At 43.7% G+C, this 251,674-nt stretch overlaps 9 protein-coding genes and 1 long non-coding RNA gene across 22 annotated transcripts; 6 read left to right on the top strand and 4 right to left on the bottom strand.

Moving 5' to 3' along the window:
* Window positions 1-33,558: 33,558 nt before the first annotated feature.
* Window positions 33,559-69,741, bottom strand: tacr1a (tachykinin receptor 1a). The gene is made up of 5 exons (XM_030418352.1): window positions 68,938-69,741; window positions 55,468-55,662; window positions 40,447-40,597; window positions 38,114-38,310; window positions 33,559-34,523 (listed from the first exon to the last, which is right to left on the bottom strand). The coding sequence occupies exons 1-5, from the start codon at window positions 69,339-69,341 to the stop codon at window positions 34,187-34,189; spliced, it is 1,284 nt and encodes a 427-aa protein (XP_030274212.1). The 5' UTR covers window positions 69,342-69,741; the 3' UTR covers window positions 33,559-34,186.
* Window positions 69,742-78,194: 8,453 nt separating this feature from the next.
* On the top strand, window positions 78,195-93,254 carry LOC115582346 (tetraspanin-15). Of its 2 annotated transcripts, XM_030418293.1 has the most exons (9): window positions 78,195-78,278; window positions 78,390-78,524; window positions 84,012-84,197; window positions 84,802-84,876; window positions 84,970-85,065; window positions 87,027-87,143; window positions 88,174-88,224; window positions 89,414-89,530; window positions 91,958-93,254. In XM_030418293.1, the coding sequence occupies exons 2-9, from the start codon at window positions 78,438-78,440 to the stop codon at window positions 92,291-92,293; spliced, it is 1,065 nt and encodes a 354-aa protein (XP_030274153.1). In that variant the 5' UTR covers window positions 78,195-78,278; window positions 78,390-78,437; the 3' UTR covers window positions 92,294-93,254. The 2 variants fall into 2 exon arrangements, with proteins under 2 accessions (XP_030274153.1, XP_030274152.1); XM_030418292.1 differs by having other exon boundaries at window positions 78,201-78,524.
* A 10,715-nt stretch (window positions 93,255-103,969) lies between these two features.
* On the top strand, window positions 103,970-136,287 carry slc4a5a (solute carrier family 4 member 5a). 3 transcript variants are annotated; one of them, XM_030415745.1, is made up of 26 exons: window positions 103,970-104,100; window positions 108,293-108,351; window positions 109,123-109,344; window positions 113,734-113,863; window positions 114,256-114,416; window positions 115,713-115,865; window positions 116,303-116,416; window positions 117,583-117,638; window positions 118,902-119,059; window positions 119,163-119,250; window positions 121,310-121,464; window positions 122,258-122,386; window positions 122,875-123,049; window positions 124,645-124,778; window positions 125,281-125,552; window positions 127,059-127,093; window positions 127,423-127,614; window positions 127,783-127,896; window positions 129,130-129,291; window positions 129,387-129,565; window positions 129,731-129,803; window positions 130,785-130,853; window positions 131,395-131,568; window positions 131,930-132,109; window positions 132,218-132,276; window positions 135,221-136,287. In XM_030415745.1, exons 2-26 carry the CDS (start codon window positions 108,294-108,296, stop codon window positions 135,384-135,386), a joined length of 3,408 nt encoding a protein of 1,135 aa, XP_030271605.1. In that variant the 5' UTR covers window positions 103,970-104,100; window position 108,293; the 3' UTR covers window positions 135,387-136,287. The 3 variants fall into 3 exon arrangements, with proteins under 3 accessions (XP_030271605.1, XP_030271604.1, XP_030271606.1); XM_030415744.1 differs by having other exon boundaries at window positions 116,300-116,416; XM_030415746.1 differs by lacking the exon at window positions 127,059-127,093 and having other exon boundaries at window positions 116,300-116,416; window positions 127,436-127,614.
* Window positions 136,288-137,448: 1,161 nt separating this feature from the next.
* ogfod2 (2-oxoglutarate and iron-dependent oxygenase domain containing 2) lies at window positions 137,449-141,786 on the bottom strand. Of its 2 annotated transcripts, none has more exons than XM_030416061.1 (7): window positions 141,522-141,786; window positions 141,360-141,416; window positions 140,565-140,675; window positions 140,377-140,476; window positions 140,046-140,170; window positions 139,401-139,658; window positions 137,449-138,091 (listed from the first exon to the last, which is right to left on the bottom strand). In XM_030416061.1, the coding sequence occupies exons 1-7, from the start codon at window positions 141,648-141,650 to the stop codon at window positions 137,828-137,830; spliced, it is 1,044 nt and encodes a 347-aa protein (XP_030271921.1). In that variant the 5' UTR covers window positions 141,651-141,786; the 3' UTR covers window positions 137,449-137,827. The 2 variants fall into 2 exon arrangements, with proteins under 2 accessions (XP_030271921.1, XP_030271922.1); XM_030416062.1 differs by having other exon boundaries at window positions 140,046-140,167.
* Window positions 141,787-147,646: 5,860 nt separating this feature from the next.
* abcb9 (ATP-binding cassette, sub-family B (MDR/TAP), member 9) lies at window positions 147,647-154,899 on the top strand. Of its 2 annotated transcripts, XM_030415911.1 has the most exons (12): window positions 147,647-148,055; window positions 149,528-150,208; window positions 150,889-151,003; window positions 151,296-151,426; window positions 151,510-151,715; window positions 151,800-151,997; window positions 152,083-152,211; window positions 152,290-152,478; window positions 152,611-152,784; window positions 153,288-153,447; window positions 153,594-153,730; window positions 153,903-154,223. In XM_030415911.1, the coding sequence occupies exons 2-12, from the start codon at window positions 149,536-149,538 to the stop codon at window positions 154,221-154,223; spliced, it is 2,433 nt and encodes an 810-aa protein (XP_030271771.1). In that variant the 5' UTR covers window positions 147,647-148,055; window positions 149,528-149,535. The 2 variants fall into 2 exon arrangements, with proteins under 2 accessions (XP_030271771.1, XP_030271772.1); XM_030415912.1 differs by lacking the exon at window positions 147,647-148,055 and having other exon boundaries at window positions 149,536-150,208; window positions 153,903-154,899.
* A 1,273-nt stretch (window positions 154,900-156,172) lies between these two features.
* Window positions 156,173-172,142, top strand: vps37ba (VPS37B subunit of ESCRT-I a). The gene is made up of 4 exons (XM_030417801.1): window positions 156,173-156,364; window positions 163,014-163,185; window positions 168,278-168,360; window positions 169,407-172,142. The coding sequence occupies exons 1-4, from the start codon at window positions 156,260-156,262 to the stop codon at window positions 169,905-169,907; spliced, it is 861 nt and encodes a 286-aa protein (XP_030273661.1). The 5' UTR covers window positions 156,173-156,259; the 3' UTR covers window positions 169,908-172,142.
* A 1,860-nt stretch (window positions 172,143-174,002) lies between these two features.
* ppp3cca (protein phosphatase 3, catalytic subunit, gamma isozyme, a) lies at window positions 174,003-202,889 on the top strand. 8 transcript variants are annotated; one of them, XM_030416937.1, is made up of 14 exons: window positions 174,005-174,874; window positions 179,831-180,028; window positions 181,358-181,482; window positions 188,356-188,467; window positions 190,854-190,999; window positions 191,148-191,287; window positions 193,681-193,758; window positions 193,862-193,956; window positions 194,065-194,190; window positions 194,710-194,787; window positions 195,009-195,093; window positions 196,038-196,135; window positions 198,320-198,346; window positions 200,215-202,889. In XM_030416937.1, the coding sequence occupies exons 1-14, from the start codon at window positions 174,808-174,810 to the stop codon at window positions 200,373-200,375; spliced, it is 1,536 nt and encodes a 511-aa protein (XP_030272797.1). In that variant the 5' UTR covers window positions 174,005-174,807; the 3' UTR covers window positions 200,376-202,889. The 8 variants fall into 8 exon arrangements, 7 of the variants coding, with proteins under 7 accessions (XP_030272794.1, XP_030272797.1, XP_030272799.1 ...); XR_003984055.1 differs by lacking the exon at window positions 174,005-174,874 and adding an exon at window positions 178,091-178,212 and having other exon boundaries at window positions 198,320-199,926; window positions 200,215-200,354; XM_030416935.1 differs by lacking the exon at window positions 174,005-174,874 and adding an exon at window positions 178,095-178,212.
* A 1,412-nt stretch (window positions 202,890-204,301) lies between these two features.
* On the bottom strand, window positions 204,302-221,451 carry adam28 (ADAM metallopeptidase domain 28). Its single transcript, XM_030418450.1, has 23 exons — window positions 221,140-221,451; window positions 220,744-220,821; window positions 217,455-217,543; window positions 217,284-217,360; window positions 216,767-216,845; window positions 216,544-216,620; window positions 215,672-215,867; window positions 215,521-215,583; window positions 215,216-215,287; window positions 214,932-215,101; window positions 212,933-213,014; window positions 210,795-210,928; window positions 209,523-209,700; window positions 208,610-208,699; window positions 207,598-207,793; window positions 207,397-207,502; window positions 207,159-207,315; window positions 206,666-206,746; window positions 206,187-206,280; window positions 205,982-206,084; window positions 205,786-205,903; window positions 205,587-205,682; window positions 204,302-205,480 (listed from the first exon to the last, which is right to left on the bottom strand). The coding sequence occupies exons 2-23, from the start codon at window positions 220,799-220,801 to the stop codon at window positions 205,448-205,450; spliced, it is 2,349 nt and encodes a 782-aa protein (XP_030274310.1). The 5' UTR covers window positions 220,802-220,821; window positions 221,140-221,451; the 3' UTR covers window positions 204,302-205,447.
* Window positions 221,452-233,015: 11,564 nt separating this feature from the next.
* On the bottom strand, window positions 233,016-234,750 carry LOC115582174 (uncharacterized). Its single transcript, XR_003984148.1, has 2 exons — window positions 234,457-234,750; window positions 233,016-233,679 (listed from the first exon to the last, which is right to left on the bottom strand). It is a non-coding gene; the product is annotated as an uncharacterized LOC115582174 (long non-coding RNA).
* A 4,263-nt stretch (window positions 234,751-239,013) lies between these two features.
* On the top strand, window positions 239,014-240,050 carry tcima (transcriptional and immune response regulator a). The gene has a single exon (XM_030415815.1). It carries the CDS (start codon window positions 239,151-239,153, stop codon window positions 239,451-239,453), a length of 303 nt encoding a protein of 100 aa, XP_030271675.1. The 5' UTR covers window positions 239,014-239,150; the 3' UTR covers window positions 239,454-240,050.
* Window positions 240,051-251,674: the final 11,624 nt, after the last annotated feature.

Below are 251,674 nucleotides of genomic sequence, written 5' to 3'. Positions count from 1 at the left end.
AAGATAAACGAAATCTGATCCTTTTAAAATACTCAATTTACCTTCAAAACAGTGACTCAAAACAACTCAATATGTACCTGTGGGCCCACACACATGAAACACACCATAAATAGCCATCTTTAGACAGAGCACCAAGCCGCCAATTTGTCCGTCCTTTGGCGGCTCGGCTCGGTTTTAGACAGAGGCCGGCAAACTGGGGGTCTGTTTTGGTCTGTCAATTTTCCGCCTCGCCTGCTATCTAAAAACGAGGCGGAAATATGCCGGCCTCTGCGTGAGGTGGGCAGAGGTGTCGATGACCTGCACTGTTGTGCGACCCACAGCCGGGAAGTTTTAAAACCAGGAAACAGCTGATCACAGCAGTCAGTCTGTCATTTCACCCGCGGACATTAAGATGAGCAACTGGACAGCCGCTGAGATCCAGGAGATGCTAGCGTCTCCTCGGTCTCTGCAGCTGTTTGGTTGTGTTAGCTTGATGTTGTGTGGCAAGCTAAGGGTGGTCGCTACTTTCAAATTAAAAGCCCCCCGCTAAGAACCCAGTTCTAAACTGCAATGGGGTGCAATGTAAAGCTCTTATTTTGAAGACAAATTCTATGTCACTGTTCACAGTGCTTCACGTCACATGTTTACGCCTACCTCAGACAGGGTTCCTGCAGGTTTGAACAAGTAAAATTTAAGACTTTTTAAGACCTTTTTAAGACCATTTTGAACTAAATTTAAGACCTACACGAAGTACGAAAAAGTAAGGAAAACTGCGGCCCCAGAATTGCTTTAAACAAATAACCACATTAATTGCCATTCACAGAGCAGCTCAAACATTGAAGAATGGAGTGAATGAGTGTGTGTCAGGGTTATTATAGTTTTAACATTTTCATTGTTTTTATTCTAATTTAGTTTTTCAGTTTGTTTTTTCATTTTAGTTTAGTTTCAATTAGTTTAACAAGTGATCCAAGTAGTTTAAGTAGTTTTTATCAAGAAATTTAATTTGAGTTAACTATAATAACCCTGGTGCGTGCGCACACACACACACACACAGTGTTCAAAATCGAAAGCACCTCAGCTTTCAACGTTGGAGTTGGGCCAAAGATGGTTTGAATGTCGCTTGACTGTTACGTGGCAGAGGCAGTGCAGAGTCGAGCAGAACTGGATGAAATTGGACCGGGAACTGGTGACAAAGGCGTACAGAAGTGTGTGATTACGTGACTTCGCTGGAGACTTTTAGAAGCTAACTGGTGTTTTGTCAGCACTTTCACACCGAGTGTGCCCATTTTGAGGGTCCTCTTGCAGATTCCGCTGTCGAAGTCGTTCCGGAACTGGCGAAGTGTGCGGCGATAAATTCCGACCGCGCTGTCGGCAAAATACTACTTACGTTCCTGGATACTTCAGATAGAAGAGCACACAGAGATGACTGTGAATCTCACCAACACATTTCCTCCAAACAAAAAAAGTAATTAAAAAAAGGCGATGACGGAAACGGTTAATGAACGTACATATTTAAGACCCGACTAAATGTAATTTAAGACCTATATGCAAAATATGAACGCATTTAAGACTTTTTAAGGCCTAAAATTGAGATTGTCAAATTTAAGACTTTTTAAGACCCCGCGGGAACCCTGCTCAGAGGCGGCTATTGGAAAAGGAGGAATATGACGCCTCCGTTTTAGAAAGACAGGCCGGCACATTGCCATCCTTACCTTGGAGCAAATGTGCCGCCTTTTCTATCGAAAAAGGGTTACTGAAACTTAAACCCGTTGCAGGCCTGTTGGATGACGCTTGTGTGCGGTGGGGCCTAAAAACTGTAATGGCCGCTTCACTCAACTGAGCACAAAATAAAAGCATGTGCACAACTTTTTCAGTTAGTACTCACGGATCCAATGTTTGTTAGTAGGGATGGAAGTGGACAAGCGCTGGCAGTCTCATGAGGGCAATGGCCGTCACAGTTCAAGCACACAGGCGTGGGCAATGGCGCACAGCAGCGAAGTCACACGGAAGAAAAACAGCAGGGTCTGTTGGAAACCCGTCTCAACCTCTCTCCTTCTCCAGCGTCCGCCTCCTTTAAGTATATCATCATAAGTTGAGCCACAATATCAAACGCTATCTCTTGTTGAATTAGCATTAACTCGCTTTAGCTTCAGAATCATCTTAATGCTAAAACTATGATACACAGGGACATTAGCACTGCATGCTACCGCTAGCTAGCATGTCGCTAACCGCGTTAGACATTCAAGTCTCTTTACACTGTAACTGTTAGATATAGCACAAAATACAGGCATACAAATTATATTCACCTCTTGCAGGTCACACAGAAGTTTATATCTGGACCACGAGTAGTCGACCTCCACGATAAAACTTAAATGCTCCCCAACAACACGATGCCTCCGTATTAGCTCTCTGGTCGATAGCGTCTCTGTTTTTCCTGCCGCATGCTCACTACGCGCCGAACTAACATGCGCCACTAGTCCCGCCTCTTACACAGTGACTTTACTCTGATTGGCTCGTGAGTTTGATAACAACCAAAGGAAACACAGGAATGAAATGATTGACATAAAAACAGGTAACACGTTAGATTACACATGAGTCTACACTGCAACTTCATCTCTCCTTTTCTTCTGGATCACAGATATCTTACTAACTTAATGAACTTAAACTTTTTAGAATATTTATCTTTTAACTGTAAATAGTCTTTTATTAAACTGTACATATTATACTTTTTATCCAGCACATATTTTAACCATTAGTTTTAATATTATGAACTTTCTCTTTTAACTAACAGGAACTTTTTAATACAACATTTTCTAATACTTTGTAATGAATGTTATGTACTGTATCCTAAAGGAGTTTAGACAGGGCTACAATACTACTTGGGTTTATCGTGGTCATGTTTGAAAGAAACATACCTTGTGGAGGAAAGAGAACAGTGTCTGTCCATCCTGACCACCTGAACTTCGTTGTATAACACTGAATATATTATAAGAATAACATTTTCTGACTTCCACCTTTCCTCTGGTCACAGTTAGTATTAGCGTGGCCTCCTGACGGCTTTGTCATGTGAACATAGACAGATATGGTTTTGAGGCACATACTGAAACAGTGTCAGATACATTTTTTAAAAATGTGTAAATAATGAGAGAACAATATATTAATGCTGTTCTTTTTGCACACTTGAGATTGATTGTCCACCTAACCCTTCAGACAGCTGCTCTGCTTCCACACGTGTTTGCTGTTGTACTGATCACTACATGTATTTGCATGAATTTCATCATCAAAGTGCAGCTGTTGGCCACCACTGCCAGGAAATGAGGTTGGCAGCGTGCCCTCTGCCCATAAATCAATGAGACATTTCATCCTTTCCATTTGCCAACAACAATCCGCTGCTACTCTCGACTAACAATGCAAGAATGTCACTAATGCTGATGTGAGGACATTTTTGTTTCCCTTGTACGGCCAGAAACCTCACTGCATGCAAACAGACCCGTGGACACAGACTGAGACCAACATATACAGGCTGATTATGTGTTTGTTCCCTCTGTTGTAAGTAGGTTATAGTTTAAATGTCGCTATATTTTATATTATATGAATTATATGGATCCAGGGTCAAACATTGTGGGACTGTAGGTCATCAGCAGCCTGGGCGACTTTCGACCACATAGTATATTTGTTCATTTAGTTACTCAGAGTTCAAAACTAAAATCTAGCTCCTCTCAGATGTAAATGAGGTCCACAGAAACCTGTTTTAAGATAGATAGGTGGCAGGGCCCGCCACACATAAACAAAGTAAAATAGTCTTAATTGTGTTGTTATTTTAAGTGAAACTCTCGCCAAAAAGCAACCGAGGCTTTATTTGTGATAGAATATGAGTCAAACCTTCATGTAAAAGCATAATTATGACGAAAGAGGCACTTTTAAGATTTACCGTAGTTTCGTTTTCGGTCAAGCTAATTTTCAATGGGAGTGCTACGAGCACTCTGACGCTAGGATCAAAATCTCTATTTTTAAAACAGTAAGAAGTCTCGACACAACATGAAACTTTGCTCGTAGTATCACCAGGGTCTCTACACATGAACACGAGCATTGAGAACATTGTTTGTGTACACAGAGTTTACTAAAAAAGTTTTTGAAAACTCGCGCTAGCAGTAGCTTGTTCCGCTCGCCGCCATCATGGCAGACAAAAAGTGTTGATCCCCGAGTGCAACCTAACAGGCAGGAGGTCCACCATTACTCTCCTGCCTGTTAGGTCGTACTTAGTGTTAAAAAACTTAAAGTTTTTAAAATAGAGATTTTGCTGCTAGCATCAGAGTACCCGATGTACTCCATTGTAAATTAGCTTGCCTGAAAACGAAACTATGGTAAATCTTAAAAGTGCCTCTTTCGTTGTAATTATGCATTTACATGAAGGTTTGACTCATATACATTCATAAATAAAGCCTTGGTTGCTTTTTGGCGAGAGTTTCACTTTAAGGTCAGTTTGTTTGTTCAGTTTATTCAGTCATTAAAACAAAGACATTTTGATTATTTTGTTTGCTTAGGCAGAAAAAGAAATCATCCATTGAAGATCTTTCTCTTCTGAATTTTAAAACTACATAATGCACTTAAAAGGTTCAATACGTGAGATTTATAATTATTTCCTAGACAAAGATATAGTGGAGTAATGACATCTTGACCAGAGAATAAAGTCACACTTTTCCTCGATGTGAGAATAACATGTCACAGCTTAGTTCAGACATGATAGTTAACTGGCTGTTACCAATATAACGATTTTATTTCTGGAAATGTTGCGATCGCTACGTGTCGCTGAATGTCGTATGTAACCTTTAAGGCAACTGTAAGGGGACACGCTACTACTTATACAGAAACACAAGGTAAATACAGGACAACCTGTCACATCACGACTGTAAATGGGCCCCGAAAAAATACAAAATAGTGATTAATATCTGACATACAAATATATAAAAAAGGATAAAAGACAGTTCCAGTTCTGTAGGTCAACAGGAAGAAATTATAATCAAACCTTGGCTCCTGTTTCAGCTTCCCTCCACACCCTAATGATTTAATACTGAGATACAAACTGAGCTGCTGTGTCAAAGTTTCCTCAGTAAAAGAAAATGTGTTTATCTATCAAAAGTCTGGAAACAGATTTGGGGAGTTCTCGGGGCTTCTGGGGACTTGGATTACACAAGATGAGCTCCTTTTTAGGTGTTTTTGTTGAGTCTTCTGTCCAGACTCCTGATAGATAAACACATTTTTTTTAATGTTTCAAAACAAGTTCCCATCAGCCTAATCTGTTTATGAGAATGCTGCATCGCTGTTTGGCTGTTTTCCTGATGCTCCATTAATTTCTGCAGGGGGTTGAGTAGATTATGTCTGGCTGAACTTTAAGTCTACTGATATTTAACTTCCATCTTTGCACCAGTCGAACAGGATATTTTGCAAAAGGCCTCAGTTGATCACAGATTTTCTATGCTCCCGTGTTTACATGCTGGGCTGAGACAAGACTCGGGAGATGTCTCCGATTGGACCTGAGGATGCTTCTCTGCAGGCTTCACACCCGAAGGACTCGCATTCATATTCACACAGAAACAGTATTTGATGCGTCCAGGTCCCTCTGAGAGTTTCCCCACCACGCTGCTTTTCCACCAGCCATATAACTCATAATTGAAGAAGTCTTGAGAGAGTTGGTTGGTGGGAGGGGAGCTTGCTAAAGATGGCTTCCCCACAGCATTTCATTTCTGACAGGCTTGATTTGTACTGAGGGAAATGATTGCAAAGCAGCACTCAGTACTAATACACCACCATAATAAAAGGGAATACTCGCTGGCTGGCTGCTAATACGGTGACAGAAATGAATGTTAAAGAGGTGTCAGCTCCTGATTATAAATAGTGGATACAGGACTGATTGTAAAGGTACTGATTGCTTTAAATCTGTCTACATGTTCTGACCATCTATTCTTTTGAATATGTACTCTGTAATCTGTAAGATCTCACGCTCAACACACACTTATTCCTATCTTAGCTTTTGACAGAAGACAAATGTCAAAGACGCAAGACGACGCTGATTCGAGATTATGGGTTTGTGATTGCTTATATTTGAAAGCCTCGAAGATGAAGTGAGGCTGAGAGTTAAAGAGAGCGGAGCAGTACGCACTGGTGCTTTATAAGGCTGCGTGATTGACAAATACGAAAACTAATCACTGACCACATAATATCCTCATGATCCTTCAAATCAAATGTCAAATAATGCTAACCGCTCACAGCGTGCAGGAAATAATAGAGACTCTTAAGCAGCGACGTGGCTCTAATCTCGACACTTCTTGACGTCGCAGCCCAACAATCTACTTCGGGAAAATCGCCTGCTGCCACATTAAAAATCAACAATCATCATTAAGAAGTCAGTTTTTAGTATTCAGCGGCTTTTGAAATTCAAATCTCTCCGTCGCTTTTCACTTCAGGAGGCATTTCCTTGTTTGGAAAAAGGTCACGGTCAATCACGACGTGCCTCTCCCGGCCTGACCGAGCGAACACAGTCCAGACGTGACTCTTTCCTCCCGTTGCATTTCCCTCTTCAGCGATATGTTTCCCTGGAAGCTGCTTTCAGAGTGTTTCAGTCTGTTCCCCTATGGAATAAATCAAGTGTGGGAGGCTTCAAGAAATCCAGAGTTCCTCTTTTTGCTCCGCTGCATCTGCACATGCAATTGCACATGTCAATGCATCTTCTTGTAATGTGTCAAACGTTAAATGCACATGTAAAGATGGTCGGATGTTTTCTGAATCCCTGGAGTGAATTCTGGGTGAGTGCGATGCTGCTAAGGTGCCCTTGAGCCGAGTGCTTATCCCCCCCCCTCAGTTCGTACAGTGCAGGCTGGTCTGCAGCCAACAGTTAATGTGATTAAATGACTCCAGCTTGGTGTGAATGTGCGATATAAAGTCAAGCAGGGGCTCAGATTACTGCAGAGACTCAAAAGTTACTGTAAAAATGGTATATTCTTCACTTTTTAGACAGAATCACATTGTTAGAGCTGCACTAAGCAATATCTGTATATTAAATTCAACGGAATTTGAGTTGATTCGAGAAGTTGATGGGGAAAATATGTTTTTAAGACCTTTAACAACCGTTGAATTACTGAACATAAGGTGAGAGGTCACAGTCCATAAAGATTTACCCCCTGAATGTTACGCAACAACGTTTGTGTCTGTCAGCTTATCATTATTTTTGGCAACTTTAATGTTTTGGCTAACTGTCATTGATCGGGTCAGTGACTGTGTTTGGAATGCTGGAGTGAAAGATTAATGAACCCAAACTTTCCTCAGATCGTCTGTAGAATGATAATTAACAGGCCGATGAAAACAAACTCCAGCACAGTGTCATCGTGTGTACAAGTCTCCCGCTCAGCATCTACGCAACAGAAAATGGACAATATGCAGCAACCCGACACGTTTCTTTTATCGACCGGTGTTAGCTATTGCATTAGCGCTGCAACTGAATCCATAGTGAGCGAAATATTTAAGGTGATATCATCAGCGTGAACAGCATGAGCTACGTTTCCTGTTCATATCTGGGTGTTTTGTCCTGAGGGTGGACAAGCTTCTTCCTCTGTGTGTTGCTAGGTTTCGCAGTGAAGCGGGATGTGGTGTTCACTGAAGATCTTCAGGGAAAAGACCACATCCCACCGGAGGGCCAACACCTCAGGTCAAGACCGGAAAGGGGAACATTTTTTCCTTTGAGGACGACAGTGTGAACAGTCAGACGGTTTGAAAGAGGAGTAAAAGAACCAAACTGGAACAGACCTTATTGATCACACACCTACAATGTAGCACTGACTTCTCTCCCCTGACATCTGAACAACCATTCACACCAGGACCCACTGAGCTCTAATGACACACATGAAGGCCGGTCGGGTCTCTTGCTGTGTCTCAGTTCAGGGTCTGCATCCTCTGAAGGACTCGGCCTTTGTGGTCTTTGTAGGCGAGTCCTTCAGAGAGACCTTGTTAACCTCGTCAGCCGTTGTTAAATGGGACGGTCTAGCCTTTGGAGCATTTCCTGGTTGCGTCACCAGATGTTTTACCCTTACGTCACGATTTCTGCCATTTTCTCTCTTTCTTTCTTCTTTTTCGGCACGCAGTGATCTTGGGATATGTGAGGCCGTGAAAGGATCGTATCGGGCTGCATCTGGAGGAGCCTTCGGATTGAGACTGCCTTCGCACGGCATAGTGACGTAACTGGCCTTCAAATGCTCCTCCGAAGGATGCAGACCCTGAATTGAGACACAGCCAACACCTCAAACATGTCCTAAACGACTCTGTAAGGACATTCCCACACTGGGTTTAAAACCCTGCAGCCCCCCTCCAGTTACTTAGAACTGAAGAAGCCTCTTGGATGAGACGTGAGGCGTCTACCAGAAACTGAACCACGTCCTGTTGCCGACGATACAGCAATTGGATGAATGATTATCTTCACCAACGTAACAATTAAGCCTCCGCTAGAGACAAAAGGGAGAGACAAAGCGCTGTACTGCTTTAGTCTGCTTCAGTGTTAATGGGCTGCTGGTAATGACGCCCTAATCATACATTTAATAAGCACGTATGTCGAAGGCAGTAAATTAATATGTGACTGCGTGTTTTCCAGACACAGCTGCCACCTCCAGCAAAACTAAAAGTTGAATCAAGCTGGTGAACGCTACGTGTCGAGCTAGTAAAGGGCAGACGGACACAGCGGGGGAATAAAATGGACCACAAACAGCGTAGAAAGAGTAAATACTACTAACATTCATCAGGTGGCTGGAACATATCATCCACTGGGAGCTGATGTTTGTCTGCGTCTGCTTGATGTGTAACTACGCAGGTAGTTTAACACACAACCTTATCTGCCCATGTTGTTTTTACAGCTCGTTCTGCTGCCGACTCAGCTGGCTGTGTGGATATCTGACAGTTTGCATAGCTGACTTTGACAGCTGGGAACATCTGCAGTGGATCAGGAGACAATAAGCCTTTAATGGCGTGTATTAATTCATTTACATAATTGGTATAAACTCAGCGGGGTTTTAAAATCAAACCAAATGCTCAGGTTGATAGAAAACACCGGCGCACCCGGCTCAGTGTGATCACTTCCTTTATAACGTCTTCTTTATGAAAACATATATTTATAAAGAAAGGGTTCGATAAATATTGAGTTAGAGAGGTGGCATCAGTGGTCGGTTACACATTCTGCTGCTTTATAATCAGCCGTTCGAAATATGCAAAGGTCAGTTTTGCATGAAAAATACTCGAGAGAAAAATAATATCAGCTCGCATTTCGGCCGAATCTCGTTAGCGGCAGATGGAGAAAATGAGCGAGGACGCTGCACGGAATCATAATGAGTAGGAGAACGTTTTTAAAAAATCATGATGATACATATATACATGTATTTCTTTTACTGCCGTCACCTCTCCTGCATGCTTATAGATTTGTTTTCACCCGTGTCTGTTGGCTCGTTGGTTTGTCAACAGGATTACACAAAAATTACAGAAAAGAGTCCCAGAAACTTTAAATGTATCGGCACAGAATGGACCCAGTTAACTTTTGGTGCAGTTCTGGACAAGAGGGAATGTTTCCTCACTTTCTATAAAGCTGTGTTATGTTTGTTATTTATATTAATTTCTCAAGGAAATAATAAAAAAAGAGGGACTCAAACGCACGGCACACAGTCGGACAAGAAACTGAACGAAAAGCGAGCTTTTAATAAGAAAAATCAAAATCCGTGAAATACGAAATGCAAGGACCAAACACAGAAGCTAAAAACAAGCAGAAGTACGAAACAGGAATAACGTGGAGGAATCAGGAAACGAAAAGCCAGAAACATAAACACAGGGAGACGAGGGAACAGGAACGGAACTGAACGGGAAACTAAGGAGACGAGCAGGTGAAGAGAAGGTGAGCTCACACACGAGGGAGGAAGTGGACGACAACAACACACGTGAGGATGAGAACTTCAAAATAAAACAAATGGAAATAACATAAATGCAAACTATGACACACTGATCTTCCTGAAGAAATCAGGTGTATTCAGGTGGCAGGTATCCAGGAGGGAGAATAATCTGATGCGGATTCAGACGACAGTTGTGCAGGTGATTTGTATTTGTTCTGTAACATTCGCTCACCGACAGCAGCAGAGATCTGCAGATTGTTTAATTATATTTCACTGAACTGTTCATGTCAGGTTTTTGTAGAGTTGACTGTGAGACGTTCCTCCTACTTTTCCACTTAAGAGGTCGAGGTTTGAGAATTTGTGTTGAATATTTGTTGAGATTCTCCTGATCGTTGTCACTGGATGCAAACTGTCTTCCGTCTGTTGTTTTATCTCCTCGTATCTGTACGTCTATAAAATCTAAATCTTGTTGTACATTCTGATGTTGTGTCATCTTGTTTGGCTGTGCGACACTCGGCGACGCCTCGGTCCTGCTCACTCGTCCTCCTGGATCCACACTCTTCATATATAATTCATATGATTCACTCGTATCAGACCTTCTTTACGTTAAATATATAAGCTGTGATTTTGTTTACATGCGACATCTATCGCACGTCTCTCCGTCCGGCGAGAGGGATCTTCCTCACTTGCGTCGAGGGTCTGACGATGGATGATGTCGTTCACTGAGCAGATTTTAAAGCCCAGCGAGGCAGACGTGATTATGATCTCTGGCCGTTATAAATCATTTTTATATTTGATTAATAAACAGAAGCTGAACCTCTAATCATTAACACTGAATTGGAATATTCACATGATCATTTAACGTGCACATCTTGTCTTATTTCAACCCTGGAAACTCTTTAAAGCCACAAAGAAATCCTCTCTCTGTTTTTCTCTGTATCTTCTTTTTGTTTTTGCAGATTTGTAACGAACATGTGAGTCAGAAATGGAGACAGACGTGAGTGAAACGACACCAGCTCATCGACTGGGATGAATATAGAAGTGCCTTCTATTCAGGGAACATGGCACGAGGAGATGCATGGTGTCTGCACGACAGCAAGAGAACGAGAAAGAGAAAATGGCAGCTGAAAATAAAATGTGTCACAATCGCAGTCACACAAATTGATGTCCTGTTATATACACACACATTTGCATAAGATAGCATGTTTACTCTAATGTAAACAGCCCCCCCCCTCCCACAATCGCTGCAAATTCAAAACGTTTCTTCTTAATTAGCTGAATGGACGTGTTTTCAGCTGGGGAATAGATTCGATCCATAAATTAAATGCATTGTTTTGAAATGGTGGAAAGGTTGCTCGCTCCGTCGAAAACACTTTCATTGTCTTAATAAATTGCCGCTGACGAGCGACTGACGTGATATTAATTGCTTTTCTAGGCTCATCTGAGCAGATTTCCTGAGCGAGGTGTGCAGACGAGAATGCAAACCACGCTTCATTATCTTTGTTTATATCTCATTTGTGCAAAATTAACAATCGACAGTCCTGTAATCCCCTCTCACTTTCTCTAACTCCAGATCGATTTAATTAATCCCGGTCCTTTATTTTAATCCGTCTCAGCGTTCTTCAGAAGCTCGGCCTTGTTCGGCTTACACAGACGCACAAAAACAACCCCAAACTCATTTTCTGATGAGACGATACGTGTGTGCTGAAGCAGATCGACACTCGATGAGCGGCTGATAAAATGGTAATAATAGACAAACAGACAAAAGGCTTCTCAGCGCCTCTGAAATCATTAACTCTTATTCGAGCCGGCAGGTTGAGGAGGATGTTTCTCTCAGAGGGGAGTCGGCAGCAGCAGGAGGGCCGGTCGATTCCACAAATTAACACAAATCACAACGCTGAATATTACATGTCTGTTGCTCAACTACTAAAACAGTCGTCTCAGGCTTTGATTGAAAAGGTTGATCGCTGGGGAGGAAAAGTCCTTTAATGATGGAGGGAACGTCCATCTTTTCATGCCAACGCAGCGAGCGAGACGCAGAGGAATCACGATCACGATCCATTCACAACGAGGTCGTTCGTCCTGATTTAAGACGGACATTAAATAAATTCATTTCATAGCTCAATCGACTTCAGTTTCACTCTGTCGGCAATACAGAGCGTTGAAAATCCGATTATGCAAAGATTAATACGTTACATGACAAACTGGACCTGGTTTCTGTTTGCGAGTCTCCACAGATCAGTAGAAACATCTTAAACTCTCTTCCTGTTTCAACATTTCTGTGCGTTTTCCCGCCTTTTCTCTGTGCTCACCTGTGTCTCGTTAATCAATCAATCACCTCGTGTGAAGATCGTCTGTGTGCTCTCCGACTTCTTCCTCAGTTCTTCCTGTTTCGTTCCTCCGCGTCTTCCCGTGTCTCCTCGTGGACTTTTATTGTCCCGATTTGTACTTTTGTGACTCTGGTTGTACTTTGTATTTTGTATTTGTTATTAAAGCTCCTTATCCTGCTTGTGTCTTACATTTGGCTCCCCTGGCACACCTGACTCAGCACAGTGCCGCAGAAACTCCTGAGCGGAGGTGTTTTTTAATAACAACGCTGTCATTCAAGTACTGGAACAAAAAGTTGGATTCTTAAAGGCAATAAATAACGCTTGGTTTTAATACGGTCTGTCTCCAGAAAACACTGACGATTTAATTGGTTTGGCATAAAAACATCTTAACGATGCCTCAGGTTGGCCGAGAGAGAAGCAGACGGAGCCAAGATGGAAACCAGCGACCGGCGTGTTTCATACGTGATGGAAAGTAACAATCATCTGCTCACAAAGTGTTTCACAGAATCTACTTTGTGTTGTAGGAAGAAATTCTGATGTTCTGTACCGCTCCACATGTCACATCATCAAACATTAATATAGAGCTGAAGTCACGTTTCCCTCATGAGACCTTATTCCAGTCTGCTCCATGTTGGTCCACAGATTCCAGGTTTAAGTGTATCTGGTTACGCATGCTCGTATATTATTTACATTTCTACGATCGTTAATCTAACACACCATGAATTAATTAGGGTCAAGCTGCCCGGACACTATTGTATTCCTACGAATTCTTTCTTTCTTTCTTCTTCTTCTTCTTCTTCTTTCTTTCTTCCGAGGAAGTCATACTTCCCATGGGCGAAAACTCACCAAACTACAGAAATGTCCGGCCCCAATGCCAGATTTACTTAATTCCAAGGACATGTCAATATTCCTCCTGGGGGGGGGGCACAATAAGCGTTTGAATTTTAAAAACTTTAAAAATACCTACAAAATCAACAGTACATGCTACAGTTTTGAAACGTTCACCAAACTGTAGCCCCAATACTGCTGAAACTTTAGTCCACTTAAACTCGTTACAAATTATGAAGTCCATCACTCAGTTTTTTTCAAAACCTGTAAAACTTATAAAACCTATCTCCTCCCACAACTTTTGCTCAATTGTCACCAAACTCGCTAGAGAGCATCTTCAGACCGTCCTCCACAAAACTTGTTTCTTGGATTTTTGATTTATCAAAAATTAAGCCTACAGTGCATCAAAATGTTTGACTGTAAACAGTACTGTAAACATATACTATCAAATTCTTGCTAAATACATTTTCAATCTTCCTGAAAAAAATTGAGAATATGTTGGAGTCATGGTAGATGATGTTTGACAAATATCAGAATTTACCTAAAAAACTGAATTTTTGAGAACATTTTGAATTCTGCTCCCATGTGAATAACTGCAGTCAATGCAAGCAGCATTTTTAAACATCGGTTATTCACTTATGGAGCAAATCAATCATTGTTAAAAATAAATTACCAACATCTCCATGCTGCAATATGTGTATTTTCAGATTTTTGTCTTGATAACTGAATTTTTTTTACAATGGTTTCAAATCTGCCTGCACAACAGTGAATAGCTTAATGAATTTGTGAAGCCACTGTTGAATTGCAACTTGTCAATTAGCTCAAAGTGATAGATGACAGTCTTTGATTCCAGAAGTTGTGAGTTCAAGCCTCAAGTGATCCAAAATAAACATTGTTTTCAATTGTTTGTTTTTTTGTCAGCATGACTTCATTTAAGATTGTTCTCAAACAAAAACTAGATGATATTTTACTTTAATTACGATAACTGCAACTTTTATTACACACAATCAATTTAAAAGATAATCCTTCAAGTCTCAGTTTGTCTTCATTAGAGTAAAATATCATGTAGTTCTGCTCAACACACGTCAACGACACCAACGTGTCAGAGAAGAGATGAACATGAACAATAAATCTGCTCGTATTGACAAGTGCAGTTCTGGTTCAGTTCTGTGTGCGGCTGATAAACAGGAGCAGCTCTACAATGTGAGGAGACGACGTCACTAACGAGGCTGTCGGCTGCGACGCTGATATGATATTTCATTAGTTCGCCTCTCTATTAGTCACATCATTTGAACAAAGCGCACGATGCTCCCCTGTGCCACAACTGTATGAATAATCAATGTAGTGTAAATGATGCATGAATTATAAAACCCCGCGTTCATCTGGACAGAAATAATGACATCGGTCTCTGGCGTGCGTCCGTCTGTTCTGAACGACTTCCCGACGATGTGTACGCGATCCTACCTGAGCTTATAAATCAGAAATCTGCACTGGAATATTTGAACGGGTTGATTAACAACCACCTGTGTTTGGCGCGAATGGAGGCGATTTCGAATCATTTCGTACAAAAACGCTCGACATTTGGAGGCAGCTGCTCGTCTGGTGACAAAGAAGAGGCAACTGGAACAAAAGGGGAAATTTACCGCGGTGAGAAACAATGAGAGCTGGTGTTTTGACAGGGCTTCCAGGGGAGGTTTAACTCGCGCTGCAGCCAAGAGACGCCGTGTTCTCTCCAGATGCTCTCTGAATTCTGAGAAGAGGGGGAGACGTGCAAAAAAAAAGGAGCAGCTTCTTCTCACAAAAAGAAAGAAAAGAAAGAATTTGCATCCGTCACTGTCGGGCAGGCATCTGGCATCTAATCGGAGCTCGTGGATGGAGGGACGTGGGGGGAAAACAAGGAGGCGACAGGAGGATGTATGATGGGTGAGAGTCAGCAGCCATGTGGCTTCACTCTCCCCGTCTCTCGCTCTGTCATTCCCTTTTTTTAAAAGTTGGCTTTGTGCCCCCGCGGCTCCCCCGTCACCCCGCCATCCCTCTCCCAGCAGAGCGTGGACGCCAAAAACCGAGACTGTCTCGTCTTCAAACAGAGCGGCTGCCAAAAGCTCTGCTGCATGAATACATCTCAATTCTTTCAGTCAGAGACAACTTTGAAAGGGAATAAAAGTGGAAGTTAGTGGATTAGTTTAGCCAGCTGACACCGATATTGTCCAACATCAGAGGCATTTATTTGGTAAGAGTTGGTTGAGAGCGATGCCCTATTTTTCAGGAAAACAAGGTGGTGTCATTCTGCTACATAACGCTTAGAAACAATGAAATAAAAGGATGCTCTGTGCGTCTTTGACTTATCATTTCCTGTTTTTTCCAGGTCTGTTGCACTCCGGTTGGGTTCAGGCAACAAGATGTTAAGGTGAGGTTGTGTTTTACTGCAGACACATACACAGGAGGCAGGAAATGTGGGGAAACACAACAAAAAGCCAGCTTTAATCTTACAAAAGCTGAACGAGTACAAAAACAAAAAGCAGCACGACACAAAAACTAATCAGAAAGGACAAAATACAAAGAAGTGCAACTCTAAGCGAGAAGAAAGAAACCAAAAAATCCAAAACTGGAGATACGAGGAACAACAGACCAGGAAGAGACGGACTGACGGAGTAGCGGGGAACATCACAAAACAAATTGACCAGGAGTTCAGGGAGAACAAATGCTGTGTCTCAATTCAGGGTCTGCATCCTCTGAAGGACTCGGCCTCTGCGGTCTTTGAAGGCGAGTCCTTCAGAGAGACCTTGTTAACCTCGTCAGCCGTTGTTAAATGTGACGGTCTAGCCTTTGGAGCATTTCCTGGTTGTTTTACCCTCACGTCACGATTTCTGCCACCCAGGCCGGCGAAAGTGACGATCTACGCCACGCGATGTCGCCATTTTCTCTCTTTCGTTCTTCTTTTTCGGGCGTGCAAAGAATCTTGGGATATGTGAGGCCACGAAGGATCGTAGCGGTGCATCCTCCAAAAACAGGGAGAAGAAGAAGGAGCATCGAGAGGAGCCTTCGAATTGGAACAGCCTTCACGCAGCGTTGTGACATAATTGACCTTCGAATGCTCCTCCGAAGGATGCAGACCCTGAATTGAGACGTAGCAAAAGACTGAATACAGATGCACTATCTCTAGTTTTTCTATGCATGTCAATAAAGGTTTCATACGAGGTTTGAGAGGCATGGCTCTCTCCACAACAGAAGGAGAAACATGTTTTTATTCTTTTTATTCCTCACACATGGTGACATGCAGGCCTGGATATTTACTGCTGGATTACTCTCCGGCTCACAGTAGCACATTCTCAGAAGCAAATGCCAAGAAGCCTGTACCGAGGCCAGCGTGAACATATTTATTAAATATTTACGACGGGGGATTAAGAGCGCGCTGTTTGTTTGACGTTATAGCCCGGCTGACAAATCTTCTGTTATAACAGTGTAAATCACACGCAACGAGAGGAATGATCTTTATGAGCAACATACTGAAATGAGTGATGAAGCCTTGGCTGCCTCCACACTTGGCGACTTCTTCCTCGCTGGACGTGCACGATGGAGGCGAGATGGGCAGGTAGGAAGTCGCAGGTGGAGCTCAGATGATTTAAAGCTTCTCTCGGTTGAGGCACCAGATTTGACCTTCAGCATCGCAGCGCGCGCCGTACGTTTAGATTAAAATCCACCCAAGCGGTTCGAATTGTTAAACACTCAAGTGAAGAAGCTAATAAGAGCCACAGAGCTCGACTTCTTTAAGAGAAGTGCTTCTGCTGAACACACATCTACAAGCCTGCACCGTGTAATCCCTGGAATTACAATGCAAATGAACAAAAGGATATCCAAAATATGAGGCGCGTGGGCTCCGTGTGACACCGCAGCGGGAGATGGACCTCTTCTCAGGCCGCGCTGCACAGTTAAGTGCTGCGTCGCATTAGTCAAAGCAGCACCTGTCAGCAGGCACGATGCATTTCCATAAATCCACTGAAAGCTTCTGATTAATATAATTTGCTCGGCTTCAGTCGCTGCACTTTTATGAATTTATAATGGTATCGAGAAGGACAGCTGCTGTTCGCTCCAACCAAACCTTCACTGTGGTGGATGATTTAACGTATGCAGTTCTTTCTGTAATGAGGACTTTAATGGATTCTTTGTGTAATCAACAAAAGATCGTGGAGAGGTAGAGCTAGTGCGATGGCATCAAGAGCTGAATTTCAAGGAATTGTTTGACGTGATGGGATTATCTCGGAGCGAAGGACGGAGATGTTGGCCACTCTGGTGTGCATTAGGCTGTAGATTGTAGACGTGGGAACATGAACGGTCCTGGACAACATGCTGCACTCATGGGTGCACTTAGAAAGGAAATCTGTGAAGTATCGTCAAGAGGAGGATGAGAGAGATCAGACCAACAGTACGGACGAGCCGAAGGCCGTAATCAAAGCAACCCGGGCTTCCATCACGCATCCATGACGCGCTGCATCGACTTTTCTGTATCATAAATAAATGCGTTATTTTTTATTTGGTCTACTGTGAGATTCTGATGTAACTTTTCAATGATATTCTAATTTTCTAAGATACTGTCAGTCCACAAAATACCTCCCAACACTTCTTCTCCTCATGGACACAGACGTCTGCTGAGAAAACAGAACTGAATTGGTAGTTTAAATTCTGTTAAAGGTGCAGTCTGTAGACAATGAGAAAGATCTTTTTAACCCCCTCTGTATTGATCGCAGTGGATTCCGATCAGCTGTGTGCAGGCTGTTGCAGACTGGCTCCTAATTAATGAGTGAAAGCAGCTCGGGCCCTTTTTGCGACAACGGGTCAGACTGGTTCTGATTCTGCCCTTGACTCGCTGCAGACCTCTGTTAAGATTTATTTGCTGCCCCAAATCTTTTCTCGCGGGCAGTCGTGTGTGAGCTGAGTAACAATTGAGGACTTAACTTGAGGTTTTAAAAGCAGATTTCATTTTCATTATTATCCCCTGAAGAGGCTTTTATAATTTTTGCTTTTCTCAGCACCACTATGGTTGTACTTTGTTTACATGTGGCGGACCCTGCCAGCTTTTTCTAGCCTCAAACAGTGTTCTGAGACCTTATTTCCCTCTGGGAACGGCTTATTCATTATTTATATCTGAGTTCTTTTAAAGCAATACATTTGCTGTAAACCGCAGTCGTGTTCTTCTGCGTCTGGTGGAGTTTTATCTGACACTTCTACAGCACCGGTACCTGACATTCTCAATTAACCTAATGAGCTGACGGGAGTCAGCCGGCATGAACACACGTAATTAGATTTAGCAGCTTGAATTACTGAGTGACAGTGATTGGATTGATTGATTGAATCTGCTCATCAGTGGCAGCGTAAATGGCAGACATGTAGCAAGGCGAGGCTGCAGACTTGTTCTGTCGTTGGCGTTGATGAGCAGGTAACAAAAGACTTCATAACAACATAAGAACAAGTAAATGTGTCTAAACAGAGTGATGAAGGCCGGGCTGCTGTTTGTGTCGGTGTGAACGTCATAGTGTCATCGACAGGAGAGGACGTCTCGTTACTCTTAAAGGGATATTCCGGTGTAAATTTAATCCATGGTCTAACACACCAGGAAACTGTGTTTCTCTCGAGAGATCAAGTTAGCAGAGCGCTAATTTTAGTTTTATCAACCTCAGAAACGACCGTGCGACAACAATACACTGCAGTAAATGGATCCAAATATAAACCGCCTCCAAAAAGCCACAAATAATGCTCAGAACAGCACCAAACTTCAGCAACAGTACAAATAGGGTCTCAGCACATAGTCCGGGGCATCTAACCTCCGCTAGCTTAGCTGGATTTCTACTGAAAAGCTGACTAAATTTACCACTCTTCTGCAGCAGCTTCCTGTTGACGGGAAGTCCCGACGAGTCGATTACCGAGTGCAGTAGAGTTCCGCGGCTCATGGATGAAAATGTATGATTATGACTCCATGGAAAAGCAATCAAAGTTCATGTGTGTCTTACCTGCCAGTTTATAACAGTTATTATCGAGAGCGGACAGGGAAAAGAACGGAATTGAGCATTTCTAACCGCACTCGGTAATCGTCGCGTCGGGACTTCCCCGACCCGGAAGCTGATGGAGGAGAGTTGAACTCTGTTTTTAGCTTCACAATAGAAATCCAGCTAAGCTAGCGGAGGTTAGATGCCCCGGACTATGTGCTGAGACCCTATTTGTACTGTTGCTAAAGTTTGGTGCTGTTCTGAGCATTATTTGTGGCTTTTTGGTGGAGGTTTATATTTGGATCCATTTACTGCAGTGTATTGTTGTCGTGCGGTCGTTTCTGAGGTTGATAAAACTCCGTAAATTAGCGGTCTGCTAACTTGATCTCTCGAGAGGGAGTCTAACACAGTTTCACGGTGTGTTAGACCATGGATTAAACTTACACCGGAATATCCCTTTAAAGCCAGTTTCCTTTTGTTGATGAGGAAAGAAAACTTGGCTGATGCACAGGGCTGCGCCACGACGTCTGGCTGTAATAATCTAGAATTAAAACACACAGGACACAAATCAGACTACTGGAATGTAAAAGGTTTATCCTGAGAAGGACGTGGACGCGTGTTCTTGCATTAGCCTTGGTCCAGATCCTCCTGCTGGCTCCTGATTCGTTGGTTGGTTGCTTTGGGGACATGTTAGTAGGAGACAGGAAGTTGTGTGTTCGATATGAGAGATTTATTAAAAATTATCACCTGGAAACGACGATTCTGTACCACAGCTTGTGCCAATCCATCAAACGGTCGTCACCGAGGTGAAGTCAGGGAATCATTAAAGCTGGATTCATCTTCTAGGGTTCATGAATGTCTGCGCTACATTTCCCAGCAGTGTCGGATCACCACATTTATTACAAGTAAGGGAGGTGAAACCGCAGATTCATCAGGTGGTGAACTGCAATCCTCCACGTCAGACTGGAGTTAACTTCATCATGTACGAGGTGGGCAGAGCTGACGGCGGATCAAAAAATTAAAATGTCAATATCAGCCGGAGGTATCAGCGGATATAAAGACATATTGCTGTGGGAACAGTGTGTGTGTGTGTGTGTGTGTGTGTGTGTGCTCCTGGCTGGTTATTATGGCCTCGACGTGCGAGGCGGTGAAGCTGATGACAGTGGAGTGAAATGATAGTCCTTCAGTTTGTCTCTGGAGAGTCGCCTCCCAGGACTCAAGCCTCCGCTCAGCTCTCCAGCACCTGCCTCCACACACACACACACACACACACACACACACACACACACAATCACTTATTTACACACTCACGCCGAAACATTAATGCACAGGCAGACTTGATGATCTCATGTGAACGTGGATGCGCGTGCACAGATTTGTAATTTCTCGTCCCCCTTCGACTGAACGCAATCCGCCGGGCTCCGGTCGCTTCGGCGCTCAGTGACACTGAAAGATGTTTTAAAGTGTTTTACTCATAAAATAATGCCTGACAAATGAAGAGAGACAGCTCGAGGGACCAACATGAGGCTATGAAAAAGAGGGAGCAACTTAAGTTATGCAAAATTGTAACTCAGATCATGAAATATTGGAGCCTTCTTGTTAATTCAGGGTAAAATACATCAAGTTAATGTTTTCTTTCATTATGAAGAGCGTCAGTTTGTAGCCGGCTGCCTGCTTCTGTGTCTAGCAGCTGTTTGAACACACTGATTTCACCATTTACATTCAATTTATGAGACAAGACAACATTTTATTGATACTAAACATGTCAAATTCTACAAATACACTAAACAGTAGGCTACTTCTGGAGAAAGTCACCAGACTCCCTTAAAAAAATGCTACATTTAGTGAGTGGTTGAGTTACAAGATACTTTATAATCTTTATGAAACGCTGTCTATGACTAATTCTTAATCATTTGGGCCTTCTTGTAAATTCTGCAAATGTTCTACATAGATGTTTCAGTGATTTATGTTTTTTTATGTGCACAGAGCAGGAAAGGAGACACAGCAAGCGTCGACCCCTAAATGCACAACTCATAGACAGCTCAGGTGTGCAAAGTCTTTTCTGAAGGCAGGTCTGAAACGAGACGGGAGTTAGAATCCAAAACAAAACAGGAAACGGGAGAAGTTCAGACGAGACGCGACACCGAGAGGAATCACACGGACCGGAGGTAATGGCAGCGAAACACATCCATCCTCCCTGTGACGATCAGGTGCCGGCTGTTTGTCAAACCTGCCCGCACTCTGACACACCTTACCGAGTGTGGAAGAGGGCTGATGGAGGTATTATCATCGGCTGGTGGGCTGCAGGTGCTCCCCGGGGACTGATGGAGCACCTGAGACGTGATAATCAGCCTCCATGAAACCTCCCCAGGCTCATTTTCTACCCCCTTCCTTTCCTTCCTCCCTCGTTCCCAACACCTTTCTCTCTCTTTCTGTCTTTCTTACCTTCTGTCTTGATTCTCTAAGCTATCATCTTCCTCCCACAGTATTTCTCCCTCATGTCCCCTTCAACCAACTCCCTCTTGTTTTTTTTTTGCCTCCAGTCATTTTGCTGCTACTGTCCCCCATTTTCTCACCTCTCAGTTCTTCAATCTCCTGTTGAGTTTCATGTTGTCGATAATAGTTTGGGTCTGCTGCCATCATCTTGTTTTGATTCCTCTCTGTCTGCATCAAGTGTATTTTCTCTGCAGCCTTCAACTGGAGCCGGAGACGTCAAACCTCTGTCTAAATGCTGTTCAGTGCTGATGAATGAAGCAGTATTTTACTGTATTCAAGTATTTTGGGTGTTAATTCATATTTTTATAGATACATTTTCCTATTTTATTCACCAGGTAACCACAGAAGAATATAACTTTTTGATAATAGCAGTAAAAAATACAATTCGATGTCGAGATTCAGGAAGAATCGTTCATTTCATTTGTTCGTTCATTCAGTTGTGTTTTCGGTACAACGTTGTTCAGCGGTGAGTCATGTAATGCAGTTCTCAGCTCCTCATTCTCAAACGATCGTGCTAACAGTCAACATAACACTGTAGTTCAAGGCAAACACAACAGTGGATAATGTGAATATTCACCTTGACATTAAGTTGACATGTACTGAAGGTAAGCCAAGGGCGACTGACTGACTGAACGAGAACGATGAGCTACGAACGAAATGAAATGTTGTTTTATTGTCATGGAAACCGTTGCTATGCTTTCCTGTTTCTCATTGGCTAAAATTTGACGACAGTGTCCTAGACTCATCATACGATTGGCCGGCTCTCAGTCCTCTTCACCACTCTGGTAAATAAACAGTGAACAACACAGAGACAAGTCTGTGAGAACTAAAGAACGAACGAGAGAGAAGTGAAACATGGAATCAGGACAGTTCGTTACTTCGAACTGATTCGTTCGTAAACGAGCCATCTTTGGTGGAAACGACCTTTGCATGATGGCAGCGGCACATAAAGTCTCAATCTGGTACCACTTTGCTCTCATCTGGCTGTAATTTGGGTTTCAAGGAACCAAGCAAATCCATGCAAAAAATGAACTAATATTTGTGACAATTGTTGGTTAAACATCCCGTCGAATATGCAACACTGCCGTTACCTTGATCCAACATACTTTGGTGTTTGTCCCAATTATCCCCACCTCCTAAAGTAAAGTGTTAAATGTGGAATAAGGATGAAGAGGTAAGAAGACTTGAGGAGGAGCACAGATGGTGCTGCTCAGCGCTTCTGGCTCCTCTGACAGGAGCTCGCTCGATGAATCTCCCTCCACTGGTTTGGAAAATGACAGGAAGCAGATGCAGTGCAGGGCAGAGCTTCAGAGGCTGACGGCCGACCTGATCATTATGACCTTCTATTAAAGAAAAACATCACACGCTGGCTGTGGTTTATTCCTCATATTGAAGGTGCTCCCTCCCTGATCTAACGGTCAGGAGAGGGTATTTCTGCTCATCATTACAGTCCATAAAAACCTGCAGGAAAATGTCTCGTCATCATGTCGTAATGAGCTGCTGTCTGCAGTCCTGAGGTGGTCTGAACCTGGTTTCTGTCCTGCAGATAACAACACGATAGCAGGCTAAAAAGACCAAATGTGATCATGTCAAACGAACACAAAATGAATCAGCAGCTTTACTAGCTGTGCTGCTCAGCTGCTATGATCATTTACAGTAGTTTTTAAACCGTGCTGCAGAGTTTTAGATATTTCAATGTGTGTTTTATAATTGTTACGCTTGAGATGTTTAATCAATTGAAGTCTGCGGACGTTTTCGAGGTAACGCAGCAAAGACAGATCAATCTGGTCATTTTGCTTCTGTCAGTTAAACCAGAACATCTTCATGCTAAATATTAGCTTGAGCCAGCAGCCTGTTAGCTTTCGCTTTTAGCCAAAAGACCAAAACAGAGGCGGAAAACAGAGTCGCCGCTTTTTGGAAGAAAGCACAGCGATGTTAACCACGTCAGCGAATAGTTTGAAGTGTCGCTGTCTCACAGTGAGTCTCGTTAACTGGTGAGGAGGACTTTGTTGGTCTGGACAGCTAATTCTTCTCATTTTTATGCTAAGCTAAACTAAGCTAATCACCTACCGGCTCCAGTTTCATATTGAGGAGAATTATTCTTTTAATCTAAAGAATCCGACTTAAAAAACTCTGATTTGCGTAAAAACTACTGGTGCAAAATACCGGAGAGTCGTTCCAGTTGTCGCCTCGTCTAGATTTGCAAAGTCAGTTAAATATTCAGCCTTTGCTTTAGAGATAAATTCTTGCTGGCAGACAACACGACAACTGTAGGTAAACTCCAGACTCCTGCAACAAATCGCCGCTAGAGGTCTCAGAGGGAGATTTCAACTCAAACGAGACTTGATTTTGATTGTATGCAACAAAACAAGGAAGGAATAATCTCTGTAATGTTAACAAGCAATTGTGGACGTAACTGTGGACAGTCGGAGTCGCACCTGAAGAGTTACGTTGCAACCATAGCAGTCAAAACTGTTACGTATGAATCATACAGACACCAAAACACAGAGATATAAAGCCCATTCTCTCTAATTACCAGTACTCGATTGTATCTCAGCTTGATTTCTTTCCTCTGTCAAAAGTTTCCTGCTGAATTTTTGGTCTCATTCACCAGCATCGTCGTCTTCAACACAGCATGATGTTTATTTTGTAAATCATCGTCCAATTTAGAGTAAAATAGACAATAAAGCAGGGTGTGTTGCAGTTTATGACTGACTACCACTCAGTCTTAGCTGTCAGTCCGATCCAACGACCGCACGACAACAATACACTGCAGTAAATGGATCCAAATATAAACCGCCACCAAAAAGCCACAAATAATGCTCAGAACAGCACCAAACTTCAGCAACAGTACAAATAGGGTCTCAGCACATAGTCCGGGGCATCTAACCTCCGCTAGCTTAGCTGGATTTCTATTGTGAAGCTAAAAACAGATTTCAACTCTCCTCCATCAGCTTCCGGGTCGGGGAAGTCCCGACGCGACGATTACCGAGTGCGGTTAGAAATGCTCAATTCCGTTCTTTTCCCTGTCCGCTCTCGATAATAACTGTTATAAACTGGCAGGTAAGACACATATGAACTTTGATTGCTTTTCCATGGAGTCATAATCATACATTTTCATCCATGAGCCGCGGAACTCTACTGCACTCGGTAATCGACTCGTCGGGACTTCCCGTCAACAGGAAGCTGCTGCAGAAGAGTGGTAAATTTAGTCAGCTTTTCAGTAGAAATCCAGCTAAGCTAGCGGAGGTTAGATGCCCCGGACTATGTGCTGAGACCCTATTTGTACTGTTGCTGAAGTTTGGTGCTGTTCTGAGCATTATTTGTGGCTTTTTGGTGGCGGTTTATATTTGGATCCATTTACTGCAGTGTATTGTTGTCGTGCGGTCGTTTCTGAGGTTGATAAAACTCCGTAAATTAGCGGTCTGCTAACTTGATCTCTCGAGAGGGAGTCTAACACAGTTTCACGGTGTGTTAGACCATGGATTAAATTTACACCAGAATATCCCTTTAAACTTGAAACCTTCTGGCTCAAAAAAACCCCCAAGATGGAGACGAGCATAATGCCAACTCTCAAAGTGGTCGTCCGCGGAACAATGAGTGACGTCACGGTGGCACAGGACATGTTTTTTTTTATCTAACTCCAGCATCACCTGGCTCCTTCTCCTTCATCCTTTGTCCGTCTCATCTCTGTTCACCCTCAGTCGCAGGTCAGGATTCACAAAGACACACAGAGACTGAGAGCTGCTGCACATCCACAGGATAAATAGTTTTCTGACCTGTTCTCTCTCTGATTGTTACTGAAGACACTCTGTACCCCTCGCACCTGTACTTTGATCTGCACAAAAGAGAAAGAACACACACACACACACACACACACACACACCTGTGGTTGTTGTTGTAGCTTGAAATGATCACAAAGCCAGCGAATCATATATCAATACTGTAATTACTCCTTTCTTTTCTTCTTCAGTACATTAAAATTGACATTTTCTGCAAAGAGCACAGATAAAAACACCCACTGTACACTTAATGTGACTCCACAAATGGCAGTTTAACAAACGGAGGCAGTAACAGATACACAGTCACCTTTTTTAGAGCAGCATTGAAAAGATTCACATGATGAAATCTTCTTTTTTTTTTTGTTCACCTCAAATGGCAAAAGCATGACTGAATAAGAGAAACAGAAACATCTTAAAATACTGTCTCAACTTCAGGAATACAGAAAGCGTGATAAGAAACAAGTAAAACATCGATACAGTAAAGTAGGCAGACAAACATGGCTGCATCTGAAAAGTGCCTGATAACCGCTCAGATTTATATCGTATCAATGTTCAGCGTTCTTTGGACTTTGAATGAAACACTGAGGTTGAAGTGTGGACGCTCAGGTTTGTGGTTTATGAGGGATTAAAGAAACTCTCAGAGGAACAGGATGATTTTTATTCCTATACCTGCAGGAGATCTACAAACAGAGGACTATAACTTAATGTAATCCCCCTCAGATAAAAGCTGACAGTCAGAATTTTACAGGATGAGGCTCAGAAAAAGAAATAAAACGTTTCTTTGTTCTCAAAAGAAAAAGTCTACAATGCATTAATCTTTCTCACAAGGCTCTGAACAGCCGGGCGGCGTCGACTCGAGCCTGCATCCCAAAAATACTTTTTCCCTCGAACGTTATAAAACAATTATTTTGGGAGCGTGACAAGAAACCTGGAATGACAAAAGTCTTGAACACCGAAAGCCTGAAAGACTTGATTGAACAGGCGCCAACAGAGACTCGATTGAACTTAACTGTGCTGATTGTAGTCAGCTGACCGACAGAGTTAACGACTCTCACATCAGTATTTTGTTCGAGAAAGTTTCACTGTCGACTCAAAAATGATGTCTGCAGGACTGATAGAGAGCCGAGGTCACGCCCCGTCTGGTTTCCGTCATCGGACCTTATTTCATAAAAGACAGATCATTTATTGATCCTGTTTAAGTTGCGTCAAGAATCACACAAATGTTTTCCCAAGTCAGTTATCAGACTGTGTAAATACATCGTTATAAAGACGACACAGTCTCGTTAGTGACGTCTTCTCGTTGTCGAGCAGCTCCTGTATATCAGCCACACGAACGTATCTTTTTATTTGACATCGTTCGTGTGTGATTCGTGACACAATTCACACCGAATCAAGAATTTATTCGTCTCTTCTCGTTGACGACTGTACACATTTTGGCGACTTCCACTCTTTCAGTTTTTCAGAAGACAGTAAACTGCTCTAGAAATATAGAAAATGATATCAAAACTGACTATGTGTTGCTCACACTGATTTTTTCAGTGTAAAACAAAGTAAACTCAACAAAAACACCTCAGGCTGACTGAAAATGTAAACAACGAGGATTCGTGAGCCCTCGTCCGTTTCATGCCAAATTAGATTAACAGCATCACAGAGCGAAAAACCAAACCGTCTGACTCTCAGCCTGCTGATTCAATTTAGGAACATAAATGCAGATAAAAGGTCGGACTATGACGAAACCCAGTCTGCTGCTGCACCGAGGTGACAGTCAGGCTGATGTATGTCGATGCAGAGACCGCTGAAAGTAAAAGGGATCGTCCTGCGCGTCAGTAAAAGCAGCGATACTCAGTTTTCAGACGCAGCCATGATCAAGATGAAGCAGAGGTATATGATCATTTGTACTAGAACAGGCACTACAGTAAGAAGATGTCTCTTCATGGCACAGAGTCAGCATCTTTCCCCCCCCACGAGTCCACTCGATACTGCACGGTAACATCTTTCCATGGATTCATTAAATTCACAACACGACACAGATACAGACGATCTTCTACATCATGGTTCAGAGTGAGTTCTCTGCTCAGCTCACATTCAGAAAGGTACGGCAGATTCACAAAGAGAGACCACTGGCATCCGAGCACGATAGAGAATAAAAACCAGAGCGCAGGAAGTTAAAGTATTTTTTTAACAAGCAACAATATCGAACTGAACTGCAGCAACGCACGTCTTTACACTGATCACTGTTCACATGGCAGAGGCTGTTTTTTGCAGGGTGCTGTGGGCTCGACCCTGCAGCTGAGACAATTCATCTGTGTGTGTTTGTGTGTATATATATATTTATATATATATATATAAATATATATACGGGCGCACAGTAATGAAGCATCATCTGTGTGCACATTCTTGCTGTATAAAAGACACTGATGCACCCGCGAACGTCGAGCTACTGGTGGCACTCTCAAAACTACTCAGGTCACACACATGCAAGGATGCACGCAAACATCCGTGTGTGTGTGTGTGTGTGTGTGCCTGCATGCTCCGGCGTATGTTCGGCTGGTTGTCCTCTTCACGTCTCGGCTGTAATTAACATGATTGGAGAGCGAGGGGATGGATAGAAACACAGGAAGAGATGGTGCTGATGAGGCTATTCACCCTGCTGTGGAGCCTGCCTGGCGCCTCTCCTCGGCAACAAGCTGAGCATCTTTTGTCTCCAACGCTACAGCTCTCATCATCGAGTGTGTAAGAGTGTGTAAGTGTGTGTGTGTGTGCGCTCGACAAAGTTGATTACACATTCATTAAAGCCCCCAGCCTCTCGTTCACCAGCTCCACTTGACCCGTGCAAGTGACGGGGCGGATGAACACGAACGTACTCTGTGTTTAGACAGCAAAGGTTTTGGATCAGGGCACCGTGTCCAAATTAAAAAATCAATTACAGGAAAAAGGTTTCAAGGATGTTGATGATGTAGAAAAAGATGGAGTCAGAGTCTGGATATGTTATATAACAGGACTGTCATTTCCCCCCCCGCTGTAATTAAATATAATTGGCTCGGTTGAGAATCACATTTTACAGGATCTTTCTTTGACGTGGTTGGTTACGTGCGTGTGGCCTCGACAGGTTAAAAGACAACTGTCGATATGGACGCATCAAATGTGCCTCTTTTAAATAAAACACTTCATCGCACTCGACACTTTGTTTAAGAGCCACTGATAGGAGTTATAATTTGACGTTGTTTGTGTGATCTGTCCTCTCCACGAGGACGTATGTAAAGAATGATTATGAAAAACTGTATTTGTGCTTCAGAGTCTTTTTATTGTGTAGCAGATTCTGTTTTTTAAGTCTCGAGAGAGAGAAGACAGAATATTTTGTTTAAATGAGCAATTTGTGGTTTTGTAGAAGAAAATGTAATCAGAAGCGGAAAAAAAACTCACTGACTGATTTCTTTCTGTCAAAAATGAACCTCTCACTGTTTTCATGATTGGTTTTTAAAAAAATTGGCAGTCATCTGTGGTTTTAGTCACATGACGTATGCTGTTCTGTGTTCTAGACCAGCAAAGTGTTGGTGGAGCTCTGGAACCGAGTCTGGACCGTGTTCTGATATCCATACTTCCCGTACTTACTACACTTAGTTTGAGTACTTAGGGTGTTCCGATATCGATCGCGGCGAAAAGAAGTGTACCTAAAGGACCCGGATGTTGCCCTCATAACGGCAAAAACATTGAGTGTGCAACGATGTACATTTTACGCACTCAACGGCCGCCATCTTGTCTACGTAGCGGAAGAAGCGAAGCCAGGCAGAGGCGCTCAGCTCGGATGTTTTTTTTGTTAAATGGCTACCGAGACGACAATGCCTGCAGGGGAGCCATACTGCAGGATTGTAGGATTGTAATTGTTAAAAAGTAAAGTCGTAGATGTCTTTTGCTCACCGTTCAAAGCGGGGTTTTTTTTGGCGGGCGACGAGCCGCGGCGGCTGTCACAATCGTAATTTCCGGTATGGGCACCACAGAGTGTACTGCGGATAGTGTACTCATGGAAGTATGAATATCGGAACACAGCTCTGGTTCTTTTGTTTCTGTAACCCACAGAACTGCCTCCAGGGAAGGCACTGGCTCAGAACCAGCACCTGAACCGCCTGGGTTGAAAAGGGGCAACAGGACCCTTTTGAGACCGAGCTGCAAAATAACCTTTAAACTTGAAATGACATTTTTCGACCTCTGCAAATGTTCTTTTGGTTTCTTGTAAACCCAACGAGGGTCGGGCTTTTTGTGAAAAAAAGACAAATCAATCAACTGACCAATCAGAAACTGGACCCCAGCAGGGAAAAGCTCCGACAGCAGCCATTCCCACCGACTGTGATTAAGGTGCCGGCTGTTATGATCGGCTGTGACACATCAGTTTTTTAATGCTGGCGCAGGGTTTGTTCTGTCGGTCGTCGGGAGGAAACGCAGCCTCGTTCACCCTCCTGTACACTTACTGTTTGAGCTAATGTGCTCGCAGGAGTCCACGCAGACGAGGAGCATTTCCCTTTATCCAGCTGACTGACTCCAAATCATCACATCAGAGCAGGAGGCATCAAGGGTGCAGGTCTCGTTCATACTGTAATCAGATAACTACGTTCTAATGACATCAACCGTAATGTGCTCGCTCTCCGAGGCTGAACTGTGATGATCCCGAGAAGGTCGGCTCCGTCTCAACCCAGCGTCCCGTTATCAATATCATTTGAGGCTGATATGCATCTCTGAGTGTTTAGAAAAACAAAAAAAACAAAGTAAAGCATTGCCGCTGGCTGAGAGACTGCGAGGAGAAGCGACGATTTAATTTACTTTCATGCTTTCAATTTGAAGTTTGACTGGATTTTGGATATTTAAAAAATCCAAGGTCTGCAGGAAAACAACGTCCTCTATGAAATGTTGAAATAATTGTAGCTCGAGCACAACACGCACATCCTGTTGAGGTGTAGTCGACACTTTGACACGTACCATATGCTGTTTTTAATGGAAATAAGTCTGGTGTTGGACCCTCGCAGGCTTACTGCCAACACTTCAGCATGTACAAGTGTTGTGTCCATGCATTTTCCAGACATCATAACAGGTCAGCGAGGCCGGTCCTGTTTCTTAACACACCGATGACAGATGAAGCATCTTGTTGCCCATATTTGGAGCACATGACTACATTCCTTTAGTAACCATCAGACCTGCATTCACGGAGTCACGTCGGGGAATAACATGAGGTCAGATTGTGTTTGTTAAGTCTTTACTCTCAGGCTGTCGCTGGGAAAGATGAGAAGCAGGTATAAACTCTGCACAAAAAATAACCTACACGGCCATATTTGTTTTTTAAATTATCATTTTTTAATCTTGCCATTATGTGTCATTTTATTCGACTGAACTGAGCATCCTAAAAAATTTTAAATGTGTAACTTTATCACAATTTTTTAAAGGGTAACTAAAAGAATACAAATCTTTTTGTGGCTCCAGACAAAGCTGCACGGAAGTCTGATAAAATGAGTCGTTCAGTCGCTAAGATGCATTGTGGGTAATGTAGGCTGAGGGTTTTGATAAAGGAAGAAGAATGCATGGAATAACAAACATGGCATCTCTAATATATAATACATTTAATAATATTTAATAAACTGTCCATAATAAGTCCAACAGTCTTAAAGCACTTTTAAAAACCTGCTGCCTACATTACCCACAATCCCACTAAACCACTGAGTGACCAAAGACTGAATAAAACATCCTAAAAAATGTTAAATGTGTAACTTTAAAGGGTAAATAAAAATAGTACAAAGCCTTTTGTGGCTCCAGACGAAGCCGCATGAAAGCCTTATAAAATGAGTCTTTCAGTGGCTAAGATGCATTGTGGGTAATGTAGGCTGAGGGTTTTGATAAAGGAAGAAGAATGCGTGGAATAACAAACACGGCATCTCTAATATTCAGTTTTTCAACTGTCCATAATAAGTCCAACAATCTTAAAGTGCTTTTTAAAAACCTGCTGCCTACATTACCCACAATCCAACTTAGCCACTGAGTGACCAAAGACTTGTCCTGCTGACCTGTAAACAGCTTTTAATGTGCAAAAAAATGGTGGATTTGCCCTTTAAACGGCTGCCAAAGCAGACAGGAGGTGCTTGTTGCTCCTCCAGGTCTCTTCTACGTGTTGAGACAGAATACAGAGCGGATGTAAATCTGCGAATGACGGCCGACAAGAAAATACCACTCGAGTGACGATTGTACGTCTATCGTAATTTTCTTTTATAAATGCACGACGACCAGACGGAACAGGACGGCGTTCAGAGACGAACACACACTTCATCTTGTGTTTATAGGAGCTGCTTGTGGACGTACGAACTGAAGCTGCTGCTCACTGCAGCATAAACAACATACGTGACATTAAAAATCTATATCACTTCTAATAATAAATCTGCTTAATGAGATATGCCGTGAATTAACGAGATGATACTGTTCTCTCAGACGCTCTGTAGGAGTATTTACATTTATATTCCGGCCTCTGTGGAGAAGTGGAATGTCAGCAGACAGCAGGACGTCTGTTCTGTGTCCTCTGTTGTCTCTGCAGCTCGTCCATATGTACGTACGTAGTCTCGTATACGCTTTGTTTCGTTAGCGTTGTGCTCGGTGGGGGAACACGGTGATATAACACAGATCATGATTCAGGTGTGTCGTCTCAGTTTCACGTCAGCTGACTCTGGAATTTAAAACAACAGCTTTTGTGTCGCTGAGAATAAACCAGGAGCGAGGAGGGGGAGCGGCGGGGTGTGAAGGCAGAATGACGGCTGTCAACAGGTGATCGCTCTCTGTGTGTGTGTTGTGTGTGTGTGTGTGTGTGTGTGTGTGTGTGCACTGCATCTTGTGACATGATTTCACAGAGGAGTCATTTTCTTTACAAACTGATAATGTGATAATTGTGAGACTATTGTGTTGACTTCCAACGCATAACAAGTGTTTTCTAAGACTAATTAAAAACAGATTTTTTCTGTGTGTGTGTGTGTGTTTGTGTGTGTGTGTGTTTGTTTGTTTGTGCGCCCGGCAAATATGTAAATCTTCAGGATTTAGTGATTAAGCTCACTGCAGGATATTTGCAGTAAAAACATTCTGGATTTCCATTAATCCACTCGACACGCTTTAAGAAACTCAGAAAAACAAAAGAATAAAAACAATGCATGAAGTCACCTGGTAAGTGAAGATCTTTAAAGAAGTGGGATTATCATCATGTAAAGAGAAATCTGTTGAATGAAACTGTTTGCGTCCTGTTGGGAGACGAGCTGATAATGTCGTGTGTGTTTACAACTGTGAGAGGTGAGGACAGTTTGTCCCAGCGGGCTTCCGTAGCTCCTGCAGCCTAACCTTCCTTTTTTCCTGGCGCCCGGCAGCGTGAGCAGCGTCTCTGCGCCCGTCGCTCTGTTACAGACATTATGCTACGCAGCAAGGCACGTCGCTGCAGCTAACAGAGGCTGCCTGCGCACATTCGAAAGGCTTCGGCGTCCACAGAGCCCTTTTTTTTTTTTAAACCTTGATAATAACACACACCTCGTGTGAGTGGCGAGGTACAAATGTAATCCAGCGCAAATCGCGTTAAGACACAGAGTGCATGTTAGTGGCAGGCGGACGAGAAGAGCAGCTAATGAGACTTACATTAATATTTCACAGTTTGAAAGCGGCGCCTTGCATTCAGACGGTGAGCCGGGGACGGTTATTACGATTATTACGGTGAAATATGTTGAAAATGTAAGTGTTTCATCTTCTTTCCACTGCAGATTGATCTCTGAGCGTCACACCAGCGTTGCTTCGGGGGGTTTAGTGGCATCACGGGCGGCTACATCCGGGATGGAGTTCTCACAATCGAGCAGTTTAGGTTTTTACTTCTCACTTGACGTTCGCTCTCGCCTCTTCAGCGTTTGAAGCACTTCTCCGTTGCAGAGAAGATGCTCCCAGCTGCCGAGGATGAAAGCTGAACGACATGCTTGCCAGCTTTTCAGGTGATTGCCAGGAATTCTCAGCAACACCTGCAGGGGAACCTTAGAGCGATCCTTCAGCCAGAGAGGCACTCGAGTCCTGCTCAGGGAGACGGAGTTGGCATTCAGATCAGCCTGCAACACAGACACACACATGCAAACACTCACACACACACACACACGTTCAGAGTTTATGCTGTGTTGTTTTCCTTCTCTCCATCAGCTCGTCAGGCAGCTGAATCCACACATCTGCCTGTGTTTTCCACAGAGAGAGAGAGAGTTCCTGGAGAACTTTCTGCAAAACTCGATCTCTTCAAGCACTTTGCAGAGAAATCCCTGTTAAAACGAGGAGCTGCTGTGTGTTATTTCGCTGCACGCCGGTCTCATGTTGAAGCACCCGCTCCAAAATAGACCGTGTGAAGTCACGCAGCTTTGTGTGATCTGCGGATGTGTGATCCTTCATTCTGCAACGAGAGTGTGTCGGTGTGACAAGCAGAGGCTGTGAACACCGGAGGCGTGAGCGTCTGCTTCAGTTTGGCTTTTGAACTGGAATGTGCTCGTGTCGTATGAAGTGATCATCAACACTTTTTGGCAGCGAGCGAGCCTCTCTAACGGCGGCTGATCATTAACTGTGAGCGGCGTTGAGTACTTTACACAAAGTGCATCGTGGGTGAAGACAGCGGCTCAGTGACCAGAGGCCTCGTCTCACTTGCAAATCAGCTCACATGATATATTCCAGTGGGCACGCTGGAAATGTATTCACCGCAGCCACAGTCACCGGCAGACAAACTCACACATTCACGCTGTTCTTTTGCAGGAATACACGGCGGCAGAAGCAGCAATGTGAACAGTCAACTCACTCTCTCTCTGCAGCTGTCCTGCACAACGTCCCCCGTGTCCCTGTGAGTGCTATTCCTGCAGGTTGTTACTGGAGTAGAAGCTGGACGTCTCCGATACGGTCTTGGAGACGCTCCGTGACGAGGATCCGTTTGAGGTGAGGTCCAGGGAGGAGCAGGCTCCGACCGCGGCCCCGCCGGGGCCCGGACCTGCCGTCGCCTTGATCTTGGGATGCTCCATGTCGTCCCCGCTCTGGAGGACGGTGGACACGGTGGTCTCCATCCGGCTGGCCTTGTAAACGCTCGTCTGGGTCTGAAGGTAGCGAGTGGACTTGAGTTCCAGGCCCTCGTAGGAGCCGCGAGGGACGCAGGGGCAGCAGTGGAAGGCTTGTTTGAAACCGGCGCGAAACCTGTGTGAGAGAAGCAAAGATCAGTGTTATTGATTTTGATTGATCGATGGTGGTTTATGCACATTCAGAGCTATTAAAGGGATATTCCGGTGTAAGTTTAATCCATGGTCTAACACACCGTGAAACTGTGTTAGACTCCCTCTCGAGAGATCAAGTTAGCAGACCGCTAATTTACATTTTATCAACCTCAGAAACGACCGCACGACAACAATACACTGCAGTAAATGGATCCAAATATGAACCGCCACCAAAAAGCCACAATTAATGCTCAGAACAGCACCAAACTTCAGCAACAGTACAAATAGGGTCTCAGCACATAGTCCGGGGAATCTAACCTCCGCTAGCTTAGCTGGATTTCTACTGAAAAGCTGACTAAATTTACCACTCTTCTGCAGCAGCTTCCTGTTGACGGGAAGTCCCGACGAGTCGATTACCGAGTGCAGTAGAGTTCCGCGGCTCATGGATGAAAATGTATGATTATGACTCCATGGAAAAGCAATCAAAGTTCATATGTGTCTTACCTGCCAGTTTATAACAGTTATTATCGAGAGCGGACAGGGAAAAGAACGGAATTGAGCATTTCTAACCGCACTCGGTAATCGTCGCGTCGGGACTTCCCCGACCCGGAAGCTGATGGAGGAGAGTTGAACTCTGTTTTTAGCTTCACAATAGAAATCCAGCTAAGCTAGCAGAGGTTAGATGCCCCGGACTATGTGCTGAGACCCTATTTGTACTGTTGCTGAAGTTTGGTGCTGTTCTGAGCATTATTTGTGGCTTTTTGGTGGCGGATATTTGGATCCATTTACTGCAGTGTATTGTTAACACAGTTTCACGGTGTGTTAGACCATGGATTAAATTAACACCGGAATATCCCTTTAACCGTGACGTGTTACCTATCAGATTGTGTTGTGGGCGGGACGTTGTGTGAGAGGAGGCTGCATCAGAGACCCCGATAATCATCCAGAGGAGAAAATCCGCTACTCCTAGTATATATATATATTTACTCCACTGCACTGCTGGGATGTGCATCGACTAAAAAAAGATGTACAGTCACAAAAATAAAGGTTTGTGTGCGAGCGAAGCATCTTAATGTTCAGCATCACAAAACATCACATGTGACATTTACGAGTGGACTTTATTGGAGGCGCCTGGCGTTCAGCGGCTCTCATTTTTTGATTCTACAAACAGTTTTAAATGTTTTATACAAATGCCAAAAGTCACAGGAAGAGAGACCGAACACATGGTTATACATACGAAGCTCAAACAGAGAGAGAGAGAGAGATGAAGGAAGGAAAATGCCAATCATTGAGAGAGCCGGAGAGAGAGATGAGCAGAGACTGATGGGAAACAAGAGGACACATTTGAATTTAAATTGGGAGCTGAGAGATGATGGAGATATCACAGTACATAATAATGACTGAGCAGTCCAACCCACATATTGTCATTTTTTAGGACTTAATGAACTTCCGAGCAGAGGCGAAAAACAGCCAAGTGTGAAATCTCATTTCTCCGCCAGCACGGAGACAATTAACAGGTGGCTCTGAAGACAATGTGGCGGGGAGATTGATGAAAGACGGCGAGCAGACTCGACCATCTGTCTCCGCTTTGACCCGACAGCAATCTTTTTTAGATTCGCTGACATTTTTGTCTTGACAGGCAGACTTCTGATAATGCCAAAGAGCCGGGAGAGTAAAGCTGCCGATGTGCACGGTGGGATTCAGCTCGTTTCAAGAGACGTTAAAAAAAAAAGTTTGGAGTTTTATTCTAACTTCAGTCCGTGTGTGAAATCGTAAAGCTTCTTGAAGTGAGCACAAGCAGCATCTTTCCACGGCGACGATGTTCTCAACTGCCTGTCACTCAGCGGAGGACGGGATGCTGTTATTGGACGAGTGTACCTGCAGGTGTGTGTGTGTGTGTGTGTGTGTGTGTGTGTCTGCAGGGACATTATGATTTCTAGTAAACAAGAAAATCACCTTTCTCCTCCCTGAAGAGATTTCATTTTTCCCTCACAAAGAAAGTTATTTTGTCCCGGAACAAACAGACAGATTGGACTGCTACCTGTTTCTTTGTCAGGGTGATTGCTTGCAAATTGATGTTTTAAAAGTTAGTTGGTCTGAACTCATTCCTTTTTTTTATTCACGGTATGACTTCTTTTCCAGGACAAGAGACTTTTTTTACACTGTCCACTTCACATGCAATTAAGTTTTAAGCATTAAACTGAACTGTGAGTGAAGTGGACGGTGTGCCGGAGTCTCTTTCCTGATTTTGTCTTCTTCTGCAACCAAAATGTAACCTAGGCTAGTTTTGTGAATGTACCCGAGTCAAACCTTCGTGTAAAACCATAATTATGACAAAAAAAGAGGCACTTTTGAGTATTTTTGTTTTCAGGTCAAACTCATTTTCAATGGGAGTGCTACGGGCACTTTTACGATAGCATCAAAATCTCTATTTTTAAAACAGTAAGAAGTCTCGACACAACATGAAACTTTGCTGGTAGTATCACCAGGGTCTCTACACATGAACACGAGCATTGAGAACACTGTTTGTGTACACAGAGTTTACTAAAAAGAAGGTTTTTGAACAACTCATGTTAGCAGTAGCTTGTTCCGCTCGCCGCCGTCCTGCCAGTGGAGAAGTGTCGATCTCAGAATGTGACGTAACCTGGAGGACAGTTAAGGTGGAACTACTGTCTTCCAGCAACAACTATCCACGCGAGATCTCACGTGACTTTTCCGGCTTTTTATTTTAGTATTGTTTCTTATATGAGGCTCCTTTTTCAACTTCAAGGTCAATATTGTTTTTCGCTAACGACAAAACAACAAATTATCCTGCATTTATATGGAACTAAGCTTTAGGAGCGTTCCACCTTAACTGTCCTCCAGGTTACGTCACATTCTGAGATCGACACTTCTCCACTGGCAGGACGGCGGCGAGCGGAACAAGCTACTGCTAACGTGAGTTGTTCAAAAACCTTCTTTTTAGTAAACTCTGTGTACACAAACAATGTTCTCAATGCTCGTGTTCATGTGTAGAGACCCTGGTGATACTACCAGCAAAGTTTCATGTTGTGTCGAGACTTCTTACTGTTTTAAAAATAGAGATTTTGATGCTATTGTAAAAGTGCCCGTAGCACTCCCATTGAAAATGAGTTTGACCTGAAAAAGAAAATAAGGTAAATCTTAAAAATGCCTCTTTCATCATAATTAAGCTTTTATATGAACGTTTGACTCGGGTACATTCATAAAAAAAGCCTTGGTTGCATGTTGGCGAGTTTCGCTTTAAGGTCTGCAAAACTTCTACATCTACAACTTCTATTCCAAAATAAAAATGTGGAACACGATGTAAAACAGACGCTAAACACACTGTGATGATTTGTTAATCCTTCTTGACCTTTACTGCACTGAAAGATTTGAAGAAGACGACAACATATTTCATGTTTTTTGCAAATATAAGCTTGATTTCTTAGCAGTTTGGACAGACAGAACTTCTAAACGTCTCGACTAAGTTTTGGGTCCGGTGACACTTTGGGTTTGACAAGTAGTAGTTATAGTTCAGGTGAGTGTGGGGCTGCGACACGTGTGCTGACTCACCTGTCGTTGAGGCAGCAGTAGATGATGGGGTTGTACATGGTGGAGCTCATCGCCAGCCACATGATGGCCAGGTACACCTGCTGGATGAACGTCTCCACAAACATGTCGGGGAAGAACTGGTGCAGCAGGAAGTAGACGTGGAACGGCAGCCAGCAGATGGCAAACGTGCACACCACCACGATCATCATCTTCACCACCTGTCGGGACACGTGACAGCTGAATAAACACATGTGAAACCCGTCCAGTTACATCGATCCTATCAGTCTCAACGCCGTCCCTGCAGGTCATCAGTTCGACGCCTGCTTTTGTAATCTTTTGATGATGAGGCACGCTGTGCCGAGCGTCCTCCTCCTGTTTCCCTAACAAGCTTCTCTCAGAGCTGAACAAGTGGCGACAAATCTGTCAGGCCGGGAAAGAAGCTCAGCCGCTCACTGTCTGCCAAAATGTAAATCAAACGCACATATGGCACATCGTTAGCTGCTGTCAACAGACTGGGCTCACCCGACAATGAACTGAAAATAATGTGCAGGGACGCTCAGACGAGCGTGACGGATCCACGGGGCTGCAGCGTTAGTGTGGGAGGAGGACCGGAGTCCTGCAGAGGGACCAGAGTCCTGCAGAGGGTCCAGAGTCCTGCAGAGGGACCGGATCAAGGACCGGAGTCCTGCAGAGGGACCAGAGTCCTGCAGAGGGACTGGATCAAGGACCGGAGTCCTGCAGAGGGACCAGAGTCCTGCAGAGGGACTGGATCAAGGACCGGAGTCCTGCAGAGGGACCAGAGTCCTGCAGAGGGACCGGATCAAGGACCGGAGTCCTGCAGAGGGACCGGAGTCCTGCAGAGGGACCGGATCAAGGACCGGAGTCCTGCAAAGGGACCGGAGTCCTGCAAAGGGACTGGATCAAGGACCGGAGTCTTGCAGAGGGACCAGAGTCCTGCAGAGGGACTGGATCAAGGACCGGAGTCCTGCAAAGGGACCGGAGTCATGCAAAGGGACCGGATCAAGGACCGTCTGCAAACACTGAGGCTGAAGACAAGTTTAGACAAGAAAAAGACAATTAGAGCTTGTTGTTGTTGTTCTTCTTCTTCTTCTTCTTCTTCTTGGTGTCTTCTTCTTCATCATCTTTGTCTTCCTCTTCTTCATCTTCATCTTCTTCGTATCTTCTTTTTGTCTCCTTCTTCTTCTCTTTATCTTCTTCTTTGTGTCCTCTTCTTCTTGATGTCTTCTTCTTCATCTTCATCTTCTTCGTAGCTTCTTTGTGTCTCCTTCTTCTTCTCTTTATCTTCTTCTTCTTCGTGTCCTCTTCTTCTTCTTCTTCAACAACCCTTTTCCCCGTGTACAATACAAGTCTCCGTCATAGTTGTCGACGGCGAAGAGAGGGGAAGAAACAAACACGACCACGCTGTACATTTTGGGGCACTGCTGGAATATGCCGTGTGGTCTTCAGAGCACAACAGTCTCGGAGAAGCAGAGTGCATTCTGGGTACTCTGGAGCAGCACATAACGCCGAGAGCAGGCGTTTTATAAACTGGCTGAATTAACTGATATAAATGAATGCATATGAGCAGGGAAGTCAGGTCTATCTTTGCAAAGAACCACGTCAAAAAAAAAAAAAAGGGTGAGAGTCTGAATCTGCAGATGACGAGCAGCCACAGCCTCGTGTCGCCGTGGTGGAAATTGCAAAATGAAAAGCAAATGTAATATGATTTTTTATGGATCAATGGGGGGTTACATATTTATAAAACTTCCCTCAAGCCGAGTAAATCGATTAAAGGAAAAGACCCTGAACCTGCTGATAACACGCAAACCATCAAAGTGTTCAGTGCTGCAAAACCCTGAGTGGAGACTTTAATGGGGGGGTAGAATAATTTACCCAGAACTTAATTTAGACGCTGGTCCCTGCGGTGGAAACACCTCCGAAGGTTTCCTCGTCCCCGGAGGAAGTTCCTGCTGCTGGAACGCAGCTAAACTAAATGTTCAGTCTGACGTGACGGATCTCAGTCTCCAAGGATTCACATCTCGTGTTCTAGATTCAGAAAGGCGAGTCCCTGCAACCGTCTTCATCAGGAGAGTATCCTCTGAAGAAATGCAACACCGAAGCTGTGAACACACCTGACAAGCTCGGGCCAGGAGAGATGACAAGACGACAAACAAACAGGTAGAGGAGGAGCGAAGCCGGAGGGTGAAAAGACAGGTGGACTGGAAAAAACCACCGAAGAAGAGCAGGTGAAAAGGAGAGAGAGAGAGAGAGAGAGGTTGAGATTCAAGTGATAAATTCCTCACTGGAGGAACAACGCAGGCAGACGGCAGAGGAGTAATCTGATTACAGGTTACCTTGCGCTTGGCGGTCAGCTGCTCCTTGTAGCGGTCAGAAGAGTCTCCCGGGATCTCGCTGGCCCAGAGCGTCAGGCCCACCACCAGATAAGCACAACCCATCACCAGCAGAGGCAGGAAGTAGAGCAGGACGGCCACACACACAAAATATCTGCAAGACACCGTCGAGACCGTTACTCCTGACCGAACATATAGAGACATGTGAGAAGACGGCAGAGAAGGCCGGACGTTTTGGATGCAGCTGTTAAAATTAAACATGAAACATGAAAGGCAAGAGAAATACATAAAGCACGACCTGAGGACAGATGAGAGACGGTTGCCAAGGTAACCAGTCGCTGTTCAATAAATGTAGTCAGGTAAAAAGTGCGACTTTTCTCTCTGAAGTGATTCAGTATTCAAATAGAAATGTGCAGTTAGAGGGGCGTTGTGTAGTTTTGGGGGAAGACGTTTTAAATCAGAGGAGAAAGATCTTCAGCCTCTCTTTGTTTTTCATGACTGAATAAAAAAAACGACTTGAAACGACGACACAGTTTCATATGTGTGGCGGACCCTGCCACCCTTCTAGCTTCACACTGTGTTCTGGGACCTTATTTTCCTCTGAGAGCTTCTTGTTTATTCAATACTTCTGTGTTCACCACGATGATGAAGAAGAAGAAGAAGACACAAGAAGTTGAAAATGAAGAAGAATAAGAAGACACAAAGGATGAAGAAGAAGACAACAAAAAAATGAAGAAGAAGACAAAGATGAAGAAGACTTTGACTTTAAAATTAACTTTATTTATTTGTTTTTTTTCCTTCTCAAAATCAAAAGTGCATCAGCAGCACTAAACAACCAATAAAGAAAACAAACAAACAAGCAAACAACCAAAACCAAAACACTCAAAAACAAAACAAAACAATAATAATCAACAAAGTGTGAAGATGACAAAAAGATGAAGAAGAAGAAGAAGAACACTTTGACTTTAAAATTAACTTTATTTGTCAGGTTTTTTTTTGTTTTTTTTTCAAAATCAAAAAGAATACAAAAAGAAGACGACACAAAGATGAACAAGAAGAATACGACAAAGATGAAGAAGAAGACACAAAGATGAGGAAGAAGAAGATGAAGAAGAAGAAGACCACAAAGATGAGGAAGAAGAAGATGAAGAAGAAGAAGACCACAAAGATGAGGAAGAAGACGACAAAGATGAAGAAGAAGACGACAAAGATGAGGAAGAAGACGACAAAAAGATGAAGAAGAAGACGACAAAGATGAAGAAGAAGACGACAAAGATGAAGAAGAAGAAGACCACAAAGATGAAGAAGAAGACGACAAAGATGAGGAAGAAGACGACAAAAAGATGAAGAAGAAGAAGACGACAAAGATGAAGAAGAAGACGACAAAGATGAGGAAGAAGAAGAAGACGACAAAAAGATGAAGAAAAAGACACAAAGATGAAGATTAGATAAGATTCAGATAAGATTTATTACAATCATTTCACTGGATCGTGTAAATATTCTCTCATATATCTCTTAGACTCAGCTGTTGTCCTGCCTCCCTGTGAACTCTGCCTGTGGCTGAATCAATCATCACTGGAGGACGGAGAAATTACTGCGCTTCGTTAACACAATTAAAGATGTGGAGGGCAGCAGTCAGACCTCCGCTCCGCCGAGTTTCAACCCTCGAGGAAATAATTAAATATGACAGTTTCAGTATTTAGCTAATGATTTGGTAATCTATCACAGACACAGTGTGCGATCCTGTTAATTCCCCCGTTTAGTGTGTGTGTGTGTGTGTGTGTGTGTGCATTATATCACTGGGAGTGTGCAGAGCGAGTGTTTGTGTTGTGTTTAACCGTCTCCGGAGAGGGAAGACCCCCCGACTCCAGCGTCCGCCGAGGGGACGATCTGTTTTCCCCTCGGCGAACGCTGCTGACGAGCCTCACAGGCCATTTCTTCGCCAATTAACTTCAATTATGTTAATCCCATTGAATACCCAGGAGCACGCGAGCTTTCATCGCAGGAAAAATGACCACACACAAACACACAAACACACACACACATGCCGAGGATGCGTTCACACACGTGTGGATATTCTGCAAAACAAACATTTTCCTTCTGTGTTTTGGCTTCTCGTCACTTTACGTCACGCCTGGTTCGTTAAGGACAAGATGATGTCATCGCCCTCAATGCACAGAGGGCGCCGCAAGGATGACGTATTATTATATATTTAAAAACAGAGTCTACAAAGTGCTTTTGAAACAAACAAAAGCAGGAAACTCAGTAAGAAAATATCACAGACTAATAAAGACGAGCCAAACACAAGGAAGCTGAGCGTAGAGTTAAAACAAGAAGGTCAATGTGAGAACTTACAAGTAAAAGAATTAGAAATAGAGAAGTTATGCAAAGAAGGACAGAAAGAAAGAAACAAAGTCAATGAAGGAGGATAAAAAGACGACATCACGTCAGAGGAATTAAAAACGGATAAAAAGATTGAGAGCAGTAAGAAGAATAAAGGATGAAAAATAGATTATAAGTAAACAAATTAAAGCAGTAAGACTACGAGGAATTAAACAGATTAAGAGCAGTAAAAGGATTACAGAGTAAAAAAGATGAAAAGTCGTCGCATAAAAGCAAAAGTCTATAAAAAAAAAGCCTTATCTCCTCAGGTAGGTCGCTCAAAGTCGAGGCGCTCGGACGGTAAAAACGCCGTCAGCTTTTAGTTTCTGACTCTGCGAAGAGGCTCACATGAAAGACGAGCTTGAGAAGTATTCAGCAAAATCTTCAAATCAATTCTCAAACAAACAGAGAGGTGAGGAGAGACAGCGTGTTAGCATCGCCCTGGTTCCCTTGACTTAAAGTTGGTTGTTAGCTTGGTCTTGTGAGACGTTTGCAGTTTAACTTTATGCTTTTCTGAGGTTTTGGATAATTTTATTGATCGAGCTCAGAAACTTCTCCTCTGGTGTTTGAAGCATCTGGTGGGATATAATCCATTTAGAAAGAAAATCCTACACACAAACACAAAGTAAATCATTCACCCGGGAAAAAAAGCAAAACACAGACAGCTCATATCAGAGCCTGAAGCGCTCCGTCAGGTTCAGTCTTCAGCCTGAAGGCATCTCAAACACAGTAATGAGATACAGAAACTGGCCTCTGAGCAGAAAACCTCAACAGGTAATCCTTCAGGTAACGCAGAGAGGTCCGACATGCAGAGTCTGTCTGTGGACTGTTCGTATTCTGGTTTGTGATGCTTACAATCTGAGAATCAGGCGGCTGCTGCTGTTCACTGTCACCGCGACCCGGTCAGCCTTCCTAACCGAGCCTGTGGAGAACTTTAACCAGACAGACTGATGATGATTATTTAAAATTATACTATATAATAAAGAGGGAAAAACCTCTCTTTGTCACTCTACAAGATGCATTATGGGTCAGGATCTCAATCATGAAACATTAACAAGGAAAAACACTTAAAAAAAACCCTTCAGATCTCAACATTATGAGCGTCACGCCTCTTTTGGTTCTGCCACACCGGCACGCCGTATGAAATGACACACTTAGTTGCGGCTTTATTGCTTATTGTTCATAATAAATTAGGGAGTTAATAACGCGTTAACGCAACATCCTCTTAACGCCGTTAATTTTTTTAACGCGCGATTAACGCTCGGTATTTTAAAAAAAAGGAACGCGCATTGTTTGATTTACGGCCGTCAGTGGCACCTGTAGTCTTGATCCAGAGGGTGGCAGAAGAATAAGAAAGGGAATCAGAAGAAGAAGAAGAAGCAGGGCTGGCGTTCGGGAAAAACACGGTGGACTGAAAAGCGAAAGTGAAAGTAAATGGAGAAAGGACTTATGAACGGCAAATTCACTTTCAAAACACTGCCAGATGGTTCGGTCGATAGGACAAAAGTTATCTGCACGTACTGTCGACATGAAATGAGTTACCACTGAAGTACGTCGAGTCTCAGATATCATTTGCAAGCCAAACACACGGCAGATGCAGAGAGCCCACCGCCCCTCCTCGCCAAAAGCTGACATCACCATGTTTTGATCCCATTTAGGGTGAGAGGATATTTTTTTACCCTTTTATTTTCCTGCATGATTTGAAGTGTTGGATAAACATTTTCATAAAGCGAGCATATTTTCGCTTTCTTATGTTGTTAAAAGTATTAAGAACATGAAAAAAATAGAGAGTTTATGAAAAAGAAGGTTTTTGAACTACTCACGTTAGCTGCTGCAGCTCCTGCGCGTCGCCGTCATGTCAGGCAAAAAGTGTCGATCCCCGAGTGCGACCTGACAGGCACGCTTGAGGAGCGGTTCACCATTACTCTCCTGCCTGTCAGGTCGCACTCGGGGATCGACACTTTTTGCCTGCCATGACAGCGACACGCAGGAGCTGCAGCAGCTAACGCCAGTTGTTCAAAAACCTTCTTTTTAGTAAACTCTGTGTACACAAACAATGTTCTCAATGCTCGTGTTCATGTGTAGAGACTCTGGTGATACTACGAGCAAAGTGTCATGTTGTGTCGAGACTTCTTACTGTTTTAAAAATAGCGATTTTGATGCTAGCATGTCTTGCCCCGAGCTCTCCCGTTCAAAATTAACATACCCAAAACCGAAACTACGGTAAATCATAAAAGTGCCTCTTTCGTCGCAATTATGCTTTTACAGGAAGGTTTGACTCATATTCAATCACAAATAAAGCCTAGTTTGCTTTTTGGCGAGAGTTTTGCTTTAAGGTACATTTAGAACAGAAAGAAATGTGCCAAAAAAAAATGCGATTAATTTGCGATTAATCGTGATAAAAAAAATTAATCATTTGACAGCCCTATAATAAATCATATCAAAGGAGCTTGCCAGCTAGTTTACAAAACTTCTAGCTGGTTAATCTCATGAGGAAGTTATACAACAAGTGCACAAACATCAATCACACCTCACAAATAGTCAAATATTTAATCTTTATCATTTTGTTTTTCTTTCTTGAGCCTTCTCGCCACAATTTTGCAATCAGTTTTGAATGTTTTGCAGCTGTTTCCTCAGTGCACCGACTCAACAGCAGCCTCAAAGAGCAAGAACCTTTATTAAACATGCAACCTCATCTTTTCCAGTAGTTTTAGTTTTGTCTCTTTTCCACCGCGTCCTCCAAAATGTGCTTAATTAGCATGTAAGTGGGACGCAGCTATACGGTCGCTGACACGGCTCAGCGGAACGAGCCGTCGCTAATGTTATTAGTGACACCTGGGCTTCTTTCACCCTCTTCTCCTCACATGAGCGCTGAGGAGAAACGCAGTGAAAAAATAATCTAATCTTGTCTTTAATTAAACCAAGAAGTCAAGCATTCTGCCACGCCAGCGCTATTAAAAGTGTTAACCAAAGGCAAACGCGTGCAGGAGACGCCGCTCGTTTACCGCGAGGAGGCTGAGGAGAAATCAATTCAGAGAAAAAAAGAAAAAAAAAAAAACGGAAGCTGCAGCAATAAAATTAGCAGAAAGCAGGAATTGATTTGTAGGCGCACGAGAGCCCAGAGGAGTAATGAGCTTAGAGACAAACTCTGGAGTGAAGCTCTTTGTTTGTGTGTCTCTGCAGAGCTCAGAAGGGATAAACAACGCGCTGCACATCACATCTGTTACGGTAAAGTTTTTTTAAGCTAATGTTGAATTCATCTTTTGCTTCCTGTCTTTGAAACCCTTGAATGGATTTGTTGGCAGAGAGGTGTGAAATTGCTTTTAGCAGCCTGCTAATTCCCTTACATGGCTCAATATAAAGGGCAGCAGATTGTCAACATTTGTAAGTAAGAGGCGAAACCTAAGATAAATGTGTTGCCTCGTGGAGGAGGAGGAGGGAGCGCTGGGTAATGTTTGAAGAAGAAGACAAAGATGAAGACAGAGAAGAACAAGAAGACAGAACAAGAAGACACAGAAGAAGACACAGAGGAAAAAGACAAAGACATCGAAGAAGAAGAAGACGAAGAAGAAGATGACATAGATGAAGAAGAAGAAGACGTGGAGGAAGAAGAAGATGAAGACGAAGAAGAAGACATAGATGAAGAAGAAGAAGACATGGAAGGCGAAGACAACATAGAAGAAGAAGAAAAGGCATCAGCCCCATATTTCCACTCTCTGCTCTCGGGCTTCTTGTAATTGGCAAACCCGCTTTCTTCCCCTTGAAGAAGTCGGACATGTCCATGTGACGTCGCCAGGACCAGGCTGTGGATCAGGCTGTTGTTCTGGCTGTGGACCAGGTTGTGGACCAGGCTGTGGTTCAGGCTGTGGACCAGGCTGTTGTTCTGGCTGTGGACCAGGCTGTGGACCAGGCTGTGGACCAGGCTGTGGACCAGGCTGTGGACCAGGCTGTGGACCAGGCTGTTGTTCTGGCTGGGGACCAGGCTGTGGACCAGGCTGTGGATCAGGCTGTGGATCTGGCTGTTGTTCTGGCTGTTGTTCTGGCTGTTGTTCTGGCTGTGGACCGGGCTGTGGATCAGGCTGTGGACCAGGCTGTGGATCAGGCTGTGGATCTGGCTGTTGTTCTGTCTGTGGACCAGGCTGTGGATCAGGCTGTGGTTCCGGCTGTGGACCAGGCTGTGGACCAGGCTGTGGATCTGGCTGTGGTTCCGGCTGTGGACCAGGCTGTGGACCAGGCTGTGGACCAGGCTGTGGATCAGGCTGTGGATCTGGCTGTTGTTCTGGCTGTGGACCAGGCTGTGGACCAGGCTGTGGATCAGGCTGTGGACCAGGCTGTGGATCTGGCTGTGGTTCCGGCTGTGGACCAGGCTGTGGACCAGGCTGTGGATCTGGCTGTTGTTCTGGCTGTGGACCAGGCTGTGGACCAGGCTGTGGATCAGGCTGTGGATCTGGCTGTGGTTCCGGCTGTGGACCAGGCTGTGGATCAGGCTGTGGATCTGGCTGTGGACCAGGCTGTGGACCAGGCTGTGGACCAGGCTGTGGATCAGGCTGTGGATCTGGCTGTTGTTCTGGCTGTTGTTCTGGCTGTGGACCAGGCTGTGGACCAGGCTGTGGACCAGGCTGTGGATCAGGCTGTGGATCTGGCTGTTGTTCTGGCTGTGGACCAGGCTGTGGATCAGGCTGTGGTTCCGGCTGTGGACCAGGCTGTGGACCAGGCTGTGGATCAGGCTGTGGTTCCGGCTGTGGACCAGGCTGTGGATCTGGATCTGGCTTTAGTTAAATATGTTGTCGGGGTCGACTCTGACTGTGTGTCAACACTGCTGAACAGCCACTTCTCTGCACACCGCGACCTCCAAAGTCACTGTGACTGTAAACGACTCTCATGACTCCAGATGGCGTGTCGTTGTGAAGTGCTCCTTCCTCCCGACTCCCCCAGACACTGAGTCATGAAGCACGAGTGTAAATCATGCTAAAAGAGTCGACTGAATCATTTGCGGATCTTATTTGCATGATTAAAGTGGCTTTGTAGGTGGCGCAGCACAGACTGAGAGCAGAACCCCATTAAATCTACTTTGATTCAATGTTGTATAACAATTAAACATAAAACCTGCAAGAGGGTGAAAACTGTCGAGTGCAGTCATGTTTCATCCCAAAGAAAGGAAAATACAAAGAATGAATGTTGACTCTTTCTGCAAACCACAGATGTGGAAACTTCTTCTTTTCACTTAAATCTTCAATTTAAGCTGCGACAACGCTTTGCTCATGCTCTGGTTTGGTTTAGGCACAACACCGACTTGGTTAGGGTTCAGAAAACATCATGTTTTGGCTTTAAATGCCTGGTTCTGTCACCTCAAACCTTTCTGGAAATGTCCCGAAGGCTTCTCTAAAGTTTTCACTGTTGTGGCCTCAAACATGGCTTGAACTCGTCCAGACGTCTCATGAGAAATAGCAGTCTCACTCTTAGAAATGTCCCGAACATGAGCAGATTGATCGCCCAGCTAAATGAGCACAACTTTAATATTCAACATGAGGGATAGTTGCTTCTTACAGTAAAACTAGACGAGCCGTCGTGCAGTTTGACCGACTGCAAGCTTACAACAGGGATGTAAACAAGGTGGGCAGTGCGTTCAGCATGTTTGTTAGAGCTCACACACTTTGTTTTTCTGCAAACAGAAACTTTGCTTGTTTACTGAAAAAATCTCCGCAGGGTGTCGAAGCCTGGAAACAGTGTGAGCCGCAGACAGACACACAGACGGAGATTAAATCGTTACTTGGCCGGAGCGAACTGAAGCTCCTGAAAACATGCACATCTCACTGAAATACATCATCCTGTTTGTATCAGATTCGTGATTTTATTCTCCAGACATCCAAACATACTCAGAAATACTCATAACTCATTTCTTTCTGTAATTTCCTAAAAAGAAACTGACGTGTAACTGGAATTAACGAGATCTGTGAAGTAGTGACGTCAGTTTTCACATTTCAAGATCGATATCTAATCTCAGGGATTCAGATTAAATGTGTTTTATATCATTAAAGGTGGCAAAGCGGAAAGAAACGACACGGTTTTGTCGTCAGGAGGACGGTGATGTTACAGAGATTTCATCAAAATACAGAATATAACGAAGAGCGGCGAGGGGAAGACAAACTTCCCTCTGATACCGGCGGCTCTGAGGGAGGTTTATCACAGGAGCTGACCCCTGTGTAGGTGATTCGTGTCTGTATTAGTGCAAAAAATCTTCACTCGAATCAGGCTCGGTCCACATGAGATCAGTCAGCGGAGCAAACGTAGATAAAAGGCATCACGCAGAGACAAAATCAGGGGCCAATCACAAGAAAGGCTATCGGGAGGAGACACGCTGGGACGCTCGCTACGAGGAGACAAAGACGAGCTGTCAGAGAAGACGGGAGCACTCAGACGAAATACTCAAGGGAGGAGGAGATAATAAGGTGTAACACATCCGGGAGAGAGGACGATCGCACAGAGGCAGAAATGAGAGACCGCATCCAAATCTCCATCCTCCAGACTCCGTACGTAACGTGATGTGTTCACTGTCATCACGTCGAGTCTGCACGTGCATGAGACCGTAAAGCTGCTGATACGTCCCCCTAAAGACTACAGTCATAAAATCAATTTGATAACCTTTACTTCTACATGTTTCTCTATCATGATGTGGCATCTGGTCCGTATCGCAATGAATTGTGGGTAAGTAAAGCACAGAAGTAGACTCTTGTCCGCTTGAGAGTCCCGATGGACCGGATTAAATGTGAGTTTCTCTCGCTGACTTCCTCGCTGCGCATCCGCAGAGTCTGCAAGTGCAGCCAAGTACCGAACATTTGGACGCAGCTTTAAACACCAGGGTAAAAAAACAGGAAACAGAACTAACAGCCAAGAAAAAAATAAAAGCGTGACCTGAAGACAGATGAGACATTTTTTATCAAAGTCTGAACTGTAGCTGATGTACGAGCCTGGGCCTCCGGCGGACCCCTTAGCTCCCACGGATGGACGAGGCTCTGGGTGAACAGAAGCCGGTCTGTGTCACCTCGCTGTCGTACGGGCTGGATTAATAAAACCTCACTGCACAGACTGTGTGTGTGTGTGTGTGTGTGTGTGAATACAAAAGCGAGCGAGCACGCCAAGCAAATATTTGATGCGTGGCAACAAACACAGGCTGAGCTCACACTCAGCTCAGCGTCACACACTCACATTTACTGTATCAATATGTGCAGCCTGTTATTCAAACATGTGGGTGTTTGTATCAGCATTCATTATTAATGAGCATGTGTGTGTGTGTGTGTGTGTGTGTGTGTGTGTGTGTGTGTGTGTTAGGAGGGCAGCTGCTCGTTTGACTTCGCCTGCCAGCAGAGGCAGGAGAACGGCGCCGGTAACAGGACGCCTCGCTCCACGCCGCCTCACCGGCACTGATCTCACAGCTCACGTCGTGCAAAGCCCAATTAAGAGCAGAGACATCACAGAGGACGAGGTGTGCTCAGTCTGTGTGTGTGTGTGTGTGTGTGTGTGTGTTTGTGTGTGTACATGTGTGTCCATCCGGTGAGTCTGAGTGTTTTTTCTTCGGGGTAGCATCGTTCTGTTTTCAGGTATTTCTATTCTTGTATGAAGGAGAGGAGAAGAAAAGAAGATGATGTCATGAGTTTGTTGATTCTCACTGATTTCATGTTTTCACTGTTAAAAGTGGAGCTTGGATGAAGGTTGCAGGTCAGGATGGGGGTTAAAAACAAGCCCTAAGGAAGAGCGCCATGGCTTGGAATCCAACTCCAACTGTGTAATCACAACCCTGCATGATGCGCGGCTGACCAGAGAGACTTTTCTGTGAGCTAACATTTAAAAAGACGCAGCTGTAAAAGCGTCGCAACCCCCCACAACATGACTCGTTGGACTGTCACCATTTGGTCCAATAAAACACTAGATTAATGACGTTATTAGGATGTTACGTTCACATCTGGACACAGATGGAGCCAGAGAGTGTTTGGAGTGATGAATGAAGAGAGACAAATATTTAATTGATCCTGTTTGAGTTGAGCTGTGAGTCACACACACGAAAAAGATAATTTTCAAGTCAATAAAGTCTCAGTTTGTCATCAAACTAATGAAACAGCAGACTGAAAGTACGTCATTATAAAGACGACAGTGTCGTTAGTGACGTCGTCTCCTCACTTAAACATCGCAGAGCTGCTTCTGTTTATCAGCAGCTCACAGAACTGAACCAGAACCAACATATATTGTTAATAAGAGCAGATTTATTGTGATTTCCACCTTTTTACGACCTTTTCTGAGCCCGGTTGGCTCCATGTTGGTGTTGAGCCGAGCGAGACGATGAAGTTCACTGAGCGGTTAAACACAAAACTACACAAGATTTTACTTTAATTACAACAAACTGAGACTTAAAACTGACAAACATCACGTGTGTGATTCATGAAGTCTTTCCGAAACACTCTCATGCTCCAAATGTGAATGTTACGTCCTAAAAAAACTTAGTTTCATTCAGTGTCATCAGGTTTTGATGAATAATATCCTGTGTGAAGAAAATCTTATTATATGAACGCAAAAAGACGATATTGTTAATTATATATACTCTCAATCTGATCATTAACGTGTATCGATGGCGTGTGAAGTAGACGGTCTGTGTGTTGCATCAAGATAGTTTCAGGTCCAGTGCTGCAAGATGTGCACTTAGTCACTACACCGGTCTGAAACGTCCATCGTGCGGTGAAACCAGCAGCTGTTCTTCACAACTGGACGGCGATTACTCGTCCCAGCGTCTCACATGTTTGTCTAAGAAGAGCTTCCTCCCACACACAGCTCAGAGACGTCTGCTCTGACACTCAAATCTGTGATTATGTCACTTTTAAACATGTATTACATCCGTCTAAGTAATCAGCTTACATGCAAAACAGCGAATGTGAAAATGAAGTCGTTGCTGAAGGTGACACCTCTGCTCGCTGCGTGTGTGTGTGTAAACATAGAACAGCTATCCATGTAAGCAGCATTCACAGGCAGTGTCATCTATTAATACTCTCCTATGAGACCTCACGTACTAATTCCCACTGACTGTGAAGGCAGCAGACGGGGTGTAGACTGTGGCGGCGGCGGTGGCGGCGGCGCCCGGAAACAAAGGCCATGTGGGAGCTGACCCGAGGTCAGCCTTAATCACACATGTCATTTACAGCTTCAGCAGCTGATCTGAAAAATTCTGGCATCTCTCGCTCGGCTCTGATGTGTCACTGATTACAATGTCATTTAAAAAAAAAAAAAAAAAGTAATAAGTGCAGCAGGCGTCACCTCATGAAGAATGAAATTGCTGTTGCACTGTTCATAACAAACTATATTTCCATGGAGAAATGTGACAGAGGCAGCGGGAGGCGGCAGCGGCGGCGTGTTGGCAGAGGCAGCGGGGTAAACACTGCGACTGATGAGCTGAAAGGTTGCCATCAGCCGAGCCGCGCTCCGTGTGCATGCGTGGCCGTTCTCCAGTGTTGTGTGTGCATGCGTGGCAGCGTGTACCTGTGTTTGTGCCGTCATGTGTGTCGCCCAGTTCTTGCCAGTGGGATTACAAAGGAGAACAAAATGGAAGAAATGGAAGGTCACTGGGGTGGTGCGGCGTTTATTCTGCTCCTCAGAAGTTTGTCTGGAACAGCACGATGTCGGTGTGTGTGTGTGTGTGTGTGTGTGTGCACGGGGCAGATTAACAACGCCACGTGTGCGACAGCACGCGTCTTCGCTTTGATTGTAGATCACAGAAAGGAAGATGAAATTGGTGCACTTCTGCAGCAAGGACAGCTTTTAGCTATTTCCCCTCTGCACAAGCAAACACATTAATACAAACACAATCAAATAAATCACATTAATGTTTAGTCACTGCTATGATATGATATGAAAGGCTTTCCGTTCTATTTTAGCAGCTCAAGGAAAGATGATATCTGGAGGAAAGGTGACTGTAGTCGACCCTGACTGTCACCAAGCAGCCAGAGCAGCGTGATTTAGTGCCTGCAAATCATTCTTAGTGCTTGTTTTAACCCCGCAGCATCACAGTTATTCAAGCGGTGTCAGGGAAGCCTCTCGCCAAACCTCAGCGGCACTAACAAATTAAAACAATATGCAAAGAGTGGATGTTCAGCTCCACTGTGCAGGATAATACATGTGCAGGGTTTGACAGGAGAGGCCTGTTTTCAACTTTGATTGTAAGGAGGAAAGTACACGGAGACATCGTTGTTCACACGTTAGCTCATCATCTTGACCCTGTTGGTTCACGAACATATCGCGTCTTGCGTGCGTGAAGCGTTAACTTTTGAGAAACGTGCACAACCGATGCTTCAAACAGACGCGGATATGAGAGGCAGCACTCACGTGTATTCTGAATATGAAGTTTTGGGGAAGAAATTGTCTCTTGGTTTCATGACTGAATGAACTAAATAAATGACACAATTTCATACAGTATGACTTTGTTTATATGTGGCAGACCCTGCCATCTTTCTAGCTTTAAACCTTAGCAGTGGCGTGCTCAGACTTTTTGAAGGGCAGGGGCGAAAAGAAGGGCACTTTAGCGCGCTTTTGGCTCCCAAGAGGGCACTTTAGCGTGTGTTTTGGCTCCCAAGAGGGCACTTTAGCACATGTTTTGGCTCCCAAGAGGGCACTTTAGCACATGTTTTGGCTCCCAAGAGGGCACTTTAGCACATGTTTTGGCTCCCAAGAGGGCAGTTTATCATGTTATAACCAGCCAAGGGGGCAGTTTAGTGTGTTTTGCCAACCAAGAGGGCACTTTGGTACACTTTTTTGGCTCTCAGGAGGGCACTTTAGCATGTGTTTTGGCTCCAAAGAGGGCAGTTTATCATGTTTTAACCAGCCAAGGGGGCAGTTTAGTGTGTTTTGCCAACCAAGAGGGCACTTTGGCACGCGTGTTGGCTCCCAAGAGGGCACTTTAGCACATGTTTTGGCTCCCAAGAGGGCACTTTAGCACATGTTTTGGCTCCCAAGAGGGCACTTTAGCACATGTTTTGGCTCCCAAGAGGGCAGTTTATCATGTTATAACCAGCCAAGGGGGCAGTTTAGTGTGTTTTGCCAACCAAGAGGGCACTTTGGTACACTTTTTTGGCTCTCAGGAGGGCACTTTAGCGCGCGTTTTTCAACAATTGAACCTTAGTGTCCTCCAAGAACAGCTTGAAGTAAAGTTTGTATTATTGCCTCATTAATATTGTAAATGTTAGTTTGAATTTCTTCCCCAAAACTACAAAGTGCTGCTTGCAAAAAATATAAATATCCATATTGAATATTACATATATAAGAGCTGAGCTTTATATCAGGAGGCGAAGCAGATCATGTTGGTGTTCCAGCTGGGCGACAAAGCTGCAAGCCGCTGCTCGAGACGGCGTTTTAACGCTGTTGTTAATGAGACGTCTGGACAACCTCCAGCTGTGTTTGTGGATACATCACTGGACATTCGTCACGAGCCTGCGGGACATTTCCACAAAGGTTTGATGAGACATCACCAGGTATTTGAAGCCAAACCCTTCAAAGTCCCTTTAAAGATAAGTAAATCTTCAGCATAAACTCTGATAAAGATGAGAGCAGGATTTGGTATCATCAAAACAAATACTGTCTCCATCCTGCTTACAATTTTGGACAGACAAAATTTGCTTTTGCTTCGATTTTGTGGAAAAAACATACTGTGATGTAAATCACACTAACTCTGGAGGGAACCTCTAAAGATGTGTGACGTCTGGACGCTCCTCCTTCTCTTCTCTCTCTGGAGGCAAAACATACCTGAAATTATAATTATAATATTGTTCTGTACTGTGTTGCTTCAGATGTTTCTTTTGAAAGGCCCATTAGAGGGAACATAAAGAAGACGGATCATAGAAATACAGGTTTTACTGCTTGAGATAAAAAAAAAAAAAAAACAATAGAACAATCAGCAGGAGTTTGACCTGCATGACTCGCTCGGTCGCCTCAGGCTTTAAAAACCCTGTGAAGGTTTCGTATAGATTAAAAATTTGCATTCTGTGCAGAGCTCTCCAAACCTACGGCACAAAGTACAAGATCACGTTTGACTTTTGGAGGGGATTATGAAACAGGTTCTTTGATTGATGGAGTCGAGGTGACTTTAAGCACACATCTCTAATCTGCTGTGAGTTTGATAAACAATTGAAATCGGCCAAAGGTCTCTGTCCTTTTTATAGAAATGACGTTTATTCAGCTTGGTATGTGTGAGACTGAAGGCCATGGACACGTGAAGTGGGCTGAATAACTCAGAATCATAGTTGTTATCTAAATGGCCAAAGTGGATCCACCGTTAGCAGTCAGTGAAGGTAGCAGAGCTCGTCCTCGTCGTAGTTTTCAGTGGGAGTGGAATTATTAACGGGAAGCGAACGGCGGCTTTAATCAAATCAAATTCTTTTCTTCAGTCCGACTCGATTCGCTTCCTCTCGGTGAGAGAAAGAACATAAATCCCCTGTGATGTTCCTTCAATTTAGTCACTACAAAGCACAAAAAAGCCTCCGTGCTTTCCCTCCGCGCTCGCTCATCTACACGCGATAAACAGCTTCCTCCTACAATTCAAAAAGTAATTAACGGCGCTTGTTGACTGTTTTTCGAATAGCTGTTTTTTCTCTCCGCAGAGACACTCACATCTTTTTGAAGTCGCACACTTCGTATTCGGGCCAGTCGATGTAGCACACCACCCGGTCGGGGAGCTGGTCCGTGGTGGAGTAGTAGTACTGAGGGAAGGCCAGGAGCAGAGCCAGAACCCAGATCACCCCCACCACCACTTTGGTCTCCGTAGACGACATGCGCTGCTTCAGAGGGTGGATGATGGCCATGTACCTGCAGGGGAGAGGGCACAAATCATGAGCGGTGTGATAATGACGCTTTCTAAGACCAGAACAATATGCACGGGGGAGAATTTATCCTTTGAGCCACAGTTTCCTGTTACCTCGAGATGTCCTTTCAAATTAAAAGGCCCCAAGAATACTTGTCGTTTTGGTTTCCAGTGCAGCATTTAACGAAAAAACTACCAAATAAATGTAGTCGACCAGATCAGACACAACAGATGTAGACACAACTCGAGACAGTTCAGGTTTTTCCCAAATGTGGCAAACGTACACAAGAAAGGGATCAGGCAGAGACAAAAACAGGGTCACTAGGAAAACGCCGGACTGAGACAAGGGAAGACAAGGGAGGACGCAGACTAAATACACCATGGATGGATAATTAGACACATGGGAGACACATCAGGGAGGAGCAGACGATCACGAGGACGGGAAAGGGATCTGAGACAATACGAGAGCCGGACACCAAAGTGAAACACGACCTGAAGTTCAGACGAGACGTGACAGCAGTGGATAAAAAAGTACAGTCTTTATCTTTAAAACGTGGAGGAGTGGAAGTAGACGGTGGCAGAAAATGGAAAATGTCAGGAGTTGCACAGATGGATTCAGTGTTCAGTGTGTGATCGCGGGTTATTTCTGTCCTTAAGTGTCAGAAATGCTCCTTTGTGTCAGAGTCATAAACTCAGAATAGAGTTTGCGAAGGATGAAAACAAACTACGAGCTGCAGGAAGTCGTTATTCACACACACGCTCGCCCACGCAGCTGCATCTGAAACACTCACGAGGATTAGAAGAGCTCGGGTCAAACAACACAAAGAGAGACAAAAGTCATACTGGTTTTTTAAAAGACGAATGATGGGAGAGCGTCTCTGGAACCAAACCAACAACACGGAGACCGTCTGTCTGCCGCTGATGTCAGATTCTACTGGAACGACTCCCTCCTCGGCAGCGGAGTAATCATTCCACATTGTCATAATCACGCTCCTAATCAGAGAGTACGACGCAGCGCATGAATAACTTAAAATGACCTTGTGCATCGTTAACACTGAGCCTCCGCAGGAAATTGGTTTAAAAGACTTATGCAGGCAGAATCCATTTCCCCTCGGTCAGAATACAATACATCAGGGTGTGTGCAGAAAATCATTTGCTTCTCTGCTGATTCACTTTCATTTAAATCCCTCAAACATTAGTTGTTCTTACTAAAGTCTCTTAACTCCGACGTGGTTATTATAAAGCATTTCACAGGGACACGTTTCTTTTCTAAACTTCAGTCTGAAAGCAGCTTTAATAGAAAAACCAAATCACCACGAGGTCACGCTGAGACACCACAGCGACTTCCAAGAAAGAATCGGCGGCAGTGATGTGCACTAGGGGGGGGCAGGGGGGGCGACTCGTGGCTCAATTGTTGAAAAACGCGCGCTAAAGTGCCCTCCTGGGAGCCAAAACGTGTGCTAAAGTGCCCTCCTGGGAGCCAAAACGTGTGCTAAAGTGCCCTCCTGGGAGCCAAAACACACGCTAAAGTGCCCTCTTGGGAGCCAAAGAAGCATGTCAAAGTGCCCACTTGGGAGCCAAAACACATGCTTAAGTGCCCTCTTGGTTGGCAAAAGACACTAAACTGCCCCCTTGGCTGGTTAAAACATGATAAACTGCCCTCTTGGGAGCCAAAACACATGCTAAAGTGCCCTCTTGGTAGCCAAAGAAGCGTGTCAAAGTGCCCTCTTGGGAGCCAAAACACACGCTAAAGTGCCCTCTTGGGAGCCAAAGAAGCGTGTCAAAGTGCCCTCTTGGGAGCCAAAACACATGCTTAAGTGCCCTCTTGGTTGGCAAAAGACACTAAACTGCCCCCTTGGCTGGTTAAAACATGATAAACTGCCCTCTTGGGAGCCAAAACACATGCTAAAGTGCCCTCTTGGTAGCCAAAGAAGCGTGTCAAAGTGCCCTCTTGGGAGCCAAAACACACGCTAAAGTGCCCTCTTGGGAGCCAAAGAAGCGTGTCAAAGTGCCCTCTTGGGAGCCAAAACACATGCTTAAGTGCCCTCTTGGTTGGCAAAAGACACTAAACCTCCCCCCTTGGCTGGTTAAAACATGATAAACTGCCCTCTTGGGAGCCAAAACACGCGCTGAAGTGCCCTCTTGGGAGCCAAAACACGTGCTTAAGTGCCCTCTTGGTTGGCACAAACACACTAAACTGCCCCCTTGGCTGGTTAATTTATTTTGAAAACATGATAAACTGCCCTCGTGGGAGCCCAAAACCACACGCCTATAAGTGCCCTCTTGGGAGCCAAAACACATGGCTTAAGTGCCCTCTTGGTTGGCAAAACACACTAAACTGCCCCCATGGCTGGTTAAAACATGATAAACTGCCCTCTTGGGAGCCAAAACACGCGCTGAAGTGCCCTCTTGGGAGCCAAAACACGTGCTTAAGTGCCCTCTTGGTTGGCAAAACACACTAAACTGCCCCCTTGGCTGGTTAAAACATGATAAACTGCCCTCTTGGGAGCCAAAACGCGCACTAAAGTGCCGTTCTTTTCGCCCCTGCCCTTCAAAAAGTCTGTGCACGCCACTGATCGGCGGACTTGTCTATTTCTGTTGCTGTCACTGCAACATTTAGAGAAATGTAAAACACGACTATCCGACCGCAAAGTAAAGCTAACGTCACATATTGTTTGAAACAACATCGTGACACCCAGCAAACTGTGGCGACCGATACTGAACTCGTGTCCGCGCAGGAAACCTGTTAGTAAAAAGTGTTCAGCTCTCAGAGTTTCTGCAGCTTCTGACTAAATCTCTTTAGCGTCTCTCGTCCTGTTTGTTCTCACAAACATCTGCATTTACTGCTGCTGAAAACAGACGAGCGCTGCATTATGTTTAAGAGACACACGTAAAGCCCAGTTGTGGTGGAAATCCAAATTCTTGGTGCCGAGTCAGACCGCGCAGAACCAGGACCGGCGACAGGTAACACTGAAGACCTGAACTATCACTCTGATGTCTACAAATAATTAACTTCAGCGTGATTATTTTTTTGGCTCCCTGTTAAAGCAAAGCTCTCCAGTGGAATGCCGCCCTCAGCACAAAGAGGCCTAATTAAAGGCTTAATCCCACTAATAACCTAAATGAATCTGCTAAATGGACGCTCTCCCTCTAATTATATCAGAGGCGAGAGGAGGCCTTTGAAAATCAAACGCTCCCAGCGGTCTGCCGAAGAAAAAATGGGAGATCACAGCCTCGGGTTTACTTTGGCTCTGCTTCAAACGCCGCTGGCAGCCGTGTGGCTTTTTTCTTTTTTTCTTTTTCTTCGTGTAGGTGAGTCACAGTCGTGTTGTTGATGTCAGAATCAAACACACACCTGCAGAGGACAGCGGCGCCCTCGCTCCACACGCCCGGGCCGTCATCACCCCTGCTGGCATGCATGAAAGCGAATGTCATGACCGCATCGCTGAAGGGGGTGTGCGCTTCTGGAAATACGGTCGTCTAAGATTCACACGGGATTCAGAAGAAATTCATGATGTCGAACAGTCGGCTGCAGTTAGGAGCGACACGGGGTTATCATGCACATGTACAGTCACAGAGCGTCTGTTACTGGATCTAAACGAGCTGGAAATGTGTATTTATTCTTGTAACACTTGCAGAAATTTCGTAAATCAACTCTAAACTATTTGCTGTAATTAATGTGGTTGCCGAAGAACAGATGCTCTGTTTTAAAACGTTGGAGCCTCGACATCACGTTTGGGGAATAATGTGATAAATCCCGTCACTATCGTCTCACGTTCTCCGAAACAACTGAAGCAGCTGGGGACTCGTTCTAAAACGAAACAAACAAACCGTAAAATGACTCCGTACAGCTCGTACGGCATAATCGAAGTCTCTGGAAGCCAAAATCCCCCAAAGAATCCTGAACTAATTCGAAAAGATGTAATTTCCATCCTGCAGAAATCTTCACTGTAGCTGCTACACTAAAATTGCTAGCGTAGCCCAAACTTGTACATATTGTTCTACTGTTCATATTTGTGTCCATTTGTGTGTTATTGTCTATTCTATATTTCTGTTTTTATCTCTACTGATAGTGAGTTGACCACAGCAGAATCCTCGTATGTGGAAACGTACTCGGCAATAAAAAGAGACTCTGATTCAGCTTCACAAACATCATTTTTGTGATTCGTGGCACAAAAACACATTTGTGTCTCCTCATTGACTCTCACACATTGTCCTCAGAGTCATTCCTCCCTCTGTGACATGTTGTTCGGCCCAATTGGACTGAAAACTTGAACTTTTTAGTGCCTGAGGGCGACAGTGGGAACTCCATCCTCTGCTCACTCTGTAAAGGCTTTCAGTTCGCCGTAACAAACACTCGGTATTATTATTATTCCAAACGCTTTGTGTCTGAAATCTGCTGTGCACATTCAAACCCTTCCCCACTGAGTCCATTAGTTCAGTTTGATTAGCTCTTCTGCCTGCAAATACAGTATAATTTATAGTCTGACTCCTCCAGTGTTGCTCAGTGTGAACACCTTTTTATTTAATGTTTCATTCGCCTCAAAAAACGTCAGCGTCTGCGCTGCAGTGCCCCAACAGGCCCGGCTGCAGCGGAGAGCTATTTCATTTTTATTGATTTATCAGTGGAGCTCTGCTCGCCGCGGTTCTCCTGCCCTTTATTTCACATCTTGTAAAGCACACCTGTGAGACTGAACTCCAAACTGTGGGCAATATCTGATTTGGCTCGGTGGGATACCTTGTCACGAGGTGGCAGGCAGCATTAGCAACCGGCACTGGATCGCATTGGTGACATACACCTCCAATTATCCACAACGAGCAGCTAAACTGCCACGGCAATGCTAACGGTTCGATATAAACACCATGAGGCTGCTGCAGTGTTTTCCAGAGGAGACATAAGTGATTAAGAAGGAAGCAGCCAAAGCGACAGATGAAATTGCGTGCCTTCAAGCATGCTGGAGAGTTTTTTTCTGCCTCAAATCGTATCTGAAAGTAGGTTGTGGTAATTTGATCATGAATTTGTTTCATCTGGTTTATTGGTCTCTCAGGGCATTGTTGTTGTTTTGAGGGAAGGTGACGTTCAACTCCATCAGCAGCGGGCAGGAGATAGGCTGGTGTGTGTGTGTGTGTGTGTGTGTGTGTGTGTCTGTGTGAGAGAGAGAGAATGATGGATTGTCACTGTGGTTTCCATTATTGTCCACATGCATAAAAGTCCTTGAGCCGCCTCGGTCTCATCAGTAACCAGCAAACACTCCTGTATCCTGTACAAAACCAATATCTACCTGCACACCCCTGCTTCACCTCCTCCATGATATTATTTGTGTGTGTGTGTGTGTTTGTGTGTGAGTGTGTGTGCATAGATATAGAAACCCTTTTGGGAAGGATTGTTTGAAGAAGAAGATGCGAGGTAGATGAAGGATGAAAAGGAAGAAGGACGAGGAAGAAAAAGGATGAAGAAGAAGGACAAGGAAGAAAAAGGATGAAGAAGAAGGACAAGGAAGAAAAAGGATGAAGAAGAGGGACAAGGAAGAAAAAGGATGAAGAAGAACAACGAAGGACAAACAACAAGGATGATGAAGAAAAAGGACGATCAAGAAGAAGGATGAAGAAGAAGAAGAACAAAGCAGAAGAAGGACGACAAAGAAGAAGGATGAAAAAGAAGAAGGACGAAGAAGAAGGGGAAGAAGAAGACGGACAACGAAGAGGAAGGATGAAGAAGAAGAAGAAGAAGGACGAAGTAGAAGAAGGACGACAAAGAAGAAGGATGAGGAAGAAGAAGGATGAAGAAGAAGGACAAAAGAGAAGAAGGATGAAGAAGAAGGACGAAAGAGAAGAAGGATGAAGAAGAAGGACGAAAAAGAAGAAGGATGAAGAAGAAGGACGAAGAAGAAGAAGGACGAAGAAGAAGATGGATGAAGAAGAAGAAGGAGAAGAAGAAGAAGGACAAAGAAGAATAAGAACAACAAAGAAGAAGGATGAAGAAGAAAAAGGATGAAGAAGGATGAAGATGAGGAAGGATGACAAAGAAGAAGGACGAATAAGAAGAAGAAGAAGAAGAAGAAGAAGAAGAAGAAGAAGACAAAGACTTTGACTTCTCACTCAGTTTCATTATAATTCTAATTTTAGGAACCACAGTAAATCCAACATTCAACAAGCTCCTTGGTGTTGATGTAGCAGTCACGCCTGACTGTATGGTACAAAACAACCCTGCTCTCATAGGTTCTGCTCCAGGACTCAATCAGAACTGTGACAAACTGGGTTTACTCTGTGACCGTCCTCTCTCCATCCATCTCTCTCCTGTCCGGGTCATAAAAAGAAAGTTCTCTGCACCGTGTCTCCACTCCGAGGATGGATCTGTAGCACGGAGGGTGTCACACTTATCACATGTATGTTTGTTTATTTCTCATACGAATGAAAATAAATGCGTAGCCGGCCATTTGGACTCCCAGCTGAAGATGTTCTGTCGCCTCTTTCTTAGCAGCACCACTGAACTTTTTACCACTGCAAAACACACAATTTGCGAAACATCAGACTGAAACATTCGTTCCTCCACGTTCTAATTAGCAAAGAGCCCGAGAAGATGATTCAGGCAGTGGCTTCTTGGTTTAAGTTGGCACTGCCGAACAGTTAAAAAGTGTAAAACCGTATCAGCAGATACTCGTTAACGTTAATGCTTTGACGGTGGGACGAAATCAAACTTGGCTGCTGGCTGGAGGATGTTTACGAGGCGAAAACAGAAAGCGCAGTGACGGATCTTCTCTTTTCGCTGAGTCACTTGGGTCATATCATATTAATAATTCAAGTTTAGCACCTTAATAGCTCTGAACCAGCACCTGTACTGAAGAATGCATATTTAATCATCATTTAGATGACACATGTAAATATGGGATCGGACTTTTAACACTCTGAATGCATAATTCAGATACTACACTGCATTATGTGAACATTAGGCTTCCATCAGTGAATAAACAAGCTGTTCTCAGAGGAAAACAAGGTCCCAGAACGCTGTCTGGAGCTAGGAAGGTGGCAGGGTCCGCCACATATAAACACAGTACAACAGTATGTATGTCAGACGGTCAGCTAAGTGCCTTAAAGCAAGATAGAAGTGGCCTGAAAGCCGTTTTTCAAGCTTTAATTGGAGTTGATTTTTCGCTGACAGGAGACGACAAGTGTTGATTGGAGTGTTGTTTATTCATTCAGGAGTGAGCGTCGCTCCGAGGCCGCTGTTCAGAATGATCTAAATGTGTGTGACACTTACTCTAATGGATGTGGATTTATAGAAGCACCGCTGCCGTCCTTTCCAAAAAAAAAAACGCCTCGGAGGGAAATTATTAGTGTAATTTCTGATGCGTTCCCGCTCACTTCTGGGCGATAAGTCCTAATGTAACTCCAAACAGACGCTAAACAACATGTTGTTATATCTCAGACATCTGTCACATATTTTATTGAACCCAGGACCTTCTGGAGCTGCGACCGCGCTGCAGCTTCCAGCGCCACCTGAGGCCGACCGGCACCCGTCCATCCGTCTCCATGAGTGACAGAGGCTGTAAATAAAGCCTGAACTCGTGATTCGTCAGGTCTGTCGGCTAGACGACAAGCAGACAACTTTCAAAATGCTTGTTCTCTGAATGGAGTTTGGATCGATCTGTGCTGAGGCATATCTCCACGACAGGTAGTCCGACTTCCTCGCCTACTTCCCTCCACGTCAGCTCCTTTTTCTGTCCTTTCTCGGTACGAGTGGACGTGTTGCCGTGCAGCTCTTGGTGTCCACAGACGGCTACGATTCAGGATAAATATACGGACATCAGCGACGTTAACGGCATGATGACGATGGGCTTTCGCGACACTGCAGCCATGTTGAATCCTCGCTTGAGTTATAGACGCACAAAGAAAAAAAGAAGACGAACGCTTGGAATATAAAGAATGATATCTCTGGTTTTGCTTCATTGATTTTGAACATTTCGGTGAGGTTCATTAGTTGGAAACTTGTTACACACATACATGATTGAGGAGAACCTGAGAACCAACAGAGAATTTCGCTCGCAGCCGAAATGTTCGAGGTCTGATTGGAAGTCCACATTTTCTCCATCTCTGACTGTATTCCTGTCTACTAATCCTTTTCTAGTGCGAGAACTCATACCTCCCATTTTTTTTTCCCATGCACAGAGCATGAATTACAAATAGATGCAGACAGAAGTGAAGCCAATGATGACCCCTCTGGAGACTTTGGACAGGAGAAGGAGGAAGAGGAGAAGGAAGTGGAAATTGGAGACCGTACAGTAAGCTCTCATTGACATGCTGTGCAGAAAGCCCATCTGCTGCTGTGACCCAAGTCTGATTGTGCTAAGCTGCACTACAGCTACAGTAGGTGAATATAAATGGTCCGGCACTGGAATAAACTTAAGTCTCATCCGATCGCGCTTTCATTCGTTACTATATCAGCTCCTGAATCATGTTGGTGGGGCAGCACACAGGAGGTCAGAGACGTATCTACATCCTTTGACTGCTGATGAGTCGGTCCACCACTGATTTCCAACCCAAATGATTGACAGGGCTGATAACATTCTGATCCAAAGCAGCAGCTCCGACTCACTTACGCTGATGACACTGCACTTACAAATCAGTTGCTTCTCTCTGAAGTGTTTTCTTTCATTTTTCCGGAGGCATTTAGTTCACACACGTAGATACTTCGGGTTTAAGCGCGTTTCTACACGCATATTCCATCGACTGGCACCACAGTCTGGCCCCAAAAGCGAGATTCTGGGACGTAATGACCCTTCCTTATGTGTTGGGTTAATAAAACAGACACAAGGGCAGGTGTGGATGGAAAATCAGGGTTGGTGATGAGCACAAGAAAACCTAGAAACCGCGCAAATTAATTGACAGGACCGCGGCACTCCATCGCTGCCTGACTCTGCGTGGTGCTCGTTTTGAAGCTGTGATTATGTCGGCGTATTTTATTGCTGCTGTTGGAAAATCCAGCAAATGCCAACAGGAGGTTTGTTTGTTGTGCAATAACTTTTCATTTCTACGGTCTGTCAAAACTGTGGTGGCTTACGCAGCTTCCCTCAAGCAGCCTTTGAAAGGATATAACAGCCGCCACCGGTTCTTGCTGACATGTCAGTCCAACAGGAACATCTTCAAAGAGGAGCGTTAATCTGATGGGGTGATTTTTTTGTCATTTAGGTTTTGGCTGACTTTGATCCTGCGGTGTTGTGACTTTCTTTTGAGTGTTAAAGCAAACTCTGCGTCTCCTCGATCAACCATGAACTTAACAAACTTTCCCGCTGCCTTTTCACACTTGAATGAAAACCTTCCACAAACTACAGAACCCAACGGAGCTGCAGCGCTGTCGACTCGTTCCACTAAATAACTTTTAACTAATCCAAACGTTGCTGTTTTTATAATTGGATAAGATTATGCTAATGTCCCTGCATTGCATAGGCTGTACATGAGATTTGCTAATCTGCATAAATCTCATTCATCCCGTCCAATCAGCTTAATCAAGAGTATCTTTACTCAGATTGCCACTTGAAACATGCACACTTCTACCTCCCCAACAGGCTCATTTTTAAATGATCAGTGCCTGTAATTTTCAGCCCGTCGCCTCTGAGTAGACCAGAAATAATTAATTCAAGCGCTGCTAAAAAAAAAACTGCCACATGAGGGAAAGTGATCACCAGCGATTCACAGCGAGCCAGCCGCATGGAAGACCAGAACTAAATGGAGGGGAAATAATTCTCACTGCATGAGACAGTAGCACAATCCAGTCACATCTTCCACGCTGCGCTGAGCACACTGATATTCTGTCTGTCAGTCTGTTTTGGAGCTTTTCATCGGATGCCTCAGGCGAGATTGTTGGAGAAACAAACGGGTGACCGGTCGATCGCAGGTACAACAACTTTGTCATTCTGGACGATTGAGCGCACTGTACGAGCAATTCAGAGAGTTTTTATTTCACTCGAGTCAACTGAAGAAGCAGCAAGAGCTCCTGTATCAGCTTTCACCAGCTGTTTGTAAGTTCTAACTACTAGCTGGTTTCAAACTAGTGATTTTTCTAAACCAGGCGGCATAATTAACATCGAGCGAGCAACTACAACAGCTGGTGTCAAAAATATGATCCAGTCCAACCCCCTAAATTATTTTCTTGTTGTTTCACACCAAAATAAACTACACCTGCATCTGCAACTGCAATAAATACACAATTCTCTTTTTTTTTAAAAGTGACCTGACTTTTATTTTGAAGTTGACCAGTCACAGGAAATGCAAAGTGTTCAGTTAGCAGCGCTGTCGATGGAGCGAAACAGCAGATCTACTTTTAATATGTCAGAGTATTTATTAGTCGCCACATCTGACCTCACACACAAAAAGCAGATCAATAATAATCAATTACATTTAACAAGATAACACAGAACTTACGTAGGCTAGTTTACGGTTGAAGAGGTAATCAGACGATTGCAGGATTACAATCTGTGTTGTAAATACTACGATTTAGTTCCAAAGGTGTCCATTTCTTCAGCAGCGAATGACAGAATCGAGTGTTATACTCATAATCTTGTTAGCGAGATTTAGCTCGTCCTAAGCAGCTTTATTTTGGCGATCTTCACATTTCCTCATTATAAAAAAGGAGTGAAATGATGGTAAGTTGAGAAAAAAACAACTCCTGAGGGGAGCGAGCTCTATAATCACCCTGACACTAGAGGATATGATTATCTTAATTAATGAAACAACTCGTTTTGCTTTTGTTGCTCTGTTAAATCTTTTCTCTGCTACATTTAACAAGGATTTTTATGCGAGAAAGAAAAGCAAGCGCTTCAATAAGAACCCAAATCTCGTTAAAATTAAGATCCAAGGGGGAAGAAATAGAAAAATGATCTCAATCAACAGGGACCTGATGAGCTTGGATGCTTCCCAACTTAATTTTTACAAACAGCATCACACTGGCATCACAGTTCAGCTGTACTGTTGATCTACGACTGGACGCCGCAGGAATGATTGAAGCAATAATTAAAAAGGAAAAAGGTCTGATCAGCTTCAGCACTTTGCTCCATCTCCCCCTGAGGAGATCCTGCAGTTTTGCCCTATTTGCCGAAAATCATATCACGTCTAGCAACTAATGGAAACTCTTAAGCTCGCGCAGGAGGTGGCGAATGAAAAATTAAGAAGTGAAATGTCGTGTGTGATGGGTCACAGTGGGTCTCGACATTTTACAGAAAATAACTGAAAAATACCTCTTCCTAATGTCACCGCACAAAGTATAAAAGGCATGAATAGCAAACTCGCAATGAGCAGATTGGATTTGTGTCGTGATTTCATATTGGAAACAGGCAAGTTCATGGCTCTCCTGCTGACAGAGAGACTGTACAGAGGAATAACAAGCAGTTAACGCTTTCGATGCGGTTGTGAGAAGGTTCTGGCCGGATGGATCCAGCCTGGGTGCAGAAGGTTTGGGGTGTATGAGGAGGATTTCCCCCTCTCTGCTTCTGATATCCGTCCCTGTGGTCACATATTGTTTTATGACCCAGCTGGGGAAACATCTCATCCCACTTCTGGTCAGACGGAAATTAAAATGCATCACACACAGCACGCCCTGGTTTATAAACAGCCTCTCAGAACCCTCGATAATGGGATACTCGTGCTGCGAGCGACACACGGACAGCTGATCATTTATCAGGTGTGTATTTGGGTTGCACCATCGTCACGTGACACGTTTGCTATTCTTGCGGTCTGATACGGTGGCCTACGAGCTGCAGCCGACCCCTTCAGCCCGCGTCCTGCTCCGCTTGGTGTCACTCGTCCTCTGGAGCGACTCTTGGAGTGTCTCCAGGCTCGTTAGGTTGAGCGGACAGGCCGGTTCTGCCCGCCGCTGTCGCCACCACCCAGCCAGTTTTCCCAAAGACACTGCAGCTGCGACAGCTAAAGCGGCCGCTGCAAAAACCGACTCACAATCCACCGCAACAGATTGTTGCAACCGACTGTTTAACAAACCGACCGCAGAAAAAACACAAATCACAACACCAGCGTGAGAAAAATGAGCGCTGACAGAGAGGAGACTGTGACTAGAAAAAGAGGAGGTCAGCTCGCCGGGACGGATCGTTTTCATTAACATAATTATCACCTGTTTTGTAAAGTGACACACACACACACACACACACACACACACACAGAATAAAGACAAGCGATGCAAACACATCTTATGAATAAAACAATGCAAATACTCAGACATGCACACACACACGTACACACTGCGCTGTACAAATGCGCATGGAGACACACATGACTTCACACCTAGTACACATACACACACACACACACACACACACACACACACAGCAGCACAGGCATTTTTATGCATCTGATTTCCATTTTCAGCCTCACAGTCACACGCGACCATCCCACTGATGAAGGGTTCATTGACGGGAGGAAAAGTCGTCAATACAAACATATAAATCTCACAAACACGTTTTCCCAGCAGGCACCACAACGAGCCAGTAAAACCAAATGTCTCAGTCTTTGGCTTTATCTCTGAGTTTGTTCCACCACACAGAGCGTCCTTCAACATAATAAGAAGTCCTCCAATAGAAAGAAGCTTTATCACCCCTGAAGACATCTGGCAGTTTTGCTTCACTGTTTGCCTGCTGAATGAATATTAGGAAGGGGAATATTAAAGCAGGGGTGTGACGGGTCACAGACGGTAACCTTCTTCACCTCCATTTTTTTTTTTAGAAAAAACTAGTCAGTGAATCCAGTAACCTTTAACCACAGCTTGTGTTTGTTGCTCAATGCTGAGGCCACTTTTCCAGACAACCAGAGGTCAGTGTGGACCAAACTATGGCTCACTTTTCAGAATTCATTAAGTGATTTCTCAACCCATGAGTGTGCGCTTATCTGTGTTCTATTGGGCTTCAGAAAACACGTAGATAGAACAAACATTTGCTTCTCAAGAGCCTCAATAAACCAGAGAAAAAAAATCTAATATCGCAGGCTGTTCGATATCATCTGCAGGGAATTAAGAGATAGCCAGCACCAGACTCCTCTGAGATATCAGTATCGTTTTCAAGGAATATTGCTCAGGGACTTTGTGAGTGGGCAAAGAGGGAATTCAACAGGTTTTCTGAGTCTCACATCAGCTTGTTTTATATTCGGCGGCAGTGCCATAACGTAATATCCGTTTATTGGCTCAATATAAAGTCTCTCTGTATTGGTTTACTGTGCGCTTATTCCTAAAAATCCTCCAGATGAATTGCATTATGAGTGTGATTGAAAACACCGCGGCTCACCTGTCCAGAGCGATGGCAGTCATCGAGTAGATGCTGGCGAAGACAGCCGCGATGGGAAAGAAGTTGTGGAAGCGGCAGTAGACCAGCCCGAAGTACCACTCGTTGTGCACGGCGTAGATGAAGTTGATCACCGTGTTGAAGGCGGACATCGAGGCTTCGGCGAACGCCAGGTTGAGGAGAAAATAGTTGGTGACGGTCCTCATGCGTTTATGCGCCATGATAATCCAGATCACCGTAATGTTGCCCACCACGGACACGACAACTATACCGCTGTACGCGATGGCCCAGAGGACGATTCTCCAGACCGGCTGCACGAACTGGTTCCACTGTAACGTGTCGTTGTTGGTGTTGTTGGAGCCGGTGGTCAAATTTGGCACGTCGGTGGTGTTGAATAAAGGATCCATTCTGCTGCCCAAGACGATAAAACGACACGTACAACTTAATTCAGTACATGACAAAGTTAAAGATCCTGGTGCCGAACGCAAAGTGAGCAAAAGTTTGAGAAACGAGTCCCCACCGCACACACACACACACACACGCACCGCACACGTTTTGTCTACGGGATGTGCAGGAAAACACTCCTCTGTATTGGAGATTTTGATTTTCAGATTCTCAGGATTCACGTGGATATTGTGATGACAGTCGATTACTCTCTGCTCATCCGTTGGCACTTTTCGCTGTGCGTAAAAACGAAAACGCGCCTTTTACGCGCACCAAGAAACGGAACAGGTCCGCGCTCCCGGCACAGCTCACACGTATCTGAGCTCTCTGCTCCCCTCTCTCCCTCTGCTCCTCTCTCTCTGTGTGTGTCTCTCCCTCTCTCTCTCCCCCAGCGCTCCTCTGCTCAAACTGAGAGACTGTACGGCAGCTCGCGGAGAGAGTCGCTGCGCTCCCGTATCCAATAAGCAGCCTCTGTAATAATGATTATGGATGAGTCCAGGTAAGTGATTCATTCCATCCTGCTCATACCGTGGCGAGCACTGGAGGAGGCAACAGGATCCTCATGCCTGAATACCTCTGATCTGATTTCATTTGCTCGTAATTCCTTTTGTACACAAACACAAACATGGAGAGCAGGAGAATGAATGGAAGTCAGACATAACGACGGTGATGTTATTGATGGTGGTGGTGGTGTGTAGCAGCAGCGGGACTGTCGATGCCCGTTTTAATAATTAATCTCCAGACGCACCTGAATGTGTGATGTGGGGAGCTGATTGATGACCCGGTCTCTCCGCTCACTGCCCCCCTCTTGTGGACTCAAAGTCTGGACTCTGTGTGTGTGTGTGTGGATGCTAACACGCTTCCCAGTAAAAGAACCTTCATACCTTCATACCCGGTGATGCAATATTTAAATTACAATGACAAAAGATAATAATGATGTGATACAGTGATCTGGTTTGAAGTGATAAGACTGAACAACAGGATCTTTTCCTCAGGAGGCTGCGCTCTCACTGTTTACAGCGCCGAGCTCTGTGTATTCTGTCAGACCTTTTTGTTCCAGCCTCCAGTTCTTTATGTGTGTGTGTGTGTGTGTGTGTGTGTGTGTGTTCGTGGGTCTCTGCCCAGGAGAGCAGTGTGTTAGAGGATGGATGAGGTCATTAAACGGGCTTCCAGACTCGCCGCTGGACCGCTGACACCACCGCAAGACTAGAGCTCTCCTGTCAGGGCAGTTTACAGCGACAGCTTTCATGTTGTTTGGCATTATTCCTATTCATATCTGATTCATCAACATTTTAACTCTCAGTCATTCATGTTTAAAGGAGCAGTATGTAGTTCATTTTGATCAGAAGAGAAAGATCTTCACTGACTTTGACACGGGATGGATTCAGATGTCTTTGGCGATCTGATTTCCCAAATTCTGACACCAGGACGTGGTGAATATCTGAATGTCTACCCAATGGATTTGCAGTAAATCTTGTACAGACATTCACGCTCCCCAGAGGATGAATCCTTTGGACTTTACTGTTCCCCTGAGGTTTCCTCTAACCAAATGTTTCCCCTCGGGATGAACTGTAATCGTCACCAGCTTAAATTGTACGTCTCATCACTCCTGTCTAAGATTGTCACACTGAATATTAAGTATATAGTCTTTTTTTTTTTTGTATGCGTTGAATAAAACACAGATTGTTGTATGTTTACTTTCTCCCTGAATGAGCCTTCAGTCTTCAGCAGATAGTCTCTCGCTCTGTGCGATGCTCATGAGTTATATGTGATAATGACTTTCCCGCATCACGAGGGCAAAATCTGGTCGTCTTCCAGATGTTAAAAGTCTCTATTCATCATTTACGGCAGAGTTTTCTTCCCCGATCGCCACAGAAACATATTCTCATGAATAAATTAATGAGGTCGCCACATTACAAGGTTACAGAGCCATAACAACTAATAAAGCCACCACAGAGGAGAGAAGGTCACTGGAGCTTCACTGCAGCTGTAATCACTCACACGGAGAATCAGACACACTTTCTCTGTTGGAATAGTGCTGGAAAGAAGAACAGAAGCTTTTTGTCATGCCGTCATTTACAACATCAAACTCGCAGAGTGCAGAATTAACCATGCAATTATGCGAGTAAAGTATTCTCTGCCTCTCGTCACAGCTCTTTTGTTTGTTGCACTGCAGGCTTCTGCTTTAAGTACCCGGAACATCGTGAACGTCTCGTAAGATCCTTTGTAGGCCGACGTTCTGACCTAGGCTGACATGAAGAATGAAAGAAATGCAATTTAATGTGCGATTACATCTCTTCACCAGATTGCTGTGAAATTTCATGTAATTTCCATTTTTTTTCCCCTTTCGAAACGACCCCTTGGCGAATCTAATGACAACTCTACCAGATAAACCTCGTTGAAAATCGTCCGTGAACTTTTTCAGTCTAACCCACCGAACCTTCTGTAATTATAGCATCTGCTCACAAGTCTCGCAGACATTTCTGTGACTGTGTGAACAAAGTGTCAGGAGGCTTCTGCACCACATTAAAGAGACGAGACATCGGTTTCACCCGTCTTAAGAAACCGTCGGCCTGTAATTTCATGCAAATGTCTTCTCGTCGGTGAAATGGCTCTGCAAGTTTTTCAACAACACCAAAAATATGTTGCCCCTCCTTCCAAGAGATGATTAAATGATAGGTGGTGTCCAGTCACGTTCCTGCAGCACAAGGACACTTCTTCTCTCCTGGGAGCTGCTTCGATCCGCTCCGGTCCGTCCATCCTCTCCATCACATCCGTCAGAGCCCCGTGCTGCTGGAGTCCACACTGCTTGGAGGGTGAAACTAAAAGCGGTGAATGACACCAGCCTCCTCCAGCCTCACACAAACAGACATTCCCACTCATTTCATCCTATTTCCAGCATCGTCCCTGCAGCACTGCACAGCTCGAGCCGTGAAATGACCGGGTCAGCCACATTATCCGCGCGCGTCGATGCTATCCGGGCATCATGAGATGCTGATTCCACTACAATTACTCGCAGAGTGCACTGAAATACACTCTCGCCCCAAAAAGGATTCAGTTGTAGCTGCTCTTTGTGCAGCCATGCAAACATGCCGATGTTCTCAGATATTATGTTTGCAATGTTTTACCTGATTTAGCTCGTTAGCATGTTAACATTTAGACGTTAGTTCTGCAGGTAAACATGAACCAGAGTGTTGGGCTGATAAAAGATTTAGACCTGGTTAATGTGGACATGAAAAGTGACGGGACAACAAGACCAAACGCCACTGCGAGCACCGAGATCGCACAAATAAGAGAGGAGGAAAAAAAATGCTAAAATAAGATTTATCAAGGGGGAATCAGAGCCTGTTACAGAGACGTGACGCCATCACAACATCCACGATGAAGCTGCTGCACTTAACGGACGATCCGTGTTCCTTTTCTTCCTGCCCACTTTCTCCGAGATCAAAACGTCACCAAAAGAGAAGAGACACCTGGGGGAGGGGCTGTCATATACTGATGCTTTGGGATCGAATGTTGAGTCAGTCATGTATTAAATCAACTTTTCTCACAGAGTCAACCTTAAAACAACCCAGAACATCACTGGAACCAGGCAGCAGAGCCTCATTTACATCTCCCACCCAGCCACAGTCTGTTCACCCTGCTGCCATTTGGCCAAAGACACAGAACTATCAGCTTCATTATATTATTTTTGTCTGTGAGCAGCACTGAGGGACGGCTGGCATGTTGTTTTTACAACCCTGTGTAGTAAAATCATAAATAAATGAACCTTGTCCCGGCCTACAGGAGGGCCAGGATCGTACAGAGCCGACACGAAGAGAGAGTTTCTCTCCCGACTGAAATCCGATTGAAAATGCTTGTGAACTTTTATGGGAGAGAAGTGTCGAAGTGAGAAGTGCCTTTGTTTGATGGGCGAAACAAGCCGGATCAAGAGTGACTTGTCCTGATATAACCTTCCCAGATTCAATCTCAGGATCTCAGGTGGTTACCGGGTGAAGCCTGCACCTCAGACCAGACGGCCGCCACGCACAGTTCTCCTCCGAGACAACTACCTTAAAAAATACACTTTGTTATATTATTCTTTAAAATAACCATCTACGTATCAGACGATGTATTTGCTTCCTCTCCTCTTTCAACCTGCCCAAACAAGACGTCCATCTTCACCTCACTCGATCAACACGCCACTCGCAATCCGTCTGTTATCCGTCACATGTATTAACTGCAAACACGGCAATCTTTTCCAGCAAGGTCGGCGCGAGTGGGACCAAATTATACTGAGGTCAAATCAATTCTACATCCCATCTCCTGCAAACGACGGCGTATTGATGGACTGTATCAGTTATTTAATTGGAATCATCTCAGACAGATTGGTGCAACATGTCTGGACATGATCGGCGGTCCAGGTTTCATTTTCATTTCATTTTCATGTTTGACTGCAGAGTATTAAAGATATAGACGGAGATGTAAAATTAAAACAAACAAATGAAGATGATTAGGGCTTGAATTCATGAGAATATATTACATTATCTAAGATGAGTTGAACACAAGTACATACAAAGTACTTACAATCATGATTTTATGATATTAATCAGATTTTTCGAGAGCTTTATTGCTGCTGCGTTATGATTCCCGTCATTTTAATGGGTTTGAAAAGATCCAATCATAGAGGTGATGGAAACGAGAATGATTATGGTGATCATAAGTTGTTTACTTCACCATTCCTGATGATGTAATCCAGCCCAATCAGCAACCGCTCAGACCGCTGAGACAGATGCAGATGTTTTACAGATATATATATATAATAAAGTTAAAGAAAAGAAATGTTTGTTTATAGACGATCCGTGACTGATATTGTCTAATACCTCTCTCACCACAGGCGGCAGGTATTTACATGTCTCTGTTAATCAGTCATTAAATGTTCCACAGTTTAATTATGAAGCTCTTCATGTGTTAAACACAGTTAGCAGTTGCTAACAAGTGTCTGAGTGAGACTACAGAGGTCGTCGGGGACATTAAACGGAGACTAGTCCGTCTTTACAGGCCCACTTTAGTTACACACTGTTCTAACTCTGACTTTACAACTTGATCAGTTTATAGAAATAGAAAACCTGGATAGTAATTGTGCAGTAAGACTCTTAGTGGTGGTGACGTTGAAGTCATGTGACTGTGACGTCGTCTGTTTGTAGGCTAACATTAGCTTCTTACTGCTACACAGTTAATTTACACAAGCGGTGTTCAACTGTGACGATTATCTTGATGAACAAAACCTGTAAGGATCATAAACTTGTACAGTAACTGTGTAGTAAGACGCTTGATCATCCAGAGCGATGCTAACTTCAGGGTTAGCCTACAAAAATATCATCGCTCCACCTCTCTGTAGGTCATAATGATGATACTGTCACTGCAAAATGGCGGTCGGTCATCGTGTTTCATCACTGAGAATCATCACTGTGCCTTGTATGGATTCAGCTGCACGCTACAGGATGTGATCCGGCCCTGCAGGAGTGGACGAAACCATCTCCAGTCCTCAGAGGCTCAAACATTAGGAATTAATTGTCTGTCAAAATGTTTATTTGCAGCCCAAACACACTTGACAGTGTGATTGAGGCTAATGTGAAAATTGCAGACTGAACTCAGCATTTCATTTCAGGCTTTTCGAGGACCGCGGCTCCCCGCTAGTTTATATATCGGCTCAGTTCAGCGGCGTTAATATTAATTTAATATGTGTTGCCGAGGTGCAATTATATCATAAACAAATGAGAGCAGAAACTAACAACAGCAACAAGAAGGGTTAATGACAGCGGTTAACAGAATTAGAAACACGAATGAAGCGAAGAAATACGTGTTTGTGTCGTTGTTCCAACTGGTTTTCTCTTCTCTTCTGGCAGGAAGTGACATACTCAACTACTTAATGTTAAATATTGTACTTTTTATGATACATTTATTTGATTACTTAAATTATAAGTTACTTTTCAGATTATATGCATTTATTTTATCAGTAATCAAATGAAAAATAAAACCATAAAACAAAAGAAAACAGAAAATGCTGAATATTTTAGATTCAGTTATTGTCAAGGACACTAATCGGTCGATTACATATTTTCTTTACTATGCATACAAAAAAATATGTAAAAATATATGTATTATTTACTTTTACTCATACTTTCATACTAAGGTCTTGTTTTGCCAGAAAATTACTTTTCACAGTTAAGTTGATTTAATTTCAGATATTTTAAGACTTTTATTCGTATGAATGACTTTCGCTGTCACCCAAAAAATGCTTTAACACGACATCTTTACTTTTAACTTTTTCAGGTATATTTTGTTTACTTTGTGCGCCACTGTGAGGGGTTAATAGATCACTACGCACCACTGAAGGTGAGACTTTTAGAGGCTCTGCTGGGCGCTCGTCCTGCAGAGCATCATGATGGCTGAAAAACACCAAAAAAAAACGCCATCGAGTCCAATCTGGCGGCTGCAGACGGTCTGATCATCTCTACCATCATCTCTGTGATACATGACTGTAGTGCATGTTTAAAGAGTAGATAAAAAAGCAATCGTAGGCACTGAAACAATTTACGAGACGAGTAATAAACTACGTCAGCAGCAGCTCTCCTGCCACCTGTGAATAATTAACTGTCGGTGCCACTCTGGCCTGTAAAAAACTCCCTCCTGATACATTTTTTAAGCACTTTCCCACAACTGCAGTGAATTACTTGCATCTCATCTCAGGTGAAGAAAAAATTCATCTCACAGATCGTAAGTTATGACGGAGAGGAGTCATCACACGGTGGAGAAAAAGAGATCCACTACTTTGAAACAGAAGAAATATACTTGCTATTGCTCAACATGTTTTTAATGAGACTTTATTAGAAATTAGAAATGTCCCTCACAGCTTATGGTGTACATAAATAACAGTGGTCCTGTGTGTGTATGTGTGCTTTGCAGTGTGGAAAGGATTCTGGCTGAGGAAGTGCTGGATTCAGATGACTTAACACAAAAATGAGCTGAGTTTCTGAATTTAAACTCCATTCAGTCCGTTCACACCGTCTCCAAGTCAGCTCCTTGACTCTGCGGGACCCACCGAGCAAAAAATATATCCGGAAGACGTGAATTCAAGCGTCCATGATGACGTGGAAAAGACTTTAAAAGAGACAGAATGAAAGTTTTTCTGTCAACGTTCACTCGCGTAAAAGAAATTCTTGTGGTTAAAGTTTTTATTTTCACTTACGCAGTCTACTGAGGTCACAGTAGAAATTTGGCCGTCAAGTAAAAAAATTGTCAAATTTAAAAATAAAATATAAAAACGTTGTCCTTGTGACGTCTGTAACGACAGAGGAAGCCGTTGATTAAGTCGCTGATTAAACTGATTTGATTATCGTCGTTTAAAGATCGTTGAATTGACGTCTTGCGGACATGTTTGTGCTCAGGGACACTGAAACATTTTTAAAATTCAAACTGTTATCTCTGACCTTTTAATTGATTGACTTCCAATAGCTTGACCTGAATGTTCCTCCACCACCCACTGAAAAGTCTAAATCAATTATTTGTTAAAAATGTGAGACTCTGCGTGTCGCCATTGACAAGCTGCTGCCAATCTGACGACCTTAAGAGTGCGCTCGAGGTTTGACGGATTGAATTCCTTTCCGCAGCGATCAATGCGTATGTTGATGATTCACAGCCTTGAGGAACGATTAGTTTTTTCCCACGTAGATCTTTCATAGCAGTGCATTATCATTCATTTCCCTATTTGCACCTTTATTTCCGTTCGTGGTCATGTGGGACTTGTTGCAGTCCCAGGGTCGATCAGAGAAACACTCGCCTTCCGTCAGAACGCAGTGCAAGATAACATGAAATTGATCCCTGAATGGAAAATTCTCTTCTTCATACTCACCCTCCATTGTTAAAGTCAGAGGTCAACAAACAGTATCTTCCTCAAGGAGACATAACAAATGTGTATGTTTGCGTGACGCTGGTTGAAGGACTCCAGGAATTGATTAAATGTAACATGATGACTCACAGCTTACTCGTGTTCTTCCTCTACACAGGACTGAACAAATCCAGAGGAAGTGATTCCACACAAATAAAATAATTTAAAAAAATAACACCACAAACCATCTTGTGATGTAGGGAACGACAGACAGGTAAACACTTCTGTCGATAATCACCTGAGCAAACACATGGCCAGCTTTGCAAGTACACAAACCTATTTGTGAATGCAGCAGGAGGGTCAGCGCCAAATATATCCAACAAGTGGCGGCAACAACTGATGCAACTTGAAGCAAGAGGGATTAACTGTGTCCTCAGTGCAGAAGTCGAGCATCACAGTCACTCATAGCAACACATATATATTTACTTTGCATGTTTTTCTGCTATTAAATCTGTTTTTTTCTGGTATAAATAATCTGATTAAGGTCATTTTTAACAGTCAAATACACAAAAATCACAATACAAAGTAATGCAACAATAATTATATTACTTTAATAAGCCTCACTGGCACATATTATTTTTTATTTTTTAAGTTTTGGGGTTCATTCTGCTTCCAACTCATGTCCTTTATAAAAATAAACAATTTCTAAGCATTTTTTTTTGTTTTTAATTGGTAGATTTTTATCAAAATGTCAAAATATCGGCCACCTTTTAATGTTTACATTTGTTTTTACTGTTAAACTGTTATTCATATTTATTATTTCATTAATATAACCATTGAACAAATGATTGTAACACGTGTGTAATAGTTTAAACTCACCACAGAATGATGTCACATATTAAATGTAGCAGATTAATCCAATTAGCTAATGAAGACTGTGCGAACTGTCCCTTTAAGAATGTAGTCAAAACAAAGCGTGGACCGGCCGCACGGAAGTGGTTCTGTTTCGGTTGCTACCCACAATAGTAATGTGAGAAATGAGGGCTGCGACGTATTTAAAATTGAGTTGGCTCTCTTAAAAGCATTTTTAATTTCATGAAGAATATCTTATTATTCATCCGTATTATTTTCATATCGCCAGAACCAAACGAAGGGATAGCTAGCTAGCTTGTTAGCTAGCTTCGCAGCCATGCCGCCCTACTCTGAGCTGAGGAAAACCAACCACTTCTACTACTTCATCAAATTTACCCTAAATATCTACTCAATGCTCTTCTCGGTAAGTTTCTGGTCCTTTTAATGAAATCGGCATCCTGTGTGTGCATCGTAAGCTCGCCCGAGCAGCGACAGTGTCAGCTAATTGTAGTAGACACGAAACACCCTATAACGTTAGCATCTGTGGGGCTCACTCCAAACTTCATAAGGAACACCTGCATGTAGCATCTGCATACATATGTACATAAATACACACTTTATAGAACATAGTTGAAGAGTTATTACGAATCTTTACAACCTGTAGTACAATTCGGCATACACCCGAAACAACTACCGGGCCTATTGTTATAACAGTTTCATTTTCAAACACCGATGCGTGTCAAATTCTCGTGAAACTCTATCTAAATACCGTTACATCATGAAGCGGGGTATATGTGAGATTGAGTTGAAATAAATCGCCGTGTCTTTGACGAAACATTTGCCGAATTCATCTGAAGGATATAATAACTTGAAAATTAATCAAACATTGGATTATAACTACATGTATATGTTGTTAAACAATGCAATATTGAATTGCCATATTTCCTAATGGGATTCGGCGTGGAATTCCCTGTGTACTAGCTAGCTGGTGAATGGTTAGCTTACAAGACCGATGCTACGATTTCAGACATCCTGCTACATGTTAATATGTCGTTTATTCAAAATAAAAAATGTGGGCCATCTAGCAAAAATAATATTATATACAGAGGCATTAATAATAACATGTGGTACTGAAACAATGCAGAGCGATCACCGGCTAGCAAACAGCTCGGTGGTGCAGGGCGTTGGATCCAGTTAAAGGGACGCTGATGGGGGGTAAATAGTGTCGCCGACAGAAAATTTGAGCATCCTTTTAGAGGCGTTTTTGTTGAACATACAACCTAATTACATTCATATTATGGTTTAAATAAATAATATATGTACTGTCAGCTATGTTTTGACAATTCATGTTGTTGTACCTCTCTGTAATATTATCTTATCCAATGTAAACAGATCAAGCTTCCTTGTAAGGAGAGAATATTTTCCCAAAACTCAGTTTAAAAACACACCTGGCAGGTTGAGAGCATTCATGTAAAATAATGCAGATTCATTACACAAATGTGGTCATTATTTTTATATATATTGATATGATTTAAAATACAGGCCTAAACAAGAATATTATGCATGCCACATAAAGAAAAATCAGAAATAATGCTTTAGTTTTAATTATAATCATGTAAATGTCATATAAACCTGCTTATAATCCCTTGTGTTGTTAGTCAGGCGTCATGCTTCCTCCATCTGACCCTAACACCACTTTTATCTTGAGGTAAATTTGCGGTGTAATGTTCAGTTTGCACCAACAACACTGTCACCATTCTGCCCGGCTGGTTGTGTTTGTTGTAGTCATACGCCCTGAGGCACGTTATTAAATATGACTCCAAAACATCAGTAGTTTGATTCCATTAGCGCTCCAGAGTCCCTTTTTCATATGATCCGTCTGTCCCCGCTACCATTTCTCTCTTTTACTGCTGTGATTTAGGACAGTGTTGTCTCGGCTCGGCTCAGCAGACGAAAAAGCTCTTTTGGCCCAAAGCTGAACGCATAAACTTAATTAAAGTTGTCTCCTTGCAGTTGCAATATTAACTTTGGTAATGCAATTTAAGCTGCATTCTCATGACTGCAGGAGTCCAGTGGGGATCACTCCTCCTCATCCAGTGAATATAAGTATGTCTGGTTTTTATTTGATATGTTTCACTCAAGGTTCGTTACAATCATACCAAAACTGTCCCATGATACTTTTTAATAACCATTGTTAATAAATGATACAGTTAGAGAGTTAATGTAGCTCAGGTTAATAGTTATTTAGCTGTTAACAATTTATGAAATGCTTTATAAAGAATTCATTAAGCAGTTTTGTGGTTGCAGCTGACGTTTATAGACTTTAACAATAACAGTTCAAGGTTTTTATGGGTCGATGTGTTTTGGTGCCGCGTCACCGTTCAGCCTCGTCAGAACTCTTCGGTATCTTTCAGTCCACTTGTCTGCAAAGCATCCCGTCTTTTCCAATATCCTGCGATGACTGATATCATGCTAGCAATCCCAGCTATTGTCTTTTTCTTTTTTTTATTCTCTCCGTGACGATATCAGATCTCTCTCTACAAAGTGTGTTACTCATTCTTATCTTCATGACTGCAGCAGGGTGGGTAGAAAAGGCTGACATTGGATGTGGGAACCAAGCCAAATGTCTCCGCCAATGCTTTATGGAGGGTTGTGAGCAGTTGGAAGTAGATGGACCCTGCTCTTAAGGTAGATTGCCTTCGTTTTCCAATTGAAAATCAATAGCAGGGAAGCAAACGCAGTGCACAACGTCTCTCTCTCTCTTTTTTTTTTGGCAGATGCGTTAGTTAGATGTAAACGTGGGCGACACGCTGCCTTTCACAAATCTGATGAGGTGCTCTGAAGTTGTTTAACAGTTTACAGCGGGCACTGAAGGTTGCACTCCGTTAGTCTTGCTAATCATTTTAACATTACGTTCTTTATGACAGTAATTCACTAAGAGTGTAAAACACTTCACAGCCAGCTGCAGAGGTGGAAAAGAACCAAGTGCATTTACTCAAGTCCTGTTTTCATGTACAATTTTGAGGTATTTCCATTCTAACTAGCTTTGTGCTGTGTGTTGCCCCTTTTTACTTCCCAACTTTTGTCAGCTATAATTACAAGTTACTTTTACTGAATTAAGATTTTACATTAGACGTGTAACTTGCAATTGAAAGCAATGAGTGAGTAAGTAAATCTGAACTTCTTTGTGTTGTTAATGAGCTGTTCGAGACCTAAAGAGGATTCATCTTCCAATATTTCACAACAAAGTAAAGCAAACATGAGGCGTTTACTGTCCCATTGATCATTTTGTGGACTGAGCCCTCGTACAATGATGTGTTCACTGTCATCACGTCAAGTCTGCGAGTGTGTGGGACCTCTATGACCTTTACTTTAACATATTTCTGTATCATGAGGTGGTTAAATATTACTTACGACGATTCAAGTAGCGTTTCAATTAAATAACTGTTTTACACACTCATAACAAGTTGTGGTGAAGTTGGTTACATTGTTAAATCTTTTTGTTATCCGTCTGTTCAGTGCGTTTATTGTTAATATTTGCAGCTTTGTTGTGCTGCAGGTTGGCGTAGGGTGTTTTATTTTGAAAATAAACGGGATGCACGATGCTGTTTCGCCGTCTGACTCGATCTGCTCGGTGCAGATTGTCGGGCTGCGTTCCGCTTCAATTTCTGCCATCGATTTTAGTAAACTGCCCATATTTGAAATCTACACAGTTGACTTCTCGGGTGAAATACTCCCAGGGGTGAAGCTGGTGATGAAATAGCTGAACCAAAGAAGAAGAAAGAAAGAAAGAGGAGACACGAGAAAGAGTTTTTGATTGACTGACTGAAACCAAAAGCATTTTGAATAAAAAAAATGTCTGTGAATTGAACTTCAAGGCACTAAAATAAAAGCTCTTCTCAATTTAAATGTCAACAGAATGAAGTTATGGTCGTAATATCATCATCTAAAATTGAATACATTTAATTTAATCACCCACGCTCCCTAAAGCCTCGATGTGGATATTATCATGTTGGTTGGAAAGGCTTCGTCCAATCCTGGTGCCCAACTGAATAACTGTTTCGTATAAACTCTTGTAATCAGCAGGAGTCTACGTTAGTGTCACGTTTTACCTGTTAAGACTCGTGTTAATGCCTTTTCCTCATCATGGTGGCGGACAAGACATCAGAGTTCCAGACAGAGAAAGTAAAAGTGTCTCCTGCTCAGAAAATCCCGCCGGTCCTCCGAGGGTCTCTCCTGCCAGGCGTCTGTCAGCCGAGGAGTCGATCACAGTGGACGACAAGTAGAAGAGGTTGTACCACCGTCTGGTTTTCAAGAAAAGTAGTTCTGCCAACTTCTCTGACAGTTCGTCACCGGAGCAGAGAGCGTCCAGACAGACTGGAGTCACGCTGCTCTGCTTCACGCTGCCCTCCGTGTGTTTTACCGTTCTGTGCTGCCATCACAGTTTGTGCTCTGTGCTCGTCTTGACACTCGATTTGTGAAGTTTACCGGCTGTCATGCTGCTGTTTCTGCATTGCTCTGTGGACATGACGCAGCTAAAACACAAAGTGCCAGGATTCGACTTGGAGACGTCTTAAACTGATGATGTGAGACAACAACTTGTAGGGAGCAGCCTTAATATTCATCCGAGGATCTGAGTATTTCTTCCTCTGCGGGTTCGATGCCTGATGCTTTGGAGCTGTTCATGGTTGTTTACGATCCGATCACATTACACCAACAACACATATATTTCTGTTCCTGTGCTCCGGGTCACCCTTTCGCATTTTGCAGCCTTTACGCGAAGCGGTGTGAGCACTCAGGGCAGCTCGATGGTGATGTGAGGTTTGTGACACCGGGAACAAAAGCACCTGTACGCCTGTATATGTCCCTTATTTCAGGAATTCTTGTGGAAAGCTGTGACGTGGTAAGAATAATAATCACTGCTCGAGCGAGGCAGGATATTAGCTGTACGATCAGTGCATGGTCAGTGGATAATGAGGACCCAAAATAACCGAACAGAACAGAACAAGTCTTCTACGTTGGTTTGATTTAATAGAAGAACGACGAAGGAAACTGAAAGTCTGTATATGATGTGTTGACGTCTTTGCCTTCCACGTCTGAATGCTGATGTCGTCGAACCAAACACGCCAGGCGTAAAGTCGAGAAGTGACAATTAAAGACAGTCTTTAACTCATCGCTGCTTTTTATTATACATTCCTCCCACTTGTCAGAAAAACTGATATCATGAATGATATTAAAATCCTGTGCCAGATCCAGTCAGGCATCTTAAGACGTACACCGTCTCCCTCCCACCATGAGGGAGAGCCGGCCCCGTCCTCTTTATCCATTATATAATTCCACTAAGTGGACGTAGTCGCGGTTCATTTGGACCAGAGTCTCATGCTGCTTTAAGACGCAACAAATCCACTTAAAAGAATCTCATTAGTCTGGATTTTAATGAAGCATTTTGATGTCTTGTTTTTTCTTTTTGAGGCTTTTCCACACTGATAAAAATACAATTCTGAGGGGAAACCGAAACCTGTTTTGAAGGTTATGTTTTGGCTTTTCTTTTCAAAATAAAACGTTCTGTATCAGCCTTTAAAGCTCGTTTGTCGCACTGTTGTTTGGCTGCTAATCTGATTGTAGATTAGGAAATCTTATCAGCTACGTCCAAACCCCTTAAAGTCTGTTTCTGTTTCCTCCTGAAACCAGCTGTTCCATTTCCATTTAATATGTATTGAACCTGATGCATCTATGAGATTTGAAGTTTCATTTTCAAAATGAGAGAGAGACGAACTGACGGGATTATTCTTATCATTCATAAAGCAAGAAGCAGGAGGAGGGGAAGAAGAACTCCACAACACCAAGACACAGTTTCTCAACGCCATTTTTGTTCTTCATTCATGAACCTTCTCTCTCTCTCCACCTGCAGCTGATGGGTCTCTGTGTGCTGTGTGTCGGGGTGTATGCCGAAGTGGAGAGGCAGAAGAATCGAACCCTGGAGGGGCTTTTCCTGGCGCCTGCTGTGGTGCTCATCCTCCTGGGCCTGGTGATGTTTACAGTGTCAGTGGTGGGCATGGTCGGATCCCTCCGGGACAACAAGACCCTGCTGCACATGGTGAGAATGAAAGAGGAAGAGGAGGAGAGGACATGTTGTTTGTTTATTACATTATAGTTTTCCATGTTTTGCACAATGTGAGTTGTCTACTGAGTTACAAAATCAGAGCGTATTGTTGAATAATGGCACGGTTTCACATCTATGTAAGCGAAGGGACGAATTAAACATTTGTCTTTGGTGGCAAAACAGATTTGCATCTTCGTTTTGAGTTGTGAGACTTGACTAACGCAACCAAGCTACTCAAACGAGCTACAACCAGCAGGCACTGGTCACACTGGTTGACAAATTATACACGTCAAACCTGAGAAATATGTGTTCAGCAGCAGCAGAGTGTAAGTCAGTGATCATGAAGGATGTTTTATCCTCAGAGTGTAAAGAGGAATGACTCATCATTTCACTTGCATATGCAGCAAAACTTCACATCACACTGTAGACTACACTTTTACTTTGCACTGAAGAAAAGATCGGCATTTGATTGGGTTTATTTTAGCTGAAACTGATGCATGAAAAACTTTCTGACCCTAGAAAGCAGTCTTCAGTTGTTGGTGTATCACTTAACGTTTACACAGCGATGTTTTAACCCTCCATCTTCCTCCCTCTGCAGTTCCTCTGTGTTCTCTGTGTGCTGCTGCTTCTCCAGGCGATCGCCCTCACCATGGCTCTCATCTTTGAAAAGAAGGTATGTTTGTCATATTTCAGGTCACGCGCTCGCCTGCACGATAACAGCGACGCACCTCTCATCTGTGTTTCTACCTCTCACCATTCTCTCCAGACGTCGGCCTTGTTCCAGAGCAGTATACGAGAAGGAATCAAACACTACTACGACGACCTGGACTTCAAAAATATCCTCGACTACGTGCAGCAAAAGGTATCGTAATGAATGATCTAGAAAATATTATACAGAACGCTTAATTTCTGAGATGCATCGCTGATAAAAGTGGATATCACTGCATTTGATATGTTGTGTTTATTCAGAGCTTTACTGTAGATTTTTTGTTTTTCTCTCAGTCAGTTGGTCACACAGGTTTATTATCCTGCATTTTAATCCAGTAGATTAAAGTGATATTCCGGTGTAAATTTAATCCATGGTCTAACACACCGTGAAACTGTGTTAGACTCCCTCTCGAGAGATCAAGTTAGCAGACCGCTAATTTACGGAGTTTTATCAACCTCAGAAACGACCGCATGACAACAATACACTGCAGTAAATGGATCCAAATATAAACCGCCACCAAAAAGCCACAAATAATGCTCAGAACAGCACCAAACTTCAGCAACAGTACAAATAGAGTCTCAGCACATAGTCCGGGGCATCTAACCTCCGCTAGCTTAGCTGGATTTCTACTGAAAAGCTGACTAAATTTACCACTCTTCTGCAGCAGCTTCCTGTTGACGGGAAGTCCCGACGAGTCGATTACCGAGTGCAGTAGAGTTCCGCGGCTCATGGATGAAAATGTGTGATTATGACTCCATGGAAAAGCAATCAAAGTTCATATGTGTCTTACCTGCCAGTTTATAACAGTTATTATCGAGAGCGGACAGGGAAAAGAACGGAATTGAGCATTTCTAACCGCACTCTGTAATCGTCGCGTCGGGACTTCCCCGACCCGGAAGCTGATGGAGGAGTTCTGAAATCTGTTTTTAGCTTCACAATAGAAATCCAGCTAAGCTAGCGGAGGTTAGATGCCCCGGACTATGTGCTGAGACCCTATTTGTACTGTTGCTGAAGTTTGGTGCTGTTCTGAGCATTATTTGTGGCTTTTTGGTGGCGGTTTATATTTGGATCCATTTACTGCAGTGTATTGTTGTCGTGCGGTCGTTTCTGAGGTTGATAAAACTCCGTAAATTAGCGGTCTGCTAACTTGATCTCTCGAGAGGGAGTCTAACACAGTTTCACGGTGATTTAGACCATGGATTAAACTTACACCGGAATATCCCTTTAAAACACCAAGCTGGTTGTTGTTTCTCACAGCTGACATGATTGCTGATTTCACTTTTATTTACTTTTATTCTCAGTTTCATTGTTGGCTTAGTCAGTCTGCGCTTAATGATTAACAAGTTGCCCTCCGTGTTACATTCTGTCTGGTTGAGGTCGGTCTCAGTTTTAAAAAGTAGTATGTTGTAGCCTGAAGCTTCTGAATCTATCAGGAGAAGAAATTAATAATAGATGAATGCTGCAGGTGGGTATTTTGGAAATGTCTCATGTGTTCACTCTTTGAGACACATGTTTTATCTGAATAGAAAACAGCAAAACTGACATCAGATCAGCTCCACTGAGGCGACCGCTGACTGGGTTCAATGCCTTTGAACTTGAACTCGAAAACAAATTTGCTGTAATGTGTGTTTACAGTAACCTTCGACCACGAGCTCAGAACATAGTCCAGCCTCTCGCCTACAATTCTCACAGCTTGAAGCCTTTTTCTTCGAGGGGACACCTGCTGTGTTTCCATCACCTCCATCGATGCAGAGGGCAATAAATCCTGCGTCTCGTCTTGTAGCTGGTATTTGTTTTTTCTCTCCGCAGCGTGCAGCTTAAGTCAGGCGATCACAAGAGGTAGAGGCGTCCCCCGAGGTGTAGGAAAGGTCTCGACACATTGGACACTGTATTGAATTTTCTCTGTGAGGTACATTGAAATGTTAGCCTTTAATCGATTGTCAGAAACTCAACACACTCGCATGTCGAGATATGACATCCCACGTTGAGTGGGGGTGATGGTGAGAGAGCTGAGGTGTGAGTCACACTGCAGAAGCTGTAGCTTAGTTTGAACTTGAGCCTGTCGTTGTTTCACATCTTGAGATGACCCTGCTTTGCTGTCTCTTGTTTTCCAGTTTTCATGTTGTGGAGGGGACGAGTACAAGGACTGGGGTGTCAACCAGTACCATTTTTGCAATGGTACTGGTCCACTAGCCTGCGGGGTTCCGTATACCTGTTGTGTCCGTCGCAAGGTGAGTCCTGGCTCCCGCCTTACTTTGCCGTGATCTGTTGGTACTCGTTGTTCAGTCACAAGGCTTTTATTCTTGACTACAAACTCAAGACAGGTGCTGAATTTGCTGCCATTATTCAGACAAAACAGGAGAATTAAATTCTGCACAACACCAGAGTTTGTTTTCCTCTCGGCTGTTTAACATCAAGTCTAATTGAGCCGAACCAAACAGGAAAACACAGCAGAGTTTCCAAACAGAAGAGGTGTGAAACCACAACCATCGACACAAACTGATGTCTCAACTAAGGCAAATTTAAATGTTTAATTCTGTAAGTAGATTACATTTACATACTTCAGTTTCTGCTCTATGAGGCGCTTTTCAGAGTTTAGTTCCTAAAGTTACTAGGCAAGTATTGACACCACGTGATCCAGGACTGGGCCTGCTGCCTGTAGACGGCCATCTTGTTGGATGAGTCTCGTCCCTGCTGATGGATGGGTCCGATCCAACAGCCATCCGCAGACTTTGTGATGTCTCCTGCTTAATTATGGAGTGAAAAGACACCGATTGTCTCCGCACCACAGACATAATTGATTGTGTGAGAGAAGTGTCTCGTCCTGCTAGCGTGAGATATGCTGTGTTTCAAAAGTACACGACCTCTGAAAGGTTTCTCTCTTCAAATTAAATGCTGTTCCCTCTTGGCGCCGCCCCCCCTCCCCTCCCCCAGCTCAGAGCACTGATACTGTTCCTGGAAGCAGTGGAGCTGTGCTGGAGGAAGAAGTAATCCAGTACTCGCACACAGACACACACCAGAGATGGAGGAGTTGATTAGAAAAGGTTGAGCATTTGCCGGGCGCCTGCTGTTATCACTGTCCACCTGTCAGGGCTGCAGCCATTTTGTAAGTACCTTAAGTTCACGCTCCGGCGGGCGGTGGACAGGAACACACCCCCCTGTCAGGAGTGTCACACATGTCCCCACGGTGCAGGCGATGCTCACCTCAGCTCAGGTTAACAATCTCGTCTCTGACTCTGTGAATCTCGACTCTTTGCACAGGTAGGAGAGGTCGTCAACACTCTGTGCGGTTACAAGACTCTGGAAAAAGAGGTAAGACGAACAGGAAGACACATTTTATTCTCCGACTCCTCACACGACCTCGACAAATCACACAGGATTTTAAATCTCTCAAATTCTGATTCATAAACTCTTCGTAGATCAAATAACCAGATGGGATGTTTCTTGCTAATCCAGTCAGGGAAATGTCTGACGAATCAAAGCTCTTATAAAAACACAGTGACTGTATTTCTAAAATAAAGATTAATGGATCTTAAACGGGGAATGAAAAGGAAGTCACTTACTCCACGACCTGACTGTGAGATAATCCACTGTTTCCCTTCACTTTTTTAAAGACTCAACACACCGTGAGAACAGTTTTTAAACCCAGATATCATCAGTCCACAGAGAAGAGAGTCCCGGTCTCCTGAAGGCTTTTGTCAAAACAAGAAATACTTTTCTAATTGAAGCAGAGCGTTAATCCAATATTCGTGCGGTTTATCCATCTGTCACATATTCACTCACTCTCCCATCACGCCTCTTTTTTCTTTTTTTTGAATAGTCATAATGATTTTCTCTGGCTTGTCAGACTGTCGGAGCTCCTCTTCATGACATTCTGTGACACCATTATGTGTTGGCAGCTTGACAGCTGCTTCGCTCCCGCACTGTTTTTACAGTCAAGATGACGGACGAGGCTTTTAGCTAATTTTCAGCCATCGGGGCACAAAGTAACACTTTAAACCTACTGGAAAAAAGCGATAGCATAGCAACATCAAGGCTACATACAACCAATAATGCAACAGTCTTTCCGTCTCTGTGTCTCTGTGTTAATCGAATACTCATACTCATCATTTTTAGGTATTAAAATGATCTGTTTGGCATTGATGGTGGTGTTTTTATTGTGTTTCATGGCTGTAAATGAATATAAAGACTAACTGTGATCATCAGCTTTGACCAGTAAAGTTGAAGTTTTTCCATAATCCTTTATTAAATGCTGTTTCCTGACGTGAACTCATATTTTCCTCTCCTGAACCTGAAATCACTGAAAGAGAATTAATCCAAACGTTTTCATTCACAAACATTTACAGTCGAGGTCTGTTATTGTTGTTGTTGGAGCAGATTTCTGTGATGCTCATTGACTCTTTTACATCCTCCAGCATCAAATGTTTTGGTCTAGTTTTTTTGTTTTGAGTTTAAAACTGAGACTTTCCTCTTGTCGTCTTCCTCCCGGTCTGTTTATCAGCGTGAAACCCTGCACGACACGATCCACGTGCGAGGCTGCATCCATGCAGTCAACCTCTGGATGAGTGACAACATTGGAATAACCATCGCACTCTGCTGCGCCATCGGGCTGCCTCAGGTAATTGAAAACTCACAGCGCCGACTCACTGAAACCGAACTGGCTTTAAAGCCCTCTATCCAGCCTAATGCACCTTATAGTGCTGATAGTTGAACTGTAGACTTCCTGTGAAAGTTTCTGAAAGTTAATTCACATTTTTCATTTTCCTCCCAAAATGATTCACGTTAAAACCTGCCAGAATTCTTCAAGACAAACTGAGCTCACTGCAGTTGTAACTTTAACTTTTTCAGAAACTTGCTTCAGTTTCTCACAGTTTCAGTGCTTTACACCTTTTTTTGGCAGTAAATCTGAATCCTCCGCACCGCAGTGTCCACAAATCTTCCCATGCATACATTCAGACTTGTCGCAGCCTCGACAGAGAGGAGAGTAATTACAATAATTACTTTTTTAAAACGGCTGCATGAATTTAAATAAACCTGGTTCTTTCCGGCGTCACTGCTTCAGAATTAAACGTAGCTCTGACAAGGTGCAGGAAATGTAATCCAGTTAAGCCGAATAAACGCCCACTCCTGCAGGTTATTGTGTCCTGTTTTATTCTTTGCTAATCCATATCATCACTTGGCTAACAGCTTTTCCATTGAGCTTTTATTGTAATAAACTTGATAAACTGGCTTTCATACTTCAGGTTTGATTTCTTTCAGTATGCTGATCCTAAAAAAAAAAATGGGATCAATAACAATTTGACCTTTAGTCACTACTTCAGGGACTAAATAAATGTGGTGGAGAGATTGAATATAATTTAGTGAGGCGTGCTTCAGTTATTCTGTGATTCAAATCCCTGAACAAATTAGTTTCTATACACAACAGCAGCCTGAATAATGGAGATATAGAAATAGAAATAGATAAAATTACACCTTGGATCAGGCTGCTCCATCGCTCCAGAGTGACTCCAGCCTGAGTTTTCATTCCGCTGGCTGTGACAGGAGGTCAGGGTATCAGGGCCGTCTACCCTCCACTCACATCATTAAAAAATGAGAGCACATCATGTCGGTGAAACACACCTCCTGTACTCACACTCTCAGTTCAAGTATGAAAACTTCTCCAGGAGGAAGGTCTTTTAACAGCGAGGTGGAGCTGTTTGTTTGTTTGTTGTTTATTTATTTTGTACACTACAAGCCCACGATGCAGGATCACATCTTCAAGTTTCGTTTAAAGTTTGATTTGGATATTTTGACCAAGAAGAGCAACATAAGAGGAATCCCTCACATGCAGAACAGTAGAGTGGATCAGCAGAAAACCCAACATTCAGTATACACAAGCTTAATTATCTGAATTTAAACTGCACCTGTTGTGTTTGTCATCTTAACCACTGAGAGCGACATTGTGTTGCTGTCTGAAAGTTTTTACGCAGTTCTGTGCTGATGATTAAGAGAGCGGACAGATAACAGGTGTGTGGTGGGAGATATATGCTGTTTAAAGGGATATTCCGGTGTAAATTTAATCGATGGTCTAAATCAGCGTGAAAGTGTGTTAGACTCCCTCTCGAGAGATTAAGTTAGCAGACCGCTAATTTACGGAGTTTTATCAACCTCAGAAACGACCGCACGACAACAATACACTGCAGTAAATGGATCCAAATATAAACCGCCACCAAAAAGCCACAAATAATGCTCAGAAAAGCACCAAACTTCAGCAACAGTACAAATAGGGTCTCAGCACATAGTCCGGGGCATCTAACCTCCGCTAGCTTAGCTGGATTTCTACTGAAAAGCTGACTAAATTTACCACTCTTCTGCAGCAGCTTCCTGTTGACGGGAAGTCCCGACGAGTCGATTACCGAGTGCAGTAGAGTTCCGCGGCTCATGGATGAAAATGTATGATTATGACTCCATGGAAAAGCAATCAAAGTTCATATGTGTCTTACCTGCCAGTTTATAACAGTTATTATCGAGAGCTGACAGGGAAAAGAACGGAATTGAGCATTTCTAACCGCACTCGGTAATCGTCGCGTCGGGACTTCCCCGACCCGGAAGCTGATGGAGGAGAGTTGAAATCTGTTTTTAGCTTCACAATAGAAATCCAGCTAAGCTAGCGGAGGTTAGATGCCCCGGACTATGTGCTGAGACTCTATTTGTACTGTTGCTGAAGTTTGGTGCTGTTCTGAGCATTATTTGTGGCTTTTTGGTGGCGGTTTATATTTGGATCCATTTACTGTAGTGTATTGTTGTCGTGCGGTCGTTTCTGAGGTTGATAAAACTCCGTAAATTAGCGGTCTGCTAACTTGAGTCTAACAGTTTCACGGTGATTTAGACCATGGATTACACTCTCAGAATTAAGACGAGCTAATTGTCTGGCTAACTCTAGGGTGGTGCTGCCGCAACCGGCTGAAATAGCCCGAACAGCCGCGTTCAGTAAAGACAGGATGGCATGTTGATGTACAGAAACAATAATGAAAATGTATTAACGAGGTCCTGCGTCTCCCTGCAGCTGCTGGGCATCGTCCTGAGCTGCGTCTTCTGGAACCTGCTGGTGGACATGAGCGAGTCGGCGGACATGGTGGACTTCAAGCTGAAGAAGGCGGAGGTTGATTACGGCGAGCTGGACCTGGCCGGCGCCGGCTGGTGTATGTGCCTGCCGAGGGACGGCGGTTACCTGCCCGTCCCCGCCGCCGAGCCTGAACTGGACCCCATTGACGTTCACCTGGAGAAGCTGAAGAAGCAGGCGCCTCGCACGCACGCTCAGCTCCGGGAAATGCAGCAGTCCAGATCGGCCACGGGCCTGGACGAGGTCGACATCGGCCGGAAGCAGAAAAGGGAACACTGAGCGGTCTTTGTACCCTTTCTTGCCTTTTTCGGGGTTCTTGCCTTTTATTTTTCTGTCATTGTAATCATTTCATTTGTTGGAAGTTGTGTTGCACTACTTAACGGTTACTCAAGTCGAAATTGGGCCAGCTGAAGGGATCAGAAGTACTTTGGCACTTTGTTGATGAATTTGTTTACAACTTAATAATTGGAGGATCAACGGCGCAACATTGGCTGTTTTTTTTTTTTGTTTTCGTTGTTTCTTTTTTTTTTTTTTTACTTTTAGGGAAAAATCTTTTGTCTTCTTTGTGAAAGTTGATGTTGAAGGATTTCTGGCATTATGTCACATTTTAATTCAGATCTTTTTAGCCTTTGAAATTGAGCTCTGTCTCATGTGCTAAAGCTTACCTCAGGCTGTTCTGAGAGCAGCCCAGTAGTCAGAGCACAGTACTATGTGGTGTATAAATTAAATGGTAGCTTGAAATCGGCGTTTTTCTTTTCAGTGTCGGAGAAAAATAGGAATAGCCAAGTATGTCTTGCGTGTTAGCGTCAGTGACAGATGTATAAAGTTTGTGTGTTATTTTGTTTTTATGATTTTTATTGGTTGTGTGCAATCGATGTACATTGTAAGACTGATAGTTGTGGATTAACATGGGATGCATGTTTTGTACTGTATATGAAGTAAAAGTTTAAAAAACACAAAACAAACAAAAAAAAAAAAAAACGAACAACAACTGGGTTTACATGTTAGCTCTCATCAGGGGGGCTTGAGTCTGCTCCATTTTTAACTAAACTTTTTATTCCATCTTTTCAAAAAGGAACAACTTAAAGGGATTATCCAAAAATACAAATCCAGTGGGAAAAAAACTACTATTACGGTTTTTTGTATCTGAGTTATGCACTGTTTTGAGCTTCCCCCTAGCTCCTGCCTTGTATCAATCAACACTACTGTACTTGTTAATAAAGCTGAATTTGTCTACTGACTGTTGTGCTGGTTCTTTTGGTGTGAGCGATGTTTGAACGCTTTTCCTGCGTCCAGAGACGAGAGATTGTTTGGTTGTTATTTGCTCGCTCGTGGTATGTGGACATCGTGTCCCTGAGCTCTTACAGAAACCTGCACAATGTGTTTCCTTCCTCCAATAAAATATTTGCCATGCCAGTTTCTAGTATTGTATGTGCAGCATCTTGTAGCGTTGTATTGGCAGTCATTCGTGTAGGTGTGTAACATTCAAAAGCTGCTAATCTACAACTTGACAGCTTGAAATTTCTCATGATTTTTCTTTTTAAACAGCTAAAAGCGTTTGCTGTAAATTCTCAAAGACTGATACAACTTCCTCACAGCCCGTTGAGACCGGTGAAATAACTTCTAACTTCTTAACTTTGTTCGCTGTGAGGACGTTTAATGTCCCCGACAACCTCTGTAGTCTCATTCAGACACTTGTTAGCAACCGCCACAGAGCAAAACATGTAAATATCTCAAACCTCTGGTAACCACAGACCTTATTTCAGTCATTTTACCGATCTATGGAAGAAAACTCTCAGACATTAAGAAACAAAACGTGAAAATATCTTCAGCTACACCTTATTTCAGACATTTAATCAAAAACCAAAACCAAAACTCTCAGACTCTTAGACGAGGCAACCAGGAAAAGGCAAAAATACCAACTGCTCACTCATTTCCAGGTTTTTAGGACTCATTCCTGCAGCACTGGATTGAACTCGGGCCTGCTGACGGTCTGACTTCCCTCCTTGTTTGAGCTATTCAGCAATTTGGGATTTTCTGTTTTGTTTACTCAGGGTCCTCCCTGTTGCTTCACGCACATTGGACGTCACAATCGGATTTAAAATGCATCCAAAATGTGCAGTTTTTATTACTTCAATGGGAAATGTTATTATCAACCGGTCCGGTGGTTCTGCTCGAGGTTTCTGCCTGTTAAAAGGCAGTTTTTTTTTTCTTGGGTCTCTGTAATACAATTAAACCAGCGTGTGATCTGTGGTCATGAGACGACTTCAGTTGTGAACTGGTGCTTTACAAATAAAGGTTGATTGACAGCACATTGAATATTAAAGTCCTTTAAGTCTATTAGGAGTAAATCATTTAGGCAGAATTCATGAACAATTCCTTGACATTTTTCAACTTTTCACTCAGTTTATTAAGCTGATATTATAACTTGTAATGAAAAAAATAAAGTATTGCATTAAAATCAAACACATAATAGAAGTATTTTCACTTGTACTCTCAGACTTTTGGACCCTACTTGAAGAAATATACGTTTTTTTAGGCCTGAGTTTTCAAGAGGATCTTCAAATTTGTTCTCTCTTGCAACTCTTTTCTCCCGTTTCACACACACTCACACAGACGCACACAAACACACACAAGTCATATTAATTCAGCTCACAAGCAGCGCATGAATGCACACAGCTCTCCCTCCTCCTGCAGGTCATCTCTTCTCATTCGCTTTCTCACCTCTCCTCCTCTCTCATCATGATGATCAAGACTCAGGGGATGGAATAATTATGGCGGGTGAGCTCGATGGCGTCAGCAGGAAAGATAAAAATAAAAAAAAAAAGCAAACACTCGAGCGTCTGAGTGCAGGATGTGCGCACATCCAAACAAGCTGTGATTATCGTAATACGGACATGAATGTTGTTGTTATGATCAGCGGGGGAGCCGTACACACACACACACACACACACACACACACACACACACACACACACACACACACACAGGGACAGATTGGCTGTGTGGAGGTATCACTTGTTGAAAAGAGAACATATGAATGAAGCTCAGATAATAACGTACAATTTCCTTGGAAACGGCTGAAATGATGCTGATGGTCACCGAGCAGCGCCTGTCGCCAACAAGCGTGTTGTGTAGAGAATCTGCAGACGGACACATCGGGTTGTTTTTGTTTTCTGTTAGTAACACAACAACAGTATATGTGAATATCTGACAAACACAACACATGTTTTGTCTGCTGAGGTGATAATCTGTAACTGATGCTGCTGTTGTTGATGTGAACGTATCTGAGGTCTCTGCCTGGAGTTGACTCGGACCTCGCAGAGAACCGTCCTCTGAGTCTGCAGCTCTCCTCCGCTGAACCAAGCCTTCAGCTCATTGTTCAGCAAACTTCACTGTTGTGTTTCACTCTCAGAGCATCAATTTCTGCTGCAGCAGGCAGCTGTTAAAAAGCCCTGAACACCCTCTGCACATTCACCGCTCGGCAGAAAAAATCCATCGCTGGTGAAGATGGTGGAGCATTTCAGAGGCTGAATAATCTGATGTTTCACTCCAGAACTGGTGGAGACCAAAATCATTCCTCAGGTGGACAGCTGGATGTCATATACACTTTATATGTTGTTGTGTACTGTAAAAACATTTTAAAATAATAGTTTGTATCCATAATTTTACATAATATAGGTGACAAAAGTACACATGAGGCATCAGAACGATCCCTAAACATGTTCAGAAGCATTAAAACAAGTTTCTTACTTGTTTCTGTTTTTTAATTTGTGCAGAGGTTTCCCTCAATGATTATAGAAAGGTTGAATGAGTGAATCTGCAGAGCTTCACTGACATCAGTCTGTCAAAAGATACAGAAGTATCTGATGCCGTACCTCCAGACTACAGAGCTGCGTCTTCTCTCAGGCTCCTGAACTCGTCAACAGAAATGAAAATGATGTTGTGTGATGCAGTGATGCTGTGTGATGCAGTGATGTTGTGTGATGCAGTGATGTTGTGTGATGCAGTGATGCTGTGATGCAGTGACGTTGTGTGATGTTGTGATGTTGTGTGATGTTGTGATGTTGTGTGATGTTGTGATGTTGTGTGATGTTGTGATGTTGTGTGATGTTGTGATGTTGTGTGATGTTGTGATGTTGTGTGATGCTGTGTGATGCAGTGATATTTTGTGATGCAGTGATGCTGTGTGATGCAGTGATATTTTGTGATGCAGTGATGCTGTGTGATGCAGTGATGCTGTGTGATGCAGTGATGCAGTGATGTTTTGTGATGCAGTGATGTTGTGTGATGCAGTGATGTTGTGTGATGCAGTGATGCAGTGACGCTGTGTGATGCAGTGATGTTGTGTAATGCAGTGACGTTGTGTGATGCAGTGACGTTGTGTGATGCAGTGATGTTGTGTGATGCAGTGACGTTGTGTGATGCAGTGATGTTGTGTGATGCAGTGATGTTGTGTGATGCAGTGATGTTGTGTGATGCAGTGATGTTGTGTGATGCAGTGATGATGTGTGATGCTGTGATGCAGTGATGCAGTGACGTTGTGTGATGCAGTGACGTTGTGTGATGCAGTGATGTTGTGTGATGCAGTGATGCAGTGACGCTGTGTGATGCAGTGATGTTGTGTAATGCAGTGATGCAGTGATGTTGTGTGATGCAGTGATGATGTGTGATGCTGTGATGCAGTGATGCAGTGACGTTGTGTGATGCAGTGATGTTGTGTGATGCAGTGACGTTGTGTGATGCAGTGATGTTGTGTGATGCAGTGATGCTGTGATGCAGTGACGTTGTGTGATGCAGTGATGTTGTGTGATGCAGTGACGTTGTGTAATGCAGTGATGCAGTGATGTTGTGTGATGCAGTGATGTTGTGTGATGCAGTGATGCAGTGATGTTGTGTGATGCAGTGATGTTGTGTGATGCAGTGATGTTGTGTGATGCAGTGATGTTGTGTGATGCAGTGATGCTGTGATGCAGTGACGTTGTGTGATGCAGTGATGTTGTGTGATGCAGTGATGTTGTGTGATGCAGTGATGTTGTGTGATGCAGTGATGCTGTGATGCAGTGACGTTGTGTGATGCAGTGATGTTGTGTGATGCAGTGATGTTGTGTGATGCTGTGATGTTGTGTGATGCAGTGATGTTGTGTGATGCAGTGATGCTGTGTGATGCTGTGTGATGCAGTGATATTTTGTGATGCAGTGATGCTGTGTGATGCAGTGATATTTTGTGATGCAGTGATGCTGTGTGATGCAGTGATGCTGTGTGATGCAGTGATGCAGTGATGTTTTGTGATGCAGTGATGTTGTGTGATGCAGTGATGTTGTGTGATGCAGTGATGCAGTGACGCTGTGTGATGCAGTGATGTTGTGTAATGCAGTGATGTTGTGTGATGCAGTGACGTTGTGTGATGCAGTGATGTTGTGTGATGCAGTGATGTTGTGTGATGCAGTGACGTTGTGTGATGCAGTGATGTTGTGTGATGCAGTGATGTTGTGTGATGCAGTGATGTTGTGTGATGCAGTGATGTTGTGTGATGCAGTGATGATGTGTGATGCTGTGATGCAGTGATGCAGTGACGTTGTGTGATGCAGTGACGTTGTGTGATGCAGTGATGTTGTGTGATGCAGTGATGCAGTGACGCTGTGTGATGCAGTGATGTTGTGTAATGCAGTGATGCAGTGATGTTGTGTGATGCAGTGATGATGTGTGATGCTGTGATGCAGTGATGCAGTGACGTTGTGTGATGCAGTGACGTTGTGTGATGCAGTGATGTTGTGTGATGCAGTGACGTTGTGTGATGCAGTGATGTTGTGTGATGCAGTGATGCTGTGATGCAGTGACGTTGTGTGATGCAGTGATGTTGTGTGATGCAGTGACGTTGTGTAATGCAGTGATGCAGTGATGTTGTGTGATGCAGTGATGCAGTGATGCAGTGATGTTGTGTGATGCAGTGATGTTGTGTGATGCAGTGATGTTGTGTGATGTAGTGATGTTGTGTGATGCAGTGATGTTGTGTAATGCAGTGATGCAGTGATGTTGTGTGATGCAGTGATGTTGTGTGATGCAGTGATGTTGTGTGATGCAGTGATGTTGTGTGATGCAGTGATGCAGTGACGTTGTGTGATGCACTGATGTTGTGTGATGCAGTGACGTTGTGTGATGCAGTGATGTTGTCTGATGCGGTGATGTTGTGTGATGCGGTGACGTTGTGTGATGCGGTGACATTGTGTGATGCGGTGACGTTGTGTGATGCGGTGACGTTGTGTGATGCGGTGACGTTGTGTGATGCGGTGATGTTGTGTGATGCAGTGATGTTGTGTGATGCAGTGATGTTGTGTGATGCAGTGACGTTGTGTGATGCAGTGACGTTGTGTGATGCAGTGACGTTGTGTGATGCAGTGACGTTGTGTGATGCTGTGACGTTGTGTGATGCAGTGATGCTGTGATGCAGTGACGTTGTGTGATGCAGTGATGTTGTGTGATGCAGTGACGTTGTGTGATGCAGTGATGCAGTGATGTTGTGTGATGCAGTGATGTTGTGTGATGCAGTGACGTTGTGTGATGCAGTGACGTTGTGTGATGCAGTGATGTTGTGTGATGCAGTGATGTTGTGTGATGCAGTGATGCAGTGACGTTGTGTGATGCAGTGACGTTGTGTGATGCGGTGATGTTGTGTGATGTGGTGATGTTGTGTGATGTGGTGACGTTGTGTGATGCAGTGATGTTGTGTGATGCAGTGACGTTGTGTGATGCGGTGACGTTGTGTGATGCGGTGACGTTGTGTGATCAGTGATGTTGTGTGATGCAGTGATGTTGTGTGATGCAGTGACGTTGTGTGGCTACCAGCGGTCAGACTGGACCGGGGGAACAAATGCATTAAATCAGTGAGCGCCTTCAAGTTAATCTCAGTTTTTGTGATGTGCAGACGGTTTCTACAGCTTCTTGTGTGAAGAGCTTTTCTGGGAGGAAACTCCAACTCTTTCTCCCAACGTCTGTGTGCACACTTGATTGAATTACCCACGTATCATCTGGCATCAGTAACAGGGAGAGGCTGACCGAGCTGCAGTCAATTTTGCACTTAATGCTCTGTGTGCTGTGGGGTAAAAGAAGACGGAGGTGATACTCTCACCAGAAGCTTCTCCTTCAGGGTATCGAGGCTTCAGATTGTCATGCACGGACTGCTTACTCCGGGGCTTCTCATCGTACGGTTCCCCCCGTGTCTCATCCTCCTACTTAACCTTTTTACTGTTTCCCCGCTCTTCATATCTACACCTCTTCAGATCTGCAGTCTCACTCCATTAGGTTTTAACAGACTGCCTTTTTAATAGCCTCGCTCGAGTCTCCTCCGCTCTCTGAGTTTGCACAATGTGAGGAGATTATCATCGAAACAATCAACTGAGTAAGCTTCAACCAGATTTATTGTTAAGAGCTGGGAGAGTTTTTTTCTTTTTCTTTTCTTTTTTTCTTTTTTAGGGAGAGAAAACTCATCGTCGTTTGTCATTTTGAGAAGTAAAAGACTTCGCCGTCTCTTTGGTGTTTGTGTTCGGTTGATATCACAAGTTGTTTTGTGATAAACTGCTGTATTTTGCTTCTCCGGGTGCAGATATTTCACTGAACGCGTCGCACTACTCCATTAATGTTACCGATTTTCTCCCAGAAGCCTTCGTGAGGACAGAGAGACGAGCTGGAACTGCTGATTTCGGCTGAAAATGAGACATGTGACCAAGAAAATCAGCATATTTACACAAAACACATCCTCATCCTCATCTGTTGTGCTGGTTTGATGGATTTCATGGATGGATGGCAATAATGACGATGTGCAGAAACACTTTAGATTACTTTAGATACACGCTTTGCATCTCTGCATCTTCAGGGTTGATGAATCGCTGCACATTTAACAGTCGTTAAAGACATCGCGGGGGTTCAGAGAGAAGTGACAGTTTAATCCTCTCTGAAGATACATGAATGAGCATTAATGCATGTGTGACTTCATGCATGAATTTAATGTAGTCCTTCATGAACTATCAGTAATGTAAATGTTCCACTAGTGTCTCAAGCAGGAAAAAACACATAAATGCAACAGCTGAGGTGTTTAAATCACCGTGATGTCTGAGTTATGGATGAGATTCATGTCTTCAGTTAAATGCACAGGACAGAAAACATAATCAGCCTCTGAGCAGAAGGAAGCAGACATCTTTTTTAACTTCAGTTACAGATATAGTCACATCTGCAGCAACAGGACACTAAATGCAGACAGAAGAGCACGAAGCTTCAACACAAGGAGCACGTTTTTAATGAAAGCTGATGACCGATGAAGAAGTGCAGAGTTCAACCCTGCTGAAAATAACAGCATAGACAAGCACCAAAACACAACATATGCTGGTCTTGCTGGTGGAAAAGTCACTAGCAAGACATATGTTGTGTTTTGGTTTTTTCAGCAGGGAAATCATGAGGAACAGAAGAAAAAAAAACAGGAAGACACAGGAACAAAATAGGACGAACTGAGCAGAGGAAACAACACAATCTTACATACAAACAAACCTAAAGAGGAGATGAGGTGCAGGTGGAGCGAGACGGAGAAACACAGGTGAGGGAAATTAACAGAGGAGGCTGGAAACACAGGAAGGAGGGAGATGCAGTGCAGGTCTGCAGGAAGAGCACACCGAGCGAAACCTCAGGTAACAGGGCTGTGCTCAAAAATCAGAGTCATCACAGGTGTGCAGCAACAATCAGGCAGGTGGGAAGATAGAAAACACCTACAGCAAAACTCACAGGGTGGATTTAAACCCTCAACTTTTCAGCGTTACAAATGTGTAAAACAGTTTGAGAGCTAGAAGTCTTTCTCTAACTCGTCCCCACGGCATCCTTAACGACTGTTAATGAGCAGCCATTCATCAACCCCCGAGGACGCCGGGACACAAAGCTGTAGGGACGTTAAAGTCATCAGTGACTCATGATAATTCACGTACCCTGCACATCTTTTAAACATCTTCACCTGTACCTTTTTAAAATGCATTCAAACGCAGAGCGCACAGACACCAGCAGAAGTCTCAGATGTAGATTATTTTGCTGTTGCAGTTGAACTGGGATGAGTTTGTTGCCTGACTGCAGGGCGTCACCGTGTGGCCTTCGCTCTGCTCAGCGGTGAGGAAAGATCAATAATGATGGTGCTCTCGCAGCAGCTTTAAAGGGTCAGTTCACACATGTTACAAAAGAGCATATTTCCCCAAATGACTGCAGGAAGTTGACAGCTGTGAAGATAGTTTTGGTCTTTCTGTGCTGCAAACTTGGAGACTTGTGCACATTTAAACAACGAGGAGTGACGCTGCGTGTCCACAGGGACGAATATGGACGCTAGAGGTCGCGCTGCTTCCAAGCATCACACGCTTGACCAGCCGCAAACACCGAGCTGTTAGGTTTTTATAGTTTTGCACGTGTTGCTGATTTGCATGAAGAAGCCTCGGCTTTAACTTTATGCAGGTGAAGACTGACAAACACTGAACACGTCTTACATCCTGCAGTCTACCAGATTATTTCTAATATTCTGTAAACTGTTATTCTCTGTGTGCTGGGCTGGAGTTCACTGAGGGATGAAGGCTGATGGGAGAGGGAATGAAGGGCCTTTTTCTGAAATGGACAGTAATCATCAGACTGTGTGGCTCCTCACTGAAAGGCTGCAGTGCCATTATTGATCCACCTCCATATTCAACCTGCTGGAAATCCCTGTTTTTCTCAATAAGAGAAATCCTAATGATGGCATCGTCCTGTGGGGATTACCATGAGCTGAAAATAAGAAAAAATGTCTGAAACCTCTAGAGACTCTGCAGAAAGCCTCGAAATAAAAGGAGTGAAGCCGCTAGACTCCAGATCCCGAGTCAGGAAGGTGATGTTGTTTCTCCTCAGGAGGCTGGTGAAGTTATTCAAGCCGAAATACTTCAGAGGGCAGGAGTGAATGAACCCAGTTAAAGACTATCACCTAGTAATAAAGAAGCAGGACAACACTACACCTGGCGTTCGATCTGTGGGGGAACCAGAGAGAAGGAATCAGAAAATATCTGAGTGCAGACATACAATTTGAGCAGAAGCAGAGCAAAATCGAAAACACAAGGAGCGGCTATCTGGAGTTTAAGGGCGGGAATTACACAATCTGAAGGTGAAAGGTCACGCTCTCAGGTGGAGAGACCACGATCAGTTTGTCTGTCCACCATCTTGTCCTCGCTGACATGCTCGCCATGAAACACCTGGAGGATGAATGTGAATGACTCGTGGGACCTTCTGAGTTTTTAGTTGATATCTTTAATATTTAATGTCCCACGTCAGGAGGATGAAGCACGCCGACCTCTGACCTTGACTTCCCCTCTTGCACCACAAATGAAAAGCTCAATGTTTTTACTTATTCAGTGAAATATCGATCTGTATCGGACAGAGGATGAATCTTAATGACTGTTTCCGCAGGGACACCATGACATTGACATTTGTAGTTTTTTAGTGTCACGGTTAAAGTTGTGACGTTGTACTTCCTCCCTTTGTCTTTTTTTCTTTTTCATGCTTTTTGCCCCTCACCTTCGCTTCCTGTTCTTGACTTTTGGCACCTTTTTCTTCAAGCTGTTTTGTACTTTGCCTTTTGGTTTGCACTTTGTTTGGTCTTTTGTATTTTGCAGTTTCTTATTTCTGGACTACGGCTTTCTTTATCAAAGCTCACCTTTTGTTTTGTTATCCGCCTGCCTGTGTGCGTCTTGCTTTTGCTTCCCCTTCGCTTTAACCGTGACAGCTCAGATAATCATTTACTCCTCAAAGCGGTCCCAAAACTTTTCCTCTGGCTGCAAAATGTGTCATTACTTTGGTTTATGACGACATTCCCGTTAGCTGTATATTGTGTTAGCAAGTATGCTGTACTTCGGTGTAAACATTATAGTAGTCCATCATCACCGTACAGTTTTATCAAGTACAGAATCACAGATGACAAGACAAAGAAATAAAGCATTCACATCCCAAATGATGGTCTTTTTGAGAGTCTAACTTGTCCTACAAATAAAAATATAAGACATGCCTCATCAGTGGCTCATCAGTGGCATCCACAGACTTTTTGAAGGGCAGGGGCGAAAAGAAGGGCACTTTAGCGCATGTTTTGGCTTCCAAGAGGGCACTTTAGCGCGCGTTTTGGCTCCCAAGAAGGCACTTTAGCGCGCATTTTGGCTCCCAAGAGGGCACTTTAGCATGTGTTTTGGCTTCCATGAGGGCACTTTAGCGTGTGTTTTGCTCCCAAGAGGGCAGTTTATCATGTTTTAACCAGCCAAGAGGGCAGTTTAGTGTGTTCTGCCAACCAATAGGGTACTTTGGCACGCTTTTTTGGCTCCCAAGAATGCACTTTAGCGCACGTTTTGGCTCCCAGGAGGGCACTTTATTGCGCGTTTTTCAACAATTGGGCCCCCCCCCTTGTGCACATCACTGTGCCTCATCAAGATAAGTAGTGACTGTGTCATAAGCTTAGAAATGAAGGGAGTGAAAGAGGTTAGTAGCCGTAAACAAACATGGTCGACTGAGCGCTGGTTTCTTTGTACTGTACTTCTGTCCAAACCCAGTAAAAATAATCAGCTTGTGCCAAGAAACTTTAGAATAAATCCAAAAGAAATATAGATCCTCGCTGATCAGATCAGGTCCGTCACCGCTCCTCTCTCCAACGTCAGAAATCCAATTTTTAACCCACGGCTTGTTTTCCCGAGCAGCATCCTGCAGCTTCCTATCCTTCATCACTTTTTCCGCGGTGCCATATTATATTGACCTGCTGCTGCGGCATATTGAGGGATTTTCTATCGGGGATTTGGTGTCAACCATATTCTGAAACAACTTCCTGCCTGGAGCTCTCTGCCGAGTCCTAGTTTGCCCGTTATTGAACCAGTCGTGGGCGAGAGGAGAGAGAGAGACAGACAGTCAGACAGACAGATGGAAAGGAGCTTTCCTCTTTGCTGACTTTGTACCATTCAGTAGTGTGTCGGAGGTCCACTGGCATGTTTTCATTGACGCGACCCTCTGAGCAGCGACGGCCTTTTCTGACTTCATTCATTCCAGCTGACAACTAATCCAGGTAGGTTTTCTTTTCTTGTCTGTTTCACTGCACCATCGACTCCTCTGTCTGTCTGTCTGCCTGATATTCCACTGATGCATGTTGGGTACGCAGCTTCATATATCTTCTATATCTTCATCTGTAAATAAGGAAAGCGCTGTACACTCACCTATTGAGTCAGGACATGAGGGAATGTGTGAAGTGTTTGAAGTTTGCAGCCACTTTGTCGGGTTTGGTGTTAAAACATGATAGACACGTTCATCTTCCTGTACAACATCTCCTTTGCTTTATTTATGCAAAAATATACTTCATACGTCACCGTCCTCTTTCGGGGGGAAACAAAGCGTATTAAACAAGCTTTTAAAAACTCCCTGAGAAGTCGATGACACGTACAGTAATTCCTTTAAACTTAGTGAAGCGCTAATGAGCTCCATTTAACTTGATAACCTCCCTCTCACTGCACGCACACGAACGCACACACATGATCTAATAGCTGCACAGAAATGACACTTAAAGTTTTAAGTAGCTGCTTCAAAACAGTGAAGTTCTGGTGCATATGTCTCGACACAGAACAGATTATAGCTTCACTTGTGTGACCGTCTTCTTCCCCTCAGTTTGTGAGTTAATGCTTGTTAAGTGACTTGTACAAAAAAATACAAATGTCTAAAGTGTTAATGTTCACGTTCGAATTAAATGTTCCTCGTTTTTTATTTACTCTTAGTCCAAATACCTGCAAATACGACAGCACCAATTACCATTTACACTCTGTGTTAAGTGCTAATAAACATGTTAGCATGCTAAACTAAAGTGTAAACTTTCTACTTGCCGATCATCAGCGGAAGTAAAGATATTGTGCTAAAATATCACTTTGGTACAAGTGAGAGTCACACATAAAGTTCTTAAGTTAAAAGTAACTAGTAACTAAAGTAATCACATAAATGTAGTGGAGTAAAAAGTACAATATTAGCCTCCAAAATGTGGTGAAGGAGTATAAAGCACAGTACACACAATACTTGAGTAGAAGCATTTTTGTGTTGTTGGTTTTTTTGGTTTTATGACCGAATATTTGCGATATGACATCTCCATTAGCTAATGAGCTAATGCTAGCATGCTAAACTAAGGTGTCCACATTACACAGTATAACAGATATTTGTCAGTGAAGTGAAATAACATCAGGATCTTCTGTAGATCTTCTTTTCTCTGTGAGTGTCAAACGTGTTGAATAATCCTCCCGGACTGTCACAGAGACGTTTTATCACTCGACAGGCTGACCTGGTTTTTTCAGTGCACGTTTGTGCCTGTTGCTGTTTGCCAAAGACTCACATCCACAGTTGCATGCACACTGACAGAGCGCACGAACACATTACCCCCGTGTGCACGTGCGCTTGTTTATGTGTGAGCGTATGGAGGTTTTGGAGGCAGGAGGGAGCCCATCGATCGGGCCGTGAGGGGGGCGCAGCCTGCAGCTCTCGCTCCAGCTGCCCACTGGGTGTGAAGGACACTGATGTGACAGCGCTAATTACAGAGGCAGGAAGCCAGCGCTACAAACATTCACAGCGGCAGCTCAACTGGGCTCTGCTGGGCTAAACCCATCCTCCCAACAGCCACTTTACACTGCTCATCCCTCTCGAGTGGACTGGGGAGATCATATCCACACAGAGCGAAGTGGAAAGAATCATGGATGCAGCGAAACAGAAATTAGAAAGCTCACAGAAACTCTGAATACTTAATCAGTATTTTAATAATTTAGGATTTGAGCTGCGTTACATTATTAAACAAATACACACTGGATCTGATTACATTTCATGGTGTTGGACATTTCTTTTAACCATACATTATTAAGAATACAAAAATCAATTTCAATCTAAATCTAAACCTTCATTCTGCAGCTACCTTAAAGCAACATTATGTAGTATGTAGTAAAACACGACTGTCGCAAATACAGATCCCAGAAGCAACTTAATGCTAACTGCAGAGAAAATGTGGCACCTCACAGCGTTACATCGCAAACATTCATGTCTTTCTGAAGCATTTTTTTGTTCGCTGTATGACAAAGTTTGCACAAAAGCTTCACACAACTAGCAGCTGACACTCGGCTGTAACACGCTACCAGCTGCTGAAACAGAATGCGCTAGCTGATGAACATAAACTAGCGAGTTCACAACACAACAACAACACAAGAGACAGAACTAATATTGATGATTCAACAGCAACAAATTAAAGGTAATGTAAGATTTATTCTCTTGCTCGCTCACTGTCTCTGAGCCTCTTCTTCGTGTCCGTAGATGTTGAGGCTGCTGAGCACAACCAAACCTCGACCTCCAAAGCTACAGTGACATCATCATTAACACCAACGCTCCCCGGTGGTGGTGCTCTCAGGAAACGTATATTTTCTCTGTTAAATATGATCCAGTTTCACCAAGATGAAGTTACAACGCACAGAAACAAGTGACAGGAGGGCGGAGAGGCTGTGACAGAGACACCGTTCACCTTTATAACAAATCAGTGTACCGTTGAAATGATTTCACAGCTGTGAGGTATAAAAGTTTACTGTTTTTAATTTAGTAACAAACCAGGAACAACAACCTGACTGTAAAGCAACCTCTTAATGGTTCAACAGTTTATACTCATTTATTTTATTTAAATCTGCATCCACAGATGCAAACTAATATACTAATACTAATATATGCTGTTTGGTACCGAGCAGGTGTGCAGCAGGTTTATTACAGCTTGTTTTACAATAACAGCTGTCCGATGAACACGTCACACCTGTGTAACAGTGAGGGAATATTTAAAGATAACAACACAACTTTAGGTTCACCCATATTGTTATCCTTCTGTTTATTTATAGTAGCAACAACCTCACGTTGTTCTTTAGTCTGGAGGATTATTCGAGGTTGTGGCTCAGTTTAACGGAGGTGATGTGACAGACGTCTTCACAACAGGCTTGATGTCGGAGCAGGAGAGCACAGGTATAACTCATCACATTAACAATGGATGCATTCCGTTGGGTGGCCGTGGCTCAGGTGGCGGAGCGGATTGAACGCTAATCAGTAAGATAGCGGTTCGATCCCCGGCTGATCCAGAATGTCAGCTGAGAAATATCACGGGGGCACTTTGGATAGAAAGCAACGTATTGCCCCTGATTGACTTCTTGCATCTTGACATCAGTGTGTGAATGTGTGTGAACGAGTGAAGTCGTCCAATTTTGCAGCAAACAACTATAAAATCTTGAAAAAAGGCAGCAGAACATTTTAGGATGACCGATACGCAGCGAGGACAGTTCATTCACGTCTCTGACTGAGACACTAAATGGAAAACTGGACCACCATTAACACAACTTACACTTTTATCTGCCGGCTTAAAAACATTAAAACGTTATTTATTATGCCATTACGGAAAGTAAGTGCAGTGTGAAAGAGGGTCGCTCCTTCTGCTTTTACAGCTGCATATTTTTCAGTCCAGTTTTCAGGGAATTCTTTTATTTCTGATGAAAGAATAAAACAACTGCACCAAAAAGCAGACGGACGGCTGGAAAAAGAACAACTAAACGAAATAATAACTTTCAAAGAGCACATGTCATATTGATTGATTTAGATAATTTAGCCTACTGCTGCTAACTTAACATCCCCGTGTGTTGGATTCGATCCGTCCTACTTCTGGTCGATATATCTGCGGACATGTTGCGATGACTTTATTCACAGAAAAGTTGAAAGTTACCTCGTGTCTTCTGCTAACTTCAGCAGATCCACTTCCCATCGACACGTGGCCGAAATTCAAATTTCTACAAACCTGCATCGACGGCGCTGCAGATAAAAGACAGTGAATGAACGTATATGATCTCTAACCTAGAACAGGGTGGCCCCTAAACACCGCTGGTGGACGCTCGATGTGTGAATCGGCTCCACGTGCGATAAGTTATCTTCGCATTTGTTTTTAATTAAGCACATTTCCATCGACTCGGCCTCGCTTTTTTAATTATTTTCCCATCGATCCGCGCTGTAACCCAACATGCAGGTCAGTGAACAGGCTGCAGGCTCGTATCAGAAACACACAGCGACCACACACACACACACACACACGTGCACTGAAACACACACATGCACTGAAACACACACATGCACACACATTTACAGACTTAACTTAATCGGATCTGATGTGTGTTTTTCTCTCCGACTGTTTGAAATGATGTGCTGCCTCTGTTCCTCTTCAGGATGGAGCATGGAGACAGAGGGATGGGCGTCTCTCACCTTCGCTATGAGGAGGAGGAGGGTGAGTGTGTGTGTGTGTGTGTGTGTGTGAGTGTGTGCGTGCTTCATGTCTATGGTAAATCTATCACAGAGCCCTCTGATAATACACAGGAAATTAAGTCATTACACTCGTCCTGATGTCTCTGAATACAATCGTGCAAACAGCCGATAATTCACACCAACTTAAAGTTTCTAATTTGTCTCTTTGTTGCTAATTTGTTCTGAGAGTTTGTGTGGGTGGTGCTGTTAATCGACTGCAAATTAGCAAGGAAGATTGTTTGTGTGTGTGTGTGTGTGTGTGTGTGTGACTGTGTGTGTGTGTGTGTGTGTTGTCACACTGAGCTGCAGGTTCACAGGCGCCGTTCTTCTTCCAGACGTTCGATATTGGTTTGCGTCTCCCTTTTGTTTAGTTATTCCATGTGGAGTTTTGAGTGTAATTAGCTTTTAAAGTGACAACTTAATTGCCAGCAGACGATCCAAAAAACTCACATTGTGACGGCTGCTGTTGCAAAACGAGGGGGATTATACAAGCCATACGCTGAAAAAAGCTGCAGGACTGAGTGATTCTGGATGGACTTGATTCAGTTTAAACACGATTCTCCCAGAGACTGTTGTTAACAAGCAAACATGAGGTGAAACATTGTTTGTTCAGAGTTTGTTACAGTGGTTTGACAATATTCACATGAGGGGATTAATAATGGAACTCAATAGACGATCAGTCAGTCAACGATTTTGGGGGCTTTCCGTTAAACCTTCATCTTAGAAACCTAGAAACGTCCGTATCTGTCCCCAGACCATCAGTCCATCTACATCGGCGTCCCGGTGCCTCGAGGATATCGACGCAAGCGCAGGCGAAGGCGCTCAAGTCGCGAGGCGTCCGACATGGAGAGGGACAGCAGACGCTACAGCCACCACAGACACCACGAGCACGAGCAGGACCGCTACAGAGACATCGATATAGAGGAAGGACTCATGGATTCAACCGAGCAGGGTCTCCAAGACATCAACCGCACAGGTAAGTTCTATAACCTGAGGCCTGGTCAGTTTTCCCTCCTGGATCCGCCCCCTTTCATCTGAAGAGTTAAAAGGATATTCCGGTGTAAATTTAATCCATGGTCTAAATCCCCTTGAAACTGTGTTAGACTCCCTCTCGAGAGATCAAGTTAGCAGACCGCTAATTTACGGAGTTTTATCAACCTCAGAAACGACCGCACGACAACAATACACTGCAGTAAATGGATCCAAATATAAACCGCCACCAAAAAGCCACAAATAATGCTCAGAACAGCACCAAACTTCAGCAACAGTACAAATAGGGTCTCAGCACATAGTCCGGGGCATCTAACCTCCGCTAGCTTAGCTGGATTTCTATTGGGAAGCTAAAAACAGAGTTCAACTCTCCTCCATCAGCTTCCGGGTCGGGGAAGTCCCGACGCGACGATTACCGAGTGCGGTTAGAAATGCCCAATTCCGTTCTTTTCCCTGTCCGCTCTCGATAATAACTTATAAACTGGCAGGTAAGACACATATGAACTTTGATTGCTTTTCCATGGAGTCATAATCATACATTTTCATCCATGAGCCGCGGAACTCTACTGCACTCGGTAATCGACTCGTCGGGACTTCCCGTCAACAGGAAGCTGCTGCAGAAGAGTGGTAAATTTAGTCAGCTTTTCAGTAGAAATCCAGCTAAGCTAGCGGAGGTTAGATGCCCCGGACTATGTGCTGAGACCCTATTTGTACTGTTGCTGAAGTTTGGGGCTGTTCTGAGCATTATTTGTGGCTTTTTGGTGGCGGTTTATATTTGGATCCATTTCCTGCAGTGTATTGTTGTCGTGCGGTCGTTTCTGAGGTTGATAAAACTCCGTAAATTAGCGGTCTGCTAACTTGATCTCTCGAGAGGGAGTCTAACACAGTTTCACGGTGATTTAGACCATTGATTAAACTTACACCAGAATATCCCTTTAATGAGGATCTATTCCTGGCCGAGAGCCATCCTCCATCCAAGTTTCGTGGAAATCTGCTGCGTAGTTTTCATGTAACCCCACTGACAAACCAACCGACCTAAAACCAACAAGCGGAAACGGTTGACAACATAACCTCCAGGGTGGAAGAGCAATGTGTTACCGCAGAATAAAGGAAAATGTTCGGCTTTGTTGGGGTTAAAAGAAATGAAAATGATGGAGGTGACAGTTCTTAAGAAATCCCTTTCTCTCCGCCTGCTTCTATTATTAAGAGGAAACTAAAAAAAGCCTCTAATAAAACTTCTGCCTCTTGCTGAGAGCGCTGTGCTGTGATTATGGAGGAAGTATGGCTGCAATCTTTGACAAATAACCCCAGTGAAGTCTGGTGCAGAGAGCTGGCACAGACGTGCAACACACTGCGTCATGTATTACTATACTGTTGCATTTTCCCACCTTGTGCGTTTGATTTGATTTTGCTTCCTTCAGGCAGTGTGAGCAGCGAACAGCAGGAGTCTGAAACACTGAGAGTTTGTAGCTTCTGTTACAGCTCGCAGTAATGAGTCGCCTGGCAAAGCACTGCTGCTGCTTTGGCTGGGAAAGTTGTCCTGTCTCGCTTAAATCGATGTGTTGCAACGCAGCAGAGGTGTATTACGACGTCTGGACAGTCTGCACCCCTAAACACGGTCTTTTAGAGCGGGTGGGCCTCAGAACGCGACTATAAATAATGCATGCAGTGCCGTTATCTGTCGGAGGATTACAGCAGGGGCAAAAAACAATGTACGAATCAACAACGGGGGAGAAAATCCGACCCACTGAGAGAACGTCTAGAACTTTTGGGAAAGTAGACGCTGATGTTCCTTATTCTGAGGGAAAGCAACAACCTGCTGAGCAACAACATCCGAAAGACGCACAATGGAGACGTCTTCTCAACATTAACTAACGACTGAAGTGACGTCGTTACAGGGTTCAAATCAAGTTCTTACAATGACATTTCAGAAGTCTAAAGACGTTTTTATAACAGCCAAAGTTTAGCTACAAGACGGATTCAAACCCTGAGCATCAACCTCAAGAGAACGCATTTTACCAGGTGAGCTATTCATCAGCTAATTAACCATGTTAGCTTACCAGATGAAGGTTGGATGACCAAAACATGGTATTTTATAAAGCGAACGAATAGTTGTCCTGGTAAAGTACATGCCTCCTACAGGCTGCTGATGCTGACGCTGTGCTCGTAGTTTTTGCTCCATGAATTGAAATTTGGCCGTCATAAAAACTCTGATTTTGAACCCCGTGAGGACGTCACGCGGACATCAGTTGCGGGCGTTGTTTGGTCTAAAAAGGACGTCACAAAATCTTCCATTCTGTCTCTCTACTGGAAGTCTTTCAACGCTGGATTTTACAATCTAATTTCAGACATTTTTTCAACTTCAACAGACGTCTAGAAGGTTTTAATGACATCCAAAGTTTAGCTCCAGGACAGATTCAAACCCTGAGCATTTAACCTTTAATAGCAGGCGAGCTATTCATCAGCTTTTATACCATGTTAGCTTACCTGATGAAGGTTGGATGACCAAAACATGGTATTTTATAAAGCGAACGAATAGTTGTCCTGGTAAAGTACATGCCTCCTACAGGCTGCTGATGCTGACGCTGTGCTCGTAGTTTTTGCTCCACGAATTGAAATTTGGTCGTCATAAAAACTCTGATTTTGAACCCCATGAGGACGTCACGCAGACATCAGTTGTGGACGTTGTTTGGTCTAAAAAGGACGTCACAAAATCTTCCATTCTGTCTCTCTACTGGAAGTCTTTCAACGTTGGATTTTACAATCTAATTTCAGACATTTTTTCAACTTCAACAGACGTCTAGAAGGTTTTAATGACGTCCAAAGTTTAGCTCCAGGACGGATTCAAACCCTGAGCATTTAACCTTTAATAGCAGGTGAGCTATTCATCAGCTTTTATACCATGTTAGCTTACCTGATGAAGGTTGGATGACCAAAACATGGTATTTTATAAAGCTAACGAATAGTTGTCCTGGTAAAGTACATGCCTCCTACAGGCTGCTGAGGCTGACGCTGTGCTCGTAGCTTTTGCTCCATGAATTGCAATTTGGCCGTCAAAAAAACTTTGATTTTGAACCACAAGGAGTTCTTTAGATGCCTCTAACTGAAGCTGAATAGAATTATAAAATTACATTGTAAAAACTTTGATTTTGAACCCTGTGAGGATGTCATGCGGACATCAGTTGTGGACGTTGTTTGGTCTAAAAAGGACGTCACTAAATCTTCCATTCTGGCTCTCTATTGGAAGTCTTTTCAACGTTTTCAAAGATGTTAACTTGACTTCTATTGGATGTGTTGGCTCGGTGGGAACTAAGTTGTGTTCTTGTCTCTTTAGCAGCAACTAAATATATCAGTTCCTCTACTTCTTCTGGCTTTCTCCCACAATCAGAAGCTGAAACACACATTTTTTTCTAATAATTCAATTAAAGGGGAAGCAACTCATTTAAAATAATGTATTTTCTGTCTATAAATCAGAGTCATTCTTACTCTCACTCTCCCCCTGCAGTAGCTCAACACTCCTCCCAGATTAAGAGCCACTTTTCTCCATCAAACATTGTTTAAAAGCTCCTGAATGTTTTTCTTCTTTTTTACACCATCGATTTCACCAGCGCCGCTCATTCAGCAAAACTAACTTCTAAGTGGAATCCACCGTTAGTCGCTGTCAATAAAGAGCTTCAACACAGTCGACTCGACTCGTGTCCAGTAATTACCGTGCAGCTGAGTCTATACGTTAGCAGCACTGACAGCTCATTACCCTGCAGCACCACTCATGAATATGGGAGGTTGGGGGGGCAATTTAGCCTCTATGCACCAGTGAATTGGATTGTAAGTACAGCGTGCTCATGATTGAATACCTATAATCAGGTAGGACTGTGTGATCAGGATGTAGGTATCAATACTGCGATCATTACTGCTGGTGCCGTATAGGAAGTATACATGGCGTGACATTCAACAGCCTGCAGCTGGTTTTTAAACAGGCTGTAAGTGGATAACATTCAGGAGTGACGGGTCAGTTTGACTTAAAGGGTTAATTAACTCACCTGAAAATGAAAAACAGAACAGCTAAAGCTAAAAGCGTTAGCGTGCCTGTCCAAACTGGTTGCAGGAGCTTGAACGTAGCTCATAAATATCATCTTCAAATCAATTCTTGATCTCGAGGCTTCCACATATTTGGATAATAAGCTGTACTGAGCAATCTTGTGTTGTTTCTATCATTCTATACTTGTTTTGGAGAATACTGTGAAGCTCCAGAAATGTTTTGTGGACTTCGAACCCTCACCTGACTCTCCATCAGCGTTCGGGACATCCTGTATTTCTTATAGCGAACGTGAACGCCACAACTAAACCTGTTATTCATCATCTCCTTTCCTTTAAGTGTCTCCAGCGGCCGAGCGGCTACGTTATATCCTGAACGAAGAGGACGACATGCCCACGCCGACGCTCTTCACCGAGATGGACACTCTGCAGCGAGAAGGAGACGAGCTGGAGTGGAAGGAGTCTGCCAGGTGGAGGCCGCGCTCACCGACACACAATCAGTCTGCTCTTATATATCTTTGTCCAGTTAATTACCTGCGTCAGCTTTATATTCCACAGCCCACTCGACACGTCTGGCTGATATAAATGCAGAATTAACCCTCCAACTAAAAAAGAACTGAAGTGGAAATAGTTTCCAGACTGTTGAACGATGAAAAACAAGAGATTTACACGTTTTCTGCTGCTGGAAAAATTCTTTTCTGTTATTCTGTGAGCAGACTGAGGTCTCTGCTTCAAATTCATATATTTCAGCTCAGACCGCCGACGTCTACGAGCCGCGTGTCCCACCAGCCGAGCTCGAGGCTCAAAGACATCCCTCTGGTTGTGTATTCCTGACCTGTTCCTCTCTCTGTTTTGCCTTCAGGTGGGTGAAGTTTGAAGAGAAGGTGGAGGAGGGAGGAGAGAGATGGAGTAAACCGCACGTGTCCACGCTGTCGCTGCACAGTCTGTTTGAGCTCAGGACGTGTCTGCAGACGGGAACGGTGCTTCTGGACCTGGAGGGCTACTCGCTGCCTCAGATCGTCGGTGAGCCACTGTGCACTAATGTTAGCCTGCAGCGTTAGCCAGCAAACCAAACTCCTCCCTTGTTTAGTGGCGTATTTCACAGGAAGCTGTTTGCCAGAAGTTTAGCTCCCTTAAAAACCCCAAAGTGCAATATCTCTGTGAGCGTCACTCCACATTGGAAGCACTTTCTGAATTGGTTCCAATGAGTTAATTTGCTGTGACGCTCTTTCTTGATTGTCTGTCTAGAAAATGACAGAACAAAGATCATAAACAAGCGTTTTTACAGCTTAAACGCCCAAAACTTTAAACAATTATTTTATCTATTTCTTCTGAAATTTGAGTCTAGAGTCCAACGCCTCAGAATCAGCTTGTTTATGAATCATTGTGCACCCAACAACATCACAAACACCTCATATTTCATATATTTTACATTATAACATGTGTATTACTGAGTTCCCAACACTAAAGAGCACCTTCTCTTTCTGTCGTAGCATTACTTTACCTCGTTACCGTACAAGATTACTGCCATTAACTCCTTATTATTAGTCTTTTATGTTTACTTTCAAAACATAAAGTCGAGCAGAAAGTCTAAAAAGTTTGTAGTGCGTATTTTTTTTGCAATTTAAATGCAGTAAAAGCAGTTTTGTTGAGGTACGTGACAGGTAGCAGCTGCTCAGCTCGACACAACCTCGCGTACACATCAGGAAGTCGTCGTGTGTCGCCTGCAAAGAAGCTGGACGGAAACAAAAGATTAATTAAATTGCAAAACTTTAGTACCTCATGCAGACTTCTCCGATCCCTCCAAACATTATCTGCACACAGCTTCATTTCCTTCATAAATTCACCTCTTCCCATTTCTTTCCCGTTAACCTACCTACATTCCTGCATCAGGTGAATGTTTCATACTGTGAAATACTTCATGTACAGCCTGCGTTCGCCCTCCATGTTGTTGCAAACAGCGACACGACTGCCAGTTTATGCTTCTCCCACTTTTCCCTCCATACTGCTCAGCACATGCCAAAATGGAAGCTGCACACGCGTGTTCGTATAGAGCGCTCAATACGTCAATTAAACAGTCGATAGAACAGAATCGATGGCGGCGGTTCTCAGCTCTGTATGGCACATTGCAGTTTGGATGTACATGAACACACACTGATGCTGCTGGTTCACATCTTACTTCAGCTTTTTCCACAAGAGTTTAGAGGAGTAGTTTCAGTTTGGATGTTAGTTGAGGGTGTCTGTTCAGATCCTGTCGTCTATGTAATGTCTCACATCCTGTCGAATATCCTCACGTGACGTATGAATGTCCTTTTCCAGACGACATCATCGAGAGACAGATAGAGGAGGGCATGATATCTCCAGAGCTGCGGGACAAGATCAGCTTCGTCCTGCTGAGGAAACATCGACACCAGACCAAGAAGCCGATCCACCGCTCGCTAGCCGACATCGGCAAATCCGGCTCTTCTGCCAGTGAGAGTCCACCGAGACATTATAGGACCGATATTTCCTCCTGGATGAGACTTTACTGACCTACAACAGCCTTTCTTTCATTGTTTACTCTAAATCTAGGATTAATGATGCTCTATGCACTGTAGAAAGCATTTATCGTGACATGCCATCACATGGAAATACACTCCGGGTCGGCTCTGATCCCACATATCATTTCATGGCCTGTGAGAAATTCATTCTGCAGTTTATTTGACTGACTTGGTAGATGAGTGAAGTCAACAAGGCTCATATCCTCCGCAGGGGATGTATTAATGTTTGATGAGTTAATTACCGCTGTAGCATTTCCTCATCTCATCCGGGCCGGGGTGCACACAGCTAGATAAATCACAGAGCGTCACCTCCGACTCTGTTTCTGTTTGTGTCTGTTTACGTTTGCCTCCCGCTTCTTTTCTCAGCAGGTCGGAACGTCGGGCCGAGAGGTCCGCCGGGTCCGGGGCCGGCGCCCAACTACAACCGATCCACAGAGGACCTCCGGATGAAACAGCAGCCTGCGCCCAACTATGGCCGCCTGCGTGAGTCTAACTGTGTCATTTTAGTTTCATTGTTTGCGTGTTTCCCATCTTCTTTTCTTCACCAGGCTGATTTCTCTACACCTGTCCTCCATCCCCCTCGTCAGCCTTTTCCTCCTTCCAGAGTTATATTTCCCTCACCTGTGTTTCTCCGCCTCAGTCCAGCTGCATCTCATCCCCCACGTTCTGACCAATCTCAGAACCATCATGAGTCTTGTAGTGATAATAAGGTCCATTCATTAACCCTGTTTGGTTTCATTCACCCATCAACGACCGATTCCTTTAAATGCAGCAAACAAACAAACACAGGCAGAATAATCTGAATTAGCTTCCCGTCAGTTCCTTCCAACAACCGGATGCTGAAGTCCAGCTGAGTGTCTTCAGCTCATCGGTTCAGGTGCCAGTTCAGAACCAGTTCCCACTTCTGAACCACTTCTTTGCATTTCAGCAGCCAAAGAACTGAATCCCAGCCGGGAAATCTGGTCCCAGAGCAGCACCGACACCGCCTACATCAGAGTCTGAGGGTGGTGTTATCGTGACTGAGGGAAAACTACGACTGCGTATAACCGTCGTTTTTAAAAACCAGAGTGATTATAGTCTGTTCTGACTTCATCCACGGGAAAATAAGAATAACATTTTCACTATTTTCACTCGTCCCTGTTTAACCCTCATCACTACAGTCTTAAAAACCCCTGAAACAGAATTTAAATACTAATATAGATGCAGAGACCTCGATCACTGCGACGTGATTTTTAGATATTTAGTATAAAAATAATGTAAATCGTTGGTTGTAGTCAGGAACGAACCTCCGTCTTATCAGAGGTGAATGGAAACGACTGCCTAAAATTTACAGTTCGTAGTTGTTTACTCAAAGACAAGTATCAGCCGTCACAAACAAGACTGAGATGTTAAAGTCTACAACATTTGGAAAGTTCTCCCTCCCTGTCAGAGAAAGACAACTCACAAAACAACAAAAAGTCCATAGTTTCCGTCTGAGAGCTTCCTATGAGTAACGGCAGCAGTCCAAAGACGAATCTCTACATTTAGTCATACTGCATCACCTTCTGTGTATTTATTCCAACTGTATGTCTTCATTTGTTTCAATGATGTCTCAGTTGTGAGTTTGTTTCACAGTTAACACCAAATGTTCTTGTTGTGTTGCGCTGCAGGTCACGCTCAGAGTCGGAGTATGAACGATATCGCGGACACTCCGAGCACAGACCAGGTGATTCATCTCACTCCTCCTCTGCACGTCTCTTTGCACACTCTGTCGTTAAAACAAACCCTGAAATCAACATTTCCTCAAAGCGAGTGCGTTTTATATATTTGAGTTGAGCTTTCCATCACTGGTGAGATTACCTCCCGCGCGTCTCAGCGAGGGTTTGTGTTGTGTTGTACTGAATTAATGTTTTTCGGTGGGGCGGCGAGTGCGTCATCAATCTTTTCATTACGATTGCGAAGCGAAGGTGACAGCTCGTGATAGAGGAAGCGTGCGAGCACATAACTCACTCACCGTGTTGTGGCCGAGGCAATAATGCAGCTTAAACCCGGTGACACGCGCTCGAAACCGCGCTGCCGCCGCTCGGATTAGGCTGCTGGGATTTGAAAACAGACAGGTCAGGGATTAAGTGTCATTCACAGCGATGACGAATGTGCAAACAATAATGAGCGAGTGTTTGTTTGGGGAGCGAGCGACGTGGACTCTGAACTTTTTGTTTGTTAGTTAAACTGCGAGGACGAGTTCGCGGTCGCCCAGTTCCAAGTACCCCGGTTATGAGCTGGTCGGCTGGATGTTCAGATTGTATTTGCAGGCCTACAGTAGGTCACATGTGACAATGGACAAGTGATAGTTTGTCACTGCGTGTGTGTGTGTGTGTGTGTGTGTGTGTCTGGATCAATATTGAGCTGGCGCTGTGATAAACCAGGCCTCTCGTGGTCCGGGCCGCGTGCTCGGGCCCTCACATGTATCCACACAGATCGGCGCTGCGGGTTGATTGGCGCGGCCGCTCTGTTATCGAGTGTTATTGTGCTGCCGTCCAGTTTCCTGCCACACCTTTACACGCAATCAGACAGGTCGGGTTAGCTCGCCGGCCCTCTTACTTAACGTCGTGGAAACAAAAACACACAAGGTTGTTTTGCTGATTCGGAGGGGAAAGTTTAATGATCTCTGTCGGGAGATGGAGGTACGAACGTGTGTGAGGCTGCAACAAATTATTTCCTCGATCGATCAATATGTCTTTCCCCATAAAATGTCAGTTAATAGTGAAAAATTCTCATTATAACGTCGGAGCGCTCGAGGTAACGAGTTCTGACTTCGGTACGTTTGATTTACAAACACATTAAACACGGAAATTGAATTATAAATGTCTGTTTTACCTAAAAAGTTTGTGATTAAATGCCATAAAAACATGAACAGAAACTTTGAATTTTGTTGGAAATGCCTCACCCCTTTTTTTTTTTTATTTCCCTGCCCTCCACTTTTCTACAGCTAAAGAATAAATTCATGAAGAAGATCCCCAGAGATGCGGAGGCGTCCAACGTCTTGGTGGGTGAAGTGGATTTCCTCAACAAACCCTTCGTCGCCTTCGTCCGCCTCGCTCAAGCCACGACGCTGGGAGGTCTGACCGAGGTGCCCGTTCCCACCAGGTGAAAAACAAAAATCAGCGAGGTCTTCCTGCTCCTTCAAACAAAAAATACCCCTCGCCATCGAAATCACATGACCTCACATGTTGTCTCATCTACCACGCAGATTCCTGTTTATTCTCTTGGGACCTCAAGGAAAGGCCAAGTCCTATAACGAGATCGGTCGAGCCATCGCGACGCTAATGGTGGACGACGTAAGTGTCCTTCGTTACACGCCGATAACGACAGCGTGCGTGGCGTGCGGTTTATCCCGCTGACCCACTGGGATCCTCCACTGCTGTGTTTTAATTACATCTGGAAGTGAGGCTGATTGTGAAGCATCAGCTGGGAGCAGCAGGATTGCCGTCGGGATAATAAGTCACCCATGGTTTTGCTAACGGGCGTGTTATTCTGAATCCTCAGCGTCACTTCTAGTTGTTTTAATTGCCTCCAGCGTCACTGAGCGTAAAGACAACGGTGTTATTTTAATAGCAGTGGCGAGCAGCGAAGAAATAATAGGTTGTTTTTTTGATATTCAACTCCAGGCAGAAGCCACAATCATGCATAAAAATACCATATTCACCTGTTGGTAAGGAAGCTCCATGATAATGTGGCAATTTACCAGGAGATGAGTCTTTTCCTGCCAGAGGAAGGTCGGACTCAAGGGCACATTTTCATAATTTGAAACCTGTTATTTCTGTTTTTACGTAAGATCACAAAGCTGCATCAGCTGCTTGACATCAGGGACGGCAGTGAAACATCTCGGTAGCTGTCGCCATGGTGCTCAGGCTGAAGGCTGATGTCTTTGTCCCCCGCTTCAACTGTATATCACAAATTACAGCCTAATTAGATGACAGTCTGACAAAACAGCCTCGCCCACTCACCCGTCATCGTCTCTCTGCTGCCGTCTCAACGGGACTCGGCGTTCGATTAGGTTCTGACAGCAGCAGAACAGCCGATCCAAATCATAACGTTTGAATTTACACAAAAGCTGATTGAATATTTCAAACAACACATCCGTCCTGCTCGCTACGAGGCCTCGGAGTCGCTCAGTGTCGCACGCAGTTTTAGAAACGCTTCATTTCAAACGTTTACTAAATCTACTCGCGGATTTCTGGTGGTCTACAGAACCGATCTTTGAGAGAGAGGAGGCTGATCTCAGGCCAGTAGCAAATAACAATCCCTTTGCTCATGTTGTTAGCATGCTGTGCTAACAAATATGGAAACCTTAAACAGTCAAACATTTTATTTCCTCCATTTTCTCTTGACAAGTCGGGATAATTACTTCAAACTCATGAACATGTTGAAATAGAAATACAGATACAGATGATCACTGGCGTTCTGTTGGTACCAGTGATGTTCTGGGCGGTTTTGATGACCCGCTGTAGAGCGTGTACGTGTGTTAGCATGTTTGCTAATGTCGTGCAACACTTAAAATGTGATCAGCAGAGGCGCGAGGCTGATACCGTAACAAGATGAGTTCCTTTGGAGGACTTTCCAACGTTTAAGTTTAATATTTTTTAGCTTTGCCTGCTAGAGGAGAGAAGTCGGTGGAGAAAGAGAGAGATACATATGATGCAGGGTGACTTTATGAGCTGGAAACATTCATTCATTTCACAGCTTTACACTGGAAATCTATAGGAATATCATGAAAGACTGGTTCTGGATGCTCTCTGGTGCTCCCTTCACTTCTGTTCCTGCCCACAGACGTGTTGTTTTAATGAAATCATTCAACATACAGTAAGGACTCGCTGTGTTTAGCTGCTAGCGTAGCATCAGGCTCCAACACATCCAGTCAAACAGTTTGTGTGGGAGGGAGAGAATCAATGAAGGTACAACAGGCGACCACGCTGGGAATAATGTTTCTGCCTCCGCTCCGGTTGCAGAAGCCTCGCTCTGATCTTTTACTCCGTCATGTTTTTCCTTCAGTTTACAGAACCTGCGGTGAAGGATGACCGTTTATAAAACTAGAACTGGACCAATGCCCGAGTCACTGCCAATTAGAATCAACCCTTTGATTTATTTTCTTTCTGCATCATGCTCCCGTGCACTTGACTCTCGGTGCTTCCAGGGCACGATTAGCTTGTTTTTTAAATGTAACCCAACTGGGGTCAAACACGTCGATGAAGCCTCCTCAATTTTACACTTAACAAGCCACCACGGACCTTCAGAAAGCATCAGAAATCCAAGACGAGTCCTTGCTATCAGAGCAGCAGCACTCACCGTAATAAACTGTGTGAATGTGCTCTAATCCTCTCCCTTTATCTCTCCCAGCTCTTCAGCGACGTGGCCTACAAGGCCAGAGATCGGGAGGACCTCATCGCCGGCATAGATGAGTTTTTGGATGAGGTGATCGTGCTTCCACCTGGAGAATGGGACCCCAAAATCCGCATTGAGCCGCCGAAGAAAGTCCCGTCGGCTGACAAAAGGTTGGAGTCTCGCCGTCGACCTCGGACGGGTTCATTAAGCTCCTCTTTGTCCGGGGAACAATGAGCTGTAACGACTGTGTGAAGCTAGAGGTCCGGTGTGGTGGATTTAGGAAGATTTAGGGGCAGAAATAGTAAGAAAATATGTAATAATGTTCATCACACTCAGAATGAAACCGTCGGGAGGATGACCTCATCATAAAATTTTAATTTTAAACGCCAACAGAGGACTAATCGTCTCCGTCACTCGTTTATCAATCTGCAGGTTTCACAGCATCACAGAGAGACAGAAGCAGCGTTGTTAAGATCTGATCTGAGATCAGCAGTGACACAAAAGGGGCTCGACCTCGTTTTGCCAGAATGTGACGAGTATTTAAGCTTCTTCTGAAAAATGATCTTCTGTAACAGCTCCTCGAAGAATCTTTTATTCCCTCTACGATTCGACTTTTAAATTCTCTGTCGATGTTTCTTATTTATTTTTAATTTATTAGTGATGATCAAAAATATTCAACATCTTCTGCTCTCCTTTAATTCCACTGTCCTTGACATAATTTATTTTACTCGTATTTTATTTATTGCTCATCTATTTCCGTGTCTACGTGTTACTGCATGTTTAAGTTTGTGAATCAGAATCATCTTGTTTCTACAGCAGCCCAGAAGGACCAAAATGAGTTTTCACAATGATTTGGACGCTTAATAGTTTCCTGAGTGAAACCCTGAGGTTCGACGTTTAGCTGAAGCTTTGCAGCGTTGAAAAGCAAATGAATCTTTCCCCCTGTTTGCGTCTCTTCTGCAGGAAGTCGGTGTTTTCCTTAAACGAGCTGGGGCAGATGAACGGAACGGCCGGAGGAAAAGGAGCCCTGGATCAGGACGAGGAGATGCCGGAGCAACACGAGCTGGGAGAGGAGCTGGCCTTCACTGGACGGTACGGCAAAAACTGTCCAGAGCTTTGGTTAAACTTAATCTGACTCAAACATACGGAGAGAGACTTTGGAAAACGAGTTTGGCAAATTCACCTCCCCAAAAAGCTGCAGATGCTCTCTGACGAGCTGAGAACACAAAGGTTAATCCGGACAAACTGACGCCTAAAGTGAAGTTATAACCAAATGTTGCCCTGCAATCAAAGTTAGTAAAGTCTATTTCACTCTCACAGAGTTAAAACACGATGCAAGTGTGAAACTGACGCTCTTGGACGGAGGATGATCCGTCCTTCAAACACCAATGCTTTGAGTTTTTGACGAGTTAAAAATGAGACTCAGGACCTTTTAAAACTTTTAAAAATAGAGATTTGAAGGTTACAAACACTGACCGCTGCTGCCTACGTGTGTCCAGATCTTTAAATCCTTGTGAAAGTGTTCGGTCCACTCGTGGAGGAATGAGGTCCGCTGACGCCGCTCTGTCCGTCCTTAACAGGTTCTGTGGCGGTTTGTTCCTGGACATAAAGCGGAAGCTGCCGTGGCTACCGAGCGATTTCTACGAGGGTTTCCACATTCAGTCCATCTCGGCCGTGCTCTTCATCTACCTGGGATGCATCACCAACGCCATCACCTTCGGCGGCCTGCTGGGAGACGCGACCGACAACTACCAGGTACAACAGAGACCCAAACTCAAACACTCAAGAACTCGTGGCAGCTCATTCCTTCAGCTCCACTGCTCTCTTCTGATCACACACAGAGCCGTTCATCTCTATAATAACCTAATCAATTGATTACACGTCGCCTTTCATGCGCTCCCTTTGATGAGGTCGTCTGCAGTAATGAGTAATGGAGGACGACAGGCTCGTGTGACGATCTGCAGGGAGACGTTTCAGCTCGTTCCGCTGAGCAAAAACATGCAAAAGACGTCGATTCAACATCTTTGACCATCGTATTTATTGTGCGGTAAAATGCAGCGAGACATCTGAGATGTCTGCAGGTCACAGTCACGTCACACGGCCATGCAGGTCAACATAACCTGATTATCAACGCAGGCACGTCGCAGCAGTAGATTAAAATCAACTTGTGTCAGCCCGGGAACATCAAGTGTAATTTGCGTGTCATATTTATCAGGTTAGACGAGATGTATTTACCTTTGCGCAGCCGGTTTTGTCGTCCCAGTGAAACCGTTTTCCTGTTTTTCGTTTGTTTATCCTGATACCAGTAATGTCTGCTTCAGCTTGTCAGTCTTGGACTACAAAACTTTGGTGGTGTCAGACAGAGACTGGCTTCATGAATCAGTCTCAGGGTTTTACTGCACTCGGAGTATTTGTGGGTCCTTGTGGTTCTACAGATCAGAATATATTTTCTGATCTGAGTTGTTTTCTCTTCGGTGTTTATGACTCGACATCTGGTGGAATAAAACATTTTGCCAGGATCATATTTCTACACGGTTACATTATTCTTTTTCTTTTTTACTGTGTGGAACAAAATGATAAAAACCCTTTGTGGGTAGAACCGAGCACATTTATTTTATTTATTTATTTATTTATTTTACCCCAGAAGAGAAAAATGTCAGCGTTTTTTTGGATTTGTTTTCTTTCTGATGATCAGTTTCAAAGTTCCTCTTTTTTTTCCTGTAGTGAAAACATGTGGGGGAAAAATAGAGATTATTTTATATGTAAAACAAATGAAAAAGAATTTCCGAAGAATATTATTCTGTCGTCGTGTGTGGGAGGAAAAAAACGATGTTTTTTTCATGTGTGGAATCGGGCAAATTAATTTAATTTATTTCTTATTTTATCTCAGGAGAATTTTAGTTTTCTCCTGGATGGAACCGAGTGTTTAAAAAAAGCTGGAAAAAAATTAATAAATTCTACTGATTCTTTTTGTTTTTTCACATTTTCACAAATTAAGCAACCTCGAAAGATCATCCTGAAAAATAAAAACAACATTTCTGTCAGTTTTCAAGTCATAAACACACGAGAGAAACTAATCATCAGGGAAAAAAGGTCTGATTTGTCCCTCCGGGCTTCTGTAGGTCTCCTCCACTTTATTTGTGCATCAGTAACTTTGCACAACATACACAAACATTTACAAACTCGACTTCACCTCACACTCGTTCACTCGACCTTCAGATTCTCTACACGCTCCGTCTTTGTCGTATCTTCATCCCTCTCTTCCTCTCGCCTCGTCTGAAGTTTGATCGTCATGGCGGCTGTAGTTTTTCTTCCTCCTCAACATGTTTCTGTGTTTTCTCCTCCGACAGGGTGTGATGGAGAGTTTCCTGGGCACGGCTCTGGCCGGTTCCGTGTTCTGCCTCTTCAGCGGGCAGCCCCTCATCATCCTCAGCTCCACCGGACCCATCCTCATCTTTGAAAAGCTCCTGTTTGAATTCAGCAAGTGAGCGTCTCCATCTCGCAAATGTGACACTGTGGACACCATCTTTAATGTCAATCAGAGGATTATAGAGAAAAACACATCTGACTCTCCTGCTCTGCTGTGGTTAACTCCTCTTCACTGAACTCTAGTTGAGATTGATGAGATCTGATTTTAAATGCTTCTCATGTCGCAGCTCTCAAGAGTCGATGCTCCCTTCAGGCTGCAGTTTAAAGCTCCTGATGGTGTGAGAAGAACAAAAAAGGGTTGATTTCACAGTGCCGACTTCTTCATCCAGATAAAAGTCTAACCAGGTTTCTGATATTTGATCTGAGGCCCGTTAAAAGACGAATGAAGACAATGAAATAGCGTTTATTCGTCTGTTGTGTGATGAAACTCTTTACTCTCATTTTAATCGTCGGGGATCAAACTTCTGAAATCTTCTAACCTCGTCTGTTTCTCCATTTCATGCATCTGCTTCCCCGATGCATTCATGACGCTCCCCTCTCCTCTCTCTGTCCCACAGGAACAACGGGATAGATTACATGGAGCTGCGTCTGTGGATCGGGATGCACTCCTGCCTGCAGTGCTTCATCCTGGTGGCCACGGACGCCAGCTACATCATCAAGTACATGACGCGCTTCACCGAGGAGGGCTTCTCCAGCCTCATCTCCTTCATCTTCATCTCCGACGCCATCAAGAAGATGGTGGGCTCCTTCAAGTATTACCCCATCAACACCGACTTCAAGCCCGACTACGTGACCGCCTACAAGTGCGAGTGCCTGGCCCCAGACCCGAGTGAGTTCACCCCTTGGCTCAGGGAGGTACAGGGGGGGGAGGACCCGGGAGGAAAGGCTCAGTAGACTGACTCCTCAAGCATCTATGATGTTTATGTCATTAGGGTAGCAAGTAGGATGAATATCTAACATCATCGGCATCCTACGTGTCAATTTGAGGCATAAGTTGGAAAATATTGATCCATAATTTGAGGCAGAAACATCAGTTTTGTCATTTGAGACCTGAAAAATCGTTGTTAATACAAAACCCCATGTTTCTGTGACAGTTTGTCAGACGTGACGTACCGTTACGCAACAAAAATCACCACGTCGCAGCGATGTTACGTCCTGATATCAAAGTTTGCACACAACTCAGAACAATAACGGCGAGCTACGTGAGATAATAACACTGACCGTTTTGTTTTAATATCTGTAAAAGTAAAAAACCAACCAGTCTCGAATATAGTCTCTTATTCTGTTTAAATCTTTGCATTTGCGTCTTTTGCATTTACTTGAGGACAAGACGAGTGATAGTGGTGGACACGGCTGATATTAGCACATTCCAGAATAGGGCTGGGTATCACCAGGTACCTCGCGATACGATACTATCACAATATTTTGCCCACGATAACGATAATATCACGATACAGCGATTCTGCGATAATCGATATATTGCAAGAAATTTCATCCACGATACATCACGACATCTGTGTCAATGAAGAAATTCAGAATTTATTGACTGCACTGAATCCATTTCACAGGAATTACAAAACATTGTCAATCAATTTCACATGAATGACAGCCAAGTAAACAAAGAGTATATTACACAGTGACTCTTCTTAACACACACACTGACTACAACTATCATTAAATATGGATATGTGTGGGTTTCGGAGCTGCTTAAACCATTTTTTAAATGTTATTTGGTTGTCTACCTATGTTTGAATAAAGATAAAGTTGTCCTCCGAAGAGGGGTGGTGGTGGGCCAAAATGTTTAAATTTTTAAATATCGATATTTGGCGCCAGTGTATCGATAACGTACCTCAAGACAAAATATCGCGATATATCGTGGTATCGATATTTTGGCACACCCCTATTTCAGAACATAGTTTTTCCCGCTGGCAGCATGTTTAACTTCATTTTTACTCTTTCAAATGTGACGTTCAGTACGAATCGTCATCACACTTCATTTTTCAAACTCCCGCGTGTTAACTGATCAGTTTTTGAGTCTTGACGAGTGACTTTGTAGTAATAACCCGTGCAGACATTGATTTCTGTAACTGATTTGTCTCTTGTTTGTTTTTGCCATGCACAAACAATATGGCTGCCGTCTCTTTGCAAGTAAGTAACCTCTACTTCTGTCCGTCTGTGAGAGAGTCCACGTCCGGCAGATCGTATTCTCATCATGTTTTCTTTACTTCCCTTCTGTTTTCCTCCTCACACTCTCCTTTTTTTTTCGTTTTCTGTCTCGTTACCTCCCCCCCGTCTCTCTCTCGAACAGTGGCTGCAATGATCTTCAATGGTTTAGTTCCAATGCCAGATAACAGCTCTAGTGTCTCTGGGGTAAGTGCTTGTTTTCATTCCAGTCTTGCCTTGTCGATTGCTGAATGTTTTTGTAGAGTCAAGATGAAGATGAAACCCAAACTAACGACGTTTTAAATACCGACTCTTGTCTGACGAAGAAGTTGCTTTGCTTTCCTCTTTCTCTCCTTTGTTCATCGTCGTCCATCCCGTCATCATCGTCCTCTCTCTCACTCTCCTCCGTGGATTTTTTTCTTCTAACTTCACATCCGTGCTGACGATTTTTTTTCCTCCGTGTCTTCCGTCAAAACACTTCACTCTTCCTCTCTCCTGTCTGTCTCGCCCCCTAACACTGCCACCCACCATCCCAGTTGAATGTGACAGGTCTGGACTGGAGCCAGCTGAGCAAGAAGGAGTGTCTGAAGTACGGAGGCTCTCTGGTGGGAAAGTCCTGCAAGTACGTCCCCGATCTGGCCCTCATGTCCTTCATCCTCTTCTTCGGCACGTACTCCATGACCGTCTCCCTCAAGAAGTTCAAGTTCAGCCGCTACTTCCCCACCAAGGTGACGGATGTTTTTATTTTGCTGATCCTTTTTCTGTCTCCGGACACGAGGATGATGGATGTCTGGACTCGAGTGAAGCCAGACACAGCTTAGATGTTTAAGTCCTGCTTTCAGTCTGGCAACAAAAAATGTGTTTTTTTCTCATTGAAAATGTTTTTTGTGTCTCAGTTGAGGAAACTCATCAGCGACTTCTCCATCTTCATGTCCATCATGACCTTCGTTGGGCTCGATATGCTGATGGGACTCAAAACGCCCAAACTCATCGTCCCCACAGAGTTTAAGGTACGGCAGGTTTTCATTTACTTCTTTTCATTTCTATTTTGTTTGTATCTTGCTTTGCCAGACCGGATCAACTACAAATTAAAGGAGCAGTGTCACATTTTTGGACACTTTTTGCGACACTGCCTGCAAAACATGTGTACCATTTATATCAAAGATGATCGGCTGACACTTAAGATTCTCCAGTTCTGAGCCAGACGGTTGCTGTGTCTCAATTCAGGGTCTGCATCCTCTGAAGGACTCGGCCTTCAGAGAGACCTTGTTGACCTCGTCAGCCGTTGTTAAATGTGACGGTCTAGTCTTTAGAGCATTTCCTGGTTGTGTCACCAGATATTTTACCCTTGTGTCACGATTTCTGCCACCCAGGCAAAATTGACGATCTACGTCACGCGATGTCGCCATTTTCTCTCTTTCTTTCTTCTTTTTTCGGGAGCGCAAAGACTCTTAGGATATGTGAGGCCACGAAGGATCGTAGCGGTGCATCCTCCAAAAACAGGGAAAGGAAGGAGCATCTGGAGGAGCCTTCGCGTGGCGTTGTGACGTAATTGGCCTTCAAATGCTCCTCTGAAGGATGCGGACCCTGAATTGAGACACAGCAAGAGAGAAAATGGAAAAACGCCACTTTCGCGGGCCTGGGTGGCAGAAATCGTGACATAAGGGTAAAACATCTGGTGACGCAACCAGGAAATGCTCCAAAGGCTAGACCGTCACATTTAACAACAGCTGACGAGGTTAACAAGGTCTCTCTGAAGGACTCAAAGTCCAGGTCCTTCAAAGGATGCAGACCCTGAACTGGGACACAGCAAATTCCTCACTGATGTCTCCATCCAATTAAGATGGCAACAGCGAAGATAACGATTGCGTCAGGGAGGCTATTTTGCAAGACCGTCATCTAATTAGGCTGTAATATGTAATAACCAGTTTAAGTAGGCCGATACCACTCTCGCTGGAGCCAGGAGACAGCTAGCGTAACTTAGCATAGCACAAACACAGGAATAGGCTAAACCAGCACATCTTAATCTTAACGAGTGGTCACTTCCTGGACTCTTGTAGTCGATGTGGAGCTGCCAGTCGACCAGCGGTTGCATTTTATTTTACAGATGTCCTTCATGAATAAGTCGCTGCGTCCTGTTGCTTCCTGACAGCAGTCGTTGACTCTAATTCTTTTATAAAATGTCTGTGTACTTCTGTGGAAGTGAAATACTCAGTTGTTGTGGAATTTAAATCTCCCACCAGCCGACTCGGCCGGATCGTGGCTGGCTGGTGATGCCGTTTGCTAAGAACCCGTGGTGGGTTTACGTGGCCAGCTTCGTCCCCGCCCTCCTGGTCACGATCCTCATCTTCATGGACCAGCAGATCAGCGCCGTCATCGTGAACCGCAAGGAGAACAAACTTAAGGTCGGTGTCGGAGTAACATCATCCCAATCATCGCAGCTTCATGAGGTCTGATTGTGTTGATAACATATTATCTGTGTGTGGTTTCCTCCTGGCAGAAAGGATGTGGCTACCATCTGGATCTGTTCTGGGTGGGCGTCCTGATGGCCGCCTGCTCGTTCATGGGCCTTCCCTGGTACGTCGCCGCCACCGTCATCTCCATCGCCCACATCGATTCGCTGAAGATGGAGAGCGAGTCGAGCGCTCCCGGAGAGCAGCCTCAGTTCCTCGGGGTCAGGTCGGTCCGCAGTAAAATAAAAACTCAGAAAGCTGTAACTTAATGTTCAATCTTCCTGCTGCCACTGGCAATATCACACAACGTTACGCAGTCCTTCGAGGATGAGATGGAGAGAAAAGCCTCGTGAAATTGACTTTCGTCTCGTAATCAATGTTTCCTATACAGAGAACAAAGAATGACAGGCTTATTGGTGTTTGCTCTCACCGGAGTCTCCATCTTCCTCGCTCCAGTACTCAAGGTATGATGTTCACCGCGGAGGAATCACTTGTTTGTTGTCCAGCAGAACCAACACACGGTTCTGTTCTGTGAGCTGTTTCCTGTTGCTGATAATCAGGGATGTAATGGAGGACAAAAACATCTCCAGGTTAACTGAGAGTGTTTCAATCTGAACAGAGACTTAAAGAGGCCATTTTTTTCTAAATATTTTCAACTGGTGTTCAAGTTTATTTCTTTAGTGTTTTGAGTTTCAACCACAAAATGCCAAAGATGTCACGGCCATCTTTAGCAAAGGAAGCTAAACATTTGCTGGGTGAAGCTACAACAATGTCAAATTAATTCTGAATTACCTCTCATCGAGTTGCACATGATAACAAGTGTATCTCGCTGGCTAACGTGCACGCTTGACGCGCTGAGTTTGGATTATTATTCCTCACCATCCGTGTGAAGACGCTGTGTTAAATTCAGAGTTAACTTCACATTAGCTAGTTAGCCTGCTTGCTAAGATAGACAACATTTTTTTATATCTTTGTGCACAGCATTGTAAAAATGAAATGAAATAAGAATGATGAGTAAAATAATGTATTTGTTCATTTATTAAAGGTGCAATATCTGACAATTTCACTGCAAAACATTCAAAAATTAACTAAAATGATCAACTGAACGTGAAAAAATGTCACTGTTGACGTCTTTGTACTGTGTTGAAGAGCTATCCGCTGAAGTTAGCATGCTAACCAGAATCTAGAGGTGTACACACCAACGTAGGCCGGCTAGCTGCACAGCTAACTGAGCTAACATGCTAACACTATCTACAGCCATCGATATATATGTGTATGTCGATTCTTACGTATTGCACCCTTTAATTAGATTTTTGCATAATTATTTATTTAATCTCAGACACTTGTTGGCTCCGTACATCTCTGCTTGTGTTGCTGTCAGTCTATAAACACTCTGTAACGCCTGTAACGGCCGCTGTAACTCGTTTTCCTCCTGCTCCCTGCAGTTCATCCCCATGCCCGTGCTGTACGGCGTCTTCCTCTACATGGGCGTCGCTTCCCTCAGTGGAATCCAGGTACGCTGTGTGCCAGCTGCTGCCGCCGTGTATCGCAATAAATTGATTTTCTTATGTGTGTAGCTGGACTTCTTACTTACATCGACAGCAGGTGGGGAAGTTATTCAAAGCTGCCAAGCAGGGAAGGCAGGAAGACGAGCTCCCAAAGTGTCCATACAGACGGCAGAGAGAACAGAATTACACAGGAAATTAAAGCTCTGGGGGGTTTGTTAGAATCTCCCAAACGATGTGGAATGAAGAAAAAACAATCACAGCAGTTGCTGCACCTGTGGACTGCTGCAGTGAGTGTGTCAGTGTGTGTTTCTGACGGCCAGGTGTCTCATTATAACCGCCGATATCTAGAGAAACAATTACAACCGCGGATGCATTTAGACGAGGTGAAAAGCCTGCAGACAGATGCTCCTCTGTCCAGCTGTAACGCATACAAATCCACTGCAAATGACGTGGGATTAATCATTCATACAGGTGTGCGTGTAGTTAACCTGCGCCACTCGAAGATTTTGACCCTCTCCTCCTTTCTTTTCCTCATCGTCCGGCTCAGTTCTGGGACAGGATTAAGTTGTACATGATGCCGTCCAAGCACCAGCCCGACTTCTCCTACCTCCGTCACGTCCCGCTGAGGAAGATTCACCTGTTCACGCTGGTCCAGATCTTGTGTCTGGCCGTGCTCTGGATCCTTAAATCCACATTCCTGGCCATCATCTTCCCCGTCATGGTACGTGATGAAATGTTAATGGATCTTAACTCGTTGTGTCGTGGTTGTAGGAAGAGATTCAATCCTTTTAACACAAGGTTTTAACTTCTACACGATCAGATGATTTGATGAAATCTGGATGCATGAAGCATGAAATCAGACTTTACCCGGGTACAGAAATGTTTGTGAGGATGTGAGTGAGTGTGAAGAGTTTTAAAGAGGGTAAATGTGTGTGTGTGTGTGTGTGCCAGTGATTCATGTTAACGTCATGTACAAATGCCAAACAGCTTCATCTTCTTCGGACCACATCTGGGATGTGAGATGAATGTTAATGGGAGTCAGAAAAGACAAATCTTGTATCCGTGTGTTGAAAACCTTTCAGATTCTGGGTCTGATGGTGGTCCGAAAGATGCTGGACATGGTGTTCTCCCAGCACGACCTGGCCTGGGTGGACGACCTGCTGCCTGGGAAAGAGAAGAAGAAGAAGGAGGACAATAAGAAGAAGGGCAAGGAGGTGGAGAAGGAGAAGAAGAAGCCCAAGCAAGACGACAGCGAGGAGGAGGTGAGAGCACTCGAGCTTCTGCTGCCCCCTGCTGGAGGGACGGGTCGTGACACAAGTTTTCTGACGATCTGTGTGTGTGTGTGTGTGTGTGTGTGTGTGTGTCTGCAGGACAAGCCCCACGTCTACTCCAACCACTCTCCCAGCTCAGAGTCGGACTTGGATCGCAGGTACTGTGTCCTCAAACTGCACATCCCCTACAGAGATCTCGTCTACCCTGATGTTGTTCAGTCTCAGTGGGGAGCGTACTGCCAGGCCGCTGCCACACACAGCGCTCTCTAACACACACACACACACACACACAGTGCACATTTTAAAGGGTCAGTCTACAAAAATTACAAACAGTAGTGGTTCCAAACTATTGAGATCGGGTCGGGCTGATGAAACGCAGCCGAAGTCACGTCTCGTCTGGTTTCCCTCGTTGGACCTTATTTCAGAAAAACTTTGTATGGTGGTGAATAATGTTTTGTCAGTTTAAAAGATGATTTTTTACCTGGAGAAAGTTGCAGCTTGTCACCAAACTAATAAAACATCAGGCTGTGAAAACATCGCAGAGCTGCTACTCAGAACTGGACCAGAACCAGCTCTCTGTTCACAGAACTGCAGTCATCAAAAGGAGGAGATTTATTGTGATTTTCATCTTTGTTAGTAGCTTTTCTGAGCACAGTTGGCTCCATGTTGGTGTTGAGTGAGACGATGTAGTTCACTGAGTAGTTAAAACACAAAACGACATGAGATTTTACTTTAATTATGACAAACTGAGACTTCATTGATTCGGAAAACTATCTTATAAACTGACAGACATCATGTGTGGCCGATTCAAACAGGATCAATCAATTAGTCGTCTCTCTTGCGGACGTTTAGACCCAGTTTACGGCCACTTTCTGCAAGTCTGAATTTGTCGTCGGTGATTACCCAGAGTTCATAGCGTTGTAATGTCAAACCACAGGCGGCAAAACATTTTAATAAATCAGCGATAATCCAAATGCTTTCATTTTTCTTTATGCAAAGCTTTTTATTATTATAGAAATCTGACATTTTCACCTGAAACAACAAAAAAAGTTATATATTTCTGTTTGTGTTCATGTTTTTATGATAAAGTTATATAATTAAAAACGTTAAATAAGTTTGAAGCAACAAGATGTAATTGCAGAAGTCTGTCAGGGCTCAGAGGGTTTTATTAAAGTATTTTGTTTGCAGCAATTAAACAACACTTTTAATTAATAATGTAACATGTTAGACACCACTACAGGTAAGTTATGTAGATATATTTTGTAATTTTGTTGAACTGGCCCTTTAAAAACAAGGCCCAATCTCTACATCCTGTAACAACAGCTAACCAAACGTCTCAGATTAAAAACATCACACGCTAACTTTAACCTGTTATTTCAATGTACATGTAGCATGAAACCAGCCACACGTGTTACGCCGCGTTGCTGCTTTATATTACGCTTCTTCTTCTTCTGTTTTCCCAAAGTGTTCGCTCTGTCGTGTTCGTGGTGTTCACTCCTTCATTCACTCCCACAAAATTCAGAACACAGATAGTTAAATTCTGAACACGTCACACGGCTCCCTCTCATGTTTTTGGGCTCAGTCTCCTCTCCATGCACTTTAAGGCAATGCAGATCATTGTGATGTCATGAGCTGTATAATCCTGCTGCTGCTCTTCACTGTGTTCATGTGTTCAAAAAATGTCTCACTGCGCTGAATCTTGTAAACTTCCTCACTGATGTGTGTTTGTTAGTTCTGAGATATTCCGAGCGAGCGGTGGCGGTTCCGCTCCGTGTCTCCGAGCCGTCCGTCTTTGTTAGAACGACGCGTGGAATTGAAATAGATGAATAAAAATAATGTGTGATACATTCAGTCTGTTGTACACGTAGAGAGGATTCATCGTAGGCCAGATCTTTCTCGTATAATCATCCACATGCAACAAGCATCATTGTTTTGGTTGTTTCTTTTTCCTTCCGTCTGTTTAAATCTCTTGTGATTCTCTCACAGCTGCACGTCAGCTGCAGAATCACCCTAGTGTTCATTTTTTTTGCTCAACATGCTGAACATTCAAACACAGATTCCTCGTTTGAACTTGTTTGTATTTTTTATGAATGACAGTTCTTCAAAATCGCCCGTCATGTCTGCATTGCTTTGAAAGAGGCATGGTTTGGAATTGACTTTTGTTTATTGATTAATACCGGTTTTTGATTTTGTGAGATGTCGTCGACTGTAAAAAGATTTACACCTGCCAAACCATCCAAAAAGTTGGTACTGATTTGCAAAGTCTAGCTGGATGCAAACACAAAACCGTAGTTGAATTTGTGGACGACTGAAAAATAATTTGTTTATTCTGTAAATGAAGATATGAATGTAAAATGAAGATGCTGAAGGTTGCATTTTCCTTTTACACGTCCTCAATTTACTCTTTGCATCAGCACTCTTCATAGTTTCAAAGCAACAAAATGTAGTTCGACTTGTTCTGCCATTAAACCTGTACAGAGTAACGAGGAGGTAGCTCGATGTTAAACGGGCCACAACATGAAACTTTTCCCTGTTTCGAAGGTCTTGACCTCGAGGCACCGCGGCCTCAGACGCTCCTCAGCAGCTTCACTCATCTGTCACATTACTGTGTCTCAGTTCAGGGTCTGCATCCTCTGAAGGACTCGGCCTTTGCGGTCTTTGAAGGCGAGTCCTTCAGAGAGACCTTGTTAACCTCGTCAGCCATTGCTAAATGTGACGGTCTAACCTTTGGAGCATTTCCTGGTTGTGTCACCAGATGTTTTACCCTTACGTCACGATTTCTGCCACCCAGGCCCTCGAAAGTGATGCCAATGTCGCCATTATCTGTCTTTCTTTCTTATTTTTTGGCGCACAAATAATCTTGGGATATGTGAGGCCACGAAGTATCGAAAAGAAGGAGCATTTGGAGGAGCCTTCGCACGGCGTAGTGAAGTAATTGGCCTTCAAATGCTCCTCCGAAGGATGCAGACCCTGAACTGAGACGCAGTAGGTGACATGAGCTGCTGTTGCGTCCGGCTGAGGTCACGATGTCACGTGGCTGAGCTCCTCCTCCCTTCAGCCCCTCAGTGCTGTATGGTAACCAGAAACTTGCCCCTTCCTTAGCATCACCCTCCACCTGAAGATCTCCTGCCCGTCGTCTCCGGCCATGCCTATGGGCCGAGGGATGGCCTGCCCCGTGCCCCAGGTCAAGATCGAGATGGAGTCGGACTACGACTCGGACCTGGACCCCCACCGGCCTCGGGACATGAGCAGTGAGACCACGTTATGAAGCTGACGCTCGATGTCTTGTTGACAGAACAACGCTCACAGCGAGGTGTGGGCCGAACCGCTCGACGCAGCCGGTTCTGACCCACGGACAGTTCAGGGTGGTACAGCTGTGAACAAACGGACACTGACAGACTGGCTGAAACTGGACTGATCCAACCGATGGAGACGTTTATGTTTGTAGCGGCATCTGCTTTTCAAAATTGGTGCATTTTTGACAGAAACTGCTCGAACAAATATATGAAATACTAAATTTATTTATTTACTTGTATGATGTAAATAGCCACAATAAGAGAGGAACTATTTATCTGTATGTGCTGTATAGGAAATATTATATTTGATGTGAAAATATTTATCTTAATACATACTAGCTATGGATACTGTACCATTAAACAGTTACAACAAATCCAAACAAAACCTGCTGTACAGTAACGTCACATCAGCCTGCGTCTACAGTTTGATTCTGCAGCAGGAAAAACAGGCACACAGTTATTGATAACGAGTTTGTAACATCGACTGTACAAAGCCATGCCTTCTTCTACATTAGCCTTTGTATGCTGGTGTTTGTGTGTTTGTATGAATATGTTGTTTTGTGCCTCTGATCCCAGAGAACCGCTCTCCTCCCCCTCCGTGTCCCTCCAGTTCAGCGCTTCCATATTGGCACGTTAACCCGGAACAAAAAGAAACAACCAAAAAAAAAAAGTTGTGATGTTGCTGCAAAGGATCGATTTATTGTGCAAGACGTAGCGTACAGGTTTATATTTGTGACTCTGTATGAGAACTTAACTCACTTTCCACAACAACACCACATGCAGTACGACAATAACAAGGACAAGCTCAACACGTGATGGATGTTCATGAACTGACCGATATTATTCATGTAATTAAAATGCCATTATTCCAAATTGTGTGCTTGTCATGTGTTGAACATCCTCAAGTCTGTAGCATCAACTCAGAAATCTGTGGTTCGGCGCTGTCGGAAGTAAAACACACTTCATCACAGGAGCGTCTTCTGTTGTTCCTGATCCAGACGGCCGATCAGCAGCACTCAGAAAAACACAAACAGGAACTTCTGACAACCGTCACTGACAGATGAAAATGTCAGTGGCAGTGAAAATGTACGGGGAACTGGATGTGGTTTTAAATGTGCTACTAGTAACAAAACTGACCTTGCAAATAACTCTTAAAGTTTGTTTTTCTTCCCCCTTCGTGATCATGAATGTTCTGGAAAAACAGGGAACAGTAAAAGCAGCAGATCACAAACCTCACACACCAAATCATTCTGAATCCATAATATTCTGAAAACACATTTTTCCAGAGCTAATAACTGAAGCTGCTAATCTCCTTCTGATCTCTGATGAGTCTGACTCTTTAACTTCAGTCTGTCTTTCAAACTGCAGACAGATGTAAGATATCAACACAGCCAGCGATGTGCACAAGGGGAAGGCAGTTTCCCCCCTCGTGGCCCAATTGTTGAAAAACGTGCGCTAAAGTGCCCTCCTGGGAACCAAAACGTGCGCTAAAGTGCTCTCCTGGGAACCAAAACGTGCGCTAAAGTGCCCTCCTGGGAACCAAAATGTGCGCTAAAGTGCCCTCCTGGGAACCAAAACGTGCGCTAAAGTGCCCTCCTGGGAACCAAAACGTGTGCTAAAGTGCCCTCTTGGGAGCCAAAAAAGCGTGCCAAAGTGCCCTCTTGGTTGGCAAAAAACACTAAACTGCCCCCTTGGCTGGTTAAAACATGATAAAGTGCCCTCTTCGGAGCAAAACACACGCTAAAGTGCCCTCTTGGGAGCCAAAACACGCGCTAAAGTGCCCTTCTTTTCGCCCCTGCCCTTCAAAAACTCTGTGCACGCCACTGGATCCAGCAGCCTTTGACTTCTACACACTTCAAAAGCAGAGTAAAACTAGCGCGTTGACCCACATCACAGCCGGGTCAGAGCGTCCACTGACCCGTGAGTAAGAACCGGATCATTTAAGCCAGATGTGAGCGGGTGTGAGCAGGTTTCTTGGCCAGTGAGGAAGATGTATTATATACGACACCCTGTCCTCGATTCATACTGCATATAAAGATGATGTCATAGTGTTTTTTATTGTTTCAAACATCAGTCCAATAATATAAAGTCTCATTAATACACTGAAGGTCTGAATCACAGAATCATAGTACCATTAATATTATTAATAGTAAAGATTATAAATATTCATCATTCCAATTTGGAACACAGTCGGAAAGTGTTAATTTAATTAACTCCATTTAATGGGCTCTCTGCACTCACCCAGCGTCGCCTTGATTCATTCAACATCAATCAAACTGTCTGTTAAATCACCTGACAGAGAATTTAGTCTGGATGAATCTAAATCATTTTCAAGGCAGCAGCACGCGTTACCATCTGCAACACAGCGTCCTTCTGATACCTCCACCCGTTTGGCCTTTTTAGCATCAGCGCGTCACGTCAGCGCACACGAAGGATTCTGCGTCGCCGGGTGTTTGGTGAAGCCGTCGGCGAACCCTTCTCCTTCCACCAGCGTCGGCCTCTTGTTGCACATGGGGCACAGTTTGTTGCGCTCCTGCGAGGCTCTCATCCAGACGATGAGGTTCCAGCGCTGGCCGGAGGAGATGGGCAGGGCCCCGTGCATGTGCTGGCCCCGGTGGAGGAGCCCCTCGCACACCCTGTGTTCCACCTCCGAACACTCGGTCTCGCTTAAAGGCACCTGCAGGGGGCGACACGACCAACACCTTCAGATGGGACTGAACATTTCTGCATGTAAATGATTCCATCGATCTCACAATATTCTCACAGTTGCTGCTTTTTCTAGTAATTCTTTAGAGTAATTTTGGTACGATGAGGTAGTTGCATGTTTCTAAAACTATCAGCAACAATTAAAAAATGGACTGAAAGAGTATACTTTAAAACAAACTCTTTAAATACAATAAATAAGATTTAAATAAGTCCTCTCCAGTAGATAACTGAAGTGTAAACCATCTGTTGTTTTGAAGACTCGAGTTTGTAATCACAGCTGCTGCTACCTGATTTTTGGAGCGTATTTGAAAGAGAAAGTTGGAGCTGAGGATTCCTGATCAGATCTGACCGTAAACCGAAGGACGCGTTTGGCAGCAACCTTCAAATCACAAGGTAGCAACGCCCTGACGCTTAAAGGGATATTCCGGTGTAAGTTTAATCCATGGTCTAAATCACCGTGAAACTCCCTCTGGAGAGATCAAGTTAGCAGACCGCTAATTTACGGAGTTTTATCAACCTCAGAAACGACCGCACGACAACAATACACTGCAGTAAATGGATCCAAATATAAACCGCCACCAAAAAGCCACAAATAATGCTCAGAACAGCACCAAACTTCAGCAACAGTACAAATAGGGTCTCAGCACATAGTCCGGGGCATCTAACCTCCGCTAGCTTAGCTGGATTTCTATTGTGAAGCTAAAAACAGATTTCAACTCTCCTCCATCAGCTTCCGGGTCGGGGAAGTCCCGACGCGACGATTACCGAGTGCGGTTAGAAAATGCTCAATTCCGTTCTTTTCCCTTTCCGCTCTCGATAATAACTGTTATAAACTGGCAGGTAAGACACATATGAACTTTGATTGCTTTTCCATGGAGTCATAATCATACATTTTCATCCATGAGCCGCGGAACTCTACTGCACTCGGTAATCGACTCGTCGGGACTTCCCGTCAACAGGAAGCTGCTGCAGAAGAGTGGTAAATTTAGTCAGCTTTTCAGTAGAAATCCAGCTAAGCTAGCGGAGGTTAGATGCCCCGGACTATGTGCTGAGACCCTATTTGTACTGTTGCTGAAGTTTGGTGCTGTTCTGAGCATTATTTGTGGCTTTTTGGTGGCGGTTTATATTTGGATCCATTTACTGCAGTGTGTTGTTGTCGTGCGGTCGTTTCTGAGGTTGATAAAACTCCGTAAATTAGCGGTCACTGCTAATCCTATGCAGTGGTTATGGGCGGAATACTCCAACATGTTGTAAAGATTTCTAACCGTATATCATATCACCTGTTTCATGTCACCAAAGTAAAGGTTTCCCTCGGTGAAGTCCTTTCCCAGGGACACGTTGAGGGTGACCTCCGCGTTGTCGTAGTGGTAGCTCAGGTCCAGGTCTTCGTTGATGTCATATTTAACGACGAAGGCCTTGTGGCTGTCCAGACAGCGCCCTCCGCAGTCCGGGTACAGCAGAGAGGTGAGCGGACGCAGGTACTGCTCGCGGAGGGGCGTGACGAAGCCCTCGTCGAAGCCCAGCTCGTTCAGGAGGATCTGGAACAGAAGGACAATGAGAAGAATATCATGAATAAAAAGGGACTTCGGATATAGATTCTCTCTTACATCTATACATATTTAATTCAGAGCTCTTTCATGGCTTTAACATTTCATATCTTCCTGATTCAGTGTCTCAGACGAGGGGCTTCATCTTGGCTAACAGCCGTACGGTTCAATGAATTTTAAAGCCACACATGACCGTCCATGCTAGCGTGAAATTAGCACTTATTCTCCTTGACTGTCTTAGAAGATCCATCAAAGTGCCCACATGTACCTGCTTTACATATTTCATGACTGATGGGTTCCACAGTGGGTCAGCACAATAGAGATGAAATATGAATGACCGAGCGGTGATTAAATGTCCAGCAGGCATAGAGATATTACCCCGTAATGGTTCATGGTGTTGGGTCGTCCTTTGGGGGCGGAGGACTTCTCAAAGTGCTCCAGCTCCTCCACCAGCTCGTCACAGAAGCTCTTCTCAAACACGGGGAAGCGATACACTCTGACTGCTTCAACAGGACGGGAAAAACATGCAGATGTTCCATGTAACGCTTTGAAACATACACGAATATATGACAATAACGTGCTGCCACAAAATACATCCGAAAATCTCTTTCATATGTATATTTTTGGACATTTTTGGGCTAATAATAGAAATAATAACAGAGATACACAGCATTAAAACCTTCGTCAATTAAAACACTTCCCAGCTCACCTGCTTCTTCCTCCAACAACTCCAAGAGACCTTCCACGCTGCTGTCGCCGCCTCGACAGTACTCGACAATCTGCTTGAACTTCGGTGCGAGGTAGGACTCCTGAGGAGGAGAGGAGGGCAGGTGTGTCTCAGCGTGGCGTTGATGACCGATCAGTGACACCATGTTCAGCGACTAAAGCAATAAATACCTGCAGATGGTACACATGCGGGTGGAGAGGCCGGTACACGTCTTTTATAGCAGCAGCTCTCTCAGCAGACGTCGCGCTGAGACGCCTTCGCCGGTCCACTTCCTGTGAAATCTAAACACAGAATCACACAGTTGAGTTGCTTGAACTTTGAACTTCTGCCGGTTTATTTCTATTTGACATTGAAATGATGGCACATGTGGACAAGTTACAGTCAGTGTGTGTTATAACGAGACACTAAGATACAACTATAAGCACTTTTTAATAACAGGGTTTCATCTCAGTTTAGGTCAGATTCTGTGAAACTGACGACACAGTGCAGTGAATAAATTAGGAGCAGATCAATTATCAGTAATTTATAGATATCTGGGATTTTTCTGTCAGATTGCCTTTAAAATAAATTAATTTATACTAATTTATAAATGAGCTGCGTTGGCTGTGATGCAGCTTCCTCTCACACAAAGTCCCACCTTAAAAAATATCTGATCGGTCACGATTAATAACCTATAAACACTGAGTAATCTCAATCTGCAAAGTAATTAGTAACTAAATGTATCAAACAAATGTAGCAGAAAGGAAGTATAAAAAAGAAAATACTCAAAATTAGTATTTAAGAACAGTACTTGTTTTCTTTCCATCACTGGTTGTACAAAGTTTTGACACACAGGTTTTGCAAATATCGCTGTATCGTGATATTATCGTTATCGTGAGCAATGTATCGCGAATCGAATCGTATTGTGAGTTACTATTTGTTGTGCTGTTATTGTCTTGTTGTCACACACACACACACACACTTACCTTGTTAAGCACATCCTCAAACTGTTGGTCCGTCACACAGCCGAGCCTCCTCAGCAGCTGCGGATCAATAATGAACCCAGATGTCAGTCACATCACGTCACGTCACGTCACGTCGCTCCAAACACTGATACTGTTGTGAATGTGTGGCTGATGTTCACTCACTGCCTCGTAGTCCAGTCTGAACTGCTGCTCCGACACGAAGCGGACATGCAGGCTGAAGTCCTCCAGGAAGAAGTTGTCAGTTGTGAAACAGTTACAGAGATAAAACTGAGCTGCGTCGTCTGTCGTCATCACAGCTCGAGTAGAAGAAGTAACCTCAATGAAACACCGGAAAAGAAACGTTCAGTGACGAGCTACAAACAAATAAATAACAACACTTCTTCTTCTTCTTCTTCTGCTGCTGCTGTTGATTCTTCTTCTTCTTCGTTTAATTGGCGGTTGGCGAACAACGAATTGGCGCGTCACCGCCACCACCTGGTGTGGAGTGTGGCTAACACAAACAAAACAAATACATCATTTGAATAGAATAGAATAGATTTTTATTGTCATTGTTTCTGACAAAACTAAGAAAAACAGATAGCAGCTCTTTCACAAATAAATCTAAAATATAATATAAAATATAAAAAATATAAAATATGGACAAGAAACGTGAAGAGTGCCGGGCTGCTGCGTCTGGACACGCCGTCATCTTGATTGATAGATTTGTCATCAGTACTTAATTTAATAATAATACTAATTTAATGATAATATAATAATATAATTTAATTTAACAAATGAGTCAAAGGAAAACACAGGAGCATACTACATTTTGAAATTGAAATGATGAAAATAAAACTTTATGAATATCAAGTCCCTTGAAATGAATGATCAAATGTGCCAAAGGACCAATGTAATGTCTTTAGTTTCTTTTTTTTTTAATGATAATTTTAAACCTGTGATAGTTGTTGCCTCAGAATGTTATGGAGTGTGGCTAATACCAGCAAAAAAATAAATTATTTGTAATTTATACATTTTTTCCAGTGGAGAGTGTACAGTTGTGGTAACTGTGGTAACAGACTTGGACCAGGAAAACAAAGGAGCATACTAAAGTTTGAAATTTAGATGTCTAAAATAAAACTTTATGAATAACATGTCCCCTGAAATGAATGTCCATATGTGCCAAAAGAGAATGTCTTGATCTATTTTAATTTCTATTTTTAATAATATTTTTAAAACTGTAACGGTTGTTGCCTTACAGTTTACACATTTCAATTTGGGAAATAATTATCATTTTAAAAAAAAAAAGTTAAAAACAAACTAACAAAAAAAAGCATGGCTAAGGTGTAGTACCGCAGGATGCCCAGCAGATGGCGGAGGGGGCGCTAACCATAAAATGTAGATACGAACCGCAGGAAATCAACAGTAGAAGAAGAAGACAGGAACAACACGCTGGGAGCCGTCAGTCTGTTGTGATCTGTTGTGGATTATCTGTCGTCGTTAGCAGCGGCTAGCACGGTTATTAAATATGCCGATTAGCAGCTAGCATATTTATGTTAGCTGAGGTTTATAACCGCTGTCCGTTGTACCACTTTATAAAGTCTGAGCGGAAATGTTAAGCGTGGAGTCGTTACAGGTGGCTGAGGAGGAGGTGGTGGAGTCCAGCTCCAACAAACTCGGCGACATTTACACTTACGTGGCTAAAGGCTGTTTCCCTCAGACTGTGCACCCTTTACGAAAGAAGAATCTCAGACGTTACGCCCAGAAGTTCATCTTTGACGGTGAGGATTCCTGGAAAACCCACTCAGCATGCATTGCGTTTCTATGTCTGGCGTTACGAAATTCCATTTGAAAATCCTGCAAATTTGATATATAAAGATGTATATATCTTGTGTGACATAATGTTTTATATTTTATGAATCTGTAGGAGTATGTAAAAAAATCGGCATACTTACTGAGCGTTTAAGCATATCCAGCACTGTATATCAGTGCTGGATATAAATCTCAACTGGCTTAGAGAAGAGAAGAGAATAAGCTTCTTATAAAAGTTAATATATTCTGGAAATAAGTGACGCTTGGTGAATAAAGTATAAGCCGAACTGAGGAGTGGACTTGAACTGCTTGTCACAGTTAAAGTTGTGTTTTATCAGTTTGTCCACCTGTGAAATCAAGCAAAACTACATTAAATGGTCATTTCTTTGAATTGAGTTTGGCCACACAGTACTCATGAAGGGGTATGCAGGAGCCTTATATTTCTCATCATCCGTGTCTTTTATAAGAGGGCAAGCTGTACTATGTGGGACCCAAGAAAAAAGAAAAGAGGGAGGTAGTCATCGAGGCCGAGAGGAAGAGGCAGATCTTCCTCGACTGCCACTTTAATGACATCGGTCATCACCTGGGCCAGAAGAAGACTGTCCACAGGATCCAGAGCAAGTACTACTGGCTGGGGATCATCAAGGACGTGGTGGATTGGGTACACACACTTTTATGTCTTTTAGTTTTTTGTTTAAATCTCTGGGACATAAAGACAAAACTGTCTTAACCTGAATGATAACTGCTGTTTTCAGATAAAAGTATGTGACACCTGTCAATACACTGAGAGGAGTAAAAACCTGGCGAGGATCATCAGGCCCATAAAAGTGGACACACCTTGGGAGATTGTTGGGATTGATATTTTAGGTTAGTGCCTCGATTCATTCCATCAGATTATATTTAAAATGTTTTTTTTTACTGTATGATTTCTTGTCACACTGTGAAACCTGCTGTCTGTCTGTCTGTCTGTCCTCTGCTCACCAGGACCTTTCCCAGAGACCCAGCAAGGCAACACCAAGGTTACAGTCCTTATTGATTACTTTAGTAAATGGCCGGAAGCTTTTCCAGTGCAGAAGACAGACGCTCTCTCTGTTGCGCGATGTATTTCCAAATGCATATACAGGTGAAAACATTTCACAAAATCTTGACTTAAACGAATGTTTTTAAGATGTAATTTGCCAGAATGTTTGATTTCTTTTTACTGTATGAGACCTGTTTATGTTCCCCTAAAACCACATTTTTGAGAGTTTTTAACAGAATATAATTCTTGCCACGAACTGCCTCCAAATCTTTGATGAAAGGCCACTTTCAGGCTGCTAATATTTAATTCTAACTCATGTTGATACACACAAAATTACACCATTTTGAAGCCTGATTTTGATTGAATTCTGTTCTCTGTTCGATCAGGTTTGGTGCCCCAAAAACAATAGTGTGCACGCAGAATGCTGACTTCTGTGATGAGGTGAGATGTGAGTCACAAAGTGTATTTAAATTATCAGGTGAATGAAAGGATGAGAGATTGTACCGCTGCTGTTGTCGGGCAGTTTTCTCATCGCTCCTGCTGTGTGTTTTTCTAGGTGACGAAGCTGCTGTCCGACAGGTGGAGCATCGTGCAGAAGGTGTCTCCTCTGGATCATCCTCAGCTCAACCCGCTGCACGACTGCACGTGTCCTTTACTGAAGGACGCCGTGGTGCAGATGGTGACGGAGAAGCAGGCCGACTGGGACGACTTCCTGGACCCGGTGCTGTTTCTGTTCAGGACGTCCACCAACCCTACAACCAAGTTCACACCTTATTCCCTCATGTTCAACAGGATGGCTAATTTACCAAATGAGGTCCAGACTCCCTTGTTTAGATAAAAAAAATCAGACAGCGTGGTTTGTTTCTGATTACTAATTGTCTTTCCTTCCTTTTAGACGTCATTGAGCGTCCTGAATTATGACGACCAAGAGCAGGATATGTGTTCCACAAAGGAGAAGGCCTCGACGTTTATGAGAAGAATGCAGGAGCAGCAGAACTCCGTGAAACAGCTGGTAAGTCATGTTGCTTTGTCTTGTATTGATGCAATCAAAGAAGATGACACACACACACAGCAAACACACAGAGCACATGTAGCTGAATTCTTTGCTGATTCTTGGACAGTCACCTCCTCTGTGAAAAAATTATTCTGCTCGGCATTTAAGCTGAAACAAAGGTTCAGGCCTTTTTTTCTCTTTCCGAAGATGAAAACACTGCAGCATAATTAGGATGTTTGGTGGAAAAGTGTCATTATTGATGTTGTAATCCTTAAACACAGCGATACTCTCCTGGAATATTGAACGTGCTGCCTTTGAACCGAAATATTGGATCATAAATGCCACATTTAGAGTCATTTTTTAGATTTTTTTTTCTCAAGCATTCACACCTAATCAATAATGTGTCCGTCTTTACAACCACTGTTGTAACTTGTCACTTTGAGGTGAGTGAGCAAGAATCAATGTGAGGCAGATCGTCCAGTTGACAGCGCCCTCTGTTGGAATCAATACTATCATCAATACTTGACATATATCATGACATGTTGGACACAGTGAAGTCATGATGATTATGAATCTTCACCTCTTGTGAATTCATCGTTTTTATTACATGACCTATATTAATTATCAAAGATGGAGATTTAATACTTGTCTTACTAATGTATTGTTAGACAGCAAACAGAGATATTTACAAATACACATATTTGTCATCTTAATTAACTAATTAACATACCTGGCTGTGTGTAACATGGTTGATGTGCAGAGAAACTCATCAGCTCAGATGTTGTCTGTTTCTTTTGTTTTTCACTTTTCTTCATCCCTTCTGTTTTGTGTTTGAATGTGTGTTTCACTTGTAGGTGATAGCCAACATGAATATAGCCTACAAACAAGAGAAGAGGAAGAACGCCAAGCGGAAGACACACAACGTGCCCTCCATGACCTTTAAAGACTCAGATCCTCTGTTCGGTGCAGGAGACTCGCCCTCCCCGAAAAGACTGAAAGAGAGTTTGTATTTGTCCTTTCCTGTCGAGACGGTGCTGGCCACCGAGCAGAGCGGCTCAGAGGACATAAAGACCGAGTTAGCGTATCACTTAGCTGAGTCTGACGTCCACTGAGGAGGACGGTGTGTCACGTCAGTGGAGCGAGACTACATGTTGTCAGCTGCTGCAGGTCTCGGGCAGATCGGACGGGAATCCAGATGTTGCAGAAATGAGCTGAAGAATCTCACCTGTGAAAACTGAATCCGGCACAAGACATGGCAGGAACACTGACCCACATGTACTGTTGGGCTTTCCCAACAAAAAAAGCAGTTTCCCGTGAAAATGTTGTTAACTTATTTGTTTTCACTTTTGTCATACAAAAGATATTTCAGCTACGGTACTGTAAAATAAATATATTGCTTCATTTTAAAGCCCTGGTGTTTTGTCCTTACATGGTGGGAAATGTTTGTTAGTGTTATTAAGTCTTTATCTTTAGAATAATGACATAATATATAGAAGTATGCACTTTCATATGCTTATATAAGTAAATGAATAATAAAGTTATATTTATGGACAAACCTACACCACCTACCACAGACTGAATGTGCTCATTCATTCAGAATATGTTGTGAGTCAGGAGCATTCACAATAATATCAGAGTTTCCAAATGTTTGCTAGAATAGAATTTAATTCATGAAAACATTAAAAGAGCAGTTCACCTGAAAATGAACATTTTTGCAGACCAGATACGATAATATGATTAAAATGGCTAAATTTTTACACTTTGACCAATAGAAGTCCTCCCATTCCACCCAGACAGGTTTGTTGTGCTCGAGGCTCTTGAACGCTCACTAAACTACCCGGTGGGCGGAGCCACAGCACGGTCACTTCCGCAACAACTCAGATCAGAGAGGTTAAAAGTAGAAGAGGTTTCTCTCTGCTCCATTTTCCGTGCTCTGAAATTTATGAGCAGATTTAAGTTTGGGTGGCAGCTTGAAGGAGCCTTGTGTCTTCAGCCAGGAGAGGAGACTTACAGACAAAAACAAACATATCGAGCTGACAAATGAAATAACAATTTATAAGGATAAGTGGACAATTTGAAGACGTTTCAGGTGGCTGCACTGATTATTTGAGAATTGTAAAGGTGAGTGATCTTCTCCTTGTAATGTCACTTGATATGATTGATGCCAAGTAGGCTGTAACTTCATGTTTACAATACTGACTTTCTCAATAACTGTCTCACCTGCTTGACTGATCATTTCACCACTGTTACATCAGATTGATTGAATTTTCTACCAGCTACCTTGTTGTTGGTTGGTTCATACTCTGCTCCATCATTTTAATGATTCATATAATGAGAACATGTATTTAATAACAATAAATACAAAATGATAAATTATTATTATTATTATTATTTATTATTAATAATAATAATAATAAAACCTGCCATTGTGTGTTGTTGTCAGGTAACTGTGCATCTTCTTTAAAATAGACGATCTTTGATACCGGTTGTCCTCCGGCTTCATCTGTCAAATTTAACTTAGCTCAGTTTGAAACGCGGTTTCTGCCTGTTAGCATCCATTTCTAAGCTGCTGTATTTTTTTTATATGAAAAAAAGAAAGAGTATAGTTAATTATTTAATATTCCCGAGGACAGCCGGCCGGACACGGGATTATAAAAACATGGAGGAGTTTGAAACCTGACGCAACACAGCTCAACGCCGGCTAACAGCTAGCTCACACAGCTAGCTAATGATTTATAGGAATGTGTTTTTAGACTGATGTTGCAGCCACACTGGATAATAACCTCCATGACTCTGACAGATCACAGTTGTACAGTTTTGTAGGAAGACTTCATCTTCATCAAGACAGCCAGCGAGCCGCAGGACACCGGAAGTACATCCCTTCAAAATAAAAGTAAGTGTCATTAAATAACAAAACGTCGCTTCTGCTCCATTCTGAGATCTCAAAATATCCTGGAGTTATTCCTGCATTATGATAATGAATGTTGGGATTACCTACATTATAAGAAGTGATTCTGGTTGTTATTACAACTGTTATGTGGGAGCCAATGAGAGCTGAACTGCCATGAAAGCAAAGGAGGATCTCTAATACATTAATATATTAAATTTTAACAACCAGTTATGAAGTTACAGAGTCCCCTGAGGGTCAGACACAGATGTGTGTGGCCCTCAGTTGTGTGTCTGATCTCGTTCAAACAGGTTAAGCGTGTCCACCCACCCTTGGGGGCCGGGACAGTCCTGCTGTATAATTTACTCAAGTATTTCTCCAAAGTTTACTTGAGTATTTCCTTTTTCTGCTACTTTATTCTTCCTCTTAACTACATTTATTTGATAGATTTAGGCACTGTTGTGGGCAGAACATTGTATGAGAGGATGTTGCATCAGAGCCAGCGAAGCACATTTAAAAATTAGTTATAATTATGTGCAGTCTGACAGAAAATTCACCAATACTGATGCATAAAATGCTGAATGTCGGCCCTGATAATCAGCCAATCGCCTATTAATGATATAAATAGGCAGGTGAAACATGTTTTCCAGAGGAACTACCATATTGTCTCTGAAGATGGTGACAATGACCATATTAGTCTCTCTCTCTCTCTGGGCTGTGCGCTGCCGTACCTTATCAAATTCTAAATCATTAACCATTATTATGATCTACTTGACGCAATTGTTGCAAGAAGTAAGCTGTGTGTGTGTGTGTGTGTGTGTGTGTGTGTAAAAGTCATGGACCTGGACCACGTAATGAGGTGAAGTCACCTGTGATGGCAATATCCCAGACTCCCTTACAAATTGTGTGATTTTAAGACTCAATAGTTGTATGAGGGAAAACTTAACCTAGCTTGTGAAACCATGCAGCAAATTCTACATCAGTGGGGCCTTCTTGTGAATTCGGCATTAAATAAAAAAAACATTAGGATCTTTCATTCTTTGAAAACGTGGCATTTTGTCCCGGCATGTTTTTCTTGTTTTAAAAGTGCGTCTTATCTCCCAGCAGCTGTTTCGTCTCACTGATTTTGCCATTTACACCAAATTAATGAAGGAATACAACATATTGACAGTAAAAATGGCACATTTTACAAATCCAGTGAACAGTAACCAATATAGACTACTTCTTTTGAGTGAGAAGACGACAGGGAAAGTCACCAGATTCCCTTTAAAATGCTACATTTTTAAGACTTGCTGTGTGAAGAGAAACTGTATGAACTTTGTGAAATGCTGTATACAACATATTCTTAACTATTTGGGCCAGCTTGTTCATTCGGCAAACGTTATACAAAGCTCAGAATATAATTTGATAATAATATAATACCCTGCCTGTTTTTAGTTGGTATCTCTGATCATTACTCTGTTTGTTTCACTCTCCAGATAACAGCATGGGCCTCAAAGTCGCTGTGAGTTGCACTGTGTCGTTCATCCTCCTGGACGTGCTGGTGACGACTGTCCTGTACACACATGGATCACACCTGAGCTTATTCAGAGAGGAAACGCTGAACTTTAACGTCCTCGAGTCAACGTTGGACCTCTGGTTGACCGCCCTGCTCAGAGCCTGCCTCCTGCTGGGAGCCTCCGTAGGGGTTTCATACAACAGAGAAGACGGTCCTGGGAGGGCGGCTAAATCCACCCCTCTTACCGTCTTCATCTGTTTGGTCATCATCACCTACACCCTGGCCAAGCTGCTGATACTGACTGAGCCAGCTGAGGGAGCTCCGGCGCTGACCCAGCGGCCCTGGGTCCTGAGCTTGATATGTTGGACTTGTGCCTCCTCTGTGGGTGTCATGCTGTTTTGGAGGCTGCTGGGGATGCAGTCCAAATCTGTGAGCAATCGCAGCAGCAGGGAAAGAAGAGGGGGCTCTGAGGACACTGAAAAGCTTGTGGAGGGAGCTTGTGAGGAGGAGCAGGAGGTGGAGAGCGAGAGGAGGAAGAAGGCGACGGAGGAGGAGGAGAAGAAGAGCTCCGGGGCAACGCTGGGACGTCTGCTGTCCTACTCCAAGAAGGACGGTGGGCTTCTGTCTGTCGCCGTCCTCGCCCTCCTCATCTCCGCCGTGTGTGAGTGTCCTCGATAAAGACATATGAATCACATGTCCAACGTTCGGCTCCATCAGATGTTTAACGTCTTCCGTTACAAAGGATTGCAACACTCATGTGAAATAGGTCGTCGGTGTCTTTGAAAGGCTGTTGATAGTTTACGACTGTCTGACTCAATCCAGATTACACAGATTGCTCTCATCAAGTGCAACTCAGTGCAACAGTGTGTAAACTTTAGTGTCAAAATGAAGAAATACAGACACACAAGGTTTTGTTTTCCTTATTTTATAGCAGAGAAGAAAAAAAAAGGAACATCAGAAGAGAGGAAGAGGGACCTAACAGCCCCTTAATGAAGATGTAGTGTTTTTTATTTAGGATATATTACATATTAACACACATAATTAGCTATTAAACGACTCACAACAATGTTAATAAGACCCTTTGAACAAGGGCTATAAATTCTTTTTATTACTGATTGAATAGTCTGCTGATTACTTTCTCAATTAAAGGTTCACTCTGTAGTTTTGGGGAAGAAAGATCTTAATTTCATGCCCAATGAAACTCTCTTTGTTTTGATGACTGATTAAAGCACAACAGCTCATTAATTCAGCTGGAAAAGATACATTAATATTGTAATTATACCACTTTTGGGTTTATGGCCTTTAAGTTCTGTGTCTTCTGTGTCTCTCTGTAACCTGCAGGTGAGGTCTTCATACCTTACTGGTACGGGAAGGCTATAGACAGCATTGTGGTTCAGCAGAGCATGGAGCATCTTGCTAAGCCGGTGTTCTCACTGTTCACACTGGCCTTAGTCAGGTGAGTAACTACAGGTGGCCCTCTGATGGTGATGTCAGCTGTGAATGGGTTGGCTGTGATCTACGTCATCAGTGTGTTCCTGTGTGCACTTTCAAAATAAAATAACTGGCCGGAAAGAGACACTAAGATTACAGAGACACAGGTGTTTGTCTTTATGAACATGTTGCTGACCAGAACTCTGATGTTGTCATCCTAATCTTTTAACTTACTTTAAAACCAAGAAGAGACAACACTTATTATATTACGATATACAGTATAACCACACTTTACAACACTTCCATCCTCTCCTCAGCTCACTCTCAATGGGAGTACGTGGAGGAGTCTTCACCCTGACGATGGCCAGGTTAAACCGTCGCCTCAGGAACCGTCTCTTCAGAACTCTGATGAGGCAGGAGATCGCCTTTTTTGATGAAAACCACACAGGTGATATAAAAACACCACACGTGCGTCCATCCTGAAACGTATGAACAGAAGAGCTGTCCTAACACGCCTCCGTCGCTCTGTAGGTGACATCCTATCGCGTCTGTCAGCTGACACCACCCAGGTGAGCGACCTCATCTCCCAGAATGTCAACATCTTCCTGCGGAACGCCATCAAGGGCGCCGGCGACTTCATCGTCATGTGCGGGATGTCCTGGCGGCTCTCGCTGGTGACCATCATGGGATTCCCTTTCATCGCCCTCGTCTCTAAACTTTATGGAGATTACTACAAGGTAGAGCAGCTCTGTGCTGTGCTTGTCATTTAATCTGCAGAGAAAATTAAAAAACATCACATCTTTGTATTTTCTTTTTTCTAGAAATTAACCAAAGAGGTGCAAACAACACTAGCAGAGGCCAATAAAGTTGCAGAGGAGACGATTTCAGCCATGAGGACAGTACGAAGCTTTGCTAACGAGGGCGGGGAGGCGGACTCGTACTACGCCAAGCTTCTGGTCATGTACCAGCTCAACAAAAAACAAGCGCTGGCTTACGCTTGCTACATGTGGTCCAGCTGTGTGAGTCTCAAGCTGTTGCCCCATCACATAAAGATGTGAAGCTCCAGATGTATATGTTAGAGTGTTTTCTGTGTGTGTGTTTCAGATCTCAGAGCTCGCTTTAGAAGTTGCTATCCTCTACTACGGCGGTCACCTTGTCATAACAAACCAGATGAGCAGTGGCGCCTTGATAGCTTTCTTCATATACATGCTCGAACTGGGAGAGAGTCTGGAGGTATGTAGGAATTAAACAATGAAAACACTGAGAGGACACTCATCCCTGTATCTGATGTCACATGTGGTTTGTCTACAGAACATAGCATCGGTGTACACGGGCCTCATGCAGGGAGTCGGAGCTGCTGAGAAGGTTTTCGAGTACCTGGACAGGGAGCCCAAACACCCGGCTGATGGCACGGAGGCTCCAGACACCTGCACCGGTCTGATTGAATTTAAAGACGTCACATTTGCGTACCCAATGCGCCCTGAGACGGATATTCTCAAGGTTTGTCGTGCTGCCATAAAGCACTGTGTATGAAACTCTTAAAACACTATTCAGTTACTATTGACGCCAGCCTCAGACTGCTTTACTGCACATGTTTGTTCATGAAATCCCTCCTCGATGTGTGTTTTGCAGGGAGTGTCGTTTACTCTGCGGCCCGGGAAGGTGACGGCACTCGTGGGACCTTCAGGCAGCGGAAAGAGCTCCTGTGTGAGTCTGCTGGAAAACTTCTATGTTCCTCAGCGAGGCCAGGTGCTGCTGGATGGACAGCCAGTGCAAACCCTCAGGCACGACTACTTACACTCCACGGTGAGTCTTCAGACCACGTACATCACTGGGACAAATGGAAATGATGTCTTTTACACAAAGAAACACATAACTGAATGTATAACATTTGCAGAATTTACAAGAAGGCCAAATTAATTTAAGTTTGGAACATTTCTTCTGATTTAACAGCTCACTGTGCTATTATTAAGGGAGTCTGGCAATATTGAGGTTTCTAGTTCGGTGGTGAAATCAGTTGAAACACAAACATATCACAGCCATTCTGCTTGTTGTTGTGGCTTCTTCTTCGTGTTCTGCAGAGGATGTCAGTACCGTGGGCGGTCCTTTGTGGTCCAGGACACGTGTGCAAACACCCTGCTAAAAGGATGTGGTCGCCTCTGAATGTGGTCCGAGTGATTAGATCTTAAATGTGTCATGGTGCATTGTGGCGTTGTTCACACTTGCGCTTCACGCCAGGTCTCTGAGGGTGGATGTTGACGCCAGGTGCCTCGGTATGGTTTCATCCACTCGCTGTTTCGTTTCTGCAGGTGTCTCTTGTGGGCCAAGAGCCGGTGCTGTTTGCTCGGACGGTCAAGGAGAACATCACCTACGGCCTGACGGACATCCCAGTGGAGGATGTGACGCAGGCTGCCACCAAGGCTAATGCTCACGATTTTATCACCGCCCTCCCTAAAGGCTATCAGACAAGTAATTCCTACATTTATAAGGAAAATAAGGTCCCAGAAAAACTGTTATAGTCACAAATGCTCTGAAAGGACATTGAGCTGACTGCCAACTGTGCATCATAAAGATGAAGTCAGGCTGTTGAGTCATCGCTGCTTATCATTCCCCAGGTGTTGGCGAGAAAGGCGCCCAGCTGTCAGGGGGACAGAAACAAAGGGTGGCCATCGCAAGAGCTCTGATCCGTAACCCTCGTGTTCTCATCCTGGACGAGGCGACCAGCGCCCTGGATGCAGAGAGCGAACACATCGTAAGTGAAAGGCTACACGTACTTACACCAGAAAGAAATCTGACGTCCACGAGGAGAACACAAGGAGGCACAATAACCCAATAAAGCACCCTGCTGGTAAACTCTTACGTTTCTGTGTGTGTTGCTTCTTCTCTGTGACAGATTGTTTTAATCTCTGCTGTACCTTCTGCAGGTCCAGGAGGCTCTGAACAACATTATGCAAGAGCACACAGTGCTGGTGATCGCCCACCGGCTCAGCACGGTGGAGAAGGCAGACAACATCATCGTAATCGACAAGGGACACGTGGCCGAGCAGGGCTCTCACGGTCAGCTGATGGCCAGTGGGGGGCTGTACTGTAAGCTGGTGCAGAGGCAGGTCCTAGGCATCGAGACGGGGGAGAAGGACCTCAGCCCGTCTGACAAACTCAGCTGGAGGCCTGATGGTGGAAAGCAGCGGAGACGACACAGCAGCAGCAGCAGCACCAGTGAGTCTGAGTGCAACCTGCGCTACTGAGGAAGATCTGCAGTGAGTGGAAATGGACTGCAGGATGTTTATGAGGGCTCGTAGCTTTTTGGAATATTTTGGGATATTTTGTGCAGCTGTTCAGCGGCCTGGAGTCTAATGATTGTCATGCAAACAGAAGAAGATGTTGGACAACAGTCTGCTTCAAACACTCCAAGTAATGGTGTCCCATATCATGACATATTTCATGTAAGACCAGTATAGGTTAAGATGTACATATAGATGAATTAAGTGGCATTATTCCGTTAAATATATGGAGCTGAATGTATCAAAACATATCAGAGGATGTTGTGTTTCTTTTTAAGACAGCTCTGTAACGACTACAAAGAGAAGACGCCTTCATCTGTTGAGCTGAAAACATTATACAGATTTATTCTGTTGTGAGAGTAAATCAATTAATGACACTAGAGATATACGATGTATAAATCACTGTAAATGAAAAACACATGTTTCAAAGATAGACTGCATGTTGGCCTTTATGGAAACAGACATGTTGGCTTAAAACCAAATGCTGCGTTTAATGTCTCCTTGTAAACCCCACTATCAGATATCAGTCGACGCACACTTGGACTGTGACACACTGGTTGTGTTTTGAAAGACACTATTGCTACCTGTTGTTTTGTCATTGCACAATGAAATAAAATAAAGTATATTCTTTTAAACCAGATGCAAAGCGTGTGTGTTGTGTATGCATGTTTGTCTACAGCACACAGGCATGTTTTTGTGCACATAAACAGGGGGCATCTCAAAACTATTACAATATCATGGGAAAGAGTTTTGTTTTAATTTTGATGATCCAAAATCCAGTATCTCAAAATATTAGAATATTACATAAGACCAAATTTTCCAAAAATAAGGATTTTACTAGTTCTTACTGGTAACTACTAGTCCTGCAGGATTTGGCACCTGCCCACAGAGCCAAAACTACTAGTTACTGGTTTACTGACCGTGGTATTACTGCACTTGATTGGCCAGCCAACCCACTCGACCTGAGTGGGTCAGATCAGGTGAGTTGTCAGGAGGAAGCTGAGAGACATCAGACCCAACAACACAGACGAGCTGAAGGCCGTTAATAAAGCAACCTGGGCTTCCAATCCACGCTGCACTGATGTGGTAATTCATGCAAAAGGAGCCCAAACCAAGTATTGAGTGTATAAATTAACATAATTTTCATAAGGTTGATATCTCTGTATTATAAATCCTTTCTTTGTTTAAATTGGTCTTATGTAATATTGACATATTTCACTTTATGTGTAATTAATCTAGAATATACAGTTTCACTTTTTGAATTCAGTTACAGGGGGGAAAAAGAACGCTTCAACTATGTCGGTTTTTTTTTTTAGCTGCACCTGCATGTGAGAAATTAAAATGAAATTATATCTCTTATTATACAGTTATGAATTAACTGACAGGGTCTAGTTGAATGCAATATGCCTGTACTATACCTTAGACTTTAGACTTTTATTCATCCCACATCGGGGAAATTCACTTGTCACAGTTGCAGGTAGACGGACATACAGACATACAATAAGTACATTGAAATACTAAAAAATAAAAAATAAAAAGATTCAGATAAGAGAGAAAAGATAAAATAAAGAAAGGACTATGCATTATGTGCATTATATACATTTAAATAAAGTGTCAGAGAATTGCCTTGTTGAGGTTGGATGCATAAATAAATAGTGTTTAAATACAGTGTTTGAAAATAAACAGACTCAGTGTATGAATATGAATTTGTAAAAAAATAAAACAGTATTATTGCACAGAATAATTGCACAAGATGGCAGTTAAGCAGGGATTATTGCCAGTGATAATAAAGTAAAGTGATTAAAATGTACTTTAACCGAGAAGTCGAATTCAATAGGCGATGCAGCCAGTTCACCCGCGATACCAGAATTTCCGACGGCCCGTGAATGCGTCTGCGGGCCTGACTACTTCCTGTAAGAGAAGCTCAGTCAGCTGTCACAATCTGGACGGCGAGAAGAGAGAGCACAGGCGAGGAGAAACACACGACCACAGCTAAAAAAATGTCTAGTTTTTTCAACAAGTTCAGCGCCTACACGATGACTCAGCTCAACGAAATTCTGGAGGACGACGAGAAACTCACAAAAATGGTCCAGGAGATGGACGAGGTATGTTATAAAGCTATTTCTCTTTTGTAGTCCCAAGCTAGCTCCTGACTGCTTTTTCTCGGTCACTGTGTTTTTTCTTCTCCCTTTGTTGTGCTTCCCTGTCGTTCACTACGGTACAGTTACCGAATCGGTTCCGTCCAGTCCTGCTTCGGATTTAACCGTCGATAAGTGTTGTCAACCGAAGTTTAATGTTTATGGAAGCTAACACAGGTTATAAATCGTTAACCTTGGAGGACGAAGCATTGTCTCAAGTTTGAGCACACTGGGATTCCCAGTTTTGCGAAATTGTCGCTCCATAAAACTGTACTAAAGCAGACAGTAGAAGCTCGACTGCATTCAAAACAATAAATTTTTAATAGCCACTCTAATGCTGAGTCTTTTTTTGACAAGAAAATGTACATTTTAAGCCCAGACTAGCTCAGACGCTCTTTTTCAGACAGGAGGTAATGCCAAACTCCACTCAGAAATCTGCCGATTTAAGGCTGGTGTTTCTGCCGGCACAGGTAGACCCGATAGCGAGGAAAACACAACTTAACACCTTATCTTAAATAGGCTATTAATTATTAACCAGCTCACATTATACCCAGAACCATAAGTAGTGATTACAACATTATAATAGTAATAATAAAGCGGTTGTTCGCGTCAGTTGCTGCATTGAAGATTAAAGTTAACATGCTGAATTCAGCCAATTATTTTATATATTCAGAATAATTCTAAAACGAGGTTACATGAAGCGTGTATGAAAGACAACTGTCAAAGAAGCTTAAATTGACACTTTTCACAATGGGCTTCTCCATAGGGAGGTGTTGCGATGACGTATTTGTGTAGGATGACCCGGAAGTTAGCATCTCGCTGGTTCCAATGGGAGTTTTTAATCGGATTTTGGATAATCGCTGAAAATAATCTCTGTGGCAAACACACGTTTATGAAATTTACAGGTTTTGTTCGTGAAGAAAATCTTAACAGATTTTCAAAACGTAAATTAAATCGCTAGAAGTAAAACACTAATGTTAGGCTACATCACGGTCACATGACTTAAACGTCATCACCACTAAGATTATGACTCAACAATGACTACACCTGTTTTCTATTAACTGATCAATGTACAAGTTGTAAAGTTAAATGATTAAATGATATTTAATGTTCACAGCAACCGCCATGTTTAACACGTAAGCGCTTTATAATTCAATTGTGGGACATATAACGCTAAATATCTTACACCTGTTGTAACCACAGCCGGTATTTCAGGCATTTAAACGCAAACTAATTAAAAAAACTAATAAACTTTGAGACGAGGAAACAGGAAATGCAAAAATAGGAGTCCGCAAATTTCCAATAAATGGTTACCTGCTTTTCGCTTTATCATAAATGTGTCCTTGCGATGATAAGCAGCTGATAAGCCTAATTTTTTTCCATACACAGAGCGATAACAAAGCTCTTGTCACTGGAAAGGTTTTACCGCAGACAGACATTTTGCGTATTTAGAAGGAGTTTGAACAGATTAAACAGATTTCATACAGGATTAATGCTTCTGATTATTTCCCATGCTACTGCGCTTTCCAACACAGTCCTTTCCAGGGTCGACTTTAATCTACTTTAATCCCACTGTACTCGTACGCTTTGTTTTCTGTCTTTAACTGTGAGGTGCAAACTTTTCAGGAAACCGTTTCCTTCTCCCCGTTCAGCTCGGACCTGTTCACTAATCACAAACATAAAACACACATGTTCAGGACACAGGAATTTTTCTTGTGCGTCGTCATGGTGCTGTGGCTTTCTCTCAGGCAGCCGCATTCTGTGAACACAAGTACTGTAAGATCTTATTGCCTAAAATCTAATGAAAGCCTGTCTTCTCAGACATGAACAAGCTGCCTCATACGCTTCTGCATCTCGTCTGACGTGCGTCAGATCCATTTACCTCGCAAAACACGAAGAATACTGTACATTTTGTCTATTCTTAGCTCTTTGGATGAATGTTGTGCAGTGAGCTGGCCTTTTGTGTTGTCAGCTCTGTTTTTGATCCACACCCTGTCTGATTGTCTCCATGGTTTCATTTTTCCCTCTTCCAATAGCTAACAGAGAGGGAGGGACTTGTTTACTGCAATGACACTGCAGTTGTTGACTTGAGTCAGTTATAAGATTATGGGAAACATTGGCGGACGACGACAAGCCAAGTAAAGACATGCCCGAACCGAAAGGTGGAACTGTCCGGGAAATTCTTTCTTTAAAACACACTGGATGGGAACAAAGGAGTGGGTGTCATACGGCGTTGAGTGAAACCTGAGAGTGCTGAGAAGTACTGAGCGTACAGCTGTAGCATATAGACACAAACCCTCGCCTGTGATGTGGACACATGCTTTGCTGGAGGCTATAATCTCCTAGTTTTGCAGAACTCACAGTGAATGCAGCACATGTGTCGTCCTTTGAATAATTCAAATAGTGCTGTCATGAATTTGTTTAGTTCGATTACTTCCTGTTTTTCCACTAGAAAAGCATCATACCTGTACGCACTGTGTATCACAGGTTCATTGTTACACACTACATGTAATAGTAGCTTATTTGTGGCTTGTTATTTGAGGCAAGCGAAGGCTGAAAAACATTTTTCTCAGCAACATTTTGAGCGTCCACTGGGCTGGAGCCATTATGAGCTTGATTCTGGAGGTGACCCACTTTTTATAACGTACCCACGTTATGTTTCGGCTCATTTAAGCTTTCTGCTGTACGTTACATTTTGGAAGTGAGTTAAGATTAAGCTGAACTCTGTCTCTCGCCTCTGGCTCCTTATCTATTTGAGTCCTTTCTCTAAATCCAGGGATGGCTTTTCCAGGGAGCGCAGGTTTATCGTAACAGAGCAGATATTATTTTAACGTCTTGGTGTCTTGTGTTTGGGTGGATTCAAATAATTACATGCCTTTCTAATAATACAGGGAGGAGAGGTCCCATCCTGTTTGAATTGTGCCATGAATTACATAGCTATAAGATGCAATCAATTTCATGATAATAATCATAAACCTTTATTCCTGTAGCACCTTTTTAAAAACAGTTTACAAGTGACTCCGGAAACTCCGGGAGACAAACACAAGGAAACTTCATTTAAGGTGAAATTAAAACGAAGAAGGCAGAACAGAAAATGTAAAAACACAAAAAGTCAATATGAGTCATTTTAAGTAAAATTCATTAAAGTGATGAAACAGCCAAAATCATAGAAAAGGAAAAGAGAGAGAAGAAAAACTAAATCGAGAAAAACTAATCAGTGGAATTAAGAACAGATAAAAAGATTACGAGCAGTAAAAAGAATAAAGGACAATAAATAGATTAAAAGAGGTAAATGATGGTAAGAGAAAAGGAAAGAAGACGTCACAGGGGAGGAATTAAAAACAAATAAGGGTCTAAGAGCAGTAAAAGTATGAAAATTCAGTTTAAAAAGTGGGATTTAGGAAGTGATTTCAAAGAAGTTACTAATTCAAAAGATAATTTTGCAAGTGAAGAAGATGCACTTTGTCATAAAGACGATAAAACGCCATTTAGTTTCAGCCAGACAGCTGCAGAAATGAAAAAGAGAGGTTAGTGAGTTCTCTGAGCTGATATACAGAACCGGCTCTGCAAGGTTTTGATTATTGGTTTTGCTTATTGGTTTTGGATAGTGATGTAACTCCCAGGTGTCTCATCTTTCTAATTACATGTTGTCATATTTTTATATTTTATACATGCCGACGCTCCCGATTTAAGAGGTGGTTCTCCCTGTTTTTAACGCCCTCTCACGCTCTGCTCACGATCGGTTATTTCTCCCGCTAATCTTCTGATTTTTATACTATAAGAAGCACAAACGTGTGTTTCTCAGCTTCTGTGTGTTATCGTACCTGGGAGTTGAACCCAGAGGCAGAGGTGAGCCCTCTACTTCTTCCAAATTTCCGTCCACTTAGTGCAAGACCTTCCTATCTCATGACATTTCCCTCCTGTCTCACTCGCTTATCCTCGTGACACCACTCTGATGACTCCGTCCTGCATCAGTATATCCTTCCTCTTCTTCATTTTTAAAGGTCTCTCTCTCTCACACACACACACACTCTCACAGTGTTGCAGGGGGACTACACCTCTCTATTAATTATAGCTTAACCGATACTGTTAATTAAAAGAGAGTCTGATTACAGCCGACGGTTATTAATTTTTGATAGAAACCCGTGACAAAACAATCTGATTTTTCTGTTTCTTTAAAGGAGTGAAACCAAGACACTCACCAAGCTGGACTTGTTTCAGCAAACAATTATGTAATGGTGACACAGTTTCTCAACTGTCGAGCTAATTACACGTATTTTGGTGTTTCTGTAGTGTAATTTTTTGTCTTGATACTTATCTGCTGACTGTTAAACCGACGTGTTAACCACATTACTCGTACAGCGACTCTCTGTTCCTGTTTTTATTTTTTTGCGAGCGGTGTACTACCATCGTTCTGTATCTGATTGTGGGTTACTACACCAGCTCTTCAAAATTCAGGTCTGTGGTCCGTCCAGACGAGCTTGACCTACATTTCCTGTGATTATTTCAGCCTGTACGGAGCGAGCGGAGGCATCGGGGAGTATTTCCCCCAGCAAACAATTATGTGTTTGGTTTGACTGAGAAAGCCTGCAGTTGTGGATGCTATTTAAAGGTCTGCTTCTTTAGTGAGCCGCGATAAACGAGCAGAGCGGCGCTCGTCAAAAGGACGGCCGGTCACCTCGGGATGTGACGGTGCAAAGTGCAGTTGGTAATAGACAGATTTAGCCGCTTTTCTTACTTTAAGTGTTGTGTTCCCGTTCAGTGCGACCACCTAACGATGCTTCAGTGCCTCGGTCACTTTTAGAAGCTTTTTCCATAATCACGGCCTACGTTACGGTGTATTTATAGAGTTTTCCTACGTGTCCTGGTTGGTTTGAATGTGTGAAATGAGTCATTTGAAAAGCAGCAGGAGACCCTTTTTTATTCAGTCCTCCACTACATCGTGCTGTTCTTCCCACCTGTCTTCATGACGTCACTTCAAACCTACATTAAAGGGGCACTCCATCAATTTTGACTTATTTGCTTGCTTAACAGTTGGGAGCTAATGATCCCATCAGGGTCATCAGGGTTGGTGCTTGAAACGTAAGATTTTTAGAGAAGCCTGCTGTGGAAACTGGAGGGTCAAAGTCTGAGTGCATCTCCGCCTCTGCTGCATTTTCAGTCCCCTGACTTTATGGAGCCTGCCAGTGCGATCTACCAAGAATGACACATCAGCGTGTTGACGTAAGAGTTTGGTTGGTCTAAGTTGGTCACAGACATTGACTTGTTACAGGAAAGGCACAGGTGTAATGCTGCGTTCCAACAATGCCAGCAGAACGGTCGAACCAAAATAGTGAAATAATGCAAATTGCGAGCGATGGACACTTTGTACTGCAGCCGTTTACTAGCCATCTGTTGGTCCTTCTGTAATTCTTTGCACCAAGTTGAAGATATGTAGCTGTCAGAAATGTACGGTACCGCAAACTTGGAATTAAATCTTGGAGGATGACGTGAACATTTCTTCCAAATCTAGATCTAGATGCTCGTAATTCCGCCCTTAACAATATGACATGAATGCAGCATAACAAAAGAAAAACAACAACCATGATGGTTCCTCTCTCATCAGTACGCTGCGACAGTGGCTGTGCACATAATGAATATAAATTTCTACATGGAGCACTTTGTTTTCTGTTTATTAAAGATTCTGAATCTCAAAAATATTCCCAGGATAATTTATAATTCAGTAAGTTTACATCTTACGTAACAGGTTTTTTAAAGCCACAATTCAAGGATCATAACAATCTTCTTATATATCGATTTCAGGCTTTTTAACTTCCTAATGCAGCTATCAGCCCCGAATATGGAGCTCAACGCGGCTTTATATTTATTGCTATATTTAATGAACGTCCCAGTGTGCGCTCCACCTGTCAGCCATGAGACAAAATGAAAACACCGTGTCCGAAACACAAAGTTACTGCTCACTATGAATAGAGTCGACTACTGAGTGAACGGTAGAGGGGAACACTGAATGAGTGAACGAGGGCATGATGACATACTGGAAACTGTGAGTGAGTCAGGTGAGCAATGGCACGCACAGGTACGAGCACACCTAAATGGAATGCAGCCATAATTAATGTTATTAGATACGACTGCGGCTATCCAGCTGTGACGTGTCAAGACGTCCATCCCGAAAGGCTCTATTGTTTAGTAACAGTCGCCTTTACAGCTTAATTTTTCCACTATATCAGATTAATTGAACAAAACCAGCAAACTCTTCACCTCGTTATGATTTAACCTGCGAGAGATTCCTTAATTATAAAACATCACACTTCTGAAATGAGATGAGAAGCGGCCGTTCTGTTGGTGCTGATTTTCGACATGATTTGTCTTTAAAGAGGCTTGTGGGAGTCGTGTGAAGTGCGATGATTCATAGTTAATATTCACTACAGTGAGGGTTTCTTTCTTTTATTTTCCATGACAAGCTATATTAATTATAGAGAATGATTTCCCCCCCCCACATGGCTAACTTTGACTCCGTTATATAAGACACGAGTCCTGTCCGTCAAGAAGAGTGATGGACGTGCAAATGTGATGCCGTAAACACATTACTGACATGTTTAATTTTCTCTTTTTGTAGATGCAGGATGTCCAGCAGAGTAAGGAGATGACACTGGTGAACAACCGGACCCTGGCGGAGCAGAACCTCGCCCTGCAGCCGCAACTGGAGCACAAGAAGGAGCAGCTCACCAAACGCTACGGCAGTCTCCAGGAGAGCTTCGAGTCCTATCAGATGCGCAAGTCCAGCCTAGGTACAGCAGCAGTGCAGCTATTGATTAGATTGTCTCAGTGTCTTGAATTTTTAATGCAGCCCAGCCTTTTACGAAAGTTGAATACTCTCTTGAAGTAATGGAGAAGAGATGCATTAACACACGCCTGCAGGAGAGGCTTCAAACTGAGCGCACAGCACAGTAATGACAGCGCACATTAATAATTGCAACCTGTTTGTTTTTCACATTCGATTGTGGTCTCCGCGGGTTTTTAATATAGCAACACGTTGTGATTTATAACAATCTGCCATAAAACAACAGCCCAGAGTTTATTACAATATACAAGATTATAATTTATATTTGATAACAACAGCGGAGGTACAAACTGGAATCATCAGGAGACTCAGAGAAGGTTGTGTTATGTAACAAGTGTCCAAGCAGGAACATTATATTCTTGTCAGACCTGGAACGTTTGATCCCTCAGACCTGTTCAGCTAAGGTTTTTATGATTTGCCATTTATAAATGCCTGCAACTAACAATTTTTTCTGCTAGTAGTTAAAAATCGCAATCACAGTTTTAGAGAACCTAAGTAGAAGAAAATGAGTCGGCATCTATTTTGATGATCGATAAATCTTTTAAGGGATTTTTCACGAGAGAATCTTGGCGCCGGGTTGTCAAGTGTGAGCATTATGCTGTTTTTATCAAGTCTGAAGGGAAATTGTAGTGTAGTGGTTTCCTGAGACAAGAGAAAGAGAGATAAGTTCTGACATTTGGGCTGGCAAACCAAGCCTGCTATATACTCTCAACCAAAGACCGCAGCCGCACAAATGAGATTAAAAACTCGCTCTTTCATGGATCACTGCAGAAAGACAGCTAGCTGTTTCGTGACTGCAAAAAAGAGGGAACTCGCAGCGAGCCGTGTCACATGACTCCTTAAAAATCCTTAATAATTGTATTTCCGACTCAATGTAGTGACATTTTTCAGCCCCCCTGGAAACTACACTGATCGAGAAAGTAATGGAGAGGTTATTGGTTCTCTAGAGACAGCCCTGCAATGGTTTAGTCTGACAGCGGCAGTCTTGAATTTTGAGAAGCTGGAGCTATCAGATGTATGATATTTAAAGATGAGTAATATGACACTAGTATTAGTCTCTGTATGTTATTATGATAGAAACAAAAGTCTGCTTCAGGGAGAGATCAGGGCTCGTAACACGCCTTTTTACAAGGAAGTGTTTCTGCAGCAGTGACTGATCGTGTCAGCTCTATATTAAAACGTCCAGTGTAGAAACTCTGATAGGAACGAGGCTTTAGATGGTTGCTGTTATCTGCCTTAAGTTTAAGAGCAGATACGTCGGTCAGCTGATTTTATAGGCTGATGTCAATGTCGGTGTCAGCTCCGGATCTCCAGTATCAGTCGGGCTCTCCTTTCAGACGTCATCGTTAGGAACAGAAGTGTTGTGTAATGTGTTTCTCCCGCAGCAGTTTTTTTTTTCTTTATTCTAGACGCGCACAAGAGAAGAGACCTGTTTCACCAGTTCTCCTGTTTCCCATCAGAGGCTGTCGCAGCCTTTTTTTTTTAACCAGAATCTCTGTGGTCATGTTGCTGCAGCACTTTATTGAACTCTTTTCAGGTTTAGCAAGTTCCAGCTCTGATTACACCTCCGCTGCGGGATCTTATTAAAAACTAAACGAGGGCTGTCATATCCCACACCGACACACACCTTCACAGTACTTCCCAGTGTGTGGAGAAGACGGGAGTGACGCTACTTGTGACCTTGTTGACGCAGCCGTTGCCTAGCAGCTCTCTCAAAATAGCATGCCAGCCATTCACTACTCTGCTCCGCTGATAAAAGTTTGACTTTGCAGGCCTCACGGAGGAAGAAGACAGACTGTAAAAGCCCGGAGCTGTCATGTGTACAGTCCACACAGAGTCTGTCACAGTCCGTGTCGTTGCTGCTATTTATAGGACGATGGGCACCTGCTAAATGTTTTGTAATGTGTGCTGTTTTCTGGTTTGTGTTTTGTTTAAAGTCTGAATTCCAAGCCTTCGGTCTCTCACGCAGGAGTCGGCACACAGATGCAGCTCTGCAGGTCTGTTGGTTTTGTCTGTTGTCAGCGAGGCGATGGCTTTTGTCAAATGTAGGTTACCCGGTGTCCCCCTGCCCCCCCTCCGCCTTCCCTGCACTAGCCGCCCTAGTTGTGGATTTGCTGCAAAGCAGCTGGGGAAGGACAGCGATACTCAGAGCTAAGAGAAGCGTTTGACCCAGATGAAAAATCCCACGTACAGTAGCTTTCTGTGTTGTCATTTGTGGACAGTGTCACCCCCAGCGCCGCCTTCCCTTACTGACAATGTCTCTGCAATAAGCCTTCACTGTCCATCGGGCGCTGGAGGGCCGAAATGGCAGGGCAGCCCCCCGTACAACACCAGCGGCAGCCTACAGTGGACCATTGTGTTGCCAGTCATGCCGGTGTAAAACAGCAACAGAGTGTGGGAGGGACTGGTGGATGATGGGACTGACAGGCAGGGAAGTTGTGAGGGTGGGAGAAAAAGAAAGAGAGCGAGAGAGAGAGAGAGAAAGGCAGTGAGGCAGACCAGAACTCCCCCCTTCAGATTCACAGCAGAGGGTCGATGTGGATTCATCTGCTAAATGGCTGTCTCATGATCTCCAGGCCCAGACTGTCTGTTGGGCACTCGGCAGGCTCTCTGCACAGCCAGAGAATCGCAGCTTTGTGTGGAGAGGCTGCTGATGTGCCTGAGAGTCCGCCTTGTTATGGGTGAGAGGGCGACACAGAAAGGAATGGGAGTTCACCCTGGACACAAAGCGCTGTGTCAAGAATGAAGCGTCTGTCCGTGAACGTTTTTTTAAACTGCCAGCGAAATAATTTGGCAAACCGACATGAGGTTTTGAGATCGGGTGCCAAAGATTCTGAGAGGTTTTTTTGATAATCGGTAGATTTAACAGAAACTTTAGTCCGGCCAAGTTCTGTGTCCTTCACAGTTCAGCCTGCTGACACGCTTAACGAGAACAGTGGTTCAACTTCCCTTTATGTGACATGAATCATTGATACTTCACCACGTGTTTCCGTCCGCTGCGATTGGTGATCTTGTTCTTCCAACAATCCAGTTTGACGAGCTTGTTGACGAGTGGTTGCAACATTCAGACGTGCAGCTAGTGATTATCTAATTGCCAAAGATTAACTATCTGCCGGAGAGGTAATACTGGCCGTCGGATGTAGTTAGATTTAAAACTGGACATTAAAAGCAGACTTGACTAACGACTTGAGAGAAAACTGGATTTCCCCTCGTGGGAATAATAAAGTTAACTTGAAGAGATAGTGTCCATCAGTCACTATCACTCATTTACCACATCCATAGAACAAGTTAGAAATGTTTAAGTGACAGTGTGGATGGGGGTCAGACAAAGGAAGAGGCTGACAGATGAACTCGACAATGCTTATGGCGTTACGAAGGTGCCTGAAAAGCTTCTGACACACCTGAGTAATCAGCTGTTCTCAGAGGAGAGTCTCTCTGTTGTTTGTTCTCCTTTTCAACAGGTCAAAAATCCCACTTAACCCCACTGAGATCAGGCTTTTGTGTGCATGGGAATGTGTACGCTCAGCATTTACTCCCGATTGTTGATTAACTCTGCAGTAGACGCTGGTTTTAATCACCTCGGCTCAGCTTTGATCTAAACGTCAGACCCGGATGAACACAGCCGTGCAAAGTGATGATGCGCTATCAACATCTGGCACCGGCACGTAAATAAGGAGGGAATCTCGCATGCGGTCTATTGTTTTCTCTTGTGATACAACTATTTCTGGCACGTTCGTGACGTGAAACCTGGCGTCGGGGACATAAAACATATCGCTCACAGACAGGCTGTGAGATGTGGTGATGGGGAATAAACGATGTGTATTAAAGTGAAATCTTTAGTGGGACTTTTCCGTGAAAATGAAGTCGTATCTGTCTATTTTGCTCAACTTTCTGAGTGTGAATCCAGCTCACTGTTCAATTAATGTTTGAAAAACAAAGGAATTGATTTCAAGCCAAACTGTGGAGAAGGTTTTTGCTTTAACTCTCACAACTGTAGCAAACATTAGCTCAGAAATGAAAGTCTGTTAACATAAAATAAAGAAATGCTTCAGGCACAAACACAGAAGATCAACAGAGCCTCACAAATCTATAAAAATGGAAGTTTGAGTGCAGAAATATTGTTAAATTAACCGGGGCTGCGCATAAATTAATCTGTCGAGATCGTTGTTCACTTGCTCTCATGCACAGAAGGAAGCCTTGAATAGAATAACATATCAGGTTGGACCAGAGTCGCTCCTGTAATTAGAGTTTGGTGAGTTGACAATGCTTCGGTGGAGATCAGTAACGTGCGATGGTGTTCCTGGTGCCACTCTGTGTGTCTGCGATCGCAGCTCCCGTTGGTGTTGACTTTCAGTCCTGCCTAGGAACACAAACAAAACAGGCTAAATCCTTAGAGACACTAAGTCAGTTTCAGTTGACTCAGTTGGGCTTCGCAAGTTCACAGCAAACAGAGCGGTGTTACGGCTGTTTGGATGTGCCAGTCACGAGCCTGTGACTGGCACAATTCACATATCCTGCTGCAGCTTTGTGTGATAGGCTCATTAAAACCCGTTATTATTACTCACACGTTCAGTGTGAGAACTGAGGGGATGTTTGGTTTATATTTTCCTGCTCTGTGGTTAATTTAGGCACGGATCACACTTAATCCACAGTGCATCTGTGTTGCTTCTGAGCGCTGTGGAAACGCTGCAGCAGAGTCAGTTTGTGACTCAAACGGTTTGAAAGGGGAGGTGATGGATTGTAGTCTGTTGTAGCTCTGGTTCACAGGTGTGTTATGAAAGTGATAAAAACAGAGTAAAAATAACACAAAAGTCAGGGCAGTAAAACATCGTTATCACACTCTAGTAACAGTTTTTCACATTAAGAGTAAGATGATTTTAGTTTTACATCCGTCTGTTACGTGTGTGACGTTGCATGCTCAGAATGTAGCTCCCTATATTTACATGCATAATGGATGGTAAGGGCCTGCTTTGCTTACACTGCACATGAAATACAGAATAATAACATGTGTGCTCTTCCTCTCTCTTGTTACTTTGCAGACAGCAAGTCAGGAAACACCTCCCTGGATATTTTGCTGGCCCTGCTGCAGGCGGAGGGAGCCAAAATAGAAGAAGAGACAGAGGTAAGCATTATATTGCTCCCTCCGTGGATGACTTCATGCGTCCCGCATTTTCACCAGGCAGTAATTCATATACCTGCTTTTCCAGTTGTTGATGTCCTCTCCTACATAGGCGTCACTGTTTAAACTAAAGAGTCTCGTTGGAGAGCGTGTGGGCTGCAGAATGGCTGACAAGCGTAGAGGTCACGATTTTGTCTTGTGCTTGAGAATCAGTCCAGAAACACAATGATTTACAGGTTCTAAACACTTGTCCCTTAAGGCTGGGTTGCACCAACACCGAGATTAATTTAATCTAAGATTAGCTCTAATCAGAGTTGAGTAAAACCAGGTTTAAAGTTCTGCAGAGCTCTTTTGGACCATTAAGAATTAATCTCTGCTCAGTAAAGATGTGCATTTCAGTTTGTTTTATTTTAAAATCAATGTAATAGTTTCCCTATACTTCAATTTCACCTCATTTCTCTGGAACTGCACCACCGAGCATCAGCTGGAGGATCAGTTCACAACCTTCATTTGTGATTAATCAGCATTGATAATGAAACTTGCATTTTGTTATCGTTCATTTTCAGTGTTTTTGTTTAAATCAGGCATCGTTTCAATCAAAAAGCCAGTTAGAAACAATTAGATAATACAGTTTGAGTGATTTTCACATGATTAAAAAGAGCTGAAGTTTTCCATTATGCAGTATCTGTAAAGTCCTCGTGGCCCCAAATACATCTCAGCTAAACTCTGTGTATGCGTATGTGTATCTATGTAAATGAGCCTGTAACAGATGGAGGTAGATGAGGTGACATTTATCATTGTTCTGTGTGTGAAGGTCAACGGACACGTTTGGTTAATGTTTCGCTTCTCATACGAGAGAGTTCCCACGCACACATTTACATCTTGTTCCTCAGGTGCTTTGGTAAATAAAATCCCGGACCTTTAACTGAATAGATGGTCGAAAAGTGATCTTTTTAAGATGTGAAATCCCACAGCAGCTGTTCATAACTGTCAGAAGGAACGTCACTATCCTCCCTCTTAAACTCAAATCTCTTCTGTTCTGCCAACAGAACATGGCTGACTCGTTCCTGGACGGCGACATGACGCTGGATTCCTTCATCGATTCCTACCAGAGCAACAGGAAGCTGGCTCACCTGAGAAGAGTGAAGATCGAGAAGCTGCAGGAGATGGTGCTGCAGGGTCAGCGGCTGCCGCAGGCGTCCGTCCCTACCTCACGATCCCAGGATGTGTCGGTGGCAGCCAGGCCCTCGCCCTCCTCCTACCTCAGCGAGGCCACTAACGGCTCCTCCCCCGTAGCCCAGCCGAGAAGGAAACCCCCACCTCCTCCATCCCAGCCGGCCCCAGTTCTAAATCCAGGTCCAGCCGATGCCCCCCAGTCTCCTGTCTTCTACTCCGCATCACCGTACCCGCCAATTCCTCCCAGAACGGGCCAGCCCTTCCCCAACGTGTCCTCCGGCTACCCGAGCCACTTTCTATCCCAGTACCCCCCTGCTCTGCCCCAGCGGCCCTCACCTCGCATGGCCCCGCAGCCCGGCTTCATCATGCAGTAAACAACAGCCGTTTCCGCTCAGAGGACGCAGTTTGTGTGTCATGGACCTTTCACTACTGGAGCTCCTGTGAGAACAATTTTTTCTATGTCGTCGGCCTTCTTGGAATACGACCAATCACAACGCAAGAAGGCGGGACCCCGCAACGGCTGGTCTGGTCACGTTCAGCTGACGCAGACCTCCAATAATCTCTGTGGATTCTCGTTCACATCTCACTCCCATCAACACTCCTAACGAAAAAGAAAAAAACAGAAAAAGACGACGTGACGAGATCGACTTCGAGTCTCGCAGGTCCCGTCAGGGGATGGGCCCGGTGCCGGCTGTAGTGTCAGTTCTGTGGGTCACTGAGCCGGGACTCTTCATTTATCAGCACTTTCTGTCTCCTGGTAGTACCTTCCACTCTGCGTGCCCATTAGTTTTCAGTCTCTCGCCTCCATTCAGACATTTTCCTCAAGCTTTTACAGAATAACAAAGAAAAAAAAAAAGGGTTTGATTTAATCATTTCCATCTGCAGCATACTAATTCACTGGTAATGTATATGCAAGCAAAAAGAGACCCTAATTACTGTGCAGTTTTGATTAAAATATCATTTTTCCCAGAATATTATTCAGGCGAAACTGCATCTATGCTGTGGATTTTTTTTCTTTTTTATCGGAAATTTCACAAGGTACATAGAACGATTTGAACTTCAGCATCTTTTTTATGATATTGAACTAATGGGAGTTATGTTAATAATAGCCAGGATAGACTGATTAACGTGTAAAAGGAAGGGCTGTGGTTGGTGTTTCTCTTCTTCAACACGATGGTGTGTCTCGAGACCTGCCTGGTTCAAGACGGCTGACCGCACTTGATCCGTTTCGGGGGCAGAAGTCAGACGGGAGTTGAAGAAGAGGATGAGTGGCTGAGCTGTTGTAACAAATGACGAGGCCTGCAGAGCCTTGCCTGAAATGAAGGATTTATGTATAGCCATACAGTACACTCCTGGTGTGTGTTGTTTTCTGTGGGTTCCTGTTGTAATTTACACTCCTTTTTTTTTGATGATGTCCGTTGTCTTCAACACTCTCAGTTTGGATTGGAGTTGATGCCAACAGTTCTTTGGATCTCACTCATGTGATCCTGTTCAGTTTCCCGTCACACTGAGCACCAAAGACTTCCCACATCACTCTGCGGTTCAAAACCTTTTTATTTTGTGTGAAACATGTAGTGAGTTAATCGATCCATTGTTCCCCCGACATATCTCTGTTTGTGATGTCGTGCTGAAAAACAAGCCACATTTCTCCAAGAGGAAACTGGCAAGATCAACCTGGCTTTGGGAGGAAAATTTTCTCTGGTGCGATAGAAAAATTCACTTTCTGTTTTCCTCCCGGCTGCTGTCGCTGTGCACTGTTGAAGAGCCACGAGTGCCTACACTTGAAGTGACGTTGATCACGTCCTGCTGACTTACTCCCATGTTTCTCTTTGCTCAGCTGTAGAGGCTAGAATCCCCCCTCCATCCAACACCTTTTCAGCCCCTGAAAGAAAATAAAATGGCCAAACATTTGTTTTTCTCCTCCTCCTGCTGCTGATTTCATGTTCCACCCCTAAAATAGGAAAAGGCAGCGTCTGACTGTGCATCTGTCAGGCTTTGCTTCCTCACTTAGACGCTGCAGGCCAGAAGAGAGCGATACTGAACATGTGCCAGAGAGACGAGAGACGCCCTCCGGCTGTGTGCCGATTGGTGCTTGTGCTTCTCTTCCATTCCTCCTCCTTTTTTATATCGAGGGGTTTGCCTGGGGTGAATTCTAGAAATGTGTGCATGAGTTTTTGTCTTTCTTTTTTTCTAATTGGTGACATAACAGGGCTCTGAAAATGTTTTGTGTCATATCTGGGTGATGATAGTTCACCTCCAAGGCAAAGAAGTGAACCACTGACTGGACAAACGCGTACTTGTCTCGTCAGCTGGCAAAACTTGCAGAAATAGCCGAAGCTGAAGCATCAACGTCTCGATGAACCAGCATTTCTAACAACTAACAATGGATAATTTTTTTTATGCATGGCCTTCTCCTCTTTTAATACTTTTTATTTTATTTTTTTTTTAGCTGTCGAGCTGCATTTTACGTTCGAACTGATCCTCTGTATCCATTGTTTTCTATGTGACTGGTGATATTTTCAGTGTAATGTTGTAGGTATTTACTTATAATGAATGTTTAAGTGGAATTTAATGCTATTTTCAAGTTCAATAAATCTCCAATTTTTGTACATCTGTTTTCATCCAGTTGCTTTATTATTACACACTTGAACACATCTGACATCTGTCTCCTGTTTGCTCACAACAACAGGCTGCAGTGTTTTTGAAAATGAAGCAAGACAGCCACCTAGTGTTCCTGCGTTGGTAGTGAATAACATTTTTCTACAACACTGGTGACTTCAAAATCCAGTTTAACCACGGTTTGAAAAGGTTAATCAGCATCATTTATGCAGAAGAAATCACATTTTTCTCTACTTTATTATGTCCAATATCAGCGAAAACAAATCACAGGAACATTTCCTGTTAAGTGCAAAAACTGCCACAGTAATAATGATGGCGATGTTCAGTATCATCGTCATTATCTTCTGCGAGGCAAAGACGTTAAAAACTCCAGTCGCTCTCTGGTTTCAGTTTGTTTAAAGGGACATTACGTAGTTTGGGGAGAATTTCAATATTTACAATATTAATGAGGTAATAACACAAACTCAGAGATATTCATTTTTGTCCATAACTGAATAAACAAGCTGCTCTCAGAGGACATTAAGGTCCCAGAACACAGTTTGGAGCTACAAAGGTGGCGGGGTCTGCCACATATAAACAGAGTAAAACAGAGTTAAATTGTGCTGTCCTTTAAAGGAGCACTCTGTAGTTTTAGGGAAGACATTTTAATTGGAATCAATTGATTGATTATTTTTCTGCCTTTGTTTTTATGACTGAATGAACGGACCTTAAAGGACAACACAGTTTATATTGTTTTACTTTGTTTACTTGTGGCGGACCCTGCCACCTTTCTTTTCCAAAAGTACATAGTGCCCCTTTAAGGACAGTTTGTTTGTTCAGTTGTGAAAACAAAGAAAGTTTGTTTATTTAGTTTATTTTAAAAACAGAAAAAATCAGACAATAGTTTCCAGAAGCATTTTGAAGAACATTGCATTAGAAAATCGGTCCTCTATTTCACAAAAAAGTTTGTTTGCTCACTTGAGGTGTTTTTTGCAAATCAGAGTTAATGTGCAAAGTGCAGAATTTGCAGAATAAACTCTGACGTAGTGAACATTAAAGTCAAACGACTGATCAGCTGTTTCCGCTGTCTGTAAATAACATGTTTGTAAGCAGCAGGCATGTGTGGACCGATGAGGTGACCAGAAGATTCCTTGAATGCCTCATCCACAAAAGAAACATAGCAGACATTTTAGATGGCTTATCAAAAGTAATTCCTTAAAGACCTTCCGCATTCTGTCTCCTGCCTTGTTTACTTCTGTAGCCTAAACCGCGTCATAGTCTCACAAAATTACAGCCTAGTTCCAGATTTGCATTTTTAATTTTTGGTGATTTTTTGTGGACTCTCAAAAGTTTGCTTAAAGTGACTACAAGGAGCTTTTAAATGTTAACGAGACCGTCAGCAAAAAGACTGCTATTTTTATATAGTCATTATAAATGCCTGTGCTCGGGTGTGATCACATATTAAATCACCTATAAAATAGATTACCTCATTGCGATCCAACTGAAAGTTCATCGTAATCACTTAAAAATTCACTCAGCATTTATTGGAAACATGACTGATGAGGATCTTTCTCCTCTGATTCAAATTCTTCCCCCAAAACTACATAATGCACCTTTAACTCAAGGAAACCTCATGGTGCGTTCAGATGCAGTCAGGAAAAAAATTCCACAACAAGCCAAGACAACAAAAATTATTGTAAACTACAGAATACATCAATTTATTTGACACAACATTTGTTTAAGAAGCTTTTCCTGAAGTGCAGCAACACTTACAGCTTCCTCCAACACTATTTATGTTCACACCTGTGCGAGCAGAACCAAAGAAACCAACTTTAAGGTGCGTGTTTGTAAACGCACCTCCGAACCACGTGTTACGTTTCCATAGTCACGTCACATCGACTACCACCATGTTGTAGGAAATCCACCGCGGCTCCTCACTCACTGTCAGATTACAGTCTAATCCGAGGAGGAAGACACACTGAAGTGGAGACGCTGTCCGCACCTCGGGGGAAGGAAGGGAAGGACCTGCTCTGTGTTTGTTGTGAACACACCAAAAACAAACCAACTGTCATTTTTTCTTCTTCTCTACAAACGGACGATGAGTCTTCCTTCCGTCGCTGTCTTCGCCTGTCCGCCGACTTGCCAACACGTTAAGATGTTAGCCGGCTAACTAGCTGAAAAAAGAGTAACTAAATCGGATTAGCTGCTAACGGGGCAGCCTCTCCCTCTGGGTTAACATCCAGCTGGTGCTTGTTTTGCTGTACTTGACAACTATTTCACAGCAAATCCCGTGTTGTTTTTTAACGTGTCTGACAATTTGCGCGTGTCAACATTACTACTTTGTGCTTTTTTTAATTAACCGTTGGCTGCGAAGCTAGCTTAGGTGATTAGCCAAGGCGAAACCAGCACTTCCACCACAACAAGGGCTAGTTAGAGCTCCTTTCGCTAGCTGGCTTAATCTTCACTGTTTTGTTGGGGGGGAGAGGAAATATTAAATTAGCCTCCTCCGACCATCAAACTGAAGTCGAGACGGAGCTGACGGCCGAGCTGATGTGCTAGCTTGTCTCCGGGGCTAGCTGGCAGGAGAGCTTCTTCTGATTCCCCCTCCTCCTTCTCCTCTTCCTCCTCTTCCTCCTCCTCCACAAATTAGCCTTCCGACCCTTTTTTTGAGCGAAGATGTCAGGAAAGGATAAAGACAAAGACAAACAGGAGAAACAGTCCACGACGGAGCGGCTGGTGAAAGGTGAGTGTTGTGTGACATGCAGACGTTTATAAAACGGTGAAACCACCTGTAGCTTTTTGTGGGGTGGTAAGTTTGTCTGGATGTCGAAAAGGCTGAAATACAGTGTAGTGTTATCAGACAGAAGCTGTGTAAATACTACTCAGATATTGGGATGTGCAATAAAAGTCAAATTAAATGAGCATATTCACATTATAACAATCCGGACATGTCACAGAATAAACAACCACCAACTCATTTTGAGTGGTGGACAGTAAATTCACATCTATAATAGCGTCTAAATCATTTCTTTTGCCAGGGAGATGCTCAGATATCTGTGGTTCAGGGACTAATTTTAACTAGTGTACAGTGTTTATCATGCTTTTTTGTATTTACCACTATATTCACATCCATATCAGTGTCTAAATACTTTCTTTTGACAAGGATATGCTCAGATATCAGTGTCTCGGGGTGAACGAGGGCTTCCTTTCTATGATTGCATCGGACTGAACTTCTAAAAGGTCTCCGGAGTCCCCCCCCCCCCCCCCCCTTTTCGGTGTGTGTTATTTAACATCTCATAGCAGGAAGTCCTATATCGGTGCCAGACCTCCTTGACATTTAGGATGGATGAAGTTCATAATGCTGTCAGTCACTCACTCCTCACCCACTCAGTCATGAGAGTACCCAAGGTCTGCTCAGACAAGATGGATTCCTCCACGCTGAGGTTGCCGTGGCTCGTCGGACGGGCAGGACACCATGTGTTGTGTCTGTCCAAGACGGGACAGCGAGCGCCAAGTGTGATGTAGCTCCAAAGACAAGAGAGAGAGACAGAGAGAGAGAGAGAGAGAGAAAAACCCAACCCCACCCCTGCCACCATCACCACTACTCCTTAATGCCAGCGCAGCCCACATCCCTGTCTGTCTGCAAGGGCGCTGGGAGAGTGTCCTGCCAGGGGGACTGGAATGCTGATGTGTGAGCCAGTAGGGAGAGGGTGAGTTAATTGTGGAAAGAATCTCCCCAGTGATGTTCCCAACATGGCCAGCCACATGGTGGAGAGAGAGAATAGGAACGTGACAAGGGGAGAAGAAGGAGGTATAGACTGGGGGGGGTAAAGACAGCTTGGCTTCAGGGCGGGACCCCAAAACTGTCCAAAAAGCCAGACATCAGCATGTTTTGTTAAATGTAATACAAATGCATGAAAGTAGTGTTGGCTGCGAGTGTGTTTCCAGTGTAACCGGTGGCTGTAAGAGGGCTTAACTGGTAGACGACGTAAGACTAAAGCTCTGCTCTGCTTGTGTAAGTCAACAGTTAAGCTCATTCGCTGCTGAGTGTTGTACCTGACCTGGTGGCTCAATCACTGGGTCATTTGATCTGATGTTCCCTCCCTGCGTGGTGTGTGAACACGCTGTAGACTAACAGTTGTGTGATGCCACCTGTACTTACTGACAACTTGGCTTGTCTCCATTTGATTTTTTTAAAAATCTCACTGCTCGGTGTGACAAAGATCCATGTCCACTTGATTGATGCAAATTGATCTGGATTGCTTCTGCGTGTCAGAACGATCGCCACCGCGTCTGACATCAAAACCAAAGAGCTATAAGACATATAGCATATAAAGAGAATGAACACGAGGCCTGGCGGTTTGGCTTGGCGAGTGGTAATGCATTCACTGATAATTAGAGCAATCTGAAGTGGACTTCATGATTCATCCAGCCACGGTCTGCTCCATTCATCTCTACCCAGCCGCATCTTTGTAATTCAATCCTCCTCTATTGTGTCGATTTTGAAACAATAACGAACATGTTCTAGACCCCGGCTCATCTCACTGTCCAAAACACTATCCTCGCCGGGCAGGACGGCAGATAGTCGCGTCTTTGTTTCTTGAGTCGTTTGTTGTCATGCCAGACAGCGTGGGTGTTGATGCAGTGCAGCAGTGGCTCCGACGTGTGTGTGTGTGTGTGTGTCTATGTATGTATGTGTGTGTGTGTGTGTGTGTGTGTGTGGTTTTGAAGAGTTCATCAAACATTAATGCTAATTAGGCCAGGCAGTCTCTAATAAGAAGCCAGAGTCAGGGGCGGTGGCAGCAGCTTATTATTTTTAACCAAACATTTTTCTTCATGGGGTTGTGTGCTGGAAAATATAGTTTCTCACGTCACTTTGTCTGCGCCGTTGTTTTCTTTCCACACACACACACACACACACACACACACACACACACTGCTATAGTGTGTTTGGATTGAGTAATGCTGTTTACTGGCAGCCAGAGATTCATTAGTATCTGTGTTTGAACAGACTGGTCCAGCCTTGATTGTACAGGCAAACCAACCCAGAATTTATCATTATTGTTGTTATTATTATTGGAGGGCTGGAGGGATCGTTCCCGTTCAGTTGGAAGGAGTGTTCAGTTCTTTGGCGCAGAGATCAGCTATTATTGTCCAGCCCGGGGTAATTACTGCCAGCCTCCAGGCAAATGCTCGTAAATTTGGTGAGCGTGGCTGTTGCCTGAAATGTTTCATGGTCTGGTTATCTCATGGCCATTATGTATCCCGTTCTGTGTCGTCGTGTTTTCACCGAGTCTGCTTTTGTTGGTACCGGAGGCTTCCTCCAGTGTGACGAGGCTTTTAAGTAAACAGCCCCTGAATCTGGAAGCTCTTGCTAATAGAGGCTTTACCTAATCTGTTCTTAAGGCTCGTACCTCAGCTTACAGCTCTCTCCGCGGCCGTGCCTCATAGGCCTGGGAGCACTTACTGTTTATTTATACCACACTGGTCAACGCATGACAGCTTGTCCCCGGCATAGGCTAGCCAAGTTGGAGCTGTGTTGTAGCCTTTTCATCGCAGGCCAGACTGTAGTCTGTGGCCTAACGAACGTCAGTTACCTGCATCTCCTGCACAGACTCAAACACCTCCTGCAGACCCACATTCACTGTTCCTTTGCTTTGTTGCACCAGGAAATACATTTAACAGCGTGTATTAATATGCACGCATCAGTGGGTCAGCTTCTGAGCTCTAAAACGTTTCCTCCAGTCCAGACTGAGACACAGTCCTTGGTGAGAAATACTTGAGGCTACCTCTGCACTGCATCACTGATTAGCAAATGCACCCACACTAAAAAACTCATTAACGCTTTTTTTCATACTGCACTTTGATTCGCTCTGTGTGGGTGTGACAACATTCTCAGAATGCCTCGCTCTCCTTCCTCTTCTTGTTCATTGCCACTGGCGCAGCTTATCACATAAGTGGTGCTGATTTCAAACAGGCTGATATTGGTATTTATGTCACATTTGATGGCACAGGGTGTCCTGTGGTCTCACCTGTGGATGGATGTGATGATGTCAGGAATCCAGGATGAACTGCGGCAAGGTTTCCTGTGGTTTTTACGCTAATTTCTTTGTTTGGGCTGTTTGAGCTATTTTGGCACTTGTCTATGTAATGTCTCTGCTCGCTTCAAAGACGGTGCTGAAAAACCTACCTGGCTAGCTTTACACCAGATTTAATTGGTGCCATAATGCGTTTGGTGTGTGCCTGGCCTGTTATTAGACATACCAGCTGTAATCCCTCACAAGCCTTGTGAGTTAGAAGGCTTGGATCCAACTCTGCTATTGTTTTGAACAAGTGCAGCTTAGTTGGCAGCTATCTGCTCCGACCGGGAGTTTTATGAAGTGGTGAAGTTGTTGCCAGTGTTACAGTACTAAATCTACAATAGTTTGATTACACCACTTTTCATATATTAACACACGAGCATGCCAGATATGTTGGTGGATATTGACCTTTCACAGATATGGCCATCAGTGGGTATGTCTCCTGATATGCTAACTAATTTTAGAGACTTAAATGCAGAAATAGAGCTTCCTCCATCTGTATCCTGCCTCTGTAACACATTTTTTGAGCAAGTGTTTGGACCTATGTATCAGAAACTTTGACTTCCTAGTACCTGTGTCGGCATCAGTTCCAAAAATATCAGCCGGGCTCTAATTAACACCTAATATAATTCACTGCATTGATGTTTCATTATGGATAATTGGATTAATTTGTAATCTCCTAAGTCATTAGAGAAAACTACCTATTAGAGCACCAACAATAAGTTGATGAATCATTTAGTCAATCGAAAGGAAATTAGCTGGTATCTATTTTGATAATCAAATAATTGTGTCAGTCATTTTGCAAATATAGATTTCAAAGGTTTGCTGGTTTCAGCTACTTAAATGTAAGGATGTACTACATCTTCTGCCAGTTATGATAGTAAATGAAGAGTCTTTGGTTTTTGGTCTGTTTGTTTGACAAAATAAGCTATTTGAAAGCGTCACTTTGAGCCTTTTTTTTCTTTTTTTCATTTTATTGGCTAAATATCAATCATGAAAATAACTGGCAGATTAATCAATACTGGAGATGATCATTAGTTGCAGCCCTGCTGGTTTACTGCTGGATTCTCTATTTGACAGTGATACACTTTGCAGTTTTTCGATGTTGCACACCGACTGTTTTGATCGTGAAGCTCTCGGGTTTCAGCCTCGAAAGCAGTGACCTTTTGTTATGACAGTAAAAGGGTTGTGTAGGTGGTGTGGAGCTGATTGCTGACGGAGGGTGGTTCAGGTCAGGTGCAGGGCTTCTTGCCGCCTGTCTCGCACAGCTCTCGATTGCATGCCATTATCATGTAGGTGTGCGCGTCCCTCCTCCTGCGCCAATAACTTCATCTTGGCTCAGTTGATGCTAATGTCACCTCTCTTGATTACAGTTTAAGCAAATGCAGTCTGAGCTTTAGGACGTTTCTGCTGCTCCATGATTCTTTCAGGGGTCACATCTTCTTCTTGCCTTGTGAAAATGCATGTTTTTCTGCTACAGATGCACTTCATCAATTGTCTCATGCATACATTTTCAATTTGAACAAGCTATTTACAAACTAAACCCGTGTAAAAGCTCAAAAAAGCCAGTGAAACTTGTTTATTCTAATAGATGATGTTGCTTTTTTTTCCTTTGACAGCTGTGCCATATCCTCCACAACATAAACTGACTGTGAAAGAGCTTTTTGAAGATGGCAAGCCCAACGCCGAGCTGCTCCGCAACCACCTCGTCAAAGAGGGCAGGGTGGAAGAGGAGGTGGCTCTAAGGATCATCAATGATGGGGCCAACATCCTCCGCCAAGAGAAGTGCATGCTGGAAGTGGAGGCGCCTATAACAGGTAGGGGCTTTCTGATGTTTTAGGCCAGCTCGGACATCTCATTCATTTCCACTGTGGGTTTCCACTTGGTAGCAAAGAGGAAGACTGTATCACTGTCAGTACAAGCTGTTTTGTAGATGACCCTGACCTGTGACCAAAACATAAATGTCCGCATGAGATCTCAGGTGCACGATGGCTCACTGCAATTCTTGTGGGACTGTGTTTAAGTAGTTAGAAAGAGTAGCAATGGAATGCAGATGACATTAATCATTCCAAGGAAGCATAAATAGCATTGTGAACAAAGAGTAAACACAGTACCAGCCGTGGCATTATTCCATTGCAGCACTGTTTCTGTATGCTGGCAGCTGGTGTATACCCAATACTGCGCCAGATCCGAGGGCCTTACAAGCTGTCAGAGTCAACTCTGTCATCAGTCAGCTTTCAAAAAATATCTGCTTCCTGTTGGCCGACCTTTGCACGGCACAAACTCTGCACCCTCAGATCCAACCAGCTCTTAAGATAAATAACGTTATATAAATGAGGCATAACTCACTGAGCTGCTGCATTTCTGTTACTTGTCAGCTTCCGTCAACATATCGATAGTCATTTAGCACAACGTAGCTCACATGGACGAGAGAGATCGGACATGAAAACATTCCTTGTATTTTGTAGTTTGAGAACACGTCACCATCATCTCTCTCTCTGCTGTCGTCATCTGAAGTACAGCTTGTATTTCTTATTTTCTGTATGTCTAAACCCTGGTAAAATAAATTGCTGATAGAACTAATCAATAATCACGTCAATTGCACCAAAAGTCCTCCCTCTTCTACCACGATTAAATGACCTAAAAACTAGTACCGTCGCTATTATTCCTGCTGCCAATGTCAGTATGTTACTGACATGAACCGTCAACAAAAGTAAACACATCATATATACAACAATATACAAGTTTGATGTATAATGTGCTTATGTTCAGTATAACATTCTACTGTGTTAATGTTAAAATATTTCAGGTTTATATTAAGTTTCATGTCTGTAATAAATTCCTTTTTATCAGCCAAAAAAAAAAGATTTTTATTCCTAAAAGGCTCATTGTGCTGTTACAACCCTCCTCTTTAGATTTTTGTCGTCTTAATGAACGAAATCCTACTTTGAGAAGAAAAATTATATCTGGCCAACAACTGAACAGAAAGCTTGTTAATGCACAGAACACTTTGAAGATGCTAGTTCAATAAATACGGAGGCTTTTTTAATTTACTTGTAAGTAAGAGCAACACCTTGTATATCCAGACTGACAAACAACGTTTTGATGCACGAGCAATTAACCGCACTGTGTTTGTCTTCCGACAGTATGTGGTGACGTACACGGCCAATTCTTTGACCTTATGAAGCTGTTTGAAGTCGGGGGATCACCCAGCAACACACGGTATCTCTTCCTCGGTGACTACGTAGATCGAGGATACTTCAGTATTGAGGTGAGTTGCTGTTTCTTCACAGTTAATCCATTTGTGATTATTTATTTTTCAGGTAAATAACAAAAAGAAACTTGGCGTGTAGTGTGAAGATGGCAGCAAACAGTTTGAATTTTGTTCTCAGTGAATACATTACACAGTAACACAAACACAGACTAGGTGTTAACGCTTGGTTTACAGATCATTTGAAGTACGTGTTGAACGAGGATCCATTAGTAAACGCTTCAGTCACGGTTAAAATGTAGTTAAGTGACAGAAGACCCGATTCATACGGTTATTTGTTGGGTGAGCTGTAAAATAAGGATGCAATAATGCACAATATTCCATTTAAATGCAGATTTTCCATTTCTTTTGTTTATAAAGATAAGTGACACTCATTCCAACTGTCAGTGTATTTAAATGTTGGTTAAATATCAGGACAAACATTGTGCATCGAACAGTGTGATATGTTTCAGTGTGTTGGTGTGTGATGGGTTATTACGATGCCTTCAGATGTCTCAGCTCCAGGTGTACACTGTTCCTCTTTCATAGAGTCCGATCACATTGTAACCTGAGCTCTCGAGTGTGTTGTTGGCTTCTGATGCTCTGCTGCTCGTATCCCGGTGTAGTGTGCCGTGCAATTCAGAATAAAAGGAGTTGTAATAAAAGTGGAACCTAAACTTCAACTCAGGCCGACTCCGAACACTTACGAGTGCAGTGCTGCTCTCGAGATCTTACCTCAGCGCTTCTTGACCAAATGGGATTCTGCTGGGTGAAATTCCATTTCAGTGACAACTTCAAAGGGCACAGTTCATACACGCTTATTAGAACGGTTAAAAATAAGAGAGTGTTGAAATGGAGAGCTGCAGACTGGTTGAACAAAGTGAAACTGCAGAAGCCTTAATGAGGGCCGGAGGGTGGCAGCTGTAGTAATCTGTGATTCATGGAAGCTTCATGGGTGAAGGAAGAAGATATCAAAGCGTCCACAAAAAACACTTGTGCTGTGTGATCCTCTTCTGTTTGAAATTGTGCCAGATGATAAACAATAATCTCAGATCTAGATGAGTTAATCTGTGGGAGTAGTGTGAACCTCAAGAAAGACTTTCATTTCCTCTTTATCGCAGTAATATCTGTCAGTAATGACTCTGATGCTTCAACACATGTCAAAGGACTCAAAGTACTTCACAGCTGGTGTACACCACAGTGCAGGACAGGTTCTGTATTTTAAAGGACAACTCCACGGATTTTTTATTCATACACGTCTGTTAACAGGCCTTTAGGAGAGCGACTGTATAAGAAAAAAAAGTTTTATAAAGTGTTTTGTGGCTCCAGAGGGAGCTGTGTGAAATCGTACAAACTAACATAATACACCCCAATCTCTGACCATACAAATCATGTTGCATTGTGGGTAAGTTCTGCACCAGGTTCTGATATTTTGAAACATGGCTCCAGACAAACTAGTGCGTCCAAGTTGTTCTTGATAGATTTTTGGATGTATATGCGACCAAAATAGTCTTACCCTGGAGCCCTGAGCTAAATCAAGTTGTTCAGTTGATTATTCATGACTTTGTTGCGAAGTAGAAGTAGAGTATAAAGAGTTTTTCAGAGGGATGCTGTGTAGTGGGCTGGATGTAAGAGTGAACAAGGCAGTATGTTAAATTTCGACCACCCCGTGGGGGGATTTTGATGGGTGCTGGGTAGAACACAGAGGCGGGTGAAATGTCACAGATGAAAGGAGCAGACTGAAACAGCATAGGGGATGATAGGATGAGGCCGATTTTAGGGACTTCTGTCCACCAAAGACCTCAACAACTGCCTCTGGGATTATATCCCACATGTGTTTCTATAGAAGAGTAACATTTGAACTCTCCGCAGAGGTTTCTCACCTCTTCTCCACTTGAAAAAAACAGTTCAGCTTGACTGAGCCACGGCGCTTATCAGTGTCACTCCAGAGCTCCTCGACGCACCGCAGTTGAAGCACGGGTGTGATCAGAGAGGAGCGTCTAGAGTGCACAAACTGCTGTCAACACTGGGTCATGTTATGATGTGTATACGGCAAACACACACCCACACCCACACACACACACACCGCTGTAGTGTGCACATGGCAGCAAAGTTGTACCCTGTTGTGGTGTTATAACCTCTTTTTTTTATTTCATTTCTCTTTTAGAAAAAATCAATTTATAAAAATGCAAAAATAAAGAATGTATGCAACTCATATACACAGTATATAACAAAAGTGATGTACAGTGTCGGGAGAGTTGCATTCAATTTAATTTATAACATACTACTAGTTATTTTCATTTTAAAGTGAAAAGTGACATTAAAAGATATTAACCTCTTAGTGAACGCCCCCATTTTAAGGTTCTTTTTCCAAAACGACATACCGAAATTAAAAGCATGACAGCTCCCACATAGTTTGGATCACAGGTTTTGGTTTCCGTCCAATTCAAATGTCAATAAACTGACTAAGATATAAGGGTTGGGGTATGTCTATTGACACAGCAGACACAATTAGGCCATAGCCACAGGTCTCAGCTTGCTACACTCAAAATTTGAAGTCAAAAGACAAAAAAATTGATTTTTCACAAAAAAATGTTCTAAAGGCATGTCTGTGCATTTTGCTTGGGTTTTTAACTTGAGAACCCCTTTACCTAGAAACATAATCTTGGTCTCAAATGAAAGCTAAGACTCTGGGGTTTCTTGCTTGTTCCACACTTGTAGCTAGTTTTGGGTAAAATGACATGGATATTCCCATTCTATGGACTCTTGGCGAACTATGAAAAAATAATTGTGGCATGACGTAGCTGTGGAAAAAGGGAACACTCTGAAGGTATGTAGGCATTCTTGCTTCTTGCGGTAGAGGGCTCTTTCTAATGTTGTGTCATGGTGAGTTTAGAAGGCTGTTACATGGTCTGGAAATAACTTTTTTCCTTTGTGTTTGGGCTTAAAATAATCACGACAGTCTCAGCTTTCCAACAGTACAGAGTATGTACTGTTAAGATCTGATGCTTAAAACTATTAGCAAAAAGACTATTAGTTTTTACGAAGGGTGTTCGTTTAGTGAAGGGTGTTCCTATGTTGGAACGGTGTTCCTTAAGGGGTTAATGTCTGCCGAGAGTACTATATTACTTATCACACTACCTTTTTAGTTAAAGGAGAACTTCGGTCGATTTAAACATGCAGCTTCATTGCTCAAGCTACCCTTGACTTGCCAGTACCGAAGACACGAACACATTTGGTCAAACCATTACAGAGCTCCGTGAACGGAGACTTAGCATTGACAGCTAACAGCATGGGGTCAGAACTTTACACTGTGTTTTAAGCGTCTTAACATGCTCCACATCTCACACCAAAAGTTATGCAACATCAGCAGACACCTTAGCACACAGCACTGTAGCGTGTATGACTCAAACTGAATAAAAAAGTAGTTAAAACAGTGTGTTTGTGCAAGCAGCTACTTACCTGTTTGTTGACATCCGTGTCTTCCGGTAGCTAGACCAAACTAGTCAATCCGTCGAGCGTGCACTTACTCCCTCACTGGCGGAGACGGAAACATAATCCAGCATTTTCGTGTTTCTGTTCATAATGTACATGTCCATGTTACAGCCTGTCACGAGCCATGAGCCTTACAATAGCCTGTTAAGCCTGTTAAGTGCACACTCGATGGATATGCTAGTTTGGTCTAGCTACCGGAACACTCGACCGAAGTTCTCCTTTAATCTCAACAAAACTGCAGTAATATATAACTGAAATATTATTAGTATCGCGCTATATTACTCTGTTAAAGCTAAATATAATTATATTACTGTATTGCCATTTTTTTCTTAGAGAGAAGAAAGTACTTCTGCAGCTAACAATTATTTTCATTGTTGATTCATTTGTCCATTATTTTCTAGATTAATCTGTTAATTGTTTGGTCTATAACTGTCGATCAGTGTTTTCCAAGACGACATGCCCAGATTTCTTGTATTGTTCACAACCTAATAATATTTTAGTTTACTGTCATAGAAGAACAGAAACCAGTAAATATTCACATTTAAGAAGCTGGAATCAGAGAACCTAAATATTTTTTTTGTGTGAGGAATCTATGCGTAGATCTTTCTGCACGCGAGAGGAAGCAGTCGGCCTGATTTGCTGTTGTAAAGTCACCAGAAAACAAACCAGCTGAGCCCTAAAAGCCTCCGATTCCTGCTATTTTTACTCGCACTAACGGGGCTGAAAATTCGCTGCATTTTAAAGGAAGGCCACAGAGCTCCCTTCAGTAACACGTAGGACAGACATAGGGAAAAATGGATATCAGGATGTGGTTGCCTTGGTAACACATAAGACTCACTGTAGCCTCTTGAAGGAGCGTATTACCTTTTGCAGGACAGCAATTTGCCAAAGTCTAAATTCAGTCCGTCTGAGCAATCCATTTCATTCTCTAAGCTCTTCTTTATCTACTTAGTAAATTCTCTTTGATCCAAGAGAGTATGTCTACGGACTAGCTCTCCTCGCAGCAGCCTCGGCCCCATACACACCAGGCAAGAGTGTGTACATCTATCTCTGTGTGTGTGTGTGTGTGTGTGTGTGTGTGTGTCTGGCTCTGAGGTGAAGGTAGCCAGCGCTCATGTCTGCCACACAAAAGCTTTGTGCCGTTTCCTTTGTGTCGCAGCCTGGAGAGGAGGTGCCACACAGAGTGGCCCGGCTCAAAGAGAGCAGAGGGCTCTCATTAAAACCCATATCAGCTTCTAGTCACTCCGAGCCATGTCTCCTTCTCCGCCTCCGCACACGAGAGATCAAGTCACCCCGACAGCTCCCTCTGTACATTTACCTACACTTCTCAGTTCACTTCTGCTCCTGACAATGGGAGTGAATAACAGAAGGGAGTCCTGGCTTCCCCCCCACGCTTTCTTTTTTCTACATTATCAGTAATGTGAACACACACCTGCTGACTCTGGTTACCTCGGCATCTTGTTCCAGCGACTTAATAGCAGGCTGCGGTTGGTGCATTTTAAAAGTGTGGGCTGGGGAGGCAGCATCTGCTTTGTGATGGTGTCTGTTCTGTTTTTTTATTGAACCTAATATGGCGACTGAGAAAGCATCCTGTCGTGTTGCTCCTCAGATGAGATGAGATGTGTTTGTGAAGGACAAACACATCTTCCTGTGGCACGCCGTAGGAAATCAGATGGAATTCATCTGGTTCCATCTATTAACGGTTCTGTGGGGCCGTCGCTGCGATATAAAGGCACAAGTGGCAGTTAAGCTCGCTCGTCTTTATCAAGGTCACTGACAGACTGAAACACGGACAAATAAAGCAAAGATGGTGTGTGGGAGTTAAGTGAATTTAACTGAAGTCTTTTCAAACTAGTGGGATCATTGCAGCCCTTAAAACAACGTGTGTGTGTGTGTGAGGCAGAGTTTCGAGTCCAGTAACACCTTCGGAAAAGACTCCTGCTCTTTGGTAGTTCTGCTGCAGATGGCTGTGCTGGACTCTGTGTGCTTAACCACAACTCATGAGTCAGTTTTCACTCCACCTGTCCACATTCTTGTCTCTTATGAGCTGCAACAGCCAGTAGACCGTTAGACAAACTGGAGATCAGCGAGTGTGTGATCAGAGCTGAATCGATAAGTTGATCGTGGGTAAGTCGATTCATCGTCATACATCATTTCTGTCGCTTTTTCATGCAAATAAAACTCCAGTCGCTCTCTGGTTTTGTTTTCACTTCACTTTTCTGCTCTCAGAGGAGAGTGTTTGAAGCTAGAAAGGTGGCAGGGTCCGCCACAAATAAACAAAGTAAAACAGGATAAACTGTGTTGTCCTTTAAGGTCAGTTTGTTTGTTCAGTTTATTCAGTCATGAAAACCAATTAGACATTGATTATTTAGTTTGTTAAAGCGGAAGAAAAATGAAGATCACTCTCGTCTGATTAAAATTTCTTCCCCAAAACTACGTAGTGCACCTTTAATGTGAGCATTCGGTGCTTTTCTCAGTTTAACGTCATTGTAAACTGAATATTTTGGGGTTTTGGACTGTTGGTTGGAGAAAACAAGACATGTATTGGCTCAGGTGAAACTAAGAATTGTTGCATTTTCATTACCTTTGAAATGATCCTTTTATATCTACATGTTGAGAAGCAACAAACACTGACTTCAGGGTAGAGATGTCCTCATTGATCGGCCTCAGACGGGTTGATTGGCCGTGACCAGTGAGCGGCCAATCAGTGTCAGAGATATCAGATTCCTTTACGGGTCGAATTTACACACACACATGCCGCCTGCCCCCTCAATGGGACCGCCAGCCTGAACTGAAAGAAAGAAACTAAATATTTTATGTTGATTACCTAATTAATGTGCGCTTGTTTCACGTCAGCTCCATGTGAGAGACTTTACTGCATTTTATTACGCTTTTATTGTCTCGTCGGCTGCCCGAGGAGAGGGGTCAAGACAGAACGGTTACAAAACATGTTGTGCTTGCTGTCAGTTATAGTCCTTTGATAGAAACTGTATTGGAATCAGCCGGTTAGACTGTCTGAAATTGGAATTGGCCAATCGAGAGAGGGCCTTTAGTGTTTATCACATTTTAGCGGCCACTATAGAGAAGTGGGGATGTCTGTCAGTCGTCTGCTAGACGCCACTACATCGTACACACACCTTTAAAGACATCACCTTGGGCTCAGAGGAATTGAATTAACATATTGTGCATATTTTATAGAATTACATGTAAACCAGGAGGTAAATGAGAAAGGCTTGGTCACATTCTTTACGGGGGAATATAGGAGTAAATCTCTGGAAGCTGAAAACCAATTATTACACAAGCACTTTCAGAGCTCGTACTTTCAAGGTCTATGCACACCTTTGACTTTTCCTGCTCCTCCCCTCATCTTACACTCTCTCTCTCACTCTGTCCTCCCAGTGTGTTCTCTACCTCTGGTCGCTCAAGATCAACCACCCCACCACACTCTTCCTCCTGCGTGGGAACCACGAGTGCCGGCACCTCACAGAGTACTTCACCTTCAAACAGGAATGTAAGTGCAGCGCATCTCTCAGCCATATGAAGGCCAGTCTAATGTGCTCCTACACTCGCTGCACCACTTGACAGCGGACTGTGTCAGTCTGGTTTCAGGTTTTTCAGACAAAGCCTGGATATAAGGGTCTGGTGTGTCACCGGTTTCATGTCTACACACACGCAAGGAGCAAGAGAAGTATTAAAAAAGTCCATAATTTGGGGGGAAGGATTAAGAAGAAGTGTGTGTAAGGTGACAGACTCCCGTTTCATACAAGGACTAGCCTCCGTTAAGTAGGACGTGTTTGTCAGAAAGTGTCTGTGGGATCAGGAAGTCCTGTCACAAGAAGTGGCAGTTCATCAGCGGTACACACTCTGCGGAGGAGATGAAGCCTTTTCCTTTTCATGTTGCAGGCGATGAACTGCTGGAGCATGGAGAGCAGCCAGGCATGCTGCTGATGCTCTTCAGACACACACACACACACACACACACACACACACACAATGATTTTCAGTCTGTGACACTTAAGTATGTGAATCTCTGTGTGTGTGTGTGTGTGTGAAGCAGGTGTGGAGGCATTAGTAAAGACACTTTGGCAGACAGAGAAGAAAATCTTGCCAGCTGCAAATAGACCCCCCCCCTCACATACACACACACTTCCACCCACATACCACCTCGGCTATACACACACACAAACAAAAAGTGTGTCATTACGCACTGCCACCTTTCAGTGGTTTAGAAGGTGGGGGAGGGGTGTTACATTACCAAATTAAATCTGAAAGCAGTCACGATTGTGTGTGTGAACGAAATGAGCAGGAAGGGAAAAGAGAAAATCATCAACTCTCAGATGAATTATGAACTTCACTTGTTTGTAGGGCTTCCCTGTCAGTGAGCTGTTGGCTAAATTACTTTTTGTGTTAAATACTGCAGCAAAATAACATGATTTAAGAGAAAAGAAGAGTCTAACAGACCTGCTGACTGAGTGTGTGTGAGTGTGATTTAGATATTGTTGTACCAACAGAGAAGTGGAATCACTGCTCCTCTAACCTTGACCCGTCTCAGTACAGGTGGTTCCTCAAGTTGGTTTTAGAGCAAAAAGTCCCTTAAAGTCACCTCACTCCAATCAGTATTGATTACCAGCATTTCCTCGTTGTTCTACAGTGTTAAAGCAGATTTCATTCATATGATGGTTAAAGCCATCAGGATGCTAAGAGAGACTTTTGGCTGTCCTGTTTCAGTTTTTATGTGTTAACAAGAATTTAATCATCTTGATGTGTTACTCCATCCATGTGATGACTCATATCCAAGTCCAGCTCACATTAATTATGTGATTATATATTTAGGAGCTATTGTTATTTACTGCAGGGAAAATAGAGTCGGATAAAAAACATCTCATGCTAAATCGTCCCCGCTTATTTTCCATCGTATTGCCCTACATTGGACAGTGTAATCATGAAAAAGCTATTAAATTGCATTCTGTGTGGCACTGCTGAACCCTGCAGAGGTTGTTTGAGTCACATTGAGTTTGCTTTGAAACTTTCATATTTATAATCTAAAAATCTGGTCACGTAAGTTGCACGAATGTTGCAATTTTTCCACAAAAGATGTGATTTAGCAGTGGAATGATACGACAGTGAACATCTCAACAACAACAACAATAACAACAGATCCCGGCGCCTTTTCACACCTACTACTTCACTTTGTCCAGAAAAGAAACAACCAAATGCAACTACAGAAAATTATAAAAACCAAAAACAAGGAAACTGATATTCGTTGAACGCAGCTCCCACTTTGCGCTGCAGGACGGACGTGTTCACCACCCACACCGTCCCGTCCTGGTGTGCTCTGGCTGCTCCTGCCCTATAAGGACTCGACTTCCTCCTGGCCTAATCTGACCTGCAGCGTTGTGCGAGTGACAGTGCAGAAACTGCCTGGAAACAATCATCAGTCCTTCTGCTGGCAGAGGAGCTGCTACACCGTCAACTCTAATAAATCTCACTAATCGAATATAAATAAAACAGAATTTTGGCTGTTTTTCCGCCGAGGAGGTTGTGTTTTCGTCTGTCTCTGCTTGTTTGTTGGTTCGTCAGCAGGATTACACAAAACACACTGAGTGGATTTCCATGAAACTTGAATGGAGGATGGGTCTCAGCCCAGAATAGACCCCATTAACTTCAGGTGTGGATTCGGATAAAGGGACATATCGAGGATTTTTTTTTCTTTTGCATCAATATTAATGAATAAAAACAGGTGTATTCAGGTGGCTGGTATCTGTGAGTACAATCTGATGCAGATAAAGGGAACTCTGTGTGCTCTATTCAGTGCTGGTCCGGGTTTTTTTTTTTTTTGTGGGATGAGCTACAGACATTAACCACATTTTTGCGTTGTCGTTGTGTGTTTGCTGCAGGTAAAATTAAGTACTCTGAACGGGTGTATGACGCCTGTATGGAGGCCTTTGACTGCCTTCCCCTCGCCGCCCTGCTCAACCAGCAGTTCCTGTGTGTACACGGCGGACTCTCACCAGAAATCAACTGCCTAGACGACATAAGGAAAGTAAGTGATGCTGAGCTGAACTGTCATATCTTAAAACTGAAGTCGTATAAAAGATTGGATCAAATAAACTCTGCTGCATGTCAGAAGTCAGTCGAAAAAACTGAATATCATCTCGACTAAATGTGTTTCTGTGTCTTGTGCTCAACAGTTAGACAGGTTTAAAGAGCCTCCAGCATTTGGGCCAATGTGTGACCTGATTTGGGCCGACCCTGGTGAGGACTACGGCAGCGAAAAGACATCTGAACACTTCAACCATAACTCCGTCAGAGGCTGCTCTTACTTTTTCAGGTATTTGATGAAATCGCTGCCTTCATTACTCCTGATTTTCTGGACATTGTTCAAATTTTTCACAGCCAGCAATCTGCATTTGGCCTCAGCTGGTCAACAGGGAGCATTCACGTTTTCTAGTTGTATCAACGTTTCATTTTATCAGACTGTGGACTGATTTTTGTCAGTCGATCTCAAACAAAGACAAAAGTATGTGAGAAGTGATAATAAAGTATAAAAGGTCAGAGGATGTAGCGTCACTGTTTTGTAGGTCAAACATATTGAGGCCTTCTCAAAACAGGTTACCGGATAAAAACAGCTTGTTCAAAATAGGTTAACACATTAACTTTTATAAAATAGGTTAAGGGATGCAAACAGCAAGAATCTGTTCAATGAAAATAGATTCAGAAATAATCAAGAAGCAAACTTGGCATCTTAATTACGGAGGGAAATTAGTATTCACCTTTTTATAGATGATGTATTTACATCGTCACATCATGCGCTGCAGCCCAAAAAGACTTCTTCCTATAAGCTGACATTGTGGAAGAAGCGTCTGTAAATTAGTGGATGCATCTTGTTAAGCATCACAAGCCTGCAAAATGACACATAATTTAACCCCCAGTCAAGTTAACCATGTGCTTAACCGGAAGTTAGCTGGCACATTTTTTTCATTTTCTGACAGAAAAATCACTGATGCCAATAATCGGAAAAATGCTGAATATCGGCCCGATGATCAGGCCGATAATTGGTGTTTTTAATCAGTGGCTGCAGATCTCTGCCTGCCTCCGACTTTATATCCTAACATAAGTAACATTAAGGTAGGAACACACCGGCCCAACCGTTGGACGTCTGAAGCATTTGGAGAGGCTCGGACGAGGTCGGGAACACATATGTTTGGTGTGTGCAGCTGCGTCGGAAGCTTTCGGAGCCGCGCGTACGTTGTCGGATCCGACTGAGCATGCGAAGTCTGAGGAGGAGGGCCGTCGGACGTCTGAGCCATTGGATCCTCTGATTGGTTGTGTGCCAGCTGAATGGCCGTTCTGATTGGCGGTGTGCTGGCGAATCAGCGCGGTGTGTGGGAGGGACGGAATACTGTGTGCGCTTTGTTTTTCTATGCACTCCGTTCCGTCATTCCCCGTTTTCATGTTTTGCAGTAGTGGCACCAGACTAGTTGTTACGTCCGTTCAGGACGAATTAATTTGTGTAAGTTTGGTAATGCCTCGCTGCATGTTTAGTATGCAGCTGTTTTTTATCGGAAATAGTTAAGTTTCGTTTTGATCGAAAGTAAAGAGAGTTGCGTGCATAAGGTTCTCGTTTACAACTCACAACACAAGCGCCAACCGCTTATTGCATCTCGCGCAAGCGCAGAACGTACACGCTACTGTGGCGTAGGCAGAACGTTGAAGCGGTGTGTTCAATGCAACTTTTCTGCCGAACGGGTCAGACAAGAGGCAACGGAGTGGTCGGAGAGTGGTCGGATAAGGCAGTTGGACGTCTGGGTGGTGTGTGGGGGCCTTTAGCCTCACGTCTGCCCACAATGCAAAGCATGAGAGCGATGTGATTATCCAGCTGAGGCTCGAAAATCAACTGAATCAACAGACTGCAGTCTCTCCATTATGCTCCGTCTCAGCATGGATGCAGAATCTTCCACTTCTGCAACGTGATGCATTTTATAATGAAGACACCTCAGATGCACACAGTATTTGAAAAAGACTAAAACACGCATTTATAAACTATTTACAGTATTTTTATTATATCATTTGGCCTCCTGGATGTCACATTACAGCTTGTGATGCTACAATCACTTCATGTTGATGATGGTCGGTTACCTTTTGATGTACAGTGCTACAAACGTTTTCCCACAACTGATTAACACACCAAGACAAGTTTTAACGATGCTACCACATTAAATTACTAGTTAAACTAGCTAATCGTTGGAACCTGGTTACACACAAACTCCGTGTGAGATTTTCAGATAGCTGACTCAACTGAATCCTGCTCTGGTTTGAGCTCCACTGAAGTGATAAATATTAGAAAAGCATTCATCTTGGCCGGATGTTCATGTATAAAATATTGATTGTCCATTTACTTTTCCTGAGCACTGCTGATGGATTAGCAGGGCAGTGAAAGAAATAAAGAAATAAAGAAAGGCAGTTAAAACCCTCAAGTACCCTCATCTAGCTGAGCTCGTCTGCCTTGTTCGTGTGCAGAGTCCCGGCTCTGGATCCTCAGCATCCTTAAAGCCCTCGATCCACAGGCCGCACGGCATGGTGAAAATAAATATGAAAGTATTTCCAACAGTCAGTGACATCATCAGTGACCTCACGCTGTTCCTTTTAATGGTTTAAGTTTGAATAAGCGTTGACCTCCGCTCAGCGTTTTAACAGATTCCTCTCTGTTCTTTCTCTTTGCAGTTACTCAGCAGTGTGTGACTTTTTGGTAAATAATAACTTGCTGTCGGTAATAAGAGCCCATGAAGCACAGGATGCAGGGTAAGTAGGGCGACAATTACAGAAACATAAATAATTTACAGCAGATTACTTTATCATAATTTAAAATGCCTTTTGATGGCTCATTTGTTTGCGGCCCCGACAGGTATCGGATGTACAGAAAAAGCCAGACCACAGGCTTCCCTTCATTAATCACAATCTTCTCAGCTCCAAATTACCTAGACGTCTACAACAACAAAGGTTTCTGTCTCCTCTTATCTCACTCTCAATTGTTGTATTTCCATTTTTTTTTTTTCCTCCAGTCCTTGAATCTCTCCTCCCAATCTCTTTCCCTCTGTCAATCCTTAGCTGCCGTATTAAAATATGAGAACAACGTGATGAACATCAGACAGTTCAACTGCTCACCCCACCCTTACTGGTTGCCCAACTTCATGGATGTCTTCACGTGGTCTTTACCTTTTGTTGGAGAGAAAGGTACGTCTGTGGTTTGAGTGGAAACATGTGGACAGGCTCATCTGCAGCTTTACCTCATACAGAACACAGCTGGTAGACGTTTCAGACTAAGACTCAGAGAGATGAACAACATTACACGCTAACATATTCTAGGACAAGTGTGTTTTGTATCTGGTGGTGCAGTTGGTGGAGTTGAACACACCTCGTCTCAACCTTCCCGATGTGATAAACACAAAAGGCCCTTTTGTAAATCTGGTGTTTGGTCAGTTGGTTCGGGGCTACTGTACAAACATGGCAATAAAACATGTGGACAGGAAAGGATAGATAAATTGTCTCCCTGTTATTCAATATTTATGGGGGGATGCATCGATTTTAAATAAACCAGGACATCCATACTGGACTGTACATTTCTGAGCTAGACACCTTTTTCAAGGATGTTCATGATTATCCGGATGATTGACGTTCACCACGTTGAACTTATCCTGAGTGTCTTTATCGCGATCCAGTCTCGGGTATTAACGTGGCTTCTCTCCTCCACAGTGACGGAGATGCTGGTGAATGTACTGAACATTTGCTCCGACGATGAGCTGATGTCGGAGGGAGACGACCTATATGAAGGTAAAACTGCGACGACACAGATTCTCTGGAACACACTGCTCACTAATCAGCGACTGTGCCTGCTGTTTCATTAAAATCTAAACTGAATTCCTACAGGATGTTTATACAAAATATTGTTTTATTTTATGTAAATCATAAGAGAATCCGTAGCAGAGGATGCAAACAGCTGTATTAAATACTCAGGGTGTTAAACTGTATCTTAACGTTACGTTCTGTTCCAGGTGGAACTTCGGCGATGCGTAAGGAGGTCATCCGGAACAAGATTCGTGCTGTGGGGAAAATGGCCCGAGTTTTCTCCGTCCTCAGGTCTGACCCCATCATTCATGCTCTCCCTTTGATGTTGCTCTTCCTTTCTCATGGTAACACTCTACCTGGAAAAGGCTTCTGTACATGTGCGTATATATATATACGGATCACAATGAGCTCAGTCAAATTACCAGAGTGAATCACACGGCACCACGGGGTCCGGGAACGATGGCAGGAGCGTCGGTGGAATGAATGGAGTCAGTCGAGCGCACAATGAAGTTGTGTTTGAAAACACAATGTTGTCCTGCTTGGATTAATGAGCTGGCATGAGATTAGTCACGATCCACCTAGACTGTATAATTACATTAGACATTATTCCAGATTAATGCTGCTGCTGCTGCGATGTCGCACGAGGGTAAGATGTGGAGCGGCCCGTCTTTTTCAGACCAGTGCATGTGGGTCAGTGGCTTAAAAGGTACTTTTTACAAATAATAACAAATAAAACGAGAATTTCAGACAGCATGAACATGTTCCTCTGTAGGATGAATATAATGTCAAGTCTATATTTTGGAATACATTTTAAAAGTTATGCAACAGTCTTGTTCTGGACGTAAAAGAGGAGAAAAAAGGACGAATATTCTAACATCTTTGTGTTCTAAATGCATAAATGTGTGTGAACACACTGTTAGCGACCCGTAGAAATATTGCCTCTTCAGCTGCTAAAATTGACACAAGTTGTCACTGACCCACTTACAGAACCAGGACACATGTTAGCCGTTTGGCTCGCAGGCGTTATCGAGCCGACGGGTCTGTCGCTCTATCAAGACAGTGAGTGGGCACAGGTTTAATTATCCCACCAGGATTGAACTTACGACCTCTTGGTTACCGAACAGTCTCTTAACCAGCAGGTGTGTGTGCTGCCGCCCTGCTTCATGAAATGTAATCCGTGTGTGTGTGTGTGTGTGTGTGTGTGTGTGTGTGCCTGTGTTTTGTTTGTGGACTAGGGAGGAAAGCGAGAATGTGTTAACGCTCAAAGGCCTGACCCCGACTGGAACCCTTCCTCTGGGCGTGTTGTCAGGGGGGAAGCAGACCTTACAGTCCGGTAAGTGTGTTTTGACCCCTTCTTTCTTCCCTGCTAGCTGCCGTTTATCACAGTTTACACCCCCCGAGGGAAATTTCCTCACCCCTTCTCACAAAGCGTGTGTGGGTTTGTTTTTGCTGTGAGGCACCGCTTTATTTCTTTTTTCTTCATAGCAAGAGGTGGTGTTACATGATCTACAGCTCCTCCAGCACATCAGTACAGAAAGAACACATTAGATACAAGATCGCTGCAAAAAAATAACACAATTTTATCGTCTAATTCTCCGTAATAAACCGAAAATTATATCAGTATATAATCTGTATGATAAAGTTGAATCTTCGTAGGAGCAACTTTCCTGTCGTCTTACCTTGTCAGAGCAACTTGCCCCTCAGAAGATCATTTATGTGAACTTGCCGAAAGTAGATTAAAAAAATGTTATTTCCAGTGCAGCTACAGTTTTATTTGCAGGAAGTGTTCCTGTCATTTCCAATCAGTGATCAGGAGGCTAATACAGAGATAAATCTAATTCCAAGAGAGGCAGAGATCAGAACTTCTGTACTGACCGTATCCTGATACTTCCTGCTGTGATGCAGCATTTGTGGATTCTTTATTACTAAAATTCTACCTGTTCAACCAACAGCAGGACATTATAATAATGTTCAAAGGATGCTTTGCATGGGATTCTGATATTTAAACTAGGGGGAGATCGATTATCAGCCCTGGACGATCATCTGGGACGATATTCATAATAATCCGATTATCTGTATCTGTGATATTTCTACTTTGGCTCTGATGCAACATCCTCTCACACAGCGTCCCGCCCACAACACTGTCTGATTGGTAACACATCACGGAAGTTACAGGCATCACAATCATGAAATAATTCTTGAGATACGACCATTTGAGCGTTGCCTTTTTCCTTAAATGATCCCTGGATATTTTAAAGTTACTCTGACATCCAGCTGAGGGGAACGAGCTTCCCTGCCCTGTAGGCCCCTTTCAAGTGTTCCGGATCAATGACGGCAAGCCCACCTCAGGAAGCACCGGCTAGACTTTGACTTGAGCTTCCCCCCCGCAGCCGAAAGTTTTCGGGCTAAACAGCGGTCTGGCTGGTCCGGGGGGGGGTGTCGGCCTGTCACCTGGAAGTGGCCGCTGACCCTCTGATCTAAAGGTCAGCGCGCGGCCTCACCTGCCAGAGGACACGCTGGGAGTCACGCTTTGCCACGCTGGAGGCTTACAGCGGCGCCGAGCAATCGAAGGAGAAACCACATGTTGGTGACCTTTTTTAGAGAATGTCACTGTGCATGTCGGCTCCCCGAGCCACTGCTTTCAGATCAGCTGGGCCTCTTTGAACAAAAGGGAGGGCAAGCGATTGTGTATTTTCGTGCGTCCCTCTTGACTCCTCACTTTGAAAAACTAGCAGCCAGGCTGAGATAGACTAACTTTGGATTCTGGATTAACCCCTCTATGAGGACTTAAAAGATTCAGAACAGTCTTCCTGAAAACAATCAGACATGTTTTGTGTCACCAATAATAAATGTGCTGCCGCAGAGGGAAATTAATCTAATTAATCTTTAACGCATATCCAGTTCTCTAAAACATGTTGTATGTGCTCAGATTCCATTTAGAGATTCTGTTCGATGATTCAAATATTCTTTAAACTGCACGTCTGTTAAGATATTTGTTTTAAAGGAGAAATATCAATCATGTAAAGTTCACCACTGAGTATTTCTACATTTTGTTCGATTATTAACATATTTTTGGATTGTGTGTGTGTGAACAGACTCCAGTGTACAGGTGTGTCGCCCTGCCTGGTCACCGCTGCGACCCGGTCTTAGACTCTTAGCGCTCAGCCAAATCCCCCCTTCAGCTCTCCACACCTAAGTCCTCATGACCCTTTAACACCAACGCCATCTTAAATCTCCAACAGGCTTCTTCTTCTTCTTCTTCTTCTCTATCCCTCCCTCCCGCCCACTAACTGACGTGTTGTGATGATTTTTTTTATTTTTTTTTTTACAGCTGCTGTGAGTTTTGCATCTATAATGACCGTGCCATGGGTGTTGGCCTATATTCTGCCATCTGTTTATTACACCAGGGTTTTTACACTTTGATATGAACTGTTGTATTTGCTGTCTCTGGCTGCCTTTTTATGACTCCCTCTTTCTCCCCCCTCCCTTCCTCCTTCCTCAACTCCCATTAACATAGCTACGGTTGAGGCAGCTAAAGCAAAAGGTACGCATGGCTGTGTGCCTCAAATCTCATGTCTTTTTGTTTTTGTGTGTGTTGTTCACCCTTTAAACACAACCCCCACCCTTAAAGTGTCCCCACAGTTTTTAAATATCACTGAATATTGTATTCCTGTATTGTTTTTAGTTTATTGGAGGTTGCTCTTGCATCATCAGTGTCTGTTTGATCACTGTAATAGCAGTTTATCGAGAACTCGTCATTCGTAGGGAGGTAAGGAAGTAATAAATGAATCATAGATACGACAGGAAAAGATGATCATGACAAAAACAAACAATGTTTTTAGGTACTAACAATTACAGCATGACATTTAAAGACAAGATTATTCTCACCAGCCGTCAGTTTACATTAGGAAACTAAAGAATATGCTACAGGAGGGCTAGTTATCTTGACATTAGCTTTTGTTGAGAGTGAGGCTCCCCACACAGAAGAAAAGCCTGCTAAGACCCGGCTAAAATAAGACCGGGGACATCCCTGCCCGGGGTATTTTCAGAACTTAATCCTGTTACACTATTTGGCTGTTGCAGCATGGCCTGCCCCTTCTGGCTGATGCTGGTAATTAGTGGTTAAACGGGCCGCAGCCACGAGAATCATTCATTTTTATGGAATACAGTTATTTAAAAGATGAAGTCCGATTGGATTTGGTGCTGATCACATCAGCAGAAGCGAGAGTATGACTTCCTAGAGGAAGAGGAAGTGTGTTCAGGCAGCGTAACTCACAGCAGTGGTTCCCAACCCGAGCACAAACGCTCAAACACGCCCTCATAGACCCGGTTCGTCCTGCTCCAAATGTCTTCATTCCAGCTGATTTTAAAGGTGCGAATCCTGTTATCTAGTTAGCTCAGTTAGCCGTGCAGTTAGCAGCCCAGGCTGAGGGCACAGCACCGGAGCTTTGGACCAGGATGGGCCGGGGCTAGCCGGTTAGCATGCTAACTTCAGTAGAAATTCAGTTAATATTTAAGTGTTTTCAACTAGAATTCTTACATATTGCACCTTTTTTAAAGTGAGTGTTGTTACAGTATATATTTCGTCTTTACTTTAAACTATTTCAGTTGTATTTAATTTCTTTAAAGGGGCATATTTACAATATTAACGAGGTAATAATACAAACTTTTTTCCAAGCTGTTCTCAGAGGAAAATAAGGTTCCAAAACGCTAGAAATGTGGCAGGGTCCGCCACATATAAACAAAGTTAAACAGTATGAAGTTGTGTTGTCCTTTAAGGTCAACAAGATGTCTTCCCCCAAAACTACGGAGTGCTCCTTTAATCCATATCAAACTGTTAAAACAATATGTCCGTTACTTTTATCCACATCTGTGGTTGGGAACCATTCGCTGACAGAACGGTTCAAACGAGCACAAGCGCTGCGTCGTCACAGATATCTGGTCGTGCAAGAGAACCTTTGAGGACGTAGTATTTGTGGCACCTGTAAACCCTTCACATCATTCTCTGTTTAACCTGTTAACACAAATGACTGAAGAGTGTGTTTGAACGCTCCCCTTACGAGTTTGCTTTTCATCTGCACACGTTTTCTGTCTGGTTTCCTCGGCTGTATCGGGACGTTTACCGTAAGTCTCCAAAGTGTGAGGTGTTTTTTTAATTGTCGTAGTTTGTCCCACTGGTGTTTTTTAAAAAGACTTAGGAGTCGTTGTTGAGCTGTGCATGTGTTGTATTCACTGGTCGTCTGTACTGTGCTAGGCTGACACTGTGTTTTGTGCAAAAGAAAAAGAAATTCCACATGGAATCCAGTTTGTTTGAGACTGATGAGAGAAGCTAAAGAAAAATGCTTTACGGCAGAGAGAAGAGTTTCAAGCTTCTCATCTTTGTTCTCTCGGTTGTCTTATTCCCCCTCTCAGCCATTCAAGGCTTCTCTCCCACGAGGAAGATTCGTAACTTCGAGGAGGCACGCGGCCTGGACAGGATTAACGAGAGGATGCCGCCTCGCAAAGATAGCCAGCAGCCAGACGGCACCACGATCAACACCAACACTCCCAACAAGAACGGCACTGATGGATAAGCAACAGAAACACGCCACCCCTCCCGTCTTCACACAGCCCACACACATCATAGCCCCCAGCCATTCTCTCTCTCTCTCTCTCTCTCTTTGTCTCTCTCTCTCTCTTTGTCTCTCTCTCCGTCTGTCTCCTCGACTGAATCTGTCCGTCCATCTCCCGCTCACCCACGATCAGGCGGGAGGGGAAAAGAAGCGGACACAAACAAAAAGAAGGCCACATCGCTGAGAAGACGCCTCCAGCAAAAAACAAACATACGATGTGTTAAATCACGCGGGGAAGATTATTTATTAAAGATTCAAATATATTAGATATATTATGTAATAGCACCAAATCATTGAATGAAGACATTTTTGCAGTTAAATGTATACTGTTCATGGAAGTCCTAACTTATACATGTCAAAGTTATAAAACTTTTCTAAATCTGAGTTGATGCAGGTAGACGAGGCCCTCGTTATCCAGGAGTTTTAGTCACTTTTAAGTTATTTTATTTTATTTTTTTTTTATTGTTGTTCTCCGTGTGTTTGGTAAGGGAACATTTGAAGTTCAGATACTTTGGCCTCAGCAGCCTCGTTTGGATCTTTGGATCGAGACATTTTTCGGGCGCTGGAGGTTCTTCGTACAGTGTTTGCTTATACGTGTGTCTGTCGGAAGATAAATTGTGTGTGTTGAGAGGTGGAAAAAAGAAAAAGGGAAGTCGATTGTATCAGAACAATTATTACAAATTACTATTTTATACTTAAAGCTGAGATTTAATGAAGACTTATCGTCCTATTTATACATTTTTCCACAAATATTTGATGAATGGACTTTTTCTTTCAGTATTCTGTTCACTTCCCGAGTAACACAAATCTCTTCCTGTATTATTATTATTATTATTATTATTATTATTATTATTATTACTCGTGAATGAAGCGGTTCAAGTGAAGGATTAACGCTTTGTGTGCAATCATAGCTGCTGTTCTGTGCTGGTTACGTTCACTCGATGGCTACTAGGATGTTTTTTCTCGCCTCTAAACCAAAAAAGAAAAAAAAAAAAGGGGGGATCCAGTTTCCGTCAACGCAGCCAGACGTGTCAATACTCCCACATCCTGGTTGGAAGCACTTCTTGTTGTTCTTCTTCTTCTTCTTATTCTTCTTCTTCACGAGCGCTGAAGTTAAGTGGAGTCCTCCGGCGAAACCGACACATGAAGGACACGTTTTTTTTTTTCTCTCGGTTGTTTGTTCTTTGTTTCTGGACAAAAGAGGACACATTTGCTCCAAAAAAGCAGAGGAACTGCCGGCCACGCTGTCCTCAAAAGAAGAGACTGATTTTCATTCATGCTTAGGACGTGTCCGTGTATTTAACAGAATTCTGGCAGTTTTGATTTGATGTTTTATTGTGGAACACTAAATAATCCGGGCTGTGCTTCTTTGGGCTTGCCTCTGTTTCTAAAGCTGTATTAGTGTCTCCATCTACTGTTCATTATACAGAATGCACGTTCTTTTTTTGTTTTGTTTTTTTTTAATTGTGATAAAAGAAAAAAAAAAAAAGCGTGCGTATCAGAGAAGGGAAAACATTTGACATGCAGTGAAATGACAGCACTTTGACGGCGCTGTACCCAGAACACAATGGACTGAGTCGTTCCCCCCTCGGCAGGGATGATGCTATAAAAGGTACCGCCGTCTCTCGAGGCCCAACAGTACTGTAATCATCTCAACCACGGCTGACTCACACACACACACAGTATGTTATTTTAATGCTCAGATTGCCGGTATGTTTTTTTCTTCTGGTCTCAACACGTCCGCCCCTCGTCACAGTCGACCCCCCCGGACCCTTTAAGAACCGCTTTCACTCGGACGTACAACCACCTGGTGCTTCGACACACCTGACTGTAACTCTTTCTGTCTTATCGTCGTTCAGCAGAGGACGGGGGAGGGGGAATAAGCTTTAAGATTTGCTATTATTCTTGTAAATACACGCTCCCCCCTCCACCTGTTTTTATTTGTAAAAAACGAGGCGTTTGTGCTCATGTGCCATGCCGCCTTGGCCACACATGTCAAGATCCGTATGTGTGCGTTTGTGTGTGGATGGCGAACGAGTCGAGGCAAGCCAGGAGACGTTCAACCACACGTGGGTTTAAGATTAAATGTCAGTAATATTAATCTTCTTAAAAGTTTTTTCATTAAAAAAAAAAAAACTATTGTTGTTTGCCGTTTATGTTCCGTAGACTTCTGGGGGGGAAAACGTCCTAAATATTAAAGTATTTGGGTTTTACACTCTTTAATTGTGATGTTAACATTTTTTGTTTTTAAAAAGGCTTTTATCGGGTGAGCCATACAGTATACTGACCTCCTGTCAGGTCCTATACATATCTCGCAGAATGTAAACAAACTGTTGTTCATCGAGACTCTTATTATAGCTGTAACAAAGGGATGAAAAAGAAATGCCGTACCGTACTTGTCATGCGAGGCCATGAAATCTTTTACGTAGATGTATCACTTGAAAGAAAAGAATAAAATTCAAATACAGTGTTTTATTTGACTCGTCTTGGTGTTGTTGATGTTGGCTCTTGTTTTTTTTTAATTCACTTGGACTTTGAGGCGCTTTTTCTGCACTTCAGATGGAAAATTATAGGATAAGAAAAATCTAAAAATGTTTGTTGGTGCAGTTTTAACACTTTTTGCTGTTTTGCACACAGTTAATTTGTACATTTCCCACATTGATTTACAAGAAGCGTTCCTGTTTTCAAAACGTTTTCAGTCAGACATCACGGACATCTTTGCTTGGAGGTTAATGCCTTGCACGAGGGCAAGGTGTCAAAGGAGGGATAAGTAGTGTTTAGTCAATACTCGAGACCTTCTAACATAAAGATTACTGCCACCTGGACGGGAACATATCAGTGTGTTAAAGGGATATTCCAGTGTAAGTTTAATCCATGGTCTAAATCACTGTGAAACTGTGTTAGACTCCCTCTCGAGAGATCAAGTTAGCAGACCGCTAATTTACGGAGTTTTATCAACCTCAGAAATGACCGCACGACAACAATACACTGCAGTAAATGGATCCAAATATAAACTGCCACCAAAAAGCCACAAATAATGCTCAGAACAGCACCAAACTTCAGCAACAGTACAAATAGGTTCTCAGCACATAGTCCGGGGCATCTAACCTCCGCTAGCTTAGCTGGATTTCTACTGAAAAGCTGACTAAATTTACCACTCTTCTGCAGCAGCTTCCTGTTGACGGGAAGTCCCGACGAGTCGATTACCGAGTGCAGTAGAGTTCCGCGGCTCATGGATGAAAATGTATGATTATGACTCCATGGAAAAGCAATCAAAGTTCATATGTGTCTTACCTGCCAGTTTATAACAGTTATTATCGAGAGCGGACAGGGAAAAGAACGGAATTGAGCATTTCTAACCGCACTCGGTAATCGTCGCGTCGGGACTTCCCCGACCCGGAAGCTGATGGAGGAGAGTTGAAATCTGTTAGACCATGGATAAAATTTACACCGGAATATCCCTTTAATGTTCAGATATCGGTTGAATTAAAAGACGTATACAGTCGTCCATAATGAGGGTCGACTGAAAACTGATATTTAATCTCACAAGTACAATTTTAAGATACTTTAACTTGAGTATTTCCATTTTCTGCTACTTTATACTTCCTGTCCACTACTTTTATTTTATAGGTTTAGTTACTAGTTACTTCATTGTTCAGTGTTTCCAATCAGACCGGACATTGTGTGAGAAGAAGCTGCATACTCATAATCAAAAAATGCTGAATATCGACCCCAATAATCCTCCACAGCTGATAACTGGCCCATAATCCATATGGTCACTGTTTCGTAATGTGATAACATTTAATCTGCTATTCTAGTGGATGCAACATTTAAATAAAAACAACCACGTTGTTGCTCAGTGCCGAATGTGAAACCTGAACACAGGATTTTTTAAATTTCTTTTATTTCATGTGTTCTCGACCTGCTCACAGAGTGAAGCGAGTCGAAAACAAACAGCGAAATGACACGTGTGTGTGTGTGTGTGTGTGTGTAGCAGAAACTATTTACATACAAACCAAATTAATCATAAAAAACAATAATAATAATAATAATGTACAAGTTGTTTTAGTTAAATATCAGGCAGTGTGATGATTGTGAATGAAAACAGTGATGGTGACATTTGATCTGGAGCCTGCAGCAGACGACATGATGTGTGTTTGTCTACGTGTGTGTGAACTGAACTGTCTGGTGTTTCAGTGAATCTGGCATTAATTAAGAGCTGCTCATTAGGAGTATCTTAAAGCACAGTATATTAAAGAGGCTCTGTGTGATTTCTGAGTTGAAGCCGGTCTTTAGTTCATGATCGCGGACTCCATTTTCCAGCTAACGTTAGCCGCTGTCGCTCTGAGACGAGCCGCTTCAAGTCCGTCGTGTCAGATCTCACTTTTCACGTTACAATCCTCACATAGTGCTGATAAAAACAACAAAATAATGCACGTAAATTGATAAAATATCATCACACAGAGCCCCTTTGAAGTGCTCGTACTTTCAAAATCATTCCTACACATGACGTGTAGCGTCGAACAGAACCTGTGTGCTTGTTTTAAATCTGAAATGTTTGAGTTAGTATTTACATCCGTCACATCAACGTTCATCGAAGCAGTTCAGGATGTTTTTGAGGGTTAAAAAAACAAAACAAACTAAAGTCTTTTTGCAGCACCTGAATACTGACAAGTGCATCCTGTCTTGTGCAATATTCTGTGACAAAACTACACAAGTATAAAACGATATGGCTCACGATCAGGGCCGCTCACCCTGCAGTATAAAACAAAGTGCCGTCATAAACAAGAAGGTCGTCCCTGTGGTGGCACGTCCTCCGTGCGTGGCATGCAAGTAACAATTTAGAAGTCGGCTTCGTCCGTCCTGCTCGCTGCACATCACCGGTACATGTGCTTCTGGCGGCGCTGCAGAAAGAGAAGCTGCAGAGGAAAACAACTAGTCTCTGCTCCTCCGGATTAGCAGCAGTCGCTCGATGGAGAAAAGGTGGACAAGCGAGCGTCCCCTGGTTGGATATCAGGCGGCACCGTCACACGTCAGACCTTCGGAGGCGGTACGGGCCTCAGAGCCTACAGGACCAAACAAAGACTTCTTCAGGTGGACAAAATATAAATAAAAGATCTGCTGTTCACATCAGTTTGTGGACGATCTGTGTTTAATGTGGGTCGGCGTTACCTGGCGTGCAGCCATGTAGTTCTGGCCGGGCGGTTTAGGTCTGTTCCCCGCTGGAGGAGGTGGAGGTGGAGCTCCTTTGGGCTTCGGCTTTACAACCTAAAAAAATGTTAGCAAGCATTGTTAGAAAAATCCACTGAATGAATAAAAGATAAATGTCAACTCGACAGCTTTTTTAATACAGTGAATAACAGTTTGGTACCATTGGCACTGGCGTGGGCTGACTGGGAGGCGGGCCTTTGTTCAGGCGTGGAGGCGGGCCTTTGTTCAGGCGTGGAGGCGGACGACTCGCTGCTGACGACTTCGTCTGGGTGTGTGCGCTGTTAGATAACGAGAAACTTAATCAGCTGGATGGAACACTTCACCTCAAGACCTGGAACAAGCTGTTGAAAACTCACCTGGGCAACACGGGACCTTGTCGTTTCTTCCAGATGAACCCGACCGCAGCAGCGATGGCACCCAGAACCACCAGCGTGACGATGGCGATGGCGACGGCCACTCCTGTAGAAACAGAGCAGACGTCAGTTTGTTTGGATGCAGCGTCGATTACAAATGTCATAATATTATATCCTCTTTATCGTGTTAATGATTAACTGCTCTCACCTGTAGACACAGAATTGAATGCTCCATCCTTGGAGTCGCAGTTCGGAGGCATCCAGCCGGGCTCACACTGACACTCGCTCCGGTGGTTGCACACCTGAGGAAAAGAAAATCATCAAAACACGTCGTCAGCTGGTTTTGTCAGATCGTTAAAAACACACGAGATGCACACTTTAATATTTATTTTATTATTTTCTTGAGGGGCAAACTAATACAGTGATCCTCGCAGCACATATAATTAGTTTGTTCTCTCTTTAAAGTTCATCGTTTGCATCTTTTCCTGCTTATTATTTTGTGACATTAAAGCAGCGACGGGAACTTTACGTTGTGTTAACTTTGTCGCCCCCTGTGGACAAAAGTGGTACGAGCACCACTGCCTTTTTCTTTTTTTTTAAAGAGGAGGTATACCATCTATTTGTGGGTAATGAATGTAATAACTACATATTGACTAAACTGAATGAGCGCTGCTGGCTTGTACTTACAGCGTGGCCGGGGCATTTTGCAGAACAGTTTATATTTCTGTAGGCTGTGGCGAGATCCACACACTCGTTCTGGCTGCACACCTGCAGAAAAAAGAAAGAAAAATGACACCTGAGACTGATTTTCTTCATATATTACAATAAAACAGCAGGTTAGTTGAACAATTTCTACCTCTTTGGCCACCAATTTAGCAATATTTGTCTTTGAATCAATTACTTAAGTCATGTCATGTAAGAAAGTGCCATATTTTGAGTTAAAAACAAGTTTTTTCTACCATTTAAAGTGCAATAATGTATATATAACTATCACATATACGATAGAAATGACATGATTGAACTCTCTTAAATGCACTGGGGGGAAAAACATTCCTAAAGAGAAAATAAAACTTCACTCTTACACACACGGGGAAGACAAAACAACAAATCTTCCTTAAAAAATTCATACAAAACAGAAAAGAAAACACAAAAAGCCGACTTTTTACAGAGCGAGCGTTACCTTTCCATCCCCACATTTAGTCCCGGTGTCCACCTGGCCGTAGTCTTTGGTGTAGTCGTCATAGAACGACGCCTTGCAGTCGCTGAACCGGACCATGCGGCCGTAGTTTGGGTTCTCGTTCCCGTTGTGACAGAAGAGCTTCCCGCAATAAATGTCTCTGCAAAAATAACGAGAGAAAAACATTCATTCCAGCACAGATTTTCACTCTGATGAGTCCACAGAGCCGGCAGAGACTCACGCTGCCTGGCAGGGGATCCAGAGGCTGTTGGAAGGACGTTTGCAGAAGGCGTAGTAGGTTCCTCTGGTGTTCTGTTCATAGCAGTACCGACGGGCCTCTGTAGCACCTGACGACAGCAGACGATCACATCTTATATTATAATGTCTTCAGCAAAGTAGAGTCATGTGAAGAGACACAACACACACACACGGGGACGCTCACCTGGTCCGTACATCTTGACACACTGGTTGGGTCTCTGTGGACACTGGCCGTTGTGGCAGTATCCTCGGCCGCCGTCACACTGGAGGCCGTTCACGGCGAAGACGTCCTCGGGGCAGTCGGTGTTCTTCCCGTCGCAGTACTCGGCCAGATCGCACTCATCCTGCGCCCCGCGGCACTCCTTGGACCGAGATGAAATCTGTGTGGAGTCGCAGCACATTCAGTAACGCTGATAAATAGCTGCTGATCTCCAGAAACTTTGAGCAGAAAATCAGTAAATTTCACAAACTTCTTTTTAACGGATTTAACGTCCAATCTGCATCTTAACAGTAAACTACGAAATCCAGATTCAGTTTTTTACACCTCGAAGGAGGAATTACACTTTCTGTCCACTGGGAGGCAGCGGAGACAAGTTTTAAACCCAACACCGACACATTCAAACTTTTTAAAGGAGCATTATGTAGTTTTTGGGGGGAAGAAATTGCACTCAGAAGAGAAAGATCTTCATTTTTTCCGCCTACACAAACAAAATCATCAAACAATCTTTGTGTTCATTACTGAATAATCTGAACAAACGACACACTTTCATACTGTTTTACTTTGTTTTTATGTGGCGGACCCTGCCACATGTCTAGCTTCGGCTTGTTTGTTCAGTAACGGGAAAAAATAAATCTTTCTGAGTTTGTATTTTTGGGACAAAACCTCCCTCACGCTTGCAATCAAGAATCCGATTTAATAACAATGTTTTGGATTCTGTTGTCCGGATTTTGTCAACAAATTCAAATAATCTCACCGATGATTATTAAGACGTTAATGTACTTAGTTTGGTTTGGTGATATGGAAACCATTTGATCCTGCTTGTGCAATGAGTCAGGAGAGAAACTTTCCTCCTGCAGCAGGTGAACTAATATTTGTGTGATACCTCAGACGTCCACTAGAGGACAGGAGCAGATCAGCTCACTCGTGGAGGGACGTCAGACAGAACAGCGGCGTTCCTTCCTTCGTCTTCACTCACCTTGCAGTTGTCGCAGCAGTCGCCCTCGCCGCACTCCGCTCCGGCCGTCAGCGTGCAGGTGGTGGCGTTGCAGCACGGGTTGGTGCACTCCTGTAACGACGTCACAGCTCGTTAGACTCATAATCCATAAACAGCGTCTGTCACTCTACACACCTCAGTTTTATTTGGTTTAGATATGAGAGCAACCTTTGACTCAGTCGTTGTTTACTTTGGTGCACAGTGAGACTTACTGGCAAAGTTTCAGGAAGTATTTGTCATATTTTACAACAGTTTCGATATTTAATGAGATACCGACTATTAACGGGGTTTAAATCTTCATCAACATGTTTTTATACTGCTCAGTTTCACACATTAATTATTATTTCTCACGTGTCTGCAAATGGAAATAGGAATTTAATGGAAATAAGTCTGTAGGGAATCCGACCCAGTGACACATCCCACAGACGAACAAAAACCAAAACAAAAAACAAGTCGGACAGATTACTTAAACTTGTATTTTCCCACCAGATGTAAGTCATGAACACAGCGGAGAAAATAATTTAGATCAGATTTAGCTAACGGATCACCAGGATTGTCCTTCAGGGCTTCCGTACATTGCCGGTGATTTCACAGGATTAATATCATCCACAGAAGAAGCCAGTCTTTTTGCTGAGAGGCTGTTTTTCATGAGCAGCTAAAAACCTGTTGTGACTCATTTAAATATCTTCTTCTATTTACTCTGGAGGATGGAAATAAAGATGTTGCTGCTTGTCAAACAGCTGATCAACATGAAACCTCGAGGCTAAAACAAACCGGGAGAGACAAGATCAGACAAAGAGAGCGAGGAGACGAGTCGGACTCAGGAATCAGAGGCCTCGAGGTGAAAAGACGTGAACACACGCGGATACAATCTGAAACTGTGTGTTTGTTTCACCTCCACCGAGCCGCAGTCACACTGCTCTCCGTTCTCCAGGAACCCGTTTCCACAGACTGAAGGCGCCTTCAGGCCTCGGAAGTCCGGTTTGTCTAGCAGGCAGCTCGGGTTGCGGCCCGTCAGGTACTTCTCGTAGTTTGCGGCGCTGCAGCTGCTGAAGGTTCGAGGGACGTTCCAGCTGAGGACACAAACAAGATGTCATTGTTAACGCCATGGTCACATTCTTTAAACTGCAGTTACACAACTAAATGCTGGGTGAGTCCAGGTTCTGGTGTTCTGACAGCTGCGTGTGGGACGTTCAGGAATTTTTCATTAATGTTTTTGGACGTGAGACAGAACGATGTGTTTTTTACTTCCCTCGCTGAGGCTCGCGTGGGAGGTGACACCGGTTACGAGTTCCTTTTTCAGGAGAATTTCTCCATCTGACATTAATCTCTTAAAATAAAGAAGCCTACCAACAATCCAATATCAGCCCAGCATTTATATTAAAGATTGTACATAATCTCTGTCATACTGACAGCAGACTGAAACATGTAAGTGTCACACTCAATAAAAATCAATACGATGACGACTCGCTGACACTCAGGCAGCCATGTTTTACAGGCCACGCCTTAATTACACATGTGAGTGATCAGATGATCAATCAAGAAAAACCTCGAGGCAGTGACGGGACGCAGAGGGTTTGTAAAGATTTAAAGTCCACGAAATACTAAAATATTTTATTTTTTTGCACATTTCTGATCAACATGCGGAAGAAGTCGTCAACATCCTCTCCAACTGAACATCGTAATAAATACCTTTAACCAAATATAGATAATAGAAATTGGCAATAAATTGGAAATTGGGAAATAATAAATGGTTTGAAAATGGTTGGAAAATCTTTTAAAACACCCCAAAAATATATAAATATAAATCTTTTTGGGGATATTTGGTTAAATGTGTTTCTGATGCTTGACTTGTATCTCGTGTTCATTGGAATTTTTTATTTAAAGTACATCGTGGAGTTTGAATCTTTACTAAAGTTGTGAAACTGTTTTTCTTTTTACTCAGAAATAGTTTGATCGTCTGCGTCCTGTTACTGTCTCGAGGTTTTTCTTCATTGATCGTCTGATCGTCATGTTGCAGGTTGATCATCTGATCGCTCACACATGTGTAACTAAGGCGTGGCCTGTAAAACGAGACTGCGTCACTTTGTATAACATGTGTCATTGTGTGTCTTTCCCTGACAGCTTCCGTCTCACCTCCCACCTTTATCTCCGCCTCTGTTCTCACCTGAGCGCTGCGGCCATGATGCAGCTGTCTCCAGAACAAGCGCAGCGACTCGAGTCGTCGTGGTCCATGCCGAGGTTGTGACCCATCTCGTGAGCCAGCGTGGCTCCCACTGCGATGGACCGGTCGTTGTGATCCTGAGAAAGACACGACCGACCCGGTTATATGAGCGGATCTCTTCAAATACAGATTGTTTTAAAGGTCCAGTGTGTCACATCTCCAGTAGCAGAGTAACAGAAACACAACGATTCTCAGTTTCAGCTGATTATTCACCAATGAAAACACGATGATGACTTCTATTATCTGCACCTTTAATCTAAACACGTAGCCTGCTCTCTCCTGGTTCCTGTTCTCTGACTGGAACGTTGACTTTTTTTTTGTTTTGGGTCAGAAAGTTCCTCTTATCCTCGCGGCACAGTCTAGACGAGAGCTGCATTAAAGTGGAAGAATTATAAAAAACAGCAGCAGAAAAAAAAGTTGCACTTCCCCTTTAAGAGAAACGACAACAAAGGGTTGGCATGTGAAGGGAACTGGTTTTATGAAGCGATGACATTTCGAAGAATGGATTATTAATCGTTCTCTTATCCTTAAACACATATTCAGAGGCAGGAAGCGACACAAACACTGACTGCTGGTACTGAGCAGAAAGTCCAGGTGAAGCAGGTGTGAATGTTTTTGTAACACCTGTGAAGTCAAAGTCAGCGTGACGTTTCTATATTTTTAATTTTAGCTGTTTCTCTGTATTGATCGCAGTGGATTCAGATCAGCTGTGTGCAGACCGGCTCCTGATTAATGAGTAGCAGCAGCTTGGGGCGTTCCCCTCTCAGCCAATCAGGTTGTGACCACGCCCCCTTTTGTGAAGGCTTAAAGGGATATTCTGGTGTAAATTTAATCCATGGTCTAAATCACCGTGAAACTGTGTTAGACTCCCTCTCGAGAGATCAAGTTAGCAGACCGCTAATTAACGGAGTTTTATCAGCCTCAGAAACGACTGCACGACAACAATACACTGCAGTAAATGGATCCAAATATAAAACGCCACCAAAAAGCCACAAATAATGCTCAGAACAGCACCAAACTTCAGCAACAGTACAAATAGGGTCTCAGCACATAGTCCGGGGCATCTAACCTCCGCTAGCTTAGCTGGATTTCTATTGTGAAGCTAAAAACAGATTTCAACTCTCCTCCATCAGCTTCCGGGTCGGGGAAGTCCCGACACGACGATTACCGAGTGCGGTTAGAAATGCTCAATTCCGTTCTTTTCCCTGTCCGCTCTCGATAATAACTGTTATAAACTGGCAGGTAAGACACATATGAACTTTGATTGCTTTTCCACCGAGTCATAATCATACATTTCATCCATGAGCCGCGGAACTCTACTGCACTCGGTAATCGACTCGTCGGGACTTCCCGTCAACAGGAAGCTGCTGCAGAAGAGTGGTGAATTTAGTCAGCTTTTCAGTAGAAATCCAGCTAAGCTAGCGGAGGTTAGATGCCCCGGACTATGTGCTGAGACCCTATTTGTACTGTTGCTGAAGTTTGGTGCTGTTCTGAGCATTATTTGTGGCTTTTTGGTGGCGGTTTATATTTGGATCCATTTACTGCAGTGTGTTGTTGTCGTGCGGTCGTTTCTGAGGTTGATAAAACTCCGTAAATTAGCGGTCTGCTAACTTGGTCTCTCGAGAGGGAGTCTAACACAGTTTCACGGTGATTTAGACCATGGATTAAATTTACACCGGAATATCCCTTTAAAAGAGGTGGTTCTGATTCTGTCCTTGACTCACTGCAGAACTCGCCCCAACAGACTGTCAGTCAGAAACTCTGCTGCTCCTGATCTTTCTAGTTGACGGAAGTTGTGTGTTCTTCCTGAATCAGTGCCGGGCTCATTCATGACACCTGCAGGTTCTCTCATGTTTGCTCATTGTAACTGGACCTCTTGAAACCCGAGCCCACTTACACACCTTCAGCTTTCCTGTTTTATTTCATTGAGGACTTGAGAGGATGACGAAGCAGATTTCAGTTTGATTGTTATTCCCTGAAGAGGCTTTTTGAATTGTGTCCAAGTATTTGTCGTTCCCTGTTAACTGGTTGGACTGGTTTGTAAGCATTTTACAGTCGGTACCGCCACAGCGGATCCTCACCTGTACGACTCCGACAGAGTGACCCGAGCACAGAGTCCCGATGAAAGCCAGTCCGACGGTCGCGCCTTCGAAGTCGATACCGCTGAAAGACAAACAACGTCCAACATGTCAAACACAAGTTCACGACTTTCTCAAATCACAGAAAGTACCAGTTTCATAAAGGCCCATTTGGATTCTGGTTCTGCTTCAGATATTTTATGAGGCTGTTGGTTTTGGGGAGATATGTTTCCTAGTCGTCACATGTTTTGATTAATTAAAATCAAATTTGCAGCTCTGGAAAAGAAACGTAACATTCAAATCCAAGTGTGTTGTTTCAGCTCGATTCAGTGATACGGGCCCGTGTTCCCACCCGGAACTGACATTCAGTACCAAGTTTGATCCAGTTTGACTCCCAGAGGAAAATTTTACTGCTCAAAGCTTGCTCCTTTATGACAATGGAGCCGTAAAGGAGCTCAGTGAGAGTTCTCATTTCAGTCTCGTTGTAGTCTTTTTTGGTCTCAAACATTTCTCATTTGTTTCTCCTAAAATTCGTTCGGAGCAATAGGTCAGTTTTGAGACTTTACCGCGTAAACCTTGCTGCTTTCCAGCACTGGGGAGACATTCTGAAACTTCACTGAGAGCTCGATGAGATCTCCTTTGAAACTTACAGGGAGCCCAAGTTGAGATTATCTGCACCTGTTTCTCAGGAGAAACAATTGAGAAACAGAAGAAATCAGCCACAGCCTCACTTTGGTCTCACAGAGATCTCATAGTTGTCTAGGAGAAAAGAAAGAGACAATACTGAGATCTCTTTTCCAATTTTCGTTCCCTCTGGGCTGCTTCGTTTCCTGGAAGGGATTCTGGGAACTGGACTGTTCCTCGTACCGGCCCGCCTGTACGTCAAACACATTTCAGTTTGAAACCCAAACAAACGTTTATCTGTGACGGCAAATCTTGTGTGATGTGGAAAAAAACTTCAGCAGCTGTTTTCAGTTCACGACCTGAACTTGTGAAACACGAACAAATGTGCAGATTGTTTTTTTAATGAAAACCAGAACTCACAACTTCCCTTTTTATTCAGCAAGAAATATCAACTCAGATCGAGAGGCTGGATTTTAATGCTAAAGCCTGAATCCAGTTTAAATCTTCTTCTTCTTCTTCTTCTTCTTCTTCTTCGTCCTTCTTCTTCTTCTTCTTCTTCTTCTTCTTCTTTGTCCTTCTTCTTCTTCTTCTACTTTGTCTTCTTCTACTTTGTTGTTCTTCTACTTTGTTGTTGTTGTTGTTGTTGTTGTTCTTCTTCTTCTTCTTCTTTGTTGTTGTTGTTGTTGTTGTTGTTGTTCTTCTTCTTCTTCTTCTTGTTTAAAAGAGGCACTACATAGTTTTGGAGAAGAAATTCCAACTCGCAAACTTTAGAAGTCGCAATATTTACAATATTATTGAGGTAATAATACAAACCGTTTTCCACAAGTGAATAAAGAAACTGTTCTCAGAGAAAAAAGAAGATGTTTGAAGTTAGAAGGGTGGCAGGGTCCGCCACATATAAACAAAGTAAAACAGAGTAAATTGTATCAGTTTGATTATTCAGTTTATTCGGTCATGAAAACAAAAAGAGTTTGTTTATTAAGTTTGTTTAGGCCTCCTGTTTTACTTTGTTAACATGTGGCGGACCCTGCCACCTTCTAAACGGGGCGGAGAACAAACTTTGCTCAACTTTCATCCGGGGGAATAGCGTTCACGTCCCGCGTGAAGCTAAAAGTCGATGGTGGCTTGCTTTAACTTGTGAACTGACACATCTAACTTGTGTAATGTGTCTTTATCAATCTAACCGAGTGACAACAGACCACAGATCAGCTTCACCATCAGAAACTGTTCCAGTGTTGCATAAATGGACGTGGGAAGACAAATAAATGAACCTTTAATCACCATGACAACAAACGGTCACCTGATTATGGACCGCCTCTGTAAAGTCGGGCTATTTGTCGCGCAGATGGATGAGTTGATGGCTGAACGCTGTTCGTACCTGATGAGATGCGCGTTGTCGTGTTTTGTCCTCTTCACCAGCACCGAGTTTCTCCACTTCATGAAGGCGTCCAGGTTCGCTCCAGCCGGCGGCGTCACGGTGATCTGATCGCTGTTGGACCAGATCTCCAACCCCACCAGAGCGACGAAGGTCCTCAGGGGTTTGTACGCCTGCAGGGAAACAAACCGTGTCATCTGGACTAATAACTAATCACTAGAATAAGACTGAATATTGTCACAACCAGCAGGAGGTTTGTGTCACTTTTTTTCTGTGGTTTGACTCACCATGTTGACGAAGTTGACGACTTCAAACATCCTCTGTCTCAACTTGGTCTGATCTCGCTTCATCTTCACGTACTGCAACGACATGACATCATGTCAGAGCACATCCTGTTGCTCAGCAGATGATTAACTGACAAATTTCCCAGATGATTTTGTAAAAGAGCTGTCTTGTGTGTGCGTGTGATTTTTAACAAATCAGAGCCCCGAAACTGTTCTGCTTGCTGTCTCAACATAGAGTAACACACAAGCAGCTGGACAAGTCTGTTCACGCCTCAGAGATTCAGGAATCTCTCCTGAGTTTGTCTCACCGCTCGGTTATCAGCCACCAGGAAGAGCTCGATGTATTTCTGCCGCTGGACGATAGAGATTCCCTGCAGGACGAAACAGAATAAAGCAGATAAAGCACCAATACTTTTTCCTTAGAACATAAAAATGTGCAGGGTGTGATGAAAGCTTTACCGCTGATCTGGAGCGGCTGCGGCCCGTTGGCGGTTCGATCTCGTCGCTCCAGCTGGTGTTGGTGACGCCGCACACGGCGGGTGTCGTGGAGTTCGTGTCTTTCGTGTCGTTGAAAGTCATCACGGCGTGGTCGCCCTCATCGCCACCGGTCAGCGGCTCGATCAGGTACCTCTGTGCAGACGTTCTGAAGTAACCCCTGAACCAACATCAAGCCTGTTAGTATCTTTAGTGCTTTGAGGCAGGATTAAATACACTGAGTCACACCTCAGTACGGAAGCCCTGAGGGTCAACTTATGATCTTCTTTTTAAGTCTGATCCAAACTGTTTTCTCTCCTGTGTCTGACTTCTGATCTGGTGGAAAAAAATAAAGTTTTGCCAGGATGATCCTGGAGTTCCTTTACTTTTTCAGACAGCAGAGACATTTTTTTTATTGCACTTCAACTTGGAATACAAAGGTTTCTTCTTCTAATCTTTACATTCGTCCGTGATCTGAGGTGTGACAGTAGCACGATACATCTTAATCTGAATTATGAGCTTGAATAACTGGCTAACTTTACATTATTTTGGTTCAATATGACTGTAATCAAACTTGATTCACGCATCCTGCTCAGACAAGCTTCCTGATTAGCTGGTGAACATTTATCACAGGAGTTGGTGGAGACCAAAACAGAGCTAAAAAGGAGGTTGAATCACAAATACACAAGTCGATGTGCGAGAAGGCTTCTGATCACCAGATTCATCACAGCAACGTAAACAGGGATCATAACGCTTAATCAGTGTTGGACTCTGTTCGCTCCATCCTCAGTTTTCGGATGATTTCTGGACATTTTAATGAACCGTTGGGTCACAGAGAGGATTGTTCGGGAGCTCACCTGAGTCCGTCACAAGTGCTGATGCTAACAGCCGATCCACTGTCGTTCACGATCCTCCCGTGATAGTAGCAGTGATCCTGAGGAAGACACGAACATGTGACTGAGTCGGAGAATGACATGTGAAATGAGTCCAACTTATATTCTAACTGAAAATAGCTGCATATTGTTTGAGAAAAAAGTCCGTTTAGGGAACTGAAACTTGCCAACGAATCTAAATACTCACAATGTCATTTGGAGTTGTGGTGACTTGCGTCCCGTCTTCTCGGTAGGAAGTCTCAGAGTAGTCGCTGGTGAGTAATTCACTGGTGATGAGAAAATAAAATCACCGTTATTTCATCCTGCATGACGTCACGTTTCTACTGCAACACATTTTCTACAGGCGGTGATTCATCTGACTTATTTTTGTGGCGTGGGAGAAACACAACAAATGCTCTTGTGGAAATTAACATTTGTTTGCACAAGTTTAATAAAGTTAATGTGTAATAATGGGAATCTACGTCAATCAAAAATTCCAATCGATGCATCAAAACCACACAAAACAAAGAAGTAAAACAGGGAAGTTTGATCTTTGTGAAAACATCTACTCTCTCTCTGGCATCAAGATACGGTAAACCAGCAACACCCGATCTATTCTTGTATTTTAGAAATGACCTTGAATGTTGGCTCTATAACCAGCACGCATTGGTCATTTTGTGCCTCATCGTTTACAAGGAAACGACTTCAGGGAAGTAATAACTTACTTATTCTTTTCCAGTTGCATTTCGATGTCTCGTCCTCCCAACGTCATCGCATACTTAACAGTCTGCGGTCGGACATCCTGCGAAAAAAACCAAGATGTGAAAATTGTGTTTTCAGTGTTTCATTCTCATTCTTAAGAACAAAACTACGTATTAACAGCAGGACAAAAATACCTCCGTTTGTCTTTTCCTGACGGTGTGAAGTCTGACAGGTCGAACCACCTCGTAGTCTTTCACCTCTTCGAAGTCGCGACCGTGGCTCTCTGTGGAGACACAACATGCACATTGAGTTTGTGATGAGAAGGTAAATGCTGTAGAGACGGGCCAGAAATAAAACTAAGTGCAGAGGAACCAGGCGCTCACGCTGGTCGCTCAGCAGGTTGTCAGTTTGATTCTCTGCGACCTCGGGTTCAATCTGTCCTGAGTGAAATCATCACGTCATGACAGAAATAAGACGGCGATCTCGAGAAAACAAATCAAATTGAGCTCACGGGAAAACTGAGGGAGCGACGTTTGACCCACGACCGCTCAGGGCTGCTTAGCGACAGACAGAACTAACGAATGAGCCAATTAGCCGACTGACATAACGAGCAAAAGGGCTGGAATGAGGTCGTTATGAGCATCGTTAATGAGGCCAGTAGATCTGTAATAGGGTGTGTATGTAACAGGAAGTGGAGAATCTATAATGATGTCATTTCTAAGAGCCCATTCAACCACACTGAAAATCCCCCCGAGCTTCTCAAGAAAAAACAAGCTAAAGTTTATTTATGTCGCACATTTAAAAATAACCAGAGAGCGGAACCGGCTGAGAGGTGTTTTTTATTTTCAGCTGTGGGCGTCTGCTGGAGATGAGCTACGCTAAAATACATTTGGCTGCAGAGACTAGCTGCCGTTAGCCGTGTAGCTCAGTTAGCCGTGCAGCTAGTGGCAGATGTCTGCAGACTGGTTTGCAAACTCACAAGGATTTTCTTGAGATCCTTCAGATGAAAGTTAGTTGCAGATTAACTCACTCGCAGCAGATTAGTGTTTAACTCTTCTGGCTGCATCCTGTCCAGCTGTTGCGGGATTTTCCAATTTGGTTCTGTGTTCTGACCCGTGACACATTAATATGAAGTGTTTAGAGTATCAACACGGCGCCTGGCGCTCTGTCATAGCAACTAGCTATCAGTGAAGGGATCCTGCGATAACCTTATCAGCAGGAACACAGGCGGCTGTGTGAGCAGGAGAGAGTTTGTCTTTGTGTCACGCTCGTTAACTTAAACACTGTTTTGGTTTGGACGACGACCCGACAGGAGAGAACTTTCCTCTGAGGATGAGGATGAAACTCAGGTCCTCTCTGGTCATCGTTCTCTTACTGAAGGCCAGACATGACGCGATCTGTGCTGATTCAAGAAATATTCATATCCGTCTGAGTCATCGTTCATCACCTTGTAATCGGGGTCAGTGTGAGTAATTTGCATGTTTGTTTCTCCGGGTTCGCTCTGACAGGCTACATGTACAAACTGTAACTTGCTGGTGAAGGTTGTTGGGAACATCTCCACCCACCCATCAGGGCAGGAAAAGTTCAACCAAGTCAATAACTCTGAATTAACCCTTTAAATACAACATTATCGGTCACTGTCAATAGATAACGTGCTTTTAAGTGGAGTCACTGCATTGAAAGACATTATGTTCATTTTAATCTTATTTTGGGTTACGACCAGAATAGCTTTACATGCTCAAAAACGTCTCCTCGGTTTCCTCATACTGTCCCTTTAAAGACCCAGTCTCCTCTGATTGGTCAGCTCACACATGCTCGACCCACCACCGCCAGAAACAGTGACAGTGTGATGTCACAAAGTCACAGAGTTAAAGGCAGGACAGCTGACGAGGCGTTTTTTGTAGAAGAGACGAGCTTCTTTGACCTTTTTTTTTGTTTACTTTGATAGTATTGAACTCTGCTGTATTGTTATAAATCTTCTTGTGGATTTACAACATCGAATTTCTATTTTAAATTTTTAGATTTTGTTGTTGAACTCTCACTTATATGGAAAATGCAAAGTTTGTAGTCTGAAAACCCAGAAATCAGTTCACATTTTTGCACATCCGGCTCCCTCGTCTCAAAGTCTGAGTTTTTGTTGAATGTGTTCAGTTAAATGCCTGAAATAAAGTCTGTGGACAAAACAGGCCGAACATATTCACAAATTTTGTTCTCCAACATAAAATTCACCATTAAATGTCCCACAGTTTAAATATAAACGTGTCTGAATGAGACTACAAAGGTCGTCGGGGACATTAAACGGAGACTCATCTACTCACTAGTCCGTCTTTAAAGGCCCTCTTTAGTTACACACTATCTCCATTTGATCAAGTTTATAGAAAACCTGGATAGTAATTGTGCAGTAAGACTCTTAGTTGTCATGTAACCGTGATGTTGCATGTTTGTAGGCTAACATTAGCTTCTTACTGCTACACGTTTAATTTACACAAGCGGTGTTCAACTGCGATGATTATCTCGATAAACAAAACCTGTAACAATAATAAGTCTGTGTGTGTCACTGAGATTATTTCCGCTGATAAAAAAAGTCATTTGCTTTTTCTGGAGGGGAACCGGAGCGATGCTAACAGGGTTAGCCTGCGAAAACACGCCATCGCTCCACCTCTCTATTGATCCATCTGAAACAGTTTCATATTTGTTTTTGGCGTTCAGAGTCTTTTTCTGTAGGGAACAAAAAAATCCACAACTCCTACTTTAACAGTTTGAAGATTTCACAACTTCCTCATTTTGACATTTGTACATGTACTCTCTGAAATTAAGGACGTCTCACTGTCGTCTGACCAACAATAAGAAACTGTTAACAAAGACGGCAGTTCCCATCAGGCGAAATCAGGTCGTGAAGGAAATGACTAAGCGTCTCTGAGTCATGGTCACCTGTCGGCCAGGTACACAGTGGTACCTCAGAGGGTGGTGACGGTGTGTCACAACATCTGCACTCTATCCCAACTCGTTTCCTCGTCTTATTAAGTCATATCAGACGGTTATGAGTGTGATTGCAGTGTAACAACAGCAGTTGTGTCATTCCTGTGCGGGATGTTACACCAGGCAGGATAAAAGGTTGCAGCCTCTCCTCCCTAATCATATGTTGCACAAGTAAATACGCAGGTTAAGTGGACATTTTGTCACAGCATGTTTCATTACCACTGATCAACCATGTGTTTATGTGAAGACAAATATCATTCAGTGACCTAAAACTGATGGAAGTAACACGAGTATAGTGTTTAAAGTCCTTAAAGAACACCCACATTTATTTAATCTACGATGCAGCAGATCAATCGTACCTGCTCAGGTGTTTTTAAAACACCTTTTCTTTTTTCACTATCATGCCCAGAAGCAGTAAACCCACAAGTTTGAAGTGCTGTGCTAGGCTTTAGTTATTAATTAGCCACCACGGCTGAATGGAGGTAACAGTATCCAGAGACTTACCTGAGGGCTTGAGCGAGGCATTTAGGATGAGGACCCACAATAGGAGCGTTGGCGTCATTGTCCGAGTGCAGACAGTCCCTGTAACAGAGCAGATCGGTGCTCTGATCAGGCTTTATGCTGTCTACCTGCATGCTGTGTTGCTGCTCTCTCGTGAAGGCCACGCCTCCGCTGGCCCCCCTGGACCTGTCACAGCTACTTCCTCATTGACAGCAGAGTTCGAAGCACGCTCTCGACCGGCCTGAGCACGCCCCTGCGTCTCAAGGAATGCAGGAAGAATTACCGCCGACGGTGTTGTGGTCGCAGCTCAGCCCTGCAGTCTCATGACATACTTTCCACGTCTTGCAGTCATTCAGACAAACAGACACAATGCATTTCTTCTGACAGTATATTTCCTACCTTTTTCATGAAATCTTAGCCGAGTCTTCCCTTTTTTTGCACAGTATCCAGAAATCAGCAGTTGCCCTCATCCTGTTGCGGCCAACTGACTCACACTTGCATCACAGACGTCACTCTGCTGTCACCACATCACATCAGAAAGTTTCACAACACTTTGCCAAATAAAGACATAAAGATTTGAGCTCTCTGCAGCAGTTGCGGATGTTGTTCCCCTGCCACTCCGTCCCCTCAACCCACCGAACACATGCTCAGAGTCACAGTGGAGAGTGTCAAAAGACAATAAGGCCAATGTGTCTCGTTCCCCTCAGGGGCAGACCGGGACAGGACAAATCAGGACACGGTTCAGTGTGAGGCTCAGGAGGTGGAGCGCAGAGTCGCACTGCGTGACAGCTTCGTGTAAATAAAGTGTCGGGTTTGCTTTTCTGTGCTACAACACGATAGTGATTCAACTTCCAGTCAGGTTAGGCAGCTTTCTGACTCTTGACACAGTGTTTTTGGTGGTTGTGGTTGGTAAAAGCAATCTCCACACCGGAAGCAGAGGTGCAAGGCATCGTTGGCAGGCAGTGCAACAACACACAGCACCGAGAATATATCTGAACACAAATGATCTCTGGTTGTATTCACCTGGTGACGGTCCAGTGTGTCACACCTGAGTAAATATGGGATGGTTGGGTTAGTTTCATGTCACAACTCAGCTCCATTCATACAAATCCTGGTCATAAACTTCTGATGATGCTCACTCATTCCATGATGTGACCCATTCATCGAGGACATGACCTGAAACTGAACAATTGGCTCACTGTGAGTGTGGAGACCACATAGCAGCCCATCAGAATCTCTGATTTTCTGGCTTCTGACAGCGCCTCTGTAACTCCAGCGGTGATGATGGGGGACCAGTTAAACTCTCCTTGTTCTGTGCATCAACGCATCTAACGGTTCAGCTGAGGTCAACACAAGGCTTCATGAGAGTTCAGTCCGAGTGTGTATCCGCCAACGTGTCACAGAATTCCCACCAACACAGTTCTTGATGTATTTATATGAACAAGGCTGAAACTCTTGATTTGTTTGGAGACCTCTGTGTTGTTAAAGAGAGGCTTCATCATTAGGGCTGGGTATCACCAGGTACCTCGCGATACGATACTATCACGATATTTTGCTCACGATAACGATAATATCTCGATACAGCGATTCTGCGATAATCGATATATTGCAAGAATTTCATCCACGATACATCTCGATATCTGTGTCACTGAAGAAATTCAGAATTTATTGACTGCACTGAATCCATTTCACAGGAATTACAAAACATTGTCAATCAATTTCACATGAATGACAGCCAAGTAAACAAAGAGTATATTGCACAGTGACTCTTCTTAACACACACACTGACTACAACTATCATTAAATATCGATATGTGTGGGTTTCGGAGCTGTTTAAACCATTTTTTAAATGTTATTTGGTTGTATACCTATGTTTGAATAAAGATAAAGTTGTCCTCTGAAGAGGGGTTGTGGTGGTAGGCCAAAAAAAAAAAAAAATATATTTTTTCAAATGTTTAAATATCGATATTTGGCGCCAGTGTATCGATAACGTACCTCAAGACGAAATATCACGATACATCATAGTATCGATGTTTTGGCACACCCCTATTCATCATACAGAGAAGACACAAAGGTTTTCATTTGATTGAACAAAGTTGGGGATCAAACCAGGCACGAATAGTCCCGGTCCATAATGGAGCATTCAGACCGAACACAAGTTGAAGTATGTGCGTCTAGATTACACACTAAAGGCCTATTAGCACGGGACTAGTATAACCTGGGGACCTCCAGTGTAAGGAACATCAACGTAGTGCATGTTGTTTTTTATGTACTATGTATTATTTGATGTACTTTATTTTGACACTTCCGGTTAAACCGAGGTATTTTATTTTGAAAGACTTTGTGCGATGTATTTTATTTTGAGAGGGTTCTAAACGGAAACAAAGAGCTAAATGACAGCAACAAATGTGATAGCGAAAGGTCAAGGAGCATCACGGATAAGATGAAATTCACGGATAAAGGAAATTAACTACGGTGTTGAAAGTTGACTTCATGAGTGATTTATTAGCCCAGTTGGAAGTGGCAACAAGGTAAAGGCTTGTGTGTGTGCTGAAATTTGAGTAAATTGTCATGTACTAAAGTTAAGCTAAACGCTACTGATGTACGTTATGAACTAATCAATGGCTTTGTATTTGTTTCTGTTTTAGCTCTTACGTTGGTGTTGATGTTGTTGGTCGGATTGTAAAGACAAAGTACAAGGAATTGCAGAAAGGAATAAAACACTTCAGACCACCAGTAAAGCTTCATTAATTTTCAACTGGCGCTACATCCAGTAATTTGTAATAATTGCGGAGGTCGTCTGTGATCTTAATCCCGTGCGAATCTGCCATGTCTGTAATTTAGTAAAAGTAAAAATCCACCGCAAATTACCTACTATATTTCACCAAACACGGAGGTCATGTGATCTCGGAATGTGACGTAACCTGGAGGACAGTTAAGGTGGAACTACTGTCTTCCAGCAACAACTATCCACGCGAGATCTCACGTGACTTTTCCGGCTTTTGATTTTAGTATTGTTTCTTATATGAGGCTCCTTTTTCAACTTCAAGGTCAATATTGTTTTTTTTATATGGAACTAAGCTTTAGGAGCGTTCCACCTTAACTGTCCTCCAGGTTACGTCACATTCTGAGATCGACACTTCTCCACTGGCAGGACGGCGGCGAGCGGAACAAGCTACTGCTAACAAGAGTTGTTCAGAAACCTTCTTTTTAGTAAACTCTGCAGTGTTGTGGGTTAGAGTACTCTGATTACTTTTTCCGTGTAACCAATAACGTAACGCGTTAGTTTCGTGCGTCAAGCAATCAGTAACTTTGTTATTTTTAAAAAAAAAAGTAATCCGTTATTTTAAGAATTTCTCCGGATAAGGAAAGGAAAATCCCGACTGCAGCCTGCTTTTTGTCAGACAGTACTGTGCCACCTGCGGATGTGTCAGCGGAGGCGCAGCGCTGTGATGCGTCTGTGCCCTGCTGCTGACCTACGTTACCTGTGTGTGTTTGTGTGTGTGTGTGTGTGTGTGAGTGTTTTCGAACCCCCGGCAAAATGGCAGAGAGGACAGCTTCTGCATCGTGGAAGTACGCACATTATTTTCAATTCGCCAGCGAAAAGGACAAGAACAACGTAACGGTAAAATGCACACTCTGCGTTGGTGAAAAGCTTCTGTCGACCGCAAAAAAATCACGACTTCTCGGTGCATTTAAAGGAGGCTGTGTTTGTGTCAGGTCACTTGCAGCATGTGCGAGGCGCTGCAAACGGCTTTTAATTTTTGGTAACGCATGAGTACTCTAACGCGTTTTATTCATAGGTAACGCTGTAACACGTAACTGATTACTTTTAATTTACGTTGTTACCTAATTAACTACTTTCCAAAGTGACTATACCCAACACTGAAACTCTGTGTACACAAACAATGTTCTCAATGCTCGTGTTCATGTGTAGAGACCCTGGTGATACTACCAGCAAAGTTTCATGTTGTGTCGAGACTTCTTACTGTTTTAAAAATAGAGATTTTGATGCTTCCGTAAAAGTGCCCGTAGCACTCCCACTGAAAATGAGTTTGACCCCAAAACGAAAATACAGTAAATTTTAAAGTGCCTCTTTCGTCTTAATTATGCTTTTACACGAAGGTTTGACTCGAGTACATTCACAAAAAAAGCCTCGGTTGCATTTTGGCGAGAGTTTCGCTTTAAAAAGGCATCTTGGTTTATCATGATATAGTGTTGGAATGAGAAGATAAAGGCTAATTTAGAAGCTAATAAACGGACATTTAAAGAGACTGATGGGGGGCAATTAATGGCTTTATTACAAAACTAGCTGTAGTTATTACTTAATTTACCAACTAACCACGAGAAAAGCTGAGATTTTTGTAATAAGGCCAACCTGCCACCGGTGAAAACCTCAAAATAGACACGTTAAATATGCTTTTCTACAGAAAGTCGGTAAGAAGTTCATGATATTTAGCGGCCAGCTAGAAAATGATGAACAAAAACAGGTGACAGCCGGCTGCGATATCTGGAAAGCACCTGGATTTCTATGAAATGTCTTTACTGATGACTCTGAAGCAGCAAGTCCACTGCGAATGATACGGAGCTAAAAGATGCTGACCAAGCGTCTCTATTTGACGAGTAGCGTTGGGTTTTGTTTACTCAAAAGATAAGACAGAAAGGGTGATTATTATTGAGTGTACTGGGCCCTAAAACAGATCAACAACACAGAACTGAAGTCAGAACCGAGCTGGCCGACTCGAGGATGTTCATCCGACATCACACAGCTCCCTCTGGTGCCGCAAAACACTCTGCACAACTTGTCAGAGGAAAGAAATGAGGTCCCAGAACACTGTGTGAAGGTAGAAAGGTGGCAGGGTCCGCCACATGTAAACACAGTCAAACAGTATGAAGCTGTGTCGTCCTTTAAGGTTGGTTTGTCTGGACAGAAAATATCAGTCAGTGAAGATCTTTGTCGTCTGATTTGAACAGTTCCCCCTTTTTCACCTGGTTGCACTTACACAGTTTCACCACCAGAGAGCAGCCTCTTCATTTCATACCCACAATGCCTCAGTGATGCTGAGCTGCCTGTAGAAAACTCACATGTTCTTCATGGACATCCAGCCTCATTTGAAGTCTTTAAGTCAGTTTTAAACAATAATTCATGTGGTTAATAAGTGAGATGACACCATTTTTATTAGCATTTCTTATTTTGTATATACGAGATGAATCTGTGTAAGTATCCTCTCTGACTGTCTGTCTGACTGCCAGCTGTCCGGCCTCGGGGTTCACGGTTCTGTCGGACTTCCAGGCAGCGTGAGGACAGCTGGCCGGAGTGACCGGACCTCTGTGGGAAAATGTGACTTTTATTGACAGCACTAACGTAGAGAGTGCTGCAACAGAAATGATGAGGCCTGCCCGGGACGCCGCGGTCTGTTTCCACACGGCAGCTCTGACCTTCGTGATCACGGACGAGTCAGGGCTGCAGGATTTTGCCAATTTCCCTGCAGGCGGAGATCCATATCACATCAGCTTCGAATCCATTCTCCAAACCTGACAGATGTTGCTCCACGGGAATCCAGATGTAATCTTTGAACAGACGGTTGATAGTGAAGCCACAAGTTTACCTTTTACAGGAGACACAACTGATTCAGAGACGAGGGTCAGGTCAATGTTACGTACCGCGTCTACGAGAGTCTACGGGGAATGTTTGACCAGATGTGACGATATATTAATGTTACTTAAGTAGAAATACAGAATACAGATGTGTCATCATCACATATTCAAGCACATGTACACTGTAGGTTCTGAAACTCTTGGAGTTGGTTGTTACAAACTGCTGAATCAGTCAGAGGCTCTCCAGTCATCGGTCTTCCACACAGATGTTTCAGGTCTTTATCCAGGTTTTGTCTCTTTTGTTGCGGGACAAGTTAAATCCCATAATAACACACGGCGTCAAGGTGACCTCACGTAAATCCCAGCGAAGCTCTGACCACATGTGACCGGCCACGGTACCTGCAGACATCTGCGTGGGCCTTTAAGTTGTAATAACGCGTCATAATGTTTGACTGGATGTTCGTTTTGTACGTCAAAGTCAAATAATCTGACTGTAGCTGTTAGAACGTGCATAATCCTAAAAAGTATCACATTCCATAAACAGATATGTTTTAAAGAATCAACGAGGAAACATAGAACCACAAAAATTCATGTAAATTAGACTAATAATTTACGTTTTTAAGACGTTTTAACTCCTACAACTTGTCTTTAAAGTAAAATCAACTTTTAAAAATGTACAACATGATAAAACCAGGCTCCTACATCAGATTACATGCAGCTTCCTCAGGAGACACCGAAGGCTTTTATACGCTCCTCAACACCTGCTGAAGCGTCCATTTGTCAAATTAATCTAAAATCAAACTTTAAAATGCAAATCTCAGAGCCGCTGCTGCACAATGAGCCCCTCAGGTGCATCATGGTCCTTCACGCGAACAAAAGAAAACTAAACTAAACAAATAACTAGCAACAACAAATGCTATCAAACAGAAATATGACTAAAAACAAATAAAAATCTCCTGTAAACACACTTGATTGTGTCAAATTGGTGGAGTTACCCTTTAATGTAAACCAGTGATGAAACAGGTACTGCAGATTATAAATACTATCAAATATATACTTAAAGTACCAAAAGTAGAAGTGCTAGTTCTGCAGAAAAGCTAGTAATACTTTATGCACTCCTGTGTTCACGTTTTTGTAGGTTAAGATAATTCTCGTCACTGCTGATATTTACTATAATATCACATAATCATTTATGTGTTGATTGTATTTTGTGTAATTGATCTTAATCTGAAAAGCAAGTTAAGTTTTATAAAGTTGCGGTGTAGTAAGTCGCTCCTCTGCTGACGGAAGCTGCTCGTCTTTAAGCCGTTTAGCTGCAAATAACACGAAAAGCAAAAGCGACTTTGTCTCTGAGCTCGGAGCTTCAGTGCAGTAAACCTCTGCAGGGAAAACCAGCATAGACCAGCACCAAAACCAGCACCAAAACACAACATATGCTGGTCTCGCAGCGAGACCAGCATATGTTGTGTTTTGGTGCTGGTTTTAAGTACCTCTCATCCAACATTCACTGCAATTTAAAGAGCCGCCCAAAATACAGAATACATAAAAAAAAATGCAAACAAAAAGGGGAATTAGTCAAAACGCGGAATAACACTCGTGCAGCTCTCTTGTAAAGGCGTCTCCTGTTGCCGGGGGTTACGGTGATGATGTCGTAAACACCCCAGACGCTTCAACGCAGACGGATCCGAATCGTTTCTCTCTTTGTTCCGTCGCGCTCGTGTACAAAAAAAAACCTCTGCAGGGTTCGAAAGTCAGTTTATTCATGACGTGTCCTCGAGGCATTCTGAGGGTTTTAATATCTACATGATAAACACACGTGTCGGAGAAGAAGACCGATGCTTTCTTTGTGCTCTTGGCTGCAGAAAATGTTGCTGACAGCTGCTCGAAGATGAAGGCTCGGGCTGCATTAGCCGTCACACACATGGCTGTTATTTATTTACGCCACGTGCTGCAGCCAGGAGCAGGAGAGGGAGGGAGGGAGGAGGGGGAGGAGGAGGAGGGGATGATGTCGTCCCTGCTGTCCTTTCTACTGCAAAACACAGACTTACAGTCGGCGGGCCTTTTCTAGCTTGGTGCTCAATTCTGCACATAATCAGTCCATTAGCGTGTCTGCGTGCACGCTGGCGGCCTGATGCTGCAGATATTGACCCACTGTTGACCTAATTTCTCTCAATCTTTATCTCTCACATGCACCCTGACTCCCCTCTGCCCCTCGCTCCCCTCTTTGTTGTTGTTGTTTGGGGTTTTCTTATGACGCATTTTCACGTGAGGTCAAGAGGCTCCGGGGCTCAGATAAGAGCTTTTTTCTTTTCTTTTTTTTTCCCCTCCTCCCACATTCACATTCACTCTCTCTCTCTCGGCAGCTTCTTTATTATCCACCTTGTGATGTGAACACACACACACACACACACACACACACATGAGAAGACCCTGGCGGTGAATTAACTCATCCGCAGCGCCGGTTTCTCTTAAGCGACAGACCGGTTTGAACCAGCCTGGAGCTGAAACGAGCCGAGCTCTCTCAGTTCCACATCCAAGCCACCGCAGTAAGCACTATTAAACCTCCCTGAGCTCAGAGAATTTCCTAAACGACCTGCTGATAGTCGTGAAACAAGACAGATTAAGAGGAAGCCCATTATTCAACACTAATGTGTGTTTTTTGGACTGTTTTATTACATCATTTAATTCCCGTCTTATTAAAAAAAACACACACGCACATCATTTAATTTGCCGTGGAGCTGTTTTGCTTTGCTGCTCGGAAAACTGGTCCGACAGGAAGCGACTCCCAACCCTCCAGTCAGTATCAGCGCAGTCTATTAATGACGGTAAATAAACGGTGTTTTCCACAAGTGATGTTTTCCTCTCCGTGACTGTGAGTCAGTTTAACGTGTCTGGTTTGGATCGAGAGACGTGAACAAAGAAAAGTACCGTCCTGACATCTGAACGGTTATTTGCAGCAACATGTTTTTTTCAACCTCTCCCCCGGCCTGCATTCCAAAATGACAGCAGGGAGACGAAGAGTTAAAGAGAATTTAGAATCTGTAGCTTTTAACAGGAAGAGAAAAGATCCATCTCCCAGGACGGACAGACGTGTGGTTGAGTCCTCAGATATCCACTCTGAAAGGTCGTTGTTGGTGATTCGCCTTCATCCACTTCAGCTCCTCAAGAACCAGTAAAAATGAACCAAAGCCTAAAACAGACAGAGTTCAGTGCTGTTGTTCAAACGTGTTGGAGGATGGTTGTGATGTTTTGTCGAAGTGGTTTTATAGGCTTCAATCCGACGGCTCAAACACGAGCGCAGATCCAAATTTAATTGGGAAATAATCGACACATGTTGTTTTCTGTCAGTGTCGAGGTGTTCAAAAACACCTGGAGACATGCGGCGAGTTTGCCATGATTAGTTTATTACAGTTGGTTAATGTGTTAACATGTGTGACGTCAGGAGAAACGGATGCTGAGTGACAGCAGTGCTTAAAACTTTAGTACGGATAATCATTTTATCTTCACATAGAAACGTTTGCCTCCTCGGTGACTCTTCTCCTGCATGTCACCTCCTTTCCACAGACGCCCTCTCTGAGAACTACCAGAAACTTATAATCGATGCAGTTCTGAAGCGATCATTCTTCAAGATGAACTGGATGTATTAAATTATTTCATCATTATTTCTCTCAGGATGCTGAAACAAAATGTTTATATTGTCAAACGAAGAGCTGCTATCTGTTGTTTCCTTGTTTCTGAAACAATGTCAATAAACATCTATTCTATTCTAAAAACAACAAAAAGGACAAATTACTTGTTAAAAACATGTTAAACCACTGCTTAAGGTCTTAACATAGACAATCAGTTATTTTATTTATTTCATATTCCACATTTCAGTGATCCATCAGAATTAAGGCTCCTGTAACGACCTTAAAGATCGTACTGTTGTTAATTTCTCACCTGCACACTAGTTTTCACCTAATTGTGTACAAACGATGGCTTATTACATCATTATTAATTACTTAGCATATGACTGTAAATGTTTATTGTCTAATAAAGACAATATTATTCATGGTTTTGACAAAAAATACGCCTCATTTTATCATACTGTTCTTTAAAACTGTGAAAAGTCTAATAAAACTAGCTGGGAAATGTACATGATGACCGATTTGACTAATTTGTTCTTTAGTTCAACACTCAAAGTATTAGAGTCATTTGAGGAAATACACTTTGAGATGAGAATATCGATCTTTCTCTGTTCAATATGACGCTACAGCAGGCGGCTAATTAGCTTAGCCAGCGATGAAACAATCGAAATCTGTACGCCAGCACCTCTCGACAAGAGAGTGAATAAAAGCATTGTCTATAAATGTCAAACAGTTACTCTAAATAAATTGTAGCGTGTGTGTAAATCAAAATTATCTGCTCCATCTGGATATTTCCAACACTTCCCCTCCTGAGAATTCCTGCTGGCTTCGCCTTCATCGTCAGCTGTGGGAACGCTCGCCGTGTCACTTTCTAACGAAGCGGTTTATATTCCCTTGAAGTTTGCAGGAGTCCGTCCACAGATGACTTGTTCATCAACTCAAGACTTGCGTGTTCCTGCCTGCGGCCTCTTCAAGATGACCTTGCCTTCCCCCCCCGCCTCGGTTTGAACAATGGGGCCCTTCGTCGCCCGGCTCCAGCACTTTCCTCTACCTGGCGCCGGACCAAAAACCACCTATTTAATTTCATGTGCGCTCTCTATTGTCATGTTAACGTTCTGTGGGGTCAGCACATTCGACCGCATCGCCTCTTTTAAACTGTAGATTTGTGGAGAATAAAAAACAAGAGGGAATCTTCAACTGACAGACTTTTTATTCACAAACCAAAAACTGTATGAAAAGATGCGAAGGAACGAAAAATAAAGTGACCTACACCTACACGCTCGTCATGGGAACGTAAAAAGATTTATGACTCCGTCATCTTTTCTGTAGAAGTCAGCGGAGCGTGAGACTCACCATAGAGATTGTTTCTGCCTCCACTAACAGGACGTTACAGTTCCTAAAACACACTGAGTCACTGCTTGTTTGCAGCTGCAGTGTTATGGTGACCCAGTCAAACCCCAGCGGCTTTCTTCCACCCTCCGCCCTCCTCCACCCTCCTCCTGTTGCCTTCCACTGTATCGCCATGGAGACAGTAAGGGTATCCGTCGGCCGCGGTGCATCCACGTCGCTTCACCCCGGGGTGGGGGAAGCTGCGCGGCGCGCTGCAGGGTCAGCTAATGATAAACAGAAACTGTAACAGTGTGTGTTGACGGGTGTGTTTTACAGCTGTTATGATTTCAGCGCTGAGCTTTGAGCCGTGGTGACATGAGGGTTGTCCTGGTGTGTCCTTAACCAGCGAGCCTTCATTAACAATTCATTAGTTCATTAAATTAAACGTACTTAAATGATTTTACAGCCTCAATTTAAATACTGATGCTTCTGTATCAGCAGCAAGAGCGAGAAGCTTCAGTGATCCTACGTAGTTATTCTTAAAAAGGTGCTCTGCAGTTTTAATAAGAACTATTGTAAATATTAAGTTGTGTTTGAATGGACTGGTTAGCTTTTTTTATGTTACAAATGTTATGTAACTGAACAGAACTTTACTCTTCCCCTCCTTCCTCTTCGTTTTTCTTCCCACTGATAACTTCTGAACATCGAAGGCAGCAGCGATGACTAAATCGGCCCTTTGAATGTCTTTTCTAAAGCCTGATTTATGCTTCTGCGTCGCGGCGACGGCGTAGCTACGTCGTCGACACAGACCCCTACGCGGACCCTACGGCGTAGCCTGACGTGCGCCTCCAAAAAATCCTGACTACGCGTCACGTCGACGAACGGCAAGGACTGTGATTGGTCCGCTCAGAACGCCATTTCCGGCAGTTGCTTTTCCGGTCAACAGTATAACAACACCGCCATTTTTAAAGTTTTTGTGGTACGAGCGGCACGGAAAAAATGGACCAGGCAGACGAGAGAATTATCGAGGAGGTCAGAAAATATGACCACCTTTACAACTCGTCTTCAAGACATTACAAGGATACAACTCAAAGCCGCACCCCCCTAGCGGCTTGGCGGTGAATTGCAGAACAACGCGTTCCCTTGACGCAGAACTTCGAATGCTCAATGACGGCGTAGGGTCGACGACGTAGCTACGCCGTCGCCGCGGCGCAGAAGCATAAACCAGGCTTTAAACTACATAGCGTCCCTTTAATGTCTGTCTCTGGGTCGAATTCCTAAATGATACAAACACAGTGGAGAATTGTCTCTCTTCCTCCTCGACATACCAAACAACTGAATCTGAAACAACTGAATAATTGTGGGATAACGTATAAGATATCTGTATGAAAGTTAGTTACTCACTTCTAAACAGAAAGCAGTCATATCAAGATCTTTATGACACGAGGCTGGCATTTAAGGCATTTAATTCCTTAGTTGCTTTAAAGTAAAACTGCATCAAGGTTTGTTTTAGACGTCGCAAGGATTCAACCTCAGACGAGGAGAACTGAAAAACAAGACTTGTCAAAGGCATCACTTGGAGAGAAATGCTAAATTAAGCATGCTAACATGCTGATGTTAAAGAAGTTATATTCACCAGGTTCACTGCCTTAGTTAACTGCATTAACGTGCAAACATTTGATCGTTAGAACTAAACACAAAGTACTGCTGATAATGAAGAAGTTAAGGGATAAAACATTTTATCTCAATTCATCCTCGTGGGACTGGTTGCACATTTTATGTCAATCAACACGATTAGATGTCGAGGTGTTTATGGAAAGAGTCAGAAATGTGGCGATCCTAGTTTTTAATAGTGCCAAATTCATCTTCTGGGGAACATGAATGTCTGTACGAATGTTTACGTCCAGTAGCTGTTGAGATGATTCAGTCTGGGCCAAAGTTCTGGACCGGCTGATCTACATCACCACCATAAAAGTGTCGTCATTTATTAAAGATTTATATCGACGTTAACACGACCTGAGAGAGGAGAGAGAAAAGAAAGCGACGGGTGCATTGAGGCGAAACATCGGAGCTTTAACACCACTGGAGCTGCACGGAGGCCTCAGCGGTCGGAACCCGAGGAAAGTGTAGAACAATGACCTTAATATGATCCACCTGATCCAGTGGGGCCCGGACATGCACGGCTCAGCTCCTGACCGGGGAGCGTCGTGCGGACAGATGTACAGTAGGTTTAGCCTCGGGCCCCTGTGGTGCAGCCAGCCGTGACCCGGGCGGCGGTAGCCGGATTGAGCCGGTTCAGTGTAATGGTGCCTCGGTGGGCTCAGCGCTCGGTTACTTAATCTGCATGCGCAGGCTGGTCCCAGAGGGGGGTGGAGGTGGTGTAGATCTGGAGAGAGAGCGAGAGAGAGAATGAGGGGAGGAGCAGAGAAAAGAGGAAACGTGAACTCTCCATCTGCGTGCGAGTCGTCACCGCCCGGCCTGTCGCGGCTGTGATGCTGCTCACAGCAGCAGGTTGTGCAACACGAACCGCTCGCTTAAAAGAAAACCTGGTGATTCCTCTAAAAGGGTGCCGGTTTCAAAACCGTGAACTGGAGACGGTGCTCGAGGAGACACCAGCAGGACGAAAACAAAAAGATGAGGGTTTAAAGTTTTATGAGGCGAAAACTCAAAGTGTGTGTGTCTGTTTCTTTTCTTCTTTTTCTGTCTGAGCCATGCTGGGTTTGTTGTTCACTTGCAGTGTGTCACCATGTACTTCAAATAAACTGTTTTTACCAATTTGATTCTCTTCTGGGAAATCTGACGCTGATTAGCATCCCGTAACGATCACTTCCAACTCTTACTCAGCGTAATTGGCCCGCTTTTTACTGCCTGGACCGGGACCCCCTGCTCGCACTGCGCCCCCTTACAAATACAACAAATTCCCTGTGATCGAGCTGTTTTTGCTTTTTTTTTTAAGTGAGTCAGAGTGAACTTGTGTTTTTACCGTCAGGCATCGGACACAACACCCACACTTACTGCTAACTTTGAGTAACGCGCGGCGCCCTGGTAGCTCGGTGGAGGTCCTGTCATCTCCAAGACAAACCATCCTGAGATTGAAAACAAAACTGGATCTCTTGGCGGCGCAGCGTGAGGAGCTGGATCCACACATAAACACCACACTCACCGTCCTCCTCTTTCCTTTCCAAAACGTTACACAACCAGCCACTTGCTGAACACACACGCTGGGTGTTCGCCCGCCCAGTCAGGTCAGATATAATCACAGGGCTCCAATAAAGACATGAACTCTCTGGTGACCACAAAGCCTGCGAGGAATCATCGTTCACGCTCGTTAAGATAATAAGAAGCTGCGAGTCTCTTCGTTAAAATGCTGCAACAGCTGTTCTCCTGTAACGTCCGGCGCAGATGTTTTTGTCACTTATTCTCCCGTTGTATTCACGTTTCTCGTGGACCTGCAGCAGATTCCCATCTCGTGAATTTAATCAGCGTTTATTCTGTGCTCCTAATAAAGCTGCGGTGAGAGTCATAAGATGCAAACTCAAAGGTCAAAGTCTCACCGAGGCTGCGGAGCCGTTACCTGATAAAGAAGAAAAAAAAGCCCGTCTGTGCTTACCTCATGTGTTGAACATTGAAATCCTGACATGTGGGACATCTGTCGGTTACACAAGAGGAACAGCAAACAGCAATTGAGGCATTTCCCCCCCCAAAAAAACACACCACGTGTCCGTTTTAGAGAAAAGCCAAACAACAGCCTCCAGCCGGTTTCTGGGAATTAGCAGATTTACTGAGAACGAACGCTGTCGTTTTGTCTCCGTTACACGAAGCAGGACGGTTTGTTCAGAGTGTCACGTCTTCTTTGTGACACACTTGATTTAGATTAAAGAAGGACGTGTGTGTTGATTATCTTGTTTTTCTGAGTATGAGGTGCACAGTGTAGTTCTGTTGAAGACATTTTAGTTTGTTTGTTCGTCTTTGCGAATATATTCAGTATATATTAGAAGGAAAGAGTCGGTCAGTGGCAGAAAATCGTGTCAGGGTGACAGAAATATACAGTTTTTTCTCGACAGTGTAAGAAATACAGAAGCTAAGTCAGATACAACGTCAGGAGGATGATATTTTTTATATTTAAGGGTCCAGAATTGCTCACAGGATTCAACGTCTCCTGTTTAATTCATCCAATCTTTCAAATTTAAAAATGTTTTAGCTATTTTCTGGTGCCTTAAAGGGACATGACACATTTTCCCTCCTACCAGCAGTGATATTGAGTCTTTATGATATCAGACGTGGAGTTACACGTCTCTAAAAACAGACCTAGCATCAGTTAGCTTACTGCCAGCCTCTCATCCACGAGAAGACGTTCGCTCCCTTCTGCTCGTATTTTTTCGCTTTGATGACATAAGCTGAGTCTCATCTAGTCGGGATTGAACTCACGGTGTGATATTTACCACAATGATTAAAATAGAAATACCTTTTTGACAGTCTCTACCATTTAGCTCTCTATCTTCAAACTCAACAACTCACACCGAAACTATCCTGATGGATGATTATGCTGATTATTCTGACGGCTGTGAGCTCGTGAGACACGCGGTCGGCTTTCACTCATCTTGAACATTTAAATTGTACAGGGGAAACAACAAACTGCTGTCAAGTTGGAAAACAAATAAAGGAGATAAACGATCTTGTGCTTCTATCTGTGTCACCTTGTTCTGTTCAGCAGCTGTACTGACCGGCCGGGTCATCAAACGGCCTCGCAGGACTTTTCAGTTTGAGCGCTTCATCGTAACGTGTCTGGCTACCTGGAGCGTCGTGCAAATGGAGCAATTTCAAAACCTTTGTTGATTTGTAACTCAGGATGACTCAGAACTTCTTGTAGCTGAAGACGTCTCACGTACTGACGAATGGTTCTGGAGGCGGTTGGTGTCTCAGACGTGATCTGAAGTACAGTTAACCCCACAGACGAGGAGGAGGACGAGGACGAGGACGAGGACGAGGAGGGAAACACGGCAGAGTTGCTCCAGATAGATAACACTGAACATTGACCGTTACACAATCAGGAGAACTCCTTAAACAAGTCTCAACAACAGCCGTCTTATCTTTGACCTGGACTCTATTTTGGGGACATATGGGAGTTGTGCTGTTATGCAATCCGATCCAAACATTAAACATCTGTGGACAGAATCTTATCTTTAAGGGATGCTGTCTCAGGAGAATCCCTCCCCTCGGGGGGAAGAAGACGACTGAACTTCGACCCCCGGTTAAATTTAGTGTCCCCCTCTTTTGTTATGATAAAGTCTGAATGCTTGGTGTGGACAGGAGAACCGGGTCAGCAGCTCAAGGCTCCGGTTTCCGTCCACCCACCGCAATCTCATTGTGCGCTTGCTCGTCTTTCGTGCCTCCGGGACATTTCTGAGGTCATAAATATGCCGTCTCCTCCAGCAGCAGAGGTGCGGTGACACCGTCTGCAGCCATAACTGCCATGCCAGCTCGAGACAGGCAGGTATCCTGTGGCGACACATTGTTCACACGGACCCGTTAAACAAAGCTGTCAGCGAGGATCTGGGTATTGTTTCACTTCGGGACACAGCGAGGATCTTTGCTTTATTGTCCTGCACGCACAAAGTCGGTGCACATGCCGGGCATACCGTGCATGAACTACATTCTGCAGCTCCTCTGCAGGAAATACACTTCCCTCCCGAGCCACATATGGCCACCGCTCCCGGCCGGGCTTTTTCCCCATATAAGGGACTCGACCCGTCACACATAGTAGAGGCGACAAGTTTTTTTTTTTTAGGAAAGCACAAGTTACATCAGCTTGAGACTGACACTTGCTGTTGTTTACGATGCAGGAGGGGGTTCTGCTGGGGGGGGAGGGAGGGAGGGGAACGCCTCGCTGCCTTATCAACACAGATCAGCCACGGGCCACGGGTCAGCGCCAGCTGTAAACACAACTCAGTCACCTTCCCAGCTGAAGGCTGAAATGTAAGCTCAATATTTTTAGCACTGCTTGACTGGAAACGGCAGATTAAATCTCCAGTGGAAATGTTGGGAAACTGAAGAAATGCACGAGCAGAAACACACACGAGTGAATAACGACACACACTCCAGTTTATTACATCCAAAAATAACCTTTCCATCAGTGGAGTGTTTGTTTGTAGACTTTAAAGGGTCACTGAATTTCTTCTAAAAAAAAAACAACACAAACTCAGATTTTTGAATATTTACAGCCAGAAAGTCAGAAATATCAAATTTGTGAGTAGACAAACTGCTTTCAGAGGGAAATAAGATTTGAAGCTAGAAAGGTGGCAGGGTCCGCCACTTGTAAACACAGTTAAACAGTGTGAAATTGTGTTGTCTGATTAAACTACATGATGCTCCTTTAACACAGATCTGTGTGCTTGCTGTGAGGTCCCGGTCGGTGTGAACGGAGGTCCAAACAGGAACAGAGACCTGGTTCAGTAAACACTCACAGAACAGTTTTGTTCAGCTCGTTCTCGGTTTATAAACTGTTTCAGCGACGTGTCAACAAATCAGAAGATGACTCAGAAGAGCCGAGACCTCCTCACATCTGTGTCACGTCCCCGCTGACGACAGCACAGCGAACATTAAACACACACACGACACAGATATTATAAATTAATGCTGCGTATTTAATCATGTTTGTTTGCGAAGTGGACCAGTGGAGGAAAATACGTGTGTGAGACAAACAAACGGACATACTGTCTTACTTTGTTTACATGTGGCGGACCCTGCCACCTTTCTATCTCCGTGCAGCGTTCTGGGAAAGCCTCATTACTGTTGTTAATATTAAATATCTGATACGTAGTCCACACGTACACATTCATTTATATTCCAAAAGCTCCTTTTTTATCGACCTGAAACGATGTTTACGTGTAGACACGGTTTGAATTTCCTTTCCAAAACTGCCCAGTTCCTCTTTAAAAGGGGGAACTGATAAGTAAGTGGCGCTTCTTATCACTCCAGGCTGACAGAAAGACGTACCTGAGTGATGAAAGCTACAAACTGCTCCTTTAACTTTAATATATTTAAGTATATATAGTTTTTATGTGACGTATTCAGCTTTAGTTACCTGTTATTGTGATCTCATAAGGTGGAATTTACTCTAAATGAGTTGGTGATATTATATTTTAATGTTTTACTTGATATCTGAATATTTTTGATACCTAAGACACTTTTCATTTGACTTTTATTGGATATCTGTGCACTTATGCACCAATATCCCTCGTGGGTCGTGACCAGGATTTAAGAAATCCTGAGGTCCAGCTTCCTCCTGCAGTCCGAGGGCAGCCGGGTTAATCTGTAACTCTAAATTGTCCGTGTAGGTGTGATGAACCGGCGACTCATCCAGGGTGTGACCCGCCGTCGCCCACAGTCAGCTGGGATCGTCTCCGGCTCCCCGTAACCCTGGAAAAGAGATTCAAGCAGTCTCAGATGATGGATTGATTATAAAACATCCAATAAATCAATAAGATACAGTATTAATTAACCATAAACAGAATCCTGGACAACAGTTTTTGCTGAATATCTGGATGTGGCCCCTCTGAGGTCTCAGAGGGCTCCTGGTCACCATCAGTCTGCTGCAGCACAGGAGCTGTACAGTCTATTGTGCTGCCCAGAGGCGGTTCCGCCCTCTGCTGACGTCACGGCTGGTCCCTGAGCAGAACCACCCTCCTCCTCTCCGCGCTATAAAAACTCCGGAGCCTCAGCCGGGCTGCACTCACTCTGCTCAGCCGTTGCTGCCCAACCGGTGCGCACCTGACAACTCATCCGCAGCGAGTTGGACGGGCCACACACGGAGCACCAAGACATCCAGCAGCAGAGACACAGACAAAGAGAACCAACATGTCGTCCTACGTGTCCTCAGAGTGCCGCCGGGTCAGCCCCTCGGTCCACGGCAACAAGTTCGACACGGCGCACCGCAAGAAGGCTTCGGCCAACATCTTCGAGAACGTCAACCAGGACGCGCTGATGAGGCTCTTCCAGAAAACCGGCGACATGAAGGCGGAGGAGCGAGTGAGGAGCATCTTCTCCTACACCCAGGACCCGGAGGAGACGGCCCGGGCCCTGATGGCGCTGAAGCAGCGCAAGAAGGACAAGTTCCTGCAGATCGCCGGGATGCTCCGGCAGCTGCTCAAGATGCGCTGACCGGGGAGTGCGTCCAGTCTTTCTGTCTGTCTGTCGGCTCCATTGCGTGAGCCGAGCGTGAAAACACTCCCGATGTGAACGGGTGACCGCCCGCGCTGTCGCCTGGAAAAACGGAGCGCGAGGTGCGGAGGAGGAGAGCGACGCGCCCCTGGAGGAGCGGCGCGCCCCGGGGCAGCAGCCGCCGCGTCACGGACGGAGGTCCGGCCCGGAGCGGAGAGCATCCTGGGAGAACACGAGCTGTCTGAACTTGGGAATACGAAGAAGCAAGAACACGTCTTTTCCCCTGAGACTTGAATCCGTTGAATGCATTCCTGTCGGATGCCTGACTGTGAAGCAGCACCTTGTACAGGTGGAGCCTCCATCACCTCGGCGGTGGGGTTGATGATGGAGGCGCACAGCTGCAATCATTAAGACTTTTAGTGCCGAACAACCTGAATGCCTGTCCTGAACACACGCCTTTGTTTTCTATGAACACTGTTCTGTTCATCAGTGGCCACTAATGTGTTGTTGCTGTCACAAAATGTTGCAGCACGATGATTTGTGCTCCTTTTGTTTGTCATTTTTTAATAAATTATTACATTGTCTACAAAAGTTGAACCCTTTGTTTGTCCTTCTTGCACATGTTGGTTTCACTGTGTGGCTTTTTTTGGCCATGTGAGGTTAAAATCATCCTGTTTTGGATTATTATTAAATCAATATTCTGATGATATGAAGCTGTATGTCAGTATGGAGGGTTTATCACGGCGGTGTCGACCTCTTTGTTCTGAGGAAGCAGCTCATGTTGAGGCATTTTAAAGGACAGAAGCAGTGAAGTTAAATCCATCTTATTCAGGCACAAAACTAAAATACAGAAATGAGAAGTGAGGAAAATATCTGCAGGAAAAATCATATTTAGTATAATCTTTCCAACAGATGTGACGACTGTGATTCCAGATGAGGGGGAATTAATCATTACTTGGATCACAGTTTTCACTTTTACTTTAACAAACACTTTAATTCATGAAGCGAAAGAAAAGAAACATGTTTTTAACAGCAGAGGACAGAGACGTGGAGGCCGGAGCGTCTGCACGTTTGAATCTTTATCAGAAAACTGCAGGATTTGTTTAAAAATTGATTAACACCTCTGCGGCCCGACAGCTGTGACGGTGTGGGCTCATAAACAAGGAAACCCCTCGAGTGAATCAACACATCAGCCTCAGACGGAGGAAAGTGATCGTCTTGACCTCACGCCCGACACATTAACGCGTTGACTCATGTAATCTAGGATAATGTTTCCGTTTATTTCACATTTCTGCCTTTTGTTCCTCGCCCTGACGCAGCAGAGGGCATTTGAGAGGGAACAGGCGTTTACTCATGAGAGGATGTGGTTAACCTTCATCAGGGTTTCCCCCTCACAGCCCTGAACGCCTCACCAGACCAGCGTGAACCAGTTTGGCTCAGTTTGGGCGGAGAGGAGAGGGGAGGGGAGGGGAGGGGAGGGGAGGGGGAGGATGACGGCTTCCACAGCACCAGTGTGTTTGCGTTGGAGTGTATTTAATCATCCCTGCTCTCCTGATAAGAGCCTGTCTAAGTGGCATTACAGGGTTTTAGACGGGTGGAGGCTTCCCCCCTTCTTCTTCTTCTTCTTCTTCTTCTTCTATCCCCCTCTCTGATTCCTCACGCTACACAAAATCATAAATGACCCCTCCGTCACTGCAACCGTCTACTACATCCACTACAAGCTCCTCGCCCTGTTTTACGGCGTTTCATCAGCCGTTGGGTGGAGGCTTAGCTGCAGACACGCAGATCGCCTGAGTGGATGTCTGCTAATCTGCCTGCAGTGATAGTTCCTCTGCCGGCTCAAACCAGTTCCCTGGGTTGTTGTTGTGCATGACGACATCTGACAGTAGGCGCTCCCTCACATGTGCAGAGAGATATATGAGGAGGCTCGAGTGTCAGCAGTCACCCTGCGGTGTGTGTGTGTGTGTGGAGCTCTCAGGTGAATAATCACCTGGTGAAAAAGGTGTGTCTGTCTGTCTGTGTGTGTGTGTGTGTGAAACAAATAAATGTGAGCCACAGACAGCCGGATGCTCACGCGATCAGCTAATTTCAAACTTGTTACTCCTTCCCAGAAAAGGAGGAAAATCAAAATGTGGTGGAAGTGTTGATCGAATGATGATGAATGAATACATCTGAGGGTTCAGTGACAGGTGAGGTGAACTGTACAAGGTGTCTGACAGATTTTATGACGCTGAGAAGGAACACACTTGTAAAAAAGTCATTAGTAGGCAATAAACTGACCGTGAAACAGCTACTATAGTCATTCTTATAACAATGAGAGTGTGAAGGGTGGCCGAGCAACGACCGCTCACAGCTCTGAGATCAGCTGACGGACACACGGAGACATTTAGCAGCTGAAGGGACAAACATCTTCCTCAGGAGGACATGAGTGTGGTGCAACCCAGCGAGGTCGGTTAGCTCAGCTACGCCCCGTCAAACCACAATATGTCTTTTTGTTTGCACAGCTTGAACAAAGTGTTAATAAGTGAGCTGTTTGGTGGATTTTGTGACTCTACTGACGAACCCTGGCTCCAGTTTTTTGTGCTGATCCAAGCTAACCGGCCGCTTGACGTAACGATAGCTGAATATTTAGCGTGGTGTGAATATTTTCATCCAAGTCATCTGAAGGAATGACGTGCAAACACTGAGAATCTGCATGATTTTCCTTTTTTATTAGAGTATTAATCTCCAGCTGAGGTTACAGAGGTCAACGACCCTTTTTAAACCGGCCGCTGTATCACAGTCGCTTTATCAGGCCGAGTATTTTTACTCTTTTATCTCTCGGTCCCTTTTTTGTTTGGCTCGTGTGTCTCACACCAGGCAGCGTTTTTTATTGGCCCCCTTTTCCCTTTTAGGGCAATCCAATTGTTCAGGAAAAAAAGGCTAAATATTCGAGGCAATTGTCTTGGCCCGTCTTTGCTGTGTTGGCAGCGGTGTGAGCGGTTTGGACCCGTGCCGGTTTCGCTCCCGCCCTCTTCCTGCCTTTCATCAGCCCCTAGAAACGGTAAATGCTTTCATGTCAACAGACACTCTGGCAGACGGCCTTCGAGCCTGGAGGACAGTAACCTCAGAGAGAGGAAGATACTGGGTGGAGGTGTGTGGTGGGAGGAGGGGGGTGGAGGTGTAGCAGAATTACGTAAATGAGAATATAAGACGGGTTAAAATGTGACGCGATGATCAGAGTCGTGATGTGCACAAAAAACACACGAATGTATCCGACAGGAAAATAAAAAAAGCGAGTCAGAGGAAAAGATTCAGATATTTACTGATGAATACCAACAAAATGCTTTCTTCGGCTCTCTGTTCGGATATTTTTAAATATATTTATTAAAGGTTTCATCTGAGCTCTTTGTCTGTGAAACCCTGTACAGCAGCGCGTGTCTGCAGCCTTTCACCCGGAACAAAGAGAAACATTTACAGTGTGCCGTCTCTTTTTCTCAGGCAGCCAAAACAAGATCTAGCCTGTTCCCTTTTATCATAAATGCAGTGTGGGGGGATGGATAGAGAAAGAGAAAGAAAGGCGGTGGAGTGGAAGAGGCACCAGATCAGAGTGACTACAGCGCCGGGGAGTGGCAGTCGACTCGTATCCAGCGCAGACCGGTTCAAACCGAGGTCTGTGATGAGGAACTAAAGCATGAGCTGTACGCGGGCTTAGGATTAGTCAGCGTTTGGCTGGAAGATCCTGCCGTAAAATCATCAGCCCGAGTCATAAGTCAGCGTCTTGTTTTATGGAGTAGTGTGCGCTTTGACACTTGGATGCTCTCCCATTAACAAAAGCCGCCGATTGATTCTATATTTAGTTTGTTTTATCTCTGAAAAAGAAGCCGAGCGGCTGCATCTTTCCTGGACACGGCACCAGTGACTAAAATGATCATATTCACATTTATCAGACGTTTTGTTTTCACGCTGTTTATTTAAAATAAGCCTTTTTTAAAACAAGTGGAGGAGATTACCAGCAGCCGCCCGCCGCTGGCTGCTTAAATGTGACAGTCAGAGATACACATCAGATTCCCAAATGCTGCAAAACTGTTTATAATACGAGGGAATATTTTTAATGCTCCCGAGCTCTCACAGATTGTGTTATTTGTGGCACGCGATCCTGAGGTGAACCAGAAGACGAACGGCGCTCATAATGAAGATCAACGCGCCAGGAGCGAGCTGTGACGCGGCATCGCGATTCTGCAAAAGTTGAGTCACACCGCTCGCGTGCCAGAGTACGGTGTTCGGGAATAAAAAAAAACTGAGGTGTGGTCGTAAAGTCTGCTTTGTAAGACCCCCAAATTTCTGTTAAACCATCTTGAGCTAAATAATGGAACGATTCCAGAATATGAGCGGTAATTCAGTTTGCTGAGCAACACTTGCCTCATTCAGGTAATTCTACATCATCATCATCATCATCATCATCATCAGCTCCCCATCACAGTTAAATGAAAACAGAGCCTGCTGCGAATGACTGTTTAGTGTGTCACTCTCAGATCCTTTGTAATCCTCAAGCGCTCTTTCCCCTCGACTCCTCCAGACGACAAAGTTACCTCCTCCAGTGTCGAGTGTGTTTGATGGTTCGGAGCAAAGCGCTGCCTTAGTTTCGCCTCGGCGTGTGTCAGCAGCAGCTGCTTGACCGGCCTGCTCGGGACAGCGCAAAGGTCAAGGGTCTGTGTGGTGATGTAAGGTTCAAACAGGAAGAGGGTCGAATATGAGCGGAGAAGAAAGAATGCAGGAAAAGAATGGGCACTCGGAGAGAGTCGGAGAGTTTTTCCGCGAAGCGCCGGCGCGTCTGACTCACGGCTTTTCCCACAGGGGCCCCATGTCTGTAGTAGCATCATCCGGATTAACTCACACAAAAGAGACAGACTGAAAATGAAACACATTCCCTGGCAGGAAAAATGAGGGATTCCTGGAATTTGGCACATTTGCTGTCTCTGATTGTCTTTGTGCAGATGTCGTTGACTGGGGAGCCCGAGGCCGCTCTTTGTTGTTTTTACGATGACTCACTGCATTGTGCATGCATCGCCCTCGCTCTGGTGCGCAGTTTGCCCAGGCGTCACATTAACACCTCTGTACATGTTGCGTCAGTGGCCCGCGTCCGAGATGACCCCTCGTCACCTGGACGGCGCCCACAGCTGGCAGGGGGGCAACGCGGACGGAAAAGAAAAGCGATACCGAACCGCCATGACGCTTTTAAATGTTTTGATGGGGATGCGAACGAAGCGTCATGGCGGTTCGGTATCGCTTTCTTTTTCCGACAGCAGCGCTTCCTGTCCGCTGCAGCTGCTTCGTGATTTGACAAACATGGGATGGATGCAGATGGTGAGAAAATGTGACCAAATATGGTCGAAGTGTTCCAGCGAGAAGGAGGGAGAATCGGGTTTGATTCACACTTTGGTTGGACTGGATGTTGTTGATGTTAGAACGACTTCAAAGCTTCATTCTGAGGAACGCTCTGTTAACAAACCCCCTCCTCGTTAGCCTCCATCATCCAGACTCTGTTTTCAGGACTGATGGCAGTGAAGTCTGGCACCGGTCACGTACTTTAAAACTGCATCTGGCGTCGTCCTCAAAGTGCTGTCAAACACTCTGCTGTGAGGCTGTTTGTTCCACCGCCAGACGCAGCTTTGGGAGCAACTTGTTCAAAATAAGAGATAAAATACGCGATAAATAGTTTGACAAGATCGACGTGAACCAAAAATATCATCTAAAAATAATACAAAGCTTGAAACAAGTCAACGTAAAACGAGTCTACAGCCTGCCAGCGGCTCTGTGCACTTAGCTTAATGCTAACATGAACCTGCTAACAATATAATCAATGCTAAACATGTTCGAAATACTGTGCAATCCTCAAAAGTCAGCAAAACATAAGGAGAATTAATTTTTTGGGGGGTCAAGTAGCCTCTCTGTAGGGTCGACTGATATTGGTTTTCAGTCTCACTGATTGAACGTGTTGTTGCTCAGCTGTTTTGAGTTGTTGAGATGTTTCTGTATGAGTTGTGTATGTGATGATAGTGTCCGTAGCAAACTGCACCCAGGCCATAACACTTTGCCTTTATGCAAACACGCCAAGTCCAGTTTTGTTCTGTACACTTTCCAGGAACCACGATGGTCCTTTTCATATAAACACGACCTGTCGGATTTGATATTTACTTGGCGTGAGTTTGCTGACAGCTGATAGCGAAGCCCTGCGATGATCCCACAGTTCGAGGTCAAGCTTCATATTTCAAATGTTCTTCTTGAAGTTGAGATAAGTGACAGAAACCAGCCCGCTCTGGTTTATATTCCTGACCGCCTTGCAGAGTTAGTGCTGTGTAAGCAGACGGCCCCGCGGCTGAATCTCCTACGAAGCGCTCTGACCGCTGGTAACCTCGGGCCCCCGCAGCTCATCACCCCTGACAGAACGGTCTGTTCTTTGAGTTTGTGTGCGATGAGTCCCTGGAGCTGCAGCAGAGTTATGTCCAGGGCTGGGTCAGGATGGGGGCCTCTATTGTTCGCGTTTGTCTGTATCAGTGTGTGTTTGTATGTTCTGTCAGTGTGTGTGTTGCAGGCAGCTCTGGAGAAAGCCCTTTCCTGTGTGGCGCTGGAGGTTCCTTCTGGGGCTGGGCGGCCGGCGGCCCTGCAGACACGCTGTCTCGCTCCAGTTCCACCACAAGGCCTTACCATTGTTCTGCCCCTCACTCCCTGTGTCCTGTTCAGTCTGCCAACCCGCCAGCCCCCACACCTCCACCCTCTCCTCCTGTCTCTTGCCCTGCAGGTGCAGCTGATCCTTGGCCCGGCGAAGGAGGAAGTGCAGGCCCAGGAACAATAGCAGAGCTCAGCTCCTATTTATACATCAATTCTTTCTTTTATCTATATGTTTGACTGCTTATTTAGGGGGATTTGACATCAGTATGTTCAACTTTGTCACCATGCTGGAGTGTAAAACCCCCTGTGTCAGCAAACAAACATGTTTAGCTTGTTGCTAGCCAACTAGGTTAAGGCATTCCCCTCCATGACCCGAATGAAGAAAGTCCACTTTGTACAGTTCTTATATTGACTGACATCTCTGTGCTGTTAAAATCACCTTTATCTCCCACAGAGATTATTTCCAGTAGCTTGATTTGTCTCATAAATGTGAAGGAGCCAAACTAATATCCGCAGTTTAACTCAGCCACACTGTGGCGACATCTCCAGTTTACAGTCAGGGGCAATAAACGCGTGACGTAATGATGTCATGGACGTTGGCGCGGTGCGAAGGTGAAAGGTCGACGATAACGTTCTTATGAAAGCGGGGAGAGATGTACTGCCGCTCAGCGCTGTTACATTGTGGAACAAAGTGCTCTGCTGGTAAAAATGTGGCAGACAGATAGTGTGTAACAGGGCGACGAGTTCACGACGAGCACTCTGTGTTTTGAAATGCTTCTCGGACTGAATGAACTCCGGACTGTAAACCTCTGATGTAGGTTGCAGTTCTTCTCAGCGACATGTTTACAGTATAAAATGGTGAGGAAACCTGTCTGACCGTCAGTGGGTGGGTGGATGTTTGAACATTTGGGTTTCCTCGTACGTCACTTCGAGCTCCAGAGATCAGGCTTGAGTGACGTTAAAGTACATTTTGTGTCTGGAGGTAATTTACGTTTGGACACTGAGTGAAGTCCAACCGAATCTAACCGACCGCGAACGTTTCACAACATTAACAACAGTCCAGAATCCATAATGTGTCAAACTATGTCAGCAAGCTTTATTTTAAAGCCTGGAACAAACACTGAAAAAATGAAGGAACTTAGATTATCCCCAACTTTTTTTTCCCCCACATGATCGCAAGTCGTAAACACAGGAGAGAAAATAATGTCCCTCAGGGCTTTCCGTAGTAAAATACCCAGCACTGTGAATGTCTTTTGCAGCTGCATTTTATATAAATCATGTGCGGAATGTGCGACATTTTCACTTTAAGCAGATGAGCATAAATAAATATTAGATGTTTTGATCCTGTAGCAACCTTTCCAAACACTCCCCGAGTCTTTCTCTCCATCTGTTTACGATCGGTTTCATTTATTCTAAACAGTTTGAAAGGTTTTCTTTAACCTCCTCCCGCCTGTGCAGCTGATACTGACACTGTGCTGACACCATGAGCTGTCTGTGCCGCTGCATGAACACTTGATGGGTCAGATCTTTGACGAAGGAAAACTGCACCGGTCACACTCTCGTCATGTGGCCCCGCTGGTTTGCCAAAGCCTTCATCTTCATGTCTGCACTGAGCCGAACATCAGTAGCCAGATTAAGAGCTCTCGCTGCCCACCGTCGCAGCCTAACGACTGCTGACTGCCTCCCTCTCGCTCTGATTCTCCCGGTGATGTTGATTATAGGTCCAGATAAATACTCCCTCGCACATCTCAGCAGCTGAGGAACAGAACCGAGGAGGGAGGACAACCAACCCGAGTGGGTTTCTGAGATCTTGTAGCCAAAAAAAAGTACATTACCATCAGCTTCACTTCATGTAAACAGGCCTTTTTATGTATATTTCTTTTATTTCTCTGTATTGATCGCAGTGGATTCAGATCAGCTGTGTGCAGGCTGGCTCCTGATTAATGAGTGAAAGCAGCTTGCAGCGTTCTCCTCCCAGCCAATCAGGTGAAGGCTTAAGAGAGGTGAGGACTGCCACCCGGGTCAGACTGGCTCTGGTTCTGTCCTTGACTCACTGCAGACCTCGTCCCGCCAGAAACTTGAGAGTTTGTGTGCGTCAGCTCGTCTTCCTGCATCGAGGCTGAGTTTAATGTACGAGTGTGCTGCTGCTGTTCAAACAGTCTGACGCCTGCAGGTTTACTTTTGTTTGCTTATCTTAACCGAACCCAAGCTCCTCTACACACCTTCAGTTCTCCCAGTTGAGAGGATTTAAAAGCAGATTTTAGTGTCGTCATCCCCTGAAAATGCATTTTTCCTGCCACGACATACTAATAAGCAAATGTTGGCGTGTCAAACTGAGCTAACATCAACGTGCCAGCATTATATTTGTAATCATGTTACCCTGATCTCCTTTTTTTTTTTTTTAATCCAGATGTGATCTTTGTGAAGTGGGCAAACCTTTGAAGATGTACTCGGATACATGAAGTAAACACAAGATGATGACGTCTCCGTCTCGCTTGTTGTAATGAATCAAAAGTTAAGCGAGGACAGAGAGTTTTATGTAACGATGCACTGACAGTTTGAATGAGCAGAACATCTGGACACATCACAGAGGACGCCGTGTGTGTCGAGCACCAGCAGAATGCGAGATTGCAGATCAGATGCGTCTGATTTTCACCGCAAGATCGAATCAGTGATGCACGACGAACCGCAAGCGAACAAAGCTCATTGTCCCTTTGAAAAATTACTGGCAGTCTATTATGTTTGACGCCCTGATGAGCTGAGCCGGACAGATGTTTAAGACATCAGCGCTGATGGAGAGCGTGGACGTAAGAGCCCAGTCGAAGCGTGACTGCCGCAGACGGACTTCAGATCTGCTCTCCCAGTGGCGTAACGCCTGACGTTTGCCCACTCAGATATAGATCAGCTACAAAGCAATCGAGCCTTATCAGTTTCCTTTTTCTTTATCAAGTTCCTGCCTCGGCTGATGGATGTTGGGCAGGTCTGCAGCTATTGTTACTCTGGAACTGTGAAGCTGTCAGAGCCACATCCAGAGAGGCCGCGGCTGTGAACAGGCGGACTGTCGGTCTTATACTGTTCACATGAGCCCGACTGGAGCTACACAACTGGATCTCACATCCAACATTTCCCCTTTTTTCAAGTCTTATTTGTGGGTTTTTTTCTGCAGCAGCCTGATTTTCTCCCTCCATCTCTCTCATTAGCTCTTCACAACCTTTTCCAGTAATGTCGAGCATCCAGCAAATGTTTTTTTTCCACGTACACAAGGAGACGTTTGCCTTGACGTTGACGTTTGCTTCAGTGTCATAAGATGGGGCGTGTTGTTGTTTTCCTCCTCTCCTGCTCAGTTTTGGTTGGGAACATTTGACTTGATTTTCCTTTTGAGAGATGAATCTTTTGCAATCTTTCTTTACGCTTCAGGTCTCCTCACAGTGAACACACGTTGGCTCCCATCTTGCCAAATCCAGCAGCTTCATCAGTGGCCTTAAACTTTTAAACGATGCTGCTCTTACTTCCCCTCTAGTGGAGTTTTTCCTGATACTAATAACTCATTTGATTATCCCCACCAGATCACAAATCTGGTTCTTCTCACTTGCCTCTCAGAGCTTCAATACAATACTGTTCCTATGGTATCGAGATCTAAACATAGTATATTTCCCCCAATTCACACTTTAATGGACCCATTTTTTTTTTTTTTATCTCATGACCCCATGAGGTCAAACACATCGATAACTTTTGCTTGAGTTGCTATGAAATAGGGGTGTACCAAAATATCGATACTACGATATATCGCGATATTTGATACTTGAGGTACGTTATTGATACACTGGCGCCAAATATCGATATTTAATCATATTTAAGCTGAGGTGTGTGTGTGTGTGTGTGTGTGTGTGTGTGTGTGTGTGTGTGTGTGTGTGTGTGTGTGTGTGTGTTAAGAAGAGCCACTGTGCCATATACACTTTGTTTTACTTGGCTGTCATTCATGTGAAATTGATCGACAATGTTTTGTAATTCCTGTGAAATAGATTCAGAGCCGTTAATAAATTCTGAATTTCTTCAGTGACACAGATATCGTGATGTATCGTGGATGAAATTTCTTGCAATATATCGATTATCACAGAATCGCTGTATCGTGATATTATCGTTATCGTGGGCAAAATATCATAATAGTATCATATCGTGAGGTACCTGGTGATACCCAGCCCTTCTATGAAATGTGTAATTTGTAATAACTTTGTTCCTCTGATCTTTCACCTTCTGTCTTCACTTATTTGAGGTGAAACTATTTCGTTAAACACTAAAGATTCGACAAGAACGTCCTCACAGAGCAGCCGGCGTGTTCGTAGACTCTTGCTGTTGAGTACATGCTTTCATGCAGGCACTTGTAAGCTTGCACCACCAGTATTTAGTTCCTTGAACCACATCAGCTGACTTCTTCCATGATAACATATTACAACTTGAGAAAATCTGTCCGGTCACAAAGTGAGCTGAGGACACAGAGGGAGGTTCAGGCTGCACACAGAGAGCTTTTTAATGCTGGATCAGCACGCTCAACAACAACAGTGAGTAAAAAAACCTACAGAGTTTCACCCTGCATGTGCGCGGACCAGGCTGGCTGGCCCAGAACCGGTTTCAAACCTGTTCAGATTAACCCTGTGGGTCAGATCAGAGGGAGCCGGGGAGAGCATAGCAGAGCACACACCACCACACCACCGCTTTATCCCGGCAGCCTGGCACCTACAGCAAAGCCTATAAGCAGATCAGCTGTCAGCCGGCCAGAACAGACGTACCACACCACACCACACCACCGCGCCCAGAACTGGAACCTCCACAGGCAGAGTTTTGTGTTTTAGTGACACAATTCTCTGCTTCACACCAGGGAGGGCTTGATCTTTAGAGCATTGTTCCTTTAATTAGTGTTCAGAGCCGGCCAAAAGCTTTTATAGACACGGACTCTTATCCCTCTTAGCGTATGAAGTAATACTAAGAGACTGCTAGTGAGGGACGGCCAGAGATCATCATCGCAGGCCAAATCCTGCTCAGCTTTCTGGATCGATAACCGGGCCAGAGGATCCTCACGCCTGACTCATCAGAGGCTCCGTACCTGCAGATGACGGAGGAGTTAATTTCTTTTAATCAGATTTCTCAGAGTGTGAGAACAAACAAACAGGCGCTGCAAGAAGTTAGAAACTGCTAAGCTTATTATTGACCATAATCATGAGTCATTCATTTACCCGGGCTGGAGTTATGTCACAGGTCGGCCCGTTCAGGAGGCGTTTCAAGGCTCATGGGCAGTTTCTCCGGCCGCAGTGTGCCATTAAAGTGAAATGACACTTTCTCCAAACAACAATGGTTTTTGGCAGGTTGGCACCAGGAGTCTTTGTCTGTAACCTCTGATCCAACCAGGAGCTGTCACACACTGTCTGCCCGGCTGCTGTGGTAATCACACGGCTCTGTTTACTGCAGGTTAACCAGAGCGTGCAAAAAAAAAAAAATTCCCGTACTGTTGACTCACCGGGGCCTGTCTACTACCTGGAGAAGGTCAAACAGTGAGGCGAGACGGGTTAGTTTAC

This window comes from Sparus aurata, chromosome 5 (assembly GCF_900880675.1).
Source record: "Sparus aurata chromosome 5, fSpaAur1.1, whole genome shotgun sequence".
Classification (NCBI taxonomy): Eukaryota; Metazoa; Chordata; class Actinopteri; order Spariformes; family Sparidae; genus Sparus; species Sparus aurata.
This window is presented reverse-complemented; position numbering and strand designations above follow the sequence as displayed.

Excerpts from the sequence above, each read along its gene's own strand:
- tacr1a (XM_030418352.1), bottom strand. The coding sequence starts at position 69,341 with ATGGATCCTTTATTCAACACCACCGACGTGCCAAATTTGACCACCGGC. Across the intron at positions 55,663-68,937 it reads ACTGCCATCGCTCTGGACAG|GTACATGGCCATCATCCACC; the intron begins GTGAGCCGCGGT and ends TCTCCCCTGCAG. Across the intron at positions 38,311-40,446 it reads AGCTGACCGCCAAGCGCAAG|GTGGTGAAGATGATGATCGT; the intron begins GTAACCTGTAAT and ends GTGTCCCGACAG.
- LOC115582346 (XM_030418293.1), top strand. The coding sequence starts at position 78,438 with ATGCCGCCCTACTCTGAGCTGAGGAAAACCAACCACTTCTACTACTTC. Across the intron at positions 84,877-84,969 it reads CTCTCATCTTTGAAAAGAAG|ACGTCGGCCTTGTTCCAGAG; the intron begins GTATGTTTGTCA and ends CATTCTCTCCAG. Across the intron at positions 88,225-89,413 it reads ACAAGACTCTGGAAAAAGAG|CGTGAAACCCTGCACGACAC; the intron begins GTAAGACGAACA and ends TCTGTTTATCAG.
- slc4a5a (XM_030415744.1), top strand. The coding sequence starts at position 108,294 with ATGGAGCATGGAGACAGAGGGATGGGCGTCTCTCACCTTCGCTATGAG. Across the intron at positions 115,866-116,299 it reads CAAATCCGGCTCTTCTGCCA|CAGGTCGGAACGTCGGGCCG; the intron begins GTGAGAGTCCAC and ends TTCTTTTCTCAG. Across the intron at positions 119,060-119,162 it reads GAGGTGCCCGTTCCCACCAG|ATTCCTGTTTATTCTCTTGG; the intron begins GTGAAAAACAAA and ends TCTACCACGCAG.
- ogfod2 (XM_030416061.1), bottom strand. The coding sequence starts at position 141,650 with ATGACGACAGACGACGCAGCTCAGTTTTATCTCTGTAACTGTTTCACA. Across the intron at positions 141,417-141,521 it reads TCAGACTGGACTACGAGGCA|CTGCTGAGGAGGCTCGGCTG; the intron begins GTGAGTGAACAT and ends ATTGATCCGCAG. Across the intron at positions 140,676-141,359 it reads TTGAGGATGTGCTTAACAAG|ATTTCACAGGAAGTGGACCG; the intron begins GTAAGTGTGTGT and ends TTCTGTGTTTAG.
- abcb9 (XM_030415912.1), top strand. The coding sequence starts at position 149,536 with ATGGGCCTCAAAGTCGCTGTGAGTTGCACTGTGTCGTTCATCCTCCTG. Across the intron at positions 151,004-151,295 it reads TTCACACTGGCCTTAGTCAG|CTCACTCTCAATGGGAGTAC; the intron begins GTGAGTAACTAC and ends TCCTCTCCTCAG. Across the intron at positions 151,716-151,799 it reads TTTATGGAGATTACTACAAG|AAATTAACCAAAGAGGTGCA; the intron begins GTAGAGCAGCTC and ends TCTTTTTTCTAG.
- vps37ba (XM_030417801.1), top strand. The coding sequence starts at position 156,260 with ATGTCTAGTTTTTTCAACAAGTTCAGCGCCTACACGATGACTCAGCTC. Across the intron at positions 156,365-163,013 it reads TGGTCCAGGAGATGGACGAG|ATGCAGGATGTCCAGCAGAG; the intron begins GTATGTTATAAA and ends CTCTTTTTGTAG. Across the intron at positions 168,361-169,406 it reads AAATAGAAGAAGAGACAGAG|AACATGGCTGACTCGTTCCT; the intron begins GTAAGCATTATA and ends TTCTGCCAACAG.
- ppp3cca (XM_030416933.1), top strand. The coding sequence starts at position 178,125 with ATGTCACATTTGATGGCACAGGGTGTCCTGTGGTCTCACCTGTGGATG. Across the intron at positions 181,483-188,355 it reads GAGGATACTTCAGTATTGAG|TGTGTTCTCTACCTCTGGTC; the intron begins GTGAGTTGCTGT and ends CTGTCCTCCCAG. Across the intron at positions 191,288-193,680 it reads GGCTGCTCTTACTTTTTCAG|TTACTCAGCAGTGTGTGACT; the intron begins GTATTTGATGAA and ends TTCTCTTTGCAG.
- adam28 (XM_030418450.1), bottom strand. The coding sequence starts at position 220,801 with ATGACGCCAACGCTCCTATTGTGGGTCCTCATCCTAAATGCCTCGCTC. Across the intron at positions 216,621-216,766 it reads CCACAACTCCAAATGACATT|GATCACTGCTACTATCACGG; the intron begins GTGAGTATTTAG and ends TGTCTTCCTCAG. Across the intron at positions 206,281-206,665 it reads CAAAATGCCCCGGCCACGCT|GTGTGCAACCACCGGAGCGA; the intron begins GTAAGTACAAGC and ends TCTTTTCCTCAG.
- tcima (XM_030415815.1), top strand. The coding sequence starts at position 239,151 with ATGTCGTCCTACGTGTCCTCAGAGTGCCGCCGGGTCAGCCCCTCGGTC.